Below are 288,358 nucleotides of genomic sequence, written 5' to 3' on the forward strand. Positions count from 1 at the left end.
CCCTCTTCCCCCCATCTGGAGTCCAAAATCTCTGTGACTTCGTTGATGCGCTCCTCCTGTGCCACTCCCGCGTGCCTGGTTCTGTCTCTGAACGGACTCGGTGCCGTTCCGGGTTCCTGAAACCTGTGCGGTGCCTTGTAGGGAGTGAGCACCGATCTGTGGAACACCGGATGCATCCTGGAACCCTCCGGAAGCACCAGCCTGAAAGCTACCGGGTTGACCCGCTCTTCGACTTGGTAGGGCCCCAGTTGCTTATGCCCTAGTTTCTTCTTGGCCAACGACCTGGCCGGCACTGCGTGGGCTGCTAACCAGACCCAGTCTCCCACGTGGATCTCTTCGCCAACCTTCCTGTGTTTGTCCGCTTGTACCTTGTATGCGTGTTTGGCCAGCTCCAGGTGGCGCCGCAGCTGATCGTGGACTTCCTGCAACTCCGACGCGAACGCATCTGCCGTCTGCGGCTCCCCCTCCCCCAGTCTTTCCAGTCCCGGGAAGGTTCTGGGGTGCCTCCCGTTGTTGGCGAAGAACGGCGTGACCCCCGTGGACACGTGCTTCGTGTTGTTGTAGGCGAACTCGGCGAGCGGCAGGTAATCCACCCATGTCGCAGGCTGTTAATTCGCATAACATCTCAGGTACTGCTGCATGATGGCATTGGCCCGCTCCGCTTGCCCGTTGGTCTGCGGGTGTCTCGCCGACGCCAGGTTGATCTTGACGTTCAGGAAGCCCATCAGCTTCTGCCAGAAATTCGAGATGAACTGCCGCCCCCGGTCGGACAGAATAGACCGTGGCAGACCGTGAACCTTGAACACGTGGTCTATGAACAGTTTGGCGGTTTGCTCCGCCGTGGCCACCTTAGCACACGGAATGAAATGTGCCATCTTGGAAAACAAATCCACCACCACCAGCACTGCCGTCTTGCCCCTCGAGCTGGGCAGATCCGTGACAAAGTCCAGGGCCACCCTCTCCCATGGTTCGACCGGAGTTTGCAGCGGTTCCAACAGTCCGGCCGGCGGTCTGTGCACTGGCTTGGCCCTCTGGCAGGTGTCACACCTCGCCACGTAGTCCGCGACCTCCCCTCTCATTCCGGGCCACCAGAAATCCCTGGCTACTAATTCCACCGTCTTCTCCTTGCCAAAGTGCCCGGCAGTGGGCGCGTCGTGCAGCTGCTGCAGCACCTTGGCGCGAAGTTCATCTCCCGGCACGTAGATGGCCCCCTTACGGATGAGCAATCCATCTCTCAGCTGGAAACCGTCGGTCGCTGCCTTGCCCCTTTGCACCTCTGCCATCTTTGCTTGCGCGAAGGAGTCATCCTGCAACGCTCGTCGCACCGCCTCCAGGTCCACGGTTGCCGCGGCGCACGCCCACACTGTTGGTGCGAAGATGTGCATGGCGGCCGCTGGCGTTGCGTCCTCCAGATACTGTGGCTTACGGGAGAGAGCGTCCGCCATGATGTTGGTGTCCCCCGGGACATACTCTATTCGGAAGTCGAAGTTCGCAAAGAACTCAGCCCAACGTATCTGCCTCTGGTTCAGGAACTGTGCTGTGCGCCAGTGCTCCAGATTCTTGTGGTCCGTGCAAACCTGCACCGTGTGCTTGGCTCCGATCAGGAAGTGCCTCCACGCCTTGAACGCTGCATGAATGGCCAGCAACTCCCTGTCCCAGATGGTGTAGTTCTGCTCGGACTTGCTGAGCTTCCTGGAGTAAAACGCTCCCGGCCGCCAAACCCCCTGCGGGTCTTTCTGCAGCAGGACTGCCCCCACGGCTCTGTCCGAGGCGTCTGTCTCCACCCTCATCGGCCTGCTGGGGTCGACATGCAGCAGCTGCTCTTCCGACGCGAAGAGACGCTTGAGTGCCTGAAAGGACTGCTCCGCCTGCTCTGTCCAGATGAACTTCTTTTTCTTGGAGCTAAGCGTGTCCGTGATGGCCGCTGTCTGCATAGCGAAGCCCTTGATAAACTTGCGATAGAAGTTCGCAAAGCCGACAAACCGTTGGACCTCCTTCCGGTTGCGTGGGCTTTTCCAATCCAACACCGCTCGAACCTTGGCGCTGTCCATGGCGAGCCCCTTGTCAGACAACTTGTAGCCCAGAAAATCCACCTCCGTCACGTCAAATTGGCACTTCTCCAGCTTGGCGTAGAGCCTATGCTGCCTTAGCCTGCTCAGCACTTCCTTGACGTGTCTGTCATGCTCCTGCTGCGATTCCGAAAAGATCAGGATGTCATCTAAGAAACAGACGCACGTCTTGTAGAGAAGTCCCGCCAACACGTGATGCATGAAAGCTTGAAAAACGTGGGAGCCATTTTGCAATCCAAAAGGCATAACTCTATATTCGTAGGTGCCCAGTGGCGTGAACATGGCTGTCTTCCACTCATCTCCTTCCCGCATGCGAATGAGGTTGTACGCCCCTCGCAGGTCTAACTTGGTGAACACGCTGCCCTTCCGCACCTTTGCTAGGAGGTCGTCGATTCGGGGCATGGGGAAGTCCGATGGCTTGGTCACACTGTTTAAGATGCGATAGTCCACTACAAGTCTTTTCTGGGGCGTGTCCCGCTTCTTAACAAAGAATACAGGACTGCCCCCCGCTGCCTTGGACTCCCGGATGAAACCGCGCTCCAAATTATGATCTATGAACTCTTTGAGTTCTTGCAGTTCGTCCTCTGACATGGAATACAGCTTCCCTTTAGGCAGCGCCGCCCCCGGCAGCAGGTCAATCTTGCAGTCATATGGTCTGTGAGGTGGTAGCCTGTCTGCCTCCTTCTCGCAGAAAACTTCCAAAAATTCTGCGTACTTGTGGGGAATCGCTTGCAGCGTGCCTAGCAGCAGCTGTGACTCCTCTTCCTCTCCTTCCTGCCGGGGCACGATGCAGTGTTCAGCACAAAAGGAAGAGCCGAAAGTCAGTTGCCTCTGGTACCAAGCCAGCGTTGGGCTGTGCTTGTCCAGCCAACTCATGCCCAATACAATGGGCGTGTCCGATAGTTGAGTGACGTTGAAGCTGATGATTTCTCTGTGATTCCCAAGTCGCATCACCATTGGTGGCGTCTGCTTCACCACTTGCCCCCCGAGCAGCTCCCTGCCATCCACCGTGACAACCTGCAGGGGCAGCGTGGCAGGCAGCAACTGTATAGCGTGCCGGTCGACAAAGTCCTGCCCTATAAAGTCCGCATTGCTTCCTGAGTCAATGGTGATTGGCACGTCCATGGTGATTCCATTGGGCAGCTGGAGCGATGCGGTGAGCCTCACTACTGGTTTGGGCGGGAGGGGGTTCACGGGCTGTAAAATCTCTGGGGACTGCGTCACTAACACGTCTGGCTGGGCCCCAGCGCCTCTTCCTCCAGCCAGACTGCGTCGTTTCCCTGCTGTGGTTCTCCTTGCTGCGTTGCTGCAGTCACCATTGCTGAGGCTGCAGTGTGCTTGTGGAGCCTCCGGGGACACTCTTTCGCCATATGCCCTGGATCCTCGCAGATGTAACACTTCCTGTTCCCTCTAGGAGGCTTCGCTTTCACTGTTGCCGGTGCTAGGGCTCTGGCTGCTGACTGAGCCCTTGCACTTCCAACCTCCATAGGTTCCGCCCCTCCTCCTGGCGGAGGCGTGGATTGCGCACGCGCTGCTTCTCTGGGAAGGAAGGAGGAGCCCCTGGCTGGTTCGCGCCCTCCACGCCCTTCGTCCCTGCTCCATGGACGTTCTTCCAGCCGCACCCCCACCGCCAGCGCCCTTTGAACGACCTCCTGCGTGGTCCGGGGTCTCTCCCCCCTCGCGATTTCATCTTTAATCGAGCTGTGCAACCCCTCCCAAAAGAGGTCTCTTACAGGGGCCGAATCTCAGTCCCATTCCAGGGCACTGACCAAAGCGAAAAAGCGGGCATGGTACTGCCTTACGCTGGCCCTCCCTTGCCTTAGTCCATGCACCTCCTTCCGGGCAAGATCCACGTCAATGCTTGATAAAAAACACCCATCCATCGCTTTAATAAAGGCATCCGCATTTTGGAGCGCCGGATCCTTATCTCTCCACAAATTGCGCAGCCATGCTTTAGCATCCCCATGCAAATGGGACATGATGAATCCCACTTTCTCTTGCTCATCTCTAAAGTCTTTATTCAGCAGTTGCAGTGCGCACAGTACGTCTGCTCTAAAGTTGGGATACTGTTGCAGGTTCCCATCGAAGTGAGAGACCAGACCGCCTGTTCGTCTCGCCAACCCAATTCCCTCCTGTCTGGGTGTCAGTTGCCCTTGCTTTGTAAGCACGTCTAACCTGACCTGGAGATCCCTGCAGGCGGCAGCTGCCTCCTCCTCTCTCTTCCTGGATGCGAGAGCCTCGGCATTCAGTTGTGACACTGCTTCTCTGAGTTCCGCTATCTGCTGCTCAGCCGTCATGTCGGCTGCCGTTCGTGAGCTCGCTAGTAGGCACCTGCTTCTCTCCTCTCCTCGAGGCTGTAGATGCCCACAATTCGGGGACGGAGCTTACTGTCAGAGCTGCTTAAAGATCCTAGCTCACAGAGGATCACGCTAGCCAGCGATCATTAAGTAAAAGTCTTTATTGAGTTACAGTTTCCATTCTCAAGCTGCTGCGTGCAACTCTACGTCTAGTGGCTAGATCGGCGAAGCTCCGTCTGAGTCTCCGCCCCTTGTGCACCAACTTAATATCCTAGCCCGGCTCCACCTTTTCCGCCTGACTGTCCTCCTCTGGGTCCCTCTACCCCCCGGGGTCTCTTCCTTCCTGGATTCTTCTGACGCCGACCCCCCGGACCCTCCTGTCTCCTTGCGCCGGGCTTTAGGACCTGGCTCTCTTTCAGGGCTGCCCACTGCGTCACCTTCCTGTGCATTTGAACTTGGCGCGCGCGCCCAACTTTCCACTTTCCGTTTGACCGTTTCCTCGCTCCCCGATGGAGGTGTGGCCACTCCTGACTCATGCCCTCCCTCCTGTTGTGAGCTGCCAGCGCTTGCCCCCTGGCTCCCTTCCTCTTCCCTGCTCTCTGGCGGTGACGCTGGTCCCGATTTCCAACTGCTCTCCTCTGAGTCCCCTCTGGCTCTATCTTCCTGGGGTGCCCCCCTAGACTCCCCCCTTGCCCTGGCCACTGGTGCTCCTTTCTGTGAATCTTCTGATTCACTGGAAAGACTCGGAGATCTCGGGTCGTCGTCATCACTCATCTTTTCTTCTGCCTCCTCCCCTTCGCTCTCTGTTTCCTCCCTTGCCCTTGCCTCTGCTCCTGAACCCCTGACAATAATATTTTCTTTTAAGGCATTACATGCCGTAAATTTTAAACCGGTGGTCCACAACTGTTCCCAGTCAGCAAACATGATGTTATGACCAATATCCTGTGCCCACTTAATCATAGCTGATTTAACTGTTTCATCTTGTGTATTCCATTTCAGCAACAAGTTATACATTCTTGACAAATTCTTAGCATTGGGTTCTAACAGTTCTGTTTCTAGTTTTGATTTCTCCACCTGGAAGCCAATTTTCCTGTCTTGTTTATAAACCTCCATTATTTGATAATAATGGAGCCAATCTCGTACTTTAGTTTTCAATTTCTCAAGACTCTGTAGTTTCAATTTGTCACCCTCTTGTTCCAAAATTTCCCAATACTTTGGCCATTTGGCCTCCATATTGAGTTTTTTCACAGCTTTAGCCTCCAAAGGCGACAACCATCTAGGAGTTTTGTTTTCCATCAAATCTTTATATCTAATCCAAACATTATATAATGCTTTTCTGACAATGTAATAATAATAATAATAATAATAATAATAATAATAATAATAATAATAATAAATTTTATTTATATCCCGCCCTCCCCAGCCGAAGCTGGGCTCAGGGCGGCTAACAACAATCAAAATAGCTCAACATTCTAAAACATTCATTATAAAATTAATTAAATCAAATTAAAATCAAATTAATGGCAACCATCAAGCAAAATTTTGTGCAGATTGCCAGAGGAGGGGGTCAGGCTGCGCCCTGACAAAAGGCCTGGTGGAACAGCTCTGTCTTGCAGGCCCTGCAGAAGGATGTCAGGTCCTGCAGGGCCCTAGTCTCTTGTGACAGAGCGTTCCACCAGATTGGAGCCACGGCCGAGAAGGCCCTGGCTCTAGTTGAGGCCAGCTTAACCTCTCTGAGGCCTGGGATCTTTAGGGTGTTTTTATTTGCAGACCGTAAATTTCTCTGTGGGACATACCAGGAGAGGCGGTCCCGTAGGTACGAGGGTCCTAGGCCGTATAGGGCTTTAAAGGTTAAAACCAGCACCTTAAACCTGATCCTGTACTCCACCGGGAGCCAGTGCAGCTGGTACAGCACCGGATGGATATGATCTCGCAGAGAAGACCCCGTAAGGAGTCTCGCCGCGGCATTCTGCACCCGCTGGAGTTTCTGGGTCAGTCTCAAGGGCAGCCCCACGTAGAGCGAGTTACAATAATCCAGTCTGGAGGTGACCGTCGCATGGATCACAGTGGCTAGGTCAGGGCGAGAGAGATAAGGAGCCAACTGCTTAGCTTGGCGGAGATGAAAAAATGCCGCCTTTGTTATAGCTGTAATCTGCGCCTCCATAGAGAGGGAGGTATCAAAGATTACACCCAAACTCTTCACGGATGATGCTGGCACTAATTGCACCCCCGCAAGAGACGGGAGTTGCCCCCTCAATCCCATATCGCTCCGTCCCAGCCAGAGGACCTCTGTCTTCGAAGGATTTAACTTCAACCGGCTCCCACGTAACCATCCAGCCACAGCTTCCAGACATCTGGTCAGTGTATCTGGGGCCGAGTCAGGATGGCCATCCATCAACAGATAGAGTTGGGTGTCATCGGCATACTGATTTTTATGTGATTTTTAAAGGCCTTGTGCACCTTAACTTTGTCATACCATAAATATGCATGCCATCCAAATGCGTTATTAAAACCTTCTAAATCTAGTATATCTGTATTCTCAAGGAGCATCCACTCTTTCATCCAGCAGAACGCTGCTGATTCATAATACAATTTTAAGTCCGGCAGGGCAAATCCCCCTCTTTCCTTTGCATCCGTTAATATCTTAAATTTTATTCTGGGCTTTTTGCCCTGCCAGACAAATTTCGAAATGTCCTTCTGCCACCTCTTGAAACAGTCCATCTTGTCAAGAATTTGCAATGTTTGAAACAAAAATAACATTCTAGGCAATACATTCATCTTTATAGCTGCAATTCGGCCTAACATTGAAAGCTTCAAATTTGACCATATTTCTAGATCCTTTTTAACTTCTGACCAACATTTCTCATAGTTATCTTTAAACAAATTCAGATTCTTAGATGTCATATGAACCCGTAAATATTTCACCTTCTTAACCACCGTCAAGCCTGTTTCATTCTGGAACTTCTCCCTTTCCATGACTGTTAAATTTTTCTCCAAAACCTTAGTGTAGTGGTTGGGAGTTACTCGTGCGTAATCCTGCTCCGTTTGAGCGTCGGATTGCCTGGTTAAACCCTCCGGACTGCGCAGCCCATCTTAGCATGGCTGCCCTTAGTCACTCGTAGAATCTGTCTGTGGGCGTTTCTTAAAGCGTTGCCAACATAAGAGTTGTTTGACGCCCAATCGTTTCCGCCTCTCACTGCGCGGGAGTCTCCTGCGCAGGGTGGGCGTGGGCAGCGGGGTGCTTGGGCTCTCCTCGCTAACTTCCAACGAAGAGTCTTGGAGCCCCTGCACCTCCCTGTCCCGTTGCTCTCCCTGATCCCTGGTGTTACACTCATTCTCTTCCCCTTCTTCCCGGCTGAGTCTCCCTCTAGCGCTTGGACCTTCCCCTGCAGAATCTGAGACCCTTTCCTTCTCCCGTGCCTCTGATGGCAGTTCCCTGACATCCACCTCCCTCCCAGAGCCCCCTTCACTCCCCCTCCGACCCGGGGGCTCTATTGCAGCCTCTTCTCGGGTCGGCGAGCCAAGGAAACCCCTGAAAGAGCTGTCCTCCTCATCTGTGGGTGTGAACACCTCTTCCCACCTGCCAAGGTTCCCACCCAAGGAATAACTCTCCCAATCCGATTCTTCTTCGGATTCTGAAAACCCTTCGAAACTCTCTTCCTCCTCTGTGGTGCCGAACTGTTCTTCCCAGAATCGCTCTAAGGGCTTGGGCTTATCTGGGAACCGTCGGTGGAACACTTCCACCATGTGCTCGTCGCCCACTGCCTCTGCTGGCACCCACGTGTTTTCCGACCAGGGCTCTCCTTCCCACGCCACCAAGTACTGCACCTGCCGCCCTCGCCACCTTGAGTCCACTATCTCTGCGGCCGAGCTCTGGTGTTCCCTCTCTTCTACCTGTGGTTGTGGCAAGACTTCTACCTCCCGCCCCTCGAATTCCCGCCCCTCTCTGTGTGGTGAGAGTAAGGACCTGTGGAACACGGGATGTATTTTCATGTTGTCGGGCAACCTGAGCTTGAACGCCACTGGGTTTATCTGTTGTATGACTTCAAACGGGCCCAGTCTTCTGGGCTGCAACTTCTTGCACCCTCCCTTAAAGGGTAACCCTTGAGTGGACAACCACACGCAATCCCCCACCCTAATGGTTTCCCCTTCCCTCCGGTGTTTATCTGCTTGCTTCTTGTAACTGGCTTTGGCCCTTTCTAGGTTCGTCTTGAGCTGTTGATGTAACGCTTCCATTTCTTCCACAAACTGTTCAGCTGCAGGCACACTCCAGCTCTGTTCCTCATTACCCGGGAATGCCCTGGGATGACACCCATAATTGGCCAAAAATGGACTCATTCCTGTGGATACATGTTCAGCGTTATTGTACGCAAATTCTGCTAGCGCTAGTTTCTCTACCCAATCATTCTGCCTTTCGCTAACGTAGCAGCGTAAGTATTGCTGAAGAACACTGTTTGCCCTTTCCGCCTGCCCATTGGTTTCTGGGTGTCTCGCTGTCGAGAAGCTGACCTCAACCTGCAGTAGGCTCATGAGCTTCCTCCAGAACCGGGAAGTAAATTGTTTTCCGCGGTCAGACAAAACCCTCAAGGGGGCGCCATGCAGCCTGAAAATGTGTTCTACAAACAACCTTGCCGTTTCTTCTGCTGTCACTGCATGGGAGCAGGCGATAAAATGGCACATTTTGGTTAGCAAGTCGACTACTACCATCACTGCTGTTTTTCCCCTCGATTTGGGCAAATCCGTCATGAAATCAATTGACACCACCTCCCAGGCTTTGTTGGGTGTGTGTAAGGGTTCCAGCAAACCCGCTGGCATCATGCGTTCCCCTTTGGCCCTCTGGCATCGGTCACACCCTCTTACATATTCCCTTACATCTTCCCTCACCCGTGGCCACCAAAATTGTCGGGTCACCAGCATCATGGTTTTGTGTTGCCCAAAGTGCCCCGCTGTGGGGGTGTCATGTAGTTGTTTGAGTACCCTTCTTCTTAGAGCCTCCCCCGGTACGTACATCGCCCCCCTGTAGTACAACACCCCTTCCTTCTCTTCAAACCCCTCTGGTGCTCCCCTCCCCTCTTGGAGTTCCCTGATCTTTGTCCAGGCAAATTCATCGTCCCTAGTGAGTCCGGCCAGTTCTCTCGTGCCCACTAGAGTCCCCCCCCCACACCCATCGGTCCTCAGGTATGATGTGGCGGGTCTCCGGCGGCCCCTCTCCTTCGAAGTACTCTGGTTTCTGTGAGAGTGCGTCTGCTCTCACGTTTTGCTCGCCGGGCACATACTGGATTTCGAAGGAAAACTTGGAAAACTCCTGCGCCCAGCGGATCTGTCTCTGGTTGAGCACCCGTGCTGTCCGCCAATATTCCAAGTTCTTGTGATCTGTGCAGACCTGGATCTTATGCTGCACCCCTATCAGCAAATGGCGCCACCGACGAAAGGCGGCGTAAATTGCTAGCAGTTCTCAGTCGTACACGGTGTAGTTTTGTTCCGACTTGCTCAGCTTCCTCGAGAAAAAGGCACACGGTTTCCATTCTTGCTTGTTCAGTCCTGGCTGCAACAGAACCGCCCCGATGGCTCTGTCTGATGCGTCCGTCTCCAACCTCAGTGGTTTCTCCAAATCCACATGTAGTAATTGTTCCTCCGACGCGAATGCCTTCTTCAAATTTTCAAAGGATTGCTGGGCTTCCTCCGTCCACACAAACTTTCTTTTGCTACTGAGACAGTCCGTGATTGGGGCAGTCAAGTGCGCAAAGTTCTTGATGAACTTCCTGTAGAAATTGCCAAAACCTAGGAACCTCTGCACATCCTTTCGGGTCTTTGGGGTCTTCCACTCTAATACTGCTTGCACCTTGCTTGGGTCCATCACTAAGCCTTTGTCAGATAACTTGTACCCCAGGAACTCCACCTCTCGGGCATGAAACTGACATTTCTCTAGCTTGACCCACAACTGGTGTTTCTGCAAACGTTGTAGCACTTCCCTGACATCTCTCACATGTTGTTCCTCATTTTCTGAATAAATCAAGACGTCGTCCAGGAAAGCTACACAGTTCTTGTAAAGCAGAGACCCCAACACGTGGTGCATGAAAGCTTGAAAACAGGCGGAGCCTGACTGTAATCCGAAGGGCATAACAAGATATTCAAAAGCCCCCAGGGGTGTGAACATGGTGGTCTTCCATTCATCCCCCTCTCTCATCCGGATTAAGTTGTAAGCCCCCCTCAGATCTAGCTTCGTGAAAATCTTTCCCTTCCTCACTCTCGTCAGAATGTCATCAATTCTGGGCATCGGGAACGTCACAGGTTCTGACACCAAATTTACCCCCCTAAAGTCCACGACCAGTCTCGGTTTATCAGTGTCCTTTTTGTCCACAAAAAATACTGGACTGCCCCCCACTGCCTTGGACTCTCTTATAAACCCTCTCTTTAGGTTCTTGTCGATAAAGTCCCGTAACTCCTTCATCTCTCTGTCTGACATGGCATACAGCTTACCCACCGGCAGCTGCGCCCCAGGGAGCAAATTGATCTGGCAATCGAACGGCCTGTGGGGTGGCAGTCTATCTGCCTCCTTTTCACTAAAAACCTCCTTCAGATCAGCATATTGCCGTGGCACCTTCCCTTTACCCTCCACTGCAGTGCTTGCCACTCTGGCTACGCTCATCCTTGGCGTTTCCCCTCCTAGGCAGTGCTGCAGGCAGTAGTCAGACCCAAAGCTGACGGTCCTCTGATGCCACGCCACCACCGGATCATGTTGCGCTAACCAGCTCATCCCTAATATTATTGGGGGACCCGCTAATGAGGCAACGTGGAAAGCGATTGTCTCTGAGTGCCTAGACACTCTCATTCTCATCGGTGGAGTCTGGTGGGTAACTTCCCCCCCAATCAGCTCCCTCCCATCAATGGTGGTGACTTGCAGAGGTGCATCCAAAGGTAGCAGGTGAAGCTGATGCTCTAAAGCAAAGTCCCTGCTAAAAAAATTGCATGAGCTTCCTGAGTCCAGCATACCTTGAACCTTCACTGGGTGCCACTTGGGAGCTCAAGCACCACCTCAATGGCAATTGCTGCTCTTGGAGAATCTGGTTTGGGCACATTCATTGGTTGTTGGCTCGGCTGCTGTGCCCGCTGATTGGCAGCCAAGCGTTTCCGTTTCCCTGCTCCGGAGTCTGGGGTTCCTCCTCCTCGCCCCCCACGGCCCCCACCATTGCTTGCCAGGCCTTTCTTTGTGGGCAGACTCTGGCAAAATGTCCTGGCCTTTGGCAAAGGAAACATTTCTTGGTCGTTTTTACATCCTTTCCCTCCTTTTTGCGACTCCCGCTGGCGTTTGAAACTTCCTGGGCGCACGCACCGCCTATTTCCATTGGCTCCGCCGGCGGGGAAGGCTGCCTAGGTATTCTAGGAATGCGGTAGTCATGACAACGCTGCTCTCTCCCTTCCCGCCTCTCCTGAGCCCACGCTTCCTGTCTTACTCCAATCGCAAGGGCTGCCTTGGTCAGCTGGTCCATAGACTGTGGGCGGGGTGCGCACGAAAGCTCATCCTTGACCGTTGGTGACAGCCCCTCCTCAAATAGCATTTGTATGGGTTCCGAGTCCAGCTGCCACCCCAGACGATGAACAATCATGGCAAAACGTGACCAATAGTCTCTAACTGACCCTTCTCCCTGCTTACAGCTTAGCAGTTCCCGTTTGGTCACACTCTGCTGCACATCGCTACTGAACATAGCATCCATCGCCTGAAAGAATTTCGATAGATCCTCCATGGCGTCATTCTGCGTCGCCATAAGCAGTCGAATCCACTCTCTCGCCCCGTCCTCCAAGTGCCCCACAATATAAGCAACTTTGGCTGCGTCATTTTCAAAATCATTTTTCTGCAGCTTCAAGGCATATTCTATTTCTGTTCTAAACGCCCCATACTCTTGAGGCTTTCCCCCAAACTTGTGCACCAGTCCCGGTACCTTCCTCGCTATGGGGGTGGGTTTCCCCTGGGCATCCAGCGACCGTCGTTCGCCCAGCCTCGCCGTCAGGATGGCTATGTGCTCTTCCAAATCGCGGTTTCTCTCCTCCAGCGATTGGCCTCCAGCCGCCCCTCCCGTGGCTCCGGCTCCTCCGGTCTTACTCATGATGCCCCCTTCTGCTTGTTGCGCATGAGCAACTTTCAGGGACAGACAGATTGCTGTAGTGGTTGGGAGTTACTCGTGCGTAATCCTGCTCCGTTTGAGCGTCGGATTGCCTGGTTAAACCTTCCGGACTGCGCAGCCCATCTTAGCGTGGCTGCCCTTAGTCACTCGTAGAATCTGTCTGTGGGCGTTTCTTAAAGCGTTGCCAACATAAAAGTTGTTTGACGCCCAATCGTTTCCGCCTCTCACTGCGCGGGAGTCTCCTGCGCAGGGTGGGCGTGGGCAGCGGGGTGCTTGGGCTCTCCTCGCTAACTTCCAACGAAGAGTCTTGGAGCCCCTGCACCTCCCTGTCCCGTTGCTCTCCCTGATCCCTGGTGTTACACTCATTCTCTTCCCCTTCTTCCCGGCTGAGTCTCCCTCTAGTGCTTGGACCTTCCCCTGCAGAATCTGAGACCCTTTCCTTCTCCCGTGCCTCTGATGGCAGTTCCCTGACACTTAGTCTTTTGTTTGTTCAATTTAAATCCGGCAACTTGACCAAATTCTTGAATTAACTCTAAAACCCTTTTTGTACTAGTGTCTGGCTCTTGTAAAGTAAGTACTAAATCATCTGCGAAGGCCCTTAACTTGTACTGTTTAGCTCCGACCTGTACCCCTTTAACCAGCTGGTCACCTCTAATCATGTTTAGCAACACCTCCAGAACTGATATAAAAAGTAGTGGGGAGATTGGGCACCCCTGTCGTGTCCCTTTTTCTATTTTAAATTCTTCGGTTATCACAATCAACTTAGCCTTTTGTTCAGAGTATATTGCACGAATACCATTCTCAAATCCTCGGCCTACCCCCATCCCATAAAGATTCTTTTTCATAAAACTCCAAGAAATATTGTCAAAGGCTTTCTCCGCGTCCACAAATATCAGAACTGCTTTAGTATTTAAATTCACCTCTAGTAATTCCTCACATTATCTGATAAATGTCTTTTTGGGAGAAAGCCTGCTTGGTCCTTATGAATCTCTTCCATCAGCACTCTTTTCAGTCTTTTTGCCAAAATGTCTGCAAAAATTTTGTAATCCACATTAAATAAATACCAATCTTTCAACCAGAGAAGACATGAGGCTTCGTAATATAGCTTCAAATCCGGTAACCCGTAGCCACCTCTTTCAACAGTATCTATTAATATCTTATGCTTTACTCTTGGTCTTTTACCCTTCCACAAAAATTTAGAAATTTCTTTTTGCCACTTGTTGATACTGCTGGTCTTTCCTGTAATTGGAATCGTTTGGAATAGAAAGAGTAGCTTCGGTAAAACTATCATTTTAATTACCGAAATACGGCCCAGGAATGATAAATTTAACCTTGTCCATGTCTCCAACTGTCTTTTGATATCTTTCCAACAATTGGGATACTGCCAGAGAGACAAAGTCCATCATGGCCCCAAGCCATCTGCCGGACGATCCATCGATCTCCCATAAGCACGCAGTATCAGCATTTAGCGACATGAGTTTCTCGAAAATATCTTGCCACATTCTAGAGCTCATGCACACTCTATCAGCAGATAATGCACAGCAAAAGTCACACTCGGGAGAGCATTATTTACAAGTTTTATTCAGCGTTGATCAGAACAAAGAAAGACATGACTGCCTGCGTCAATGTCTCCAGACACAGAGAGTGAGAAAACGAAAGCAAAAGACACAACAGAAACATCCTGTGAAAACAGGAAATACGCAGGCTGTGACACAAACATCCTGCTCCCTTTTAAGGTGGAACGGAAATATCCTAACATCCTCCCCCTTTCCGTGCAACCTGTAGTACCTGTGGTTCAACCCAATTGCAACCTTTGTACGTAAACCTTAAGTTGTTCTCTGTTAACAACCTTAGACAACAGATCAGCAGGAATTTCATTTCCTGGCATGTAGGACACCTGAATGAGTCCTTTCTGAATACACTCTCTTGCACGATGTAGCTTAATCTGCAAGTACTTGGTTCTTTGCTTGCAACTCTCTGAGTTCAGCAAAGCCAAACACGATCTATTGTCTTGATACACTTGTACAGGACATTTCACAGAAACTCCGATGTCCTTAAACAGTTGCATCAACCATTCACAATCCATGAGTGAAAATGACAGAGCATTGAGTTCTGCTTCACAGGAACTTAGGCTTACTGTCGTCTGCTTCCTGCACAACCAGTCAAACAGGCAGTGGTTGTACATGTAGCATACTCCAGAAGTGCTAGTACCATCCGTGGTGTCACTTCCAAAACTTGCATCTGCAAAGATTTCAAGACCTCCAGTCTTCTGACTGGTGAACCTCAGCCTGTAGTGCAAAGTCCCTTTCAAATAGCGGGCTATGCGCTTCAGAGCTTTCCAATCCTGAACAGTAGGATTGTTAGCATGTCTGCTAAGCAGGTTAGTGCTTACAGCTATGTCGGGTCTTGAACATCTAGCAATGAAATTCAACTTGCCTAGAATGCATCTGTACAGCGTAGTGTCAGAAAACACTTCAGCAGTACTGTCTACCTGGTAACCTGTCACCATCGGTGTGTCTGCTGGGTTTGCATCAACCAAATTCTTTTTTTTTTCATCTTTAAATTTTTATTCAATTTTCCTTTTGCTTATATTGGTTACAACCATAATTACAAATATACAGTTTTTGAACCTCCACCAGCACCTCCCACAATCATCCATTTTTCTTATTTTCCCGCATTTTCTATATAATATTGCTGATTTGCCATTATCTTACACCTCTCTGATTCTGTCATGCAATATACCTTACAGTATTACAAAGTCTCTTTAAACCCCACTAGCGTTGTTTGTTGATCACATATAGATTCCAGATATACCGCAAACTTTCCCCAGTCCTCGATGAATTTTTGATCTTTCTGATATCTTATTCTTCCAGTCATTTTGTCCAATTCTGCGTAATCTATGAGTTTCATCCTCCATTCATTCAAAGTCGGCATTTCCTCCTGTCTCCACCTCTGGGCCATCAGTGTTCTTGCTGCTGTGACAGCGTATTGGAACAGTTTGTAGTCCCGTCTTTTTATCTCTCTTCCTGTTATACCTAGCAGGAAGGATTCTGGCTTCTTAACAAACGAATATTTAAACATCTTTTTCAATTCACAGTAGATCAATTCCCAGAATCCCCTCACCTTCCTGCAATCCCACCACATATGAAAGAGAGATCCCTCTTTTTCTTTGCATTTCCAGCACCTATTGCATGTCTTATACATCTTTGCCAGTTTTGCCGGTGTAATATACCACCTGTACACCATCTTCATTATGTTTTCCTTTAGTGCTGTGCATGCAGTAAATTTCATGTTTTCGTTCCATACCTTTTCCCAATCCTCTAATTGTATACTGTAACCAAAGTCTCTGGCCCACTTAATCATGACCGACTTAATCTCCTCGTCCTTTGTTTGCCATTCCAAAAGTAATTTATACATTTTCGAAATTATCTTAACATCATTGTCAATTATATCTGATTGAAATTTAGACACTTTTTCTATGTAACCCTTTTCTTTAAGATCTTTGTTAAACATTGCATTTACCTGAAAGTAATGCAGCCAATCATAAACCTGGTCCTTGACTTGTTCATATGGCTTCAGTTTCCATTTCTCCCCCTCTTTCACTACCAGTTCGCCATATGTTATCCAATTTGGTCTCATATTAATATTTTTTACTGACATTATCTCTAGTGGTGACAACCAGTGCGGGACTTTAAATTCCAAAATATTTTTCTACCTGTCCCAAACCTCTATTAAAGAACCCCTAATAACATGGTTAGTGAAACCTTTATGGACTTTCTTCTTCTCCAACCACAAATAGGCGTGCCATCCAAACCTATTACCATGACCCTCTAGATCTAATAGTTTGTTGTTATTTAACTTTATCCACTCCTTTAGCCAGCAAAGACAAGACGCCTCGTAATATAATTTTAGGTCTGGCAGGGCAAAACCGCCTCTTTCCTTGGCATCTGTCAGTAACTTAAATTGTATTCTTGGCTTCTTGCCCTGCCAGATATATCTCGAAAGCGTTCTTTGCCACTCTTTAAACACACTTATTCCCCTGATTATAGGGATCATTTGAAACAGAAATATCATCTTTGGGAGCACACACATTTTGATTGTTGATATTCTGCCCCAAAAGGACAGTTTCATTCTACCCCAGGTTTCTAAATCTTTCTTAATTCCCTTCCACGCCTGAATATAGTTGTTCTGATATAAATCAATGTTTTTTGGGGTCAGCCATATTCCCAAATATTTTACCTTTTTGGTCACATCAATCCCTGATTCTCGTTGCAATTCATCCACTAGACTCTGGTCGATATTCTTAACCATTATTTTTGTTTTCTTTTTGTTTAACGTAAATCCGGCCACTTTACCAAACTGGTCTATTTCCTCCAATACCTCATTTAAACTGTTTTTAGGTTCTTCAATCGTTATTACTATGTCGTCGGCAAAGGCTTTAATCTTGTATTCATTTTTGCCGACTGTCACCCCCTTTATTTTATCATTGTTCCTTACTGAGCCTAAAAGGACTTCCAGGACTGTTATAAATAGTAACGGCGAGAGAGGACACCCCTGTCTGGTACCTTTCGATATCTTAAATTCTTCAGTGTGTATGTTATTCACGATCAATTTAGCTCTTTGTTCCGAATAAATTGCCCTTATTCCGTTATAAAATTCGTTCCCAACTTCCATCATTTCTAAATTTTTTAACATAAATTCCCACGATATATTATCGAAAGCCTTCTCTGCGTCCACAAACATTAATAGAGCTTGCTTCTCATTCCTTACAGACAGATATTCCAGAATATTTATTATGTTCCTAACATTGTCTTTCAACTGTCTGCCCGGGAGGAAGCCTGCCTGGTCTACATGTATTACTTCCTGCAGTATCTTCTTTAATCTTTTTGCTAGTATTCCAGCAAAAATCTTATAGTCTGTGTTCAGCAGAGATATTGGCCTTTAATTCTTTACTTGTGTCAAATCAGAGTCTTGCTTAGGAATAAGTGTAATAAAGGCCTCTTTCCACGTTCCGGGGATATCCTGTTGTTTCAGTATGTTGTTCATAACTTCCTTTATTGGTACTATTAAGGCGTGCCTCAGTTCTTTGTAATAACTGGATGTTAAACCATCTGGTCCTGGTGCCTTCCCTTTCTTCAGTTCTTTTATTGTTTCGATTATTTCCTCATTTACAATTGGGGCGTTCAGTCGGTCTTTCTTATCTGTCGGGATCTTTTGCACACTTTTTTTTCCTTTAGAAATCTTTCTATTTTCTTCATGTTGTTCTTTTCTCTGTTGTTATATAAATGTTTGTAAAAATCCAGGAATCCTTTCCTGATAGCTTTAGGGTTTTCAACTTCTTCTCCATCTAAGATAATTTTGTTAATTGTACTTTGTTCCTTCCTTTTCCTAATTTGCCACGCAAGCCATCTGCCAGATTTATTAGCAAATTCAAAGTTTTTCTGTCAAAGCCTTTTGATATTCCATTCCACCTCTTTATTAATAATCATTGCGAATTGTGTCTGCAGGACTTTAATATTCTCTTTTATTTTTAAGCTGTTTGGATTCTTGATTAATTTTCTTTCGTTGTCCATTATTTGTTTTAAAATTTCCTTCCTCCCTTTCTCCCTGTTCTTATTCTTAATCACATTCTGTTGAATAAAGAATCCTCTTATTACTGCTTTGCTTGCATCCCAAACTATACTCATTTTTGTGCCCTTATTCATATTGTCCATAAAGTAATCTGTCAATTTTTTTCTTTGCCTCTTGAATAAGCTTATGATCATCCAGGAGATAATCATTAAGTCGCCATCTAAATGATCTTTCTTCATATCCTTTAACCTCCATTTTTATTGGACTGTGGTCTGATATTGTTTTTGGTTGTATCTCAATCTGTCGGATTATTGGAGTTAGCTCATTAGAGACCCAAATTTGATCGATTCTTGATAGAGATTGATTTGGTTCGGAGTAAAACGTAAACTGCTTCTCCAGCGGATGTCTCAGTCTCCATATGTCAATTAGATTGAAGTTTTTTATCATAGTGAAAAAAGTCTTAGGCAATTTTCCTTCTCTGCTTACATCTTTTTCTCTTAACCTGTCGATTTCCAGTGAAACCACCCCATTCATATCCCCCATAAGTATCATTTTTTGGTCCATGTATTCAAACAACTTTTCTTCCAGATTGCATCAACCAAATTCAACCTGGTTAATACATCAGCAATTTTCTGTGTTTGGTGTACCAGAAAATTACCTGCTTGGTCCCTCTCCACCTGTAGAGAAAGATAGTTGGATACCTCACCAAGATCCTTCATGTCAAAGTGCTCCTTCAGCTGAGCTAGTGTGCTTTGATAAAAAGCCTGATTCTTCCAAAACATCAGAAGATCATCAACAAAACATAAACAATACAGTTTGTTTTGCCCCTCCTCCTTGACAAACACACATGGATCAGCTTTGCCCTGGTGAAAACCTAGAGAAAGCAATGTCTCAGTGAGCTTTGTGTTCCAACACCTGGCACTCTGCTTGAGACCATATAAGGATTTCCGCAGTTTACAGACCATTCCCTTCTGTATCTGCATCCCATCAGGTGGAAGCATAAACAGCTCCTCCCCCAAAATCCTGTACAAAAAAGCTGTATTAATGTCATGATGGGAAACATGCAGTTTCTCCTCCGCAGCGATCTTGAGCATCAGCCGAATGCTCTCATATTTGACTGTGGGTGAATAGGTCTCGTGGTAATCCTGTCCTGGTACCTGTGAAAAACCTCTGGCAACCAATCTGGCTTTGTGTCTGACAACCTTGCCATTCTGGTCTGTCCTGGCCTTGAAGACCCATTTGCTGCCAACCAGTCTCATTCCTTGGACTACCGGTACCAGTTCCCAAGTTTGGTTCCTATTCAAGGAATCAACTTCAGCCTTCATGGCATTAAGCCAAGGCTCAGCATCTTTAGAGGTTAACCCCTGAACCTCTTTGAAGCTTGAAGGTTCCCATACCTTCTCTGAGCTACTAAGAACAGCAGTTGCTGTCTTAGCAAACTCATCAGCAAATCTCTTTGGAGGTCTGCCCTTTGTGGCTCTTTCAGATCTGCGTACTAGACGCAAGTGTTCTGGACTCATCTCCTCTTTCTTAGGAGAAAAGTGACCAATGGTGAACAGTGGTTCTTCCAGTTCATTGTCAGACGCATCAGATCGTCTGATTGAGGCCTTTGCGCTCTTGTAGTCTGCTGTGTCATCACTGTCACTGACATCAGCAGCAGCGCAACCCACTGAGCTGGAATCCGAACTCTGCTCATCATCATCATCATCCTCAGCTTCCTCAGCTGCCTCAACATTATCTGCTTTCTTCACATCACCTTCATCCTCCTCTGGGTAACTCTGGAAAATTCCCACATTTCCCCTCCACTTGGGATTGTACTCAACACTCTTTGTGAACTTAATGGACTTAGACTCAGTCATCCATACCCTGTAAGCACCTTTTTCGTACCCCATGAACAAACCATGTGCCCCACGCTTCCCAAGCTTGTTGCTCTGTGGGGTGTGTACCCACATGTCAGAACCAAATATTCTCATGTGCTTGATGTTGGGTTTCTTACCAAACATCTTCTCATAGGGGGTACAACCAATAGGTGATGACAATCTGCGATTAAAAGTGTAAACAAAATTCGACAGAGCCTCCCCCCAAAACTTATCAGGGAGATTGGCATCATGCAACTGTTACGATATAGAAGCAATGCGGCAGCGAGCTGCTGGCTTGAAAGGAAAACATAAATGGGAATGTTGGGGCTGTTCCGTGGGAAACAAAGGAACAGTCTATTCACAGTGCGAAGCACCGGAATTAGCTCAGAGTGTAATATGAGCTGTACAGGAAGTACAGGAGGAGTTTGTCTCTCTGCTGTTGGAGTTTGAAGAGAGCAGACATGTTTTCTGTAACGCCGCAAAAGGCAGAAATAAAGACATGTAAATACGTTTCTGTCTATCTCTTTCCCCTGCCTGGGGGGGGGGCAGGAAAGAGTGGTGTGTCCTTCTCACGTTGGGGAGGATCGCCGATCGCGACCTTGCCTGGATCCTGCCGGGAAATGCAGACAGGGAGGTCAACCGGAGATTCAAGCCGGGTGCCTGGAGAGTGGCCAGTTTCTTCTGATAACAGCCTGAATCCCAACAGCAACAAAGTTTTCAGTCCTTGCAGCAACGTTTGATTTGCTCGCTCCACAAGTCCATTCATCCATGGCGATCTAGGCGTTGACAAGTCATGCTGGATTCCCTTCTCAGTCAGGAAAGCTTCAAACTGCTGAGAAGTGAACTCCCCGCCCCGATCAGTAAAGAGACAGCCAATACGTTTACCGTGAACATTCTCCAACCAAGCACAGAATGCCTTGAACTTAGGAAACGCTTGCGATTTCTGCTCGAGCATAAACACATGAATGTACCTGGAAAAAGAATCAATTAGAACCATGAAGTACCTTGCTCCACCCAAAGAAGGCGCAAGTGGACCAACCAGGTCTGCGTGCACTAGCTGGTAGGGTTTGGAAGCCTGCCTGCTAGACTCCTTGCCTTTTGGAGCAACCTTCACCTTGTTCTCTGCACAAGATACACATTTCATGTGAAACTTACAGTTTGTATTTTGTTTTTTAAGGGGAAAGGGTCAGGGCTGCCTGGGAGGGGGCCTCAGCCAACAGAATGGCTGGGGCAGGTTCCCTACGGGGGGATGTATTGGAACACCCAATCTCTGTTATCGCGGGTGGGAGGAGCAGTTGCGCTAAGACCATACCGAAGATCTGGATCTGACTCTGATTCTGATTCTCTGATTCTGGCTTGTTGGGTGTAGTGAAGGGTTAACCTTCTGTGCCTCAAGCCTTAGAGGAGGCACTTACAAGGGAAGTACGCCAGGACGTGACGAAAGCATCTTGGAATGCTGTGAGCTGAGTGGGAACCGAAAGCAGTTCAGCCGCTGCACTGAGAGAGAAGGACACAGAGAAAATGCAGCTTGAATCTGATGGTCTTTATGAATTGTAAACACACTATATTTGAGCAAATAAAGGGATAGTAGGACAGAAGAAACGTGCGGGACTTGTTTACTGCTCTCTCGACACACGCCGCTGTGTACTTCTGCTAATTGCTTTACGATCTACAGAGGCTCCCAGGGGAACCGTGGCTGGGCGCCGAACAATAAAGCAATAAATCTACCGAACATGGTTATGGGTCAACGTGAAGCGTGTGAGAAAGGGCTTGGAAGACTTTAAAAGGACTGAACGTCAGCTTGATCGACTGCCAAGGCTTCAAAGAGAGCAAAGGGCAGATCGGAGGAGGCTGACGGAGTGGGAGCTGGGAACCACGTCGTACGGAGTGCCCGGTTTGGCTGCAGAGTGAGTACTTTTGCAAGAGGCCAACAGAAGGGAAGGGAAGCAATGGCTCAGCCCCGTGCACATGGCTTTGAGTTTAAACTGCCATGTCAGAAACTGACTAGCCAAAATTGGCTGCAGTGGAGCTTTCAAGTGGAGCTTTTGCTGGTGGGGGAGCAGCTTTGGGACGTAGTACAGCCTCCACAGAATGCAGCTGAGAAAGCAGAGGCTAAGAGGGCTGCAGAGCAAAGTGAAGTTGAGAAGCGTGTTGTCAGGGGTTCAGAGACAGAGGCACAGGTGAGGGGGGAGACGGAGAGCGATGAGGAAGAATCCCAGGACAGTGAGGAAGAGGATGACAATGACTTGAGGTCTTCCATGAGTCTCTCAAGTGAATCGGAGGATTCCCAGGAGGGGGCGCCCCTAGTCAGGACAAGGGGGGTCACAGGGGGGACCTGCCAGGAGCAGGGGAGCAGCAGGGAAACCCCGAGTGGGAGTGGGAGATCGGGGCCGGCTTCCCAGCAGGAACGAAGTGAAGAGAGGGGAGTTCCCAGTGTGACACACGGAGCGGAGCAGGAAAGAGACAGGGGAAGGAGATTGGGGCAGGACGTCCTGCCGGAAGAGGCGGAGAGTAGTACAGGGAGTAGTGTAAGTGTCAAGAGGAAGGTCAGGGGTAGCGAACGCGCGCCAAGTTCAAATGTGGAGGCGCGCGGAAATGGAGAAAGCCCGGAGGAGGAGCCTAGCCCCAAAGCACGAAGGAGGGGGGAACAGGCATCTGAGGAATCCGCTTCAGGAGAGAGCAGGAGGGAAGGAACCCAGGGGGGCAGAAAGACCCTGCGGAAAAGGAAAGACAGGAAGAGGTGGTCTAGCACAAGCCTCTTAAGCTGGTGTAGAGGCGGGACCAACTCAGAGGGGACTTCAAATGTCTAAGGTTAAGAGACGCGGGGCTGCGCGCCTCGGTTGTGGAACCATTAATGAACTGCAATAAACATCCTTGTATATAAGAAGAGCTTGGCGTTGGTCTTTTGTGAGCTGAGACCTGAGGCAGCCTCTGACAGTAAGTCCCCTCTCCAAAGTACGCAAATTTTTTTTTTGCAAAGCTCACGAAGTTTGGCAGCCATGAGTATGGAGCAGCAGATAGCTGAGCTATGCAACACAGTCTCCCAGCTTACCACTGAGGTAGTGGTCTCCCAGAAGAAGGGGGAAGAGGCGGAAAAGCGGTGCCAAGATCTGCAAGCCAGGTGGGATCATGCATGCCAACTGGGGTTCCCGGGGACCAAAGCTGCTGGAGTAGCACTGGGCAGACGGGGAGGCAACTTGGTAGCCCACTTCGATGGGAACCTGAAGCAGTACCCCAGTTTTCGAGCAGACGTACAATATGCGTTGCATTTGCTTCGCGACGACTTTAAAGATGAGGAGGAGAAGGTGGGTTTCATTGTGTCCCACTTGCATGGGGAAGCGAGGGCTTGGCTGCGCAATCTGTGGCGCGAGGATTGCCCTGCTCGAAGGGACTCTGATGAATTTATCAAATGCATGGACGCTTGCTTCCAGTCTAGCGTGGATGTGGATGTAGCACGCCAGCAGATCCATGGTTTAAGGCAAGGCAAGGCTTCAGTACGTCAGTACCATGCTCGCTTTTTCGCCTTGCTGAATGTGCTGCGATGGGAGAAAGATTCTCTGGCTGTCAGAGACTTATTTTGGGAGGGGCTCTCTGGCCCTGTGAAAGACGAACTGGCAAGGGGGGACAGACCTAAAACCCTGGCAGACGTGGTGCAGCGAGCGCTTGCCATTGGAGTACGCCATGAAGAACGCCCTTGGCGCAATGAAGGGGGTAGCCAGCTTCACGCACCGTCTAGAGTGCCTCCTTTGTTTCCCAGAGATCCAGGACGTACGCGTCTCTCACCTCAGCTGCAGGCAGGGGAGGAGCCTATGGAACTGGGGAGTGCAAAGGCTCAGTCAGTGGCCGGAGCCCCAGCGTCCGGAGCAGTCAAGACAAAGCCTCCTAGAGGGAACAGGAAGTGTTACATCTGTGACAGTGCGACGCACATGGGCAAAGAGTGTCCCTAGAGGCTCCGGCAGCACACTGCAGCCTTGGCAACAGTAACTGCAGCAGCACAGCATGAAGAGCAGTTTCAGGGAAACGACAATGCCTGGTTGGAAGCAGCAATGCTGGGGCACAGCCAGGCGAGTCAGTAGGGCAGTCCCCAGCGCTTTTGCAGCCTACAGACCCCCTGCCACCCAAGCCTGTAGTGCAGCTCACTGCAACTCTCCAGCTACCTAATGGACACACCCTGGAAGTCCCCATTACAATTGACAGTGGGAGCAACGCAGACTTCGTAGGGGTGCAGTTCGTCAAGCAGCATCGCATAGAGCTTCTGCCAGCCACGCTGCCATTGAACGTCGTCACAGTGGATGGCAGGAAGCTGCTGGGGGGGCAAGTGGTACAACAGACGCCGCCCATGGTGATGCAGATTGGCAATCACCGAGAAGTCATCAGTTTCAACGTCACCCGCCTGTCAGACATGCCTATAGTGTTAGGCATGAGTTGGCTGGATAGGCACAGCCCAACCATGGCGTGGTACCAGCGGCAGCTCACCTTTGGCTCATCCTACTGCGCGCAGCATTGCATCCAGACCGGTCAAGAGGAGGAGGGCCAAGAGGAAGGGCAGCAGCTGGGGCTCCGCATGGCGCAAGCAGTACCCCTCAAGTACAAGGGGTTTTTGGAGGTCTTCTGCGAGAAGGAGGCAGACCAGTTGCCACCCCACCGGCCCTACGACTGCGCAATTGACCTCTTGCCAGGGACAACGCTACCGACTGCGAAGCTGTATTCCATGTCCGAGGATGAGATGCAGGAGCTCAAGGAGTTCATAGATCACAACCTGCAGCGGGGATTCATCCGAGAATCAAAGGCAGCAGGGGGCAGTCCTGTATTTTTCGTGAAGAAGAAGGACACGCCCCCAAAAAGGCTGATCGTAGACTATCGCTTCATAAACTCGAAGACAAAGCCTGCCGCCTTTCCCATGCCCAAGATTGACGACCTGCTTGGGACGGTGAGGAGAGGGAAGATCTTCACCAAGTTGGATCTCCGCGGCGCATACAATCTCATACGCGTGCGAGAGGGTGATGAGTGGAAGACGGCCATGTTCACGCCGTTGGGCACCTACGAATACAGAGTTATGCCGTTTGGTCTCCAAAATGGCTCCCACTTTTTCCAAGCTTTTATGCATCATGTGCTAGCGGGACTCCTCTACAAGAAGTGCGTATGTTTCCTCGACGATATTCTGATCTTCTCGGAATCGCCGGAGGCGCACGAGAGCGACGTTAAGGAGGTCATGCAGAGGCTACGGGAGCACAGGCTCTACGCCAAGCTGGAGAAGTGCCAATTCGACGTGACGGAAGTGGATTTCCTGGGCTATAGGCTGTCCGACAGGGGACTAGCCATGGACAGCGCCAAGGTCCGCACGGTGTTGGACTGGAAGAGCCCGCGAACTCGAAAGGAGGTCCAGAGGTTCATCGGATTCGCCAACTTTTACCGCAAGTTCATCAGGGGTTTCGCCAGGGAGACGGCAGCTATCACGGACACTCTCAGCTCCAAGAAGAAGAAGTTCACCTGGACGGACCAGGCGGAGCAGTCCTTCAGGAGACTTAAGAGTCTCTTCGCGTCCGAAGAACAGCTGTTACACGTGAATCCCGGCAGGCCCATGAGGGTGGAGACTGACGCGTCTGACAGAGCGGTGGGGGCCGTCCTCTTGCAGGAAGACCCGCAGGGGAACTGGAGGCCCTGTGCTTTCTACTCCCGGAAGCTCAGCAAGTCGGAACAGAACTACACCATCTGGGACAGGGAGCTGCTGGCCATCCACGCAGCTTTCAAGGCGTGGAGGCACTTCCTCATCGGAGCCAAGCACACCGTGCAGGTCCGCACGGACCACAAGAACCTAGAGTACTGGCGCACGGCGAAGCTACAGAGCCAGAGGCACATACGCTGGGTGGAGTTCTTTGCGGATTTCGATTTCAGGATAGAGTACATCCCAGGCGACAACAATGTCATAGCAGATGCGCTCTCCAGGAAACCGCAGTATCTCGAGGAAGCGGCACCGGTGGCAGCCAGGCACATTTTTGCACCACAGGCGTGGGCGTGCGCTTCAGCCGCCGTGGACCTGGAGGCGGTGCGACGCGCGTTGCAGGCGGATCCGTTCGCACAGTCCAAAATGGAAGAGGTGCGGAGAGGCACGGCGAAGGACGACGAGTTCCAGATACGCGACGGCCTGCTGACCCGTAAAGGTGCTCTCTACGTTCCGGGAGACGATCTCCGCGCGAAGGTTCTGCAGCAGTTGCACGACGCACCCAGCGCTGGCCACTTCGGCAAGGAGAAGACGACTGAATTGGTGGCCAGAGACTTTTGGTGGCCCCAGATGCGAGGGGAGGTCGCGGAGTACGTCGCCAGGTGTGACACATGCCAAAGGTCCAAGCCAGTGCACCAGAAGCCAGCGGGACTGCTGGAACCGCTGGAGACGCCACTGCAACCGTGGGAGCGGGTGGCGCTGGACTTTGTCACTGATCTGCCCAGTTCGCGAGGCAAGACGGCGGTGCTTGTGGTTGTAGACCTGTTCACCAAGATGGCGCATTTCATTCCTTGCGCGAAGGTGGCGACAGCGGAGCAGACCGCCAAACTGTTCATCGACCACGTGTTCAAGGTGCATGGCTTGCCACGGTCCATTCTGTCCGACAGGGGGCGCCAGTTTGTGTCCAGCTTCTGGCAGAAGCTCCTAGGGATTCTGCACGTCAAAATCAACCTGTCGTTGGCGAGACATCCGCAGACCAACGGCCAAGCGGAGAGGGTCAACGCGATCATGCAGCAGTACCTGAGATGTTACGCCAATCAGCGACCTGCGGCTTGGGTGGATTACCTGCCGATGGCTGAGTTTGCCTACAACAACACGAAGCACGCGTCGACGGGGGTGACGCCGTTCTTCGCTAACAATGGAAGGCATCCCAGAACCTTCCCGGACACAGGAGGGAGAGGGAAGACATCCAGGTGGGAGACTGGGTATGGTTAGCGGCCCAAGCAATGCCGACCAAGTCGTTAGCTAAGAAGAAGCTAGGGCACAGGCAACTAGGGCCGTACCAAGTTGAGGCCAGGATCAATCCCGTAGTGTTTCGACTGGCCCTCCCCGAAGGTTCCAGAATGCATCCGGTCTTCCATAGGTCGGTGCTCACCCCTTACAGGGCCCCACACAGATTTCAGGAGTCAGGGACGGCACCAGAACCAAGCAGGGAGTCGCCCAAGAGGGGGAGGTCACCTAGGGACGAACCAGTCAACGAGGTCACAGAGATTCTGGACTCGAGATGGGGGGAAGAGGGAGTAGAATATTTTCTCGCCAGGGAGGGCGCCCCGGCCAGCGCCAACAGTTGGGTGCCGGACTACGCTTTGGACGAACCCCTCCTCAAGGACGAGTTCCATGCCCTTTTCCCACACAGGCCCATGCCAGCACAGTTTTTCGACGATTGGCTTTTTACGCCCACACTTTCCGCCAGCACCTTCCGAGGGTTCTCCTCCGCAGAGGGGACGACGCCAGAGTCGAGCCCTTCAAGGGGATTGTGTTCGGGGGTGGACACCGACCCTTCTTATTGGTGGGACGATCAACCAGAAGAGGACTGGCGCGCGAGGTGGCGGATGGGTCCTTGGCAAGCAGACCCCACCCAGGCAACAGGGGGAGGGGAGGACGTGAACATGTTGGGAGAGGACAATGGGTTCGAGCACACAAACAATGAACTGGAAGCAGAGGAGATCGACGTCAACGACCTGTGTCCGGCAGCGACCTCCGCAACGACGGAGCCCCCGGAACCTGCGCCCGAGCAGCGGGAGGGGGGAAGGGGGGGCTTCGAGGGGGGGATGGATGTCAGGGGTTCAGAGACAGAGGCACAGGTGAGGGGGGAGACGGAGAGCGATGAGGAAGAATCCCAGGACAGTGAGGAAGAGGATGACAATGACTTGAGGTCTTCCATGAGTCTCTCAAGTGAATCGGAGGATTCCCAGGAGGGGGCGCCCCTAGTCAGGACAAGGGGGGTCACAGGGAGGACCTGCCAGGAGCAGGGGAGCAGCAGGGAAACCCCGAGTGGGAGTGGGAGATCGGGGCCGGCTTCCCAGCAGGAACGAAGTGAAGAGAGGGGAGTTCCCAGTGTGACACACGGAGCGGAGCAGGAAAGAGACAGGGGAAGGAGATCGGGGCAGGACGTCCTGCCGGAAGAGGCGGAGAGTAGTACAGGGAGTAGTGTAAGTGTCAAGAGGAAGGTCAGGGGTAGCGAACGCGCGCCAAGTTCAAATGTGGAGGCGCGCAGAAATGGAGAAAGCCCGGAGGAGGAGCCTAGCCCCAAAGCACGAAGGAGGGGGGAACAGGCATCTGAGGAATCCGCTTCAGGAGAGAGCAGGAGGGAAGGAACCCAGGGGGGCAGAAAGACCCTGCGGAAAAGGAAAGACAGGAAGAGGTGGTCTAGCACAAGCCTCTTAAGCTGGTGTAGAGGCGGGACCGACTCAGAGGGGACTTCAAATGTCTAAGGTTAAGAGACGCGGGGCTGCGCGCCTCAGTTGTGGAACCATTAATGAACTGCAATAAACATCCTTGTATATAAGAAGAGCTTGGCGTTGGTCTTTTGTGAGCTGAGACCTGAGGCAGCCTCTGACACGTGTGCTTGCTTTTTTGGCAGAAAATGTGGATGCTCAGCTGCTGCCAGTTGTCCTGGGTGCAAAAAGGCCAGAGGCCGCTTGGCTAGCACTTCGAGAAGCTTGTGGAGCTGGGGTGGGAAGCAAGGGCCGAGAAGTGGCTGCATCCGAAAGGGAGAGGCAAGATGGCGCCGGCCACATTCTTGAGAGTCGATACACAGCGGGGAGGAGCTGGGAGCCCCCCCAGGGGGGCAAAGGGACTGTTGCTGGCAATGCTGCTGGTGCTTTTGCTGAGCCTGGGAGCTGTTTGGATGCTGCAACGTGTCTGTGTGAGGAGCCAGGAGAGTGGCCAAGTGTTGGGAGCCCTTTACCCACCAGAGGGGGTGCAGAAAAACGTCCTGGAGGCCGCGTGTGCAGTGGGGGGGCAGTGAGCAGTGAAAGCTCAGAGACGCCTCTTTCTCCAAAAGCTGTTAAGAGTTGTTTACGTCGTGAGTCGGAGCCTGGGAAGCTGAAAAGAGCTAAAGGCTTCAAGGCCGGCCACCTGCAGCAAGTAGAGATAAGAGCTGTGGAGTTGTGTGGGAACGCCGAGACAAGTCTGGTCACCATGGCAACTGAGAGAGTTGCATCTACGGAAGCTGTGAAGGTCGTGGGCAAGTCTTCCTGCCGGGGGGAGTCTGTTGCCGTGACAACCAGAGAGGACATCTGCAGAAGCCCCAAGGAGGGGGGTAGTGAGAAAATTGTTGCCCTGACGACCCAGGAATGTCAACAACAAGACTTTCTTACTGTAATAATCGACAGTGGAGCCGCCAACTCGCTGGTGCCATCTAGCAGTCTTTTGAGAAATTGCAGGACAGTAAAAACTCAGAAATTTGTGACGATCGCGGATGGAAGCAGAAAAAGACTAACAGAGACAGGCTTTTTCTTCTCTCCCTTCCTTAAGCATGAAGTCAAAGCTTTTGCGGTAACTGTTTGTTAAGTGTGCATGACCTACTAGTTGATGGTTTTCATGTCTCTTTTGCAGGTGACAAATGTGAATTTTCCAAGGATGGGAAACACGTGTACACAGTGCAGTCTAAAGATAAATTGTTTGCTGTAAATGTGCCTTTTTCCACAGGAGAGGATGACACCGAAGATGCGAAGGGCCAATGTGTGAATGTGGCGCCTCACCATGGTTGTTCACATATTTGGCACCGACGCTTCGCCCATTTGAATTGGAGATATCTTCAGAAAGCACCAGAGCTGACACAAGGGTGCAAATTTAATGTTTGTGACAAATCTTTAGATTGCAATGCATGTAAACAGGCAAAAATTGTGACATGCTCATATCCAAAGTCAGAGAGGCAGACCACACAACCCTTTGAATTAATTCATTCAGATTTGTGTGGACCCATGTCAGTTGAGTCACTGGGAGGATCAAAGTATTCTCTGCTTTTGATTGATGATTTTTCGAGGTCTGCTTGGACCTTCTCTCTGAAAACGAAAGGGGAGGCGGCTAAAATGATCAGGGATTGGATCACCGCAATTGAGGTAACCTTTTTCACCAAAGTTTGTGGTTTTCAAAGTGACAGAGGTTCTGAATTCACTGGTTCTGCTTTACAGGATTTCTTTAGGGAGAAGGGGATTAGCCACCGTTTGATCGCTCCTTACTCTCCGCAACAGAATGGGGTCGCAGAGAGAAGGAACAGAACGGTGGAGGGAGCTGTGTCTGCGATCCTTTGGGACGCAGGGCTACCCCAGAAATATTGGTCTGAGGCCTGGCGCTACATTGTTCATACGCAGAATAGAGTGTACAACTCTAGTGTAGGAAATACGCCGTATTTCTTACTGCATGGAAAGAAGCCCAAGGTACACTACCTCCATGTGTTTGGTTGTGAGGCTTGGGTTCTTATTCCAAAGGCTCTACGCAAGAAAGGTGAGCCAAGATCTAAAAGAATGATCTTTGTAGGGTATGAGCCTGGCTCAAATGCCTGGCGGTTTGCGTACCCAAGTGGAAACCAGTCTAGGTTGGTTATCAGCAATAGCGCTGAATTCTGTGAGCAAGCTGGTTGGAAACGTCTGCACGCTAATCCAGACGTGATTTCGCAGCAGTTCTATGACTCAGATGTTGAGGAGGAAGAGGAACTTGTTGCTGGGGACCACGGTCCAGAGCAACAGGGTCCACCACAGGGACAGAGTCCAAGGCAGGGACAGCTCAGGATCCCTCAGAGGGGGGAACCTAGAACACCTCCTCAGGCAAGTGTCAAATTTGAGCCAAAGAGTGAGCCTTCCTCACCTGCTGGACCAGCTGTAAGGCCCAAGAGGCGCAGCAGGTCAGAGGGGGAAGACACTGAAGATGATTTAGCTGGACCCAGTGAAGCAGCAGGGTCACCAGGATTCACACTGAGGAGATCAGCGAGGACAAGGAGGCCTCCTGATAGGTACGACGCTTCAGGCGTCTGGGTAGGTTCAGACAGATGTGAACCTGAATCCTTTGAGGATATTCAGAGTTTACCTGAGGAAGAAGCAGGCAAGTGGCACAGGGCAATGGACAAAGAGATGAAGTCCATGAAAGATCTAGGTGTGTTCTCACTCACAGAGTTGCCACCGGGCAAGCAGGCTGTGAGTTGCAGGTGGGTTTACCGCTTGAAACCCACTGACGCTGGAGAACCACAGTATAAAGCCAGGTTAGTTGCTCGAGGATTTACTCAGAGGAAGGGAATACACTTCACGAAGGTGTATTCGCCAACGTCACGAGCGGAGACTCTGAGAACGCTTTTAGCTTGTGCAGCACAGAGAGGCTGGAAGGTAAACCACTTTGATGTGGATGTTGCCTACCTTAACTCAGATCTCCAGGAGGAGCTGTACATGATTCCTCCTCCGGGGTTTGAGAACTTAAGGCAGGATGTTGTGTGGAGATTGCACAAATCCATCTATGGATTACGTCAATCTGCCAGAAACTGAAACATGTGCCTGAATGAAGCCTTAGAAGAGCTAGGTTTCAGGAGAAATGTTGCTGATAGTTGCTTTTATTTGAGAGGATCAGGGGCAACACAAGAGTATTTGCAGATCTGGGTTGATGACTTGTTGTTTTTCTCAGAGACAGATGAACAGGCAGAGAAGTTTGCCAAAGAGCTAGGGAAACGGTTCAAGCTTAAACAGCTTGGTGCTGTCAAAACCTACCTAGGTATCAGTGTTGAGCGTGCACAGGATGGAAGCTTCTTGCTCAGCCAGAGAGGCAAAATTGAGCAATTGCTTCAGAACATGAGGATGAGTGATTGTGCAGGAGTGAGAAGTCCTATGGAGACTAGTTTTGTAAAGGACAGCCAGCAAGTAGAACGTGCTGCGTTCAAAAATACTGAAGTGTTTCAGTCAGCCCTAGGGAGTTTGTTGTACTTGTCCCAGTGGAGCAGACCTGATATAGCGTTTGCTGTCAATCTGCTCAGCAGGGAAGCTTCAAACCCTAGTGTGCAAGCCTGGAATGGCATCAAGAGAGTTCTGAGGTATTTGCAGGAAAACAAATTCTTTTGTCTTAGGTTGCCGGCACAAGGAGAAGTCAAACTGACTTGTCTTGTGGACTCGGATTGGGCTAATCTTGAGGATCGCAAGTCTGTGTCTGGCCTAGTGGTGAAGTTTGGGAACTCAGTAGTTGGATGGAGGTCTAAGAAGCAAAGTCTTATAGCGCTCTCATCCACTGAGGCTGAGTTTAGTGCTCTTTCAGAGGTGTGCAGAGAAGTTCTATGCTTGCTTAGTGCAGGAACTCTGCGAAGTGGATTGTCTGCCGATATGTGTTTTCGAGTACAATCAACCATGCCTGCATTTGGCAGAGTCAGGTCAGTTCAAGGCTAGAACTAAACACCTAGACATTCGCTTTCGGAATGTGTGCCAGAGCATTCAGGAGGGATTGGTTGCGCTGAAGTATTGTCCCTCTGCCAAGAACCTAGCTGACGGGTTCACGAAGCCACTCACCTTCCAAAGACATGGGGAGTTTCCATCCCTTGGCCACAAGTATACGAGCTGCTGCGGTTGCATACAAGAATACCTCTCTTAGATTTTTTGGGATCTCTTTATCTAAAATACTTAATAGAAATGCCTCCAATTTTTTTCGTAAAAGTTATCCCCATCATCTTTTTTAATTCATCGTATATCCCCCCCCCAAAAAAATCTTAATCTTTTCACACGTCCACCACATGTGGCTCATGTCACCGTTATTTCCTCCACATCTCCAACTAGCATTAGCCAAATTTTTATACATTCTTGATCATCTGGAAGGAGTGAGGTACCACCTATGAGCCATTTTCATCATGTTCTCTCTTATATTATAGCTGGCTGTAAATTTCAAATTTACATTCCATCAGTTTTCCCCATCTTTTAGCATAATTGGACGGCCCACATCTTGGGCCCACTTTATCATTGAAGCCTTAACCTCCTCATCCATTACTTTGCAGTCTAAAAGAAGTCTATACATTTTTGCGATTATTTTGGTTTTACTATTCAGTAGTTCTCTTTCAAATCTTGAAGGCTCCTTTTCAAAACCTATCTGCTTATCCTGTCTGAACACTTCATTTACCTGGAAGTAATCTAGCCAACTAGAAAGGTGATCTTTTATTTTCTCATAACTTATCAATATTAGTTCACCCTCCTCCCTGTTACGATATTGAAGCAATGCAGCCGCGAGCTGCTGGTAGCTTGAAAACAAAACATAATGGGAATGTTGGGACTGTTCCGTGGGAAACAGAGGGACAGTCAATTCATAGTGCAGAGGGCACCGGAATTAGCTCAGAGTGTAATATGAGCTGGACAGGAAGTGTTTGTTCTCTCTCGACTGCAGGAGTATGAAGAGAGCAGTCATGTTTTCTGTAATGCTGCAAAGACAGAAATAAAGGCATGTAAATACGTTTCTGTCTATCTCTTTCCCCTGCCCGGGGGGGGGGGCGGCAGGAAAGAGGGGGGGTGTTCTTCTCACGCTGAGAAGGATCGCCTATCGCGACCTCTGCCTGGATCTTGCCGGGAAAGCAGACAGGGAGGTCAACAGGAGACCAAGCCGGGTGCCTGGGAGAGTTGCCAGTTTCTCCTGATAAAGGCTTGATTTCCGACATCTGGTAGCATGTAGCCGATGGTTTTGATCCATGAAAGCAACAAGAGAGGTTGATGGATCGTACTTCATCCTCTGCAAGGAGATAAGGAAGATATGGTAGTGTGCGGATGGAAGCTACAAGGACGGCTGAGCACCAGAGGAGGTGTTTTTGCTGAGCAACGGATTCCCTCAAGGTATGGTGATTTTATGGCTGTGAGAGTGAACGCGAGTTGAAGCATTCTTCGGTTCACTGAGTGTCTGCTTTTGGATGAAAACAGCACTGAGAGAAAGCCACATTCTTCGCATTCCTGAGTCTTGATAAGCCAGTTGCTAAGCAACGAAACGTCAGTAAAGTGGAAAGTTACTAGCCAACGGAAAAGGGGCTGGGACTGTGAAAGGCTGGAAAAACACTGGCAAAAAATCCAGCGTTTGTTTTGTCTGCTATCTCACTGCTCTTGGAGGGACTTTCAAAACAGCCTGCGTTTAGCTGCAAAGTGCAACGCAGTGAACAGCCAATAGACTCTTGGAATTTTACAGGTTTGAGAGTGAGAGCTGAGGCTTGGATTCAAAATGGATACCAAGAAGGGGGGAGGCTTACCTTACCCACCTCCACTGACTAATGACAATTATTCCTCATGGTCTGTAAAGATGAAAGCCCTGCTTCAGAATCAGAGGATTTTGGGGGTGATTGATAACCCCATCCCTGCTGCACCAACGCCAGGTTGGAATTCACAGAATGTGAGAGCCAGGACGGCCATAATTCTGTGTATCTCAGATGATCAACTCGTGCATATTCAGGATTTGGAATACGCGCGTGAGATTTGGCAAACGCTGCATAGAATACATCAGAGAGATGCTGGTTCTTCAGCGTTGCTGCATTTTGAAAAACTGACCAATTTGAGGCTAGCGCCTGATGGAGATGTACGAGCGCATCTGACAGAGATGAAATTCTTACGCCAGCAGATGGCGGAATGCAATTTCCCTCTACAGGAAGAGATATTCTGCTTCATGATTATTAACAGCCTTAATCGGACTTATATATATTTTTTATATATAAAATATTTATTAAAGGTTTTAAAGAATATATCACCAAACACATACAATACCATCAGCAACATAAAACAAACAGAAGAGAAAAAAGCAAAAAAAATTAACAAAAAATAGATAAAATACAACATAATTAGCTTCCAAAAAACCATATTTCCATAACCTTCCTTTGGGACTTCCTCGCATCTCCCTTTTCTGCGTTCCCAGTTATAAAGTTAAGTTAGCAATGCTTCACCTTCTTTCAAGTCTTACTTTGTAGTTTTCAAATATTATGTCTTCAATATTTAATTTTTATTTTCACATACTTAAATGTTTAAATTTGACATAATATTAAGTAAAGTTTCATCCTTGTTCTTATAATCACTTATTTTCATACTTTTTTCAACTAATTTACTGGTGTCAAATTATTTTCTTATCCTGCATCATCTTAGCATTCATACAATTTACAATGTTTTTGCAAATAGTCCTTAAACTTTTTCCAGTCCTCTTCCACCATCTCTTCTCCCAGGTCTCGGATTCTGCCAGTCATTTCTGCCAATTCCATATAGTCTATCAGTTGCATCTGCCATTCTTCCAAAGTGGGCAAATCTTGGGTCTTCCAATACTTTGCAATGAGTATTCTTGCTGCTGTTGTCGCATACATAAAGAAAGTTCGGTCCTTCTTTAACACCCTTTGGCCGACAATGCCCAAAAGGAAGGCCTCTGGTTTCTTAGGAAAGGTATATTTAAATACCTTTTTTAACTCATGTCAGGGCTGCCGCCCAGTCCCAGCTCACATAGGACCAAGTCAGCCAGCGTTCAGTTTCAAAGAGTCTTTATTGGATTACAGGTTCCATTTCCAAACTGCAACGTGCAGCCCTACTTCTTCTAGGTCAGAACGACGAAGACCCGTCTGAGTCTCCGCCTCTAGCGCACCAGCTTAATACCCTAGCCTTGCTCCACCTCCTGCGCCTTTCCTTCCGTCTCTGGGTCCTCCTGCCCCGCTGGGTCTCTCCTTTCCTACTCTCTTCTGACACGGACCCCCCTGACCCTTCCGCCTCCTTGCGGCGGGCTTTGGGACTCGGTTCACTCTCTGGGTTCACATATACATTTGCACGTATCTCCGAACTCTCATCCTATTTAGACATAATCTATAAAACATAACATAATCCAGAATATAGCATGACCTATTAAAAACATAACATAACCTAAAACCTATCTCATTCCTTCCACTCCCTACTTACTAAACCTTGCAACTGGCCCTGAGATCATTATTTAGTGCAATCAGAGCTCTTGGATAGAAACTATTCAGAAGGCGTGTGGTTCGTGTTTTCATTGTCCTATATCTTCTGCCCGAAGGCAATAGTTCAAAGAAGTTGTGAGCAGGGTGGGTGGGATCTCTCAGAATATTATGTGACTTCTTCAAGATGCGAGACGTGAAGATCTCATCCAGGGTTGGTAGTCGGAGCCCAATAACGTTCTGGGCAATTTTAATTGTTCGCTGTAAAGCTTTTTTATCCGTTTCAGAGCTGCTCCCATACCACGATAATATACTATAGGTTAGGACACTCTCGATGGTACTATGATAATAGGACAGGAGTAGGTGCTGGGATAGATTCAGTCCCCTGAGCATTCTCAGGAAATACAACCTCCCCTGCACCTTCCTCACAACCATATTAACATTTGCAGTCCATGAGAGGTCCTCCGAGATATAAATGCCCAGGTATTTAAAACTACCAACCCTCTCCACTTCCTCGCCATTTATGTGCAATGGTAACAATACACTTTTCTTTCTCCTAAAGTCAATTATGAGTTCTTTGGTTGTAACCAATGTTGTAACCAATGTCCTGTGCCCATTTTATCATAGCTGATTTAACCGTTTCATCCTGAGTGTTCCATTTTAACAGCAAGTTATACATTTTTGAAAGTACCTTAGTTTTTGGTTCTAACAGTTTCTAGTTTCGATTTTTCCACTTGGAAACCTGTTTTTTTGTCCATATTAAAAGTCTCCCTGATCTGAGCATAATGTAACCAATCTCGCACTTTATCCTTTAATTTCTCAAAACTTTGCAATCTCCAGATATCACCATCTTTTTCTAATATTTCCCAATATTTCGGCCATTTGGCCTCCATATTGAGTCTTTTCTGAGCCTTAGCTTCCATTGGTGACAGCCACCTTGGGGTCTTATTTTCTAGTAAGTCTTTGTATTTTGTCCAGACATTGAACACTGCTTTCCTGACAATATGGTTCTTGAAAGCTCTATGAACTTTATCCTTGTCATACCACAAATATGCGTGCCATCCAAAAGCATTATTAAACCCTTCCAAACCCAAAATGTCAGTGTTCTCCAGAAGCAGCCAATCTTTCAACCAGCAGAAAGCTGCTGATTCATAATACAACCTTAAGTCTGGCAGGGCAAACCCCCCTCTTTCCTTAGCATCAGTTAATATTTTAAATTTTATTTTGGGCTTTTTGCCCTGCCAGACAAATTTAGAAATATCACTCTGCCACCTCCTGAAACACTCCACCTTATCCACAATCTGTAGGGTCTGAAACAGAAACAGCATTTTTGGCAGTACATTCATTTTTATAGCAGCAATTCGGCCCAACAAGGAAAGTTTCAATCTTGACCAACTTTCTGGGTCTTTTTTAATTTCTAACCAGCACTTTTCATAATTATCCTTAAATAGGTTCAAGTTTTTGGCTGTCATATTTACCCCTAGGTATTTTACCTTTTTCACCACACTTAAATCTGTCTCTTTCTGAAACCTTTCTGACTCTAAAGTTGTCAAGTTTTTTTCCCCAAAACCTTAGTTTTTTGCTTGTTTAATTTAAATCCCGCCACCCGACCAAACTCTTGAATCAGTTCTAATGCCCTTTTCGTACTAGATTCTGGCTCCTGTAATGTCAAAACCAAGTCATCTGCGAAAGCTTTAAGTTTATACTGTTTGGCTCCGACCTGTATTCCTTCAACCAACCGGTCCCTTCTAATCATGTTCAGGAGCACCTCCAGGACCGAAATAAATAACAATGGGGAAATAGGGCAACCTTGTCGTGTTCCTTTCTCAATCTTAAACTCTTCTGTCACCACATTGTTAACTATCAATTTAGCTTTTTGTTCTGAATAAATTGCATCTATACCATTTTCAAACCCCCGTCCCACTCCCATCCCTTCAAGGTTTTTCTTCATAAACTTCCATGAGATGTTGTCAAAGGCCTTCTCCGCATCTATGAAAATCAGAACTGCTTTTGTATTAATGTTCATTTGCAAAAGCTCCAAAATGTCAATAATGTTCCTTGTATTGTCAGATAAATGTCTACCTGGGAGAAAACCTGCCTGATCTTTATGAATCACATCGTTTAACACTCTTTTTAGTCTATTTGCTAAAATGTCTGCAAAAAAATTGTAATCCACATTTAAAAGAGAGATGGGACGGTAGTTCTTAAGTTGTGTCTTTTCACTTTCCAATTTAGGTATCAATGTGATGAAAGCTTCTTTCCACGATGCCGGTGCTTTCTTCCCCTCCATAATCTCATTGCAAACCTCCATTAGTGGTTGAATCAAACAATCTTTCAATGTCTTATAATACTTGGAGGTAAGCCCATCTGGCCCTGGAGATTTGCCCAGTTGCATGTTCTGAATGGCACCTTCAATTTCTTGTTGTGTTATTTTATAGTTCAATATTGTCCTATTTTCTTGGGATAGTTTTGGTAGTCCATTTCTTCTTAAAAATTGGTCTATCTCAATCTCTTTTTGCGGCCCTTGAGTGTAGAGTTGTTTAAAATATCTCTGGAAACATTTTCTAATCTCCACAGGGTTCTGAATATTTCTCCCTTCAATCTCAAGATGAGTAACCGTGTTCAATTTTTGTCTCTTTTTCAACTGCCATGCTAGCACTTTTCCACATTTATTTGCCGATTCAAATGTCCTTTGTTTCATTAACTTAATTTTCCACTCAATTTCCTGATTTATCATTTTAGAATATTGTGCTTGATGAAGTTTGATTTCTCTCAAAATCTCCTGTGACTTTGGTTTCGATCTTAACTTTTTCTCGCATTCCTTTATTTTCTCCAGAATCTTATCTTTTTTCTCATTCTGCACTCTTTTCTTTATTGTATTCTGTTGTATCAGAAACCCCCTCATAACGGCTTTGCTTGCGTCCCAGATTACTCTTTTTTCCACTGTAGTGTTCAAATTTATTTCAAAGTAGTCCTTCAAAGTCTTTTGGGCCTTGTTAATAATCTCCTGATTTCTTAATAGGGTGTTGTCAGAGGCTGCCTCAGGTCTCAGCTCACAGAAGACCAACGCCAAGCTCTTCTTATATACAAGGATGTTTATTGCAGTTCATTATTGGTTCCACAACCGAGGCGCGCAGCCCCGAGTCTCTAACGTCAGACATTTGAAGTCCCCTCTGACTCGGTCCCGCCTCTACACCAACTTAAGAGGCTTGTGCTAGACCACCTCTTCCTGTCTTTCCTTTTCCGCAGGGTCTTTCTGCCCCCCTGGGTTCCTTCCCTCCTGCTCTCTCCTGAAGCGGATTCCTCAGATGCCTGTTCCCCCCTCTCTTCTCTTCGTTCCTGCTGGGAAGCCGGCCCCGATCTCCCACTCCCGCTCGGGGTTTCCCTGCTGCTTCCCTGCTCCTGGCAGGTCCCCCCTGTGACCCCCCTTGTCCTGACTAGGGGCGCCCCCTCCTGAGAATCCTCCGATTCACTTGAGAGACTCATGGAAGATCTCAAGTCATTGTCATCCTCTTCCTCACTGTCCTGGGATTCTTCCTCGTCCCTCTCCGTCTCCTCCCTCACCTGTGCCTCTGTCTCTGAACCCCTGACATCCATCCCCCCTCGAAGCCCCCCCTTCCCCCCTCCCGCTGCTCGGGCGCAGGTTCCGGGGGCTCCGTCGTTGCGGAGGTCGCTGCCGGACACAGGTCGTCGACGTCGATCTCCTCTGCTTCCAGCTCATTGTTTGTGTACTCGAACCCATTGTCCTCTCCCAACATGTTCACGTCCTCCCCTCCCCCTGTTGCCTGGGTGGGGTCTGCTTGCCAAGGACCCACCCGCCACCTCATGCGCCAGTCCTCTTCTGGTTGGTCGTCCCACCAGTAAGAAGGGTCGGTGTCCACCCCCGAACACGATCCCCTTGGAGGGCTGGACTCTGGCGTCGTCTCCTCTGCGGAGGAGAACCCTCGGAAGGTGCTGGCGGAAAGTGTGGGCGTAAAAAGCCAATCGTCGAAAAACTGTGCTGGCATGGGCCTGTGTGGGAAAAGGGCATGGAACTCGTCCTTGAGGAGGGGTTCGTCCAAAGCGTAGTCCGGCACCCAACTGTTGGTGCTGGCCGGGGCGCCCTCCCTGGCGAGAAAATATTCTACTCCCTCTTCCCCCCATCTCGAGTCCAGAATCTCTGTGACCTCGTTGACTGGTTCGTCCTTAGGTGACCTCCCCCTCTTGGGCGACTCCCTGCTTGGTTCTGGTGCCGTCCCTGACTCCTGAAATCTGTGTGGGGCCTTGTAGGGGGTGAGCATCGACCTATGAAAGACCGGGTGCATACTGGAACCCTCGGGGAGGGCCAATCGAAATGCTACGGGATTGATCCTGGCCTCAACTTGGTACGGCCCTAGTTGCCTGTGTCCTAGCTTCTGTTTAGCTAACGACTTGGCCGGCACCGCTTGGGCCGCTAACCATACCCAGTCTCCCACCTGGATGTCTTCCCCCTCCCTCCTGTGTTTGTCCGCCTGCACCTTATAGGCTTGTTTAGCTAGCTCTAAGTGTCTCCGTAGCTCGTCGTGCACCTCTTGCAATTCTGCTGCGAAATGGTCGGCTTCCTGTGGCGCCCCCTCCCCCGTCGTTACGAGCCCCGGGAAGGTTCTGGGATGCCTTCCATTGTTAGCGAAGAACGGCGTCACCCCCGTCGACGCGTGCTTCGTGTTGTTGTAGGCAAACTCAGCCATCGGCAGGTAATCCACCCAAGCTGCGGGTCGCTGATTGGCGTAACATCTCAGGTACTGCTGCATGATCGCGTTGACCCTCTCTGCTTGGCCGTTGGTCTGCGGATGTCTCGCCGACGACAGGTTGATTTTGACGTGCAGGATCCCTAGGAGCTTCCGCCAGAAACTGGACACAAACTGGCGCCCCCTGTCGGACAGAATGGACCGTGGCAACCCATGCACCTTGAACACGTGGTCGATGAACAGTTTGGCTGTCTGCTCCGCTGTCGCCACCTTCGCGCAAGGAATGAAATGCGCCATCTTGGTGAACAGGTCTACAACCACAAGCACCGCCGTCTTGCCTCGCGAACTGGGCAGATCAGTGACAAAGTCCAGCGCCATCCTCTCCCACGGTTGCAGTGGCGTTTCCAGCGGTTCCAGCAGTCCCGCTGGCTTCTGGTGCACTGGCTTGGACCTTTGGCACGTGTCACACCTGGCGACGTACTCCGCGACCTCCCCTCGCATCTGGGGCCACCAAAAGTCTCTGGCCACTAATTCCGTCGTCTTTTCCTTGCCGAAGTGGCCAGCGCTGGGTGCGTCGTGCAACTGCTGCAGAACCTTCGCGCGGAGATCGTCTCCCGGAACGTAGAGAGCACCTTTACGAGTCAGCAGGCCGTCGCGTATCTGGAACTCGTCGTCCTTCGCTGTGCCCCTCCGCACCTCCTCCATCTTGGACTGTGCGAACGGATCCGCCTGCAACGCGCGACGCACCGCCTCCAGGTCCACGGCGGCTGAAGCGCACGCCCACGCCTGCGGTGCAAAAATGTGCTTGGCTGCCACTGGTGCCGCTGCCTCGAGATACTGCGGTTTCCTGGAGAGCGCATCTGCTATGACATTGTTGTCGCCTGGGATGTACTCTATTCTGAAATCGAAATCCGCAAAGAACTCCGCCCAGCGTATGTGCCTCTGGCTCTGTAGCTTCGCCGTGCGCCACTACTCTAGGTTCTTGTGGTCCGTGCGGACCTGCACGGTGTGTTTGGCTCCGATGAGAAAGTGCCTCCACGCCTTGAAAGCTGCGTGGATGGCCAGCAACTCCCTGTCCCAAATGGTGTAGTTCTGCTCCGACTTGCTGAGCTTCCGGGAGTAGAAAGCACAGGGCCTCCAGTTTCCCTGCGGGTCTTCCTGTAAGAGGACGGCCCCCACCGCTCTGTCAGATGCGTCAGTCTCCACCCTCATGGGCCTGCCAGGATTCACGTGTAGCAGCTGTTCTTCGGACGCGAAGAGACTCTTAAGTCTCCTGAAGGACTGCTCCGCTTGGTCCGTCCAGGTGAACTTCTTCTTCTTGGAGCTGAGAGTGTCCGTGATAGCTGCCGTCTCCTTGGCGAAACCCCTGATGAACTTGCGGTAAAAGTTGGCGAAGCCGACGAACCTCTGGACCTCTTTCCGATTTCGCGGGCTCTTCCAGTCCAACACCGCGCGGACCTTGGCGCTGTCCATGGCTAGTCCCCTGTCGGACAGCCTATAGCCCAGAAAATCCACTTCCGTCACGTCGAATTGGCACTTCTCCAGCTTGGCGTAGAGCCTGTGCTCCCGTAGCCTCTGCAGGACCTCCTTCACGTCGCTCTCGTGAGCCTCCAGCGATTCTGAGAAGATCAGAATGTCGTCGAGGAAACATACGCACTTCTTGTAGAGGAGTCCCGCTAGCACATGATGCATAAAAGCTTGGAAAAAGTGGGAGCCATTTTGGAGACCAAACGGCATAACTCTGTATTCGTAGGTGCCCAACGGCGTGAACATGGCCGTCTTCCACTCATCACCCTCTCGCACGCGTATGAGATTGTAAGCTCCGCGGAGATCCAACTTGGTGAAGATCTTCCCTTTCCGCACCGTTGCGAGCAGGTCGTCGATCTTGGGCATGGGAAAGGCCGCGGGCTTTGTCTTTGAGTTTATGAATCTGAAGTCTACGATCAGCCTCTTTTGGGGCGTGTCTTTCTTCTTCACAAAAAACACAGGACTGCCCCCTACAGCCTTCGATTCCCGGATGAATCCCCGCTGCAGATTGTGATCTATGAATTCCCTGAGCTCCTGCAGCTCCTCCTCGGACATGGAATACAGCTTCACAGGCGGCAGCGTTGTCCCTGGCAAGAGGTCAATAGCGCAATCGTAGGGCCGGTGAGGTGGCAACTGGTCAGCCTCCTTTTCGCAGAAAACCTCCAAAAACCCCTTGTACTTGAGGGGTACTGCTTGCGCCATGCTGAGACGTAGCTGCTGCCCCTCCTCTTGGCCCTCCTCCTCCTGACCGGTCTGGATGCAGTGCTGCGCGCAATAGGACGAGCCGAAGGTGAGCTGCCGCTGGTACCACGCCATGGTCGGGCTGTGCCTATCCAGCCAACTCATGCCTAACACTATAGGCGTGTCTGACAGGCGGGTGACGTTGAAACTGATGACTTCTCGGTGATTGTCAATCTGCATCACCATGGGCGGCGTCTGTTGTACCACTTGCCCCCCCAGCAGCTTCCTGCCATCCACTGTGACGACGTTCAATGGCAGCGTGGCTGGCAGAAGCTCTATGCGATGCTGCTTGACGAACTGCACCCCCACGAAGTCTGTGTTGCTCCCACTGTTAATTGTGATGGGGACCTCCAGGGTGCGTCCATTAGGTAGCTGGAGGGTTGCAGTGAGCTGCACTACAGGTTTGGGTGGCAGGGGGTCTGTAGGCTGCAAAAGCGCTGGGGACTGCTCTACTGACTCGCCTGGCTGTGCCCCAACATTGCTGATTCCAGCCAGGCATTGTCGTTTCCCTAAAACTGCTCTTCATGCTGTGCTGCTGCAGTTACTGTTGCCAAGGCTGCAGTGTGCTGCCGGAGCCTCTGGGGACACTCTTTCCCCATGTGCGTTGCACTGTCACAGACGTAACACTTCCTGTTCCCTCTAGGAGGCTTCTTCTTGACTGTTCCAGACGCTGGGGCTCCGGCCACTGACTGAGCCTTTGCACTCCCCAGTTCCATAGGCTCCTCCCCTGGCTGCAGCTGAGGGGAGAGACGCGGACGTCCTGGATCTCTGGGAAACAAAGGAGGCACTCTAGACGGTGCGTGAGGCTGGCTACCCCCCTCATTGCGCCAAGGGCGTTCTTCCTGGCGCACTCCAATGGCAAGCGCACGCTGCACCACGTCTGCCAGGGTTTTAGGTCTGTCCCCCCTTGCCAACTCGTCTTTCACAGGGCCAGAGAGCCCCTCCCAAAATAAGTCCCTGACAGCCAGAGAATCTTTCTCCCATCGCAGCACATTCAGCAAGGCGAAAAAGCGAGCATGGTACTGACGTACTGAAGCCTTGCCTTGCCTTAAACCATGGATCTGCTGGCGTGCCACATCCACATCCACGCTAGACTGAAAGCAAGCGTCCATGCACTTGATAAATTCATCAGAGTCCCTTCGAGCAGGGCAATCCTCGCGCCACAGATTGCGCAGCCAAGCCCTCGCTTCCCCATGCAAGTGGGACACAATGAAACCCACCTTCTCCTCCTCATCTTTAAAGTCGTCGTGAAGCAAATGCAACGCATATTCTACGTCTGCTTTAAAACTGGGGTATTGCTGCAGGTTCCCATCGAAGTGGGCTACCAAGTTGCCCCCTCTTCTGCCCAGTGCTACTCCAGCAGCTTTGGTCCCCGGCAACCCCACTTGGCATGCATGATCCCACCTGGCTTGCAGATCTTGGCACCGCTTTTCCGCCTCTTCCCCCTTCTTCTGGGAGACCACTACCTCAGTGGTAAGCCGGGAGACTGCGTTGCGTAGCTCAGCTATCTGCTGCTCCATACTCATGGCTGCCAAACTTCGTGAGCTTTGCAAAAAAAAAAAAATTTGCGTAGTTTTGGAGGGGACTTACTGTCAGAGGCTGCCTCAGGTCTCAGCTCACAGAAGACCAACGCCAAGCTCTTCTTATATACAAGGATGTTTATTGCAGTTCATTATTGGTTCCACAACCGAGGCGCGCAGCCCCGAGTCTCTAACGTCAGACATTTGAAGTCCCCTCTGACTCGGTCCCGCCTCTACACCAACTTAAGAGGCTTGTGCTAGACCACCTCTTCCTGTCTTTCCTTTTCCGCAGGGTCTTTCTGCCCCCCTGGGTTCCTGCCCTCCTGCTCTCTCCTGAAGCGGATTCCTCAGATGCCTGTTCCCCCCTCCTTCGTGCTTTGGGGCCAGGCTCCTCCTCCGGGCTCTCTCCATTTCCGCGCGCCTCCACATTTGAACTTGGCGCGCGCTCGCTACCCCTGACCTTCCTTTTGACACTTACACTACTCCCTGTACTACTCTCCGCCTCTTCCGGCAGGACGTTCTCCCCCGAACTCCTTCCCCTGTCTCTTTCCTGCTCCGCTCCGTGTGTCACACTGGGAACCCCCCTCTCTTCCCTTCGTTCCTGCTGGGAAGCCGGCCCCGATCTCCCACTCCCGCTCGGGGTTTCCCTGCTGCTTCCCTGCTCCTGGCAGGTCCCCCCTGTGACCCCCCTTGTCCTGACTAGGGGCGCCCCCTCCTGAGAATCCTCCGATTCACTTGAGAGACTCATGGAAGATCTCAAGTCATTGTCATCCTCTTCCTCACTGTCCTGGGATTCTTCCTCGTCACTCTCCGTCTCCTCCCTCACCTGTGCCTCTGTCTCTGAACCCCTGACAGGTGTCATTCATTTTCCATCTAAAGGAGCCGGTTGGGATTAATCTCATTTCCATCTTTACTGCGTTATGGTCGGAGCAGGTTTTTGGGCAGATTTCCACCTTTCTAGTCTTAGGTGCCAGTCCTCTAGTTATCCATATTTGGTCGGTTCTTGTCCAAGTCAGTTGGGCTTCAGAAAAGAATGTCCCTTCTCTTCCCAGGGGGTTCTTTGTCCTCCAGATGTCAATCAAGTCCATATTGTCAGTTAATTCAAAAAAAGCTTTTGGTAGTCTGCCCTCCTTTGTCACACTTTGACTTTGGGCTTTGTCCATGTTTGTGGACACCACCCCATTCATATCTCCCATCATAATAATGTTACTATAGTCCAGGTAGTCCAGCACTGTCTCATGCAGCTTCTTATAAAATTCCGATTTCCCCTCATTTGGAGCATAAATTCCCAATATCAAAACCTTTTCCCCTTGTGTTTGTATTTCAATTGCCAAAATTCTTCCCTGCTCATCTTTAAAGAGAAATTTTGGTGACAGACTCTCCTTTGCGTATATCACCACTCCTCTCTTCTTCACTCGGTCCGATGAGATAAATTCTTGGCCTAGTCTCTTATTAATTAGCACTTTTCTATGGAGCCTAGTCACATGTGTTTCCTGCAGGCAGATAATGTCCAATTGCTCTTTCTTTAATAGATGAAATATCCTCCTCCTTTTTTCCGGGGAGTTGCAGCCATTAATGTTCCAACTTAAGAGCTGCAGAGACATCCTGGATCAATCTGTTATCCCTTGGGTGGTGGTGTCTCTTTCTCCTGTTCTTCAGGCCCCAAAGGTATAGGTACAGGCAATGGCCCAGACCCTGGGGTTCCTCCAATCCCTTTCTGAAGGTCTTCTCCGTAGTCACTCAGAAACTTTTCTTTGTCCTCGGCTGTTTTGATTTTCACCTTCTTCCCTCTAAATGTAAAAGATAATCCTTGAGGGAATTCCCACCTGAAGACGATCAAATTACTCCTCAGCAGTTTCACCAACTCTGTGAAGCTAGATCTGAGTTCCAGTAGTTGTTTAGGGATATCCTTGTAAATTTCAAGTGACTTTTTGAAATGTGCACTCAATATCTTGTCTCTTTCCTCCTTTGTTCTAAAAGCAATCAAACAGTCTCTGGGCCTGTCTCTTCTTGCTACTTTTCCAAGTCTGAAAGCACTCACAATTTTAAAGTCCTTATCTTCTTCCAGAGGCCAAAATTTTGTAAATTCTTTTGTCAGGTATTCGATTAAGTCCCCTTGTTCAAGTTCTAAGATTGACCTCAATCTCAGGTTGCTTTCTCTGCTTCGTAATTCTATCATAGACAGATAGGCCTGCTGTTCACCAATCTGCTTGTGCAATGGTTTTACCTCCTCCTTTAATGCTTCAGCTTTTTGGTTAGCTTCCTCAGCCAATTTACGATTTTCTGTGGTGGCTTCAAATAGTTTCCCAATTGATTGTGCATTCAGAGCAACTTGTTCGGTCAATTTATTAACACTGGCTGTATTTTGGTCAATCTTAGCCGATTGCTCATCCACTTTTTTGTTCAAACTTTCCAATTTTTCAAGAATTTTATCCAATACTGAAGAAGATCCTCCTGTAGCCATACCTTCCGGCAAAGTTTGCTCAATTTCTTCCTCTTGTGTCACCAAAATAGCAGGAACAGATGATCTACGCAGCTGTGAAGTTAAAGTTGTTTGCTTAGCTTTAGCTTTGGCCGATCTTGTTTTCCCAGAGCCGCTCATTCCACTTCTGTCTACGTGCCAAGGTCAAACTGTATACAATTCCCATGGGAATCCACAAGCCCAGAGAATAAACAAAAGGAAAGGAGAAAAGAAAAAACAAGTCCCAGAGAGTTGTAAATCCAAAATCCTCTAGGGGGAGTTCAAACGTATCTTGAGGGAAACAGCAAATTTGTTGTTCATAAAAAGTTTTTTCTCAAGTTGTTCCAAGGCTTCAAAACTTTTAAAACAGTGTCAAAACAGCTTCAAAATTCCAAAAGACCTTCAGATCTCTTTAGCAGAGTTAATCTTTAAAGTAGAACAGTGTCTCTAAAAAGTGCCAGAGACAGTGTTTCAATGTAACAGTTCAGGTAGCACTCAAATGTAACAGTTCAGAGTAACAAAGTCCACAATCTGACAGTTCTAACAGTCTGGCAGTCCGACTGCCTAGGTTCCTTCATAAATTTGTAAATCCAAAGGAAGAGGTAAAGACAAAGTCCACAACCAGAAAAATTAAATCCACTAATATCAGCAAAGTCAGTTCAGGTAATGCACAGATTAGCTCCTTTGGGCGCCGCTTCAAAGGCACCAGACAGATCAAAGTCTTTGCTTTAAATCTTTAAGCAGAGCCGGGAGACGGACTTCCTGGTTATGTCTCCCGCTTTAGCCGAATTTTAAGTTAATTTAGTCCCAAATTCATTCAGTCCCTCTTACTCACGGGTTGTTACTTTTGTAGTCAAATATTCCCAGGAAAAAAGGTCAGCGCTCACCGACAGCAGCTATGCGGCTTCACTCCACAGAAAGAGCGATCGACTCACAGCACCGCGCCAGCCCTTCCACGGTCCGGAACCCCTTACGAGGTCCCTTCTTCGTTTCGGGGGGCGCTTCTGATGCCCGCCGAGTCCCACGACCACAGGCTTTCGCTGCCTGTGGGTTTCCGACTTGGGTCTCCGCTTCGCCGTAGCGGACGACCCGTTTCTGCGGAGCTTCCCCTTCACAGCGCGAAGGAGACCGCCATTGCTGTTCGCGCCGCCTCCGGAAGTCCTTAATCGGACTTATAAAACAGTTGCAAGTCAGCTGGGTTCTCTACCTGCTCGAGCTCTTACGACGGAGAGAATTTGTGCCGTGCTTCTCAATGAGAAAGACAGACTTGCTGCAATAGATGTCAAAGACAGGGGGAGAGAAGCTCGGAGTTCAAGCACCCCCGCTGCTATTGCAAGTGAAGAACAGGCTGTTGCTTTGAACGTTGTCCGTTGTTTCAATTGTGGACAGACTGGGCATCTTCAGCGGAATTGTAAGAAGCCACGTCAACAGAAAGGAGCTAAGGGGAGCTCTGCAAAGCCTGAGGCGTCAGGCAAAAGTCGTACCAAGTCCCAGGTGAAACCTGCAAAAGCATTGCTGTCAACAAAAGCCGCATTTTCAACGGAGAACGCTTTTGTTCTTGACACGGGATGCACGCAACACATGACGTCGCACAGAGATCTGTTTTCAACGTTTAAGAAGCAAAGCTTCACTGTGAAACAGGCCAATGGCCAGGAGCTGAAAGCGACCGGGTTTGGAACTGTGTATCTTGAGAGTCTGAACTTGACTATTAACAATGTGTATTTGGTTCCTGATTTAAAGTTCAATCTGCTGAGTGTTTCGCAGATCACAAAGAAAGGACTGACTTTGTCCTATGATAGAGAAAGCTGCAAAATCTTCAAAGATGGAGAGCTGTATCTTTCTGCCAGAGAGAAAGATGGACTGTATTTGTTGACTTTTGATCAAAGTGATTACATAAATTGTAATGCATCTGAATCTAACATGATTTTTCTTGCAGGTATGACGAAGGACGTCAAGAAGGCGACCGAGGTTGACAGGGCATTTCAGCGAGTGTATGCTCATGTGATTGGTAGTCTAGCACCATCTAGAGGCAATGCAAGATATTATCTTGTGTGTGTGGATTATTTCTCTCATTATGTGTGGGTATATATATTGCAGAAACCACAAGAAGCCTTAGAAAGGTTTAAAGAGTTTTGTGACAATGTTAAAAATGTTCATGATGCTAACATTGATTGTCTTTTCACAGATGAAAAGCCAGTTTTTCTTTTACAGGATTTTCAGGATTTCCTGGATAAGAAAGGGATAAGGCACAAGACAGCTGTTTCAGCAGATGCATGGAACAAAAGTGTCTGTGTGCAAGTGAACAAAGAATTGCGATATGGCATGAAGGCGCAATTGCTGAGTTCACATTTGCCACATGAGTATTGGGCGGAGTCGTTAATGTGTTTTTGTTACAGTTGGATGAGAAAGGTTTCAAAAGATTTAGGAAGTTCTCCGTTTGAAAAGCTATTCCACAGAAAACCTTCTGTTGTCCATTTTAAGGTTTTTGGGTCTCATGTAAAGACTGAAGCTCCAGGTGGAGTAAAGAATGCTAGAGGCATTTTTGTGGGTTATGAAAAGGGTCTCTACAGAGTAATTTTGTCTGAATCTGGTCAGGTGATTCTCACAAAATTTCTAGAGAGTGCTCCTGAACAGGAGAGAGTAATTGTTCCCACATTTCCCACAGAGGACAATTCAGATGATGATGGTGATTTTACTGATTACAGTGGTACTGAGAGTAACAGTGATAGCTCGGAGAGCTCAGTTGACACAGTCATTGAGAGGAAATCTCACACAATGGCTAGACCTTCACAGGTGAAGGATGAACCACTGTTTACTATTGGAACTGGTTCTCCAAAGAGTCCTGAGACTGAACCAGTGAGCAGAGAGGATCAGCACCTCATACGTAGGTCTGAGAGAGTTACAAAGGGTGTACAGCCCAAGAGGTATTCAAAAGAGTTTGCTAACTCAGCTGTTGCATGTGTTGCTATTGTTGACAACTCAAGACAGGTTGAAGCTGTGTCTAGGGGACTTCCGGGTTAGCGCGATCGACCAATGGCGGATTCCCTCCGAACTCCGGAGGGAATCGGCTCCGTGGAAGACGGGTCCTGCCGCCGCGGCGACGCGGGGACCCTCAGAAACCACAGACACTGAAGCCTGTGGACTTGGTGATTCGGCGGGCACCATTTGCGCCCCCTGACCTGCGAAGAAGCCTTTTTAAAGGCTTTGGAGTGGGGGCCGGAGAGTGGCGTGGTGCTGTGAGTAGACCGCTTCTTCTACGGAGTGAAGCCGCAAGCCATGGCCGGAGAGCGCTGACTTCTTCCTTTGAACATTTGGATTACAAAAGTAACAACCCGTGAGTAGTACGGAAATTGGACTTAAAAATTTATTTTTCCTTTGAATTCGGTACGATCGGGGGAGGTGTCAAAAGGAAGTCCGCCCCCCCCCCCGTCCTGCAGACAATTTAAAGCAAGAATTGGATAACTAAGGTCGAGAGACTACTTCTCTCTTCGTGAGGCAAAAGTTATTAATTTCACGATTTGGCATTAGAAGTATTTTGCTGAAGGATAAGAACTGATTTTTAGGAGCTGACGTGCAACCCCCCGGGATCCGGGAGCGATCGGTAAGAGAGCCTGTTGAGAAGACATAAAGAGTTTGACAGCTGTCAAATGAGCTGTCAAAGATAGAAAAAATTGCCTTTCGTTATTTCTGCTGGTTAATTTTGATACATTTGACTTTAGGTTGTGGAAAATAAAGAAGAAATAAAAACAAAGTAACTAGACTGTTGGAGAAAGAATACTAAGTAACTAAAATCCCTCTAGAGGGGGTTTTGAGACATTACAATGGCTGCAGATGGAAAAGTACAGGCTGAGCTGAATAGAATGTTCTTTCTCTTGGGAAAATTACAAGATCAGAGTGAAGCTCTGGCTACAGAAGTAACGACCTTGAACTCTAAAGTAAATGAACTTGTTGATTGTGCCGAGGACTTGACTCAAGAAGATTCTGCAGCTGAACAAGAGGAGATATGTGCTGATTCAGAGGAGTGGGAAGGAGGAGCTGAAATGCCGCAAGTGGAAAAGATCAACCAGAGGCCTGTAAAAATGGATTACAAGGGAAACAAGACCTGGATGATGAGAATTTGGTATGAATTTGAGAATGAAGGGACTTCCGGAGGCGGCGCGAAACGGTAATGGCGGTCCTCTTTAGTGTCTAAAGAGGGGCTCCGCAGAAAAGGATCGTTCGCTACGGCACAGCGACGATCCATTAAGAAAAACCACGAGCAGAGCAAGCTCGTGGCCGTGGGACTCGGCGGGCACCTGGAGCGACCCCCGAAACGAAGAAGGGACCCCGTAAGGGGTTCCGGAAGCGCGGAGGGGAAGCGGTGCTGAGAGTTCATCGCTCTTTCTGCGGGAGCGAAGCCGCGCGGCTGCTGCCGATGAGCGCCGACCTTTCTTCCTTAACCATTGGATTCTAAATCACCTACTCGCGAGTAAGTGGCACTCTATTTTGGATTTACAAACTCAGAAATTCGGCTGAAAGCGGGAGACGAAAAAGAGGAAGTCCGTCTTCCGGCAACGCTTACAGACCAAAGGCAAAGGAACTGACAGGCTGGAAGCAGCAGAAAAGGATTTTAAAAGTGGAAGCATTATGCGTCCGACAGAACCGGGGTTTGAAATGAAAGGCAAGTTTTCTTTTTAAATTATTCTACAGTGTTGAAGTAATTTGGGAACCTTCTCCTTTGGTGGACTTTAAAGTTTAAAACCCAGCCTCGGGACGGCGGGGGAAAAGAATGCCTTTTGCGGATACAATTTATAAAACTGAAATGGATACATAGAGGCAATTCTGGACTATATAACTAAGTAACTGTATCTTGCGCCCTGGGAGGTGACATTTGTGGCAATTTTGGAAGGCTCTGCCAGTGGAAAAAAGTTTTAAGGACTATTGTTAAACTATTTAGCTGCAGGAACTTTAATGGCGACCAAAACTTTTTTCCTTCTCTCCTGAACTTTAACAGCACTCCCTCCAACTGTACTCCCTCTAGTGGAGACTGGGACTTACAATTTCCTGGGAACTAACTTTGTTTTGACTCTCTGCTGTTGTTATCTACATTGAGGTCTGTTCTTCCCATGGAACATTTGACAGCCTGACCTTGACTCATAGACAGGTGGGGAATGAGTGGCCAACCGAAAACAAGATCTGCAAAAGCGAAAGCAGCGAAAGGCCAACTTGTGCAAACAACCTTGACTTCTCAGTCACGTAGATCATCAGTTCCTGCTTTACTGAAGGGAATTGCACCTCCAACAGTAGCTGAATTGAAGGGAACTGAACCCTCAACAACAGCTGAACTAAAGGAAGCTGAACAACCAGCTATAGAGGATATGGCTGCAGGTGGATCTGATGCACTTCTGAAGGAAATGCTACAACAATTTGCAATTTTAAATAAGAAGGTTGATGACCAAACAGCAAAAATTGACTTAGCCACATCCTCTATCACAAAGCTATCTGAACAAGTGGCACAGCACTCACAAGAAATTGGGAATCTAAAAGACGCTACTTCTGAGAATCGGAAACTGGCTGAAGCTGCGAGCGAAAAAGCTGACAAAGCAATTCAAAAAGTGGATGAACTGAAAGGAGAGGTAAGGCCACTACATAAGCACATTGGAGACCAGCAGGCCTACCTGTCTATGGTGGAATTGAGAAATCGGGAAAATAATTTGAGATTACGCTCTATCCCAGAGCTTGAAAAAGAAGATTTGACTGGCTTTTTGACAGCAGAATTTTCCAAATTCTGGGGTATAAAGGAAGACGAAGACTTTAAAATAACAACGGCATTCAGATTGGGAAGTGTCGCCAGGAAGGACAGACCCAGAGACTGCCTGATTATTCTAAGGAACAAACAGTAGAGAGACAAAATACTTGACCTTCATTTTAATAAATCACTTGAGATCCAGGACAGAAGAGCGCAAATCTACAAGGACATACCAAAGCAATTACTGGATCTCAGAGCCATCTATACTGACCTAGCAAGACTTTTGAGAGGTAACGGGATACCGTATAGGTGGGAGTTTCCACAAGGCCTATCATTTAAATACAAAGGAAAGAAGGTTAGAATTAAGACAAAAGAGGACAACCAGAAGTTCCTGCAAGACCACGGAGAGGATCTTCAGAAGGGAACAGCAGAATTGCTGCTGTTAAGATGAATGTTTTGCCAAAAATGTTGTTTTTATTTCAAGCCTTGCAGGTCGTGGACAGAGTGGAATGTTTTGGAAAGTGGCAGAAGGATATCTCAAAGTTTGTCTGGCAGGGCAAAAAGCCCCGAATAAAGTTTAAAATATTAACTGATGCAAAAGAAAGAGGGGGGGTTTGCCCTGCCAGATTTAAGGTTATACTATGAGGCGGCAGCCTTCTGCTGGTTGAAAGATTGGATTTTATTAGAGAATACAGATGTCCTAGACCTGGAAGGTTTTAACAATTCGTTAGGATGGCATGCGTATCTGTGGTACGGCAAGGCCACATGGAATGTTCAAAAACCATATTGTCAGGAAAGCAATTTTCATGGTCTGGATGAAATACAAAGACTTACTTGAAAGTAAGACCCCGAGGTGGTTATCACCAGTGGAGGCTAAGGCGTGGAAAAAACCCAATATGGAGGTCGGCTGGCCGAAATATTGGGAATTAATAGAAAAAATTGGTGACAATTGGAGACTGCAGAGCTTTGAAAATTTAAAGGGTAAGGTGCAAGATTGGTTTCACTATGCCCAAATTAACGAGGTTGTTAAGTTGGACAAAAAAACAGGATTCCAGGTGGAAAAATCGAAACTTGAGACAGAGTTGCTAGAACCAAAGACGAAAGTGCTTTCAAGAATGTATAACTTGCTGCTTAAATGGAATACACAGGATGAGACAGTTAAATCAGCCATGATAAAGTGGGCTCAAGACATTGGTTACAATATCATGTTTGAAGACTGGGAAAGGTTATGGACCACCGGTATGAAATTTACGGCATGTAATGCCTTGAAAGAAAACATTTTGAAAATGATATACAGGTGGTACATGACCCCAGTCAAGCTGGCTAAGATATACCATTTGTCTGACAACAAATGTTGGAAGTGTAAGGAGGCTGAAGGAACATTCTTTCACCTTTGGTGGACTTGTCCAAGAGTGAAGGCCTTTTGGGAAATGATCTACAACGAGTTAAAAAAGGTGTTTAAGTACACCTTCCCTAAAAAACCGGAGGCCTTCCTCTTGGGCATTGTCGGCCAAAAGGTGTTAAAGAAGGATAGAACGTTTTTTATGTATGCTACCACAGCAGCAAGAATCCTGATTGCCAAATATTGGAAGACTCAAGATCTTCCCACGCTGGAAGAGTGGCAAACGCAACTGATTGACTACATGGAGTTGGCCGAAATGACCGCCAGAATCCGAGACCTGGGAGAAGAAGCTATGGAGGAGGACTGGAAAAAATTTAAGAACTATTTGCAAAAATTTTATAAGTTATATGAACTATAAAATGACGCATAATTTGAAGTGCTAGCCCCAGCAATGAGAGTGCAATATCTATGAAATTGGATAACATTATTGAAAGAATCTAAGTTTAAATGTTAAAAATGATAATATGCTTTGTTTTCAGAGTAAATGGACAACAAGGGATTTAAACTTAAATTGCAATTGAAAGTACAAAGAAACATATGAAACAAGGTTATAATTTGCCGATAAATTTATTGTTAAGAATGCATTGTGCGGGAGATGTGGGGAAGTTCATTAGAATGTTGAAATAAGCTGTTGAAAGGACATGATTCTTTTTATCTTCTTTCTGTCTGTTTTCTTTTCTTGTTTTTTCTTTTCTACTGTTTGTTTATGTCTGGAAAAAAATGCAATAAAAATTATATATATATATAAAAAAATGAATTTGAGAATGAAGATTGGAGAGATCTCTCCAGGGGGAGATCGGAAGATCTATGGATTGCAAATTTTATTAAGACGAAAGTTGGAGCTTTTGGGACATTTGGGACATTTGGACTTAAAAGGAACAAGAAACACAATTTGGGCTCCACTCTTGAATATGGAGGTCTGGCTGGAAGAAACATAGACCCTATTGGGACAGAGCTTCTCCGAGACTCGATGTCCAACATAAAGGAATACCAACAAAACCGGCAGAGAGGGACTGAGAGAGATTTGAGGGCCTTGGACGTGAGGGATCCAGGCTGAGAACTGATAGACTGATGGATATTCTTTGGGGATCGAAACCGGGAAAGGGGGGGTGAGAGTTTTGGAATCCAAAGGGTGTACAATTATATGTTGTTTTTTGTTATTTTGTTTAAAAATTAATATAAAAAATGGGAAATTTGTGGAAGGGAACTTGGGTCGACCTTAGAAAAGGAGGTAAAAGATGGGTATTGTTGTTTAATGGAGGTTTATAAGTTAAATTTGGTTAACTAAGAAGAATTAAGTAAAATATTAATAAGATAAAAGTAGGAGATAAGAACTTGCTGAGTTAATTATGGAATTGGGATGCAAGAAGCGGAGGTGTGGGGAAGTCAGGGAAAGTGGTTAAGAAATTAAGGATTGGAAATTATATGTGTTTGTTTTTGTGTTTGTATGTCTGTATCGTGTATTAGGTGTGTTTATATAAATTGTGAAAACCCAATAAAATTTTTATTAAAAAAATAAATGAAGCTGTGTCTAAGTCAGAGACAAAGACACAACAGAGAGTTGCTAAGCGTAACACTACATTCCCTAGACAGTTAAATGCAGATGCACTCATTCCTTGGAAGTCAGACAACCAGAGAGGTACACTGGGGAAACCAGTGGCGGGTAGTTCCAAGGGTGGAACTGAAACAACAGGGGAGTGTTATATGTATAACAACTGTTTGTTTTCTTCTCTGAATCACGCTTTGCTCGCAGCACACATTGATTCATATGGGGGAGTATGTTATGATATTGAAGCAATGCAGCCGCGAGCTGCTGGTAGCTTGAAAACAAAACATAATGGGAATGTTGGGACTGTTCCGTGGGAAACAGAGGGACAGTCAATTCACAGTGCAAGGGCACTGGAATTAGCTCAGAGTGTAATATGAGCTGGACAGGAAGTGTTTGTTTTCTCTCGACTGCAGGAGTATGAAGAGAGCAGTCATGTTTTCTGTAATGCTGCAAAGACAGAAATAAAGGCATGTAAATACGTTTCTGTCTATCTCTTTCCCCTGCCCGGGGGGGCAGGAAAGAGGGGGGGTGTTCTTCTCACGCTGAGAAGGATCGCCTATCGCGACCTCTGCCTGGATCTTGCCGGGAAAGCAGACAGGGAGGTCAACAGGAGACCAAGCCGGGTGCCTGGGAGAGTTGCCAGTTTCTCCTGATAAAGGCTTGATTCCTCACACTCCCCCCCTTAATATTGTGTTATACGTTATCCAGTTCTCTTTGATGTTGATGTTGTTGCTTTTTTTAACAGCGATTGCTTCTAGTGGAGAGTTCCATCTTGGGGTTTTCTTTCTTTTTTTTAATAAAATATTTATTGAGATTTTACACAAAAGAAAAACAGTGTGACAAACAATACAAAAAAATTCAAAAAAGTAGAAAAAGAAGAGAGAGAAAAAGAAAAAAATATCTTAAGGACTTCCGGGACGCCGCGGCCACAGAAAAGGAGCGTGAGATAACTCCTCCGGGGGAGTCTCGAACAGCATGGAGATTTAGAGGGGTTATGAAGGCTACGTGAACCTCGAAACCACAGGAGGGAATCCTGGGGGACAAGCACCCTGCGACGCTGTCTGTGCTCGCCTGTGTTGCCGGCGTTTTAACAAGGCTGGAGCTGCAGTGTAAAGGGGAGGCAACAACTCCATGCTGTGAAGCCTCAAGCTCCGAGGGAAAGCGGCGGACCTCCAACAACAGCGGAGAAGCTGGGAAGGAGTTATAAAAACACTGTGGAAAAAGCAGCGGAGGCTAAAGAAAATATTGGAGAACATCAATTAGGGTAAGATTAATGGAATGTTTTGATAAGAACCCAGCGGAGAAGGAATAAGTTGGTGAAAAAGGAGGAGGAATCCATCTCTGGCGATAAGGTGATAAGAGAGTATAGCAAGACGCTGGGAGAGAGGAGGAAACAAAAAGAAGAAAACAAACCACCAAGTGAGTGTGGTGTGGTGGAAAGACCTCAGACACAAAGTATAAAGTGTCGGAGGCAAGGCAACAGTTACAGCGGAATTATTAAACGGTTTAGAGAGAGGGGAAAAAGACTTTTCTGTTTCATCGGGAAGGAGAGTGCTACAGCCAGCACGGATTTTAGTGGAAGTTTTTCTGTTTCTAAACGGCAGGACTGGGGAGAATTGGGACTCAAACGGAGTAGGGGAGATAGGTGCCTTAGCTGCACTTTGTGTTTAAAGATAGGAACTGTGAGACTGTGTTTAAAGTGCCCAAACCTTGTTTAAAGACCGTGAGACTGTGAAAAGATTGCCATACGGTGCAAGCTAAAAGGGGCCCACCTTCGTTAATTTAATTGGATACGCTCTTGATCTTCAGAGACGGCTGTGACCCTCTTGTCCCTCCTTGGGATTTAAAGAGACATACACCCCGGGATGCAGAGTTAAAGATTGCGTCTTTGCAGGACCCTACCCATGAGAATCATCTGAATTTGGAGGCGTTTTGGTGGTTCAGGTGCTTACTATATTTAATTATAAGGCTTTGAGGATTCAAACATCTGTCTTGACTTAGATCCAGTCAAAATCGTACTATTATTACGCTCTTGGTCTTCAGAGACGGCTGTGACTCTCTTGTCTCTTTTTGGGACTTAAAGAGACATATACCCCGGGATGTAAAGTTAAAGAATATGTCTTTGCAGAACCCTACCCATGAGAATTCCCTGAATCTGGAGGTGTTTTGGTGGTCCAGGTGCTTACCATATTTAATCATAAGACTTTGAGGACTCAAACACCTGTTTTGACTTAGGTCCAGTCAAAATAGTACTATTATTGTATTGTATTATTATTACTTGACCTTATATAAGAGTTAACCTTTGCACTGTATCAATTTAATTAATTTTGGACCCTCGCTGCAATTATCCGAGGGACGTTAGCCTGGTTACCTCTATACCTTACCCCTACAGTATATTAGGAAGATTTAAACTCAAATATAAAAATGCCGAACGGCTCTAAGAAGGGGGTGGCAACACCAGCGGAAAGGAGGCCTTCAAGACAAGAAGAGGGGAAGGAGGCAAGAGAAATTAGAGATTACGATAGCTTGATGGCCGAAATAAGAAAGGAATTTAAAAATAATGAACAGTATATCGAGAGAAAATTGATAGAGGTTCAAGATACCCTAGATAAGAAACTGGAGGAAGTGGTGGGAGAATTGACAGGAAAGGTTAAGGATCTCTCGGTAAGAACTAAGGGCTTGGAGGATTCAGTGAAGAGGGTGCAAAAGGATGCGAAAGACAGTAAGAAAGAGATGGACAGGATTAGACTAGAAGTTAAAGAGATAGGAGCAACACAGGAAGAGTTGTTGGACAACATGGCTATGACGCAGATGCGCCAGAATCAATCTAATTTAAAATTTAGAGGAATATCAGAGGACTTAAATGAGAATATCTGAGCTAAAGTGGTGAAAGAGCTGGCAATATGGTTAGATAGAAAAGAAGAAGAGATAAACCATGGTCTGGTAAACATATTCCGAATAAGAATAAAATCGGCAAAAGCCAGAGGGAAAAAATTGCCAGGAGATGTAATAGCCATGTTTAATTCATTGGAGATAAGAAATGAAATTTTGAAACAGAATTATGTTAAAAGGTTATATATTGGAGGAAACCCAATTATTATTTATAAAGAGATTCCTTCGAGATTTCTTCGAAGGAGGGACCCATATAAAAAATTAACAAATCAATTGAAGAAAAATGGGATCCTGTACAGATGGGAGTTTCCGGAAGGCATTTCATTCTATTTCAAAGAAAAAAAGTTTAAACTGTCTACCATCTCAGAACTACAAAAATTTGCAAGGAGATATGAGAAGGACCTGGGGAAAATGATGGGGAGGAGGAGGTGGGGAACCAGCAGGGGGAAGAAAATGGGGGGAGTGAAGAAGAAGAAAGAGAGGAGAGCTCAAAAGGAGAAGGAGAAGAACCAGAGAAAGGAGACAAAGAACAGTAGATTGCGCATAGGTTTGATAAGTTAATTTATATTATAGAACAGATGACGTTAAAAATACTAAACTGGAATGTGAACGGGTTGAACAATAAAAACAAAAGGAATCAGATTACGCATGTATTATTGAAAAAGAATTATGACTTAATATGCCTCCAAGAGACACATATAATAAATAAGCATAAGAGACTATTATGTAATAAGAGACTGGGATTAGATTTTGTGACATCAGATAGAGTGAAGAAAAGAGGGGTGGTATTATATATTAAGGAAAAATATGAGCCACAACTATTATATAAAGATGATCAAGGGAGAGTAATCATTGTTCAGATGGTGTTTCAGGGAGAAAAAATAATTGTTGTTGGAATATATGCTCCAAACGATAAAAAATCTGCCTTCTATTCTGAATTAAGAGATAAATTGATGGAATGGATGGATCAAAAAATGATTTTAATGGGTGACTTTAATGGGGTGGTGTCTCCAAATTTAGATAAGTTAACAAAAAAACAAGAAAAGAAGGAAGGTAAATTACCGCGATCTTTTTTTGACATGGTAAATAATCTGGGATTAATTGATGCATGGAGACTCAAAAACCCCACTATAAAACAATACACTTTTTTCTCAAACCCAAATCAGAGCTGGGGGCGAATAGATAGCAATTGGATCTCGAAGGAATTAACTCAGAATTTAATTAAATCAGAAATTCTCCCAAGAATTATATCTGACCATAATGCGGTTTACAGTGAGCTGAAAGGCAAGGATATTAAAACAACTAGATGGAGAATGAATGAATTTCTATTTAATGACCAGAAGATCGTAAATAAGGCAATAGAGACAATAGAAGATTACCTTAAATGGAATCTAAACGGGGAAACTGCTATAGAGACGGTGTGGGACGCAGGAAAGGCAGTTATGAGGGGCTTTTTAATACAGAAAAATAGCCAAGTAAGAAAAGAAAAAGAGTCAAAGAAGGAACAGATCCTAACACAGATTATGGAAAATGAAAAAAAATTAACCATCAACCCCAGTGAGGAGACTGCAAAACAGAATATAAAGATATTACAAGCTAAACTTTCTACAATAATTGATCAAGAGGTAGAATGGAAAATTAAAATGATGAACCAGAGGACATTCGAATCTGCAAACAAGATAGGCAAATATTTGGCGTGGCAAATAAGAGAAAGAAGAAAACAAAACACGATTAGTAAGATAAGGGAAGGAGAAAGGATTGTGGAAGAGCCAAAAGAAATAAGGAAGATATTTCAAAAATATTATAAGGACTTATATAAAAGAGGAAAGGAAACAAAACAAGAAATAGAGCAATTTTTGCAAGAACATCATTTAAAACAAATCCCAAAAGAAGAAAAAGAGATACTAGACCAGGAAATTACTCAAGAAGAGATAAAGAAGGCTATTAAAAAGATGAAAAATGGGAAAGTGCCAGGCCCAGATGGGCTCTCGGCCAAATATTATAAAACACTAAGTAACCAAATATCCCCAGTGTTAGGAGAAGTGTTAGGTGTTAGGATGAATAATATATTAAAGGAAGGAAGGATCCCGAATACCTGGAAGGAAGCATATATTACTTTGATTCCCAAAAAAGAGGCAGATACTTTGGAAGTGAAAAACTATAGGCCAATTTCACTACTAAATAATGATTATAAGCTATTTGCAGATATAATGGCAGAAAGACTAAAAAAGGTTTTGAACAACAGAATACATAAAGATCAAACGGGCTTCCTCCCAGGGAGACAATTAAGGGACAATGTAAGGAACTTGATAGACATTATTGAATATTTGGATATGAGCATAGATAGACAAGCGGCCTTGGTATTCATAGATGCTGAAAAAGCGTTTGATAACATCTCGTGGGATTTCTTGAAGAAAAGTTTGGAAATGATGGGAATGGGAGAGAAATTTAGAAAAGGCATAGAAGCTATATATAAGGAACAGAAGGCAAAATTGGTAATAAACAACACCACAACAGAATATTTTAGTATATATAAAGGAACTAGACAAGGCTGCCCCCTGTCCCCTCTATTGTTTATAACAGTATTAGAAATACTAAACGAGAGACTGAGGGGGGCAACAGAAGTCACAGGAGTCAAGGTAGGAAAGAGGGAATACAAAATCAAGGCCTTTGCAGATGACATCGTACTAACCTTAGAAGACCCAAAAAATAGCGTAAAAGAAGCTTTACAAAAAATTGACGAATTTGGAGCCGCGGCAGGACTTAAGGTAAATAAAAACAAAACCAAAATGTTAGTTAAAAATTTAACAAAGGAAGAAGTGATAGATCTAGAAAGAAAGACCAAAATTGCGGTAGCTAAGAAAGTGAAATATCTTGGGATCTGGGTTACAGCTAAGAAGATAAATTTATACAAGGATAATTACGATGCCACCTGGAGGAGTATAAAGAAAGACATGGAAATTTGGGGGAGGATGAAACTCTCCTTTTTGGGGAGGATAGCTGTTGTTAAAATGAACATTCTGCCTAGAATGTTATTTTTATTCCAAACCATCCCCATACTTAAAGGCCTAAAACAATGTAAAGAGTGGCAGAGAGCCTTGGCAAAGTATATTTGGCAGGGGAAAAGGCCACGGATAAAAATGAAAATTTTGATAGACAAAAAAGAAAGAGGGGTTTTTTCTCTCCCGGACCTAAGCTTATACTATGAAGCGGCTTGTATACTTTGGGTAAAAGATTGGATAAAACTGGAGAATAGAGAGCTACTAGACCTGGAAGGCTTTAATAATTGGTACGGATGGCATTCGTACCTTTGGTATGGGAAAGTGAAAGTTCACAAGAGTTTCTTAGACCATATTTTTAGGGGACCATTATATCAAGCATGGGAAAGGAACAAAAACCTCCTTGAAAGAAAGACCCCATGGTGGATTTCACCAATAGAGGCCTTAACGGTCAAGAAAATAAATATGGAGGAGATAAACGCCACCTATGAAGAAATGTTAAGAAAAACTGACCAAGGGCCCAAACTTAGACCTTATGAAGAAATAAAAAATTTATTCACTGGTTGGCTGCAATACCACCAGGTGAATGATTTGTTAAAAGAGGATAAGAGGAAGGCGGGTTTTGATGATAAAAACTCAAAATTTAATATAGAAGTAATAGAAGGTAAAAATAAAACCCTGTCCAGAATTTATGATATACTATTAGAGTGGTACACAAAGGACGAGGAGGTGAAGGAGGCAATGATTAAATGGGCAATTGACTTTGGTTATAATATTGATTTTGAAAGGTGGATAGAAGTTTGGAATTGTAACATAAAGTTCACAGCATGTATGGCACTGAGAGAAAATATCTGGAAGATGCCAAAATGTATAGATTAAAGGATAAGAGATGCTGGAAATGTGGCGAGGTGGAGGGTGACTTATATCATTTATGGTGGACATGTAAAAAGGTGAAAGGCTTTTGGGAATCAATTTATAATGAACTTAAAAAAATATTTAAGTATACCTTTCCCAAGAGGCCTGAAGCCTTCCTGTTGGGAATGATGGATAAAGAAATTAAAAAGGAAGATAGGACGATATTCCTCTACGCCACCACAGCAGCGAGAATTATATTGGCACAATATTGGAAAGTGGAAACTATCCCCAACATAAAGGACTGGCAGATTAGAATGGTAAACTATGCTGAGCTTGACAAACTAACAGGTTAAATAAGAGATCAGGATGAACAGAAATTTCTAAAAAATTGGAGTAAATTTTGGAAATATATTGGAATAAATGCTTAAAGTGAACTGACGGGGTTAGAACAAAACGACCAGCGAGTGAATTTAAGACTATAGATTGAAAATCAAATACGTAATGGAAGGAGATATTTGATACTTATCAAAAGGACGGAGGGAAGTTCAGATTGTGTGTTTTTCTTTTTTCGGATGTGTGGTTTTTCTTTTTTTTCTTTTTTTCCCTCTTTTCTCTTTGTAATTTTTTTTCTGTATTTTCTTATATGTCTGTTTTTGTGTATAACTTCAATAAAAATGCATTTAAAAAAAAAGAAAAAGAAAAAATATCTTAAAAAAAGAAAGAATCCATTTTTCAATATCTTTAGGTCCATTTGCTTATTTCCTTGACCTTATTTCCTTGAGGCAAGGAAGAAGGGCTACCCCTATGCTATCCATATAATCAGTTATCAGTAATCAATATATTCAATATATATTCATATATGCTTACACGAATCAAGGAGTACAGTACTTATAATCCATTTTGAATCAAAAGGGAAGCTGTGCCTTAGCTAACTGCAAACTGCTTGAAACAGCAAAGTTAGGAACCGACCTTTCCCCTAAAAACATCTGTGCACCCCGGACAAAGGGGAAAGACATGAATCAGAGATTCTGGTACAAATTCCCCTCAGATACAGGCTAAATTAATCCACAGAACAGGAAGAGCAAAACCACAAATGTCCAAGCTCCCTGTCCTGTCATAACTAGGGGAAAGGTTAGACTGAGCGTCACTGGGAGCATCGGAAAGCAGAACTGGAACCCTGCGCTTGACCAGTGCTAGACCAGGAGCTAGAAGCATGACAACTGCTTGCTGATTGGCTGATTTTTGCTGACCAAGTTATGAGTCCCTCATGATTGTCTTATGATCTATGATTTGCTGTGATTTGCTCAGGTATAAAGACCCCTGCATTTCTGTCAATCAGGGTCCCAGTTCTTTGGAAGATATTCCAACTGGGTCCTTATTGCCTGGCAATAAACTTCACCTTCTTATTCTCCATTGCTGCGTCTGTTTGATCCTTATTTTTGCACTTTGCTAAAACCACTAACTTTCTCGTGCAACATTTGGTGTCGTGCTTGGATCATACAGGTCAGTAGGGGTTTTTTTTACCCAAAAAGAGCCGGCCTCCGGTTCTTGGCGGGAGAACGTTCCGGAGAATCTTTTGGCTTCACTCCAGGCGCCAATCGGACATCATTTCCGAAGGAGGGAGGCAATTGCCTCCGGTGCGGACTCCCGACAAGACGGAGGCAAGGACCGAAAAAGGAGAATCTGAAGGGGAGCCAACAGGAAAGGCGCGCCACGAAAGGAACTCACGGTGAGTTGAGATAAAAAATGAGTGCTTGATCAACACTCGGGTGACCCACTAGTAACCTCCCGTTAAAGGGAAAGGATTCCCAAAAGGGTGAGGGAGGAGAAGCTGGGTCAACCAAGGAAGGGAAGAGGTTCTGCAGAAAAAGTTGGGGGAAAACAGCTGTGGGGGGTTAAAAAAAAAACGCTGTATGTGTGTGTGATTCTCTGCCAAGTTGTTCGCCGCAGGCAAAGGGGGGCGAAAGGGCTGTGTTTGTGTGTGAGAGTCCCAGGACTGTGGTTGAATGAGTAAGATCTGAGTTTTAAAAAGGGAAGAGTGTTTGAAATAAAAATTGTGAATGAGCGCAGACAGGCAAGAAAAGTGAAAAGGGAAGTGTGCTGTGGGTTTTCCTTGTCCTATTTTTGAAACTGCCTAGCTGAAAGTGTTTTGCCTGGCGAAGAGGGAAAGTTTGCAAAAACTATGGGGGGAAAATGTTCAAAACCAGTTCAAGCCTGTACACCCCTAGAATGCATGATAGAAAATTTTAAAAGAATTTTTCCAGAGGAACCAGGAGAGGTCAGACCGAGTAAGGAGGTTTTAAAGAAATATTGCCAACAGATTTGGCCCCAACAGGTCAAATCTTGGCCGCGAGATGGCACCTTTAGGATTGAGTTATGTCAAGCAGTTATGGACTCAATAATGCAAAAACCGGATTTGCTTAAGGAGCAGTACTATTATATTTCAAAATGGACTGCTATTTGTTTGAAAAATCTGGACTGGTTCAGGATAAAAAGAGGAAATGGCAACAGCTGTGAGATTTTCGCTGTAAGGCAGGAAGCCAGGAAACCCTTAACTTCTTCTGCAGCTGACAGGAAAATTTATGTTGGTCCTTCAGAGGAGGAGGGAATCCCTCCCCCGCCATACAATTATAGCAGCAGAAACCCAGCAATACAGCCGCCTTCAGGGCAAGTATTGCCAGGCCAAAATGCAATGGCAGGACAAACCCAACAGATCCCTATGCCCAGCCAATCTCAGCCAGCAATGAATAATTTTCCGCAAGCCACAAATGGTGCTTCACAGGCAGCCCCACCTTCTCAAGCATCGCTGGATGTGCCTAGCCTTCCAGATTTGCCTTCCCAGCCAAAACAAACAGCAGCTTTAGATCAAAGCACGTTACCCTCCCCTCCCGAGGAAAAATACAACCAGGACATGTCAGTCTGGCAGACACAGACAGAGGGAGCGGAAGGAGGAACCAGCACATTTCAAATGTCTGGAGCATGGGGAGAACAAATTAATTCATTGAGAACCCCAGAAAGCCATGACAGTTCAAAATTATGGAAATTGATGGATGCAATTACAGATTCTGGACAGAAGTTGGTCCTGAAAATGAGAGAAAGTGATTTGCCTAGCACATCTCAAAGCCCGGCCTCGCCTCAGTTTCCTAAAGGAGATTATTACTTACGTAATAACAAAGGGGCACCAGCGCCAATGCTTCCCCTAAGGGCTGTCTTGGGGCCCCAAGAGCCACGGCCAGTGGATGCAAATGGGAGACCAACTGGTCCTTGGCCTTCCAGGGCAGTCACACTCCAATATGTCCCTTTTACAACAACAGATTTATTGAATTGGAAAACGCATACGGTACCCTTTTCAGAAAAACCTCAGGCCATGCTGGATTTAGTTGCTTCCATTATGGTAACCCATCTGCCTACATGGCAAGATTGCAGGCATCTTTTGATGACCCTTTTCACCTCTGAGGAAAGGAGAAGGATAGATACAACTGCAGACAACAATCTCAAGGCCCAGGTGCCAAACTCTGAAAACAATCCAGATGCTTGGGTCCGTGCCAGATATCCACTTACAGATCCAGGGTGGGACCCAGAAAGGGATAAGGACGCCTTGGACAATTATCGGCAGGAAGTTATAAAGGCTATAAAGGGTGCTGCCAGAAAGCCTACAAATATTTCTAAAGTGGCTGAAGTTGTTCAACTTGGGGATGAATCGCCCTCTCATTATTTGGAACGCTTAATGGAGGCATATAGAATTTATACCCCCTTTGATCCAGAAGCCCCAGAAAGTAAGCAAATGGTAAATGCAGCATTTGTGGCTCAGAGTGCTACGGACATTAAGAGGAAATTGCAAAAGTTAGACGCTTTTGAAACATTGCAAATGGATCAGCTCCTAGCAATCGCTCAAAAGGTTTATTTGAACAGAGAAAGTGAGGTTAAGAAGGACAGAGTTCGGGAAATGAAGCAAAAGGCAGTGTTTTTGGCTGCAGCCATCAGCCAAGGCTCAGCATTTGATACAGGTGCCCAAGGGAGAGGTTCCAGTAGGGCACGTGGAAGAGGAAGAGGAAGGGGACTGCCATTGGGAAGGAATCAGTGTGCAATTTGCAGAAAGGAAGGTCATTGGAAACAGGAGTGCCCTGATGCAAGGGAAACAGAGGGAGAAGGTGAATTCAGGGAACAGAGGGAACATGGATGTGGATGGGGATCGCAGCGAGGAAGGATGCAAGCTGGAAGATATGTGAGGAACAGAGGAAGTAGCAGAGATTTTGTTGGATTAGCGCAATTGGAGGAATATGAGAATGAGAATGCATAGGACAGACCGGGCTCAACTCTTTCTTTAGGCTCCCAAGAGCCCATGGTCTCGGTTAAACTGGGGAGCCGCTTAGTAAATTTCATGATTGACACTGGGGCGCAATTTTCGGTGCTCACGAAGCCGTTAAAAGCAAAAAGCAACCAAGCAGTGACTATTGTGGGGGCTACAGGCAACAGGGTCCTTACACCGTTTTTGCAACCTCAAGAATGCCAGATTGGGGGGGAAACCCTTACACATCAATTTCTGTATGTGCCTGAATGCCCAATCCCCTTGCTGGGACGTGACTTTCTGTCAAAGGTTCAAGCACAGATTACCTTCACACCAAAAGGGGCAGAAATGAAATTGCCACAGGCTGCGGCAGGAATTGTCACAGTAGAGGTGCCTAGGGAACAGGCATGGAAAATGATGGGGGCTTTATCAAAAACAGACCCCCAAAAGGACATTTCACAGATTCCTAAAAATCTGAGAGCCCCACCTGGAGTATGGGCAGAGGACAACCCACCAGGCATGGCAAAGAACATAGCCCCATTCATAATAAACTTAAAGCCAGGGGCAAAGCCAATAGCAACCAGACAATACCCCATCCCAAGACAAGCAGCAGAGGGAATGCAGATGCATATAGACAAGTTTTTGCAATATGGGCTTTTGGTAAAGTGCCAGTCCAGCTGGAATTCTCCACTTTTTCCAGTGCGCAAGCCAAATTCAGATCAGTTTCGCCCAGTCCAAGATTTAAAAAGGATTAATAATTTAATTCAGACTCTACATCCATGTTTGCCCAATCCTTACAATCTCCTAGGATTGATTCCATCAGAGGCAACTGTGTTTACTGTGTTGGACTTAAAAGATGCATTTTTCTGTTGCCGGATTGCCTCCCAGAGTCAGCCAATATTTGCATTCCAATGGGAGGATCCTTACAAGGGGACAAAAACCCAATTAACGTGGACAAGGTTGCCCCAGGGATTCAAGAATTCGCCAACACTTTTTGGAACAGCCCTTGCCCAGGATTTGTCTAAATTCCCTTCAGTACCTGGGAAAACAATTCTTCTGAAATATTTGGATGATTTATTGGTTGGATGTGATACCTATGAGACTTGCAAAAAGGCCACAGAGGATTTGCTTTATCTCCTTTGGGAGGCAGGATACAAGGTGTCTCGGAAAAAGGCTCAAATCTGCCAAGAGACAGTGAAATATTTGGGTTTTCACATTTCTCACCAGCAGAGGGCGTTGGGATCCGAAAGGAAGGAAGCCATTTGTGTCATTAAGGAACCCACAAGCCGCAGGCAATTGCGGGGGTTTTTGGGGGCTGCAAGTTTTTGCCGAATTTGGATCCCTGATTTTAGCACCCTAGCAAAGCCTCTATATGAAAGCACAGAAGGCAGAGAAAATGCTCATTTTGAATGGCATGCAGAGCAAAGGAAAGCTTTCAATACATTAAAGTCTAAACTGATGCAGGCTCCAGCCTTGGCTTTGCCAAACCCAGGAAGAGCTTTTTATCTTTTCATTCATGAGAAATCTGGAATTGCAGCAGGGGTCTTGACTCAAGTATTGGGAAGTTGGAAAAGACCTGTAGCTTATTTGTCAGAACAACTGGATGCAGTGGCGAAAGGATGGCCACCTTGTATGCGATCAGTAGCTGCAACAGCCCTATTGGTCAAAAAGGCATTTAAATTCACCTTTGGACAGAAGATTTATGTGAATGTGCCTCATGCTGTGTTGACATTAATGGAGTACAAAGGAAGTTATTGGCTTTCCAACGAGCGCATGGCAAAATACCAAGGGCTTTTGTGTGGTAACCCACAAGTACATTTGCAAGTTGTAAACACCTTGAACCCCGCTTCTTTGTTACCCCTTCCTGAGTCAGTGGATCATGAACCTCATGATTGCATTCAAGTTATGGACTCAATTTACTCTAGCCGTCCAGATTTGCAGGATGAGCCGTTAAAAGACCCAGATGTAGAATATTTCACAGATGGAAGCAGCTTTGTAAAGGAGGGGCAAAGGAGAGCTGGATATTCTGTGGTTACTCTAACTGATGTCATTGAAGCACAGCCTCTGCCAATTTCATCCTCAGCGCAGAAAGCAGAACTTGTGGCTTTAACCAGAGCTCTTCAGCTAGCAGCTGGCTGTAGCGTAAACATCTACACAGACTCAAAGTTTGCTTTTTTAACTTTACATGCCCACGGAGCCTTGTGGAAAGAGGGGCTCATAGGGGCAGAAGGGAAAGCGCTGAAATATGGCCCAGAACTGGAAACGCTTTTGGAAGCTGTGTGGGCTCCGAGAAAGGTTGCGGTCATACATTGCCGAGGCCACAGCAAGGGAACCACAAAAGCAGCAAAGGGAAATCAATTGGCGGATCTGGCTGCAAAACGGGCAGCTTTACTGCCACCGCCACCTGCCTCTATAACAGCATCTCTTCTTCCTACAGCAGTTGATTTAGAGCAAATAAAGCCCATCTACACGGAGGCAGAACAGGAATGGGCACAACAGGAAGGGGGATACAGAATGCCACCACAGGATGGATGGTTTATCCTTCCAGACCAGCGAGTATTTGTCCCAGAAGCCTTAGGCAGGAACATAGTGAAACAATATCATGAGTCCACTCACTAGGGAGCCACAGCGTTGCGGGAAAGCCTGAATAGGCAATTCTACATAACCAGGATTTCCCAGCTGGCTGAAGCAGTATCACGTGCATGCCTTCTGTGCGCAAAAAACAACCCCAAGCAAGGCCCAGTACCTCCACCAGGAATACAGCAAACAGGCTTAATGCCAATGGAAAATTTAATAGTGGATTTTACAGAAATGCCAAAGGCAAAAGGGTTTAAGGCGCTTTTGGTTTTCACATGCACTCTCACAGGGTGGCCTGAAGTTTATCCGGCTAGAACAGAAAAAGCCCAGGAGGTTGTAAAACGCCTCTTAACAGAAATCATTCCAAGGTTTGGTCTACCAAGGTGTATAGGCAGTGACAATGGTCCAGCTTTCATTGCATCAATAGTGGATGGTGTATGCAAAGCCTTGCAAATACAATGGAAACTACATGCGGCCTATAGACCTCAAAGCTCAGGGAAAACAGAAAGGATGAATCGGACTCTTAAAGCGCAGTTAGCAAAATTGTGCCAGGAAGCTCATTGTAAATGGGTAGACATGTTGCCTATAGCTTTGTTTAGGATCAGATGTTCACCAACAAAGAGACTGAAACTTTCTCCGTTTGAACTTTTGTATGGGAGACCACCTCCAATAGCAAAGGGAAAAACAGCAGACTTGACTCAGGTGGGGGGGCAAATAACAGCAGAACAAATCCAGGCTCTTTCTCGTATTTTTCTTGATTTAAACAGGTGGTGTCTCCAACGCATTCCCATCTGCTTATCCGAGCCAGTACATCCTTTTCGGCCAGGAGACCGAGTTTGGGTTCGAGACTGGAAAGACGAACCACTGACGGCTCGGTGGAGAGGTCCCTACACGGTTCTGCTGGCCACACCTACTACGGTGAAAGTAGCGGAAGTAACCCCGTGGATTCATCATTCTCGTCTGAAGCGGTCTGAGGGTCATTGGAACTATGAGCTGAACCCATCTAACCCTCTGAAGTTGAAGCTCACCAGGAACCCCTGCACCTAGCCCCACCGGAAGCGGGCAGGAGCACGGGCAACGGGACTACAGGTCTGCTCTCACTGCACCCCGGAAGCCAGTGAGTCTACGCACACCGGAAGATTGAGGAGCTGCACCAGCGTATGGGAGGACCCCTACCAGTTAAAATTTCAGTCAATCCCAGATTCCAGCCAGACTTTGCTCATAAACCCTTAGTACAAATAACAATAACAAGGGTGAACAAAAGGGGGGACATTCATGACAAGTGGGTGGATTGGGTAACTGCATACGGTTGTTACATTCCTTTCTTTCTTTGGGAAGTCTACATACCAGATTGGGCACAAGCGGGTCCGAGACAATAGTTACAAGGGAGAGTACATGCCAGGGGAACCAAGGAGAGCCATACGTAGCTTCTCCCACCCACCTCCCCAAGGAGCATTTCCCGGTGCTATACTGGTCACTGTAGCTGTTTTTCCTCCACCACCCACAGGTCCCTTCAAGGTAGCAGTTGCAGAGTGTATACAGTGTGAGTTGACCTCACCAGTTCGACCAGAACCTGGGGACCACTAATAAGTCCACTGGGTGCGGCCGAGCGGGAGGCTATATCTCACTAAAGGGTATGTTCTGGTACCTGCTACCTTATATAATTGTTTCAATTTCACTCCTTCTGGTCCTAATCATTGTATTTTGTGTATATAAGAAGGATCACCGTATTAACATCGACCTAGAGACGGAACTAATAAGGTTCAACCTTGAAGGTATACATGGGGAAAATGAAAATGAAGCTTCTGTTGATTTTGATGTGCTTGTGGCTCCAGAGAGGCCCAATGGTAGTAGGTAATGTCTTTATAAACCATGCTGAACACATGTTCCAGATATATGGGGAGAATGCTACCCTATATTATGAACACCCAAGGAAGGTAGCAGACATGTCCCTTATACCAGGATTAATCAAGGATCCTGATGTTGTGTTGGCAGGCCTACTTTACAATCAGAGTGGTCTCTTTGCAGCCCCACCTACTGAAATGAATGACATCCCCTACCGATATATCAGATATACAAGAACCACAAAAGGTCTATGTTTTTGCTGTCATGCCACCGGAGTATGGAATTCCAAATGGAAGCATTGGCCCCAAGTTAAGTACCACATTGACAAAGGATGGCTGAGAAATTATACCCAATGCTCGGATAAATTTTGGCTTTGGGGCTCCCACAATGCCTCCTACCAGGGCAATACTACCTCTTCAGATCTGTACCCATACTTTCCTCAGTACTCGGTTAATTTCACTGGACAAGGGTCCATTTGTTCTGGTTGGATGATTAAAGATCCTAACCTCTGGTTCCTATATGATGGATTGGCAACAAATTTCCACCCAGGAAATTTCCAGTGTGTCGGCGTGGGGGCATTTACCTTTCTGGTTGCAGTGGAGATCAAACACAAGGTACCTCATCTTGCAAGCAGACGGAAAAGGGCAGCCCTGGGCGACCACTGTGAAGATGAAATTTATCTGACAAATTCTGTAGGGAGCGTTGGGGGTGGATTTATAGGATTCCTCTCAATGGGAATTTACCCAGGAATAGTTTCTGAGCAAAATAGAAAGGCACTGTTTGCTCTTACATGCAGGCTGGAGAAAACTATCAATGCCACCACCCATGTCTTGCGCTCCTTGCAGTCAGAGGTTGAGGATTTGAACCAACTGACAATGACCCATAGATTGGTTTTGGACTACCTCCTTGCACGAGCAGGCGGTTTTTGTAAAATTGTCCCAAAAGGTCGGTGCCAGGTTAAATTCCACGACCTCAACAAGACAATTGAGGACCAATTGCAAAAACTGCAGTCTCTGGTAGCTGACAACACACCCACTCAGAATCCCTGGGAAAAGGTATGGTCGTGGATACCAGGAGAGGGGTGGGTGCATGGCCTTCTGACCGCCTTAGCCATAGGAGGAATTGTTTTTCTGTTGTTTCTTTCTGTAATCCCTTGTTGTCTGTCTTTGCTTAGGGGAATGATAGCTCGCAGTGTTAAGCATCTCACTGACCCTCATATCATGGCAATATACAGAGCTTTGCCTCCAGTGCCAGATGAGCCAGAAGAAGACGATGGTTACGAGCGAATGCATAGGGAACAGGTCCCAGTGCAGGAACAGGCCCCATTGCAGGAAGCAACGGTTTACTCTGATGTCCTGAGTGGTGTTCAAGCTCAGGAGTCAGATGAATCTTCTCTCTGAGCTTGAAAAGGGGGGAATGAGGCAAGGAAGAAGGGCTACCCCTATGCTATCCATATAATCAGTTATCAGTAATCAATATATTCAATATATATTCATATATGCTTACACGAATCAAGGATTACAGTACTTATAATCCATTTTGAATCAAAAGGGAAGCTGTGCCTTAGCTAACTGCAAACTGCTTGAAACAGCAAAGTTAGGAACCGACCTTTCCCCTAAAAACATCTGTGCACCCCGGACAAAGGGGAAAGACATGAATCAGAGATTCTGGTACAAATTCCCCTCAGATACAGGCTAAATTAATCCACAGAACAGGAAGAGCAAAACCACAAATGTCCAAGCTCCCTGTCCTGTCATAACTAGGGGAAAGGTTAGACTGAGCGTCACTGGGAGCATCGGAAAGCAGAACTGGAACCCTGCGCTTGACCAGTGCTAGACCAGGAGCTAGAAGCGTGACAACTGCTTGCTGATTGGCTGATTTTTGCTGACCAAGTTATGAGTCCCTCATGATTGTCTTATGATCTATGATTTGCTGTGATTTGCTCAGGTATAAAGACCCCTGCATTTCTGTCAATCGGGGTCCCAGTTCTTTGGAAGATATTCCAACTGGGTCCTTATTGCCTGGCAATAAACTTCACCTTCTTATTTTCCATTGCTGCGTCTGTTTGATCCTTATTTTTGCACTTTGCTAAAACCACTAACTTTCTCGTGCAACACTCACACCTCCCCTTTTTGTATTCCCGTTTACAAAGTCCTTTCAGCAAATCCTTACCCTCTTTCATTTTTATTTACTCTATATTCTTAACCTATTATAACTATAATTTCTCATCCAAATAATATATATTCATATATGCTTACACGAATCAAGGATTACAGTACTTATAATCCATTTTGAATCAAAAGGGAAGCTGTGCCTTAGCTAACTGCAAACTGCTTGAAACAGCAAAGTTAGGAACCGACCTTTCCCCTAAAAACATCTGTGCACCCCGGACAAAGGGGAAAGACATGAATCAGAGATTCTGGTACAAATTCCCCTCAGATACAGGCTAAATTAATCCACAGAACAGGAAGAGCAAAACCACAAATGTCCAAGCTCCCTGTCCTGTCATAACTAGGGGAAAGGTTAGACTGAGCGTCACTGGGAGCATCGGAAAGCAGAACTGGAACCCTGCGCTTGACCAGTGCTAGACCAGGAGCTAGAAGCGTGACAACTGCTTGCTGATTGGCTGATTTTTGCTGACCAAGTTATGAGTCCCTCATGATTGTCTTATGATCTATGATTTGCTGTGATTTGCTCAGGTATAAAGACCCCTGCATTTCTGTCAATCGGGGTCCCAGTTCTTTGGAAGATATTCCAACTGGGTCCTTATTGCCTGGCAATAAACTTCACCTTCTTATTCTCCATTGCTGCGTCTGTTTGATCCTTATTTTTGCACTTTGCTAAAACCACTAACTTTCTCGTGCAACACTCACACCTCCCCTTTTTGTATTCCCGTTTACAAAGTCCTTTCAGCAAATCCTTACCCTCTTTCATTTTTCTTTACTCTATATTCTTAACCTATTATAACTATAATTTCTCATCCAAATAACTATCTATATTTACATATTCTTATAAGCCTTAATACCAAAACCATTTATTTTCAGTCCAATATCGCTTTAACATTCATTAATTTTACAGTATTTCTGCAGATAGTCTTTAAATTTCTTCCAGTCTTCTTCCACCATTTCTTCTCCCTGGTCTCGGATTCTGCCAGTCATTTCTGCCAATTCCATATAATCCATCATCTTCATTTGCCATTCTTCCAGAGTGGGTAAACATTGTGTCTTCCAATACTTTGCAATAAGTAATCTTGCTGCTGTTGTAGCTTACATAAAAAAAGTTCTATCCTTCTTTGGCACCAATTGGCCGACAATGCCTAGAAGAAAGGCCTCTGGTTTCTTCAGGAAAGTATATTTAAATACCTTTTTCATTTCATTATAGATCATTTCCCAGAAAGCCTTAATCCTTGGGCACGTCCACCAAAGGTGAAAGAATGTACCTTCAGTTTCTTTACATTTCCAACATTTATTATCGGGCAAATGATAGATTTTTGCAAGCTTGACTGGGGTCATGTACCACCTGTAAATCATTTTCATAATATTCTCTCTCAAGGCATTACATGCCGTAAACTTCATACCTGTGGTCCACAACTGTTCCCAGTCAGCAAACATAATGTTATGTCCAACATCTTGTGCCCATTTAATCATAGCAGATTTAACCGTCTCGTCCTGAGTGTTCCATTTTAACAGCAAGTTACCGTATTTTTTGCTCTATAAGACTCACTTTTCCCCTCCTAAAAAGTAAGGGGAAATATGTGTTCGTCTTATGGAGTGAATGCAGGCTTTCGCTGCGCAGCGATCCCTCTTGTTGTTCTGGCTTCTGAGATTCAAAATATTTTTTTTCTTGTTTTCCTCTTCCAAAAACTAGGTGCGTCTTATGGTCTGGTGTGTCTTATAGAGCAAAAAATACGGTATACATTCTTGAAAGTATCTTTGTTTTAGGATCTAACAATTCTATTTCCAACTTTGATTTTTCCACCTGGAAGCCAATGTTTTTGTCTAAATTATAGGCCTCTCTTATTTGGTAATAGTGAAGCCAGTCTCACACTTTATCTTTTAGTTTCTCAAAACTCTGCAATTTCAGATTATCTCCTTCCTGCTCCAAAATTTCCCAATATTTCGGCCACTTGGCCTCCATGTTGAGCTTTTTCTGAGCCTTTGCCTCCATCGGTGACAACCACCTTGGGGTTTTGTTTTCAAGTAAGTCTTTATATCTTGTCCAGACATTAAATAATGCTTTCCTGACAATATGGTTTTTAAATGCTTTATGTGCTTTAACCTTGTCGTACCACAAGTATGCATGCCACCCAAAAACATTGTTAAAACCTTCTAAATCCAAAATGTCTGTGTTCTCAAGAAGCAGCCAATCTTTCAACCAGCAGAATGCTGCTGATTCATAGTAAAGTTTAAAGTCTGGCAGGGCAAATCCACCTCTGTCCTTTGCATCCGTTAATATTTTAAATTTTATCCTAGGCTTCTTGCCCTGCCAGACAAATCTAGAAATGTCTCTCTGCCACTTCTTGAAACAGTCCATTTTGTCTAAGATTTGTAATGATTGAAATAAAAACAGCATTCTTGGCAATACATTCATCTTTATAGCAGCAATTCGACCCAACAAGGAAAGCTTCAGATTTGACCATATTTCTAAATCCTTTTTAACATCCGACCAACATTTTTCATAATTGTCTTTAAATAAATTCCCATTTTTGGCTGTCATATTAATCCCCAAATATTTCACCTTCTTAACCACTGTTAAACCTGTCTCGTTCTGAAACCTCTCTTTCTCATTCGTTGTTAAGTTTTTCTCAAGGACTTTAGTTTTTAACTTATTCAACTTAAATCCTGCCACATGACCAAATTCTTGGATCAGTTCTAATACTCTTTTAGTACTAGGTTCTGGCTCCTGTAATGTCAATACTAAGTCATCTGCAAAGGCTTTCAATTTATATTGTTTGGCTCCAACCTTTATACCCTTAATGAGATGGTCCCTTCTGATCATATTTAACAAAACCTCCAGGACCGAAATAAAGAGTAATGGGGAAATCGGGCAGCCTTGTCGTGTCCCTTTCTCTATCTTAAATTCCTCTGTCACCACATTATTAACTATTAATTTAGCCTTTTATTCTGAATAAATTGCACTTATACCATTTTCAAACCCTTGACCGATCCCCATCCCCTGAAGGTTTTTCTTCATAAAACTCCAAGAAATATTATCAAAGGCTTTCTCGGCGTCCACAAAGATTAAAACTGCTTTAGTGTTAATGTCCTCTTGCAACTTCTCCAAAATGTTAATTATATTCCTCGTGTTGTCAGACAAGTGTCTGCCTGGGAGAAAGCCAGCTTGGTCCTTATGTATCTCTTCCCCTAGTACTTTTTTCAGCCTTTTAGCCAAAATGTCAGCAAATATTTTGTAATCCACATTTAACAGGGATATGGGTCGATAGTTCTTAAGTTGTGTCTTTTCGGACTCAGTTTTCGGTATAAGTGTAATATATGCTTCTTTCCACGACTCTGGCGCTTTTCCCCCCTCCAAAATTTCATTGCAAACCTCCTTTAGTGGTTGAATTATCCAGTCCTTCAAGGTTCTATAGTATTTTGAGGTTAAGCCATCTGGCCCTGGAGATTTTCCCAACTGCATATTCTGAATGGCACCTTCTACCTCCTGTTCCGTAATTTTGTAGCTCAACGTTATTTTATTTTCTTGAGAGATCTTTTGCAATCCATTTGTTTTCAAAAACTGGTCTATCTCAGTCTCTTTCTGAGGCCCTTGTGTATATAGTTGTTTAAAATACCTCTGGAAGCATTTTCTAATTTCCACTGGATTCTGAATGTTCTTTCCATCCACCTCTAAATTAGCAATAGTATTTAACTTTTGTCTTTTTTTCATCTGCCAAGCTAGCAGTTTCCCACATTTATTAGCCAATTCAAAAGTCCTTTGTCTCATTTGTTTAATTTTCCATTCAATTTCCTGATTCATTATTATCATGGGAATTGGGGTTGCTTGTGTGTAAACCTCCAGCTGTTCCAACTGCTTAGGGGTGGTTGCATCTTTCCCTGGCTGAGCAGCCCTTTTGCGCGGCTGCCTCAGTCGCTGGTAGAATCCGTCAGTGGGTGTCTCCTAAATTTCCTCCAGCATAAGAATTCCTTAACGGACAACCTCCTCCTCGCCTCTCTGCGCGGAAGCCTTCTGCGCAGAGTGGGCGTGCCAAGCGGTGGTCCTCCACTCTCCTCACTGACTTCACTGGAAGAGTCTCGGAGCCTCCCCTCCGAAGTGCTCTCTGCCTCTCCCTTCTTCCTGGTGTCACCTGGACTTCCTTCCCCAGAGGACGTTCTCTCTCTTCCCTTACTGGTTCCCTCTCCGGCAGAATCTGGGAGCCTAGCCTCTCCACTCTGCTCCGATGTCAGTTCCCTGACATCCACCTCCCTCCCAGGACCCTCCCCCGTCCGTTCCTTGGACGGTGATGCAGGAAACCCCCGGAAGGAACTCCCCCCTCCATCTGATGATTCAAGTACCTCTCTCCATACACTGCTGTCTCTTCTCGCTCCCCAATCTCCCCAGTCAGATTCTTCTCCTTCTGATAATTCCTCTTCCTCCTCTTCGGAGGCGGGAAACCCCACAAACTCTTCCTCCTCATCGGTGGTGCCAAATTGCTCCCCCCAGAACCTCTCGGGTGGTTTGGGCTTTCTCGGATACCTTCTATGAAACTCCTCCTGCAGATACTCATCCCTAATCTCTTCTGCTGGGACCCATGCGTTTTCCTCTTCTGACTCCCCCTCCCACGCCACCAAGTATTCCACTCGCCCCCCTCTCCACCTGGAATCGAGAATTTCAGCTGCATGGCCACTGAGTTCCCTTTCCTCCATCTGTGGATGCAAGGGTGTTTCACTTTGCTGACCCAGAAATTCCCTCCCCTCCCTGAACAGTGAGAGTAAGGACCTGTGGAACACTGGGTGCAGTTTCATGTGAGATGGCAATTTGAGCCTAAAGGCCACCGAATTTACTTGCTGGGCTACTTCGAACGGTCCTAATCTCTTGGGCCGTAGTTTCTTACACCCTCCTTTGAACGGTAACCCTTTGGTAGACAACCACACCTGGTCTCCCACTCTTATGTTTTCCCCCTCTCTGCGGTGCTTGTCTGCCTGCCTCTTGTACTCTTCCTTTGCCCTTTCCAGGTTGATCTTAAGCTGTTGGTGTAAAGCCTCCATCTCTTCCACAAATTGTTCAGCCGCGGGAACACTCCACCTTCCCTCCCCTCCCCCGGGGAAAGCCCTGGGGTGACACCCGTAATTCGCCATAAACGGACTCATCCCCGTGGACACATGTTCCGCGTTATTGTATGCAAATTCAGCCAGCGCTAATTTGTCCACCCAATCATTATCCCTCTCGTTGACGTAGCAGCGTAGGTATTGTTGAAGTATGCTGTTAGCTCTCTCTGCTTGTCCATTGGTTTCTGGGTGTCGTGCCGTCGAGAAACTCACCTCGACGTCCAGTAGACTCATCAGCTTCCTCCAGAATCTGGACGTAAATTGCCAGCCTCTGTCGGATAAAATCCTCAAGGGGGCGCCATGCAACCTGAAAACATGCTCTACAAACAGTTTGGCTGTTTCTTCTGCAGACACCACATGCGAGCACGCAATAAAATGGCACATTTTGGTCATTAAGTCAGCTACCACCATTACTGCCGTTTTCCCCCTGGCCTTGGGTAAATCAGTCATAAAATCAATTGATACCACCTCCCATGGTCTCTCTGGTGTGGGTAAGGGCTCCAGTAACCCCGCGGGTGCTGCCCTCTCCCCCTTAGCTCTCTGGTAGCGCTGGCACCCGCGTACGTATTCCTTCACATCTTCCCTCACCCGTGGCCACCAAAACTGCCTGGTGACCAGTAGCATTGTTTTGTGTTGCCCAAAATGTCCCACCGTGGGGTTGTCATGTAGCTGTTTGAGTATTCTGCTCCTCAAATCCCCCTCAGGTATGTACAATGCACCCTTATAGTACAATGCCCCGCCCTTTACTTCAAATCCCCCCTGATCTTCCTCGTTACTTCGGATTTCCCTAAGCTTGGTTTGTGCATACTGGTCATCCCTCATCAAACCGGCCAGCTCTTGCCTCCCTACTAACACTCCCCCACACACCCATCGGTCCTCGGGTATGACATAACGTACTTCTGGCCCTCCCTCCCCTTCCGAGTATTCGGGCTTGCGGGAGAGGGCATCTGCTCTGACGTTTTCCTTCCCAGGCACGTACCTAATCTAAAAATTAAACTTGGAAAACTCCTGTGCCCACCACACCTGTCGTTGGTTCAGTACTCTCGCCGTTCTCCAATATTCCAGGTTCTTGTGGTCAGTACACACCTGGATTTTGTGCTGTGCCCCTATTAGAAAATGTCTCCAGCGTCTAAAGGCCTCGTGAATTGCCAACACTTCCCGATCATACACCGTGTAATTTTGCTCTGACTTGTTCAGCTTCCTGGAAAAAAAGGCACATGGCTTTCACTGTCCCCCATCTCCCGGCTGGAGCAATATGCTTCCTACCGCTCTGTCTGATGCGTCCGTCTCTAACCTCATCGGCTTCCGCAGATCTACATGTAGAAGCTGCTCTTCCGACGCGAAAGCCCTCTTAAGCTTTTCAAAAGACCGCTGGGCCTCTTCCGTCCATTCAAACTTCTTCTTACTACTGAGACAATCCGTTATGGGTGCCGTTAGATGGGCGAAGTTCTTGATGAACTTCCTGTAGAAATTTCCAAACCCCAAGAACCTCTGTACGTCCTTCCTGTTCTTGGGAGGCTTCCATTCTAGCACTGCCTGCACCTTGCCCGGGTCCATGGCCAAGCCCTTGTCCAACAACCGATAGCCAAGGAACTCCACCTCTCGAGCGTGGAATTGGCACTTCTCCAGTTTGACCCACAGCTGGTGCTCCTGCAGTCTCCTCAGCACTTCCCTGACGTCTTTTACATGCTGCTCCTCGTTCTCTGAGTAGATTAGGACGTCGTCCAGGAAAGCTACACAATTCTTGTAGAGCAGGGACCCCAACACATGGTGCATGAAACTTTGAAATGTGGAAGAGCCTGATTGGAGTCTGAAGGGCATAACTAAGTACTCAAAGGCTCCCAGAGGGGTGGACATGGTGGTTTTCCATTCATCCCCCTCCCTCATCCTTATCAAGTTGTACGCCCCCCGAAGGTCCAGCTTGGTAAAAATCTTCCCCTTCCTTACCCTGGCTAAGATGTCATCAATTCTGGGCATTGGGAAGGTCACTGGTTCCGACACCCTGTTCAATCCACGGTAATCCACTACGAGCCTGGGCTCCTTGGAGTCTCACTTGTCCACAAAGAACACTGGACTACCCCCCACCGCCCTTGATTCCCTTATGAACCCTCGCTTCAGGTTCTTGTCAATAAACTTCCGCAATTCCTGCATCTCCCTATCTGACATGGCGTACAGCTTACCCACTGGCAGCTGAACGTCTGGGAGTAAGTTGATCTGGCAGTCAAAGGGCCTGTGGGGGGGTAGCCGATCCTCCTCCTTCTCGCTGAAGACTTCTTCCAAGTCCGCATACTGTGGTGGTACCTTCCCCTTTTCCCCTACTGCCATTCCTGCCACCCTGGCTACTGCCATCCTCAGGTTTTCCCCTCCATGGCAGTGCTCTACACAGTGGGCCGACCCAAAGGTGACTGTCCGCTGATGCCACCCTACTACTGGGTCGTGCAGTGCCAGCCAACTCATTCCAAGTATGATGGGTGGTCCTGCTAAGGTGGCTACGTGAAAGGCAATTGTCTCTGTGTGTCTAGAAACTGTCATTTTCATGGGCAGGGTCTGGTGGGTCACCTCCCCTCCCAAGAGTTCTCTCCCATCAATAGTGGTTACTTGCAGGGGATGTTCTAGAGGCACCACCTGTAGCTGGTGTTCTAGCGCAAAATCCTTGCTAAAGAAGTTGCAAGAGCTGCCTGAATCCAGCAGCGCCTTCACTTTGATGGGGTGTCCGTTTGGGAGTTCTAGCACCACCTCTATGGCGATGGCTGCTCGGGGGGGGTCTGGTTTGGGCACTTCTACTGGTTGCTTGCCTGGCTGCTGTGCCCCCCTTCCTGCAGCCAAGCACTGCCATTTCCCGGCGCCTCTTTCCTTTCCTCCTCACTCCCCACTGCCCCCACCATTCCTTGCCACGCCTTCTTCTGAGAGCATACTCTGGCAAAATGTCCCAGCTGCTGGCATAGGAAACACTTATTACTTGCTTTCCCCTCCTTCTTACGCACCACGCTGGAGTTTGAAAACCCCCGCACGCGCGCTCCTCCAATCTCCATTGGCTCCTCGGGTGTCTGGAATGCGGTCGTCATGCCAACGCTCTGCTCTCCCTTCCCGCCTTTCCAGAGCGCGCGTCTCTTGCCTGACTCCTACAGCGAGCGCCAACTTGGTCAGCTGGTCCATCGACTCCGGGCGGGGTGAGCGGGAAAGTTCGTCTCTCACCCTTCCTCAAATAGCCTTCCTCAAATAACATTTGTACTGGTTCGGAACTCAGATCCCACCCAAGTTTATGGATCAACATCGCAAATCTCGACCAGTACTCTCTCACTGACTGGTTCCCTTGTTTGCACCCCATCAGTTCTTTACGAGTCAGACTCTGCTCAACATCACTCGAGAACATGTGGTCCATGGCGCTAAAAAACTTTCTCAAGTCCTTCAGAGCCGCGTTCTCCGCCACCATTAAGGGTCGGACCCAATCTCTGGCCCTCCCTTCCAGGTGCCCCACCACAAAAGCGACTCTTCCCCCATCGTCAGCAAAGTCATCATACTGCAGATCCAGCGCATACTGCACTTCGGTCTTAAAAGCGTTATAATCTCTGGGGTTGCCCCCAAACTTCTACACTAGTCCCAGTACCTTTCTTGCGATGGGGGTAATCTTCCCCTGGGCATCATGGGTCCTCCTCTCATCCAGCCACGCCGCTAGTAGAGCCAGTTGCTGTTCCAAGTCTCGGTTTCTCTCCTCCAGACTCTGTCCTCCTTTGGCCCCCTCTCCTGCGCCGGCTCCTCCGGTTTGACTCATGACTGTGCCCCTGTCCTCTTGCACACAAGCAACGTAAAGGACTGACGGATTGCTATCATGGGAATTGGGGTTGCTTGTGTTTAAACCTCCAGCTGTTCCAACTGCTTAGGGGTGGTTGCGTCTTTCCCTGGCTGAGCAGCCCTTTTGCGCGGCTGCCTCAGTCGCTGGTAGAATCCGTCAGTGGGTGTCTCCTAAATTTCCTCCAGCATAAGAATTCCTTAACGGACAACCTCCTCCTCGCCTCTCTGCGCGGAAGCCTTCTGCGCAGAGTGGGCGTGCCACGCGGTGGTCCTCCACTCTCCTCACTGACTTCACTGGAAGAGTCTCGGAGCCTCCCCTCCGAAGTGCTCTCTGCCTCTCCCTTCTTCCTGGTGTCACCTGGACTTCCATCCCCAGAGGACGTTCTCTCTCTTCCCTTACTGGTTCCCTCTCCGGCAGAATCTGGGAGCCTAGCCTCTCCACTCTGCTCCGATGTCAGTTCCCTGACAATTATCTTCATATATTGCACTTGATGTAGCTTTATTTCTCTCAGAATCTCTTGTGAATTGGGTTTCACTCTCAGTTTCTTCTCGCCCTCTTTAATTTTTTCCATTATTTTTTCTTTTTTCTCATTTTGGGCTCTCTTCTTTAAAGCCATTTCCGCCTTGGAGGAGATGGGGTTGCGGGCGGACTCCTCCCACACGCGTGCGGGGGCTGGCCTTTGCCCCCGCGCGAGCAGGGAATCCCCGGGCGTGTCACTGAGCCGGCCCCCAATCAGCGTGACGGGGAGGTGGGGCCTGGCCTATTTAAGGCCAGGCACGCCCGGAGACCGCCCTCTTTCCACCTGGGCAGCACAGAGGGTTTTTTTTCTTCGCTTCTGCGTTTAGCCGCTACGAACCTCACCTTCAGCCGCACGCGCCTCTCCCCGCCTGAGCTGAAATCACTGTAGAGACCACGGTCTCCTCCCGAGCTGAAATCACTGGTGCCGCGGGGGTGTGCCGGCAAAAGAAGGCCGAGAGACGCGAGCAGCTGCGCAGCAATTTTGTGCTTTTGCTTCGTTCCAACCTGGTCGGCTGCAGAGAGGCAGGGGGATCGGAGCAGCGGACAAGTCGTCCCTAGCCAATAACGGAGGCATGGTCACCACCGGGAGCGTCGCGCTTGCGCCAGGAGAGGAAGAGGGGTAAAGTACCGGAGCAGCCACCTTTCGCTCCTTTATTCCCCTGCGTGCCGCTGTTTGCCTCCCGGGCCGCCTTTCCCCCGCCTCCCTCCATCTCTGCTTCCCTTTTCTTCAGCTACCTCCCCTGCTTTTCCTCATTTTCCTCCTTGCTAGCGCCGGATTAGAGCTGCAGATAGGTAGCCCTGATCTGCCCTCCTCCATCCTTAAACCCCCCCCGGCTCCCGGGCATTGCTGATCGCGCTTCCCTTTTCATTGTTGTTGTTTTGCCGGAATTCTTCTGCCGGGTTGCTGCGGACATAGCACTCAGAAGCCGTGGCCGCCATTTATGTTAAGGGGTCGGGTAAGGGCAGAGAATAAGCGCCATCGTTGAGGGCACTCGTGTGGTGCCGCGAGCGGCCATTTTAGTGTAGGCAGGGGAAAAAGGCTGATAGCGGCCGCCATCTTGGTAGGTCTACGTGTTGAAGCCCCGGCGGCCATTTTAGGTGTGGCGCGCGAGAGCGTTTTACTTTAGCCTTTTAATTAAGCAGGTCTATTGTGTCTTTATCTCGGCTGCTAAACAGAAGGTGGAGGGATTTTATTACTCTTGTTTTTCCTGGTTTCTTTCAACCGTCGGCTAAGCGCGGTGTGCTTTATTTCTTAATCTTTTCAAATTGCCTTCCTGCTGCTGGGTGACCAGTCGGTAGAGGGAGCGTACAACTAAGCGGTATTTATTGGAATTTTCAAGATAATTGACATAAAATAGATAAGGATCTATAAACAATTACAATAATAATCTATTTAATAACAATATTAATATCTATATAATTAATACTTTAAAAATATAAAAATAAATAAATAAATATAAAAATACAAAAAATACTAATAAAAAATAAAATAAATATAAAAATAATATATTAAAAAGAAGAAGAAGAAGAAGAGGGGGTTGTGGGGTTATTAGTCTATTTGGTTTAGGTTACAGTTGAACTGGTCTGATTATTTGAACTATTTTGATTCTTCCTCTAGAGCTTGAATATCTTATATTACCAATTAGATCACAGCGAGCCTTGTTAAAATTAAGCTAGCCCTAAGTCAGTGTGGTTAATACGGACAGCGAGCCTTGTTAAAATTAAGCTAGCCCTAAGTCATTGTGGTTAATACTGACCGTGGCAGTGTGGATAATACTGAAGATTAGAAGATTAGTCAACCCCTTCTAGGGTAGGTAATAGCAAGGCCAGTGTTGATCAGCATTTCTAGAGTCAAGCGCAAGCTGAGACAGGGTTGACAATCCCGAGCTGGGTTCGACTTGAGGCCGTGTTGCTGTTAGCGGTGGGTCTTAAGTCAGCCTAGGTGATCTGAACTGGTAAAGGGGTACACGGACCTCCTAGGCGGGCAATTCTAAATTTCTAGACCAACAACTTGGTGGTTAGTTCCCAATTCTTTACGAAATGGCTTCCGGTGGAGACCAGCAGGCATCCACTTCCGCCAATCAGCAGGCACCTCCCGCAGGCAATGGCAGCGCACAAGTGCCGGCCATGCCTTGCGACCCACAAGCCTTCGCCCAATTTTTCATGGCATTTGAAACATTTTACAAACAGTGTAGGTCTAGGGGGGCTTTGGCACTGCCAGCCCCAGAACCTTCGCAGGAGGTGATACCCGACACTCCTCCTAGCTGCCAAGTTCAGCAGGTCATCCCCACCATTGCAGGGGACAGCAACCAGTCAGAAACGATGAATATAGGTCGCCCAAACACCCGTGCCCAGGCAGCCACTGCTAAGAAAACTAACCAAAGCATAGGCAAAGGATAGGCACCGGCTAAGGGTCCCGGCAAGGGGAAGGCCACTGCCAAGGGCGCCAGCCGTAACACCGCCTCACAGATTGTAGACATCCCTAGTGTGTTTCAGGAACAGCAGCCCCAGCACAGCTCTACCGAGGACAGTGCGGGTTCTGCCCTGGAGGATGAGCACATTGAACCTCCCATCCCTCAGCCAGCGGAAAGTGCGACCACAGCCAACGTCGAGGTACAAGGTGGAAAGAGGAAGTCCAAGAAGAAGCACACGTCCTCTAAGAAGAAGAGAAGTAAACAGTCAGAGACTGAGGATGAGTCAGGTACGTCATCCTCGGATTCGGATAGCGAGGGCCCCATGGATAGCTATTGGGGTCTAGGGGAGGATAATCATGGGCTCCCACTTTGGGCTCATGAAAGGAGGGCCAATTCCCATCGCAAGACCTTCAATGGTGTACTGGCATGGAAGGATGGGGCATTGGTGGAGGATGTAAAAGTTGCCACCAACCAATCCACTGATTTTATTTTGGGATACCATTTGTCCCAGAAGAAGAGGAATAAGATCCTCAATGGGGACTACGTGGACATGTTTACCCTTCTCCCTCCGACCAAGTTGACAGGGAAAGGGGAGAAGAGGCGCTCCTATGGTAAGCGGAGGTATAGGACGCCTAGGGCGGAGCGCACCTTTGAGAATTGGTTGGACGGGTACCAGGTTTTTATGGGAGTTGTGTGCGCAGCTTATCCTCGGCACTCCATGGATTTGGTTGCTTATTTGGCTCACGTCAGGAGGGTGCATGCCCTTTCGGGAGAAAATGCCGCTCTAACGTATGATGAGAATTTCCGTAGAAACGCATCTCTCCTACCTTCCACCCGCTGGGATCTAACGGATCCTAATTTCTGGGGAGAGGACGTCAATCCCTACATCGATAAGAAAAATCAGGTATCCTCCAAGGCGGGTAAGACAGAGGCGAAGCGGCGCCGCCAGTGCTGGGAGTACAACAGGGGTGTATGCTCGCGACCCTCCTGTAAGTATCTGCATGAATGTGAGCGGTGCTGGGGTAACCACCCCGCCTCTGCCTGCTTCAAGAACAAACAGCAGCTCTTTCGGGGGGCGGGGGTTCTTCCACAACAATAACAGGGGTGCCCCCGGATCCACCCACCAGGGATCAGGTAACCGCCAGTAATTTGCACCTGGGTCTAGCCTCCTCCCCCATCAAACTTCAGCCCCTCAGAACTTTGCTGGAACAATATCCCGACCGAAAAGCGGCACAATACCTTTGGGAGGGGTTCTCCAAGGGGTTTAGAATCCCCGTGGCTGCCCCCCCTAACACCGGGGCCCCACAAAATCAAAAATCAGTTAGGGAAAGGCCAGAGACTGTCAAAAAAAAGATAGAGAAGGAAATCCGCGCAGGTAGGGTAGCAGGTCCTTTTGCAGAGCCCCCACTAGAAGGTCTTCGCTTATACCCATTGGGGATCGTACCAAAAAAGTCCCCAGGGGAATTTCACATGATCCACAACCTCTCCTACCCAAGGGGGGGCTTGATCAACGATTCGATTCCCCAGGAGCTTTGCACGGTGAAATACGCCTCCTTTCACCAAGCAGTAAAAATGATTCACAGATTTGGGCAGGGGGCACTCCTGGCAAAATGCGACATTGAGTCAGCGTTTCGTTTGCTTCCTGTCCATCCAGCGGACTTCCGTTGGTTAGGCTTCCGGTTTGGGGGGGCGTATTTCATTGAGAAGGCGATGACCATGGGCTGCTCCGTGGTTTGCTCAGCCTTCGAGTGCTTCAGTACCTTTCTTGACTGGGCCCTACGCTTTAGGACAGGATCGTTGGGCGTTTCCCATTACCTCGATGATTTGGCAGGCGAGCTGGGGGTGCCATTGGCCTCCGAGAAAACGGAGGGTCCCGCTACTTCATTAGTTTATTTAGGCATCGAATTAGACACTGTGGCCCAAACCTCCAAACTACCCCGGGAAAAGCTGTTAAGCCTTAAGGAATTGATACAACAGCTACTGCCCCTCAAGAAGGTCACCTTAAGGCAAATTCAATCACTATTAGGCCACCTAAATTTCGCTTGTAGGGTAGTGGCACCAGGTAGACCTTTTTGTGGCCGGCTAGCCAGACTGTCAGCAGGTCTTAGGGCACCCCAGCATAGAGTGCGCCTCTCTAAGGAGGTCAAAGCAGACTTGGAAGTCTGGTTACAATTCCTCGAAAAATACAACGGTATTTCCTTGTGGCAAGATTCCATGGCACTCAATGCTGACTTCCAAGTCCAGTCAGATGCGGCAGGGTCCATGGGTTTCGGAGTCTATTTCAGGGGTCAATGGTGTGCAAGAAGTTGGCCTGAAGATTGGCAGGGCCAGCCCATTTCTCGGGACCTTACGTTCTTGGAATTCTTCCCTATCGTAGTGGCAGTTCATCTTTGGACAGAGCAGTTCCGCAATCATAGAGTTTGTTTCAACACAGATAACCAGGCTGTGGTAGCAGTCCTCTCCAGACAGTCCGCGTGCTCCCCCAGGGTCGGAAGCTTGTTACGGTCCTTCGTCCTCCTATGTCTCGAGCAGAACATATATTTCTCAGCCAAATTTGTACCCGGCATTAATAATGACATCACGGATGCTCTGTCTCGCCTTCAGATGGAGCGCTTCCGCTCGTTAGCGCCGGAGGCACAGCAGCCATCGATGCCTTTCCTGGAGCATCTCTGGAGTCTTGGGAGCAAGAAGTGATGAAGGGAGTATTTGGCGCAGTCGCCCCTTCCACAATGAGATCTTACAAAAAAGCGTGGGCCGACATTTTAAAGTTCCGCATTAAATTACCCAGCGCGAGTCGGAACTGTCCCCTCTACGAGGGAGGTCCTTCACTATTTGGCACACTTGAAGGAACTGGGCAGGGCACCTAAAACTCTCAATATTCAGTCCGCAGGGATTTCATATTTTTGCAAAACCTTTTTCGCCACCGACCCGTGTGCTAAGTTTATAGTGCGCAAGACTTTAGAGGGGTGGTGCCGGCTCCAGCCCCCCAGCTCCGACAGGAGGAGGCCCATAACTTTTGATGTTCTGACCCAGATACATAAAAAATTACGTGCAATTTGTTGGTCAAAATACGAGGCTCGCCTATTTTCGGCAGCCTATTCCATAGCCTTCTTTGGTGCCCTCCGCATAGGGGAAGTGGTCTGCGAGGTAGGGGTTGCCCACGGCCGGAGGGGCATCCTCCTAAGTGATCTGACCCTATCAACAAGCGAGCTCATAGTTCAAGTGCGGAGCTCTAAGACGGATCAGCAGGGCAGGGGGGCACTCTTGCGGTTACCAGCCGCACAAGGCAGTGGCCCCTGCCCGGTTAGGGATACAAGGCGTTTCCTCTACTTAAGACCCAGTGGCCCAGGCCCCTTCCTAATCCATGCTGATGGATCACCTTTGGCTAGACACCAGTTTACTCGAGTGATGCGCAAAGCTTTGGCTGCTTGTGGGCTGCCCGAGGCCGAATTCGCGGCCCACTCCTTCCGTATTGGTGCGGCAACTACCGTGGTGCACCTCGGTCTCTCCATGGAAAGGATAAAGGATCTGGTCCGGTGGAAGTCTAACGCATACAGGGCCTACTTAAGAAGGTAATTGTGAATAGTGGCATACACCTGACCTTGGTCTTTCTATTTATTTTCTTTTCAGAATTACAAAGGGTACACATTTGGTTGGTGGGCCACAGCATTGTGCACTGGGCCAAGAATCGGGCCATGACTACCGGGCTGGGGCCAAACTTAAATTTACCTGTGAATGTCGAGCTGTCATGGATGGCGCGAAGAGGGATGCGCTGGAGCGAATTCAAGCCAGCTGTGATGGCGAGAGCTGCCTTTGAGGGGCCCCCGGATGCTTTGGTTATTCAGTTGGGGGAAAACGACCTTGCATACCGCAAAGCTATTGACTTGAGATGGAATATATTTGACGATCTGGCTGATTTGATGGCGGTTTACCCAAACATTACGATATTGTGGTCCTCACTGCTTGAAAGGAGGACATGGAGGGATTGTGTGAGCCCGGTTGGGATAAATAAAGCAAGAAAGGTTTTGGAGCGGGCTGTGGAGCGTAGAGTGGGCGGGGGCGTCATTGGCCACCCAAGCATCCAGTACAGCAACGAGGCCCTCTACAGAGGTGATGGCGTGCATCTCTCAGATGCGGCAAACGACATTTGGTTGGGGGACATCATGGCAGGGATTAGGAATTGGTTGCAGGGTTAAAGGTATTGGCGACGAGCTTCACTCGGGTGGCGGTTAGGCATTGGCACGGGGAATTGTTATGCAAATGAAAGGGGGGAAGGAAGCGCCATCACCTTCCCCCAATGAAAGGGGTAGTCCGGTAGAGGACTCCGGGGGGCGTTGCCTTGTCCAAAACCTAGGGAGGTAAGGGCCTCCGGCACGCCCCCGAGCGGTGACACCCGTGGGATCCTAGTTGGCGTACTTCAACAGGACCCCCACGGTTTGTGGACAACCCTTCCATGCCGGGTAGTCGATAGGAGCCAATGCCTAAAGCCAATACCTTTCAATTCTGTAATCAATAAAGTTGTGGCCTTTTTATGCCCATTAACCTAAAACATTGTGTCCAGTGTCTTCATTTCACATGGGGGGGGGAGCCTTGCCACGCAATGAGTTCTGTTGAATCAGAAACCCCCTCATAACTGCTTTACTTGCGTCCCAGATTACTCTTTTTTCCACGGTAGTGTTCAAATTTATCTCAAAATAGTCTCTCAAGGTTTTTTGGGCCTTCTTAACAACCTCTTGATCTCTAAACAAGGTGTCATTCATCCTCCATCTGAAGGAACCAGTTGGTGTTAGTTTCATCTCCATTTTCACGGCATTATGGTCGGAGCACGTCTTAGGGCAGATCTCTACCTTTCGAGTCTTAGGTGCCAGTCCTCTAGTTATCCAGATTTGGTCAATTCTTGTCCAAGTCTTTTGGGCTTCAGAAAAGAAGGTTCCCTCTCTACCCAAGGGATTCCTAATTCTCCAAATATCAATCAAATCCATATTGTCAGTCAATTCAAAAAAAGGTTTTGGTAGTCTACCATCCTTAGTGACTACCTGTCTCTGCGACTTATCCATGTTTGTCGATACCACTCCATTCATATCTCCCATCAAAATAATGTTGTAGTCCATATAGTCCAACAAAGTCTCATGCAACTTCTTATAGAATTCAGATTTCCCCTCATTCGGTGCATATACTCCTACTATCAGAAATTTTTCTCCTTGTGTTTGAATTTCAACTGCTATAAATCTTCCTTGATCATCTTTAAAAACAAATTTCGGTGATAGGCTCTCTTTTGCATAGATAACTACTCCTCGCTTTTTAACCTTGTCCGATGAAATAAATTCTTGGCCCAGTCTCTTATTGATCAATATTTTCCTATGTAGCCTTATCACATGTGTTTCCTGTAGGCAAATTAAGTCCAATTGTTCCTTTTTCAATAAATAAAAAACTTTCTTCCTTTTCTCCGGGGAATTAAGTCCATGAATGTTCCAGCTTAATAGTTGCAGAGACATGGTGTATTTGAATTATTTTCCTCCAACTGCTCCCAGTAACTCCTCTTGTTCTGACGGTGGTATCACTTTCTGTAACTTGTCCAATCCTAAGGGTGGTGGTACTTTGTCTAATGTTCCTGGTCGTAAGGCCCTTGGATCTTCTTCCACTCCTTTTTGCAGGTCTTCTTCGTGATCTCTCAGAAATTTTTCTTTCTCCTCCACTGATCTTATTTTAAACTTTTTACCTTTAAAGGTAAAAGATAGGCCTTGGGGGAATTCCCACCTAAAGATGGTTCTATTACCTTTCAACAGTGTCACCAAATCTCCGTAGTTAGACCTAAGGTCCAGCAACTATTTCGGAATATCCTTAAATATCTCCACTCTTGATTCGTGTATTGTCAGAGTATTCTGGTAATGCAGGCTCAATATTTTATCTCTCTCCTCTTTTGATCGAAGGGTGATCAAACAGTCTCTCACCCTGTTCTTTCTCCCTCCTCTTCCAAGTCTAAAAGCTTTTACTATCTTAAAGTCTTGCTTGTCATCCAGTTTCAAAAAGCCTGCAAATTCCTGTGTCAAAAAGTCACTTAGGTTATCTTTCTCAAGTTCAGGTACCGCCCTGACTCTCAAATTGGTCTGTTTCTCCTTCAATTCAATCATAGACAAAAGTGCCTGGTGGGTCCCAAGCTGTGACTGGTGGTCTCCAAGCTGTTTACATATCGGTGTTATCTTTTCCTCTACAGCGGCTGCTTTTTCTTTTGCTTCCTCAGCTGTCTTTTGATTTGATGCAGATTCTTGCAGCAATTTTTCAATAGATTCTGTATTTGAATTTACCTTCTGCCCCAAATTGTTAATGCTTATGGTGTTCTGGCCAATTTTATTTGTCGCCTCAGTAACTTGTTTACTTAATTTATCTAAGGTTTCACATATTTTGCTTAAAACTGAAGTGAATCCTTCTTCCGATGTCATACCTTTTACCCCCGCCTGTGCCGGGTCTTCCCCTTGTGGAACAGAAGGGCCAGATGCAGATGCTCTGCGCTGTTGCAGTGCTGCGCTGATCTGTTGGATTCTAACTTTGCCCGATCTTGTTGTCCTTTCCTCCATAACACTTTATCAACGAGTCAAGGTCGCTCCCACAGTCGAACTTGTTTTGTAGTTAGAAGTGGAAAATTCCCCAGCCAATTGTAACAATTTCAGTGAGCCTCTAGGGGGACACAATAACAGTCAGAACTAGTGCAATAAAGTAACTTCACAGCTCTTCAAGAGGCCCCCTACAAGAAAGTTAATACCAATTTCTAGTCCAAAGTGTCTCACATGCAGAGTTAGCTGTCCAAAAAGTTACATTGTCCATAAATAGTGCGGTTCTCAGAACGACTGTTCTATTTGTCTTGGCAATCCGATCCCAGGGATTGAGTGGTGGCCTTATATCCCTCCTTCTTTTCCTTCCTCACTTATTTTTTACAAGCAGAAAATACTTTCCCTTCTTCCCTCCCCTCTGAATTCAGGGAGGGAGTTCTTTATTATTTGACGTTTGGGCTTGAGATTTTAACGCACCTCTCCCGGTCTTAGCTTAGTCAGTCTTTGCTTTAATCTATATACAAAACGGAAGGTGGACTTCCTGTTTACACCTTGCCGCTTCGGTGCCAAATTAGTCCATCTTTTTCTTTTAACTTCAGATCTTAAAGCTTGACCTGGTTGTTGTTTAATAGCCGAATTGTCCCAGGTCAGCGCTCTCCGGCAACAGCTGCGCGGCTTCACTCCACGGACATAGCGATCAACTCTCAGCACCGCGTCAAACCCCCGTTTTGCTCCGGAGCCCCTTGCAGGGTTCCCTTTTGCCTCCCGGGCAAAAAGCCAGCTTAGTCATTGTGTATCATCATCTGGAAGCCTTTTTTTGATCTTTCGGCTAAAATAGTTGCATTTAATTTATAATCGTTATTTAGAAGTGTGATAGGCCTATAGTTGTTAATAAGTAGATTGTCCGTTCCCTGTTTTGGAATTAATGCAATAAGGCTGTCTTTCCAAGAATCCGGCATGGTTCCGTCTTTTAAGATGTTGTTCATGATACTTCTTAATGGGTCAGACAGGTAGTCCTCCATTTTTTTATCATATATTGCCGGTAGGCCGTCTGGCCCTGGTGGCTTTCCTATCTTTGCTTCCTTAATTGCTCTTTGCATTTCGTACGATGTAATAGGGGCATTCAACAGTTCTTTTTGTTCTTTAGTAAGTTTCGGAAGACAGTTCTGTTCTAAATGTTCTCTAAGTTCTTCTGTTGTTTCATTTCCTTCCTTATAGATTTCTCTAAAGAATTCGAGAAATCGTTTCTCTATTTCTTTAGGGTTGTTTATTATTTTGCCTTTGCACTTAACTCTATTTATAAGCCTTTCTGCCTCTCTCTTCTTTAATTGCCATGCTAATAACCAGGCTCAGGTTCTGTTTCAGGCTGTGTCTCTGTTTCAGGCTCTGGCGCTGTATCAAACACTGTTGCAGACTCAGGCTGTGGCACTATGGCTGTAGCTGTGGCTCTGGTTCTGTTTCAAGCTCTGGCACTGTATCAAGCACTGTTTCAGGCTCAGGCTCAGGCTTCTGCTCTTTATTAGGCTTTGTGTCAGTCTTTGGCTCTAGCACTTATTCTAGCTCTATTTCAGGCTCGGCCTGTGTCTCAGCCTTTGTCTCTGTTTCACGCTGTTTCTCTGTTTCAGGCTCCGACGCTGTTTCAAGCCCTGTATCTGCCTCTGCCTCTGTTTCAGGCTCTGGCACTCTATCAAGCACTGTTTCTGGCTCTGGCTCTCTTTCAGGCTCTGGTTCTGAATTAGGGTTTTGTTCTGGCTCTGGCTGTGTCTGTGGATCTGGCTGTGTCTCTGCTTCAGGCTCCTATGCTGTATCAAGCACTGTATCAGGCTCTGCTTCTCCCTCTGCCCCTGGCTACGTTTAAGCGTCAGGCTCAGTTTCAGACAGTGTCTCTGTTTCAGGATCCAGCACTCTATCAAGCACTATTTCAGACTCAGGCTGTGGATCTCGGCTATGGCTGTGGATCTCGGCTGTGGCTCTAGGCTCCGTCTGTGGCTCTGTCTGTGGCTCTGGCTCTCTTTCAGGGTCTGCTTCTGAATGAAGATCTGGTTCTGACTCTAATTCAGGGTGTCATGATGGCTCTTCCTCTGCCTCTGACCCAGCTATGTTTCAGGGTCTGGCTCTCTTTCAGGCTCTGGTTCTGAATTAGGGTTTTGTTCTGGCTCTGGCTCTGGCTCTGGCTCTGGCTCTGGCTCTGGCTCTGGCTCTGGCTCTGGCTCTGGCTCTAGCTCTAGCTCTGACTCTGGCTCCAGCTCCGGCACTGTATCAAGTACCGCTGCAGACTCAGGCTGTGGCTCTAGGCTGTGGCTGCAGCTATGTTTTGCGCTCCGGCCCTGTATCAAGCCCTATTTCTGGCTCTGGCTCTGGCTCTGGCTCTGGCTCTGGCTCTGGCTCTGGCTCTGGCTCTGGCTCTGGCTCTGGCTCTGGCTCTGGCTCTGGCTTTCTTTCAGCTCTGGCTCTGAATGAGGCTCTGGCTCTGGCTCTGATTCATGGTCTCACTCTGACTCTGATTCAGGGTCTCGCTCTGGCTCTGGCTCTGGCACTCTATCAAGGACTGTTTCAGACTGTGGCTGTGCCTCTGCCTCTGTTTCAGGCTCAGGCTCTGTTTGAGGCTGTGTCTCTGTTTCAGGCTCTGGCACGGTATCAAGTACTGTTGCAGACTCAGGCTGTGGCTCTAGGCTGTGGCTGTTGCTCTGGTTTGGGCTGTGGCTCTTTTTCAGGCTCTGGTTCTGAATGAGGGCTTGGTTATGGCACTGATTCAGAGTCTCGCTCTGTCTCTGGCTGTGTCTCTGTTGCACCTCAAACGGTGGTTTGTTGTTGTTGTTATTTTCTTTCTGGGGTGGGACAAATGTTTAGTTGGGGCGGGGATTATTTTAAGTTTAGCATAATTGTTTCTTGCTTTGTTTTTCTTTTACTATTTTTTTAGGTTTTTAGGAATGGCATCAAGAGAGTTCTGAGGTATTTGCAGGAAACCAAAGACTTTTGTCTTAGGTTGCCGGCACAAGGAGAAGTCAAACTGACTTGTCTTGTGGACTCGGATTGGGCTAATCTTGAGGATCGCAAGTCTGTGTCTGGCCTAGTGGTGAAGTTTGGGAACTCAGTACTTGGATGGAGGTCTAAGAAGCAAAGTCTTATAGCGCTCTCATCCACTGAGGCTGAGTTTAGTGCTCTTTCAGAGGTGTGCAGAGAAGTAGAGTTCTATGCTTGCTTAGTGCAGGAACTCTGCGAAGTGGATTGTCTGCCGATACGTGTTTTCGAGGACAATCAACCATGCCTGCGTTTGGCAGAGTCAGGTCAGTTCAAGGCTAGAACTAAACACCTAGACATTCGCTTTCGGAATGTGTGCCAGAGCGTTCAGGAGGGATTAGTTGCGCTGAAGTATTGTCCCTCTGCCAAGAACCTAGCTGATGGGTTCCCGAAGCCACTCACCTTCCAAAGACATGGGGAGTTTTGCGAAGGTCTGGGTTTGGGACGACCAAGGGTCGATTCTCCCCTCAGGCGCGAGGCAAGAGGGGGTGTTGGGTGTAGTGAAGGGTTAACCTTCTGTGCCTCAAGCCTGAGAGGAGGCGCTTACAAGGGAAGTAAGCCAGGACATGACGAAAGCAGCTTGGAATGCTGTGATCTGAGTGGGAACCGAAAGCAGTTCAGCCGCTGCACTGAGAGAGGACGCAGAGAAAATGCAGCTTGAATCTGATGGTCTTTATGAATTGTAAACACACTATATTTGAGCAAATAAAGGGATAGTAGGACAGAAGAAACGTGTGGGACTTGTTTACTGCTCTCTCGACACATGCCGCTGTGTACTTCTGCTAATTGCTTTACGATCTACAGAGGCTCCCAGGGGAAGCGTGGCTGGGCGCCGAACAATAAAGCAATAAATCTACCGAACATGGCTCTCTATCGACTTCTGGGGTGGCGCCACCGGCAATGGCGGACCCCTCTGAAACGGAGGGAAAAACTCCTACAGCGAAGCGGGGACCCTTTAGAAATCACAGATGGACGAAGCCTGTGACCTTGGGACTCGGCGGGCACCCTTAGCGCCCCTCCCAACCCGCAAAGGAGCCCAATAACGGGCTCCGAAGCGAAGAAGGGGGAAGAGGCGTGGTGCTGAGAGTCTACCGCTATTTCCGTGGAGCGAAGCCGCACAGCCGCTGCCGGAGAGCGCTGCCTTCTTCTTGGACAATTTGGATTCTAAAAACAACCACCGTGAGTACCTAAACTAGGGGAAATCGAACCACAATTGAAGGAACTGGGAAAAGAAAGGAATTGGACTAAAAAATGCATTACAATTCGGTACTGAAACGGGAAGGTCTAACAGGAAGTCAACCTTCCTTTTTTTGTAATTTGAACAAAGCAAAGACAAAGTAAACTAGAGTTTTGAAAATCATTTTAAAGGAGTGGATTTCATCATCTAAAATAGGTGAACCCCCCCCCCCCCTTCGGCAGCAGAAGGAGAAGGGGGTGCTTTCTTTGGATTGTTGTATCCTGCAGAAGTAAGTTTAAAACAAAGTAATTTTCCACCGTCCTGACCCAGGGAGCGGGGTGTCAGGACTGACGTTTGAAGCTCATTGACCAGGACAGAAGCTGTTTGACAGATAGTTAAAAGAAGGAAAAAAAGCTGCGATTCCACTGTTTCTTTTTGCAACTTAAAAATAACAACGATTGACAAAGTATCTAAAAGTAAAAGAAACTTTGGGGCTGGATTTGTAACAGAAGTTTTGCCTCTAGGGGGAGATAGTGAAACTGTAACTAGGGATTTTCCAGCCGTTACAGTATAACCTGTGGGAATTGAATGGTGACCTTGAAGGACAATGTACTCAGAAATGTTGTTGTGCGCTTTTCTCAAAACAAATGCTCTACTGGAGGAATTCCATGAGGGAATGAATTTGATGACTGACTTGGTTGGGAATCTTAAGCAGACTGTGGGAAATCTTGGACAGGTATGGAGTATGGAGTATGGAGTTTACACAGGATGTATACCAAGATTGTGCCTTGTTAGAACAGATGAAAGAAGAGGATTCTGCTGAACCTTGGGAGTCAGAAATGGAGCCACAGACAGAGGTTGCGGCCCTGCAGGAACATGAATCTTTGGAATTGGCAACTGGCTTTCAAAAAAATCAGACTCGGAAAGAAGAAGTTTGGATTGGACTGGAAATGGGGGGTTGGATTGACCCCCCTGAGCAGGGACATATGGACTTTCCGAGTCTGGTAGTGGACTGTGAGAGGCTTGGAGATATGGGGATTCCAAAGTCTGGAGGGGCTTTGAAACATGCTTTTAAGTACTACATGGAGCTCAGTTTGGACTTTGGAAAAGGGACCTTTTGGTTGGAAGGAGGCAAAAGCATTATTAAATTGGAGATCACACGAGTGAAAAGAAAATATGAAGAAAAACAGTGGAAGGGACGTGGAAGAGATTTAAGAGCCTCGGATATAAGATCACCAGGTTAATGTGCCAGTTTAATGGGATAAATGGACTGACAAACCCGGGACCTGGGGGATGGGACGTTGGATGATGATATTCTTTTTCTTTTTTTTCTTTTTTACTATTAGGATTATCCTACATAATTGATGAATACTAGATGGATGTATGAAATGAAACTGCTTGGCTCTGGTATAAAAGTTTAAGGGATTAGGAAAGAATATATATATATATATATATATATGCAGGTTTTGGTGTCTTCGGGTGTCTTCCCGTGTAAGAGTTGGGGTGTCTAGGCGACGTTTCGACGAGGTCTCACTCGTCATCTTCAGGCTGGTGCTTTCGGCTTCTTGTTGCTGGAACAGAGCAGGATCTCAGTGTTTGAGTTCCTATAAATACTGTTGAGGGGGTGTGGTGTATAGCCTCCGACGTTCTGGGCAGAGAGGAAGTTCCCAGGTTAGTGTGACTTTTCTTCTTTTGTTCCTTAATTACTTGAGGGATATCTTGAGTGATTTCTTGAGTGATATTCTGAGTACCACTTATCCTCAGAAACCCCAAAGATAAAATCCAGTTGGAAAACCAAGGGGTCTATGAAATACCCTGCAAAGTCTGCCCAGCCACGTACATTGGACAAACAAACAGACGAATAAATGCACGTATCGCAGAACACAAGAATGCCGTCAAAAAAGAAGAAAAAACTTCCTCTCTTTTCCAACACATGAAAGAAACAGGACACGAAATTAATTTTGCAGATTCCAAATTGCTCTTTAACATGGAACATCACCACAAGAGAATAATCATGGAAGCCATCGAGATAGAGAAACACCCTCACAACATGAACAAGCGTGACGACACGTCCCGCCTGCCAGACATCTGGAAATTAGCCCTCCCCACAAAAACCGACACCAGAACCAGAGGCACACAGAACGCCATCACCAATCAACCACACCAGACCCAAACCCAGACCCTCTCCACAGATAAATTACAGACACCATCCAGTAGCCAAACCATAGTGGCACCTCCGGATGCTGCACCCCCCTGCAATCCCTACACAGATCTGGCTGGCACAGGGCACAAAACCACAGCTCGCCCCTATACACGAAGCCAAGCCAGAGCACAACTAAGTGCAGTACAGCCATCTTCTCAGAAAAACTCTTCACAAGCTCAAGAGGTCAAGACACGAAAGCTTTAGCAACTAATCCACACTTAATGACCCTCCTAAGTGGTACTCAGAATATCACTCAAGAAATCACTCAAGATATCCCTCAAGTAATTAAGGAACAAAAGAAGAAAAGGCACACTAACCTGGGAACTTCCTCTCTGCCCAGAACGTTGGAGGCTATACACCACACCCCCTCAACAGTATTTATAGGAACTCAAACACTGAGATCCTGCTCTGTTCCAGTAACAAGAAGCCGAAAGCACCAGCCTGAAGATGACGAGTGAGACCTCGTCGAAACGTCGCCTAGACACCCCAACTCTTACACGGGAAGACACCCGAAGACACCAAAACCTGCATATATATATATATATATATATATATATATATATATATATATATATATATATATATATAAAATATTAATTAAAGGTTTTAAACAATATAACACCATACACATACACAACCCAAAAGCAATAAAAAACACCATCACCAAAGTGAGAAAAAAACATACAAAAAAAGAAAAAACAACCGACAAAAAATCATATGAAAGACATAAAACATAGTTAAACTTCATAAACCAAGTTTCCATAACCCTCTTTTCTGACTCCCTCACATCTCCCTTTTCTGTATTCCCATTTATAAAATCATGTTCAGCAGTACTTCACCTTCTCTCAAAACTTATTTTAAATTATACGTTTCAACTATTATGTCTCCAGTTTGCCCTTTGTTATCAAATATTTGAATATTTAAGCTTGACATAATATTATTCAAAATTCACCTTTGTTCTTATAGTTCAGTTATTTTCATGCTCCTTTCCGCTAAATCACTAATGCTATGTTATCTTAATATCCTGCATCATTCTAGCATTCATAGAATTTACAATACTTTTGCAAATAGTCCTTAATTTTTTTCCAGTCCTCTTCCACTGTCTCTTCTCCGAGGTCTCGGATTCTGCCAGTCATTTCTGCCAGTTCCATGTAGTCTATCAGTTGCATCTGCCATTCTTCCAGGGTGGGCAAATCTTGTGTCTTCCAATGTTTTGCGATGAGTATCCTTGCTGCTGTTACTGCATACATAAAAAAGGTTCTGTCCTTCTTTAACACCATTTGGCCAACAGTGCCCAAAAGAAAGGCCTCTGGTTTCTTAGGGAAGGTATATTTAAATACCTTTTTCAGTTCATTATATATCATTTCCCAGAAAGCCTTAATTCTGGGACACGTCCACCAAAGGTGAAAGAATGTTCCCTCAGTTTCTCTACATTTCCAACACTTATTGTCTGGCAAATGATATATCTTTGCAAGCTTGACTGGGGTCATGTACCACCTGTAAATCATTTTCATAATATTTTCTTCCAGGGCATTACATGCCGTGAATTTCACACCGGTGGTCCATAACTGTTCCCAGTCAGCGAACATAATGTTATAGCCAATGTCTTGCGCCCATTTTATCATAGCTGATTTAACCGTTTCATCCTGGGTATTCCATTTTAACAGCAAGTTATACATTCTTGAAAGTACCTTAGTTTTTGGTTCTAACAGTTCTGTTTCTAGTTTCGATTTTTCCACCTGGAAGCCTATTTTTTTGTCCTTATTAAAAACCTCCCTGATCTGACCATAGTGTAGCCAATCCCGCACTTTATCCTTCAGTTTCTCAAAACTCTGCAATCTCCATGTATCTCCATCTTTTTCTACTATCTCCCAATATTTTGGCCAGTTGGCCTCCATATTGAGTCTTTTCTGAGCCTTAGCTTCCATTGGTGACAACCACCTTGGGGTCTTACTTTCTAATAAATCTTTATATCTTGTCCAGACATTAAACACTGCCTTCCTGACAATATGGTTCTTGAAAGCTTTGTGAGCTTTAACCTTGTCGTACCACAGATATGCATGCCACCCAAATACATTGTTGAACCCTTCCAAATCCAAAATATCAGTGTTCTCTAGAAGTAGCCAATCTTTCAACCAGCAGAAAGCTGCTGATTCATAATACAGTTTCATGTCTGGCAGGGCAAACCCCCCTCTTTCTTTAGCATCAGTTAGTATTTTAAATTTTATTCTGGGCTTTTTGCCCTGCCAGACAAACCTAGAGATATCTCTCTGCCACCTCTTGAAACATTCCATCTTGTCCACAATCTGCAAGGTCTGAAACAAAAACAACATTTTTGGCAATACATTCATCTTTATAGCAGCAATTCGACCCAACAAGGAAAGCTTCAGTTTTCACCAAATTTCTAAGTCCTTTTTGATTTCTGACCAACATTTTTCATTGTTATCTTTAAATAAATTCAAATTTTTAGCCGTCATATTAACCCCTAGGTATTTCACCTTTTTAACCACATTTAAATCTGTCTCCTTCTGAAACCTTTCTTTTTCTAAAGTTGTCAAGTTTTTTTCCAAAACCTTAGTTTTCTGCTTATTTAATTTAAATCCCGCCACCCGACCAAATTCTTGAATCAATTCTAACACCCTTTTCATACTAGATTCTGGCTCCTGTAATGTCAAAACCAAGTCATCTGCAAAAGCTTTAAGTTTGTACTGTTTAGCTCCGACCTGAATTTCTTCAACCAACCGGTCCCCTCTGATCATGTTCAGGAGCACCTCCAGGACCGAAATAAATAACAGTGGGGAGATAGGGCAACCCTGTCGTGTTCCTTTCTCAATCTTAAACTCTTCTGTCACCACATTATTAACTATCAATTTTGCCTTTTGTTCTGAGTAAATTGCTTCTATACCGCTTTCAAACCCCTGTCCCACTCCCATCCCTTTAAGATTTTTCTTCATAAAATTCCATGAGATATTGTCAAAGGCCTTCTCCGCATCAATAAAGATCAATACTGCTTTTGTATTGGTGTTCATTTGCAAAAGTTCCAAAATGTCAATAATGTTCGTTGTATTGTCAGACAAATGTCTACCTGGGAGAAAGCCTGCCTGGTCTTTGTGAATCACTTCATTTAACACTCTTTTTAATCTATTTGCTAAAATATCTGCAAAAATTTTGTAATCCACATTTAAAAGGGAGATGGGACGGTAGTTCTTGAGTTGTGTCTTTTCAGTTTCAGATTTAGGTATCAGTGTGATGAAAGCTTCCTTCCACGACTCCGGTGCCTTCTTCCCCTCCATAATCTCATTGCAAACCTCTTTCAATGGTTGAATCAGATAGTCTTTCAAAGTCTTATAATACTTGGAGGTAAGCCCATCCGGCCCTGGAGATTTGCCCAGTTGCATATTCTGAATGGCACCTTCAATCTCTTGTTCTGTTATTTTATAGTTCAATATTGTCTTATTTTCTTGAGATAGTTTTGGTAACCCGTTGTTTCTTAGAAATTGGTCTATCTCAGTCTCTTTTTGCGGCCCTTGGATATAAAGTTGTTTAAAGTATCTCTGGAAACATTTTCTGATCTCCACAGGGTTCTGAATATTTCTCCCTTCAACCTCTAGGTTGGTAACCGTATTCAATTTTTGCCTCTTTTTCAACTGCCATGCTAGCAGTTTTCCACATTTATTTGCCGATTCAAAAGTCCTTTGTTTCATTTGTTTGATTTTCCATTCAACTTCCTGATTTATCAATTTTGAATATTGTGCTTGATAGAGTTTAATTTCTCTCAGAATCTCCTGTGACTTTGGTTTCAGTCTCAACTTTTTCTCTCCTTCTTTTATTTTCTCCAAGATCTTATCTTTTTTCTCATTCTGAGCTCTTTTCTTTATCGTATTCTGTTGTATCAGAAACCCCCTCATAACCGCCTTACTTGCGTCCCAGATTACTCTTTTTTCCACTGTAGTTTTCAAATTTATTTCAAAATAGTCACTCAGAGTCTTTTGGGCCTTCTTAACAATCTCCTGGTCTCTTAATAAGGTGTCATTCATCTTCCATCTAAAGGAGCCGGTTGTAGTTAGTCTCATTTCCATCTTTACTGCGTTATGGTCGGAGCAGGTTTTTGGGCAGATTTCCACCTTTCTAGTCTTAGGTGCCAGTCCTCTATTTATCCAGATTTGGTCGATTCTTGTCCATGTCATTTTGGCTTCAGAGAAGAATGTCCCCTCTCTTCCCAAGGGGTTCTTTGTCCTCCAAATGTCCACCAAGTCCATATTGTCAGTTAGTTCAAAAAAGGTTTTTGGCAGTCTGCCCTCTTTTGTTATACTTTGATTTTGGGCTTTGTCCATGTTCGTAGACACCACCCCATTCATATCTCCCATCATAATGATGTTGTTATAGTCCATAAAGTCCAACATTGCCTCATGCAGCTTCTTGTAAAATTCCGATTTCCCTTCATTCGGTGCGTAAATTCCCAAAATTAAAAATTTTCCCCCTTGTGTTTGCACTTCAATTGCCAAAATTCTTCCTTGCTCATCTTTAAAAAGGAATTTTGGTGACAGGCTCTCCTTTGCATATATCACAACTCCTCTCTTCTTCACTCGGTCCGATGAAATAAATTCTTGACCTAGTCTCTTATTAATTAACACTTTTCTGTGGAGCCTGATCACATGTGTTTCCTGCAGACAGATAATATCTAATTGTTCCTTTATTAATAAATGAAAGATCCTCCTCCTTTTTTCCGGGGAATTACAGCCGTTAATATTCCAACTTAAAAGCTGCAGAGACATCCTGGACAGTTCTATTCTCCCTTTTGTGGTGGTGTCTCTTTCTCCTGGTCTTCAGGCCCCGAAGGTGTAGGTAACAATTTTGGTAGCACAGAACCTGAGGCTCCCAGTTCTTCTACAGTCCCTTTCTGAAGGTCTTCTCCGTGATCACTCAAAAACTTTTCCTTATCTTCAGCTGTTTTGATTTTCACTTTCTTCCCTCTAAAGGTAAAAGATAGTCCCTGGGGGAATTCCCACCTAAAAGCGATTGTGTTGCTTCTCAGCAATTTAACAAGGTCTGCGTAGCAAGATCTAAGTTCCAGTAGATGTTTCAGAATATCTTTGTAGATTTCCACTCTCAAATCCTGAATTTCAAGTGATTTTTGGAAATGTGCACTCAGTATTTTATCTCTTCCCTCCTTCGTTCTCAAAGAAATCAGGCAGTCTCTGGGCCTGCCCTTCTTCACTACTTTTCCAAGTCTGAATGCACTTACAATTTTAAAATCTTTATCTTCTTCCAAAGGCCAAAATTTTGTAAATTCTTTTGTCAAGTAATCAATTAAGTCCCCTTTTTCAAGTTCTGGGACTGACCTCAATCTCAAATTATTCTCCTTGCTTCGTAATTCTATCATAGACAGATAGGCCTGATGTTCACCAATCTGCTTGCACATGGGTTTAACTTCCTCTTGTACGGCCTCTGCTTTCTGTTTAGCCTCCTCAGCTATTTTACGATTTTCTGTGGTAGCTTCAAATAACTTCCCAATTGATTGTGCGTTTAAAGCCACTTGTTGGGTTAGATTGTTAACACTAGCTGTGTTTTGATCAATTTTGGAAGATTGTTCAGATACTTGCCTGCTCAGGCCTTCCAATTTTTCAAAAATTTTATCAAGTACTGAGGGGGAATCCCCTCCTGCAGCCATTCCTTCTGGCCTGGCTTGCTCTAATTCTTCCTCTTTCCTTTCTTAGGAAAGAATATAATGGTTAAGAGAAGTTATTAAAAATAAGATTTAGGTTAAGGTTTTTATAGGACAATGAGGAGAATAGAGTAAGGTAATGTAATGAAAGATTGGAATAGGGTAAAAACTTGATGGTAAGGATTTGCTGAACTAACAAATTGAACTGGAATACAAAAAAGGGAGGTATGAGGAGGTCTGGGAAAATAAGTGTATGGAAGATATGTTATGAAAATTAATGTGTTTTTAACTGTTTTTATTTTGTATGTTTTTCTTTTTTGTATTTTCTTATTATTTTTCATTTTTCTTGTTATAATTTGGAAAACTCTAATAAAATATCTTTTTTAAAAAAAGAACATGGCTCTCTATCAAGGGCTGTTTCAGACTCAGGCTGTGGCTATGGCTGTTGCTCTGGTTCTGGCTCTGGCTCTTTCTCAGGCTCTGGTTCTGAATGAGGGCTTGGTTCTGGCACTGATTCAGGGTCTTGCTCTGGCTCTGGCACTCTATCAAGGACTGTTTCAGACTTAGGCTGTGGCTCTGGCTCTGGCTCTGTTTCCATTCTTACAATGGAATGTACACAAAACAATAATCCTTTCTATATAAATTTTCCAATACATTCTGAAAACATAATAAATCCTTAATTGTTGTCCACCTCCTTTTAGTTCCTTTATCACTCGAATGCTAGCACGGAGTCAAAACTGTTATTGTATTTTTGAACATATCTTGTATAACCATCCCATTTTTCTGCAAATTTTTGCTTTGAGATTCCTCTGAGTTTGCTAGTCAATTGAGCCGTCTCCACCAATTCCTGTAATTTGATTTGCCAATCTGTTATTTTTGGAGCCTCATGATCTTTCCATCCCTTGGCCACAAGTATACAAGCTGCTGCGGTTGCATACAAGAATACCTCTCTTAGATTTTTTGGCATCTCTTTATCTAAAATACTTCATAGAAATGCCTCCGTTTTTTTCGTAAAAGTTATCCCGATCATCTTTTTTAATTCATCGTATATTCTCCCCCCCAAAAAAAATCTTAATCTTTTCACACGTCCACCACATGTGGCTCATGTCACCGTTATTTCCTCCACATCTCCAACAAGCATTCGCCAATTTTTTATACATTCTTGATCATCTGGAAGGAGTGAGGTACCACCTATGAGCCATTTTCATCATGTTCTCTCTTATATTATAGCTGGCTGTAAATTTCAAATTTACATTCCATCAGTTTCCCCCATCTTTTAGCATAATTGGACGGCCCACATCTTGGGCCCACTTTATCATTGAAGTCTTAACCTCCTCATCCATTACTTTGTAGTCTAAAAGAAGTCTATACATTTTTGCGATTATTTTGGTTTTACTATTCAGTAGTTCTCTTTCAAATCTTGAAGGCTCCTTTTCAAAACCTATCTGCTTATCCTGTCTGAACACTTCATTCACCTGGAAGTAATCTAGCCAACTAGAAAAGTGATCTTTTATTTTCTCATAACTTATCAATATTAGTTCACCTTCCTCCCTGTTACAATATTGAAGCAATGCAGCCACGAGCTGCTGGTAGCTTGAAAACAAAACATAATGGGAATGTTGGGACTGTTCCGTGGGAAACAGAGGGACAGTCAATTCATAGTGCAGAGGGCACCGGAATTAACTCAGAGTGTAATATGAGCTGGACAGGAAGTGTTTGTTCTCTCTCGACTGCAGGAGTATGAAGAGAGCAGTCATGTTTTCTGTAATGCTGCAGAAATAAAGACAGAAATAAAGGCATGTAAATACGTTTCTGTCTATCTCTTTCCCCTGCCCGGCGGGGCGGCAGGAAAGAGGGGGGGTGTTCTTCTCACGCTGAGAAGGATCGCCTATCGCGACCTCTGCCTGGATCTTGCCGGGAAAGCAGACAGGGAGGTCAACAGGAGACCAAGCCGGGTGCCTGGGAGAGTTGCCAGTTTCTCCTGATAAAGGCTTGATTTCCGACATCTGGTAGCATGTAACCGATGGTTTTGATCCATGAAAGCAACAAGAGAGGTTGATGGATCGTACTTCATCCTCTTCAAGGAGATAAGGAAGATATGGTAGCGTGCGGATGGAAGCTACAAGGACGGCTGAGCACCAGAGGAGGTGTTTTTGCTGAGCAACGGATTCCCTCAAGGTATGGTGATTTTATGGCTGTGAGAGTGAACGCGAGTTGAAGCATTCTTCGGTTCACTGAGTGTCTGCTTTTGGATGAAAACAGCACTGAGAGAAAGCCACATTCTTCGCATTCCTGAGTCTTGATAAGCCAGTTGCTAAGCAACGAAACGTCAGTAAAGTGGAAAGTTACTAGCCAACGGAAAAGGGGCTGGGACTGTGAAAGGCTGGAAAAACACTGGCAAAAATTCCAGCGTTTGTTTTGTCTGCTATCTCACTGCTCTTGGAGGGACTTTCAAAACAGCCTGCGTTTATCTGCAAAGTGCAACGCAGTGAACAGCCAATAGACTCTTGGAATTTTACAGGTTTGAGAGTGAGAGCTGAGGCTTGGATTCAAAATGGATACCAAGAAGGGGGGAGGCTTACCTTACCCACCTCCACTGACTAATGACAATTATTCCTCATGGTCTGTAAAGATGAAAGCCCTGCTTCAGAATCAGAGGATTTTTGCGGTGATTGATAACCCCATCCCTGCTGCACCAACGCCAGGTTGGAATTCACAGAATATGAAAGCCAGGATGGCCATAATTCTGTGTATCTCAGATGATCAACTCGTGCATATTCAGGATTTGGAATATGCGCGTGAGATTTGGCAAACGCTGCGTAGAATACATCAGAGAGATGCTGGTTCTTCAGCGTTGCTGCATTTTGAAAAACTGACCAATTTGAGGCTAGCGCCTGATGGAGATGTACGAGCGCATCTGACAGAGATGAAATTCTTACGCCAGCAGATGGCGGAATGCAATTTCCCTCTACAGGAAGAGATATTCTGCTTCATGATTATTAACAGCCTTAATCGGACTTATAAAACAGTTGCAAGTCAGCTGGGTTCTCTACCTGCTCAAGATCTTATGACGGAGAGAATTTGTGCCGTGCTTCTCAATGAGAAAGACAGACTTGCTGCAATAGATGTCAAAGACAGGGGGAGAGAAGCTCGGAGTTCAAGCACCCCCGCTGCTATTGCAAGTGAAGAACAGGCTGTTTCTCTGAACGTCGTCCGTTGTTTCAATTGTGGACAGACTGGGCATCTTCAGCGGAATTCTAAGAAGCCACGTCAACAGAAAGGAGCTAAGGGGAGCTCTGCAAAGCCTGAGGCGTCAGGCAAAAGTCGTACCAAGTCCCAGGTGAAACCTGCAAAAGCATTGCTGTCAACAAAAGCCGCATTTTCAACGGAGAACGCTTTTGTTCTTGACACGGGATGCACGCAACACATGACGTCGCACAGAGATCTGTTTTCAACGTTTAAGAATCAAAGCTTCACTGTGAAACAGGCCAATGGCCAGGAGCTGAAAGCGACCGGGTTTGGAACTGTGTATCTTGAGAGTCTGAACTTGACTATTAACAATGTGTATTTGGTTCCTGATTTAAAGTTCAATCTGCTGAGTGTTTCGCAGATCACAAAGAAAGGGCTGACTTTGTCCTATGATAGAGAAAGCTGCAAAATCTTCAAAGATGGAGAGCTGTATCTTTCTGCCAGAGAGAAAGATGGACTGTATTTGTTGACTTTTGATAAAAGTGATTGCATAAATTGTAATGCATCTGAATCTAACATGATTTCTCTTCCAGGTATGACGAAGGACGTCAAGAAGGCGACCGAGGTTGACAGGGCATTTCAGCGAGTGTATGCTGATGTGATTGGTAGTCTAGCACCATCTAGAGGCAATGCAAGATATTATCTTGTGTGTGTGGATTATTTCTCTCATTATGTGTGGGTATATATATTGCAGAAACCACAAGAAGCCTTAGAAAGGTTTAAAGAGTTTTGTGACAAGGTTAAAAATGTTCATGATGCTAACATTGATTGTCTTTTCACAGATGAAAAGCCAGTTTTTCTTTTACAGGATTTTCAGGATTTCCTGGATAAGAAAGGGATAAGGCACAAGACAGCTGTTTCAGCAGATGCATGGAACGAAAGTGTCTGTGTGCAAGTGAACAAAGAATTGCAAAATGGCATGAAGGCGCAATTGCTGAGTTCACATTTGCCACATGAGTATTGGGCGGAGTCGTTAATGTGTTTTTGTTACAGTTGGATGAGAAAGGTTTCAAAAGATTTAGGAAGTTCTCCGTTTGAAAAGCTATTCCACAGAAAACCTTCTGTTGTCCATTTTAAGGTTTTTGGGTCTCATGTAAAGACTGAAGCTCCAGGTGGAGTAAAGAATGCTAGAGGCATTTTTGTGGGTTATGAAAAGGGTCTCTACAGAGTAATTTTGTCTGAATCTGGTCAGGTGATTCTCACAAAATTTCTAGAGAGTGCTCCTGAACAGGAGAGAGTAATTGTTCCCACATTTCCCACAGAGGACAATTCAGATGATGATGGTGATTTTACTGATTACAGTGGTACTGAGAGTAACAGTGATAGCTCGGAGAGCTCAGTTGACACAGTCATTGAGAGGAAGTCTCACACAATGGCTAGACCTTCACAGGTGAAGGATGAACCACTGTTTACTATTGGAACTGGTTCTCCAAAGAGTCCTGAGACTGAACCAGTGAGCAGAGGGGATCAGCACCTCATACGCAGGTCTGAGAGAGTTACAAAGGGTGTACCACCCAAGAGGTATTCAAAAGAGTTTGCTAACTCAGCTGTTGCATGTGTTACTATTGTTGACAACTCAAGACAGGTTGAAGCTGTGTCTAAGTCAGAGACAAAGACACAACAGAGAGTTGCTAAGCGTAACACTACATTCCCTAGCCAAGGAAATGCAGATGCACTCATTCCTTGGACGTCAGACAACCAGAGAGGTACACTGGGGAAACCAGTGGCGGGTAGTTCCAAGGGTGGAACTGAAACAACAGGGGAGTGTTATATGTATAGCAACTGTTTGTTTTCTTCTCTGGATCACGCTTTACTCGCAGCGCACATTGATTCATATGGGGGAGTATGTTACGATATTGAAGAAATGCAGCTGCGAGCTGCTGGTAGCTTGAAAACAAAACATAATGGGAATGTTGGGACTGTTCCTTGGGAAACAGAGGGACAGTCAATTCACAGTGCAGAGGGCACCGGAATTAGCTCAGAGTGTAATATGATCTGGACAGGAAGTGTTTGTTCTCTGTCGACTGCAGGAGTATGAAGAGAGTAGTCATGTTTTCTGTAATGCTGCAAAGACAGAAATAAAGGCATGTAAATACGTTTCTGTCTATCTCTTTCCCCTGCCCGGGGGGGGGGGCAGGAAAGAGGGGGGTGTTCTTCTCACGCTGAGAAGGATCACCTATCGCGACCTCTGCCTGGATCTTGCCGGGAAAGCAGACAGGGAGGTCAAAAGATGTTCCAAATATCTTTTGTATTTTCCATTTTCCCCATACCTTATATATAGCATTTCTTATATATAGCTATATATAAGGTATGGGGAAATGGAAAATACAAAAGATATTTCGAACATCTTTTGACCTCCCTGTCTGCTTTCCCGGCAAGATCCAGGCAGAGGTCGGAAATCAAGCCTTTATCAGGAGAAACTGGCAACTCTCCCAGGCACCTGGCTTGGTCTCCTGTTGACCAATGCCTTTCACGTAGCAACCTTAGCAGGACCACCCATCATACTTGGAATGAGTTGGCTGGCACTGCACGACCCAGTAGTAGGGTGGCATCAGCGGACAGTCACCTTTGGGTCGGCCCACTGTGTAGAGCACTGCCATGGAGGGGAAAACCTGAGGATGGCAATAGCCAGGGTGGCAGGGATGGCAGTAGGGGGAAAGGGGAAGGTACCACCTCAGTATGCGGACTTGGAAGAAGTCTTCAGCGAGAAGGAGGCGGATCGGCTACCCCCCCAGGCCCTTTGACTGCCAGATCAACTTACTCCCAGACGCTCAGCTGCCAGTAGGTAAGCTGTACGCCATGTCAGATAGGGAGATGCAGGAATTGCGGAAGTTTATTGACAAGAACCTGAAGCGAGGGTTCATAAGGGAATCAAGGGCGGTGGGGGGTAGTCCAGTGTTCTTTGTGGACAAGCGAGACTCCAAGGAGCCCAGGCTCGTAGTGGATTACCGTGGATTGAACAGGGTGTTGGAACCAGTGACCTTCCCAATGCCCAGAATTGATGACATCTTAGCCAGGGTAAGGAAGGGGAAGATTTTTACCAAGCTGGACCTTCGGGGGGCGTACAACTTGATAAGGATGAGGGAGGGGGATGAATGAAAAACCACCATGTTCACCCCTCTGGGAGCCTTTGAGTACTTAGTTATGCCCTTCGGACTCCAATCAGGCTCTTCCACATTTCAAAGTTTCATGCACCATGTGTTGGGGTCCCTGCTCTACAAGAATTGTGTAGCTTTCCTGGACGACGTCCTAATCTACTCAGAGAACGAGGAGCAGCATGTAAAAGACGTCAGGGAAGTGCTGAGGAGACTGCAGGAGCACCAGCTGTGGGTCAAACTGGAGAAGTGCCAATTCCACGCTCGAGAGGTGGAGTTCCTTGGCTATCGGTTGTCGGACAAGGGCTTGGCCATGGACCCGGGCAAGTTGCAGGCAGTGCTAGAATGGAAGCCTCCCAAGAACAGGAAGGACGTACAGAGGTTCTTGGGGTTTGGAAATTTCTACAGGAAGTTCATCAAGAACTTCGCCCATCTAACGGCACCCATAACGGATTGTCTCAGTAGTAAGAAGAAGTTCGAATGGACGGAAGAGGCCCAGCGGTCTTTTGAAAAGCTTAAGAGGGCTTTCGCGTCGGAAGAGCAGCTTCTACATGTAGATCTGCGGAAGCCGATGAGGCTAGAGACGGATGCGTCAGACAGAGCGGTAGGAAGCATATTGCTCCAGCCGGGAGATGGGGGACAGTGGAAGCTGTGTGCCTTTTTTTCCAGGAAGCTGAACAAGTCAGAGCAAAATTACACGGTGTATGATCGGGAAGTGTTGGCAATTCACGAGGCCTTTAGACGCTGGAGACATTTTCTAATAGGGGCACAGCACAAAATCCAGGTGTGTACTGACCACAAGAACCTGGAATATTGGAGAACGGCGAGAGTACTGAACCAACGACAGGTGCGGTGGGCACAGGAGTTTTCCAAGTTTAATTTTGAGATTAGGTACGTGCCTGGGAAGGAAAACTTCAGAGCAGATGCCCTCTCCCGCAAGCCCGAATACTCGGAAGGGGAGGGAGGGCCAGAAGTACGTTATGTCATACCCGAGGACCGATGGGTGTGTGGGGGAGTGTTAGTAGGGAGGCAAGAGCTGGCCGGTTTGACGAGGGATGACCAGTATGCACAAACCAAGCTTAGGGAAATCCGAAGTAACGAGGAAGATCAGGGGGGATTTGAAGTAAAGGATGGGGCATTGTACTATAAGGGTGCATTGTACATACCTGAGGGGGATTTGAGGAGCAGAATACTCAAACAACTACATGACAACCCCACGGTGGGACATTTTGGGCAACACAAAACAATGCTACTGGTCACCAGGCAGTTTTGGTGGCCACGGGTGAGGGAAGATGTGAAGGAATACGTACGCGGGTGCCAGCGCTGCCAGAGAGCTAAGGGGGAGAGGGCAGCACCCGCGGGGTTACTGGAGCCCTTACCCACACCAGAGAGACCATGGGAGGTGGTATCAATTGATTTTATGACTGATTTACCCAAGGCCAGGGGGAAAACGGCAGTAATGGTGGTAGCTGACTTAATGACCAAAATGTGCCATTTTATTGCGTGCTCGCATGCGGTGTCTGCAGAAGAAACAGCCAAACTGTTTGTAGAGCATGTTTTCAGGTTGCATGGCGCCCCCTTGAGGATTTTATCCGACAGAGGCTGGCAATTTACGTCCAGATTCTGGAGGAAGCTGATGAGTCTACTGGACGTCGAGGTGAGTTTCTCGACGGCACGACACCCAGAAACCAACGGACAAGCAGAGAGAGCTAACAGCATACTTCAACAATACCTACGCTGCTAAGTCAACGAGAGGGAGAATGATTGGGTGGACAAATTAGCGCTGGCTGAGTTTGCATACAATAACGCGGAACATGTGTCCACGGGGATGAGTCCGTTTATGGCGAATTACGGGTGTCACCCCAGGGCTTTCCCCGGGGGAGGGGAGGGAAGGTGGAGTGTTCCCGCGGCTGAACAATTTGTGGAAGAGATGGAGGCTTTACACCAACAGCTTAAGATCAACCTGGAAAGGGCAAAGGAAGAGTACAAGAGGCAGGCAGATAAGCACCGCAGAGAGGGGGAAAACATAAGAGTGGGAGACCAGGTGTGGTTGTCTACCAAAGGGTTACCGTTCAAAGGAGGGTGTAAGAAACTACGGCCCAAGAGATTAGGACCGTTCGAAGTAGCCCAGCAAGTAAATTCGGTGGCCTTTAGGCTCAAATTGCCATCTCACATGAAACTGCACCCAGTGTTCCACAGGTCCTTACTCTCACCGTTCAGGGAGGGGAGGGAATTTCTTGGTCAGCAAAGTGAAACACCCTTGCATCCACAGATGGAGGAAAGGGAACTCAGTGGCCATGCAGCTGAAATTCTCGATTCCAGGTGGAGAGGGGGGCGAGTGGAATACTTGGTGGCGTGGGAGGGGGAGTCAGAAGAGGGAAACGCATGGGTCCCAGCAGAAGAGATTGGTGATGAGTATCTGCAGGAGGAGTTTCATAGCAGGTATCCGAGAAAGCCCAAACCACCCGAGAGGTTCTGGGGGGAGCAATTTGGCACCACCGATGAGGAGGAAGAGTTTTTGGGGTTTCCCGCCTCCGAAGAGGAGGAAGAGGAATTATCAGAAGGAGAAGAATCTGACTGGGGAGATTGGGGAGCGAGAAGAGACAGCAGTGTACGGAGAGAGGTACTTGAATCATCAGATGGAGGGGGAGTTCCTTCCGGGGGTTTCCTGCATCACCGTCCAAGGAACGGACGGGGGAGGGGGAGGGTCCTGGGAGGGAGGTGGATGTCAGGGAACTGACATCGGAGCAGAGTGGAGAGGCTAGGCTCCCAGATTCTGCCGGAGAGGGAACCAGTAAGGGAAGAGAGAGAACGTCCTCTGGGGAAGGAAGTCCAGGTGACACCAGGAAGAAGGGAGAGGCAGAGAGCACTTCGGAGGGGAGGCTCCAAGACGCTTCCAGTGAAGTCAGTGAGGAGAGTGGAGGACCACCGCTTGGCACGCCCACTCTGCGCAGAAGGCTTCCGCACAGAGAGGCGAGGAGGAGGTTGTCCGTTAAGGAATTCTTATGCTGGAGGAAATTTAGGAGACACCCACTGACGGATTCTACCAGCGACTGAGGCAGCTGCGCAAAAGGGCTGCTCAGCCAGGGAAAGACGCAACCACCCCTAAGCAGTTGGAACAGCTGGAGGTTTACACACAAGCAACCCCAATTCCCATGATAACTCTCTTGCACGATGTAGCTTAATCTGCAAGTACTTGGTTCTTTGCTTGCAACTCTCTGAGTTCAGCAAAGCCAAACACGATCTATTGTCTTGATACACTTGTACAGGACATTTCACAGAAACTCTGATGTCCTTAAACAGTTGCATCAATCATTCACAATCCATGAGTGAAAATGACAGAGCATTGAGTTCTGCTTCACAGGAACTTAGGCTTACTGTCGTCTGCTTCCTGCACAACCAGTCAAACAGGCAGTGGTTGTACATGTAGCATACTCCAGAAGTGCTTGTACCATCCGTGGTGTCACTTCCAAAACTTGCATCTGCAAAGATTTCAAGACCTCCAGTCTTCTGACTGGTGAACCTCAGCCTGTAGTGCAAAGTCCCTTTCAAATAGCGGGCTATGCGCTTCAGAACTTTCCAATCCTGAACAGTAGGATTGTTAGCATGTCTGCTAAGCAGGTTAGTGCTTACAGCTATGTCGGGTCTTGAACATCTAGCAATGAAATTCAACTTGCCTAGAATGCATCTGTACAGCGTAGTGTCAGAAAACACTTCAGCAGTACTGTCTACCTGGTAACCTGCCACCATCGGTGTGTCTGCTGGGTTTGCATCAACCAAATTCAACCTGGTTAATACATCAGCAATTTTCTGTGTTTGGTGTACCAGAAAATTACCTGCTTGGTCCCTCTCCACCTGCAGAGAAAGATAGTTGGATACCTCACCAAGATCCTTCATGTCAAAGTGCTCCTTCAGCTGAGCTAGTGTGCTTTGATAAAAAGCCTGATTCTTCCAAAACATCAGAAGATCATCAACAAAACATAAACAATACAGTTTGTTTTGCCCCTCCTCCTTGACAAACACACATGGATCAGCTTTGCCCTGGTGAAAACCTAGAGAAAGCAATGTCTCAGTGAGCTTTGTGTTCCAACACCTGGCACTCTGCTTGAGACCATATAAGGATTTCCGCAGTTTACAGACCATTCCCTTCTGTATCTGCATCCCATCAGGTGGAAGCATGTACAGCTCCTCCCCCAAAATCCCGTACAAAAAAGCTGTATTAATGTCATGATGGGAAACATGCAGTTTCTCCTCCGCAGCGATCTTGAGCATCAGCCGAATGCTCTCATATTTGACTGTGGGTGAATAGGTCTCGTGGTAATCCTGTCCTGGTACCTGTGAAAAACCTCTGGCAACCAATCTGGCTTTGTGTCTGACAACCTTGCCATTCTGGTCTGTCTTGGCCTTGAAGACCCATTTGCTGCCAACCAGTCTCATTCCTGGGACGACCGGTACCAGTTCCCAAGTTTGGTTCCTATTCAAGGAATCAACTTCAGCCTTCATGGCATTAAGCCAAGGCTCAGCATCTTTAGAGGTTAACTCCTGAACTCCCCGCCCCGATCAGTAAAGAGACAGCCAATACGTTTACCGTGAACATTCTCCAACCAAGCACAGAATGCCTTGAACTTAGGAAACGCTTGCGATTTCTGCTCGAGCATAAACACATGAATGTACCTGGAAAAAGAATCAATTCGAACCATGAAGTACCTTGCTCCACCCAAAGAGGGCGCAAGTGGACCAACCAGGTCTGCGTGCACTAGCTGGTAGGGTTTGGAAGCCTGCCTGCTAGACTCCTTGCCTTTTGGAGCAACCTTCACCTTGTTCTCTGCACAAGATACACATTTCATGTGAAACTTACAGGGTTTGATGTTCAAACCCTCAACCATCTCTGGCATCTTGGCCAGTGCCTTCCAAGAGAGGTGACAAAACCTTCTGTGTGCATCGTGAATGCATCCTGCATGAAGAACTTTGTTAGTTTGTGCAACACAACAAGAATCAGCATTAGACACAGCAACAGCACCATTGTCATCATAAGTTATACAGAACAAACCATCTATAAACTTTGCATGCAAAATGTCCTCTTTGCCTTTTCTGATGACACAGACGCTCCTCTTGAAGGAAATCTCAAAACCACGTCCAGTAAGGTGTGGGACACTGAGCAAATTGTCTGCAGCACCTGGAACATATAGTACATCTTTGATGGTAGTGTGCAGACTTGCCAGTCTCACAGTCCCTTCTCCTGCAATTCGCAACGTCTTTCCATCAGCCAGGTGGATCTCACCTTCTTGAGGTTTGAAGGAGATAAAGAGATGGCGGTCTTTTGAGACATGGCGGGTACACCCCGAATCAATAACAAACCTGCCCTGGGCCTTTGGAGCAGTCTTTCTGGCAAGCAAAACCTTGTTTTCCACCGGCGTGGGCTTTTGCAGCTTGCCCCCCTGCTCCTGGCCATCAGACATGCCTTTAGCCTTTGGTGAAGCTGTGCCAGCAAACAAAGCCTTGTTTTCCACTGGCGTGGGCTCTTCACCCTCCCTCTGCTTCTGGCCATCTGCAGGCATCTGCCTCTGTTTACTTCTGGCCTTCCGGTATCTGTGAGGATGACCTTGGCTCCCATGAGAAACAGGGTTCTCAGCTGCCGACTCCTTGGCTCCCCCTGGAGGCTGGAATGCTGCCTGGGATGACATCACAGTCAGCTCCCCCTGCAGCTTGCAACCGGTGCCCTCAGCATCCCTGCATTCACTCGCATTCTGGGAAACAGCCAGGACCTCCGATGCAGTCAAACTCTGGGCTGGGATGACTGGCAGGTGGGCTATCTTCAAAGCATTCCACATCTTACGTGCAGTCACGTTGCCAGCTAACATTTTAATTTCCTCCAGAGAGACGGACAAGACTATTACGTCAATGACCCTCGAATTCTGGGCTCTCCATCTATCTGTCAGAGGAACTGGAGGGGCTTCAGACACAGTATGCCACACTCCAAACTGACGCAGCAAACTCTCACACCATTTTGCCCAGGTTTTATACTTGTGCCGATTTAACTTTGGGCACTCAGCAGCCTCAGAAGCTTGGAAAAACTCCATTCCAGTTCTGTTCTAAATGTTCTTTAACTTCTGTTGTTTCATTTCCTTCCTTATAGATTTCTCTAAAGAATTTGAGAAATTGTTTCTCTATTTCTTTAGGGTTCTTTATTATTTTGCCTTTGCACTTAACTCTATTTATAAGCCTTTCTGCCTCTCTCTTCTTTAATTGCCATGCTAATAACCAGGCTCAGGTTCTGTTTCAGGCTGTGTCTCTGTTTCAGGCTCTGGCGCTGTATCGAACACTGTTGCAGACTCAGGCTGCGGCACTATGGCTGTAGCTGTGGCTCTGGTTCTGTTTCAGGCTCTGGCACTGTATCAAGCACAGTTTCAGGCTCAGGCTCAGGCTTCTGCTCTTTATTAGGCTTTGTGTCAGTCTTTGGCTCTAGCACTTATTCTAGCTCTATTTCAGGCTCGGCCTGTGTCTCAGCCTTTGTCTCTGTTTCACGCTGTTTCTCTGTTTCAGGCTTCGACGCTGTTTCAAGCCCTGTATCTGCCTCTGCCTCTGTTTCAGGCTCTGGCACTGTATCAAGCACTGTTTCTGGCTCTGGCTCTCTTTCAGGCTCTGGTTCTGAATTAGGGTTTTGTTCTGGCTCTGGCTGTGTCTCTGGATCTGGCTGTGTCTCTGCTTCAGGCTCCTATGCTGTATCAAGCACTGTATCAGGCTCTGCCTCTCCCTCTGCCCTTGGCTACGTTTAAGTGTCAGGCTCAGTTTCAGACAGTGTCTGTGTTTCAGGATCCAGCACTCTATCAAGCACTCACACCTATAATCATGAAGTGCTTTGAAAAGCTGGTACGAAATTATGTCATTGCCTGCCTACCAGAGGGACTGGACACATTCCAATTTGCTTATAAAACGAAAAGATCGACAGAGGACGCTGTGGCGATTGCCCTCCATGCCGTTCTTGCACATTTGGAGCAGCGGGGGGGTTATGCCAGACTGCTTTTTTTAGATTTCAGCTCGGCATTTAATACCATTCTACCACAACGTCTGATGTCTAAACTGGAAGATCTGGGGCTTCCGTTATCACTTTGTGCATGGATATTGGACTTTTTGTCAGACCGCCCCCAGAGGGTTCGGTTGGGCCCTTATACCTCTAGTATGCTTAGGACTAACACAGGAACACCACAGGGATGCGTACTCAGTCCGCTCCTTTATATTCTCTACACGTACGATTGTGTCGCTGCTTACCCTAGTAATAGGGTTGTCAAATTTGCAGATGACACAACCGTGATTGGGCTCATCTCTGAAAGGGAGGGTGAAACGGACTATAGAGATGAGGTGGAGCGGCTGACAGAGTGGTGCAGAGCTAACAACTTGCTCATAAATACAAGGAAGACAAAGGAGCTTGTGGTGGACTTCAGGAGACAGAAGAGCAATGTCCAGCCACTTTTGATTGATGGGGTCTGTGTGGAGAGGGTAACAACGTTCAGATTTTTGGGCATTGAATTACAAGAGGATCTGTCCTGGAGTGTCAACACAAGGGGGCTTGTGAAGAAGGCGCAGCAGAGACTGTACTTTTTGAGAATTCTAAGGAAAAACCATCTTCCGCAGAAACTGCTGCTTGCCTTCTATCACTGTGCCATTGAGAGCGTGCTCACTTATGGCTTATGTGTGTGGTACGGAAGCTGTACTACCCGGGACAGGTTGGGGTTGTGCAGAGTTGTTAAGGCAGCAGAGAGCATTGTTGGCTGCCCACTCTCCACCTTAGAGCAGATTTATGCCACAAGGTGCCATAGGAAGGCACTGGACATAGTAAAAGATCCATCGCATCCTGGTCACTGTCTCTTCCAGCTCCTGCCGTCGGGACGGAGACACAGGACGATGAAGACAAGAACAAGCCGTCTTAAGAACAGCTTCTTCCCCAGAGCGATCTCGGCCCTGAATGGGAAGCCTGGACTTTGAAAGTCATCTAATCTTCCTTGCTGTTTTATACTGTATTGTTTTAATTAGTGTTTTTATAGTTGATTTGATTTTGTGTGGAGTGCCCTACCTGGGTGGATGGAGTAGCCAAGTAATTTCGTTGTCCCCGAGAGGGGGCAATGACAATAAAGATATTATTATTATTATTATTATTATTATTATTATTATTATTATTATTATTATTATTATTATTATTATTATTATTTCTTTTTTTTCTTTTTTCTTTTTTGCATTTAAATTTTTATTAAGGTTTTCCACAAAAAAAAACACACTCAACATATCCGTTTACATATCACATTGTTTGTCTTGTTTGGACCTCCCACAACTTTTCTGGCAATCATTCGTAGTTCAAACCTTATCCACACATTCCTTTATAACAATATTTCCATTATATTTTATAGCTTTGTGAACAATAGGGAATATTACCAGAAGGTAAAGAAGACTAAAAATTATTATTATTATTTCAGACTCAGGCTGTGGATCTCGGCTGTGGCTGTGGATCTCGGCTGTGGCTCTAGGCTCCGTCTGTGGCTCTGTCTGTGGCTCTGGCTCTCTTTCAGGTTCTGGTTCTGAATGAAGATCTGGTTCTGACTCTGATTCAGGGTCTCATGATGGCTCTTCCTCTGCCTCTGACCCAGCTATGTTTCAGGGTCTGGCTCTCTTTCCGGCTCTGGTTCTGAATTAGGGTTTTCTTCTGGCTCTGGCTGTGTCTCTGGCTCTGGCTCCAGCTCCAGCTCCGGCACTGTATCAAGTACTGTTGCAGACTCAGGCTGTGGCTCGTGGCTGTGGCTGTGGCTGCAGCTATGTTTTGCGCTCCGGCCCTGTATCAAGCCCTATTTCTGGCTCTGGCTCTGGCTTTCTTTCAACTCTGGCTCTGAATGAGGCTCTGGCTATGGCTCTGATTCATGGTCTCACTCTGACTCTGATTCAGGGTCTCGCTCTGGCTCTGCCACTCGATCAAGGACTGTTTCAGACTCAGGCTGTGGCTGTGGCTCTGCCTCTGTTTCAGGCTCAGGCTCTGTTTGAGGCTGTGTCTCTGTTTCAGGCTCCGGCACTGTATCAAGTACTGTTGCAGACTCAGGCTGTGGCTTGTGGCTGTGGCTGTTGCTCTGGTTCGGGCTGTGGCTCTTTTTCAGGCTCTGGTTCTGAATGAGGGCTTGGTTATGGCACTGATTCAGGGTCTCACTCTGGCTCTGGCTGTGTCTCTGTTGCACCTCAAACGGTGGTTTGTTGTTGTTGTTGTTGTTGTTATTTTCTTTCTGGGGTGGGACAAATGTTTAGTTGGGGCGGGGATTATTTTAAGTTTAGCATAATTGTTTCTTGCTTTGTTTTTCTTTTACTATTTTTTTAGCTTATTGTATAGTTTGTATTTTGCTTTTTAAGGGGAAAGGGTCAGGGCTGCCTGGGAGGGGGCCTCAGCCAACAGAATGGCTGGGGCAGGTTCCCTACGGGGGGATGTATTGGAACAACCAATCTCTGTTATCGTGGGTGGGAGGAGCAGTTCCGCTAAGACCAGACCACATCTTTCCCGAAGATCTGGTTCTGACTCTGATTCTGATTCTCTGATTCTGGCTCTCTATCAAGGGCTGTTTCAGACTCAGGCTGTGGCTGTGGCTGTTGCTCTGGTTCTGGTTCTGGCTCTTTCTCAGGCTCTGGTTCTGAATGAGGGCTTGGTTCTGGCACTGATTCAGGGTCTCGCTCTGGCTCTGGCTCTGGCACTCTATCAAGGACTGTTTCAGACTGAGGCTGTGGCTGTGGCTCTGGCTCTGTTTCCATTCTTACAATGGAATGTACACAAAACAATAATCCTTTCTATATAAATTTTCCAATACATTCTGAAAACATAATAAATCCTTAATTGTTGTCCACCTCCTTTTAGTTCCTTTATCACTCGAATGCTACCACGGAGTCAAAACTATTATTGTATTTTTGAACATATCTTGTATAACCATCCCAATTTTCTGCAAATTTTTGCTTTGAGATTCCTCTGAGTTTGCTAGTCAATTGAGCCGTCTCCACCAATTCCTGTAATTTGATTTGTCAATCTGTTATTTTTGGAGCCTCGTGATCTTTCCATCCCTTGGCCACAAGTATACGAGCTGCTGCGGTTGCATACAAGAAAACCTCTCTTAGATTTTTTGGGATCTCTTTATCTAAAATAATTCATAGAAATGCCTCCGGTTTTTTTCGTAAAAGTTATCCCCATCATCTTTTTTCATTCATCGTATACCCCCCCCCCACAAAAAAAATCTTAATCTTTTCACACGTCCACCACATGCGGCTCATGTCACCGTTATTTCCTCCACATCTCCAACAAGCATTCGCCAAATTTTTATACATTCTTGATCATCTGGAAGGAGTGAGGTACCACCTATGAGCCATTTTCATCATGTTCTCTCTTATAATATAGCTGGCTGTAAATTTCTAATTTACATTCCATCAGTTTTCCCCATCTTTTAGCATAATTGGACGGCCCACATCTTGGGCCCCCTTTATCATTGAAGCCTTAACCTCCTCATCCATTACTTTGTAGTCTAAAAGAAGTTTATACATTTTCACGATTATTTTGGTTTTACTATTCAGTAGTTCTCTTTCAAATCTTGAAGGCTCCTTTTCAAAACCTATCTGCTTATCCTGTCTGAACACTTCATTCACCTGGAAGTAATCTAGCCAACTAGAAAAGTGATCTTTTATTTTCTCATAACTTATCAATATTCGTTGACCCTCCTCCTCCCCCCTTAATATTGTGTTATACGTTATCCAGTTCTCTTTGATGTTGTTGCTTTTTTTAACAGCGATTGCTTCTATTGGAGAGTTCCATCTTGGGGTTTTCTGTTCCAAATATCTTTTGTATTTTCCCCATACCTTATATATAGCATTTCTTATTATATGATTTGAAAAACTCCTATGCGTCTTTATTTTCCCATAATTAAGATAGCCATGCCACCCAAAACGGGTGTTGAAGGAAAGCATTGCTTTTGCACATGACCATGGTATGATGGGAAGCATTGCTTCTGCACATAACTGTGGCATGATTGGAAGTCTTGATTCTAAGCTTTGTTCTGCTCATGCTGCTCAAACCGAGCTGATGCTAAGACATTCCCTCATCACCCTGGTGCGTTCTGTTCACCTTGAGTTCACACCATATCAATCTGTACTTACCCCTCCTTGTACATTCCTTTTCGTACCACTCTGGTATGGGCAGTCCGAAACCATGCCTGTGCAAACTCCGCGTTCCTTTTCCCAACCTTTAACCTGTCTATGATTAATGTCTTATATGCAATAATTAATGTCTTATATGCAACCCTTGCTTTGTACTTATGTTAACCAATCAGCAACAAGCACACACGCTGTATAATATCCAATAAAAGGGAGTCTCCGAGGCTTGCTCGAGAGACGCCTCCCGTATGACACCTACCTACTCGTCTGTCGTTCATTTCAACCCAACATCTGGTGACCCTCGACGTGCCAGATCCCTTTACGCAGCCTCATACTTCACTCGCCTGGAAAAGTCTCAGCGCGCTACATCGTGAGTATGGGGGGGGGGGGGAGCTTACAAAGTCCCAAAAAGAGCATGCTAAAGAACTGTTTCATTTAGTCAGACAGAGAGTAGCAGGTGCGCATATTTCCTTGAAAGAAATTGAACGATTGTTATGTCATATTGCTTGTGAGTGCCCCTGGTACCCAGAAATAGGGTCCTTGGGGATGGAGACTTGGCAAAAAATCGGAAAAACCCTCTTCGCAGAACCGAGGGCTCCGATTCATTGTCTGCTCACTTGGCAGAAGTGTGCGGATGCCGTCGCTAGATTAGGTCCCCAGGCGTCTCCGTCGGCACCCGCACCCGACAATTCCCCACCAACTGCCCTGCCACCTGCCCTTTTAGCCGCAACAGACAAGCTACCTCCTTACCCAAAGCTTTTGCCTCCATCGCAACTTTCTCTAACCCCCCTTCGCCTCAGCCCACATCCCCCCCCATCCCCCCTTCCCTCCATCCTTCGCCTGCTCCTACAGGAGTTGTGCGTGCTGCACTTTTTCAAGCTAGACAGGAAGGAATTCTTTCCTTGGAGGAGGAGGCGGGGTGGGCCGGGGAACTGCCGTCTGCTTTCCCTATTTCTTATACTAACCCTGGCACTGCACAACAACAAATTATGTATGAGACGCTTCCTTATTGTATTCTGAGAGAATTAAGGAAAGCCATTACTGATTCCGGCCTAAAATCCATTTATGTGACAGGAATGCTGGAGGGAATAGCAACTGGTTATACAATGCTACCTCAAGATTGGAAAGATCTGGTTCTGCAAAGAGTCCTGAGACTGAACCAGTGAGCAGAGAGGATCAGCACCTCATACGTAGGTCTGAGACAGGTACAAAGGGTGTACCAACCAAGAGGTATTCAAAAGAGTTTGCTAACTTAGCTGTTGCATGTGTTACTATTGTTAACAACCCAAGAGGTTGAAGCTGTGTCTAAGTCAGAGACAAAGACACAACAGGGAGTTGCTAAGTGTAACACTACATTCCCTAGCCAAGGTAATGCAGATGCACTCATTCCTTGGAAGTCAGACAACCAGAGAGGTACACTGGGGAATCCAGTGGCGGGGAGTTCCAAGGGTGGAACTGAAACAACAGGGGAGTGTTATATGTATAACAACTGTTTGTTTTCTTCTCTGGATCACGCTTTGCTCGCAACGCACATTGATTCTTTTGGGGGAGTATGTTACGGAAATGGAGCAATGCATCAGTGAGCTGCAGCTGGCTGGAAAGCAAAACAGGATGTGAATGTTTGGGACTGTACCATGAGAACAAAGGGGCAGTCTATTCACTGTGCTGAGCACCGGATGTTAGCTCAGAGTGTCATTTGACCTGTACAGGAAGTACAGGAGGTGGGGTTTGTCTCTCTACTGTTGGTGTTTGGAGAGAGCAGACGCGTTTCTCTGTAATGCTGCAAAGACAGAAATAAAGGCATGTAAATACATTTCTGTCTATCTCTTTCCCCTCCCTGGGGGAGGCAGGGAGCAGGGAAGAGTGGTGTGTTCTCCTCACGCTTGAGGAGGATCGCCGATAGTGACCTAGCCTGTATCCTGCCGGGAATGCAGACAGGGAGGTCAACAAGGAGATCAAGCCGGGTGCCTGGAGAGTGGCCAGTTCCTCTGATAAGGCTTGAGATCCGACAATTAACACCTTTACATTTTAGTCGCACCGCGACCTGTGTGCAACGCGCCTTTCGCAAAGTCCCTGTCTCAGGACAACCACTTAGCTCCTTTGTTAATATTAAGCAACAACATTCGGAGCCCTACCATCAATTTATAGATAGATTGAAAGAATCAGTCACTGGGCAGATTGATGACACTACAGCTCAAAATGAATTGATGAATAAATTGGCTTTGCAGTCGATCATACATCGCCCTAAATATGACCTGGCCGATATGATTCAAGCCCGTGCAGATGTTGGAAGCCAGAGTCATGCAATGTCCTTGCTTGCCGGTGCCATCCAGGCTGGCAACAAGCCCACTGGGAACTGCTTCAACGGCAAGCACCCAGGTCATTTTGCTAAACAATGCAGAGCCCCTGGCGGGGGTGCAAACAGGAATGGTGATGCCAATAAGGCTAAGCCTTCCAAGAAATGCCCGAAGTGCGATAAAGGCTATCATTGGGCAAATCAGTGCAGGAGTTCGGGAAACTCCTTAGGGGCCCTACTCCTGGGCCAGGACAAATAGGGAGCCCTCCGCCATTAGTCTGCAGTATTAAAACCATCTCAAAGGATACACGCTCTGATTTTACCATCGACTTAATCAATCAAGAAACCAAAGACACTGTTTTACCTGGTGAAATTGTGCTTATGCCCACCCAATTGGCGGTCCCACTACCTCCTAAAGTCGCAGGTTTAATTTTACCCCAATTTTCTACTGCAAAAGAAGGAATCCAGGTTATTCCAGGAGTTCTGGATCCTGACTATGTGGACACAATAATGGTTCAACTTTGGAGCCACATGCCCATGCAGTTAAAGAAGGGTGAGTCCTGGGCGCATTTGGTGGTGCTCCCTTCTCACCCTACTGTTTCCATTATTGATAGTAATTTGCACGAGCGCTCTCCTTTTTCTCCACAGCTGTTAGCTGTAATCCAGCGGATTGGTCATCAGAAACTTCTCCGTCAGTACAAGATAAATGGCAAGGTTCTGGAAGGCTTGATTGACACAGGCGCGGACATTTCTGTAATTTCCAGTAGTTGCTGGGACCCCACGTGGCCCCTTGCGTCTGCCTCTGCAGTTTGGGCTGTAGGTGGACCTCAAACCTCTTCCAATTTCTCTTCCCAGTAGGTCTGAATATATCTCTTTAGCTGTTTCTCTCCTAGGAGTCCCTGGATTGGCTGTACGCAATAGTAGGAACATTAACTCTTTAGCTTGTTCTGCAGCAAAAGCCCTGAATTTTACTTCTCAAGCGCTTCATCTTCTAAATAAAGAGCAGAGTGAACTCCAGCATGCTCTTCTGCAGAACTGCGCTGCTATCGATTATCTATTGATGCTTCAACATGTGTTGTTTTAATATTACTGATCATTCCAAAGCCATCCAAAAGCAAATCTCTCATTTGCAAAATCTTACACACCATATTAAACAGGACGTTGGACTTTCTGGCCTGTGGGACTCATTCACCCAGTGGCTCACTGGCTGGTTGCCAAACCTGAATTGGCTTCGTAATCTCTTTCAATATGCCATTATTATAATATGTATATTGATTTTGCTATGTTGCTTCCTCCAATGCATTCCTGGACTCATAGGTCTTTTGTCTCGGCTTCTCTCTCCCCCTCAGCCACCCAATAAAATCATTGCTGCCTACTTTGCGAAATTGCAGCACCAGCAGTAAACATTAGGGGAGATGTGGCGAACTTATTTTGGGCATGCGCTGGCATACCATGTATCCTGAAGTATTTTTGTCTTATTCACCCAGAACACCTCGCAAATAAGAAAAGAAAGGGGGAGATGAAGGAAAGCATTGCTTTTGCACATGACCATGGCATGATGGGAAGCATTGCTTCTGCACATAACTGTGGTATGAGGGGAAGTCTTGCTTCTAAGCTTTGTTCTGCTCATGCTGCTCAAACTGTGCTGATGCTAAGACATTCCCTCATCACCCTGGTATGTTCTGTTCACCTTGAGTTCACACCATATCAATCTGTACTTACCCCTCCTTGTACATTCCTTTTCGTACCACTCTGGTACGGGCAGTCCGAAACCATGCCTATGTAAACTCCGCGTTCCTTTTCCCAACCTTTAACCTGTCTATGATTAATGTCTTATATGCAATAATTAATGTCTTATATGCAACCCTTGCTTTGTACTTATGTTAACCAATCAGCAACAAGCACACACGTGGCAAACGCTGTATAATATCCAATAAAAGGGAGTCTCCGAGGCTTCCTCGAGAGACGCCTCCTGTATGACACCTACCTACTCGTCTGTCGTTCATTTCAACCCAACAGGGTGTCATGACCTAGATCTAAAATATCCCAATTTTTTAATAAATACCAATCTTTCAACCAGAGAAGACACGAGGCTTCTTAATATAGCTTTAAATCCGGTAACCCGTAGCCACCTCTTTCTACAGTATCTATTAATATCTTATGCTTTACTCTTGGTCTTTTACCCTTCCACAAAAAAATAGAAATTTCTTTTTGCCACTTGTTGATACTGCTGGTCTTTCCTGTAATTGGAATCGTTTGGAATAGAAAGAGTAGCTTCGGTAAAACTATCATTTTAATTACCGAAATACGGCCCAGGAATGATAAATTTAACCTTGTCCATGTCTCCAACTGTCTTTTGATATCTTTCCAACAATTGGTATAATTATCTTCATATAAGTTAATATTCTTTGGTGTTATCCATAATCCTAAATACTTGATTTTGGGGTAGATTTTAATGTGTATCATTTGTTCTAATTCTGCTTTTTCATCTGGCGACATATTTTTAACTAATAGTTTTGTCTCTCCTGTGTGTTAGTTTGGACTCTCCTGTGTGAGTGTCTGAGGGCCCTGCTCTTGCCGCTTACCATCTGGCCCGGGGCGGGGCCTGAAGCCTCACAAGGACTGCTGCTTTCTGTTGCCCAGGAGGACTCTCCTGTGTGAGTGTCTGAGGGCCCTGCTCTTGCCGCTTACCATCTGGCCCGGGGCGGGGCCTGAAGCCTCACAAGGACTGCTGCTTTCTGTTGCCCAGGAGGACTCTCCTGTGTGAGTGTCTGAGGGCCCTGCTCTTGCCGCTTACCATCTGGCCCGGGGCGGGGCCTGAAGCCTCACAAGGACTGCTGCGCTCTGCTGCCCAGGAGGACTCTCCTGTGTGAGTGTCTGAGGGCCCTGCTCCTTCCTGCCGCTTACCATCTGGCCCGGGGCGGGGCCTGAAGCTTCACAAGGACTGCTGCGTTCTGCTGCCCAGGAGGACTCTCCTGTGTGAGTGTCTGAGGGCCCTGCTCCTTCCTGCCACTTACCATCTGGCCCGGGGCGGGGCCTGAAACCTCACAATGACTGCTGCGCTCTGCTGCCCAGGAGGACTCTCCTGTGTGAGTGTCTGGGGGCCCTGCTCCTTCCTGCCACTTACCACCTGGCCCAGGGCAGGGCCTGACGAGCCTCACTAGGACAGTTGCTGTTACTGCTGGAGGGGTGCAGAGTGCTTTTAAAATGTTTTTTTAAAAATTCTTTTGAATTTTTTGTAAGTGGGGGGTGGGGTGGGATAGATGCTTATTGGGCCTGGGAATTTGTTTGATTTTATGTTTTTGTAATTTTTACTGTTTTTTGTTTGTATTGTTTTATTGGTGTGTTTTTTAAGGTGTTATTTTGTTCTTAAGGGGCGGGGTCAGGGCTGCCGGGGAGTGGGTCCCAGCCAATAAAATGGCTGGGGCATGTTCCACAGGGGGGGGGGGATGCACTGGGACAACCGATCTCAGTGATCACGGGTAGGAGGAGGAGTTACGCTAAGACCAGACCATGTCATTACAGAGGAGGCAGGTTTAGTCGTTGTCTGAGGACTATCCCTGCCTCCGGGTCTGGTCCTGACCGGATGGATACTAGAATCCGCAAGGGATACCCACATGACCTGAAGGTGCTGCTGTGCAATGCCACGTCAATGATTCATAAGACCACTGCCATCCATGACTTGATCATGGATGGAGGACTTGACCTGGCATGTGTGACAGAGACTTGGTTGGATGAAGCAGATGGGCCTGTCCTTGCCGCTGCTTGTCCACCAGGTTTCTCTTACTCACAGCAACCCAGGTCATGTGGGCGGGGGGGGGGGTTGCAGTGATTTTTAGGAAGTCATTAGTTTGCACCAGGCGTCCTATTGGGAAGACCCAGTTTTCCGAGTGCATGTTCTGGAAGTTGTTAAAGAAATTGGAGTTCTTTTTTTCTTTTTCAAACATAATTTTTATTAATTTACACCAAAACAAAATAAAAATAAAATTCTACAACTTTTTATCACAAATTACTTTCTTTAGGACTTCCTTCAGCTTCTCCACAAATCATCCGTAGTCATTTTTTAAATTACGTATTTCATACTTTATATTGACATTATTTGACTCCTTACTTCTATTTCTCTTCAGACAATATTCCTACATTTTTCACAGTGCTCTTTTAAATCCCACTAGCGTTATCTGTCCTTTACTTATGTTTTCCAGATGTTCCACAAATTTCCCCCAGTCCTCAATGAACCTTTGGTCTCTTAAGTACCTAATTTTCCCCGTCAATCTATCCAACTCCGCGTAATCTAGCAATTTCATTCTCCATTCCTCAACTGTCGGTATTTTCTGTTGTTTCCAGTTTTGGGCCAGGAGGACTCTTGCTGCAGTCGTTGCATATTGAAACAATTTACAATCGTTACTCTTTATCTCCCTTCCTAATATTCCTAACAGGAAAGCCTCGGTTTTTTTTTCAAATGTATACCTTAAAATTTTCTTCATTTCATTATATACACTTTCCCAAAAACCTTTTACCTTTTTGCATTCCCACCACATGTGGTAGAAGGACCCCTCTTTTTCCCTGCATTTCCAGCATTTATTACAAGTTTTATACATTTTTGCCAATTTTGCAGGGGTTATATACCATCGGTAAAACATCTTCATTATATTCTCCTTCAGCGTCATACAAGCTGTAAATTTTAGGGTTTTTTTCCAAAGTTTTTCCCACTCTTCCAAATATATATTATGTCCAATGTCCCTGGCCCAATGTACCATGACCGACTTTACTTCCTCCTCTATCAGGTTCCACTCTAGCAGCAAATTGTACATTTTGGACAAAATTTTATAGTCGTTATTTATTATTTCAATCTGGAATTTGGAGTCCTTATCAGCATATCCTCTGTCTTTGATATCTTTCCTGAACATTTCATTTATTTGAAAGTAATGTAGCCAATCAAACACATTTTCTTTAACCTGATCGTACGGTTTCATTTTCCATTCCCCCCCTTCTTTGAATAACAATTGATCGTAAGTAATCCAGTTGCCTCTCATATTGATCTTCTTAACGCTCATAACTTCTAGTGGGGATAACCAGTGTGGAACTTTAGGTTCTAATAGATATCTATTCCTTTCCCACACTTCAATCAGGGGACCTCTAAAGATGTGGCTTTCGAAACCCTTATGAATTTTCTTCTTCTCATGCCATAAATACGCATGCCACCCAAACCTGTTGTCGAATCCCTCCAGGTCTAACAGTTCCTTCTTTTCCAATTTTATCCATGCTTTCAACCAGCAAAGGCACGAAGGCTCATAATATAGTTTCAAATCTGGCAGGGCAAAACCTCCTCTTTCTTTTGCATCTGTTAAGAGCTTGAACTGGATTCTCGGCCTTTTGCCCTGCCAGATATATTTTGAGATTTCTCTTTGCCATTCTTTGAATATCTTAATTCCTTTAATTACAGGGATAGTCTGAAACAAAAACAACATTTTTGGGAGTACATTCATCTTAATTGTAGATATCCTACCCCAAAATGACAGTTTCAACTTTCCCCACACCTCGAGGTCCTTTCTTATTCCTTTCCATACCGGCTCATAGTTATTCTTGAATAAATCTATATTTTTCGGGGTTATCCATATTCCTAGATATTTCACCTTTTTGACCACCTCTATCTCTATTTGTTGTTGCACTTCTTCAGTTACACTTAAGTCTATATTCTTCACCATTATTTTAGTCTTTTTCTTGTTTAATTTGAAGCCTGCCACTTTACCAAATTGTTCGAATTCTTCCAATACCTCTTTTATTGAATTCGTCGGGTCTTCTATTGTTATTACCAAATCGTCTGCGAACGCTTTAACTTTGTATTCATTTTGGCCAATTGTTATCCCTTTTATCTTCTTATTTTGTCTTATTGAGTTCAGGAGGAGTTCCAACACCGTTATAAACAACAATGGAGAAAGTGGGCATCCCTGTCTTGTTCCTTTTGCTATCTTTATTTCTTCTGATACCACATTGTTTATAATCAATTTTGCCTTTTGTTCTGTGTAAATTGCCTTTACTCAGTTAAAGAATTCTGTACCAACCTCCATATATTCCAGATACTTTAACATAAAGTCCTAAATTATATTGTCGAATGCCTTCTCTGCATCCACGAACATCAATATAGCTTGCTTCTCACTCCTGGCAGACAAATATTCTACTATATTTATTATGTTTCTTATATTATCTTTCATTTGCCTGCCAGGTAAGAAGCCCGCTTGATCCCCGTGAATGCTTTCTAACAGTATGTTTTTCATTCTTTTCGCCAAAATTCCTGCAAAAATTTTGTAATCTATATTTAACAGTGAGATCGGTCTATAATTTTTAACTTGCAATAAATCTGAGTCCTGTTTTGGAATTAATGTAATAAATGCATCTTTCCATGTTTCTGGTATTTCTCTTTCTTTTAAAATGTTATTCATTACTTCTTTCAGTGGTGTCATCAATGCGAATTTCATTTCTTTGTAGTAGTTAGCGGTGAATCCATCTGGACCTGGGGCTTTCCCCCTTTTTAATTCTTTTATTACTTCTGTTATTTCTTCTATCTCTATTGGGGTATTCAGTTGCTCTTTTTTATCTGTCGGAATCGTCTGCACCTTTTTTTCTTTCAGAAATCTTTCTATTTTCCTCGAGTTGTTTTTCTCTCTGTTTTTATATAATCCTCTGTAATAATCCAAGAAACCTTTCCTTATTTCCTTGGGGTTAGTTATCTCTTCTCCATCCACTACAATTTTATTTATTGTGTTTTGTCCCTTTCTTTTTTTGATCTGCCATGTCAGCAATTTTCCTGATTTGTTTGCAAATTCGAAACTTCTTTGTCTTAGTTTTTTAATGTTCCATTCCACTTCTCTGTTTATTAGCATAGCAAACTGGGATTGCTAAACTTTAATGTTTTCTTTTATTCTCTTATTATTAGGTTTTTAAACTAATTTTTGCTCATTGTCCATTATCTGCTTCAAGATATCTTTTTTCCCTTTTTCTCTACCCTTATTTTTAATGGCATTCTGCTGGATGAAGAAGCCTCTCATCACTGCCTTACTTGCATCCCACACCACTTTTATTTTTGTACCTTTATTCAAATTATCCATAAAATATTCCGTCAACCTTTTTTGAGCTTTTTCAACAATTTCTTGGTTGTCTAAAAGGTAGTCTTTCATTCTCCACCTAAAAGTTCTATCTTCCAAACCTTTTAGTTCCATTTTTATTGGATTGTGATCAGAGATCATTTTGGCTTGGATTTCTACCCGAAGAGTTCTTGGTGTTAATTCATTCGAAATCCAAATCTGATCTATTCTGGACATTGACTGGTTAGGCTCAGAGTGGTAAGTGAACTGTTTTTCCAGTGGATGTCTAAGTCTCCAGATATCTATCAAATTACAATTCTTAACCAATGAAAAAAAAGTTCTAGGTAACTTCCCTTCCTTGCTTCTTCCATCTCTGAGTCTGTCCATTTCCAATGACACCACCCCGTTCATGTCTCCCAGTATTATAATTTTCTGATCTACATATTCAGATAATTTTTCTTCCAAAGTTTTGTAAAACTCAGACTTATTACCGTTTGGTGCATAGATCCCGACTATAATTAGATTTTCTCCCTGCCATTTGATTTGAACCGCTATTATCCTTCCTTCTTCATCTTTAAAAATTTGTTGAGCTTCAATTTGTTTTTTAACATAGATGACCACTCCTCTTTTTTATCTTTATCTGAGGATATAAACTCGTTTCCTAATCTTTTATTAATCAATATTCTTTTGTGTCTTCTTGCTACTTGTGTCTCTTGTAGGCAAATAATGTCCAGGCTTTCTTTTTTTAAGATTTGTTGAATTTTATTCCTTTTTTCCCCCTCATTCATCCCATTAATGTTCCAGTTCCAAATTTTTAACGCCATAATGTTTTAAATTTAAATAAATTTGTTTCCCCTTTTATAATTTAGCTGTTTCTTCTTCCTCCTGTTCCTCTTCTTCTCCTGATGTCTTTTCTGTTTCTTCCTCTGAGTCTGCGCCTCCTGCTGCCTCTTCTCCTTTGTCTTCTTCTTTTTCTGATCTCAGTTCTTTATATTTTCTCAGGAATTTTCCAGTTTCTTCTAGGCTTATCAGTCTATGCCTCTTGCTTCTGTAAGTAAATGAAATACCTTCCGGGAATTCCCATTTAAATTCTATGTTATTTTTCTTCAGCGTCTGCACCAGTGCTTTATACGGCTCTCTACGTTTCAGTAATCTGATTGGTATGTCTTTAAATATTATTATGTAGTTCCCATTAATGCTCAATCTTTTTTCTCTATTTTTTTGCAGAATCATATTTCTCATTTCCCTTTCTTTAAATGTGATCAAGCAGTCTCCTACAAATTTTTTAACTCTAGTTGTTCTTACACGTAATCTAAATGCAGATTGTACCGATCTTGCCATTTCTTCTACTGGTAATTCCATCCATTGAGCTAATTCTGTTATCAATTTCTCTTTAATGTTTTCACCTTGTGATTCTGGGACCGCTCTAAGTCTCAAATTAACTTCCCTCTGTCTTAGTTCATTCATAGCTATTACGTCCTTCATTTCTTCTTGCGCTTTACTCAATTCCATCATCTCCACTTTTATCCTATCTTCTTCACGTTTCACATCTTTCATTTCTAATCTTGTCTTTTTCAATCCCTCTTCCACGGATTGTGTTCTTCTAAATACTTCCTTTATTTGCCCTTTCAGTTCATTGACTGTTTCGTCCATTTTTTTATCCATTTTTCCAATCTTATTATCTACTTGTTCTAATTTTACTTCTAAATTTTTTTCACTTTGTTTAATTTCCGCAAACATTCTTAATATATCTGCTTTAAAGTCTATTTCTTGCTTGGATCCTTTTCTTTCTGTTGGTGTCCCCCCCTCCATCCTCTTTGTTGGATTCGACATTGTATCTTATTTACCCAAAACCCTCTATTACGTATCAAAATATTTTTATATCTCAATTTCTAAATTCTAATTTGTGATCCCTCAGCCAAAATGCCAAGTAAGTTTACCAAATTTTACACAATCCCCAAATAATACCAATGTAACCCCAAAGAATATTCCAGCAACCAAGCAGAGTCTGGTCCTTTTCCTCTTCTTGCCTCCACTCAGGCTAATCCACTTAGTTACCCAATCTTCTTCTTCTTTTTGGCTTTAATTATCAATTTTCAGTTTGAATTTCAATTTTGTAGTCCCTTCAAGTTCCTAACTTCAAATGTTAGCACTTTAATCCCAATCAAAAAGGAAGAAAGTAATCAGAAAGGTAAGGGAATATATATTACCCAGCTCAAAAAGGGGGAGAGGAGCTATATTATAACGACCAACGTCTGTCTGTCTTAAAGTCTAAGGGCACCCTTTGATTAAAATCCGCGAAATTGGAAGAAGTCCATGAAATTGGAAGAAGAAGGAAAAAAAAACAAATTGCAATGTTATACTCTGTCCACTAGGTGTCCTCCGTTGTTATGGCGTAATTCGGAAGTAAAGAAAAGGGACTTGAGAAAATGAGTCAGTATTTTAGTGTCTTTTTAAATATTGCTATATTCCAATTCCAATAATGACATAAGCAGGACTGGCAAACAAAAAATAAAAATAAGTTAATTCAACCCAAGCCACCAAAATGCGTTGTTAATTACTACGCTTCAGATTCTTTAATGGCGTCGGAACCTTCTCTTCCATTTCACTATCCTTTGCTCTTTCGAGGCAAAAGTGGAGAACAGTTCCTTCTTCTCTCCCCCCCCCCCTCAGTTCATTGAGTACTTCCAGTTTTCAAAGCGATACTTTCTGTTCCCTATTTTAGTTCTAACCTGTTCTTGATATTGAGTATCCTCTTTTCGCAGGATACTTTCAAAATAAAAGTCCTTCAGGGAAACAAACAATAGCCGCTAGGGCAACTCACTTTCCCTTTCTCCGCTCTGCAAATCACTTTGCGTCCATGCTGATTCCGGATAATAGCTGAACTCCGCAATATTCTTGTTTTCCCTCCGGGTTTCTTTTATTCTTTAATTAATTGCCAATTTCAGTTTATTCCCGGGTTTCTTTTATTTTGAGAGCGAGGCGCTTTCTCTGCAAGACCGGGGCTTCGCTACTCGGGAGTAGATAATGGCTTCTCTCAACCTGCCGCTCCGCCCCGCCGTTCTCTTCGCTTCTTTCGGAAGCTACCTGACGGCTGGGCGAGCCGCTTCTGGTCCTGCCGGGATCCTGACCTTCTGGACACCCACCAGAGTTATTTTGGGGGGGCTCCACGCCTAGGGCACCCCCTTTTCCCCCGAAGTAGCTCGGGATTTCCCTCACGGAAAAATCCCCTCTTGCGACGAGATCGCGCTCCACCGGAAGTATATAATTTGTTATATTTATGATTTATGGCATTGAAGCACCTTGATCTACCTTGACATATTATTTGATATTACCAGCTGAAGAAGGCGTTTACTCCGAAACAGGGCCCTGTCCTGGTCACCACTACTGAGTCGTACATCTGATTCACACTCCGGATACTCCGTTTTGGCCCTATTTGATCCTTTATTCTGTATTCTTTATCCTGATTTTTTATATATATGGACTCTTTTTGACTGCCATTGAGACTTGTATAAAACAATTGTTGTGCACTGGTATTTCATGTACCTTTGTACCATATCACTGTATATTTGAAACTACATTATTTCTGTACTTAAACGTTGTATCCAAACTTACCACTACTTTAAAACCATCATACTTACATGTTATATTTAAATTTACTACTAGCTTCAAACTGTTATTCTTAGCAGAATATACACGTTTTTCATTTCAACTCTTGAGTAGGAATTATTCCTCTAATTGAAAGTTGTGGCCAGAGTTCTTGGTATATCTTGTTCTGGAAGTTGGGCAATAGGGGCAGTACAGGATTCCTTTTGGTGTACCGACCTCCCCGCTGCACCTAGGATTCCCTGCCCGAGCTGCTTCAGGTCGTGGCGGATGTTCTCCTGGAGACACCTAGTTTGGTTGTCCTAGGGGATTTTAACATCCATGCCGACACGACCTTACAAGGGGCTGCTCGGGACTTCGTGGAAAGCATGGCCTCCATGGGGCTGTCCCTGAATAAGTCTGGCCCAACCCATAGCCACGGGCATGCCTTAGACATGGTGTTCACCTCTATGGATGTTGGTGATCTGACACTAAGTAAAAGCGAAACGAAAGAAGTGCCATGGTCAGATCACTTCCTGGTGCAACTGGACTTCTCTGCGACCCATCCCCTCTGCAGGGAGGTGGGACCAATTCGGATGGTCCGCCCCCGCCACTTAATGGATCCAAATGGTTTCCAGAGAGTGGTAGGGGATGCTTTATCCCGTGTTGATGGCCTTTCAGCCGATTCCCTGGTGGCCCGCTGGAATGTGGAGTTAGCCAGGTCTATTGACTGTTTGGCTCCGAAGCGCCCTCTCCGATTGCATGGAGCCCGGACAGCCCCGTGGTTTTCCACGGATCTGAGGGCAATGAAACAATCGTTGAGACGGCTAGAGCGCCGGTGGCGGATAACTCATTCCGAATCTGAACGGACACAGGTTAGAGCTCAACGTCGAGCCTACCAAGTGGCGATAGCGACGGCGATGAAGACTTTCTTTGCCGCCTCTATTGCATCTGCAGAAAACAGCAGCAGGAGACTTTTTCAGGTGGTTCACAATTTAGCGGAACCACCTGCGACATCTGGGCCCAGTACGGGCCACATGATCTCCTGCAATGATTTTGCAAAGTTTTTTGCAGATAAAATCGCTCAGATTCGGGAAGAAGTAGACTCCACCGTGGGAGCAGGGCCAGGGCGGGAGAGTGCTAGAGTCCTGTCTAGTCAAGTTGTGTGGGATCAATTCCAATCTGTTACCTCCGAGGATGTGGACAGTCTGCTTGGACGAGTGAAGCCAACCACCTGTCTCCTGGATCCTTGCCCATGCTGGCTTATAAAAGCTAGCTGGGAAGGGCTGGGCGATGGGCTTCATGGGGTGGTGAATGCTTCCCTCCGTGAGGGAGCCTTCCCAGACCCGCTGAAAGAGGCGGTTATTAAACCGCTTCTTAAAAAACCATCTTTAGATGCGGCCACAATGGCCAATTATCGCCCAGTCTCAAATCTTCCATTCTTGGGCAAGGTGTTTTAGCGAGTGGTTGCTGAACAACTCCAGGCACGCCTGGAAGAAGCGGACCATTTGGATCCCTTCCAGTCGGGATTCAGGCCTCATCATGGAACTGAAACTGCCTTGGTCGCACTGGTTGATGATCTCCGGCGGGCTAGGGACAAAGGTGAGAGCTGTTTCCTAGTTCTGCTGGATCTCTCAGCGGCGTTTGATACCATCAACCATAACATCCTTCTGGACCGTCTTGAGGGGCTGGGAGCTGGGGGCACTGTCATACAGTGGTTCCGCTCCTTCCTCCTGGGCCGTGTTCAGAAAGTGGTGGTGGGGGATGAGTGTTCAGACCCTTGGGCTCTCTCTTGTGGGGTGCCTCAGGGTTCTGTCCTCTCCCCCATGCTTTTCAACATTTACATGCAGCCACTGGGAGAGATCATCAGGAGTTTTGGGCTGGGTGTTCATCAATATGCGGATGATACCCAGCTCTACCTCTCTTTTAAATCAGAACCAGTGAAGGCGGTGAAGGTCCTGTGTGAGTGCCTGGAGGCGGTTGGAGGATGGATGGCGGCTAACAGATTGAGGTTGAACCCTGACAAGACAGAAGTACTGTTTTGGGGGGACAGGAGGCGGGCAGGTGTGGAGGATTCCCTGATCCTGAATGGGGTAACTGTGCCCCTGAAGGACCAGGTGCGCAGCCTGGGAGTCATTTTGGACTCACAGCTGTCCATGGAGGCACAGGTCAAATCTGTCTCCAGGGCAGCTGTTTACCAGCTCCATCTGGTACGTAGGCTGAGACCCTATCTGCCTGCAGACTGTCTCGCCAGAGTGGTGCATGCTCTGGTTATCTCCCGCTTGGACTATTGCAATGCGTTCTACGTGGGGCTACCTTTGAAGGTGACCCGAAAACTACAACTAATCCAGAATGCGGCAGCTAGACTGGTGACTGGGAGCGGCCACCGAGACCATATAACACCGGTCTTGAAAGACCTACATTGGCTCCCAGTATGTGTTGGTGCTGACCTTTAAAGCCCTAAACGGCCTCGGTCCAGTATATCTGAAGGAGCGTCTCCACCCCCATCGTTCTGCCCGGACACTGAGGTCCAGCTCCGAGGGCCTTCTGGCGGTTCCCTCACTGCGAGAGGCCAAGTTACAGGGAACCAGGCATAGGGCCTTCTCGGTAGTGGCGCCCGCCCTGTGGAACGCCCTCCCATCAGATGTCAAAGCGATAAACAACTACCTGACATTCACAAGACATCTGAAGGCAGCCCTGTTCAGGGAAGTTTTTAATATGTGACATTTTAGTGTATTTTTCATCTTTGTTGGAAGCCGCCCAGAGTGGCTGGGGAAACCCAGCCAGATGGGCGGGGTACAAATAATAAATTATTGGCCACAAGTATACGAGCTGCTGCGGTTGCATACAAGAATACCTCTCTTAGATTTTTTGGGATCTCTTTATCTAAAATACTTCATAGAAATGCCTCCGTTTTTTTCGTAAAAGTTATCCCCATCATCTTTTTTAATTCATCGTATATTCCCCCCCAAAAAACAAATCTTAATCTTTTCACACGTCCAGCACATGTGGCTCATGTCACCGTTATTTCCTCCACATCTCCAACAAGCATTTGCCAAATTTTTATACATTCTTGATCATCTGGAAGGAGTGAGGTACCACCTATGAGCCATTTTCATCATGTTCTCTCTTATATTATAGCTGGCTGTAAATTTCAAATTTACATTCCATCAGTTTCCCTCACCTTTTAGCATAATTGGACGGCCCACATCTTGGGCCCACTTTATCACTGAAGCCTTAACCTCCTCATCCATTACTTTGTAGTCTAAAAGAAATCTATACATTTTTGCGATTATTTTGGTTTTACTATTCAGTAGTTCTCTTTCAAATCTTGAAGGCTCCTTTTCAAAACCTATCTGCTTATCCTGTCTGAACACTTCATTCACCTGGAAGTAATCTAGCCAACTAGAAAAAGTGATCTTTTATTTTCTCATAACTTATCAATATTAGTTGACCCTCCTCCTCCCCCCTTAATATTGTGTTATACGTTATCCAGTTCTCTTTGATGTTGTTGCTTTTTTTAACAGCGATTGCTTCTAGTGGAGAGTTCCATCTTGGGGTTTTCTGTTCCAAATATCTTTTGTATTTTCCCCATACCTTATATATAGCATTTCTTATTATATGATTTGAAAAACTCCTATGCGTCTTTATTTTCCCATAATTAAGATAGCCATGCCACCCAAAACGGGTGTCATGACCTTCTAGATCTAAAATATCCCAATTTTTTAATAAATACCAATCTTTCAACCAGAGAAGACATGAGGCTTCGTAATATAGCTTCAAATCCAGTAGCCCGTAGCCACCTCTTTCTACAGTATCTATTAATATCTTATGCTTTACTCTTGGTCTTTTACCCTTCCACAAAAATTTAGAAATTTCTTTTTGCCACTTGTTGATACTGCTGGTCTTTCCTGTAATTGGAATCGTTTGGAATAGAAAGAGTAGCTTCGGTAAAACTATCATTTTAATTACCGAAATACGGCCCAGGAATGTTAAATTTAACCTTGTCCATGTCTCCAACTGTCTTTTGATATCTTTCCAACAATTGGGATACTGCCAGGGAGACAAAGTCCATCATGGCCCTAAGCCGTCTGCCGGACGATCCATCGATCTCCCGTAAGCACGCAGTATCAGCAATTAGCGACATGAGTTTCTAGAAAATATCTTGCCACATTCTAGAGCTCATGCACACTCTATCAGCAGATAATGCACAGCAAAAGTCGCACTCAGGAGAGCATTATTTACAAGTTTTATTCAGCGTTGATCAGAACAAAGAAAGACATGACTGCCTGCGTCAGTGTCTCCAGACACAGAGAGTGAGAAAACGAAAGCAAAAGACACAACAGAAACATCCTGTGAAAACAGGAAATACGCAGGCTGTGACACAAACATCCTGCTCCCTTTTAAGGTGGAACGGAAATATCCTAACATCCTCCCCCTTTCCGTGTAACCTGTAGTACCTGTGGTTCAACCCAATTGCAACCTTTGTACGTAAACCTTAAGTTGTTCTCTGTTAACAACCTTAGACAACAGATCAGCAGGAATTTCATTTCCTGGCATGTAGGACACCTGAATGAGTCCTTTCTGAATACACTCTCTTGCACGATGTAGCTTAATCTGCAAGTACTTGGTTCTTTGCTTGCAAAGCCAAACACGATCTATTGTCTTGATACACTTGTACAGGACATTTCACAGAAACTCTGATGTCCTTAAACAGTTGCATCAACCATTCACAATCCATGAGTGAAAATGACAGAGCATTGAGTTCTGCTTCACAGGAACTTAGGCTTACTGTCGTCTGCTTCCTGCACAACCAGTCAAACAGGCAGTGGTTGTACATGTAGCATACTCCAGAAGTGCTTGTACCATCCGTGGTGTCACTTCCAAAACTTGCATCTGCAAAGATTTCAAGACCTCCAGTCTTCTGACTGGTGAACCTCAGCCTGTAGTGCAAAGTCCCTTTCAAATAGCGGGCTATGCGCTTCAGAGCTTTCCAATCCTGAACAGTAGGATTGTTAGCATGTCTGCTAAGCAGGTTAGTGCTTACAGCTATGTCGGTTCTTGAACATCTAGCAATGAAATTCAACTTGCCTAGAATGCATCTGTACAGCGTAGTGTCAGAAAACACTTCAGCAGTACTGTCTACCTCGTAACCTGTCACCATCGGTGTGTCTGCTGGGTTTGCATCAACCAAATTCAACCTGGTTAATACATCAGCAATTTTCTGTGTTTGGTGTACCAGAAAATTACCTGCTTGGTCCCTCTCCACCTGCAGAGAAAGATAGTTGGATACCTCACCAAGATCCTTCATGTCAAAGTGCTCCTTCAGCTGAGCTAGTGTGCTTTGATAAAAAGCCTGATTCTTCCAAAACATCAGAAGATCATCAACAAAACATAAGCAATACAGTTTGTTTTGCCCCTCCTCCTTGACAAACACACATGGATCAGCTTTGCCCTGGTGAAAACCTAGAGAAAGCAATGTCTCAGTGAGCTTTGTGTTCCAACACCTGGCACTCTGCTTGAGACCATATAAGGATTTCCGCAGTTTACAGACCATTCCCTTCTGTATCTGCATCCCATCAGGTGGAAGCATAAACAGCCCCTCCCCCAAAATCCCATACAAAAAAAGCTGTATTAATGTCATGATGGGAAACATGCAGTTTCTCCTCCGCAGCGATCTTGAGCATCAGCCGAATGCTCTCATATTTGACTGTGGGTGAATAGGTCTCGTGGTAATCCTGTCCTGGTACCTGTGAAAAACCTCTGGCAACCAATCTGGCTTTGTGTCTGACAACCTTGCCATTCTGGTCTGTCTTGGCCTTGAAGACCCATTTGCTGCCAACCAGTCTCATTCCTTGGACTACCGGTACCAGTTCCCAAGTTTGGTTCCTATTCAAGGAATCAACTTCAGCCTTCATGGCATTAAGCCAAGGCTCAGCATCTTTAGAGGTTAACTCCTGAACCTCTTTGAAGCTTGAAGGTTCCCATACCTTCTCTGAGCTACTAAGAACAGCAGTTGCTGTCTTAGCAAACTCATCAGCAAATCTCTTTGGAGGTCTGCCCTTTGTGGTTCTTTCAGATCTGCGTACTAGACGCAAGTCTTCTGGACTCATCTCCTCTTTCTTAGGAGAAAAGTGACCAATGGTGAACAGTGGTTCTTCCAGTTCATTGTCAGATGCATCACATGGTCTGATTGAGGCCTTTGCGCTCTTATGTCTGCTGTGTCATCACTGTCACTGATATCAGCAGCAGCGCCGCCCACTGAGCTGGAATCCGAACTCTGATCATCATCATCATCATCATCCTCAGCTTCCTCAGCTTCCTCAGCTGCCTCAACATTATCTGCTTTCTTCACATCACCTTCATCCTCCTCTGGGTAACTCTGGAAAATTCCCACATTCCCCCCCCCCACACACACTTGGGATTGTACTCAACACACTTTGTGAACTTAATGGACTTAGAGTCAGTCATCCATACCCTGTATGCACCTTTTTCGTACCCCATGAACAAACCATGTGCCCCACGCTTCCCAAGCTTGTTGCTCTGTGGGGTGTGTACCCACATGTCAGAACCAAATATTCTCATGTGCTTGATGTTGGGTTTCTTACCAAACATCTTCTCATAGGGGGTACAACCAATAGGCGATGACAATCTGTGATTAAAAGTGTAAACAAAATTCGACAGAGCCTCCCCCCAAAACTTATCAGGGAGATTGCAATCATGCAACAAGGTTTTCAGTCCTTGCAGCAACATTTGATTTGCTCGCTCTGCAAGTCCATTCATCCATGGCGATCTAGGCGTTGACAAGTCATGCTGGATTCCCTTCTCAGTCAGGAAAGCTTCAAACTGCTGAGAAGTGAACTCCCCGCCCCGATCAGTAAAGAGACAGCCAATACGTTTACCGTGAACATTCTCCAACCAAGCACAGAATGCCTTGAACTTAGGAAGCGCTTGCGATTTCTGCTCGAGCATAAACACATGAATGTACCTGGAAAAAGAATCAATTAGAACCATGAAGTATCTTGCTCCACCCAAAGAGGGCGCAAGTGGACCAACCAGGTCTGCATGCACTAGCTGGTAGGGTTTGGAAGCCTGCCTGCTAGACTCCTTGCCTATTGGAACAACCTTCACCTTGTTCTCTGCACAAGATACACATTTCATGTGAAACTTACAGGGTTTGATGTTCAAACCCTCAACCATCTCTGGCATCTTGGCCAGTGACTTCCAAGAGAGGTGACAAAACCTTCTGTGTGCATCGTGAATGCATCCTGCATGAAGAACTTTGTTAGTTTGTGCAACACAACAAGAATCAGCATTAGACACAGCAACAGCACCATTGTCATCATAAGTTATACAGAACAAACCATCTGTAAACTTTGCATGCAAAATGTCCTCTTTGCCTTTTCTGATGGCACAGACGCTCCTCTTGAAGGAAATCTCAAAACCATGCCCAGTAAGCTGTGGGACACTGAGCAAATTGTCTGCAGCACCTGGAACATATAGTACATCTTTGATGGTAGTGTGCAGACTTGCCAGTCTCACAGTCCCTTCTCCTGCGATTCGCAACGTCTTTCCATCAGCCAGGTGGATCTCACCTTCTTGAGGTTTGAAGGAGATAAAGAGATGGCGGTCTTTTGAGACATGGCGGGTACACCCCGAATCAATAACAAACCTGCCCTGGGCCTTTGGAGCAGTCTTTCTGGCAAGCAAAACCTTGTTTTCCACCGGCGTGGGCTTTTGCAGCTTGCCCCCCTGCTCCTGGCCATCAGACATGCCTTTAGCCTTTGGTGAAGCTGTGCCAGCAAACAAAGCCTTGTTTTCCACTGGCGTGGGCTCTTCACCCTCCCTCTGCTTCTGGCCATCTGCAGGCATCTGCCTCTGTTTACTTCTGGCCTTCCAGTATCTGTGAGGATGACCTTGGCTCCCATGAGAAACAGAGTTCTCAGCTGCCGACTCCTTGGCTCCCCCTGGAGGCTGGAATGCTGCCTGGGATGACATCACAGTCAGCTCCCCCTGCAGCTTGCAACCGGTGCCCTCGGCATCCCTGCATTCACTCGCATTCTGGGAAACAGCCAGGACCTCCAATGCAGTCAAACTCTGGGCTGGGATGACTGGCAGGTGGGCTATCTTCAAAGCATTCCACATCTTACGTGCAGTCACGTTGCCAGCTAACGTTTTAATTTCCTCCAGAGAGACGGACAAGACTATTACGTTAATGGCCCTCGAATTCTGGGTTCTTCATCTATCTGCCAGAGGAACTGGAGGGGCTTCAGACACAGTATGCCACACTCCAAACTGACGCAGCAAACTCTCACACCATTTTGCCCAGGTTTTATAATTGTGCCGATTTAACTTTGGGCACTCAGTAGCCTCAGAAGCTTGGAAAAACTCCATTCCAGCTTTTTACTTTAGCCGTGATTCTTATTCACTTCAGAGGCTTCTTATCTCGGCAGCCCATTAATCACGAAGCCTGCTTGGCTCGGCTCCCAGGCCAATTAGGCCTGCCGGACATCAAAAGCTCTTGCCGCGGCAAACGAAAAGCCTCACTTTCACTTTTCCTCCACATACCTTTCAGCAGTCTGTCACAGTCTTACTCTCCTGTAAGTGCCGTGAATCTGGACCCATAACCTGTTGTTGGGATACTGCCAGGGAGACAAAGTCCATCATGGCCCCAAGCCGTCTGCCGGACGATGCATCGATCTCCCGTAGGCACGCAGTATCAGCAATTAGCGACATGAGTTTCTAGAAAATATCTTGCCACATTCTAGAGCTCATGCACACTCTATCAGCAGTTAATGCACAGCAAAAGTCGCACTCGGGAGAGCATTATTTACAAGTTTTATTCAGCGTTGATCAGAACAAAGAAAGACATGACTGCCTGCGTCAGTGTCTCCAGACACAGAGAGTGAGAAAACGAAAGCAAAAGACACAACAGAAACATCCTGTGAAAACAGGAAATACGCAGGCTGTGACACAAACATCCTGCTCCCTTTTAAGGTGGAACGGAAATATCCGAACAATCTTCATATAAGTTAATATTGTGTTATCCATAATCCTAAATACTTGATTTTGGGGTAGATTTTAATGTGTATTATTTGTTCTAATTCCGCTTTTTCATCTGGCGACATATTTTTAACTAATAGTTTTGTCTTGTTTAAATTCATTTTGGACCCCGCAACTTTACCGTAGCCATATATTATTTCCAACGCCTTTCTTAAACTCTGTTTTGGTTGCTCCGTAGTTATAGTTAAATTGTCAGCAAATGCCCTCATTTTGTAACTTCTATTTCCCAGCATAATCCCTTTTATTTCTTTTTCTTCCCTAATTTCTTTACATAAAACTTCCAATGTTAATATGAAAATTAAGGGGGATAGGGGGCAACCTTGTCTGACCCCTTTACTGATTTCACAATCCTGTGATAAATTTCCATTGATTATGATTTTAGCTTTTTGTTTTGATTATATTGCTTCAATCCCTTTTATATACTTTATACCAAAATCCATATGGTGTAATAGACCTTTCATAAATTTCCAGGATACCCTGTCGAAAGCTTTTTCTGCATCTATAGCCATTAAGACTGCCTTCTTGCCTATTCTTAAGTCTAAATACGCTAATAAGTTTATAACGTTTCTAGTGTTGCTATAAATGTGCCTCCCGGGCAAAAAGCCAGCTTGGTCATTGTGTATCATCATCTGGAAGCCTTTTTTTGATCTTTCGGCTAAAATATTTGCATAGAATTTATAATCGTTATTTAGAAGTGCGATAGGCCTATAGTTGTTAATAAGTAGATTGTCCGTTCCCTGTTTTGGAATTAATGCAATAAGGCTGTCTTTCCAAGAATCCGGCATGGTTCCGTCTTTTAAGATGTTGTTCATGATACTTCTTAATGGGTCAGACAGTAAGTCCTCCATTATTTTATAATATATTGCCGGTAGGCCGTCTGGCCCTGGTGGCTTTCCTATCTTTGCTTCCTTAATTGCTCTTTGCATTTCGTACGATGTAATAGGGGCATTCAACGGTTCTTTTTGTTCTTTAGTAAGTTTCAGTAGACAGTTCTGTTCTAAATGTTCTTTAACTTCTTCTGTTGTTTCATTTCCTTCCTTATAGATTTCTCTAAAGAATTCGAGAAATCGTTTCTCTATTTCTTTAGGGTTGTTTATTATTTTGCCTTTGCACTTAACTCTATTTATAAGCCTTTCTGCCTCTCTCTTCTTTAATTGCCATGCTAATAACCAGGCTCATGTTATGTTTCAGGCTGTGTCTCTGTTTCAGGCTCTGGCGCTGTATCAAACACTGTTGCAGACTCAGGCTTCTGCTCTTTATTAGGCTTTGTCTCAGTTTTTGGCTCTAGCATTTATTCTAGCTCTATTTCAGGCTCGTCCTGTGTCTCAGCCTTTGTCTCTGTTTCACGCTGTTTCTCTGTTTCAGGCTCCGACGCTGTTTCAAGTCCTTTACAGTGGTGCCCCACAAGACGAATGCCTCACAAGACGGAAAACCCGCTAGACGAAAGGGTTTTCCGTTTTGGAGGTGCTTCGCAAAACATATTTCCTATGGGCTTGCTTCGCAAAACGAAAATGTCTTGCGAGTTCCTGTGGGGTTTTTTCCTTCCCCCCTTTTTCCCAAGCCGCTAAGCCGCTTATCAGCTGATCCTAAGCCGTTTATCAGCTGATCCGCTAAGCCGCTTAACAGCTGATCCGCTAAGCCGCTAAGCCGCTAATAGCGCTAATCTGCGAAACCGCTAATGGGCTTGCTTCGCAAGACGAAGAGACTCGCAAAACGGATTCTTTTCATCTTGCGAGGCACCACTGTATCTGCCTCTGCCTCTGTTTCAGGCTCTGGCACTCTATCAAGCACTGTTTCTGGCTCTGGCTCTCTTTCAGGCTCTGGTTCTGAATTAGGGTTTTGTTCTGGCTCTGGCTGTGTCTCTGGATCTGGCTGTGTCTCTGCTTCAGGCTCCTATGCTGTATCAAGCACTGTATCAGGCTCTGCCTCTCCCTCTGCCCTTGGCTACGTTTAAGTGTCAGGCTCAGTTTCAGACAGTGTCTGTGTTTCAGGATCCAGCACTCTATCAAGCACTATTTCAGACTCAGGCTGTGGATCTCGGCTGTGGCTGTGGATCTCGGCTGTGGCTCTAGGCTCCGTCTGTGGCTCTGTCTGTGGCTCTGGCTCTCTTTCAGGGTCTGGTTCTGAATGAAGATCTGGTTCTGACTCTGATTCAGGGTCTCATGATGGCTCTTCCTCTGCCTCTGACCCAGCTATGTTTCAGGGTCTGGCTCTCTTTCAGGCTCTGGTTCTGAATTAGGGTTTTGTTCTGGCTCTGGCTGTGTCTCTGGCTCTGGCTCCAGCTCCGGCACTGTATCAAGTACTGCCGCAGACTCAGGCTGTGGCTCTAGGCTGTGGCTGCAGCTATGTTTTGCGCCCCGGCCCTGTATCAAGCCCTATTTCTGGCTCTGGCTCTGGCTGTGGCTCTGGCTCTGGCTCTGGCTCTGGCTCTGGCTGTGGCTCTGGCTCTGGCTCTGGCTCTGGCTCTGGCTCTCGCTCTGGCTCTCGCTCTCGCTCTCGCTCTCGCTCTCGCTCTCGCTTTCTTTCAGCTCTGGCTCTGAATGAGGCTCTGGCTCTGGCTCTGATTCATGGTCTCACTCTGACTCTGATTCAGGGTCTCGCTCTGGCTCTGGCACTCTATCAAGGACTGCTTCAGACTCAGGCTGTGGCTGTGGCTCTGCCTCTGTTTCAGGCTCAGGCTATGTTTGAGGCTGTGTCTCTGTTTCAGGCTCCGGCACTGTATCAAGTACTGTTGCAGACTCAGGCTGTGGCTCTAGGCTGTGGCTGTGGCTGTTGCTCTGGTTCGGGCTGTGGCTCTTTTTCAGGCTCTGGTTCTGAATGAGGGCTTGGTTATGGCACTGATTCAGGGTCTCGCTCTGGCTCTGGCTGTGTCTCTGTTGCACCTCAAACGGTGGTCTGTTGTTGTTGTTGTTGTTTTCTTTCTGGGGTGGGACAAATGTTTAGTTGGGGCGGGGATTATTTTAAGTTTAGTATAATTGTTTCTTGCTTTGTTTTTCTTTTACTATTTTTTTAGGTTATTGTATAGTTTGTATTTTGCTTTTTAAGGGGAAAGGGTCAGGGCTGCCTGGGAGGGGGCCTCAGCCAACAGAATGGCTGGGGCAGGTTCCCTACGGGGGGATGTATTGGAACACCCAATCTCTGTTATCACGGGTGGGAGGAACAGTTGCGCTAAGACCAGACAACGTCTTTACCGAAGATCTGGTTCTGACTCTGATTCTGATTCTCTGATTCTGGCTCTCTATCAAGGGCTGTTTCAGACTCAGGCTGTGGCTGTGGCTGTTGCTCTGGTTCTGGCTCTGGCTCTTTCTCAGGCTCTGGTTCTGAATGAGGGCTTGGTTATGGCACTGATTCAGGGTCTCGCTCTGGCTCTGGCACTCAATCAAGGACTGTTTCAGACTTAGGCTGTGGCTGTGGCTGTTGCTCTCGTTCTGGTTCTGGCTCTTTCTCAGGCTCTGGTTCTGAATGAGGGCTTGGTTCTGGCACTGATTCAGGGTCTCGCTCTGGCTCTGGCTCTGGCACTCTGTCAAGGACTGTTTCAGACTTAGGCTGTGGCTGTGGCTCTGGCTCTGTTTCCATTCTTACAATGGAATGTACACAAAACAATAATCCTTTCTATATAAATTTTCCAATACATTCTGAAAACATAATAAATCCGTAATTGTTCTCCACCTCCTTTTAGTTCCTTTATCACTCGAATGCTAGCACGGAGTCAAAACTATTCTTGTATTTTTGAACATATCTTGTATAACCATCCCATTTTTCTGCAAATTTTAGCTTTGAGATTCCTCTGAGTTTGCTAGTCAGTTGAGCCGTCTCCACCAATTCCTGTAATTTGATTTTCCAATCTGTTATTTTTGGAGCCTCGTGCTCTTTCCATCCCTTGGCCACAAGTATACGAGCTGCTGTCGTTGCATACAAGAATACCTCTCTTAGATTTTTTTGGGATCTCTTTATCTAAAATACTTCATAGAAATGCCTCCTTTTTTTCGTAAAAGTTATCCCCATCATCTTTTTTAATTCATCGTATATTACCCCCCCAAAAAAATCTTAATCTTTTCACACGTCCACCACATGTGGCGCATTTCACCGTTATTTGCTTCACATCTCCAACAAGCATTTGCCAATTTTTTATACATTCTTGATCATCTGGAAGGAGTGAGGTACCACCTATGAGCCATTTTCATCATGTTCTCGCTTATATTATAGCTGGCTGTATATTTCAAATTTACATTCCATCAGTTTTCCCCATCTTTTAGCATAATTGGATGGCCCACATCTTGGGCCCACTTTATCATTGAAGCCTTAACCTCCTCATCCATTACTTTGTAGTCTAAAAAAAGTCTATACATTTTTACGATTATTTTGGTTTTACTATTCAGTAGTTCTCTTTCAAATCTTGAAGGCACCTTTTCAAAACCTATCTGTTATCCAGTTCTCTTTGATGTTGTTGCTTTTTTTAACAGCGATTGCTTCTAGTGGAGAGTTCCATCTTGGGGTTTTCTGTTCCAAATATCTTTTGTATTTTCCCCATACCTTATATATAGCATTTCTTATTATATGATTTGAAAAACTCCTATGTGTCTTTATTTTCCCATAATTAAGATAGCCATGCCACCCAAAACGGGTGTCATGACCTTCTAGATCTAAAATATCCCAATTTTTTAATAAATACCAATCTTTCAACCAGAGAAGACATGAGGCTTCATAATATAGCTTCAAATCCGGTAACCCGTAGGCTCCGTCTGTGGCTCTGTCTGTGGCTCTGTCTCTCTTTCAAGGTATGGTTCTGAATGAAGATCTGGTTCTGACTCTGATTCAGGGTCCCATGATGGCTCTTCCTCTGCCTCTGACCCAGCTATGTTTCAGGATGTGGCTCTCTTTCAGGCTCTGGTTCTGAATTAGAGTTTTGTTCTGGCTCTGGCTGTGTCTCTGGCTCTGGCTCTGGCTCCAGCTCCGGCACTGTATCAAGCACTGTTGCAGACTCAGGCTGTGGCTTTAGGCTGTGGCTGCAGCTATGTTTTGCGCTTCGGCCCTGTATCAAGCCCTATTTCTGGCTCTGGCTCTGATTCATGTTCTCCCTCTGACTCTGATTCAGGGTCTCGCTCTGGCTCTGGCTCTGGCTCTGGCACTCTATCAAGGACTGTTTCAGACTCAGGCTGTGGCTGTGGCTGTTGCTCTGGTTCGGGCTGTGGCTCTTTTTCAGGCTCTGGTTCTGAATGAGGGCTTGGTTATGGCACTGATTCAGGGTCTCACTCTGTCTCTGGCTGTGTCTCTGTTGCACCTCAAACGGTGGTTTGTTGTTGTTGTTATTTTCTTTCTGGGGTGGGACAAATGTTTAGTTGGGGCGGGGATTATTTTAAGTTTAGCATAATTGTTTCTTGCTTTGTTTTTCTTTTACTATTTTTTTAGGTTATTGTATAGTTTGTATTTTGTTTTTTAAGGGGAAAGGGTCAGGGCTGCCTGGGAGGGGGCCTCAGCCAACAGAATGGCTGGGGCAGGTTCCCTACGGGGGGATGTATTGGAACACCCAGTCTCTGTTATCGCGGGTGGGAGGAGCAGTTGCGCTAAGACCAGACCACGTCTTTACCGAAGATCTGGTTCTGACTCTGATTCTGATTCTCTGATTCTGGCTTGTTGGGTGTAGTGAAGGGTTAACCTTCTGTGCCTCAAGCCTGAGAGGAGGCGCTTACAAGGGAAGTAAGCCAGGACGTGACGAAAGCCGCTTGGAATGCTGTGAGCTGAGTGGGAACCGAAAGCACTTCAGCCGCTGCACTGAGAGAGAAGGACGCAGAGAAAATGCAGCTTGAATCTGATGGTCTTTATGAATTGTAAACACACTATATTTGATCAAATAAAGGGATAGTAGGACAGAATAAACGTGTGGGACTTGTTTACTGCTCTCTCGAACACCTAGAACACCTCCTCAGGCAATTGTCAAATTTGAGCCAAAGCGTGAGCCTTCCTCACCTGCTGGACCAGCTGTAAGGCCCAAGAGGCGCAGCAGGTCAGAGGGGGAAGACACTGAATGTGAAATAGAAGGTGAACTTCTATTTCCCAGCATAATCCCTTTTATTTCTTTTTCTTCCCTAATTTCTTTACATAAAACTTCCAATGTTAATATGAAAATTAAGGGGGATAGGGGGCAACCTTGTCTGACCCCTTTACTGATTTCACACTCCTGTGATAAATTTCCATTGATTATGATTTTAGCTTTTTGTTTTGATTATATTGCTTCAATCCCTTTTATATACTTTATACCAAAATCCATATGGTGTAATAGACCTTTCATAAATTTCCAGGATACCCTGTCGAAAGCTTTTTCTGCATCTATAGCCATTAAGACTGCCTTCTTGCCTATTCTTAAGTCTAAATACGCTAATAAGTTTATAACGTTTCTAGTGTTGCTATAAATGTGCCTCCCGGGCAAAAAGCCAGCTTGGTCATTGTGTATCATCATCTGGAAGCCTTTTTTTGATCTTTCGGCTAAAATATTTGCATAGAATTTATAATCGTTATTTAGAAGTGCGATAGGCCTATAGTTGTTAATAAGTAGATTGTCCGTTCCCTGTTTTGGAATTAATGCAATAAGGCTGTCTTTCCAAGAATCCGGCATGGTTCCGTCTTTTAAGATGTTGTTCATGATACTTCTTAATGGGTCAGACAGTAAGTCCTCCATTATTTTATAATATATTGCCGGTAGGCCGTCTGGCCCTGGTGGCTTTACAGGGCTACAACAAAAATGTTTATTCGGCTTCACGCCCATCATAAAGCACAACACACAAAACAAATCAAATAAAACAGCGGTCTCGTACAAGCCACAAGTAATATAACACAATTCACAGCTCACAAGGACAAATATTGGCAATTCAAAAGAAAAATTTAAGATTAAGATTAAGATTAAAAAATTTAGACACTACTCTAAAATCAATATCTGATGTCATTATCGAAAATTATTATAACTATCAATAATCAGCTAACATTCCATTCCGTCTCTTGTACGAGACGACGGCTGTTAGGAATTTAGCAACCTGTAGGGTAATATAAGGATCCACATCTTGAAGAACCCAGGCAAGCTGTAGGTCTACTAGTTTGTCAGCCATAGGCTGGATTATGGAGTTTAGTATACTAGCACGAGCTGAACTGTACATAGGGCAGATAAACATAACATGATGTAGAGATTCAGATGTTTTCATTTCACAAGCACACATTGAAGGGACTTGGCCCTTAGTGAATCTATGTCTCAGCACGTTTGTTGGAAAAACATTGAACCTAGCTCTAATGAAGGCATATCGGTGAGATGCGGCCATAAGCGATGTTAAGTAGGACGGAGCACGGTAGATAGGGGTTATGCTGAGATTTAACGGCGAGCAGGCTCCACCACCAGCTAAGAAATTTTGGTATAGCTCCGCATCATCCAGCCTTTGATTTATACACCTTTTTGCCACGTTTAGATCCAGTTTGAGCAATTCAGTGGGCGAGATCTCATAGGACAGCAATTTGGCATGGATTTTTCCTGACCACAAATTTGTGAAGTCATCCCGCCACATGCATTGAATGAGATAGTGGTTCGGGAGTTTATGCCATAGGGATATCCAATAAATCAAAACTCTCCTCCATAATACTAACTCCACTGAGGGGATCTTCATTTCTAAGCGAATAGCCGCATTACTTACGCATGTTGGTAGTTTTAAAAGTCGGCGTAAGAATTGGCTTTGAAGTGACTCTAAAGGTGAGAGGTTTGCAAAGGCAGCCCATAAAGGTGCAGCATAGGCCATTGTGGCCATCACTTTGATGCTATACACTTTCAAGGCCGCAGGGATGAATAAGGCCCCCTCAGAGTAGAAAAAACGGAGGAGGGAGTGCGATAGGGCTTTTGTCTTGTTTTGAAGATATTCAACGTGCGCTTTCCACCCTAAATTATATTGAAAATAAATTCCTAAATATTTAAATTTATGTACTTGTTCGATTTTCGTGCCCTCCAATTTCCATGAATATAATTTTCGACTCCTTGAAAATATCAGTACTTTGGACTTGGTGTGGTTGATAGACAGATGATTAGAATGGCAATATGACGCAAAAATCTTTAGTGCCCTCCTTAAGCCCACTCTGGAGTAAGAGAGTAGTACCGCATCATCTGCGTAGAGAAGTAAAGGACAGCGATAATCTGCTATACGGGGGGTGTGGATAAATTTTTGTGAGTCGATTAATGGGTTCCTCAGATCACTGATAAATAAGTTAAAAAGAAGTGGCGCTAAAATACAACCCTGGCGTACACCCTTATTTACTGGCACTGGGTTAGTTAGGTCTCCAGCAGGGGATATTCTTACCCTGGCCACGGACCCGGCATGAAGTTGGGAGATAAGCCACAGGAGCCTTCTATCTATTCCCCAGCAGGCAAGTTTATCCCATAGTAATTGCCACGGAATACTATCAAATGCAGCTTTCAAATCTATGAAAGCTGCGCAAAGTTGGCCCCGTGGAGGTGTCGAGTATTTCCGGGCTAAGTGATAAAGAATAATTGCCTGGTCTGTTGTGGATCGGTTTAATCTAAATCCAGCTTGCTCATGCCCAATCCGGTCAGCCTCAACTGACCACTTCATCAACCTTGCCAGCAAAAAACGGGCATATATTGTCCCAATGGACGATAGCAGACTGATATTCCGGTAATTCTCTGGGTCACTGGGAGGGCCTTTTTTGTAGATAGGAATTATAATGGCCTCCTTCCACGTTCCTGGTATTAAGTCCGTGGCATTTATTGCGTCAAATGTTTTAGCTAAAATCTCTGCCCACCATGCAGAATGTAGCTTTATAGCCTCAACAGGGACCAAATCTGGCCCAGGGGCCTTACCAGTTTTCAGCTCAGCTATCAATTCTAGGATTTCAGCAGGGTCGGTATTGGGCCAGACGGGAAGGGGATTAGAAGGTCTCCAGTGAGTGGCCGGAGCTTCTGCCACTGAGAAATATTTTCTCAGGAACTGCTCCCATGTAGAGGCCGGGATCACAGTTAAGGGGTATTTCGTGTTTCTTCCCTTTATTAAGGACCAAAATTTCCGGGAGTTATGAGATTTTGAGGCAGAAATTATAGTCTGCCAGCGATTTAAATGCCATTCCCGTTTGGCCGATTTCTGGGCCTGTTTGTATGCTTTTTTAGCCAGGGAATAAGATGGAGGTAAGGCCAGAGCGCCGGAAAGTTTATAGTCATTATATATTGTATGTAGATGGAGTCTGGCTAGTTTACAAGCAGAGTTGAACCAAGGGGCGCCAAATTTAAAATAATCGTTTTTAACTCCATAGGTTGGAGAAGTAAAAAAGCGAGTTAAAACTTCTATCAGGCAAGAAAAAAAATTCATACAGGTAATAGGATCACGCGGGACAATTCCTACGTCCGGCTGATCACCAGGAAACTTTTCTCGGATAAAATCCGTATATCTATGGGCGAGGGCAGGGGACCATCTAATCCCCTTTGTTTTAGTGGACGGCTCCACAATCACCGGGATTGGGTGGGAGCGCTCGAGCAGCTGCCAGTCAACACATAACTTGGTTGTCAGGGGAAGATGGTCACTAAATTGGGCATTATCAATTTTAAAAGAGGTGACATTCAAAAATAGATCCTGGGAAACCAATACATAGTCAAGAACACTGTTTGATTTTAACCCCAGGTGGGTGAACTCTCCTGGTATATCTGGAGGACACCTGCCATTTAATATAATTAAATTAAGGCGTAAAGTCATCTGATAAAGCATCACTCCCGCCTTATTGACTTTTGCATCCTTTGATATTCTAGTGGGGATATATCCTAGATCGTAGGTTTGAGCCCCGGGGTCGACCCACCATTTAGACTTTATAAGAGCCTCCCGATTTGAGTCTATCCGAGCGTCAAAATCGCCTCCGGTAATGGAGGGGACATTAGGATATTTAAGATAACAAGAAAGTAAAAAATCCTCTAGGGATTCCCATCTAGAAGTAAGATCAGCTGCTAACCCTCCCGGGGGAAATAGACATTTGTAACCAATAAAGAGAAGTTTCCACCAGAGATCAGTCCGGTAATAGCATAAGGCGGAAATGCGTGTACTAGTGAAAGTTTAGCCCGAAGTTTAAGGGAGATACCAATTATAAGGCCACCTTTAGGGCGGCCACCATTCGTTGACGGGCTAGCAGGCAGACATATAAACTCAAAGCCATTTAACTCAATTTCCTCCTCCACCCAAGTTTCTTGTAATAGAATGATAAGAAAGGAATTAATATATTTTTGGAATTCTGGATCTGATTTTTTACTTTTCCATACAGCAATGTTCCAACTTAATATTGAAGGCTGGGGTTTCCTCGTTCCTCCAATTGACTGTCATTCGGAAGGTTGGCTCAACTTTAATACGGGAAGAAATCACTTATCTTCTTCTGATGAAAAACCTCTCGTAAAAGCTGAGTGGGAGGATTTACAAGGTTGTCTGACTGTTGAACTTGGCCACTCGATCTACTAGGAGTATGACCTTGAGCAGGGGCGGCCCCCTTTTCCAAAAGAGTTTGGTGGGCCACCCGGTGTGGTCCATCTATCTCGTCAGAAGTTTGGTCTCTCTGTAGCCTGCTACTGGTCTTTTGGGCTACTTGATTTATGTGGCCTGTTGGATCTTCAGTCAGTTCCGTCACTGGTCTTGCTGTTGAATCCATAATGCTCCGCAAAGAGGGATGAAGCTGAGCGAGTGGGCTATTTGGGAAGGTTGGCAAAGGCACCTCTTCTCTTGATTGGTCAGTGCTATAAGAAGGTTCCAGGTCCGGCATCGATGAATGTGTAGAAGGGGATTTTTCCTGTTGTGTGCTGCTTTCTTCAGGTATGTTTATCGAGGGACGGTAATGTAAATCTATTAAGAGCACGAAGGGTTGTTCTGGTTGGAGGAAAGGACTGGTAGTTGCTTCTTGGGGTTGTATCTTATCCTCCATTTCCGACATACATTTAGCATTAGATATTGCGAGATCCATATGAACTGGTTCTTCTAGGATGTCATGATCGCTGTACATGGGTATTCTGGTGCTGAGCTTCCTGATAAGTTGGGTTTTAAGCGATTCGAGCCTATTAATAATTTCTTTTTGTTCCACCGCTGGTAAGTCTGCAAAGGAGGCAATGAGTTCGATCTCTTCTGGTGGGGTCAGGCCACTTTCCGGATGGTCATTGTTCTTTGCTAGGGGAGTGGAGGCCACATAACTCATCTCCTGGGGTAGAACACCCACTCCGGTGTCCACTGGTGGATCGGGTTTAGCAGATTTTAAGCCCTCTTTGGTTATTGCCTCCAACAGTAGGGGTTTAGGCGTAGGGTCTATAAAGGCTCTCGTTGGTGCTATCCCACAGCGAAACAAAAATGCTTTCCTTCGTAATATGATAGTGGGAATTTTTGTGGATTGGAACGCAAGCAGGACTCTCTGGGATTTATGATGATAGACAAGGGGGAGGACTGCACAGAGGTCAATTTGTGTTGCCTCCATATCTAAAAGCCCCATTAGGAGTTCCATGGCACCGCCCAGAGTTCTCCATCTTGGGTCCCCATATTGTATAGTTAGGCACACTTTCCTTGGTGTTAAAATCAAGGATTGATGACCTAATTGAAGGTTAAGATTGTATTTAAATTTGTCAGTACGTTTGTTATTTAAGGACAAACTCCTCGTCCCCTTCCTCTCTTCAAGAGACTTAACACCGGCTGACGCTGGAGAAGTAGTAACTATCTTTTGTTGGAGGCTGTGCAGCTGGGACGAAAGATCATCTAGTCTTTTGAATATACAGTGCAAGGTTTTGATTATTAAATGGGACTGTTCAAATGTCATATGATTGGCCGTGCCAAGGACCAGTTCCTCCTTCTGAGGAGAGACTACACTCTTACTGTTGCCCACATCGCTTGTTATTTGAGGTATTATTCGCTCTTCGTCTTTAAGTGCTGACACGCAATCAATCAGAGGGTTAAAACGGTTCTGAGTTTCTACCGTGTAGGAACAATCCAGTAGATTACTCCCTTCCTTAAAGTGACATGGTTCCACCCTTGTTTGCTTTGATCTCGGAAAGGGAACGGGGACTGTCTCCTCAGAATCTCTAAGACGTTTCCCATATCCCATAATTCAGATATCGAGTAGAGGGGGGATAGTATTTTAACGTCAACTCAGGTGATAAATATTTCCTTCAAGCCTGCCAGCACTTGCAGTGGGGGTATATTTCACTGCCTGTTCATATGAAAGTCGGCGTCTTCACCTTCACCCTCACAGTCCGGCAATTTAGTTCTACAAGGAGACTACCGGTAAGCAACACAGACCATTCCTTTGAAGTCCTACTCCCACCAGGACTAAGACTAATATAAAAATTCTCCTTCGGAGCTTATCGCAGGGCCACCGCGGGTCGGTCTCAGATAAAAGGGAAACTCCCAAAGGCCTCACCAGTAGTGTTGGTTTGACTTTCTTCCTCTGTTCGGCCAGCGCTCTGTTCGGAGGTAGATAGTGGCTTCCTTCAACCCACTGCTCTGCTCCGCCGTACTCCAGTAAAACAATAAACCAATAAAACAATAAACTAAAAGCAAAGGGAAGCGAGGAGGTGACAAAACAGCTTATAAGACGTTAAAACTGAGAGTTTAAAACTAGGAAGTGGCTAAAAACTACTTTAAAAACTACTTAAAAGCTTAACTAAAAGCAGAGGAGTCTGACTAGGCTGCTGTGTCCATCGCCATCTTGGCTCCTCCTCCGGTGGCTTTCCTATCTTTGCTTCCTTAATTGCTCTTTGAATTTCGTACGATGTAATAGGGGCATTCAACGGTTCTTTTTGTTCTTTAGTAAGTTTCGGAAGACAGTTCTGTTCTAAATGTTCTTTAACTTCTTCTGTTGTTTCATTTCCTTCCTTATAGATTTCCCTAAAGAATTCGAGAAATCGTTTCTCTATTTCTTTAGGGTTTGTTGGATTGAAAATGAACGACAGACGAGTAGATAGGTGTCATATGGGAGGTGTCTCTCGAGCAAGCCTTGGAGACTCCCTTTTATTGAATATTACTGCGTTTGCCACGTGTGCTTGTTGCCGATTGGTTAACATAAGTTCAAAACAAGGGTTGCGTACAAGACATTAATTATTGCATATAAGACATTAGTCATAGACAGGTTAAAGGTTGGGAAAAGGAACACGGAGTTTACACAGGCATGGGTTCGGACTGCCCGTACCAGAGTGGTACGAAAAAGGAATGTACAAGGAGGGGTAAGTACAGATTGATATGGTGTGAACTCAAGGTGAACAGAACGTACCAGGGTGATGATGGAATGTCGTAGCATCAGCACGGTTTGTGCAGCGTGAGCAAAACAAAGCTCAGAAGCAAGACTTCCCAGAATGCAGGAGAAAAAAAGCAATACTTTCCCATAATGCGACAGTTATGTGCAGAGAGAGAACTTCCCTTTATCTCCCCCTTTCTTTTCTTGTTTGCGAGGCGTTCTGGGTAAATAAGGCAAAAATACTTCGGGATCAGTGGTGTGCCAGCAAATGCCCAAAGTAAGTTCGCCAGGGTCGATGGGACAAAAATATTTCGGGATATGTGGTCTGCCAGCGCATGCCCAAAATAAGCCTGCCCACATCTCCCCTTAGGTTTACTGTTGGTGTTGCCATTTCGTAAAGTAGGCAGCAAGGAGTTTAGTGGGTGGCTGAGGGGGAGAGAGAAGCCGAGAGAAAAGACTTATGAGGCCAGGAACACATTGGAGGAAGCAACATAGCAAAATCAATATACATATTATAACAATGGCATATTGAAAGAGATTACGAAGCCAATTCAGGTTTGGCAACCAGCCAGTGAGCCACTGGGTGAATGAGTCCCACAGGCCAGAAAGTCCAACGTCCTGTTTAATGTGGTGTGTAAGATTTTGCAAATGAGAGATTTGCTTTTGGATGGCTTTAGAATTATCAGTAATATTAAAACAACACATGTCGTCCACTTGTTCACAGCCATAATGATGAAGCATCAGCAAATAGTGATAGCAGCACGATTTTGTAAAAATCCATGGTGGAGTTCACTGTTCTTTATTCAAAAGGTGAAGAGCTTGTGAAATAAAATTCAGGGCTTTTGCTGCAGAACAAGCTAAATTATTAATGTTCATACGATTCCGTACAGCCAATCCAGGGACTCCTAAGAGAGAAACAGCTAAAAAGATATATTCAGACCTACTGGGAAGAGAGACAAAAGCATCACAATCGTTAGTCAATTTCACAGAGCGGCGATATCGAGAGCGGGATAAATGATGCTTCTTGGGTAAAATGATGCACAAACGGCTTAAACAGCAATGTGTACCATGGCTGATGTATTGTTGGCACATGGTAGGGGAATTCAGCATTCCTTGTGGTAGGACTTTGCATTGATACCGTTCCGTGGGCTGACTGTTATTTAACACAGGAACAATAAAAGCAAAGAATTTATGATCCTTCTCCTGTAGGGGAATGGAGAAAAAACAATCTTGCAAATCTATTATAGCCAATTGATACGAATGTGGAATCACATTTGGATTAGGCAGACCACACTGCAAAGGCCCCATGGGTTCAAGGATCTGGTTTATTTTCCTTAAATCTTGGAGAAATCTCCATTTTCCACTCTTCTTTTTTATGACGAAGACAGGGGTATTATAGGGGCTAACTGAAGGCTCAATATGGTCTGCCAATAATTGTTCATTTACCAATTGTTTTAAAGCAAGTAGCTTTTCCCCCGTTATGGGCCATTGTTCTACCCATACTGGACTGGTAGATTTCCAGCTAAGGGGAAGTGCAAGCTTACTCATTAAATTGAATGGTAGCTTGTAATTGTTGCAGCAGGTCTCTGCCCCACAGATTGAGGTGGATTTTTAACACACAGGGTTGGATGTATGCAATGGTTTCAGAGCTATCAGGCAGAGAAACAGGCAGCCACTGTACACTTTTGGAAGAGGTTTGGGGGCCACCCACACCCCAGACTGCAGACGCAGACTCAAGGGGCCACGTGGGGTCCCAACAACTACTGGAAATTACAGAAACGTCTGCGCCCGTGTCAATCAAGCCTTCCAGCACAATACCATTGATTTTATACTTACGAAGAAGTTTCTTCCCTCCAATCCTCTGGACAACAGCTAACAGCTGTGGAGGGAAACAAGAGAGCTCGTGCAAATTACTATCCATAATAGAGGCAGTAGGATGAGAAGGGAGCACCACCAAATGCGCCCAGGACTCACCCTTTTTTTAATTGCATGGGCATATGGCTCCAGAGTTGAACCATTATTGTGCCCACATAGTCAGGATCCAGAACTCCTGGAATAACCTGGATTCCTTCTTTTGCCGCAGAAAATTTGGGTAAAATTAAACCTGCGACTTTAGGAGGCAGTGGGCCTGCCAATTGGGTGGGCATAAGCACAATTTCACCAGGTAAAACAGTGTCTTTGGTCTCTTGATTGATCAAGTCAATGGCAAAGTCAGAAGGCGTATTTTCAGAAAGTTTTTCAGCAGCGGAAACTAAAGGCGAAAAACTCTCTAATTGTCCTGGCCCGAGAGTGGGGCCGCAATGGAGTTTCCCGGACTCCTGCATTGATTAGCCCAATGGTAGCCTTTACCACATTTCGGGCATTTTTTGGAAGGTCTAGCCCTGTTGGCAGCACCATCCTTGCTTGCCCCCCCCCCCCCCGCCAGGGGCTCTGCATTGCTTAGCAAAATGGCCTGGGCGCTTGCAATTAAAGCAATTCCCAGTGGGCTTTTTGCCAGCCTGGATGGCACCAGCTAGCAAGGACATCGCATGACTCTGGCTGCCAACATCTGCACAGGCTTGAATCATGTCGGCCAGGTCATATTTAGGGCGATGTATGATTGACTGCAAGGCTTTCTTGCAATCGGTGTTTGCGTTTTCAAAGGCCAATTTTTTCATCAGTTCATTCTGATCTATAGTGTTATCAATCTGCCTAGTGACTGATTCTTTCAATCTATCTATAAACTGATGGTAGGGCTCCGAATGTTGTTGCTTAATATTAACAAAGGAGCTCAGTGGTTGCCCTGAGACAGGGACTTTGTGAAAGGTGCGTTGCACACAGGTCGCGGTGCGACTAAAATGTAAAGGTGTCAGCGTCGCCTGGGCTGGCATATTATCATACGGACCAGCACCAAAGAGTTGGTTGGCTGAATGCTGTGGATCAGCCAGGGCTACTGCGCAATGCTTAAATTCACTTTCAAATACCACATACTGAGCTGGTGATAAAAGCATGCGCATCAGATCTTTCCAGTCTTGAGGTAGCATTTTATAACCAGTTGCTATTCCCTCCAGCATTCCTGTCACATAAGTGGATTTTAGGCCAGAATCAGTAATGCCTTGTCTCAATTCTCTCAGAATGGAATAAGGAAGCGTCTCAGACATAATTGGTTGTTGCGCAGTGCCAGGGTTAGTATAAGAAATAGGGAAGGCAGACGGCAGTTCCCCGGCCCACCCCACCTCCTCCTCCAAGGAAAGAATTCCTTCCTGTCTAGCTTGAAAAAGTACAGCACGCACAGCTCCTGTAGGAGCAGGCGAAGGAGGGAGGGAAGGGGGGATGGGGGTGGATGTGGGCTGAGGCGAAGGGGGGGGTGATGGAGGCAAAAGCTTTGGGTAAGGCGGTAGATTGTCTGTTGCGGCTAAAAGGGCAGGTGGTGGGGAATTGTCTGCTGCGGTTGCCGACAGAGACGCCTGGGGACCTAATCTAGCGACGGCATCGGCACACTTCTGCCAAGTGAGCAGACAATGAATTGGAGCCCTCGGTTCTGCGAAGAGGGTTTTTACGATTTTTTGCCAAGTCTCCATCCCCAAAGACCCTGTTTCTGGGTGCCAGGGGCACTAACAAGCAATATGACATAACAATCGTTCAATTTCTTTCAAGGAAATATGTGCACCTGTTACTCTCTGCCTGACTAAATGAAACAGTTCTTTAGAATGCTCTTTTTGGGACTTTGTAAGCTCCCCCCCCCCCCATACTCACGGTGTAGCGCACTGAGACTTTTCCAGTCGAGTGAAGCATGAGGCTGTGTGAAGGGATCTGGCACGTCGGGGGTCACCAGATGTTGGATTGAAAATGAACGACAGACGACCATTCAGAACATGCAATTGGGCAAATCTCCAGGGCCGGATGGGCTTACCTCCAAATACTACAAGACTTTAAAAGACCATTTGATTCAACCATTGAAGGAGGTATGTAATGAGATTATGGAGGGGAAGAAGGCACCGGAAACGTGGAAAGAAGCTTTCATCACACTTATACCTAAAGTGGAAACTGAAAAGACACAACTTAAGAACTACCGTCCCATTTCCCTTTTAAATGTGGATTACAAAATTTTTGCAGACATTTTAGCTAATAGACTAAAACGAGTGCTAAATGAAGTGATTCATAAAGACCAGGCAGGCTTCCTCCCAGGTAGACATTTGTCTGACAATACAAGGAACATTATTGACATTTTGGAACTATTGCAAATGAATACTAATACAAAAGCAGTGTTGATTTTTATAGAAGGCCTTTGATAATATTTCATGGAATTTTATGAAGAAAAATCTTAAAGGGATGGGAGTGGGATGGGGGTTTGAAAATGGTATAGATGCAATTTATTCAGAACAAAAGGCAAAATTGATAGTCAATAATGTGGTGTCAGAAGAGTTTAAAATTGAGAAAGGAACACGACAGGGTTGCCCTATTTCCCCACTGCTATTCATCTCGGTCCTGGAGGTGCTCTTGAATATGATTAGAGGAGACCAGTTGATTGAAGGAATTCAGGTCGGGGCTAAACAATATAAACTTAAGGCTTTTGCAGATGACCTTGTTTTGACATTACAGGAGCCAGAATCTAGTACTAAGAGGGTGTTAGAACTGATTCAAGAATTTGGTCGAGTGGCAGGATTTAAATTAAACAAGCAGAAAACTAAAGTTTTGGGGGAAAACTTGACAACTTTGGAAAAAGAAAGGTTTCAGAAGGAGAAAGAGTTAAATGTGGTCAAAAAGGTGAAATATTTAGGGGTTAACACGACGGCTAAAAAATTGAATTTATTTAAAGACAATTATGAAAAATGCTGGTCAGAAATCAAAAAGGATCTAGAAATTTGGTCAAAATTGAAGCTTTCCTTGTTGGGTCGAATAGCTGTTATAAAGATGAATGTATTGCCAAAAATGTTGTTTTTGTTTCAGACTTTGCAGATTGTGGACAAGATGGATTGTTTCAAGAGGTGGCAGAGAGATATCTCTAGGTTTGTCTGGCAGGGCAAAAAGCCCAGAATAAAATTTAAAATATTAACTGATGCTAAAGAAAGAGGGGGGTTTGCCCTGCCAGATATGAAACTGTATTATGAATCAGCAGCTTTCTGCTGGTTGAAAGATTGGCTACTTCTTGAAAACACTGACATTTTGGATTTGGAAGGGTTTAACAATAAGTTTTGGGTGGCATGCATATTTGTGATATGACAAGGTTAAAGCTCATAAAGCGTTTAAGAACCATATAGTCAGGAAAACACTGTTCAATGTCTGGACAAGATATAAAGATCTTCCGGTTCAGCGCGACTCCAGTGCAGGCGGGGATCTCTTCCTTGCGGAGGATCCTGAGCTTTCCGGAGAAAATAGGGGTTCCACAGGGCGCCGTGGTCCCCTGAAAAGTGTCTGGAGGGTGTTCAGACACACAGGTTCCCGCAGAGCCAAAACGCGGACCTCTCGGCTGTCAGGTAACTCCGGTTTCGGAGCGAAGAGTACGGCGGGGGGGAGAAGCGGGCGAGGGAAGCCATAGCTGTCTCCGAGAAAAGCGAAGCCCCGAGTCTGCATGAGAAGTGCTGGATTCTCAAAAAAAAGAAACTCGAGCCTAATAAGATGATAAATAGTTTGGACACTACTAAAGGATAGGCTCGATAAAAAAGGGTAGTGAAAAAAGGGCTCTATTTTTATCTGGAGTCATTTCAAACGCAAGGAGCTAGACAAAGCGGAGAGAAACGTGAGTGACGCTGGCGGTTAAAGTTTTTCTCTCCTTTCCAACTTTCTTTGTTTGCATGAGAGGATACTAAATAACCAATAGAAGAGGAACTCGGAAGGAGAGCAAAGAGACAATTTTTTGCTACTTTTGGCTACTTCTTAGCCCTCCCGGTGACGGGGGAAAGAGGCGAAACCTATCTTTACTTTTGAAGTTCCGCGTAACTGGAGATTCCATTTTGCGAGGTTTGGGCTCCATTACAAACTTTTCGAGTCGCCTCCGGAAGAAGGAGGAGGAAGAAGGCACCTTTTCTTAAGTGCTAACTTCCACCCCCGAGAATTTACGTTTATATAATCTTAAAAACTTTAGTTAAGTTTTGAACTCAATAATTGCTACTGCTTTCTGTGGGTAAAACTAAAAGAGAAGCCGGATAAATTCTCTCTGCCTCCCTCCCTTCTCTTGCGTGCCCTTTTCCAGGCTTCGCCTCCAGAAGACCTCTAGTGGACGGGGGAAAAATTACAATTTGTTTTTCTCTTCCTCCCCTTTTCCTTTTGTTTTCTATATATTTCGACGGTCTGAAGCTTTTGCTACCTTTTCTGCTGTTGGGATTTAGCCCAATTGAGGGCAAGAAGAGCAAGAAGTGGCCTTTAAAAAAAAAAACTTTTGGATTAAACAGCCTTATGAGGAATAGCCCATTTGGGGGCAGGAAGAACTGAGAGTTGCCTACTTATTAGAGTTAAAATATTGGAAGATTTTGGGAGGTCGACAAATCGTACCTTTCTTTTTCTCCCCCCCCCCCCCTGTTTTCCCCTGGGCCTCTCTTCCTGCCTGTTGGAATATCCTACTTGGTGGACTTGGTGGACTAGCCTAATTGGTGGTAATAAGAAGAGAATACCAGATTCCTACCCAACCTTAATTAAGACCTTTTAATATAATCTACCATATAACTCACCACAAAATTACCAGAATTGACTATATGGAACTTTAGTGGACTCAAAAGAACTATTAGGTTTGAAGTCGTCAGGAGTCTTATAAAACACTGTTAAACTGATTGTTACGCCCTGATTGGGAAAGGGCAATTTGGACACTGCAATAGGTTTATTACTTTACTTAGTTGGTGCAGTAAGCTTTATTCATATAAAATGTCGCATGTACCAAAGAAAGGTGGGAATGGGGGGACACCAGTAGAAAGAAAGGGGTCTAAACAAGAGACAGATTTCAGATCGGAAATATTAAAGATGTTTGCAGAGATTAGGCAAAGTGAAAAAAATCTGGAAACAAAAATAGAACAGGTCGACTCTAAAATTGGGCAAATGGATAAAAAAATAGATGAAACAGTGAGTGAGTTAAAAGGGCAAATTAAAGAGGTATCCAAAAGAACTCATGCGCTAGAAGAAGGGATGAAAAGGACAAAATTGGAAATGAAGGATTTAAAGCGGGAAGATGATAAATTTAGGATAGGACTCTTGGAAACTAACAAAATACAAGAGGAAATGTGGGATGCGATCTCCATGAGTGAACTTCGGCAACGGGAAGTAAATTTAAGGTTGAGGGGGGTACCAGAGAACCAAGGAGAAAATATTAGGCAAAAATTAACAACAGAACTGGCACAATGGCTGGAGTTGCAAGCTGAGGAGGTGGCGAGTACAATACAGAACGTCTTTAGATTAAAAGTGAAGACGATTAAGGCGAGGAAATTCCCAGGGGACTGTCTTATAACTTTCAAGGATAGAGACATGAGGAATTTGGTACTTCAAAAAAACAGAGAAAAAAGATTATATATTGATGGTAGTTACATAATTGTTTTCAAAGATATACCAATTAGACTGTTGAAACGGAGAGATCCCTACAAGCCACAGGCGCAAATTCTCAAAAAGAACAATATAGAATTTAAATGGGAGTTCCCAGAGGGAATCTCATTCACTTATAAAAATAAGAGGCACAGACTAACCAGCCCAGAAGAAATAGGGAAATTCCAAAGAAAATACAAAGAGTTGTTAACGGAAGAGGAAGAAGAGGTCGGGGGAGCAGTAGGAGGGGTAGAGGCAAAGGGTCTGAAAGAGGTGGGGGAGAAAAGGAAGGTTGGGGAAGGGCTGGAGGAGGAGGAGGGGGAGGAGGAGGAAGAGGAGGAAGAGGAGAGATTATAAGGAATTTAAGTTGAGAAAAAAGTATTTTTGTTAATTGAGAACAAGATGGCATTAAAATTATGGAACTGGAATATAAATGGATTAAACGAAAAGAAAAAAAGGAATAAGGTGGAACAATTCTTAAAGAAAAAAAATTTAGATATCATCTGTTTGCAAGAAACGCATGTAGCAAAAAGGCACAGGAAAATTTTGATAAATAAAAGACTTGGAAACGAATTTATATCTTCGGATAAAGGGGAAAAAAGAGGAGTAATCTTATATATAAAAAGCAACATAGAAGCTCATCAAATCTTCAAGGACGAAGAAGGAAGAATTATTGCTGTTCAAATTAATTGGCAAGGCAAAAAAATAATAATTGTCGGAATCTATGCCCCTAATGGAAATAAAACTGACTTTTACAAAAACTTGGAGGAAAAATTAATGGAATATGTGGATCAAAAAATAATTATGATGGGAGATATGAATGGGGTGGTCTCAATTGAAATGGATAGACTGAGAGAGAGTGGTTCAAAAGAAGGTAAACTACCCAAATCATTTTTTGAAATGATTAAAAATTGTAACTTAATAGACATTTGGAGGTTAAGATACCCATTGGAAAAACAATTCACATACTATTCAGAACCAAACCAATCGTTGTCGAGAATCGATCAAATTTGGATTTCGAACGAGCTGACCCCAAGAATTCTCCAGGTTGAAATAGAACCAAGAGTAATTTCAGACCATAATCCGATTAAGTTAGAGATTAAAAGTCTCGAAGAAAGAATGTTTAGATGGAGGATGAACAATTATCTTTTTGATGATCAAAAATTTGTGCAACGGGCACAGAAAAAAATGAAGGAATATTTCATGGACAACTGTAATAAAGGTACGAAAATGAGTATAGTGTGGGATGCAAGCAAGGCAGTGATGCGAGGACTTTATATACAACAAAATTCAATTAAAAGAAAGATTAGAGAGAAAGAAAAGAAAGAAATACTAAAACAAATTATGGATTACGAGCAAAAGTTAATTAAAAAACCAAATAATATGAAAGTCAGACAAAGCATCAAGGCCTTGCAAACCCAATTTGCTATGATAATAAATAAGGAGGTGGAATGGAACATTAAAAGAATAAGACAAAAGAACTTCGAATTTGCGAATAAATCAGGAAAATGGTTAGCCTGGCAGATTAAGAAAAGAAAAGAGCAAAGTACAATAAATAAAATTAGAGTGAAGGAAGAAGAGATTACCAACCCTAAAGGCATTAGGAAAGGATTTTTGGACTTCTATAGTCAATTGTACAGGAAAAAAGAGAAGAATAATATAAGGAAAATAGAGAGATATATAAAAGAGAAAAAGGTGCAAAAGATCCCGACAGAGGCAAGAGACAGATTGAACGCCCCGATAGAAGAAGAGGAAATTAAGGTGGTCATATCAGAGCTGAAAAATGGGAAGGCCCCAGGACCAGATGGCTTTACGGCAAGGTACTACAAAGAACTGAAAACAACTTTGGTAACACCGTTGAAAGAAACAATGAATAATATATTAAAAGAGAGAGATATCCCAGAGACCTGGAAGGAAGCATATATAACTTTTATTCCGAAAGAAGGTGTGGATTTAACACAAGTAAAGAATTATAGGCCAATTTCTTTGCTTAATACTGACTACAAAATCTTTGCAGGAATAATGGCAAAGAGATTAAAAAAAGTATTGCAAGGAATCATCCAAGAAGACCAAACGGGTTTCCTTCCTCGAAGGCAGATAAGAGATAATGTGAGGAATATAATAAACATTCTGGAGTACCTGACAGCGAGTAATGAGAGAAGAGCAATGCTAATGTTTGTAGATGCCGAAAAGGCATTTGACAATATATCATGGGACTTTATGTTTAAAAATATGGAATATATGGAGATGGGGAATGAGTTTTTTAACGGAATAAAGGCAATATATACGGAACAAAGGGCAAAGCTGATAGTAAACAACGTGACAACAGAAGAAATTAAAATATCAAAAGGAACTAGGCAGGGCTGCCCGCTCTCACCATTGCTATTTATCATGGTTTTGGAGATCCTCCTGAATTCAATCAGAGAAAATAAAAAGATAAAGGGGGTGACAGTAGGAAAAAATGAATATAAAGTTAGAGCCTTTGCGGACGATTTGGTTATTATGGTGGAAGACCCGACGAACAACGCAACTGAAGTTTTAGAGGAAATTGAAAAATTTGGTGAGGTGGCCGGCTTTATATTGAATAGGGGGAAGACAAAAATCTTGACAAAAAATATGGATCAAACAATGTTAGAGGTGCTACAACAACAAATAGGTATTGAAATTGTTAAAAAGGTTAAATACTTGGGCATATGGTTAACAACTAAAAATATTGATTTGTTTCAAAATAATTATGTACCGGTATGGCACGGAATTAAGAAAGATTTGGAGAGATGGGGAAGGTTAAAATTATCCTTTTGGGGCAGAATAGCAATGATCAAGATGAACGTGTTGCCAAAGATGATATTTTTATTTCAGATGATCCCAGTATTAAGAGGAGTGAAGATCTTTAAGGAATGGCAAAGAATAATATCAAGATATATCTGGCAGGGCAAAAAACCAAGGATCAAATATAAATTGTTAACGGATGTAAAGGAAAGAGGAGGTTTTGCCCTGCCAGACTTGAAGTTATACTATGAGGCATCATGTCTTTGCTGGGTAAAAGAATGGATAAGATTAAAAGACACAAAATTGTTGGATTTGGAGGGATTCGATAATAGATTCGGGTGGCATGTTTATCTATGGAAAGAAAAGAAAAAGGGTCACAAATCGTTTGAAAATCATATTTTCCGAAAATCCCTAATTGAAGTATGGGACAGATATAAAAATATATTAGAAAGGGGAGTGCCACACTGGTTATCTCCATTAGAGGCCATGGCAATTAAGAAGATTAATATGAGGAGTAATTGGATTACATATGGTGATTTGGTCATGAAAGAAGGGGATAAATGGAGAATAAAACCATATGAGCAAGTAAAAGAACAGGTATATGATTGGTTGCAATACCTACAGATAAGGGACATGTTTAATAAGGAGGTAAAAGAAAGAAGATACAATGAAAAAGAATCGAGATTCCAAATAGAAATTATTAATAATGATTGTAAGATAATATCCAAAATGTATAAAATCTTATTGGAATGGCAAACGATGGATGAAGAGGTGAAAGAGGTAATGATCCATTGGGCCAGGGATTTAGGATATAGTATAGAGCTGGAGGAGTGGCAAAAAATATGGACTGAAAATCTGAAATTCACGGCATGTACAACGTTGAAAGAAAACACTATGAAGATGGTATACAGATGGTATATGACACCGGCTAGGCTTTCAAAAATGTATAAAGTATGTAACAAATGTTGGAAGTGTAAAGAGAAGGAGGGTACATTTATGCACATGTGGTGGGAATGCAAAAGGGTGAAGGGGTTCTGGGAAACAATATATAACGAGTTAAAGAAAATATTGAAGTATAACTTTGTAAAGAGACCAGAGACTTTTTTACTGGGAGTAACTAGAAATGAAATAAATAAGAGGGATAGAAAACTCTTCCAGTATGCAATAACAGCAGCGAGAACCCTATTGGCTCAGAGATGGAAAAATGAAGAGGCACCGACTTTGGAAGAATGGAGAGCAAAATTAACAGATTACGCAGAATTGGACAAATTAACGGGGAAAATTAGACTTCAAAGAGACCATAAGTTCCTGGAGGACTGGGAAAAATTTAGGGAATATTTGAAAACTGTATGTGAGGACCACATAACGCTAGTGTGTTTCAAAGAAGCTTTGTGAAAAAATAAGGAATATTGCAAGAAAGAAAATGAAGGTAGGAAAATTTATCTAACGGTGATATTATAATTAAGAAATGCGTAGGTAAAGGAATAACTATGGAAGACTACCAGAGGAATTGAGGGAGGTCCAATAAGTGTAATTATGTGATGTGAAAATTGATTGTTTGAAGATATTAAGAAAACTTTTAATAAAAAAATATATTAAAAAAAAAAAAGATCTATTAGAAAGTAAGACCCCAAGGTGGTTGTCACCAATGGAAGCCAAGGCTCAGAAAAGACTCAATATGGAGGCCAACTGGCCAAAATATTGGGAGATAGTAGAAAAAGATGGAGACATTTGGAGATTGCAGAGTTTTGAGAAACTAAAGGACAAAGTGCGAGATTGGTTACATTATGGTCAGATTAGGGAGGCCTTTAAGGCGGACAAAAAAATAGGCTTCCAGGTGGAAAAATCGAAACTAGAAACAGAACTGTTAGAACCAAAAACCAAGGTTCTTTCAAGAATGTATAACTTGCTGTTAAAATGGAATACTCAGGATGAAACGGTTAAATCAGCAATGATAAAATGGGCGCAAGACATTGGCTATAATATTATGTTTGCTGACTGGGAATGTTTATGGACCACCGGTGTGAAATTTACGGCATGTAATGCCCTGAAAGAAAATATTATGAAAATGATATACAGGTGGTACATGACCCCAGTCAAGCTTGCAAAAATATGCCATTTGCCAGACAATAAGTGTTGGAAATGTAAAGAAACTGAAGGAACATTCTTTCACCTTTGGTGGACCTGCCCAAGGATTTAGGCTTTCTGGGAAATGATCTATAATGAACTGAAAAAGGTATTTAAATATACCTTCCCTAAGAAACCAGAGGCCTTTCTTTTGGGCATTGTTGGCCAAATGGTGTTAAAGAAGGACAGAACTTTCTTTATGTATGCAGTAACAGCAGCAAGGATACTCATCGCAAAATATTGGAAGACACAAGATTTGCCCACCCTGGAAGAATGGCAGATGCAACTGATTAGACTACATGGAACTGGCAGAAATGACTGGCAGAATCCGAGACCTGGGAGAAGAGATAGTGGAAGAGGACTGGAAGAAATTCAAGGATTATTTGCAAAAGTATTGTAATTTGTATGAATGTTAGAATGATGCAGGATATCAAGATAATATGGCATTAGTGACATAGCTGAAAGGAGTATGAAAACAATTGATTTATAAGAACAAAGGTGAAACTTGAAGAATATTATGTCAAGCTTAAATATTTGATAACAAAGGGAAAAATTGGAGACATAATAGCTGAAACGTATAACTTAAAATAAGTTTTGAGAGAAGGTGAAGCATTGCTGAACAAGATTTTGTAAATGGGAATACAGAAAAGGGAGGTGTGAGGGAGTCAGAAAAGAGGGTCATGGAAATTTTATTCATGAAACTGAACCACTTTCTATGTGTTTTTTATGATTTTTGGTTCTTTGTCTTTTTTGTATATCCTTTTTCGTTTCTTTTTTTTTCCTTGACGGTGATGGTGTTTTTTCCTTTTTGGGTTGTGTATGTGAATGGTGTTTTATTGTTTAAATACTTAATAAATATTTTATATATATAAAAAAGAAAATGAACGACAGACGAGTAGATAGGTGTCATATGGGAGGCGTCTCTCGAGCAAGCCTCGGAGACTCCCTTTTATTGAATATTACTGCATTTCCCACGTGTGCTTGTTGCTGATTGATTAACATAAGTTCAAAACAAGGGTTGTGTACAAGACATTAATTATTGCATATAAGACAGTCATAGACAGGTTAAAGGTTGGAAAAAGTTATGTGCAGAGAGAGAACATCCCTTTAAGGGTTGTTTATTATTTTGCCTTTGCACTTAACTCTATTTATAAGCCTTTCTGCCTCTTTCTTCTTTAATTGCCATGCTAATAACCAGGCTCAGGTTCTGTTTCAGGCTGTGTCTCTGTTTCAGGCTCCGGCACTGTATCAAACACTGTTGCAGACTCAGGCTGTGGCACTATGGCTGTAGCTGTGGCTCTGGTTCTGTTTCAGGCTCTGGCACTGTATCAAGCACTGTTTCAGGCTCAGGCTCAGGCTCCTGCTCTGTCTCAGTCTTTGGCTCTAGCACTTATTCTAGATCTATTTCAGGCTCGGCCTGTGTCTCAGCCTTTGTCTCTGTTACACGCTGTTTCTCTGTTTCAAGCTCCGACGCTGTTTCAAGCCCTGTATCTGTCTCTGCCTCTGTTTCAGGCTCTGGCACTCTATCAAGTACTGTTTCTGGCTCTGGCTCTCTTTCAGGCTCTGGTTCTGAATTAGGGTTTTGTTCAGGCTCTGGCTGTGTCTCTGGATCTGGCTGTGTCTCTGCTTCAGGCTCCTATGCTGTATCAAGCACTGTATCAGGCTCTGCCTCTCCCTCTGCCCCTGGCTACGTTTAAGCGTCAGGCTCAGTTTCAGACAGTGTCTCTGTTTCAGGATCCAGCACTCTATCAAGCACTATTTCAGACTCAGGCTGTGGATCTCGGCTGTGGCTGTGGATCTCGGCTGTGGCTCTAGGCTCCGTCTGTGGCTCCGTCTGTGGCTCTGGCTCTCTATGAGGGTCTTGTTCTGAATGAAGATCTGGTTCTGACTCTGATTCAGGGTCTCAGGATGGCTCTTCCTCTGCCTCTGACCCAGCTATGTTTCAGGGTCTGGCTCTCTTTCAGGCTCTGGTTCTGAATTAGGGTTTTGTTCTGGCTCTGGCTCCAGCTCCAGCTCCAGCACTGTATCAAGTACTGTTGCAGACTCAGGCTGTGGCTCTAGGCTGTGGCTGCAGCTATGTTTTGCGCTCCGGACCTGTATCAAGCCCTATTTCTGGCTCTGGCTCTGGCTCATGGTCTCACTCTGACTCTGATTCAGGGTCTCGCTCTGGCTCTGGCACTCTATCAAGGACTGTTTCAGACTTAGGCTGTGGCTGTGGCTCTGGCTCTATTTCCATTCTTACAATGGAAGGTACACAAAACAATAATCCTTTCTATATAAATCTTCCAATACATTCCGAAAACATAATAAATCCTTAATTGTTGTCCACCTCCTTTTAGTACCTTTCTCACTCGAATGCTAGCACGGAGTCAAAACTATTATTGTATTTTTGAACATATCTTGTACAGTGGTACCCCGCAAGACGAACGCCTCGCGAGACGAAAAACTCGCAAAACGAAAGGTTTTTTCGTTTTCGAGTTGCCTCGCAAGACGAATTTCCCTATGGGCTTGCTTCGCAAAATGAAGCTTGCCCCGGGGACAGCGGGTCTTCTCTTTTGAAGCAAGGGGCGGCGGGGAGAAGCGATCTTCTCCCCGCAGCCCCAGGTCCGGGGACAGCGGGAAGCGCTTCCCCGCTGCCCCCGGACCTCTTTTGAAGCAAGGGGCTGCGGGGAGATCGCTTCTCCCGGTGCTCCGAAGCCGGGCGGGGGGGAGGGAACACCTTCTGAAGGCAGGCGGGGGGCGAAAGTCTTTGCTCCCCCCTGCCTGCCTGTCCCGGAGGGCTTTTGAAGGCAGGCGGGGGGGAGCAAAGACTTTCGCCCCCCGCCCGCCTTCAGAAGAGGTCCAGGACCTCTTCTGAAGGCTGGCGGGGGGCAAAAGTCTTTGTCCCCCCTGCCTGCCTTCCCAGGGGCTTTTAAATCGCCCCGGACAACGGAGAAGTCCTCCGCTGTCCCGGGGCGATTTTAAAATGCCGCCCGCCAGCTTTTTAAGATCGCCCGGACAGCGGAGAAGTCATCCTCTGTCCCGGGGTTTTTTAAAATGCTGGGGGTGGGAAGAAAAGCCCTTGTCCCCCCCCCCCCCCAGCCTTCAGAAGAGGTCCGGGGACAGACTGTCCCCGGACCTGGTCTGAAGGCGGTTTCCCTAGGAACGCATTAATTGATTTTCAATGCATTCCTATGGGAAACCGTGCATCGCAAGACGACTTGCGGAACGAATTAATTTCGTCTTGCAAGGCACCACTGTATAACCATCCCATTTTTCTGCAAATTTTTGCTTTGAGATTCCTCTGAGTTTGCTAGTCAATTGAGCCGTCTCCACCAATTCCTGTAATTTGATTTGCCAATCTGTTATTTTTGGAGCCTCGTGATCTTTCCATCCCTTGGCCACAAGTATACGAGCTGCTGCGGTTGCATACAAGAATACCTCTCTTAGATTTGTTGGGATCTCTTTATCTAAAATACTTCATAGAAATGCCTCCGGTTTTTTCGTAAAAGTTATCCCCATCATCTTTTTTAATTCATCGTATATTCCCCCCCCCCCAAAAAAAAATCTTTATCTTTTCACACGTCCACCACATGTGGCTCATGTCACCGTTATTTCCTCCACATCTCCAACAAGCATTCGCCAAATTTTTATACATTCTTGATCATCTGGAAGGAGTGAGGTACCACGTATGAGCCATTTTCATCATGTTCTCTCTTATATTATAGCTGGCTGTAAATTTCAAATTTACATTCCATCAGTTTTCCCCATCTTTTAGCATAATTGGACGGCCCACATCTTGGGCCCACTTTATCATTGAAGCCTTAACCTCCTCATCCATTACTTCGCAGTCTAAAAGAAGTCTATACATTTTTGCTATTATTTTGGTTTTACTATTCAGTAGTTCTCTTTCAAATCTTGAAGGCTCCTTTTCAAAACCTATCTGCTTATCCTGTCTGAACACTTCATTCACCTGGAAGTAATCTAGCCAACTAGAAAAGTGATCTTTTATTTTCTCATAACTTATCAATATTACTTGACCCTCCTCCTCCCCCCTTAATATTGTGTTATACGTTATCCAGTTCTCTTTGATGTTGTTGCTTTTTTTAACAGCGATTGCTTCTAGTGGAGAGTTCCATCTTGGGGTTTTCTGTTCCAAATTTCTTTTGTATTTTCCCCATACCTTATATATAGCATTTCTTATTATATGATTCGAAAAACTCCTATCCGTCTTTATTTTCCCATAATTAAGATAGCCATGCCACCCAAAACGGGTGTTGAAGGAAAGCATTGCTTTTGCACATGACCATGGCATGATGGGAAGGATTGCTTCTGCACTGTAGTGGTTGGGAGTTACCCGTGCGTAATCCTGCCCCGTTTGAGCATCGGATTGTCTGGTTAAACCCTCCGGACTGCACAGCCCATCTCAGCGTGGCTGCCCTTAGTCACTCGTAGAATCTGTCTTTGGGCGTTTCTTAAAGAAGTGCCAACATAAGAGTTGTTTGACGCCTAAGCGTCTCCACCTCTCACTGCCCGGGAGTCTCCTGCGCAGGGTGGGCGTGGGCAGCAGGGTGCTTGGGCTCTCCTCACTAACTTCCAACGAAGAGTCCTGGAGCCCCTGCACCTCCCTGTCCCGTTGCTCTCCTGGATCCCTGGTGTTACACTCATTCTCTTCCCCTCTTTCCCAGCTGAGTCTCCCCCTAGCGCTAGGACCTTCTCCTGCAGAATCAGAGACCCTCTCCTTCTCCTGTGTCTCTGATGTCAGTTCCCTGACATCCACCTCCCTCCCAGGGCCCCCTTCACTCCCCCTCCTACCTGTGGGCTCTATTGTAGCCTCTGCTCTGGTCGGTGAGCCAAGAAAACCCCGGAATGAGCTGTCCTCCTCATCTGTGGGTGCGGAAACCTCTTCCCACCTGCTAAGGTTCCCACCCAAGGAATGACTCTCCCAATCCGATTCTTCTTCGGATTCTGAAAACCCTTCAAAACTCTCTTCCTCCTCTGTGGTACCGAATTGTTCCTCCCAGAATCGCTCTAAGGGTTGGGGCTTATCTGGGAATCGTCGGTGGAACACTTCCACCATATGCTCGTTGCCAACTGCCTCTGCGGGCACCCACGTGTTTTCCGACCAGGGCTCTCCTTCCCACGCCACCAAGTACTCCACTTGCCGACCTCGCCACCTTGAATCAACTATCTCTGCGGCCGAACTTTGGTGTTCCCTTTCTTCTACCTGTGGTGGTGGCATGACTTCTACCTCCCGCCCCTCGAATTCCCGCCCCTCTCTGTGTGGTGAGAGTAAGGACCTGTGGAACACGGGATGTATTTTCATGTTGTCGGGCAACCTGAGCTTGAACGCCACGGGGTTTATCTGTTGTATGACTTCAAATGGCCCCAGTCGTCTGGGCTGCAACTTCTTGCACCCTCTCTTAAAGGGTAACCCTTGAGTGGACAACCACACGCGATCCCCCACCCTTATGGTTTCCCCTTCCCTTCGGTGTTTATCTGCTTGCTTCTTGTAATTGGCTTTGGCCCTTTCTAGATTCATCTTGAGCTGTTGATGTAACGCTTCCATTTCTTCCACAAACTGCTCAGCTGCGGGCACACTCCAGCTCTGTTCCTCATTACCCGGGAATGCCCTGGGATGACACCCATAATTGGCCAAAAATGGACTCATTCCTGTGGATACATGTTCAGCGTTATTGTACGCAAATTCTGCTAACGCTAGTTTCTCTACCCAGTCATTCTGCCTCTCGCTCACGTAGCAGCGTAAGTATTGCTGGAGTACGCTGTTTGCCCTTTCCGCTTGCCCATTGGTTTCTGGGTGTCTCGCGGTCGAGAAGCTAACCTCGACTTGCAGTAGGCTCATGAGCTTCCTCCAGAACCGGGAAGTAAATTGTTTTCCGCGGTCTGACAGAACCCTCAAGGGGGCGCCATGCAGCCTGAAAATGTTTTCTACAAACAACCGTGCCTTTTCTTCCACCGTCACCGCATGTGAACAGGCGATGAAATGGCACATTTTGGTTAGCAAGTCAACTACTACCATCACTGCTGTTTCCCCCCTCGATTTGGGCAAATCCGTCATGAAATCAATTGACACCACCTCCCAGGGTTTGTTGGGTGTGTGTAAGGGTTCCAGCAAACCTGCTGGTACAGTGCGTTCCCCTTTGGCCCTCTGGCAGCGGTCACACCCTCTTACATATTCGCGTACATCTTCCCTCACCCGTGGCCACCAAAATTGTCGAGTCACCAGCATCATGGTTTTGTGTTGCCCAAAGTGCCCCGCTGTGGGGGTGTCATGTAGTTGCTTGAGTACCATTCTTCTTAGAGCCTCCCCCGGTAAGTACATCGCCCCCCTGTAGTACAACACCCCTTCCTTCTCTTCAAACCCCTCTGGTGCTCCCCTCTCCTCTTGGAGTTCCCTGATTTTTGTTCGTGCGAATTCATCGTCCCTAGTGAGTCCTGCCAGTTCTCTCGTGCCCACTAGAGTACCCCCACACACCCATCGGTCCTCAGGTATGACGTGTCGGGTCTCCGGCAGCCCCTCTCCTTCGAAGTACTCTGGTTTCCGCGAGAGCGCATCTGCTCTCACGTTTTGCTCGCCTGGCACATACTGGATTTCGAAGGAAAACTTGGAAAACTCCTGCGCCCAGCGAATCTGTCTCTGGTTGAGCACCCGTGCTGTCCGCCAATATTCCAAGTTCTTGTAATCTGTGCAGACCTGGATCTTGTGCTGCGTCCCTATCAACAAATGGCGCCACCGACGAAAGGCGGCGTAAATTGCTAGCAGTTCTCGGTCGTACACGGTGTAGTTTTGTTCCGACTTGCTCAGCTACCGCGAGAAAAAGGCGCACGGTTTCCATTCTTGCTTGTTCAGTCCTGGCTGCAACAGAACCGCCCCGATGGCTCTGTCTGACGCGTCCGTCTCCAACCTCAGTGGTTTCTCCAAATCCACATGTAGTAATTGTTCTTCCGACGCGAACGCCTTCTTCAATCTTTCAAAGGATTGCTGGGCTTCCTCCGTCCACACAAACTTTCTTTTACTACTGAGACAGTCCCTGATTGGCGCCGTCAAGTGTGCCAAGTTCTTGATGAACTTCCTGTAGAAATTGCCAAAACCTAGGAACCTCTGCACATCCTTTCGTGTCTTTGGGGTTTTCCACTCCAATACAGCTTGCACCTTGCTTGGGTCCATCGCTAAGCCTTTGTCAGATAACTTGTACCCCAGGAACTCCACCTCTCGGGCATGAAACTGACATTTCTCTAGCTTGACCCACAACTGGTGTTTCCGCAAGCATTGTAGCACTTCCCTGACATCTCTCACATGTTGCTCCTCATTTTCTGAATATATCAAGACGTCGTCCAGGAATGCTACACAGTTCTTGTAAAGCAGAGACCCCAACACGTGGTGCATGAACGCTTGAAAACAGGTGGAGCCTGACTGTAATCCGAAAGGCATAACGACATATTCAAAGGCCCCCAGGGGTGTGAACATGGTGGTCTTCCACTCATCTCCCTCTCTCATTCGGATTAAGTTGTAAGCCCCCCTAAGGTCTAGCTTGGCGAAAATCTTTCCCTTCCTCACTCTCGTCAGAATGTCGTCAATTCTGGGCATAGGGAAAGTCACAGGTTCTGACACCAAATTTACCCCCCGCAAGTCCACGACCAGCCTCGGTTTATCAGTGTCCTTTTTGTCCACAAAAAATACTGGACTGCCCCCCACTGCCTTTGACTCTCTTATAAACCCTCTCTTTAGGTTCTTGTCGATAAAGTCCCGTAACTCCTTCATCTCCCTGTCTGACATGGCATACAGCTTACCCACCGGCAGCTGCGCCCCAGGGAGCAAATTGATCTGGCAATCGAACGGCCTGTGGGGTGGCAGTCTATCTGCCTCCTTTTCACTAAAAACCTCCTTCAGATCAGCATATTGTGGTGGCACCTTCCCTTTACCCTCCACTGCAGTGCTTGCCACTCTGGCTACGCTCATCCTTGGCGTTTCCACGCCTAGGCAGTGCTGCAGGCAGTAGTCAGACCCAAAGCTGACGGTCCTCTGATGCCACGCCACCACCGGATCATGTTGCGCTAGCCAGCTCATCCCTAATATTATTGGGGGACCCGCTAATGAGGCAACGTGGAAGGCGATTGTCTCTGAGTGCCTAGACACTCTCATTCTCATCGGTGGGGTCTGGTGGGTAACTTCCCCCCAATCAGTTCCCTCCCATCAATGTTGGTGACTTGCAAAGGAGCATCCAACGGTAGCAGGTGAAGCTGATGCTCTAAGGCAAAGTCCCTGCTAAAAAAGTTGCATGAGCTTCCTGAGTCCAGCATACCCTGAACCTTCACTGGGTGCCCATTTGGGAGTTCAAGCACCACCTCAATGGCAATTGCTGCTCTTGGAGAATCTGGTTTGGGCACATTCATTGGTTGTTGGCTCGGCTGCTGTGCCCACTGATTGGCAGCCAAGCATTTCCGTTTCCCTGCTCCAGAGTCTGGGGTTCCTCCTCCTCGCCCCCCACGGCCCCCACCATCCCTTGCCAGGCCTTTCTTTGTGGGCAGACTCTGGCAAAATGTCCTGGCCGTTGGCAAAGGAAACATTTCTTGGTCGTTTTTACATCCTTTCCCTCCTTTTTGCGACTCTCGCTGGAGTTTGAAACTTTCTGGGCGCGCGCACCGCCTATTTCCATTGGCTCCGTTGGTGGGGAAAGCTGCCTAGGTATTCTAGGAATGCGGTAGTCATGACAACGCTGCTCTCTCCCTTCCCGCCTCTCTTGAGCCCGCGCTTCCTGTCTTACGCCAATCGCAAGGGCTGCCTTGGTCAGCTGATCCATAGACTGTGGGCGGGGTGCGCGCGAAAGCTCGTCTTTGACCGTTGGTGACAACCCCTCCTCAAATAGCATTTGTATGGGTTCCGGGTCCAGCTGCCACCCCAGGCGATGCACGATCATGGCAAAACGTGACCAATAGTCTCTAACTGACCCTTCTCCCTGCTTACAGCTCAGCAGTTCCCGTTTGGTCACACTCTGTTGCACATCGCTACTGAACATAGCGTCCATCGCCTCAAAGAATTTCGATAGATTCTCCATGGCGTCATTCTGCGTCGCCATAAGCGGTCAAATCCACTCTCTCGCCCCGTCCTGCAAGTGCCCCACAATATAAGCAACTTTGGCTGCGTCATTTTCAAAATCGTTTTGCTGCAGCTTCAAGGCATATTCTATTTCTGTTCTAAACGCCCCATACTCTTGGGGCTTTCCCCCAAACTTGTGCACCAGTCCCGGTACCTTCCTCGCTATGGGGGTGGGTTTCCCCTGAGCATCCAGCGACCGTCGTTCGTCCAGCCTCGCCGTCAGGATGGCTATGTGCTCTTCCAAATCGCGGTTTCTCTCCTCCAGCGATTGGCCTCCAGCCGCCCCTCTCGTGGCTCCGACTTCTCCGGTCTTACTCATGATGCTCCCTTCTGCTTGTTGCGCACGAGCAATTTTCAGTGACAGACAGATTGCTGCAGTGGTTGGGAGTTACTCGTGCGTAATCCTGCCCCGTTTGAGCATCGGATTGCCTGGTTAAACCCTCCAGACTGCACAGCCCATCTCAGCGTGGCTGCCCTTAGTCACTCGTAGAATCTGTTTGTGGGCGTTTCTTAAAGCGCTGCCAACATAAGAGTTGTTTGTATCTTGGCTCACAGTCAGAGGTACCTGGCCTCCCCCGAGGCAATTGAGCGAGATACTGTGTTTACCTTCCGTCTGCAACTGCCGGCAGGCTAGGTAAACAAACCGGCGATTCTTCTCATTAGACGTGAGAAAAACACACCCTCTGCTTCTTCTTCTTCTCTCTCCCTCCCTGCATTCTCCCAGGGAGGGGAAATGAGACAGACAGGAGTCCTATTTACATGTTTTATTCCTGTCACTCTAGCAGTACATAGAAATGTGACTGCTCCCTTCAGACTCCATCAGAAGAGACTCACACTCCTCCCCTGTACTTCCAGCACAGGTCAGATGACACACTGAGCTAACATCCGGTGCTCAGTACAGAGAATAGGCTCCACCTTTTCCCCAGCAGTACATCTGCAAAACACAACATCCTGTTGTGCATTCCAGCCATCTGGAGCTGGCTTTTGCCTTGGTGCTTTTTCCTGACAGTTTGACGCCTAAGCGTCTCCGCCTCTCACTGCGCGGGAGTCTCCTGCGCAGGGTGGGCGTGGGCAGCGGGGTGCTTGGGCTCTCCTCACTAACTTCCAACGAAGAGTCCTGGAGCCCCTGCACCTCCCTGTCCCGTTGCTCTCCTGGATCCCTGGTGTTACACTCATTCTCTTCCCCTCTTTCCCAGCTGAGTCTCCCCCTAGCGCTAGGACCTTCTCCTGCAGAATCAGAGACCCTCTCCTTCTCCCGTGTCTCTGATGTCAGTTCCCTGCCATGCACATAACTGTGGCATGATGGGAAGTCTTGCTTCTAAGCTTTGTTCTGCTCATGCTGCACAAACCGTGCTGATGCTAAGACATTCCCTCATCACCCTGGTACGTTCTGTTCACCTTGAGTTCACACCATATCAATCTGTACTTACCTCTCCTTGTACATTCCTTTTCGTACCACTCTGGTACGGGCAGTCCGAAACCATGTCTGTGTAAACTCCACGTTCCTTTTCCCAACCTTTAACCTGTCTATGACTGTCTTATATGCAATAATTAATGTCTTATATGCAACCCTTGCTTTGTACTTATGTTAATCAATCAGCAACAAGCACACACGTGGCAAACGCTGTATAATATCCAATAAAAGGGAGTCTCCGAGGCTTGCTCGAGAGACGCCTCCCGTATGACACCTACCTACTCGTCTGTCGTTAATTTCAACCCAACATCTGGTGACCCTCGACGTGCCAGATCCCTTTACGCAGCCTCATTCTTCACTCGACTGGAAAAGTCTCAGCGCGCTACACCGTGAGTATGGGGGGGGGAGCTTACAAAGTCCCAAAAAGAGCATGCTAAAGAACTGTTTCATTTAGTCAGACAGAGAGTAGCAGGTGCGCATATTTCCTTGAAAGAAATTGTACGATTGTTATGTCATATTGCTTGTGAGTGCCCCTGGTACCCAGAAATAGGGTCCTTGGGGATGGAGACTTGGCAAAAAATCGGAAAAACCCTCTTCGCAGAACCAAGGGCTCCGATTCATTGTCTGCTCACTTGGCAGAAGTGTGCGGATGCCGTCGCTAGATTAGGTCCCCAGGCGTCTCCGTCGGCACCCGCACCAGACAATTCCCCACCAACTGCCCTGCCACCTGCCCTTTTAGCCGCAACAGACAATCTACCTCCTTACCCAAAGCTTTTGGAGGAGGCGGGGTGGGCCAGGGAACTGCCGTCTGCTTTCCCTATTTCTTATACTAACCCTGGCACTGCGCAACAACAAATTATGTATGAGACGCTTCCTTATTCTATTCTGAGAGAATTAAAGAAAGCCATTACTGATTCCGGCCTAAAATCCACTTATGTGACATGAATGCTGGAGGGAATAGCAACTGGTTATACAATGCTACCTCAAGATTGGAAAGATCTGATGCGCATGCTGTTATCCCCGGCTCAGTATGTAGTTCTTGAAAGTGAATTTAAGCATTGCGCAGTAGCCCTGGCTGATCCACAGCATTCAGCCAACCAACTCTTTGGTGCTGTTCCGTATGATAATATACCAGCCCAAGCGCAATTAACACCTTTACATTTTAGTCGCACCGTGACCTGTGTGCAACGCTCCTTTTGCAAAGTCCCTGTCTCAGGACAACCACTTAGCTCCTTTGTTAATATTAAGCAACAACATTCGGAGCCCTACCATCAATTTATAGATAGATTGAAAGAATCAGTCACTAGGCAGATTGATGACACTACAGCTCAAAATGAATTGATGAAAAAATTGGCTTTCGAAAATGCAATACATCGCCCTAAATATGACCTGGCCGATATGATTCAAGCCTGTGCAGATGTTGGAAGCCAGAGTCATGCGATGTCCTTGCTTGCCGGTGCCATCCAGGCTGGCAGCAAGCCCACTGGGAACTGCTTCAACTGCAAGCACCTAGGTCATTTTGCTAAACAATGCAGAGCCCCTGGCGGTGGTGCAAACAGGAATGGTGATGCCAATAAGGCTAAGCTTTCCAAGAAATGCCCGAAGTGCGGTAAAGGCAAATCAGTGCAGAAGTTCGGGAAACTCCTTAGGGTTTAAAGAAGGGTGAGTCCTGGGCGCATTTGGTGGTGCTCCCTTCTCACCCTACTGTTTCTATTATTGATAGTAATTTGCACGAGCTCTATCCTTTTCTGTTAGCTGTAATCCAGCGGATTGGTCATCAGAAACTTCTTCGTAAGTACAAGATAAATGGCAAGGTTCTGGAAGGCTTGATTGACACAGGCGCGGACATTTCTGTAATTTCCAGTAGTTGCTGGGACCCCACGTGGCCCCTTGAGTCTGCCTCTGCAGTTTGGGGTGTAGGTGGACCTCAAACCTCTTCCAAAAGCGTACAGTGGCTGCCTGTTTCTCTGCCTGATAGCTCTGAAACCATTGCATATATCCAGCCCTGTGTGTTAAAAATCCATCTCAATCTGTGGGGCAGAGACTTACTACAACAATTACAAGCTACCATTCAATTAAATGAGTAAGCTTGCACTCCCCCTCCACTGCAAATCAACCACCCCGGTATGGGTAGAACAATGGCCCATAACGGGGGGAAAGCTACTTGCTTTAGTGCTCATTTTCAGCGTTTTGTTTTTGCCTCTTTCTGCTTCCGCTCTTAATAGCGGTAACTCCACACCAACAAATGTGTGGGAATCTTTTGCAAAGACCCTCAATCTTTCTTCCTTTTGCCTAACCCAACAGGTATCAATAGGTGAAATCCTTGGCTCCTGCCTTATCCCTGTTTGCCATGACCATTTTGACATACAAAATGATACCTGGTTTTTCTCATCCCTACCCCAAAATGATTCTCTCCGCACCCTTGGTTATTCCAGTTACCACAACTGGGGTAACCAAGTGCGCTGACGCCCACCTTTGGCCATTGATTTGTTGACCCCATACGTGGCTTCTTTTAATGTCACCTGTGCCCGTATGGTCAATTGCACAAAATCCAACTGTGTGAAAATGAAAAAATTCCTTCCAGTAGCACCTTAAAGACCAACTAAGTTAGTTCTTGGTATGAGCTTTCGTGTGCATGCACACTTCTTCAGATACACTGAAACAGAAGTTGCCAGATCCTTCTATATGTGTGAAAATGGGCAAGGATAATTTCCACTTCTCTAATTATGTAAATATTTCTTATGTATATAAATACACAGAACTACCTGCTGGCTGGTTCTGGACGTGTCCTGGCTATACATTTAATTACATTCCAGCAAACATCAGCCATGGCACACCCTGCTGCTTAAGCCGTTTGTCCATCGTATTACCCAAAAAGCATCATTTGACCCGCTCTCGATATCGCCGCTCTATTGCATTGACTAACGATTGTGACGATTCAATTTCTCTTCCCAGTAGGTCTGAATATATCTCTTTAGCTGTTTCTCTCCTAGGAGTCCCTGGATTGGCTGTGCGCAATAGTAGGAACATTAACTCTTTAGCTTGTTCTGCAGCAAAAGCCCTGAATTTTACTTCTCAAGCGCTTCATCTTCTAAATAAAGAGCAGAGTGAACTCCAGCATGGTCTTCTGCAGAACCGCACTGCTGTCGATTATCGATTGATGCTTCATCATTACGGCCGTGAACAAGTGGACGACATGTGTTGTTTTAATATTACTGATAATTCCAAAGCCACCCAAAAGCAAATCTCTCATTTGCAAAATCTTACACACCACATTAAACAGGACGTTGGACTTTCTGGCCTGTGGGACTCATTCACCCAGTGGCTCACTGGCTGGTTGCCAAACCTGAATTGGCTTCGTAATCTCTTTCAATATGCCATTATTATAATATGTATATTGATTTTGCTATGTTGCTTCCTCCAATGCATTCCTGGACTCATAAGTCTTTTGTCTCGGCTTCTCTCTCCCCCACAGCCACCCAATAAAATCATTGCTGCCTACTTTGTGAAACTGCAACACCAGCAGTAAACATTAGGGGAGATGTGGCGAACTTATTTTGGGCATGCGCTGGCATACCACGTATCCCGAAATATTTTTGTCCCGTCAACCCTGGCGAACTTGTTTCGGGCATGCGCTGGCATACCACGTATCCCGAAGTATTTTTGTCTTATTCACCCAGAACACCTCGCAAATAAGAAAAGAAAGGGGGAGATGAAGGAAAGCATTGCTTTTGCACATGACCATGGCATGATGGGAAGCATTGCTTCTGCACATAACTGTGGCATGATGGGAAGTCTTGCTTCTAAGCTTTATTCTGCTCATGCTGCTCAAACCGTGCTGATGCTAAGACATTCCCTCATCACCCTGGTACGTTCTGTTCACCTTGAGTTCACACCATATCAATCTGTACTTACCCCTCCTTGTACATTCCTTTTCGTACCACTCTGGTACGGGCAGTCCGAAACCATGTCAGGAAAAAGCAGCAATGCGAAAGCCAGCTGCAGGTGTCTGGAATGCAAAACAGGATGTTGATGTCTGGGACTGTACTATTGGAACAAAGGGGCAGTCTATTCACTGTACTGAGCACCGGATGTTAGCTCAGAGTGTCATCTGACCTGTACTGGAAGTACAGGGGTGGAGTTTCTTACTCTACTGTTGGAGTCTGGAGAGTGCAGACACGTTTCTCTGTACTGCTGGAATGACAGGAATAAAGACATGTAAATAGATTTCTGTCTGTCTCTTTACCCCTCCCTGAGGGAAGCAGATAGGAGGGGGAGAAGTGTGTCCCTCTCACGCTGAGTGGGATCGCCGATTGGTGACCTTGCCTGTATCCTGCCGGGAGACGCAGACGGGGAGGTCAACTAGGATCTCAAGCCGAATGCCTGAGTGTGGCCAGTTACCTCTGACTGCGGCTAGAGAATCCAACAAACCATGCCTGTGTAAACTCCGCGTTCCTTTTCCCAACTTTTTACCTGTCTATGATTAATGTCTTATATGCAATAATTAATGTCTTATATGCAACCCTTGCTTTGTACTTATGTTAACCAATCAGCAACAAGCACACACGTGGCAAACGCTGTATAATATCCAATAAAAGGGAGTCTCCGAGGCTTGCTCGAGAGACGCCTCCCGTATGACACCTACCTACTCGTCTGTCGTTCATTTCAACCCAACAGGGTGTCATGACCTTCTAGATCTAAAATATCCCAATTTTTTAATAAATACCAATCTTTCAACCAGAGAAGACATGAGGCTTCGTAATATAGCTTCAAATCCGGTAACCCGTAGCCACCTCTTTCTACAGTATCTATTAATATCTTATGCTTTACTCTTGGTTTTTTACCCTTCCACAAAAATTTAGAAATTTCTTTTTGCCACTTGTTGATACTGCTGGTCTTTCCTGTAATTGGAATCGTTTGGAATAGAAAGAGTAGCTTCGGTAAAACTATCATTTTAATTACCGAAATATAGCCCAGGAATGATAAATTTAACCTTGTCCATGTCTCCAACTGTCTTTTGATATCTTTCCAACAATTGGCATAATTATCTTCATATAAGTTAATATTCTTTGGTGTTATCCATAATCCTAAATACTTGATTTTGGGGTAGATTTTAATGTGTATTATTTGTTCTAATTCTGCTTTTTCATCTGGTGACATATTTTTAACTAATACTTTTGTCTTGTTTAAATTCATTTTGAACCCCGCAACTTTACCGTAGCCATATATTATTTCCAACGCCTTTCTTAAACTCTGTTTTGGTTACTCCGTAGTTATAATTAAATCGTCAGCAAATGCCCTCATTTTGTAACTTCTATTTCCCAGCATAATCCCTTTTATTTCTTTTTCTTCCCTAATTTGTTTACATAAAACTTCCAATGTTAATATGAAAATTAAGGGGGATAGTGGGCGACCTTGTCTGACCCCTTTACTGATTTCAGACTCCTGTGATAAATTTCCATTGATTATGATTTTAGCTTTTTGTTTTGATTATATTGCTTCAATCCCTTTTATATACTGTATACCAAAATCCATATGGTGTAATAGACCTTTCATAAATTTCCAGGATACCCTGTCGAAAGCTTTTTCTGCATCTATAGCCATTAAGACTGCCTTCTTGCCTATTCTTAAGTCTAAATACGCTAATAAGTTTATAACGTTTCTAGTGTTGCTATAAATGTGCCTCCCGGGCAAAAAGCCAGCTTGGTCATTGTGCATCATCATCTGGAAGCCTTTTTTTGATCTTTCGGCTAAAATATTTGCATAGAATTTATAATCGTTATTTAGAAGTGCGATAGGCCTATAGTTGTTAATAAGTAGATTGTCCGTTCCCTGTTTTGGAATTAATGCAATAAGGCTGTCTTTCCAAGAATCCGGCATGGTTCCGTCTTTTAAGATGTTGTTCATGATACTTCTTAATGGGTCAGACAGTAAGTCCTCCATTATTTTATAATATATTGCCGGTAGGCCGTCTGGCCCTGGTGGCTTTCCTATCTTTGCTTCCTTAATTGCTCTTTGCATTTCGTACGATGTAATAGGGGCATTCAACGGTTCTTTTTGTTCTTTAGTAAGTTTCGGAAGACAGTTCTGTTCTAAATGGTCTTTAACTTCTTCTGTTGTTTCATTTCCTTCCTTATAGATTTCTCTAAAGAATTCGAGAAATCGTTTCTCTATTTCTTTAGGGTTGTTTATTATTTTGCCTTTGCACTTAACTCTATTTATAAGCCTTTCTGCCTCTCTCTTCTTTAATTGCCATGCTAATAACCAGGCTCAGGTTCTGTTTAAGGCTGTGTCTCTGTTTCAGGCTCTGGTACTGTATCAAACACTGTTGCAGACTCAGGCTGTGGCACTATGGCTGTAGCTGTGGCTATGGTTCTGTTTCAGGCTCTGGCACTGTATCAAGCACTGTTTCAGGCTCAGTCTCAGGCTTCTGCTCTTTATTAGGCTTTGTGTCAGTCTTTGGCTCTAGCACTTATTCTAGCTCTATTTCAGGCTCGGCCTGTGTCTCAGCCTTTGTCTCTGTTTCACACTGTTTCTCTGTTTCAGGCTCCGACGCTGTTTCAAGCCCTGTATCTGCCTCTGCCTCTGTTTCAGGCTCTGGCACTCTATCAAGCACTGTTTCTGGCTCTCTTTCAAGCTCTGGTTCTGAATTAGGGTTTTGTTCTGGCTCTGGCTGTGTCTCTGGATCTGGCTGTGTCTCTGCTTCAGGCTCCTATGCTGTATCAAGCACTGTATCAGGCTCTGCCTCTCCGTCTGCCCCTGGCTACGTTTAAGCATCGGGCAGGTTTCAGACAGTGTCTCTGCTTCAGGATCCAGCACTCTATCAAGCACTATTTCAGACTCAGGCTGTGGATCTCGGCTATGGCTGTGGATCTCGGCTGTGGCTCTAGGCTCCGTCTGTGGCTCTGTCTGTGGCTCTGGCTCTCTTTCAGGGTCTGCTTCTGAATGAAGATCTGGTTCTGACTCTAATTCAGGGTGTCATGATGGCTCTTCCTCTGCCTCTGACCCAGCTATGTTTCAGGGTCTGGCTCTCTTTCAGGCTCTGGTTCTGAATTAGGGTTTTGTTCTGGCTCTGGCTGTGCCTCTGGCTCTGGCTCTGGCTCTGGCTCTGGCTCTAGCTCCGGCACTGTATCAAGTACCGCTGTAGACTCAGGCTGTGGCTCTAGGCTGTGGCTGCAGCTATGTTTTGCGCTCCGGCCCTGTATCAAGCCCTATTTCTGGCTCTGGCTCTGGCTCTGGCTCTGGCTCTGGCTCTGGCTCTGGCTGTGCCTCTGGCTCTGGCTTTCTTTCAGCTCTGGCTCTGAATGAGGCTCTGGCTCTGGCTCTGATTCATTGTCTCACTCTGACTCTGATTCAGGGTCTCGCTCTGGCTCTGGCACTCTATCAAGGACTGTTTCAGACTCAGGCTGTGGCTCTGCCTGTTTCAGGCTCAGGCTCTGTTTGAGGCTGTGTCTCTGTTTCAGGCTCCGGCACTGTATCAAGTACTGTTGCAGACTCAGGCTGTGGCTCTAGGCTGTGGCTGTGGCAGTTGCTCTGGTTCGGGCTGTGGCTCTTTTTCAGGCTCTGGTTCTGAATGAGGGCTTGGTTATGGCACTGATTCAGAGTCTCGCTCTGTCTCTGGCTGTGTCTCTGTTGCACCTCAAACGGTGGTTTGATGTTGTTGTTGTTATTTTCTTTCTGGGGTGGGACAAATGTTTAGTTGGGGCAGGGATTATTTTAAGTTTAGCATAATTGTTTCTTGCTTTGTTTTTCTTTTACTATTTTTTTAGGTTTTTAGGAATGGCATCAGGAGAGTTCTGAGGTATTTGCAGGAAACCAAAGACTTTTGTCTTAGGTTGCCGGCACAAGGAGTCTTGTGGACTCGGATTGGGCTAATCTTGAGGATCGCAAGTCTGTGTCTGGCCTAGTGGTGAAGTTTGGGAACTCAGTACTTGGATGGAGGTCTAAGAAGCAAAGTCTTATAGCGCTCTCATCCACTGAGGCTGAGTTTAGTGCTCTTTCAGAGGTGTGCAGAGAAGTAGAGTTCTATGCTTGCTTAGTGCAGGAAGTCTGCGAAGTGGATTGTCTGCCGATACGTGTTTTCGAGGACAATCAACCATGCCTGCGTTTGGCAGAGTCAGGTCAGTTCAAGGCTAGAACTAAACACCTAGACATTCGCTTTCGGAATGTGTGCCAGAGCGTTCAGGAGGGATTAGTTGCGCTGAAGTATTGTCCCTCTGCCAAGAACCTAGCTGATGGGTTCACGAAGCCACTCACCTTCCAAAGACATGGGGAGTTTTGCGAAGGTCTGGGTTTGGGACGACCAAGGGTCGATTCTCCCCTCAGGCGCAAGGCAAGAGGGGGTGTTGGGTGTAGTGAAGGGTTAACCTTCTGTGCCTCAAGCCTGAGAGGAGGCTCTTACAAGGGAAGTAAGCCAGGACGTGACAAAAGCAGCTTGGAATGCTGTGAGCTGAGTGGGAACCGAAAGCAGTTCAGCCGCTGCACTGAGAGAGAAGGACGCAGAGAAAATGCAGCTTGACTCTGATGGTCTTTATGAATTGTAAACACACTATATTTGAGCAAATAAAGGGATAGTAGGACAGAAGAAACATGTGGGACTTGTTTACTGCTCTCTCGACACACGCCACTGTGTACTTCTGCTAATTGCTTTACGATCTACAGAGGCTCCCAGGGGAAGCGTGGCTGGGCGCCGAACAATAAAGCAATAAATCTACCGAACATGGTTATGGGTCAACGTGAAGCGTGTGAGAAAGGGCTTGGAAGACTTTAAAAGGACTGAACGTCAGCTTGATCGACTGCCAAGGCTTCAAAGAGAGCAGAGGGCAGATCGGAGGAGGCTGACGGAGTGGGAGCTGGGAGCCACGTCGTCCGGAGTGCCCGGTTTGGCTGCAGAGTGAGTACTTTTGCAAGAGGCCAACAGAAGGGAAGGGAAGCAATGGCTCAGCCCCGTGCACATGGCTTTGAGTTTAAACTGCCATGTCAGAAACTGACTAGCCAAAATTGGCTGCAGTGGAGCTTTCAAGTGGAGCTTTTGCTGGTGGGGGAGCAGCTTTGGGACGTAGTACAGCCTCCACAGAATGCAGCTGGGAAAGCAGAGGCTAAGAGGGCTGCAGAGCAAAGTGAAGTTGAGAAGCATGTTGTAGTGGTTTGGAGTTACTCGTGCGTAAACTGTCCCCGTTTGGGAGCTTAACGGCCTGGGTTAAACCGTCTTGACTGCACAGCCCATGTCCGCGTGGCTGCCTCAGTCGCTAGCAGTATCTGTCTGTGGGCGTTTCTTAAACCTCTTCCAGCATAAAATCTGTTTGACACCCAGTCGTCTCTGCGCAGGGAGGGCGTGGGTAGTGGAGGACCAGTGCTCTCTGTCAGTATCTCAGCTCGCAGTCAGAGGTAACTGGCCTCCCCCGGGCAAACCGAGTGAGATACTTGTTGACCTTTCCGTCTGCGTCTCCCGGCAGGCAAGGTCATAAATCGGCGATTCTCCTCATCAGACGTGAGAAGAACACACCCTCTGCTTCTCTCCCTCCCTGCATCCCCCAGGGAGGGGAAATGAGACAGACAGGAGTCCTATTTACATGTTTTATTCCTGTCACTCAGCAGTACAGAGAAAACGTGTCTGTACCCTCCAGACTCCAGCAGTAGAGTCACAGCTCCACCCCTGTACTTCCAGCACAGGTCAGATGACACTCTGAGCTAACATCCGGTGCTCAGTACAGAGAAAGGACTGCCCCCTTTCTCCACTAGTACAGTTGCAGACATCAACATCCTGTTTTGCTTTCCAGCCACCTGCAGCTGGCTTTTGCATTGCTGCTTTTTCCTGACAACCTCCCCCAAAAGCATCAATGTGCAAAACATGATCCAGAGAAGAAAACAAACAGTTGTTATACATATAACAGTCCCCTGTTGTTTCAGTTCCACCCTTGGAACTCCCCACCACTGGTTTCCCCAGTGTACCTCTCTGGTTGTCTGGCTTCCAAGGAATGAGTGCTTCTGCATTACCTTGGCTTGGGGCTCTCTGTTGTGTCTTTGTCTCTGACTTAGACACTGCTTCAACCTGTTTTGAGATGTTAACAATAGCAACACACGCAACAGCTATGTTAGCAAACTCTTTTGAGTACCTCTTTGGTGGTACACCCTTTGTAACTCTCTCAGACCTGCGTATGAGGTGCTGATCCTCTTTGCTCACTGGTTCAACCTCTGGACTTTGTTGAGAACCAGTAGCAATGGCAAACAGTGGTTCATCCTTCACCTGTGAAGGTCTAGCCATTATCTGAGGTTTCCTCTCAATGACTGTTACAACTGAACTCTCTGAGCTATCACTGTCATCATCAGTACCACTGTAATCTGTGAAATCAGAAAAACCATCATCATCTGAATTGTCATCTGTGGGAAATGTGTGTACTATTACCCGCTCTTGTTCAGGAGCACTCTCTAGAAACTTTGTGAGAATCACCTGACCAGATTCAGACAAAATTACTCTGTAGAGACCCTTTTCATATCCCACAAAAATGCCTCTGACATTCCTTACTCCACCTGGAGCTTCTGTTCTCACATGAGACCCGAAAACCTTAAAATAGGCAACAGAAGGTTTTCTATGGAACAGCTTCTCAAAAGGAGAACTTCCCAACTCTGTTGAGACTTTTCTCACCCACACGTGAAGATAAGACATTAGCGACTCGGCCCAATATTCATGTGGCAAATGTGAACTCAGCAATTGCGCATTCATCCACTTTTGCAATTCTTTGTTCACCCTCACACAGACCCCCCTGTTCCATGCTTCGGCTGAAACAGCAACTTTGTGGTCTATCCCTTTTCCATCCAGGAACTTCTGAAACTTCTGTAACAGAAAAACTTGCTTCTCATCTGTGAAGAGACAGTCAATGTTAGCATCATGCATACTTTTAACCTTGTCACAAAACTCCTGAAACCTTTCTAAGGTCTCTTGTGGTTTTTCCATCACAAAAACCCAAGAATAATTAGTAAAACAATCCACACACACAAGGTAATATCGTGCACCGCCCCTAGATGGTTCTAGAGGACCAATCACATCAGCATACATCCGCTGAAATGCTCTGTTGACCCTCTTGTTCACCTTCCTGGTGTCCTTGGCCACACCTGCAAGAGAGATTTCATTAGAATCAGAAGAATTACATTTCATGTAATCACTTTGATCAAAAGTCAACAAATACAGTCCATCTTTCTCTCTGGCAGTAAGATACAGTTCTCCATCTTTGAAGATCTTGCAGCTTTTAGCATCATAGGACAGTTTCAGTCCTTTCTTTGCAATCTGCGACACACTCAGCAGATTAAATCTCAGTTCTGGAACCAGGTAAACATTGTTTATAGTCAAGTTCAGACTCTCAAGATACACAGTCCCAATTCCGGTCGCTTCCAACTCCTGACCGTTGGCCTGTTTCACAGCGAAGCTTTGCTTCTTAAACGTAGAAAACAGTTCTCTGTGTGGACACATGTGTTTTGTGCAACCAGTGTCGATTATGAACAAGTTCCCAACATCTGGCGTGGTTCCTTTCGCCATCATAGCCTTTGCAGGTTTCACCTGGCACTTGGTACGGCTTTTGCCTGACGCCTCAGGCTTCGCAGAGCTGCTCTTGGCTCCTTTTGACTGGCGTGGCTTTCTACAGTTTCGCTGTAGATGCCCAGTCTGTCCACAATTGTAACATTGGACAGTGCTCAATGCTACAGCATGCTCTCCAGTAGCATCAGTAGCGGGGGAATTAGAACTCTGTTCTTCCCGGCTTCCGGGACGCCGCGGCCACGGGAAGGAGCGCGAGGCAACTCGTCTGAGGAGCCTCGAACAGCGTGGGGGTCTTAGGGGGGTCACGAAGGCTCCGTGAACCCCTAAACCACAGGTGGAATATCCTGTTGGTCAAAACACCCAGCAAGGCTGCATGTGCTCGCCTGTGTTGCCGGCATTTAACAAGGCTGAAGCCGCAGCGAGAAGGGGAAGCATCAGACTCCATGCTGTGAAGCCTCAGGCTCCGAGTGAAAGCGGTGGACCTCCGACAACAGAGGAAAAGCTGGGAAATAGTTCTAAAGTTTTGAAGAAAGCAGAGGAGGGAGAACATTGGAAAACAATCAAAGTAAAAGCAAAAGGAATGCTGAATGAAGTACCCAGCGGAGAAGTAATTAAAGACAAAAGAAGGAGGAATTCACTACTGGCGGCAAGATTGATAAAGGAGTAAAGCGAAAAGCTGGCAGACGTGAATGAAAGAGCAAGAAAGTAACCGCTAGCGAGGGGAAGGAATATCCTCGGTAATAAAGTACACTTTATAAAGTACAAAGTACAAAGAGTTGGAAGCAAGGTAATACTGAGTGGTTTTTTTTGATAGAGAGACTCTTTACCGGGTTTGAGAGGAGGAAAGGAGGTTTCTGGGGCATTTGGTTGATGCTTTAACCGACAGGCTTTTTGAGGACGTTATCGTTAACATCAACTTTCTTGTTTGAAGTGGGTGGAAGAAAGCCTGGGTCCTCCCCAGACCTTAATGCCGGTTTTATGTTAGTGACTTCCCTATGGGTTTAAAAAAGGGAGGAGGAAGCCATTCCGAGACTTAACTTGGCTCTGTTATTCGCCATTTCATCTTGTTCTTGATCTATTACGCCTCTGCATATATTTGAGATTTAAAGGGACATGCACCAAAAGCCAAATAGGAGAATTTAAACCAGCATAAAGAACACTTCCCGAAGAACCTCCAAGTCTCCAGTAAAGGAAAATTTTTGGTGACGCCAGACTTCTATAATACCACCCTCTAAGAGGGCAAAGACTGTAAAAGGTAAAGACTGTAAAACTTTGTGTATAGTCTGACGCCTACTATCTGCTATTACACCCCAACGCCAGACCCGGTAACTTATTAACCCATTAGAGACCATCTGTGATCCTGTGCCTCATCCCTTTTTGAAAGACATTAGTGTGGTGGACCCTAAGATTTTTCAAGCCTACAAAATGACAAACGGTGCAAAAAAGGGGGTGGCAACACCAGCGGAAAGGAGGCCGTCGAGACAAGAGGATGCTAAGGAAAGTAAAGAAATTAAAGACTATAGCAGTCTGATGGCCGAAATAAGGAAAGAATTCAAAAATAATGAACAATATATTGAGAGAAAATTACTTGAGGTACAAGACACTTTAGACAAGAAATTGGAGGGAGTGGTGGGGGAATTGACAGGAAAGGTTAAAGATTTATCAGTAAGAACTAAGGTTTTGGAAGATTCAATGAAAAAGGTGCAAAAAGATACGAAAACTAGTAAGAAGGAGGTGGATAGAATTAGAGTAGAAGTTAAAGAGATAGAAAGAGTGCAGGAAGAGTTGTTGGACAATATGGCTATGACGCAAATGAGGCAAAATCAAACCAACCTGAAACTGAGGGGTGTACCAGAGACCCCAAATGAGAATATTAGATCTAAAATGATAAAAGAGCTGGCAACTTGGTTAAATAAGAGTGAGGAGGAGGTAAACTGTCATTTAGTAAATATTTTTCGAATAAGACCAAAATCAGACAGAGCCAGAAAGAAAAAGCTGCCAGGTGATGTAATTGTCATGTTCAACACTTTGGAAATAAGAAATGAAATACTGCAACAGAACCACATAAAAAGGTTATATATTGAAGGAAACCCAATTATTATCTTTAAAGAAATTCCTTCGAGATTTCTTCGAAGGAGAGTGACATACAAAAAATTAACAAACCAATTGAAGAAGAATGGGATATTGTATAGATGGGAGTTTCCTGAAGGCATTTCATTCTACTTTAAGGGAAAAAGGTTTAAATTAAGCACCAATGTTGAACTCCAAAAATTTGCGAGGAGATACAAGAAGGACCTGGGAAAAGTTGAAGGGGAGGCGGAAAGGGAGGAACGACAGAGAGACGAGGAGGGTGAAGGGAGTGAAGAAGAAGAAAAAGAGGAGAGCTTAATAGGAGAAGGGGAAGAACAAGAGGAGGAAAGCAAGGAACAGTAGTTTCTATTTAATCTAGTTAAATTAGCTAGAATAGTTTAATAGATGGCTTTAAAAACAATAAGCTGGAATGTGAACGGTTTGAACAATAAAAATAAGAGGAATCAGATTGCGCATGTATTGCTGAAAAAGTATTGGGATTTAATTTGTCTTCAAGAAACGCATGTTATAGGAAAACACAAGAGGGTATTAAGTAATAAGAGATTGGGATTGGACTTTGTGACCTCCGACAAGGTTAAGAAAAGAGGGGTAGTAATTTATATAAAGGAAAAATATGACCCGCAATTACTGTACAAAGATGAACATGGGAGAGTAGTGGTGGTGCAGATGGTGTTTCATGGAGAAAAAATAGTTGTGGTTGGAATATATGCCCCGAATGAGAAAAAATCAGCTTTCTTTTTGGAATTAGATAATATACTAACGGAATGGATGGATCAGAAAATGATATTGATGGGAGATTTTAATGGGGTGGTGACGCCGAATACGGATAGATTAACAAAAAGACAAGATGGGAAAGAAGGTAAATTACCACGATCTTTCTTTGACATGGTAAATAATTTGGGATTGACGGATGCTTGGAGATTTAAAAACCCTACTGCAAAACAATTCACTTTTTTTTCAAATCCGAATCAGAGCTGGGGGAGGATAGACAGTATTTGGGTCTCGAGGGAATTGGTACAGAACTTAATTAAGTCTGAAATTTGGCCTCGAACTTTATCTGATCATAGTGCGGTTTCCATGGAGTTAAAAGGTAGAGAATAAATCAATCTGCGTTCACACTTTTAGCCCGAAATGCAGCATACCTTGAGCTCCGTTGCTTGGAAAACACTTTCCTCTGGGGGTCCAGCCGTCTGTTCAGCTTCTGGCTGCTCTCAGACGCTATTTCCTCCCTTGGAGCAGAGGAGGACAATTCACCAGCCTCTCATGCAGATGTTCGATGAATCGCAACCATCCGAACGCTGCCATATGTCAGTATCTCAGCTCGCAGTCAGAGGTAACTGGCCTCCCCCGGGCAAACCGAGTGAGATACTTGTTGACCTTTCCGTCTGCGTCTCCCGGCAGGCAAGGTCATAAATCGGCGATTCTCCTCGTCAGACGTGAGAAGAACACACCCTCTGCTTCTCTCCCTCCCTGCATCCCCCAGGGAGGGGAAATGAGACAGACAGGAGTCCTATTTACATGTTTTATTCCTGTCACTCAGCAGTACAGAGAAAACGTGTCTGTACCCTCCAGACTCCAGCAGTAGAGTCACAGCTCCACCCCTGTACTTCCAGCACAGGTCAGATGACACTCTGAGCTAACATCCGGTGCTCAGTACAGAGAAAGGACTGCCCCCTTTCTCCACTAGTACAGTTGCAGACATCAACATCCTGTTTTGCTTTCCAGCCACCTGCAGCTGGCCTTTGCATTGCTGCTTTTTCCTGACACTGACGTCCAGGGACGAATCCTGGAGCCCTTTCCCCTCTTCCCCCATTTGCTCTCCTGGATCCTTGGTGTTACGCTGATTTCCTTCCCCCTCTATTAAGCTGCGTCTCCCCCTGGCGCTGGTACCTTCTCCTGCAGAATCGGAGAGCCTCTCCTTCTCCTGTTGCTCCGATGCCAGTTTCCTGACATCCACCTCCCCTCCAGGACCCCCTCCACCCCCTGCTCGACCTGTGGAATCGATTTCTCTCTCTTCCTCGGCCGACGAGACGGGGAAACCCCGGAAGGAACTGTCACCATCCTCAGTGGATTCGAAACCCGCTTCCCACCTGCTTTGATTCCCACCCACGGGGTGACCCTCCCAGTCTGATTCTTCCTCGGATTCTGAAAACCCCTCGAAACTCTCTTCGTCATCTGTGGTTCCAAATTGTTCCTCCCAGAACCTCTCTAAGGGTTTGGGCTTGTCCGGGAACCGGCGGTGGAATACTTCCACCATATACCTGTCATTGATGGCTTCCGCGGGAACCCACGTGTTTTCTGACCAGGGCTCCCCTTCCCAAGCCACCAAGTACTCCACCTGATGACCTCGCCACCTTGAATCAATTATTTCCGTGGCCGACCGCTGGTGTTCCCTTTCTTCTACCTGCGGTTGTGGGGTGGCTCCTACCTCTCGCCCCAGGAATTCCCGCCCCTCCCTTTGTGGTGAAAGCAAGGACCGGTGGAACACAGGGTGTATTTTCATGCTGTCTGGCAACTTGAGCTTGAATGCTACGGGGTTTACCTGTTGTGTTACCTCAAATGGCCCCAGCCGTCAGGGCTGCAACTTCTTGCACCCCCCTTTAAAAGGTAACCCTTGGGTGGACAACCACACCCGGTCTCCCACCCGTATGGTTTCCCCTTCCCTGCGGTGCTTGTCTGCCTGCTTCTTGTAAACAGCCTTGGCCCGCTCCAAGTTTATCTTAAGTTGCTGGTGTAGGGCTTCCATTTCTTCCACAAACTGCTCCGCCGCGGGTACACTGCAGCTTTGCTCCTCACTCCCCGGGAAGGCTCTGGGATGGCACCCATAATTGGCCATAAACGGACTCATCCCCGTGGACATGTGTTTAGCGTTATTATACGCAAATTCAGCCAGCGCTAGTTTCTCTACCCAATCGTTCTGTCTCTCGCTGACGTAGCAGCGTAAGTATTGCTGGAGTATACTGTTTGCCCTTTCCGCTTGCCCATTGGTCTCTGGGTGCCTTGCCGTCGAGAACCCCACCTCGACTTGCAGCAAGCTCATGAGCTTCCTCCAGAACCGGGAGGTAAATTGTTTTCCGCGGTCGGAGATAACCCTCAAGGGGGCGCCATGCAACCTGAAAACGTGCTCTACGAACAATCGTGCCGTCTCTTCCGCCGTCACCGCATGTGAGCAGGCTATGAAATGGCACATTTTGGTCAGCGAGTCGACTACTACCATGACCGCTGTTTCCCCCCGTGATTTGGGCAAATCAGTCATAAAATCAATGGACACCACCTCGCAGGGTTTGCTCGGTGTGGGTAAGGGTTCCAGTAAGCCTGCTGGGGCCGTCCGCTCCCCTTTTGCCCTTTGGCAGCGGTCGCACCCTCGTACATATTCCCGTACATCCTCCCTCACCCGTGGCCACCAGAACTGTCTGGTGACCAGCATCATCGTTTTGTGCTGTCCAAAGTGCCCCGCTGTGGGGTTGTCGTGGAGTTGTTTGAGTACCCTTTCCCTTAGAGCTTCCCCCGGTACATACATGGCCCCTCTATAGTACAACACCCCTTCTTTCTCCTCAAACCCTTCTGCCGCCTCTCTCCCATCTCGGAGTTCCCTGATTTTAGTTCGTGCGAATTCATCATTCCTAGTAAGCCCTGCCAGTTCTCTTTTCCCCACTAGAGTTCCCCCACACACCCATCGGTCCTCAGGTATGATGTGTCGTGTCTCCGGCGGACCCTCTCCTTCGAAGTACTCTGGCTTCCGCGAGAGAGCGTCCGCTCTCACGTTTTCCTCTCCGGGCACATACTGGATTTCAAAATAAAATTTGAAGAACTCCTGCGCCCAGCGAATTTGTCTCTGGTTGAGTACTCGTGCAGTTCTCCAGTACTCTAGGTTCTTGTGATCGGTGCACACCTGGATTCTGTGTTGCGCTCCTATCAGTAGATGACGCCAACGACAAAAGGCAGCGTAGATTGCGAGCAGTTCTCGGTCATACACGGTATAGTTTTGCTCCGACTTGCTCAGCTTCCTCGAGAAAAAGGCACACGGTTTCCATTCCTGTTTGCTCCACCCTGGCTGCAAAAGGACCGCCCCTATCGCTCTGTCTGACGCGTCGGTCTGTAGCCTCAGGGGTTTCTCCAGGTCTACGTGTAATAGTTGCTCTTCCGACGCGAATGCCTTCTTCAATCGTTCAAAGGATTGCTGAGCTTCCTCCGTCCACACGAACTTCTTTTTGCTGCTGAGACAGTCCGTGATGGGTGCTGTCAAGTGGGCGAAGTCCTTGATGAACTTCCTGTAGAAGTTGCTGGAACCTAGGAACCTTTGTACATCCTTCCGTGTTTTTGGGGACTTCCATTCCAACACCGCTTGCACCTTGCTTGGGTCCATCGCTAAGCCCTTGTCAGACAACTTGTACCCCAGAAACTCCACTTCTCTGGCATGAAACTGACATTTCTCTAGCTTGACCCACAACTGGTGTTTCTGCAATTGTTGTAGCACTTCCCTAACGTCTTGTACATGTTGCTCCTCGCTATCCGAATAAATCAAGACGTCGTCCAGTAATGCCACACAGCTCTTGTAAAGCAGAGACCCCAACACGTGGTGCATGAAAGCTTGAAAACAGGCGGAGCCTGACTGTAATTCAAAAGGCATAACTAAATATTTAAAGGCCCCTAGGGGGTGAACATGGTGGTCTTCCATTCACCCCCCTCCCTCATCCTGATCAAGTTGTAAGCCCCCCTGAGGTCCAGATTGGTAAAAATCTTTCCCTTCCTCACTCTCGTCACAATGTCGTCAATTCTGGGCATTGGGAAAGTCACGGGTTCCGACACTAAATTTACGCCACGAAAGTCCACTACAAGCCTGGGTTTATCCGTGTCTTTTTTTGTCCACAAAAAACACCGGACTGCCTCCCACTGCTTTCGATTCTCTTATGAATCCTCTCTTTAGGTTCTTGTCAATAAACTCCCGTAACTCCTTCATCTCCCTGTCTGACATGGCATACAGCTTACCCACCGGCAGCTGCGCTCCCGGGAGCAAGTTGATTTGGCAGTCAAAGGGCCTGTGGGGTGGTAGCCTATCTGCCTCCTTCTCACTGAAGACCTCCCTCAGATCAGCATATTGTGGCGGCACCTCCCCTTTCTGTTCCACTGCCATTCCTGCCATTCGGGCTACACTCATCCTTGGTGTTTCCCCTCCTAGGCAGTGCTCCAGGCAGTAGGCTGACCCAAAACTGACTGTCTTCTGATGCCACGCCACCACGGGATCATGTTGTGCTAGCCAGCTCATCCCTAATATTATTAGTGAGGCAACATGGAAGGCGATCGTCTCTGAGTGCTTAGACACCCTCATTCTCATTGGTGGGGTCTGGTGTGTCACTTCCCCTCCAAGAAGCTCCCTCCCATCAATGGTGGTTACTTGCAAGGGAAAATCCAAAGGTAGCAAGTGAAGCTGGTGCTCTAATGCAAAGTCCTTGCTGAATAAATTGCAGGAGCTGCCCGAATCCAGCATTCCCTGAACCTTGACTGGGTGCCCATTCGGGAGTTCTAGCACCACCTCAATGGCTATAGCTGCCTTTGGGGAATCTGGTTTGGGCACTTTTACTGGTTGCTTGCCTGGCTGCTGTGCCCGCTGAGTGGCAGCCAAGCGTTCCCGTTTCCCTGCTCCTGTGTCTGTTGCCCCTCCTCCTCACCCCCAGCGGCTCCCACCATTCCTTGCCAGGCCTTTCTTTGCGGGCAGACCCTGGCAAAATGTCCTGGCCGCTGGCAGAGGAAACATTTCTTGGTCGTTTTTCTGTCCTTTCCCTCTCTCTTGCGACTTTCGCTGGAGCTTGAAACCTCCTGGGCGCGCGCACCATCTATTTCCATTGGCTCCGCCGCCGGGGAAGGCTGCCTTGGCATCTTTTTTCCCCCCCCTCTTAAATTTTTATTCAGTTTTCCTTTTACTTATATTGGTTACAACCATAATTACAAATTAACAATTTTTTGAACCTCCACCAGCACCTCCCTCAATCATCCATTTTTCTTATTTTCCCGCATTTTCTATATAATATTGCCGATTTACTATTCACCTTCACCTCTCTAATTCTGTCTTGCAATATACCTTAAAATATTACAAAGTCTCTTTAAACCCCACTAGCGTTGTTTGTTGATCACATATAGTTTCCAGATATTCCGCAAACTTTCCCCAGTCCTCGATGAATTTTTGATCTTTCTGATATCTTATTCTTCCAGTCATTTTATCCAATTCTGCATAATCTATGAGTTTCATCCTCCATTCATTCAAGGTCGGCAATTCCTCCTGTCTCCACCTCTGGGCCATCAGTGTTCTTGCCGCTGTAACAGCGTACTGAAACAGTTTATAATCCCGTCTTTTTATCTCTCTTCCTGTTATTCCTAACAGAAAGGATTCTGGTTTCTTAACAAACGAGTATTTAAGCATCTTTTTCAATTCACTATAGATCATTTCCCAGAATCCCCTCGCCTTCCTGCAAGCCCACCACATGTGAAAGAGAGATCCTTCTTTTTCTTTGCATTTCCAGCACCTATTACATGTCTTGTACATTTTTGCCAGCTTTACCGGTGTAATATACCACCTGTACACCATCTTCATTATGTTTTCCTTTAGTGCTGTACATGCAGTAAATTTCATGTTCTCATTCCATACCTTTTCCCAGTCCTCTAATTGTATATTGTAACCAAAGTCTCTGGCCCATTTAATCATGACCGACTTTATCTCCTCGTCTTTTGTTTGCCATTCCAAAAGTATTTTATACATTTTTGAGATTATCCTAACATCATTATCAATTATTTCTGATTGAAATTTAGACACTTTTTCTATATAGCCCCTTTCTTTAAGGTCTTTATTAAACATTGCATTTGCCTGGAAGTAGTGCAGCCAATCATAAACCTGGTCCTTAACTTGTTCGTATGGCTTCAATTTCCATTTCTCCCCCTCTTTCATTACCAACTCACCATATGTTATCCAATTTGGCCTCATATTAATATTCTTTACCGACATTACCTCTAGTGGTGACAACCAATGCGGGACTTTAAATTCCAAAATATTTTTGTACCTGTCCCAAACCTCTATTATAGAACCCCTAATAACATGATTGGTGAAACCTTTGTGGACTTTCTTCTTCTCCAACCATAAATAGGCGTGCCATCCAAACCTATTATCGAAACCCTCTAGATCTAATAGTTTGTTGTTATTTAATTTTATCCACTCCTTTAACCAGCAAAGACAGGACGCCTCGTAATATAGTTTTAAGTCCGGCAGGGCAAAACCGCCTCTTTCCTTGGCATCTGTTAGTAACTTAAATTGTATTCTTGGCTTTTTGCCCTGCCAGATATATCTCGAAAGCGTTCTTTGCCATTCTTTAAACACGCTTATTCCCCTAATTATAGGGATCATTTGAAACAAAAATATCATCTTTGGAAGCACACACATTTTGATCGTTGATATTCTGCCCCAAAAGGACAGTTTCATTCTACCCCAGGTTTCTAAATCTTTCTTAATTCCGTTCCACACCTGAATATAGTTGTTCTGATATAAATCAATGTTTTTTGGGGTCAACCATATTCCCAAATATTTTACCTTTTTGGCCACATCAATCCCTGATTCTCGTTGCATTTCATCCGTTAAACTCTGGTCGATATTCTTAACCATTATTTTTGTTTTCTTCTTATTTAACGTAAATCCAGCCACTCTACCGAACTGGTCAATTTCCTCCAATACCTCATTTAAGCTGTTTTTACGTTCTTCAATCGTTATTACAATATCGTCGGCAAAGGCTTTGACCTTATATTCATTTTTACCGACTGTCACTCCTTTTATCTTGTCATTATTCCTTATTGAACACAAAAGGACTTCCAGGACTATTATAAATAGCAACGGCGAAAGAGGACACCCCTGTCTAGTACCTTTCAATATCTTAAATTCTTCGGTATGTATATTATTCACAATCAATTTAGCTCTTTGTTCCGGGTAAATTGCCCTTATTCCATTGTAGAATTCATTCCCGACTTCCATCATTTCTAAATTTTTTAACATAAATTCCCACGATATATTATCGAAAGCCTTCTCTGCGTCCACAAACATTAATAAGGCTTGCTTCTCATTCCTTGCAGACAGATATTCCAAAATATTTATTATGTTTCTAACATTATCTTTCATCTGTCTGCCCGGGAGAAAGCCTGCCTGATCTATATGTATTACTTCCTGCAATATCTTCTTTAGTCTTTTTGCTAATATTCCAGCAAAGATCTTATAGTCTGTGTTCAGCAGAGATATTGGTCTATAATTCTTTACTTGTGTCAAATCAGAATCTTGCTTAGGGATGAGCGTAATGAAGGCCTCTTTCCACGTTCCGGGGATATCCTGTTGTTTCAATATATTGTTCATAACTTCCTTTATTGGTACTATTAAGGCGTGCCTCAGTTCTTTGTAATAACTGGATGTTAAGCCATCTGGTCCTGGTGCCTTTCCTTTCTTCAGTTCTTTTATTATTTTGATTATTTCCTCATTTGCAATTGGGGCGTTCAGTCGGTCTTTCTTATCTGTCGGGATCTTTTGCACACTTTTTTCCTTTAAAAATCTTTCTATTTTCTTCATGTTATTCTTTTCTCTGTTGTTATAGAGATGTTTGTAAAAATCCAAGAATCCTTTCCTGATAACTTTAGGATTTTCTACTTCTTCTCCATCTACAATAATTTTGTTAATTGTACTTTGTTCCTTCCTTTTCCTGATTTGCCACGCAAGCCATCTGCCCAATTTATTAGCAAATTCAAAGTTTTTCTGTCGAAGCCTTTTGATGTTCCATTCCACCTCTTTATTTATAATCATTGCAAATTGTGTCTGCAGGACTTTAATGTTCTCTTTTATTTTTAAGCTGTTTGGATTCTTGATTAATTTTGTTTCATTGTCCATTATTTGTTTTAAAATTTCCTTCCTCCCTTTCTCCCTGTTCTTATTATTAATCGCATTCTGTTGAATGAAGAATCCTCTTATTACTGCTTTGCTTGCGTCCCAGACTATACTCATTTTTGTACCCTTATTCATATTGTCCATAAAATATTCTGTCAGTTTTTTCTTTGCCTCTTGAATAAGCTTTTGGTCATCCAGGAGATATTCATTAAGTCGCCATCTAAATGATCTTTCTTCGTATCCTTTAACCTCCATTTTTATTGGATTGTGGTCTGATATTGTTTTTGGTTGAATCTCGATCTGTCGGATTCTTGGAGTTAACTCATTAGAGACCCAAATTTGATCAATTCTTGATAAAGACTGATTTGGTTCCGAGTAAAACGTAAACTGCTTCTCCAGCGGGTGTCTGAGTCTCCATATATCAATTAAGTTAAAAATTTTTATCATAGTAAAAAAAGTCTTAGGCAATTTTCCTTCTCTACTTACATCTTTTTCTCTTAATCTATCAGTTTCCAGTGAAACTACCCCGTTCATATCTCCCATAAGTATCATTTTTTGGTCCATGTATTCAAATAGCTTCTCTTCCAGATTTTTATAAAAATCAGTCTTGTTCCCATTAGGTGCATAGATCCCGACAATTATTATTTTTTCGCCTTGCCATTTAATCTGTATTACAATTATTCTTCCTTCTTCATCTTTGAAGATTTGATGAGCCTCAATATTCTTCTTTACATATAGTACAACCCCTCTCTTTTTCCCTTTATCAGAAGATACAAATTCGTTTCCCAGTCTATTGTTAATCAAAATTTTCCTGTGCTTTTTTGCCACATGTGTTTCTTGAAGACAGATGATATCGAGGTTTTTCTTTTTTAAGTATTGTTCAATTTTGTTTCGTTTTTTCCTATCATTCATTCCATTAATGTTCCAATTCCATAGTTTTAGCACCATCTTTCCTTCCCAATTAAAGATTTATCTAGTTAATTATGATCTAGCTTCTTCCTGTTCTTCTCCCTCTTCTTCTTCTTCCTCTTCTTCTTCCGACTCTCCGTTTTCCTTCTCCTTTTCTTCCAAATGCTTCCTCTCCAATAGACCAACTCCTCCTACTGCTCCTCTTTCTTCTTCCTCTTCTACCGTCAACTCCTTATAGCGTCTCTGGAATTTGCTTGTTTCCTCCGGACTAGTAAGTCTGTGTTTCTTACTTTTGTAGGTAAATGAGATCCCTTGAGGGAATTCCCATTTAAATTCAGTCTTGTTCTTCTTGAGAATTTGGACCAATGGCTTGTATGGGTCTCTTCGTTTCAACAATCTTACTGGAATATCTTTAAAGATAATTATGTAGTTCCCATCAATATTTAATCTTTTTTCTCTGTTTTTTTTTGCAGGATTAAATTTCTCATATCTTTATCTTTGAAGGTAATCAGACAATCTCCAGGCATTTTCTTTGTTCTGGTTGTTCTCATTCTTATTCTGAATGCGTTTTGAACTGATCTTTCAACTTCTTCTTTGGGTATCGCCAACCATTGTGCTATTTCTGTTGTCAATTTCTCTCTGATGTTTTCACCTTGTGTTTCGGGGACTGCTCTCAGCCTAAGATTCACCTCCCGTTGCCTCAATTCATTCATCGCGATTGCGTCCCATACTTCTTCTTGTGTTTTGTTAACTTCCAATAATCCTGCTTTTAATTTCTCTTCTTCCCGTTTCACTTCCTTCATTTCTACTCTTGTTTTTTTCATTCCTTCTTCCAGAGATTGTGTTCTTTTGGAGACATCTTTAATTTGACCTCTTAGCTCTTTTACAGTTTCATCAATCTTTTGGTCCATTTTCCCAATTCTCGTATCCACCTGTTCTATTCTTGTATTTACATGCTCCAATTTATCCTCCATATTCTTTTCACTCTGTCTAATTTCGGCGAACATTTTCAAAATTTCTGCCTTAAAGTCTGCATCTGGTTTGGACCCTCTCCTATCTCCTGGTGTTCCACCCTCCCCACCTTTCTTAGGTACGTGGGACATCCTCCCAATATGACCTTTAACTTAGAGTTGACACCACCCTAATATCACTTCAACCTTTTATGGGTTCCAACCTTGTTCACTTACAGCACTCAAAATCCAATTCAAATTCACTAATTCATATAAGTCTAACTTAGGAGTATCGATATTATACCTTTTACCAAAAGTTTACCAAAAGTTCCAAATTTCACCCCCCTCTAGAGTTAAGGAAGGGTAATTAATTAAGTCCAGGAGACTTCAAAGAGTATTCTTCTTGCCACCAATTAGGCTACTCCCTTTAGAAGTCAAAATTTTCCCCAATTATATTCCTATTGTATCGCAAAGAAGTACAAACAAATATAAAAAAGGGAGAGGAAAAAAAGAGAAAGTTCAAAGTTCCAGTCGCAGGAGACAAAAGAGAAAAGAAAGGGGGGAAAAAGGAAAAAAAGAAAAGGAATCTTCTGCCCCCAATTGGGCTAATCCTTATAAGTTCTTATGGAGTAGTTGTAGAATCAGATTTAGTCCGACCTCCAAACAGAGGAATCAAATGGAGCACGAACAACCAATAAACAACCAATAAAAAACAGGTTAAGGAGAGGAGCTAGAAAACAGGTTGTAATTATCCTCCTGGCCACTGGGTGCCCAGGGTCTCTGAAGTGTAGCTGGGTAAAGTACAAAAGAAGGGGGAAAAAATAAAAAGTGGTGCAGTAAAAATGGGGGATATTTCAAAACTGCCGAGCCAGTTTTTTCAATTCTCCAATGCCAGTTGAAAGTCCGATATTGTAAGTTAAGTCCGAATAAACTATCTGGTGGGCACCAGAAAAAAAAAGTCTTTTACGAAAAAAAGGGAAAGGCAGGAAAGGAGAAAGCCCGGAAGGCTGACCATACAATGGAGTCGAAGACACTTCCTCTGTTGCGCAGTCTTTTTTTTTTTTAAAAAAGGATCACAGTTAGACTTTCAGCTTCCCCTTTCAAAATTCCAAAGAGGACCTTGAAGGTGCAAATCTTAACCCTCCGTTCCCCCTTTTAGCTTGGGTTCTTCTTTTACAATCAAAAACTTAGTTTGTATCAGTTAGTTTGTAACAGCCTGAAAGGGGAAAAGAAACAATAGCCGCGAGCGGCGACTCACTTTCACTTTTAACAACTTTGCTTCCCAAATGCGCACACGTTGATTGGAGATAGCGCCGGTCTCGTAATTACTTATTTTTCATCCGGTGCTTTCCTTTGAAGTCCTAGTTTATCTTTGAAAATATTTTAAGCCCGAATTCCTTGGTTTCGAGAGTTGTGGGCTCCCCCAGCAAGCTCGGGGCTTCGTTTTCCGGAGTTAGCTATGGCTTCCCCTTAGCCCGCATCTCCTCCCCGCCGCTCTCTTCGCTCCCGTTGGAGTTACCTGGCGGCCGGGTGGTCTGCGTTGTGGCTCTCCGCGGGAACCTGAGTGTCTGAACACCCTCCAGACACTACTTCAGGGGGTCACTGCGCCCAAAGACCCCCCTAAATCCTCCGAAAAACCCGGGATTCTCCGCTAGGAAGAAATCCCCGCTTGCGATGGCGTCGCTCGCAACCGGAAGTCTGTCGGCTGCCTTGGCATCTTAGGAATGCGGTAGTCATGGCAACGCTGCTCTCTTCCTTCCCGCCTCTCCTGAGCCCGCGCTTCCTGCCTCACACCAATCGCAAGTGCAGCTTTGGTCAGCTGGTCCATGGACTGTGGGCGGGGTGCGCGCGAAAGCTCATCCTTGACCGTTGGTGACAACCCCTCCTCAAACAACATTTGTATGGGTTCAGAGTCCAGCTGCCACCCGAGACGGTGAACTATCATAGCAAAACATGACCAGTAGTCTCTAACTGACTGGTCTCCCTGTTTACAGTTCATCAGTTCCCGTTTTGTCACACTTTGCTCTACATCGCTGGAAAACATCGCGTCCATCGCCTGATAGAATTTCCGTACGTCCTGCATGGCTGCATTCTGCGTCGCCATCAGGGGCCTGATCCATTCCCTAGCCCCATCCTCCAGGTGACCCACGATATAAGCCACTCGCGCTTCATCGTCTGCAAAATCGTTATGCTGCAGTTTCAAGGCGTATTCTATTTCTGTTCTAAACGCTCCGTAATCTTGAGACCTCCCCCCAAACTTATGCACCAGTCCCGGTACCTTCCTTGCTATGGGGGTGGGCTTGCCCTGGGCATCTTGAGACCGTCGTTCGTCCAGCCTCGCTGTCAAGAGGGCTATGTGCTGTTCCAAGTCGCAGTTTCTCTCTGCCAGCGATTGTCCTCCAGCAGCCCCTTCCGTGGCTCTGACTTCTCCTGTCTTATTCATGATGCCGCCTGCTTGTTGCGCACGAGCAACTTTCGGTGACAGACAGATTGCTGTAGTGGTTTGGAGTTACTCGTGCGTAAACTGTCCCCGTTTGGGAGCTTAACGGCCTGGGTTAAACCGTCTTGGCTGCACAGCCCATCTCCGCGTGGCTGCCTCACTCGCTAGCAGTATCTGTCTGTGGGCGTTTCTTAAACCTCTTCCAGCATAAAATCTGTTTGACACCCAGTCGTCTCCGCCTCTCATTGCGCGGGAGTCTTCTGCGCAGGGAGGGCGTGGGTAGTGGAGGACCAATGCTCTCTTCACTGACGTCCAGGGAAGAATCCCGGAGCCCTTTCCCCTCTTCCCCCATTTGCTCTCCTGGATCCTTGGTGTTACGCTGATTTCCTTCCCCCTCTATTAAGCTGCGTCTCCCCCTGGTGCTGGTACCTTCTCCTGCAGAATCGGAGAGCCTCTCCTTATCCTGTTGCTCCGATGTCAGTTTCCTGACATGTGTGCTTGCTTTTTTGGCAGAAAATGTGGATGCTCAGCTGGTGCCAGTTGTCCTGGGTGCAAAAAGGCCAGAGGCCGCTTGGCTAGCACTCCGAGAATCTTGTGGAGCTGGGGTGGGAAGCAAGGGCCGAGAAGTGGCTGCATCCGAAAGGGAGAGGCAAGATGGCGCCGGCCACATTCTTGAGAGCCGATACACAGCTGGGAGGAGCTGGGAACCCCCACAGGGGGGCGAAGGGACTGTTGCTGTTGCTGGCAATGCTGCTGGTGCTTTTGCTGAGCCTGGGAGCTGTTTGGATGCTGCAACGTGTCTGTGTGAGGAGCCAGGAGAGAGGCCAAGTGTTGGGAGCCCTTTACCCACCAGAGGGGGTGCAGGAAAACGTCCTGGAGGCTGCGTGTGCAGTGGGGGGGGCAGTGAGCAGTGAAAGCTCAGAGACGCCTCTTTCTCCAAAAGCTGCTAAGAGTTGTTTACGTCGTGAGTCGGAGCCTGGGAAGCTGAAAAGAGCTAAAGGCTTCAAGGCCGGCCACCTGCAGCAAGTAGAGATAAGAGCTGTGGAGTTGTGTGGGAACGCCGAGACAAGTCCGGTCACCATGGCAACTGAGAGAGTTGCATCTACAGGGACTTCCGGGACGCCGCAGCCACGGGAAGGAGCGCGAGCCTGCCCTTCGGGGGAGTCTCGAACAACACAGAGGTCTAGAGGGGTCACGAAGGCTCCATGAACCTCGTAACCCCAGGAGGATTATCCTGAGGGTCAAGGTACCCAGCGACGCTGCCCAAGCTTCCCTGTATTGTCAGCGTTTTGCAGGGTTTGAGCTGCAGCATGAAGGGGATGTAACAGACTCTGTGTTGTGAAGCCTCAGGCTCCGTGTGAAAGCGGTGAACCTCCGACAACAGTCATAAAACTGGGGAAAAACAAACCAACTAAGCTGATAAAAAGACTAACTAAAGAACCCAGCGTAAAAGGATTACGAAAGGTAATAGGAGCAGGAATCCACTACCGGCGGTAAGAGAAAATGGAGTACAACGTAAGGCTGGGAGAGAGGGAAAACAAAAAAAGCTGCCGCTAAGTGGTTGTAGAAGAGAGACCTCAGATACAAAGTATAAGGACTCTGAGGCAAAGTAACAAATGAAAATATCTTAAGGGATTAGAAATCAGTGAAAGGAATTTTTCTGTTCAACTTGGTGAGATAGCAGCGTTTATGACCGGGAAGAGATTGCAGGGGCGGTTTCATGGCAATTAACTCCTTTGCACGCCGTCCGTAAACATGGTCTGAGTCAAGCAGCATACGCTTAGAGACTTTTATTATTCACACCTCTTTGTTACTCACACCTCTCATATTGGTACAAAGGACAGAAACTGCTATTTTACTCGGGCCAGCTAAAAGAGTGAAAAACAGATTGGCAGCAGGAGGAGGGAAGACGCGGAGAGGCAGCGCCCTTCCAGTGACGTTTGGAAGGAAAAAGAGATTTGTGTGTTTGGAGAAAGCAGCGAGTTTCCGTACCAACACCCTCATTTCATGTTCTTCTCCCCGATATAAAGAGTCACAACCTAATACGTTGGCTGGAGAAGAGGGGGTTTACTTTCTAGATTATTTCACCGCTACAGCGGAAAGAGACTGAGAACTTTTGGAAAGGGGGAAAGCGAAATCAAGACGGTGGGTCAGGACTTTTTGCAACATATAAAAGCTTTTCCACTCAGGAGACGCTCTAATTGGGTCCTGCCCCACACCCATATGCCCACTTTTGGATTAAGACACACCCCACACTCCGTTTAAGTTCCAGGGGATTATTGGCCACTGGGATTTAAGCCAATGGTCTCAGTAACTTTGGCGATTATTTCTGTGCTGCTTATATAGTCCTTTTATGAACTTTGCAAGCTCTTTTTCTTTTTTTTCTCTCCTTTTCTCTTTTTTGCTCTGTGCCACTGGTTGATATTTGGGTCACCCTCTTCCACCCCTCATTGTTTGATTACCTTCTTTATCTTGATCGCTTTCCCTTATCCTCCTAATAGGGTTTTTCTTTTCTTTTTCTTCTTTTTTCCCCCCTGTGGTACGGTACCTCCTTATTCTTAGGCCCCCCCCAATGGCGGACAAAACAAAGTGAAACAGTTTAACGGACTAGAGAGAAGGGAAAGGAAGCTTTCTGTCTCACCGGGTCGGAGACTGCGATAGCAACGACCGGTGCGGATTTTTGTGGATGGTTTTTCCTTCCTTCACTCCTTGGAATACAGCGCTCCTCCACCTCTTTGAATACAACGTTCAAGAGGGGAGCGACACAAACAGTACAGCTTCAATTTTCCCTGTAACATCTGAGAGACGTGGGTTTTGCCACTAGAATACTTTCTCTCTTTATACCAAAGGAGGAAGACTATTAAATATATAAAATGAAAAACGGATCGAAAAAGGGGGTGGGAACACCAGTAGAAAGGAGGCCATCAAGACAAGAAGAGGGGAAAGAGGCAAAAGAAATCAAAGATTACGATAGTTTGATGGCTGAAATAAGAAAAGAATTTAAAAATAATGAACAATATATCGAGAGAAAGTTATTAGAAGTGCAAGATATTTTGGATAAGAAATTGGAGGGGGTGGTAGGCGAACTGACAGGAAAAGTTAAAGAATTATCGGTAAGAGCTAAGGTACTGGAGGATTCAATGAAAAGGGTGCAAAAAGATACGAAGGACAGTAAGAAGGAGGTGGACAGGATTAGAGTAGAAGTGAAAGAGATAGGAAAGATACAGGAAGAGCTGATGGACAACATGGCTATGACACAGATGAGACAAAATCAATCAAATCTGAAGTTTAGAGGAATACCGGAGAGTCTAAATGAGAATATAAGATCTAAAATGGTTAAAGAGTTAGCAACTTGGCTAGACAGGAAGGAAGAAGAGATAAATTACTCTCTTGTAAACATATTCAGGATAAAAACAAAATCGGTCAAAGCCAAAGGGAAAAAATTACCAGGAGATGTATTAGCCATGTTCAATTCGTTGGAGATAAGAAATGAAATACTGAAACAGAATTATAACAAAAGGTTATATATTGAAGGAAACCCAATTATTATATTAAAAGAGATTCCTTCGAGATTTCTTCCAAGGAGGGACCCTTATAAAAAACTAACCAACCAGCTGAAGAAAAACGGGATCCTGTATAGATGGGAATTCCCGGAAGGTATTTCATTCTACTTCAAGGAAAAAAGATTTAAACTGTCCACCCCTTCAGAACTTCAGAAATTTGCAAGGAGATACGAGAAGGACTTTGGAAGGATGACGGGGTGGGAGGAGGAGGTTGGGAAGCAACAGGGGGAGGAGGGGGAGGGAGAGGGGAGCGAAGAAGAAGAAGGAGAGGAGGGAGAAAGGGAAGAAGTAGAGATAGAAGACAAAGAACAGTAGTTTCTATTTAGATTTGATAAACTTATTAACACTATATAACAGATGACTTTAAAAATACTAAATTGGAATGTGAATGGGCTGAACAATAAAAACAAAAGGAACCAGATTGCACATATATTATTGAAAAAGAATTGCGACCTAATTTGTCTACAAGAGACTCATGTAATAAACAAGCATAAGAGAATTCTGAGTAACAAGAGACTAGGATTGGACTTTGTGACATCGGATAAGGTTAAGAAAAGAGGCGTAGTAATATATATAAAGGAAAAATTTGAACCAAAATTATTGTATAAAGATGATCAAGGGAGACTGATTGTAGTACAGATGGTCTTTCAAGGAGAAAAAATAATTGTTGTTGGAATATATGCGCCAAATGAGAAAAAGTCAGTTTTTTTCTCTGAATTAGGTAATAAGTTAATGGAGTGGATGGATCAAAAAATGATACTGATGGGTGACTTTAATGGGGTGGTAGCACCAGACTTGGATAGATCAACAAAAAAGCAAAAGACGAAGGAAGGTAAACTACCCTGCTCTTTTTTTGACATGGTTGATAATATGGGACTAATTGACACCTGGAGATTTAAAAACCCCACTATTAAACAATACACCTTCTTTTCAAACCCAAACCAGAGTTGGGGAAGAACAGATAGTGTTTGGATATCGAAGGAAATGATACAAAATTTAATTAAGTCTGAAATTCTTCCACGAACAATATCTGATCATAATGCGGTTTCTATAGAATTAAGAGGTAAAGATGTTAGAGTAGGATGATGGAGAATGAATGAATTCTTATTCAATGATCAGAAAATTGTAACAAAGGCTAAAGAAACAATTGAAGAATACTTTAAATGGAATTTAAATGGAGAAACTGCTATAGAGATGGTGTGGGATGCAGGAAAGGCAGTTATGAGGGGTTTTTTGATTCAGAAAAATAGTCACTTAGGGAAAGAAAAAGAGAAAAAGAAAGAACAGATTTTAACACAGATAATAGAAAATGAAAGAAAATTAACTATTAACCCTGATGAGAAGACGGCAAAACAAAAAATATAAAGATACTACAAGCCAAATTTTCTACAATAATCAACCAAGAGATTGAATGGAAAATTAAAACGATGAAACAGAAGAACTTTGAATCAGCAAATAGGGTAGGGAAATATTTGGCGTGGCAAATAAGAGAAAGAAGGAAACAAAATGTGATTTGTAAGATAAGGGAAGGAGAAAGGATGGTAGAGGAACCAAAAGAGATAAAAAAGATATTTCAAAAGTATTATAAGGATTTATATAAAAGAGGAAAGGAAACAGATTATGAAATAGATTGCTTCTTACAAGAACACCATCTGCAACAGATCTCAAAAGAAGAAAAAGAGCTATTAGATCAAAACATTACACAAGAAGAGATAAAGGAGGCTATAAAAAAGATGAAATCCGGGAAAGCGCCGGGGCCGGATGGCCTTCCGGCTAAATACTACAAAATATTAAGTGACCAAGTATCACCAATGTTATGTGAAGTGATGAACAATATAATAAAAGAGGGAAGGATCCCGAACACCTGGAAGGAAGCATATATTACATTGATTCCTAAAAAAGATGTGGATGCTCTGGAAGTGAAGAATTATAGGCCAATTTCGTTATTAAATAATGATTATAAACTGTTTGCTGACGTAATGGCAGAAAGATTAAAAAAGGTTTTAAACAACAGAATTCATAAAGATCAAACGGGCTTCCTTCCAGGGAGACAACTAAGGGACAATGTAAGAAATGTGATAGACATTATTGAATATTTGGACACCAGAATAGATAAACAGGCAGCCCTGGTATTCATAGATGCCGAAAAGGCATTTGATAATATTTCATGGGGCTTCCTGATGAAAAGTTTGAAATTTATGGGAATGGGAGAAAAATTTAGAAGAGGCATAGAAGCAATTTATCATGAACAAAAGGCAAAACTGGTAATAAATAATACTACAACAGAATTTTTTAATATACATAAAGGGACTAGACAAGGTTGTCCCCTGTCTCCTCTATTGTTTATAACAGTATTAGAAATACTCAATAAGAGACTGAGAGAAGCAACAGAGGTTAAAGGAATTAAGGTTGGAAAGAGGGAATACAAAATCAAAGCTTTTGCGGATGATATTGTACTAACACTAGAGGACCCAAAGAATAGCGTAAAAGAAGCCCTACAAATATTTGAAGAGTTTGGTGCTGTGGCAGGACTCAAGGTAAATAAAAATAAAACTAAAATGTTGGTTAAAAACTTAACTAAGGAAGAAACGACAGATCTAGAACAAAGGGCGGGTATTATGACAGCTAAAAAAGTGAAATATCTATCCTTTTTGGGGAGGATAGCGGTTGTTAAAATGAATGTTCTGCCCAGAATGTTGTTCTTATTTCAAACTATCCCTGTACTTAAAGGTTTAAAGCAGTGTAAGGAATGGCAGAGAGCCCTGGCAAGATATATCTGGCAGGGAAAAAGACCGCGGATAAAAATGAAAATATTGGTAGACAAAAAGGAAAGAGGAGGCTTTTCCTTACCGGACTTGAGTCTATATTATGAAGCCGCGTCTTTATTGTGGCTAAAAGACTGGATAAGATTGGAAAATAGAGATATAATAGATTTGGAGGGCTTCAATAACAGGTACGGATGGCATTCGTACCTGTGGTACGAAAAGGTGAAGGTTCATAGGGGCTTCCTAAACCATATTTTTAGGGGACCAATATACCAGGTATGGGAGAGAAATAAAAATCTCCTGGAAAGGAAGACTCCCTGGTGGATCTCACCATTAGAGGTGTTAACGATTAGGAAAACAAATATGGAAGAGAGGAATGCCACCTATGAAGAACTTATAAGTAAAACAGAACAAGGGAACAAACTTAGACCCTACGAAGAGATAAAAAACTTATTCACTGGCTGGTTGCAATACCACCAGGTGAATGATTTGTTAAAAGAAGATAAAAAGAAACTGGGCTTTGAAGACAAAAAAACTAAGTTCCACGTGGAGGTAGTTGAAGGTAAAAATAAAATACTGTCTAGGATATATGATATGCTACTGGAGTGGTACACAAAAGACGAGGAGGTGAAGGAGGCAATGATTAAATGGGCAATAGACATCGGCCATAATCTTGACTTTGAATGGTGGGAGGAACTGTGGAACAGTAGTATAAAGTTTACGGCGTGTATGGCACTGAGGGAAAATATCTGGAAAATGATATATAGGTGGTATCACACGCCGGTGAAATTGGCTAAAATGTATAGGTTAAAGAATAAAAGATGTTGGAAATGTGGTGAAGCAGAAGGCGACTTTTATCACATGTGGTGGTCATGTAATAAAGTGAAAGGCTTTTGGGAACTAATTTATAACGAGCTTAAAAAAATACTTAAATACACTTTTCCCAAAAGACCTGAAGCCTTTCTGCTAGGAATGATGGGTAAAGAAATTAGAAAAGAAGATAAGAACATATTTCTTTATGCCACCACAGCTGCAAGAATTATGTTGGCACAAAACTGGAAAACGGAAACCATACCCAGTATAAAGGATTGGCAGGTCAAAATGGTAAACTATGCCGAGCTTGCTAGACTAACAGGTAGAATACGAGACCAAGATGAACAGAAATTTCAAAAAAATTGGAATAAATATTGGAATTATGTCGGAACCAATTTGTAGAGGAAACTGGCGGGGTTGGAATAAATCTAACAGTGAGTGATTAACTTTTAAGAATAAAAAAAAAAAAAACGTGATTGTGGAATTTATTTGATACTTACCAAAAGGGTGGAGGGGAGTCCAGGACTCGGCAGAGCCCGAAATATTATGATTTTCTTTATCTTTTTATGATTTTTTGTATAATTTGGGGAAGGGAAATAATAAATTATGTAAATATGTACTCATATGTATACTGATATGTTTAGCGGTATGTCTATTTGTATATTTTCTTTGTGTAATTTGAATAAAAATGTACTGGGGGAAAAAAAGAAAAAAGAAAAAGAGAGAGTTGCATCTACGGAAGCTGTGAAGGTCCTGGGCAAGTCTTCCTGCCGGGGGGAGTCTGTTGCCGTGACAACCAGAGAGGACATCTGCAGAAGCCCCAAGGAGGGGGGTAGTGAGAAAATTGTTGCCCTGACGACCCAGGAATGTCAACAACAAGACTTTCTTACTGTAATAATCAACAGTGGAGCCGCCAACTCGCTGGTGCCATCTAGCAGTCTTTTGAGAAATTGCAGGACAGTAAAAACTCAGAAATTTGTGACGATCGCGGATGGAGGCAGAAAAAGACTAACAGAGACAGGCTTTCTTCTGTCCCTTCCTTAAGCATGAAGTCAAAGCTTTTGCGGTAACTGTTAAGTGTGCATGACCTACTAGTTGATGGTTTTCATGTCTCTTTTGCAGGTGACAAATGTGAATTTTCCAAGGATGGGAAACACGTGTACACAGTGCAGTCTAAAGATAATTTGTTTCCTCAGGAGAGGATGACACCGAAGAGGCAAAGGACAAATGTGTGAATGTGACGCCTCACCATGGTTGTTCACATATTTGGCCCATTTGAATTGGAGATATCTTCAGAAAGCACCAGAGCTGACACAAGGGTGCAAATTTAATGTTTGTGACAAATCTTTAGATTGCAATGCATATAAACAGGCAAAAATTGTGACATGCTCATATCCAAAGTCAGAGAGGCGGACCACACAACCCTTTGAATTAATTCATTCAGATTTGTGTGGACCCATGTCAGTTGAGTCACTGGGAGGATCAAAGTATTCTCTGCTTTTGATTGATGATTTTTCGAGGTCTGCTTGGACCTTCTCTCTGAAAACGAAAGGGGAGGCGGCTAAAATGATCAGGGATTGGATCACCGCAGTTGAGGTAACCTTTTCCACCAAAGTTCGTGGTTTTCTTTTTTTAATGCATTTTTATTGAAGTTATACACAAAAAACAGACATATATGAAAATACAGAGAAAAAATTACAAAGAAAAAAGAAAAAAAAAGAAAAGAAAAACCACACATCCGAAAAAAGAAAAACACACAATCTGAACTTCCCTCCGTCCTTTTGATAAGTATCAAATATCTCCTTCCATTACGTATTTGATTTTCAATCTATAGTCTTAAATTCACTCGCTGGTCGTATTGTTCTAACCCCGTCAGTTCACTTTAAGCATTTATTCCAATATATTTCCAAAATTTACTCCAATTTTTCAGAAATTTCTGTTCATCCTGATCTCTTATTTTACCTGTTAGTTTGTCAAGCTCAGCATAGTTTACCATTCTAATCTGCCAGTCCTTTATGTTGGGGATGGTTTCCACTTTCCAGTATTGTGCCAACATAATTCTCGCTGCTGTGGTGGCATAGAGGAATATCGTCCTATCTTCCTTTTTAATTTCTTTATCCATCATTCCCAACAGGAAGGCTTCAGGCCTCTTGGGAAAGGTATACTTAAATATTTTTTTAAGTTCATTATAAATTAATTCCCAAAAGCCTTTCACCTTTTTACATGTCCACCATAAATGATATAGGTCACCCTCCACCTCGCCACATTTCCAGCATCTCTTATCCTTTAATCTATACATTTTGGCCAATTTCACAGGGGTGTGGTACCATCTATATAGCATCTTCCAGATATTTTCTCTCAGTGCCATACATGCTGTGAACTTTATGTTACAATTCCAAACTTCTATCCACCTTTCAAAATCAATATTATAACCAAAGTCAATTGCCCATTTAATCATTGCCTCCTTCACCTCCTCGTCTTTTGTGTACCACTCTAGTAATATATCATAAATTCTGGACAGGGTTTTATTTTTGCCTTCTATTACTTCTATATTAAATTTTGATTTTTTATCATCAAAACCCGCCTTCCTCTTATCCTCTTTTAACAAATCATTCACCTGGTGGTATTGCAGCCAACCAGTGAATAATTTTTTTATTTCTTCATAAGGTCTAAGTTTGGGCCCTTGGTCAGTTTTTCTTAACATTTCTTCATAGGTGGCGTTTATCTCCTCCATATTTATTTTCTTGATCGTTAAGGCCTCTATTGGTGAAATCCACCATGGGGTCTTTCTTTCAAGGAGGTTTTTGTTCCTTTCCCATGCTTGATATAATGGTCCCCTAAAAATATGGTCTAAGAAACTCTTGTGAACTTTCACTTTCCCATACCAAAGGTACGAATGCCATCCGTACCAATTATTAAAGCCTTCCAGGTCCAGTAGCTCTCTATTCTCCAGTTTTATCCAATCTTTTACCCAATATATACAAGCCGCTTCATAGTATAAGCTTAGGTCCGGGAGAGAAAAACCCCCTCTTTCTTTTTTGTCTATCAAAATTTTCATTTTTATCCGTGGCCTTTTCCCCTGCCAAATATACTTTGCCAAGGCTCTCTGCCACTCTTTACATTGTTTTAGGCCTTTAAGTATGGGGATGGTTTGGAATAAAAATAACATTCTGGGCAGAATGTTCATTTTAACAACAGCTATCCTCCCCAAAAAGGAGAGTTTCATCCTCCCCCAAATTTCCATGTCTTTCTTTATACTCCTCCAGGTGGCATCGTAATTATCCTTGTATAAATTTATCTTCTTAGCTGTAACCCAGATCCCAAGATATTTCACTTTCTTAGCTACCACAATTTTGGTCTTTCTTTCTAGATCTATCACTTCTTCCTTTGTTAAATTTTTAACTAACATTTTGGTTTTGTTTTTATTTACCTTAAGTCCTGCCACGGCTCCAAATTCGTCAATTTTTTGTAAAGCTTCTTTTACGCTGTTTTTTGGGTCTTCTAAGGTTAGTACAATGTCATCTGCAAAGGCCTTGATTTTGTATTCCCTCTTTCCTACCCTGACTCCTGTGACTTCTGTTGCCCCCCTCAGTCTCTCGTTTAGTATTTCTAATACTGTTATAAACAATAGAGGGGACAGGGGGCAGCCTTGCCTAGTTCCTTTATATATACTAAAATATTCTGTTGTGGTGTTGTTTATTACCAATTTTGCCTTCTGTTCCTTATATATAGCTTCTATGCCTTTTCTAAATTTCTCTCCCATTCCCATCATTTCCAAACTTTTCTTCAAGAAATCCCACGAGATGTTATCAAACGCTTTCTCAGCATCTATGAATACCAAGGCCGCTTGTCTATCTATGCTCATATCCAAATATTCAATAATGTCTATCAAGTTCCTTACATTGTCCCTTAATTGTCTCCCTGGGAGGAAGCCCGTTTGATCTTTATGTATTCTGTTGTTCAAAACCTTTTTTAGTCTTTCTGCCATTATATCTGCAAATAGCTTATAATCATTATTCAGTAGTGAAATTGGCCTATAGTTTTTCACTTCCAAAGTATCTGCCTCTTTTTTGGGAATCAAAGTAATATATGCTTCCTTCCAGGTATTCGGGATCCTTCCTTCCTTTAATATATTATTCATCACTTCACCTAACACTGGGGATATTTGGTTACTTAGTGTTTTATAATATTTGGCTGAGAGCCCATCTGGGCCTGGCACTTTCCCGTTTTTCATCTTTTTAATAGCCTTCTTTATCTCTTCTTGGGTAATTTCCTGGTCTAGTATCTCTTTTTCTTCTTTTGGGATTTGTTTTAAATGATGTTCTTGCAAAAACTGCTCTATTTCTTGTTTTGTTTCCTTTCCTCTTTTATATAAGTCCTTATAATATTTTTGAAATATCTTCCTTATTTCTTTTGGCTCTTCCACAATCCTTTCTCCTTCCCTTATCTTACTAATCGTGTTTTGTTTTCTTCTTTCTCTTATTTGCCACGCCAAATATTTGCCTATCTTGTTTGCGGATTCAAATGTCCTCTGGTTCATCATTTTAATTTTCCATTCTACCTCTTGATCAATTATTGTAGAAAGTTTAGCTTGTAATATCTTTATATTCTGTTTTGCAATCTCCTCACTGGGGTTGATGGTTAATTTTTTTTCATTTTCCATAATCTGTGTTAGGATCTGTTCCTTCTTTGACTCTTTTTCTTTTCTTACTTGGCTATTTTTCTGTATTAAAAAGCCCCTCATAACTGCCTTTCCTGCGTCCCACACCGTCTCTATAGCAGTTTCCCCGTTTAGATTCCATTTAAGGTAATCTTCTATTGTCTCTATTGCCTTATTTACAATCTTCTGATCATTAAATAGAAATTCATTCATTCTCCATCTAGTTGTTTTAATATCCTTGCCTTTCAGCTCACTGTAAACCGCATTATGGTCAGATATAATTCTTGGGAGAATTTCTGATTTAATTAAATTCTGAGTTAATTCCTTCGAGATCCAAATGCTATCTATTCGCCCCCAGCTCTGATTTGGGTTTGAGAAAAAAGTGTATTGTTTTGTAGTGGGGTTTTTGAGTCTCCATGCATCAATTAATCCCAGATTATTTACCATGTCAAAAAAAGATCGCGGTAATTTACCTTCCTTCTTTTCTTGTTTTTTTGTTAACTTATCTAAATTTGGAGACACCACCCCATTAAAGTCACCCATTAAAATCGGTTTTTGATCCATCCATTCCATCAATTTATCTCTTAATTCAGAATAGAAGGCAGATTTTTTATCGTTTGGAGCATATATTCCAACAACAATTATTTTTTCTCCCTGAAACACCATCTGAACAATGATTACTCTCCCTTGATCATCTTTATATAATAGTTGTGACTCATATTTTTCCTTAATATATAATACCACCCCTCTTTTCTTCACTCTATCTGATGTCACAAAGTCTACTCCCAGTCTCTTATTACATAATAGTCTCTTATGCTTATTTATTATATGCGTCTCTTGGAGGCATATTAAGTCATAATTCTTTTTCAATAATACATGCGTAATCTGATTCCTTTTGTTTTTATTGTTCAGCCCATTCACATTCCAGTTTAGTATTTTTAACGTCATCTGTTCTGTAATATAAGTTAACTTATCAAACCTATGCGCAATCTACTGTTCTTTGTCTCCTTTCTCTGGTTCTTCTCCTTCTCCTTTTGAGCTCTCCTCTCTTTCTTCTTCTTCACTCCCCCCATTTTCTTCCCCCTGCTGGTTCCCCACCTCCTCCTCTCCCATCATTTTCCCCAGGTCCTTCTCATATCTCCTTGCAAATTTTTGTAGTTCTGAGATGGTAGACAATTTGAACTTTTTTTCTTTGAAATAGAATGAAATGCCTTCCGGAAACTCCCATCTGTACAGGATCCCATTTTTCTTCAATTGATTTGTTAATTTTTTATATGGGTCCCTCCTTCGAAGAAATCTCGAAGGAATCTCTTTATAAATAATAATTGGGTTTCCTCCAATATATAACCTTTTAACATAATTCTGTTTCAAAATTTCATTTCTTATCTCCAATGAATTAAACATGGCTATTACATCTCCTGGCAATTTTTTCCCTCTGGCTTTTGCCGATTTTATTCTTATTCGGAATATGTTTACCAGAACATGGTTTATCTCTTCTTCTTTTCTATCTAACCATATTGCCAGCTCTTTCACCACTTTAGCTCGGATATTCTCATTTAAGTCCTCTGCTATTCCTCTAAATTTTAAATTAGATTGATTCTGGCGCATCTGCGTCATAGCCATGTTGTCCAACAACTCTTCCTGTGTTGCTCCTATCTCTTTAACTTCTAGTCTAATCCTGTCCATCTCTTTCTTACTGTCTTTCGCGTCCTTTTGCACCCTCTTCACTGAGTCCTCCAAACCCTTAGTTCTTACCGAGAGATCCTTAACCTTTCCTGTCAATTCTCCCACCACTTCCTCCAGTTTCTTATCTAGGGTATCTTGAACCTCTATCAATTTTCTCTCAATATACTGTTCATTATTTTTAAATTCCTTTCTTATTTCGGCCATCAAGCTATCGTAATCTCTGATTTCTCTTGCCTCCTTCCCCTCTTCTTGTCTTGAAGGCCTCCTTTCCGCTGGTGTTGCCACCCCCTTCTTAGAGCCGTTCGGCATTTGTATATTTGAGTTTGAGTCTTCCTAATATACTATAGGGGTAGGGTATAGAGGTAACCAGGCTAGCGTCCCTCGGATAATTGCAGCGAGGGTCCAAAATTAATTAAATTGATACAGTGCAAAAGTTAACTCTTATATAAGGTCAAGTAATAATAATACAATACAATAATAGTACTATTTTGACTGGACCTAAGTCAAAACAGGTGTTTGAGTCCTCAAAGTCTTATGATTAAATATGGTAAGCACCTGGACCACCAAAACACCTCCAGATTCAGGGGATTCTCATGGGTAGGGGTTCTGCAAAGACATATTCTTTAACTTTGCATTCCGGGGTGTATGTCTCTTTAAGTCCCAAAAAGAGACAAGAGAGTCACAGCCGTCTCTGAAGACCAAGAGCGTAATAATAGTACGATTTTGACTGGATCTAAGTCAAGACAGATGTTTGAATCCTCAAAACCTTATAATTAAATATAGTAAGCACCTGAACCACCAAAACGCCTCCAAATTCAGATGATTCTCATGGGTAGGGTCCTGCAAAGACGTAGTCTTTAACTCTGCATCCCGGGGTGTATGTCTCTTTAAATCCCAAGGAGGGACAAGAGGGTCACAGCCGTCTCTGAAGATCAAGAGCGTATCCAATTAAATTAACGAAGGTGGGCCTCTTTTAGCTTGCACCGTATGGCAATCTTTTCACAGTCTCACAGTCTTTAAACAAGGTTTAGACACTTTAAACACAGTCTCACAGTTCCTATCTTTAAACACAAAGTGCAGCTAAGGCACCTATCTCCCCTACTCCGTTTGAGTTCCAATTCTCCCCAGTCCTGCCATTTAGAAACAGAGAAGCTTCCACTAAAATCCGTGCTGGCTGTAGCACTCTCCTTCCCGATGAAACAGAAAAGTCTTTTTTCCCCTCTCTCTAAGCCGTTTAATAATTCCGCTGTAACTGTTACCTTGCCTCCGACTTTATACTTTGTGTCTGAGGTCTTTCCACCACACCACACTCACTTGGCGGTTTGTTTTCTTCTTTTGTTTCCTCCTCTCTCCCAGCGTCTTGCTATACTCTCTTATCACCTTATCGCCAGAGATGGATTCCTCCTCCTTTTTCACCAACTTATTCCTTCTCTGCTGGGTTCTTATCAAAACATTCCATTAATCTTACCCTAATTGATGTTCTCCAATATTTTCTTTAACCTCCACTGCTTTTTCCACAGTGTTTTTATAACTCCTTCCCAGCTTCTCCGCTGTTGTTGGAGGTCCGCCGCTTTCCCTCGGAGCTTGAGGCTTCACAGCATGGAGTTGTTGCCTCCCCTTTACGCTGCAGCTCCAGCCTTGTTAAACGCCGGCAACACAGGCGAGCACAGACAGCGTCGTAGGGTGCTTGTCCCCCAGGATTCCCTCCTGTGGTTTCGGGGTTCACGTAGCCTTCATGACCCCTCTAAATCTCCATGCTGTTCGAGACTCCCCTGGAGGAGTTATCTCGCGCTCCTTTTCCGTGGCCGCGGCGTCCCGGAAGTCCAAAGTTCGTGGTTTTCAAAGTGACAGAGGTTCTGAATTCACTGGTTCTGCTTTACAGGATTTCTTTAGGGAGAAGGGGATTAGCCACCGTTTGATCGCTCCTTACTCTCCGCAACAGAATGGGGTCGCAGAGAGAAGGAACAGAACGGTGGAGGAAGCTGTGTCTGCGATCCTTTGGGACGCAGGGCTACCCCAGAAATATTGGTCTGAGGCCTGGCGCTACGTTGTTCATACGCAGAATAGAGTGTACAACTCTAGTGTAGGAAATACGCCGTATTTCTTACTGCATGGAAAGAAGCCCAAGGTACACTACCTCCGTGTGTTTGGTTGTGAGGCTTGGGTTCTTATTCCAAAGGCTCTACGCAAGAAAGGTGAGCCAAGATCTAAAAGAATGATCTTTGTAGGGTATGAGCCTGGCTCAAAGGCCTGGCGGTTTGCGTACCCAAGTGGAAACCAGTCTAGGTTGGTTATCAGCAATAGCGCTGAATTCTGTGAGCAAGCTGGTTGGAAATGTCTGCACGCTAATCCAGACGTGATTTCGCAGCAGTTCTATGACTCAGATGTTGAGGAGGAAGAGGAACTTGTTGCTGGGGACCACGGTCCAGAGCAACAGGGTCCACCACAGGGACAGAGTCCAAGGCAGGGACAGCTCAGGATCCCTCAGAGGGGGGGAACCTAGATCACCTCCTCAGGCAAGTGTCAAATTTGAGCCAAAGAGTGAGCCTTCCTCACCTGCTGGACCAGCTGTAAGGCCCAAGAGGCGCAGCAGGTCAGAGGGGGAAGACACTGAAGATGATTTAGCTGGACCCAGTGAAGCAGCAGGGTCACCAGGATTCACACTGAGGAGATCAGCGAGGACAAGGAGGCCTCCTGATAGGTACGATGCTTCAGGCGTCTGGGTAGGTTCAGCCAGATGTGAACCTGAATCCTTCGAGGATATTCAGAGTTTACCTGAGGAAGAAGCAGGTAAGTGGCACAGGGCAATGGACAAAGTGATGAAGTCCATGAAAGATCTAGGTGTGTTCTCACTCACAGAGTTGCCACCGGGCAAGCAGGCTGTGAGTTGCAGGTGGGTTTACCGCTTGAAACCCACTGACGCTGGAGAACCACAGTATAAAGCCAGGTTAGTTGCTCGAGGATTTACTCAGAGGAAGGGAATACACTTCACGAAGGTGTATTCGCCAACGTCACGAGCGGAGACTCTGAGAACGCTTTTAGCTTGTGCAGCACAGAGAAGCTGGAAGGTAAACCACTTTGATGTGGATGTTGCCTACCTTAACTCAGATCTCCAGGAGGAGCTGTACATGATTCCTCCTCCGGGGTTTGAGAACTTAAGGCAGGATGTTGTGTGGAGATTGCACAAATCCATCTATGGATTACGTCAATCTGCCAGAAACTGGAACATGTGCCTGAATGAAGCCTTAGAAGAGCTAGGTTTCAGGAGAAGTGTTGCTGATAGTTGCTTTTATTTGAGAGGATCAGGGGCAACACAAGAGTATTTGCAGATCTGGGTTGATGACTTGTTGTTTTTCTCAGAGACAGATGAACAGGCAGAGAAGTTTGCCAAAAAGCTAGGGAAACGGTTCAAGCTTAAACAGCTTGGTGCTGTCAAAACCTACCTAGGTGTCAGTGTTGAGCGTGCACAGGATGGAAGCTTCTTGCTCAGCCAGAGAGGCAAAATTGAGCAATTGCTTCAGAACATGAGGATGAGTGATTGTGCAGGAGTGAGAAGTCCTATGGAGACTAGTTTTGTAAAGGACAGCCAGCAAGTAGAACGCGCTGTGTTCAAAAATACTGAAGTGTTTCAGTCAGCCCTAGGGAGTTTGTTGTACTTGTCCCAGTGGAGCAGACCTGATATAGCGTTTGCTGTCAATCTGCTCAGCAGGGAAGCTTCAAACCCTAGTGTGCAAGCCTGGAATGGCATCAAGAGAGTTCTGAGGTATTTGCAGGAAACCAAAGACTTTTGTCTTAGGTTGCCGGCACAAGGAGAAGTCAAACTGACTTGTCTTGTGGACTCGGATTGGGCTAATCTTGAGGATCGCAAGTCTGTGTCTGGCCTAGTGGTGAAGTTTGGGAACTCAGTAATTGGATGGAGGTCTAAGAAGCAAAGTCTTATAGCGCTCTCATCCACTGAGGCTGAGTTTAGTGCTCTTTCAGAGGTGTGCAGAGAAGTTCTATGCTTGCTTAGTGCAGGAACTCTGCGAAGTGGATTGTCTGCCAATACGTGTTTTCGAGGACAATCAACCATGCCTGCGTTTGGCAGAGTCAGGTCAGTTCAAGGCTAGAACTAAACACCTAGACATTCGCTTTCGGAATGTGTGCCAGAGCGTTCAGGAGGGATTAGTTGCTCTGAAGTATTGTCCCTCTGCCAAGAACCTAGCTGATGGGTTCACGAAGCCACTCACCTTCCAAAGACATGGGGAGTTTTGCGAAGGTCTGGGTTTGGGACGACCAAGGGTCAAGGGTTGATTCTCCCCTCAGGCGCGAGGCAAGAGGGGGTGTTGGGTGTAGTGAAGGGTTAACCTTCTGTGCCTCAAGCCTGAGAGGAGGCGCTTACAAGGGAAGTAAGCCAGGACGTGACGAAAGCAGCTTGGAATGCTGTGAGCTGAGTGGGAACCGAAAGCAGTTCAGCTGCTGCACTGAGAGAGAAGGACGCAGAGAAAATGCAGCTTGAGTCTGATGGTCTTTATGAATTGTAAACACACTATATTTGAGCAAATAAAGGGATAGTAGGACAGAAGAAACGTGTGGGACTTGTTTACTGCTCTCTCGACACACGCTGCTGTGTACTTCCGCTAATTGCTTTACGATCTACAGAGGCTCCCAGGGGAAGCGTGGCTGGGCGCCGAACAATAAAGCAATAAATCTACCGAACATGGCTCTCTATCAAGGGCTGTTTCAGACTCAGGCTGTGGCTGTGGCTGTTGCTCTGGTTCTGGCTCTGGCTCTTTCTCAGGCTCTGGTTCTGAATGAGGGCTTGGTTCTGGCACTGATTCAGGGTCTCGCTCTGGCTCTGGCACTCTATCAAGGACTGTTTCAGACTTAGGCTGTGGCTGTGGCTCTGGCTCTGTTTCCATTCTTACAATGGAATGTACACAAAACAATAATCCTTTCTGTATAAATTTTCCAATACATTCTGAAAACATAATAAAACCTTAATTGTTGTCCACCTCCTTTTAGTTCCTTTATCACTCGAATGCTAGCACGGAGTCAAAACTATTATTGTATTTTTGAACATATCTTGTATAACCATCCCATTTTCCTTCAAATTTTTGCTTTGAGATTCCTCTGAGTTTGCTAGTCAATTGAGCCGTCTCCACCAATTCCTGTAATTTGATTTGCCAATCTGTTATTTTTGGAGCCTCGTGATCTTTCCATCCCTTGGCCACAAGTATACGAGCTGCTGCGGTTGCATACAAGAATACCTCTCTTAGATTTTTTGGGATCTCTTTATCTAAAATACTTCATAGAAATGCCTCCATTTTTTTCGTAAAAGTTATCCCCATCATCTTTTTTAATTCATCGTATATTCCCCCCCCCCCAAAAAAATATTAATCTTTTCACACGTCCACCACATGTGGCTCATGTCACCGTTATTTCCTCCACATCTCCAACAAGCATTCGCCAAATTTTTATACATTCTTGATCATCTGGAAGGAGTGAGGTACCACCTATGAGCCATTTTCATCATGTTCTCTCTTATATTATAGCTGGCTGTAAATTTCAAATTTACATTCCGTCAGTTTCCCCCATCTTTTAGCATAATTGGACGGCCCACATCTTGGGCCCACTTTATCATTGAAGCCTTAACCTCCTCATCCATTACTTTGTAGTCTAAAAGAAGTCTACATTTTTGCGATTATTTTGGTTTTACTATTCAGTAGTTCTCTTTCAAATCTTGAAGGCTCCTTTTCAAAACCTATCTGCTTATCCTGTCTGAACTCTTCATTCACCTAGAAGTAATCTAGCCAACTAGAAAAGTGATCTTTTATTTTCTCATAACTTATCAATATTAGCTGACCCTCCTCCTCCCCCCCTTAATATTGTGTTATCCAGTTCTCTTTGATGTTGTTGCTTTTTTTAACAGCGATTGCTTCTAGTGGAGAGTTCCATCTTGGGGTTTTCTGTTCCAAATATCTTTTGTATTTTCCCCATACCTTATTTGTAGCATTTCTTATTATATGATTTGAAAAACTCCTATGCGTCTTTATTTTCCCATAATTAAGATAGCCATGCCACCCAAAACGGGTGTCATGACCTTCTAGATCTAAAATATCCCAATTTTTTAATAAATACCAATGTTTCAACCAGAGAAGACATGAGGCTTTGTAATATAGCTTCAAATCCGGTAACCCGTAGCCACCTCTTTCTACAGTATCTATTAATATCTTATGCTTTACTCTTAGTCTTTTACCCTTCCACAAAAATTTAGAAATTTCTTTTTTTTTTATGAAGATATTTATTAAGGATTTTAAACTTTAAATTCACCAAACATATATAAAACCATCACCCAAATACAACAAACAAGCAAAGAAAAACAGAGAAAAACAAAAAGCTTAACATATAATAGAAAAACATACAACAAAATCAAATATCCAACAACAATATTTTCTTAGCCTTTTGGACTTCCTCACATCTCCCATTCCTGCGTTCCCAATTAAAATTATGAACAGCAAATTATCACCTTGTTTCAACTCCTATTTTGTAATTTTCAAATATTATGTCTCCGACTTTAAATATTTTTATCAAATACTCAAATGCTTAATTTATACATAATGTTGTTCCAAAATTTATCTTTTTCTCAGTTCTCACTTATTCTCATATTTCTTTGAACTAAGTTGCTGATGCCATGTTATTTTCAGTCCTGCATCTTTCTTAACACTCATACAGTTTACAATGTTTTTGTAAATAGTCCTTAAACTTTTTCCAGGCCTCTTCCACTGCCTCTTCTCCCAGGTCTCGGATTCTGCCAGTCATTTCTGCCAATTCCATGTAGTCTATCAGTTGCGTCTGCCATTCTTCCACGGTGGGCAAATCTTGGGTCTTCCAATATTTTGCAATAAGTATTCTTGCTGCTGTTGTTGCATACATAAAAAAAGTTCAATCCTTCTTTAAGACCCTCTGACCAACAATACCCAGAAGGAAGGCCTCTGGTTTCTTAGAGAAGGTATACTTAAATACCTTTTTCAGTTCATTATATATCATTTCCCAGAAAGCCTTAACCCTAGGGCAAGTCCACCAGAGGTGAAAGAATGTTCCTTCAGTTTCCTTACATTTCCAACATTTGTTGTCGGGCAAATGGTATATTTTTGCAAGCTTGACTGGGGTCATGTACCACCTATATATCATTTTCATAACATTTTCTTTCAAGGAATTACATGCCATGAATTTCACAGCGGTGGTCCATAACCTTTCCCAGTCAGCAAACATAATATTGTACCCAATGTCCTGTGCCCATTTTATCATAGCTGATTTAACGGTTTCGTCTTGTGTGTTCCATTTTAACAGCAAGTTATACATTTTTGAAAGTACCTTAGTCTTAGATTCTAACAGTTCTGTTTCTAGTTTCGATTCTTCCACCTGGAATCCTATCTTTTTGTCCGAATTAAAAACCTTCTTAATCTGAGCATAATGTAACCAATCTCGCACTTTATCCTTTAATTTCTCCAAACTCTGCAATCTCCAAGTCTCTCCATCTTTTTCTAGTATTTCCCAATATTTCGGCCATTTGGCCTCCATATTGAGTCTTTTCCGGGCCTTAGCTTCCATTGGTGACAACCACCTTGGGGTTTTGTTTTCTAGTAAGTCTTTGTATTTTATCCAGACATTAAACACTGCCTTCCTGACAATATGGTTCTTGAAAGCCTTATGAATTTTAACCTTGTCGTACCACAAATATGCATGCCATCCAAAAGCATTGTTAAATCCTTCCAGATCCAAAACATCCGTGTTCTCAAGAAGCAGCCAGTCTTTCAACCAGCAGAAAGCTGCTGATTCATAATACAATCTTAAATCTGGCAGGGCAAACCCCCCTCTTTCCTTGGCATCAGTTAATATTTTAAACTTTATTCTGGGCTTTTTGCCCTGCCAGACAAATTTAGAGATATCTCTCTGCCACTTCCTGAAACACTCCACCTTATCCACAATCTGTAAGGTCTGGAACAAAAACAGCATTTTTGGCAATACATTCATCTTTATAGCAGCAATTCGGCCTAACAAGGAAAGTTTCAGTCTTGAACAACTTTCTAAATCCTTTTTGATTTCTAACCAGCACTTTTCATAATTGTCCTTAAATAGATTCAGATTCTTGGCTGTCATGTTTACCCCTAGGTATCTCACCTTTTTAGCCACATTTAAGTCTGTCTCTTTCTGAAACCTTTCTGATTCTGAAGGTGTCAATTTTTTCCCCAATACCTTTGTTTTTTGCTTGTTTAGTTTGAATCCCGCCACCCGACCAAACTCGTGAATCAATTCTATAATAATAATAATAATAATAATAATAATAATAATAATAATAATAATAATAATAAATTTTATTTATTTATTTTATTTAATTTATTTTATTATTTACCCTTTTCGTACTAGATTCTGGCTCCTGTAGTGTCAAAACCAGGTCATCTGCAAAAGCTTTAAGTTTATACTGTTTAGCTCCGACCTGAATTCCTTCAACCAACCGGTCCCCTCTAATCATATTTAAGAGCACCTCCAGGACCGAAATAAATAGCAAAGGGGGAATAGGGCAACCTTGTCGTGTTCCTTTTTCAATCTTAAACTCTTCTGACACCACATTGTTAACTATCAATTTAGCTTTTTGTTCTGAATAAATTGCATCTATGCCATTTTCAAACCCCCGTCCCACTCCCATCCCTTCAAGGTTTTTCTTCATGAACTTCCATGAAATGTTGTCAAAGGCCTTCTCCGCATCTATAAAAATTAACACTGCTTTTGTCTTTATATTTGTTTGCAAAATTTCCAAAATGTCAATAATATTCCTTGTGCCTGCTTTTTGGTTAGCTTCCTCAGCCAGTTTACGATTTTCTGTGGTGGCTTCAAAAAGGTTCCCAATTGCTTGTGCGTGCTGAGCAACTTGTTCAGTTAGTTTATTAACACTGGCTGTAGTTTGATCAATCTTAGCTGAATGCTCATCTGCCTTTTTGTCCAAACTTTCCAATTTTTCCAAAATTTTATCTAATACTGAGGCAGATCCTCCTGCAGCCATACCTTCTAGCAAGGTCTGCTCAGTTTCTTCCTCTTGTGCCACCAAAATAGCAGGAACAGATGATCTGCGCGGCTGTGGATTCAAAGTTGTTTGCGTTAATTGTTGAGCTTTAGCTTTAGCCGATCTTGTTTTCCCAAAGCCACTCATTCCACTCCTGTCTACGTGCCAAGGTCAAACCGTGTATAGTCCCATGGGAATCCACAAGTCCAGAGAATAAACAATAAGATAGGAGGAAAGGAAAGAAGGAGCAAGTCCCAAACAGTTGTAAATCCAAAATCCACTAGGGGGAGTTCAGATGTATCTTGAGGGAAGAAGTAAAATTGTTAATTAAATAGTTTTTAACTCAGGTTAATTCCAAAGTTTCAAAACTTTTAAAACAAAGTCCAAACAGCCACAAATTCCAGAGGAACTTCAGCTCTCTTGTAGTTAGCAGAGTTGATCTTTTTTTTTTTTTTAAAGTAATTTTTATTGCATTTTTTTCCAATCACAGACAGAAAAGAAAAAAAGAAAAAATAAAAAAACACAAAAAGAAGATATAAAGAATCATAACCTTTCAACAGCTTACTTCAACTTTCTATCGAACTTCCCCACATCTCCCGCACAATGCATTCTTGACAATAAGTTTATCAGCAAATTATAACCTTGTTTCATGTGTTTCTTTTGTACTTTCAATTGCAGTTTAAGTTTAAATCCCTTATTATCCCTTTACTCTGAAAACAAAACATATTATTATTTTTAACATTTAAACTTTGATTCTTTCAATAATATTATCCAATTTCATAGATATTGCACTCTCATTGCTGGGGCTAACATTTCAGGTTATGCGTCATTTTATAGTTCATATAACTTATAAAATTTTTGCAAATAGTCCTTGAATTTTTTCCAATCCTCCTCCATTGCTTCTTCTCCCAGATCTCGGATTCTGGCGGTCATCTCAGCCAACTCCTTGTAGTCAATCAGTTGCGTTTGCCACTCTTCCAGTGTGGGCAAATCTTGAGTCTTCCAATATTTGGCGATAAGAATTCTTGCTGCTGTGGTAGCATACATAAAAAACGTTCTATCCTTCTTTAACACCTTTTGGCCCATAATGCCCAGGAGGAAGGCCTCCGGTTTCTTAGGAAAGGTGTACTTAAACACCTTTTTTAACTCGTTATAAATCATTTCCCAGAAGGCCTTCACTCTTGGACAGGTCCACCAAAGGTGAAAGAATGTTCCTTCAGCCTCCTTGCACTTCCAACATTTGTTATCAGACAAATGGTATATCTTAGCTAGCTTGACTGGGGTCATGTACCACCTGTATATCATTTTCAAAATGTTTTCTTTCAAGGCATTACATGCCGTAAATTTCATACCGGTGGTCCATAACCTTTCCCAGTCTTCAAACATGATATTGTAACCAATGTCTTGAGCCCACTTTATCATGGCTGATTTAACTATCTCATCCTGTGTATTCCATTTAAGCAGCAAGTTATACATTCTCGATAATACCTTGGTCTTTGGTTCTAACAACTCTGTCTCAAGTTTCGATTTTTCCACCTGGAATCCTATTTTTTTGTCCAACTTAACAACCTCATTAATTTGGGCATAGTGAAACCAATCCTGCACCTTATCCTTTAATTTTTCAAAGCTCCGCAACCTCCAATTGTCACCAATTTTTTCTATTAATTCCCAATATTTCGGCCAGCCGGCCTCCATATTGGGTTTTTTCCACGCCTTAGCCTCCACTGGTGATAACCACCTCGGGGTCTTACTTTCAAGTAAGTCTTTGTATTTCATCCAGACCATAAAAATTGCTTTCCTGACAATATGGTTTTTGAACATTCCATGCGTTTTTGCCTTGCCGTACCACAGATACGCATGCCATCCTAACGAATTGTTAAAACCTTCCAGGTCTAGGACATCTGTATTCTCTAATAAGATCCAGTCTTTCAACCAGCAGAAGGCTGCCGCCTCGTAGTATAGCCTTAAGTCTGGCAGGGCAAACCCCCCTCTTTCTTTTGCATCAGTTAGTATTTTAAACTTTATTCGGGGCTTTTTGCCCTGCCAGACAAACTTTGAAATATCCCTCTGCCACTTTCCAAAACATTCCATTCTGTCCACGACCTGCAAGGTTTGAAATAAAAACAACATTTTTGGCAAAACATTCATCTTAACAGCAGCAATTCGGCCCAGCAAGGAAAGCTTCAATCTCGACCAAGTTTCCAAATCTTTATTAACTTCTGACCAACATTTCTCATAATTGTCCTTAAACAAATTCAAATTTTTGGGCGTCAAGTTTACCCCCAGGTATTTCACTTTCTTAACCACAGTTAACTCTGTTTCCTTCTGAAACCCCTCTGTTTCTAAAGACGTCAAGTTTTTCCCCAAAACTTTAGTTTTTTGTTTGTTCAACTTAAATCCTGCCACCCGACCAAATTCTTGTATCAGTTCCAAAACTCTTTTTGTGCTAGATTCTGGCTCCTGTAGTGTTAAAACTAAGTCATCTGCAAATGCTTTCAGTTTATATTGTTTCACTCCGACCGTGATCCCCTGTATTTGCCGGTCCCTCCTAATCATGTTCAGCAAAACCTCCAGGACTGATATAAATAATAGGGGGGATAGGGGGCACCCCTGGCGTGTTCCTTTTTCAATATGGAACTCCTCTGTCACCACATTGTTCACTATCAACTTGGCTTTTTGTTCTGAATAAATTGCTTCTATGCCATTTTCAAACCCCCGTCCCACTCCCATCCCTTCCAAGTTTTTCTTCATAAATTTCCAAGAAATATTGTCAAAGGCCTTCTCAGCATCAATAAAAATTAGCACTGCTTTAGTGTTAATATTTGTTTGCAAAAGTTCCAGAATATCTATAATATTCCTAGTATTGTCAAACAAATGCCTACCAGGAAGAAAGCCTGCATGGTCCTTATGAATTACTTCATTTAAAACCTTTTTCAATCTGCTTGCCAAAATGTCTGCAAATATTTTATAATCCACATTTAGGAGTGAGATGGGACGGTAGTTCCTAAGTTGAGTCTTTTCAGTTTCCACTTTGGGTATCAATGTGATGAAGGCTTCTTTCCACGTTTCCGGTGCCCTTCCTCCCCCCATAATCTGATTGCAAACCTCCATTAGTGGTTGAATCAAGTAGTCTTTTAATGTCTTATAGTACTTGGAGGTAAGCCCATCTGGGCCTGGAGATTTGCCCAGCTGCATATTCTGAATGGCATCCTCAATTTCCTGTTGTGTTATTTTAGAGTTCAAGATTGATCTCTTCTCCTGAGATAATTCTGATAAGCCGTTGAGTTTCAAAAATCGTTCCATCTCAGACACTTCCTCAGGCCCTTGTGTATACAGCTTTTTAAAGTATTTCTGGAAACACTTTCTAATTTCACCTGGTTTCTGGATATTTTTCCCTTCCACCTCTAGATTGGTAACATAGTTAAGTTTCTGTCTTTTTTTCAACTGCCAAGCCAGCAGTTTCCCACATTTATTTGCTGACTCAAAGGATCTTTGTCTCATTTGTTTAATTTTCCATTCCACTTCTTGATTTATCAATTTCAAATATTGTTCCTGATGGAATTTAATTTCTCTCAAGATCTCTTTAGATTTTGGTTTAGATCTCAATCTTTTCTCTCCATCTCTTATCTTCTCTAATATTTTATCCTTTTTCCCATTCCAGAGTTTTTTCTTAATTGTGTTTTGTTGTATCAGAAACCCCCTCATTACAGCTTTACTCGCGTCCCAGATTGTTCTTTTTTCCACTGAAGTGTTCAAGTTAATTTCAAAATAGTCCTTTAAAGTTTTTTGGGCCTTCTTTACAATCCCTTGATCTCTAAACAGGGTGTCATTCATTTTCCATCTGAAGGAGCCGGCTGGAGTAAGTCTCAATTCCATTTTCAGGGCGTTATGGTCGGAGCAAGTCTTTGGGCAGATTTCCACTCTTATAGTCTTTGGTGCCAGCCCTCTAGTTGTCCAAATTTGGTCGATTCTTGTCCATGATAAGTGGGCCTCAGAAAAGAAAGTTCCCTCTCTACCTAGGGGGTTCCTTGTCCGCCAAATGTCAATCAAATCCATATTGTCTGCCAGTTCAAAAAAAGTTTTCGGTAGTCTGCCATCCTTAGTTAAATTTTGGTTTTGTGACTTATCCATCAAGGTAGAGACCACCCCATTCATATCTCCCATCATAATGATGTTCGAATAGTCCAGATAGTCCAATAATGTCTTATGTAGCTTCTTATAAAATTCTGATTTCCCCTCATTTGGTGCGTAAATTCCTAATATCAGAACTTTTTCTCCTTGAGATTGTATTTCAATTGCCAAGATTCTTCCTTGCTCATCTTTAAACAAAAAATTCGGTGCTAGGTTCTCCTTTACGTAGATCACCAGGCCTCTCTTTTTTACTTTGTCTGATGAAATAAATTCTTGGCCTAGTCTTTTGTTGATTAGTACTTTCCTGTGGAGCCTAGTCACATGCGTTTCTTGCAAGCAAATTATATCCAAATGTTCCTTTTTCAAAATATGAAAAATCCTTTTTCGTTTTTCCGGGGAATTTGCCCCATTAATGTTCCAACTATACAGCTGCAGAGACATCCTGTATCAATCTGTTGTTGCTCTTTATGGGGTGTCCTCTTTTTTGTCCGGATCCGAGGGAGATGGTGCTGGTTGTACTTCAGGCTGTGGCGGAGGCCAAGCGACTCCCTTCTGAAGGTCCTCTCCGTGGTCGTGCAGGAACTTCTGGTTGTCCTCTTTTGTTTTAATTCTAACCTTCTTTCCTTTGTATTTAAATGATAGACCTTGTGGGAACTCCCACCTATAAGGTATCCCGTTACTTCTCAAAAGTCTTGCTAGGTCAGTATAAATAGATCTGAGATCCAGTAATTGTTTTGGTATATCCTTATAAATTTCCGCTCTTCTGTCCTGGATCTCAAGTGATTTATTAAAATGAAGGTCAAGTATTTTGTCTCTCTCCTGTTTGGTCCTTAGAATAATCAGGCAGTCTCTGGGTCTGTCCTTCCTGGCGACACTTCCCAATCTAAATGCAGTTGTTATTTTAAAATCTTTGTCTTCCTTTATACCCCAGAATTTGGAAAATTCTGCTGTCAAGTAACCAGTCAAATCTTCTTTCTCAAGCTCTGGGATAGAACGTAATCTCAAATTATTTTCCCGATTTCTCAATTCCACCATAGACAGGTAGGCCTGCTGGTCACCAATATGCTTGTGTAGTGGCCTTACCTCTCCTTTCAATTCATCCACTTTTTGAATTGCTTGGTCAGCTTTTTCGTTCGCAGCTTCGGCCAATTTCCGGTTCTCAGAGGTAGCGTCTTTTAGATTCCCAATTGCTTGTGAATGCTGTGCCACTTGTTCAGATAGCTTTGTAATAGAGGATGTGGCTAGGACAATTTTTGCTGTTTGGTCGTCAACCTTCTTGTTTAAGATTGCAAATTGTTGTAGCATTTCCTTCAAAAGTTCCACCTGCAGCCATATCCTCTGTTGATGGTTGTTCAGCTTCCTTTAGTTCAGCTGTTGTTGAAGATTCAATTCCCTTCAATTCAGCTGTTGTTGGAGGTTCAATTCCCTTCAGTACAGCAGGAACTGATGATCTACGTGACTGAGAAGTCAAAGTTGTTTGCACAAGTTGGCCTTTCACTGCTTTCGCTTTTGCAGATCTTGTTTTCGGTTGGCCACTCATTCCCCAGCTGTCTATGAGTCAAGGTCAAATTGTCAAATGTTCCATGGGAAGAAGAGACCTCAATGTAGATAACACCAGCAGAGAGTCAAAACAAAGTTAGTTCCCAGGAAATTGTAGATCCCAATCTCCACTAGAGGGAGTGCAGTTAGAGGGAGTACAGTTAGAGTTCATGAGAGAAGGAAAAAAGTTTTAGCCGCCATTAAAGTTCCTGCAGCTAAATAGTTTATCAATAGTCCTTAAAACTTTTTTCCACTTGCAGAGAACTTTTTTCCACTTGCAGAGCCTTTGCAAAGTTGCCACAAAAGTCACATCCCAAGGTGCAGGATACAGTTACTTAATTGTATGTTCCAGAATTGCCTCTATGTATCTATTTCAGTTTTTATAGATTGTATCCGCAAAAGGCATTCTTTCCGCCCGCCATCCCGAGGCTGGGTTTTAAACTTTAAAAACCACCAAAGGAGAAGGTTCCCAAATTGCTTCAACACAATAGAGTAGATAAAAGAGAAAACTTGCCTTTCATTTCAGCCACCAGTTCTGTCAGACGCGTAATACTTCCAATTTTAAAATCCCTTTCTACGGCTTCCAGCCTGTCAGTTCCTTTGCCTTTGATCTGTAAGCCTTGCTGGAAGACGGACTTCCTTTTTTTTCGTCTCCCGCTTTCAGCCAAATTTCTAAATTTGTAAATCCAAAGTAGAGTAACTCTTACTCACGAGTAGATAATTTGAAGTCCAATGGTTAAGGAAGAAAGGTCGGCGCTCATCAGCAGCAGCCGCGCGGCTTCGCTCCCGCAGAAAGAGCGATGAACTCTCAGCACCGCTTCCCCTCCGCGCTTCCGGAACCCCTTACGGGGTCCCTTCTTCATTTTGGGGGTCGCTCCAGGTGCCCGCCGAGTCCCACGGCAACGAGCTCACTCTGCTCGTGGTTTTTCTTAATGGATCGTCGCTGTGCCGTAGCGAACGATCCTTTTCTGCGGAGCCCCTCTTTAGAGACTAAAGAGGACCGCCATTGCCGTTTTGCGCCGCCTCCGGAAGTCAGCAGAGTTGATCTTAAAAGTAAAACAATGTCTCTGAAAAGTGCCAGAAACAATGTCTCAATATAACAGTTCAATAGCACTCAAATGTAACAGTTCAAACTAATAAAATAGCAAAGTCCGCAGTTTGACAGTTCTATCAATCTGGCAGTCCGACTGCCTGGGTTTCTTAGTGAATTTGTAATTCCAAAGGGAGAGGTAAAACACAGTCCATAGCCAAAAGAGTTAAATCCTTAATCTCAATAAAAAAAACAGCTCCAGTAATGCATAGAAAAATTTAGAAATTTCTTTTTGCCACTTGTTGATACTGCTGGTCTTTCCTGTAATTGGAATCGTTTGGAATAGAAAGAGTAGCTTCGGTAAAACTATCATTTTAATTACCGAAATACGGCCCAGGAATGATAAATTTAACCTTGTCCATGTCTCCAGCTGTCTTTTGATATCTTTCCAACAATTGGGATACTGCCAGGGAGACAAAGTCCATCATGGCCCCAAGCCGTCTGCCGGACGATCCATCGATCTCCCGTAAGCACGCAGTATCAGCAATTAGCGACATGAGTTTCTAGAAAATATCTTGCCACATTCTAGAGCTCATGCACACTCTATCAGCAGATAATACACAGCAAAAGTCGCACTCAGGAGAGCATTATTTACAAGTTTTATTCAGCGTTGATCAGAACAAAGAAAGACATGACTGCCTGCGTCAGTGTCTCCAGACACAGAGAGTGAGAAAACGAAAGCAAAAGACACAACAGAAACATCCTGTGAAAACAGGAAATACGCAGGCTGTGACACAAACATCCTGCTCCCTTTTAAGGTGGAACGGAAATATCCTAACATCCTGCCCCTTTCCATGTAACCTGTAGTACCTGTGGTTCAACCCAATTGCAACCTTTGTACGTAAACCTTAAGTTGTTCTCTGTTAACAACCTTAGACAACAGATCAGCAGGAATTTCATTTCCTGGCATGTAGGACACCTGAATGAGTCCTTTCTGAATACACTCTCTTGCACGATGTAGCTTAATCTGCAAGTACTTGGTTCTTTGCTTGCAAAGCCAAACACGATCTACTGTCTTGATACACTTGTACAGGACATTTCACAGAAACTCTGATGTCCTTAAACAGTTGCATCAACCATTCACAATCCATGAGTGAAAATGACAGAGCATTGAGTTCTGCTTCACAGGAACTTAGGCTTACTGTCCTCTGCTTCCTGCACAACCAGTCAAACAGGCAGTGGTTGTACATGTAGCATACTCCAGAAGTGCTAGTACCATCCGTGGTGTCACTTCCAAAACTTGCATCTGCAAAGATTTCAAGACCTCCAGTCTTCTGACTGGTGAACCTCAGCCTGTAGTGCAAAGTCCCTTTCAAATAGCGGGCTATGTGCTTCAGAGCTTTCCAATCCTGAACAGTAGGATTGTTAGCATGTCTGCTAAGCAGGTTAGTGCTTACAGCTATGTCGGGTCTTGAACATCTAGCAATGAAATTCAACTTGCCTAGAATGCATCTGTACAGCGTAGTGTCAGAAAACACTTCAGCAGTACTGTCTACCTGGTAACCTGCCACCATCGGTGTGTCTGCTGGGTTTGCATCAACCAAATTCAACCTGGTTAATACATCAGCAATTTTCTGTGTTTGGTGTACCAGAAAATTACCTGCTTGGTCCCTCTCCACCTGCAGAGAAAGATAGTTGGATACCTCACCAAGATCCTTCATGCCAAAGTGCTCCTTCAGCTGAGCTAGTGTGCTTTGATAAAAAGCCTGATTCTTCCAAAACATCAGAAGATCATCAACAAAACATAAACAATACAGTTTGTTTTGCCCCTCCTCCTTGACAAACACACATGGATCAGCTTTGCCCTGGTGAAAACCTAGAGAAAGCAATGTCTCAGTGAGTTTTGTGTTCCAACACCTGGCACTCTGCTTGAGACCATATAAGGATTTCCGCAGTTTACAGACCATTCCCTTCTGTATCTGCATCCCATCAGGTGGAAGCATAAACAGCTCCTCCCCCAAAATCCCGTACAAAAAAGCTGTATTAATGTCATGATGGGAAACATGCAGTTTCTCCTCAGCAGCGATCTTGAGCATCAGCCGAATGCTCTCATATTTGACTGTGGGTGAATAGGTCTCGTGGTAATCCTGTCCTGGTACCTGTGAAAAACCTCTGGCAACCAATCTGGCTTTGTGTCTGACAACCTTGCCATTCTGGTCTGTCTTGGCCTTGAAGACCCATTTGCTGCCAACCAGTCTCATTCCTGGGACTACCGGTACCAGTTCCCAAGTTTGGTTCCTATTCAAGGAATCAACTTCAGCCTTCATGGCATTAAGCCAAGGCTCAGCATCTTTAGAGGTTAACTCCTGAACCTCTTTGAAGCTTGAAGGTTCCCATACCTTCTCTGAGCTACTAAGAACAGCAGTTGCTGTCTTAGCAAACTCATCAGCAAATGTCTTTGGAGGTCTGCCCTTTGTGGCTCTTTCAGATCTGCGTACTAGACGCAAGTCTTCTGGACTCATCTCCTCTTTCTTAGGAGAAAAGTGACCAATGGTGAACAGTGGTTCTTCCAGTTCATTGTCAGACGCATCAGATGGTCTGACTGAGGCCTTTGCGCTCTTGTAGTCTGCTGTGTCATCACTGTCACTGACATCAGCAGCAGCGCCGCCCACTGAGCTGGAATCCGAACTCTGGGACTTCCGGAGGCGGTGCGAACGGCAATGGCGGTCCTCTTCGCACTGTGAAGAGGAAGCTCCGCGGAAACGGGTCATCCGCTACGGCGAAGCGGAGACCCACATTAGAAACCCACAGGCAGCGAATGCCTGTGGTCGTGGGACTCGGCGGGCACCAGAAGCGCCCCCGAAATGAAGAAGGGACCCCGTAAGGGGTTCCGGACCGTGGAAGGGCTGGTGCGGTGCTGTGAGTCGATCTCTCTTTCCGTGGAGTGAAGCCGCATAGCTGCTGTCGGTGAGCGCTGACCTTTTTTCCTGGGAACATTCGACTTGATAAGCAACAACCCGTGAGTAAGAAAGATTCAAGGAATTAGAGACTAAATTGATTTGAAATTCGGCTAAAAACGGGAGATGCAACCAGGAAGTCCGTCTTCCGTTTCTGCTTAAGATCTAAAGCAAAAGACTTTGATGTCTGGAGCCTTTGAGAGGCGCTAAAAGCTATTAATCCATGCATTACTGGAGCTGTTTTTATTGAGATTAAGGATTTAATTTTTTTCGGTTATGGACTGTGTTTTACCTCTCCCTTTGGAACTACAATTTTATTAAGAAACCCAGGCAGTCGGACTGCCAGATTGATAGAAATGTCAGATTGCGGACTTTGATGCTCTGTTACATTGAACTGCTACAATTGAGTGTTATTCGAACTGCTACATTGAGACACTGTTTCTGGCACTTTTCAGAAACATTGTTCTACTTTAAAGACTAACTCTGCTAACTACAAGAGAGCTGAAGGTCTTTGGGGAACTGGTGGCTGTTTGGACATTGTTTTAAAAGTTTTAAAAGTTCTGAAACTTTGGAATTAACTGGAGTTAAAAATTATATATTCAACAACTTTGCTTCTTCCCTCAAGATACTTTTGAACTCCCCCTAGAGGACTTTGGATTTACAACTGCTGGTGACTTGCTTTTGCTTTCTTTCCTTCTTATCTTGTTGTTTACTCTCTGGGCTTGTGGGTTCCCATGAGACCATACACAGTTTGACCTTGGCACGTAGACAGAATTGGAATGAGTGGCACTGGGAAAACAAGAGCGGCTAAAGCGAAAGCTAAACAAACAACTTTGACCTTAACTTCACAGCCGCGTAGATCATCTGTTCCTGCTATTTTGGGGGCAGAAGAAGAAGAAACCGAGCAAACTTCGCTGGAAGGTATGGCAGCAGGAGGATTCACTTCGGTACTAGACAAAATCTTTGAAAAATTGGGAAGTTTGGACAAGAAAGCGGATGAACAATCAGCTAAGATTGATCAAAATACAGCCAGTGTTAACAAATTAACTGATCAAGTTGCTCTGAATGCACAATCAATTGGGAAACTATTTGAAGCCACCACAGAAAATCGCAAATTGGCTGAGGAAGCCAATCAAAAAGCTGAAGCATTAGAGAAGGAGGTAAAACCATTACACAAGCAGATTGGTGAACAGCAGGCCTATCTGTCTATGATAGAACTATGTAGCCGGGAAAACAACTTGAGATTGAGGTCAATTTTAGAACTTGAACAAGGGAACCTAATTGAGTACCTGACAAAAGATGAGCAAGGAAGAATTTTGGCAATTGAAATACAAACTCAAGGCGAAAAGTTTTTGATATTAGGAATTTATGCACCGAATGAGGGGAAATCGGAATTTTATAAGAAGCTGCATGAGACGATGCTGGACTATCTGGACTATAGCAACATCATTATGATGGGGGATATGAATGGAGTGGTATCTACAAACATGGATAAGTCACAAAGCCAAAATGTGACAAAAGATGGCAGACTACCCAAAACTTTTTTTGAACTGACTGACAATATGGACTTGATTGATATTTGGAGGACAAAGAAGCCCCTAGGAAGAGAAGGAACATTTTTTTCTGAAGCCCAATTGACATGGACAAGAATCGACCAGATATGGATAACGAGAGGTCTGGCACCTAAGACTAGAAAAGTGGAAATCTGCCCAAAGACCTGCTCCGACCATAACGCAGTAAAGATGGATATGAGACTAACTACAACCGGCTCCTTCAGATGGAAGATGAATGACAACCTGTTTAGAGATCAGGAGATTATCAAAAAGGCCCAAAAAACCTTAAAGGACTATTTTGAAATAAATTTGAACACTACGGTGGAAAAAAGAGTAATCTGGGACGCAAGCAAAGCGGTTATGAGGGGGTTTCTGATACAACAGAACACCACAAAGAAAAGAGCACAGAATGAGAAAAAGGACAAGATCTTGGAGAAAATTAAGGAATGTGAGAAAAAGTTAAGATCGAAACCAAAGTCACAGGAGATTCTGAGAGAAATTAAACTCTATCAAGCACAATACTCCAAACTGATAAATCAGGAAGTGGAGTGGAAAATCAAGTTAATGAAACAAAGATCATTTGAATCGGCAAACAAATGTGGAAAACTGCTAGCATGGCAGTTGAAAAAGAGACAAAAATTAAACACGGTTACCAACCTAGAGATTGAAGGGAAAAGCATCCAGAATCCTGTGGAGATTAGAAAGTGCTTCCAGAGATACTTTAAACAACTTTATACTCAAGGGCCGCAAGACGAGACTGAGATAAACCAATTTTTGAGAAGGAATGGACTACCAAAACTGTCTCAAGAAAATAGGACAATCCTGAATTACAAAATAACACAACAAGAGATTGAAGGTGCCATTCAGAATATGCAATTGGGCAAATCTCCAGGGCCAGATGGGCTTACCTCCAAATATTATAAGACGTTGAAAGATTACTTGATACATCCATTAATGGAGGTTTGCAATGAGATTATGGAGGGGAAGAGAGCACCGGAATCGTGGAAAGAAGCTTTCATCACATTGATACCTAAATTGGAAACTGAAAAGACACAGCTCAAGAACTACCGTCCCATCTCCCTTCTAAATGTGGATTACAAAATTTTTGCAGATATTTTAGCAAATAGATTTTAAAAAGTTTTAAACGAAGTGATTCATAAAGATCAGGCAGGCTTTCTCCCAGGTAGACACTTGTTTGCTAACACAAGGAATATTATTGACATTTTGGAACTCTTGCAAACAAACATTAATACAAAAGCAGTGTTAATTTTTATAGATGCGGAGAAGGCCTTTGACAACATTTCATGGAAGTTCATGAAGAAAAACCTTGAAGGGATGGGAGTGGGACGGGGGTTTGAAAATGGCATAGATGCAATTTATTCAGAACAAAAGGCTAAATTGATAGTTAACAATGTGGTGACAGAAGAGTTTTAAGATTGAAAAAGGAACAAGACAAGGTTGCCCTATTTCCCCTTTGTTATTTATTTCGGTCCTGGAGGTGCTCCTGAATATGATTAGAGGGGACCGGTTGGTTGAAGGAATTCAGGTCGGAGTCAAACAGTATAAACTTAAAGCTTTTGCAGATGACCTGGTTTTGACGTTACAGGAGCCAGAATGTAGTACGAAAAGGGTTCTAGAACTGATTCATGAGTTTGGTCGGGTGGCGGGATTCAAATTAAACAAGCAAAAAACTAAGATACTGGAAAAAAAATTGACTCCTTTAGAATCAGAAAGGTTTCAGAAAGAGACAGACTTAAATGTGGTAAAAAAGGTGAGATACCTAGGGGTAAACATGACAGCCAAGAATCTGAATTTATTTAAAGACAACTATGAAAAGTGCTGGTCAGAAATCAAAAAGGATCTAGAAAGTTGGTCAAGATTGAAACTTTCCTTGTTAGGCCGAATTGCTGCTATAAAGATGAATGTATTGCCAAAAATGCTTTTTTTGTTCCAGACCTTACAGATTTTGGATAAGGTGGAGTGTTTCAGGAAGTGGCAGAGAGATATCTCTAAATTTGTCTGGCAGGGCAAAAAGCCCAGAATAAAGTTTAAAATATTAACTGATGCCAAGGAAAGAGGGGGGTTTGCCCTGCCAGATTTAAGATTGTATTATGAATCAGCAGCTTTCTGCTGGTTGAAAGACTGGCTGCTTCTTGAGAACACGGATGTTTTGGATCTGGAAGGATTTAACAATGCTTTTGGATGGCATGCATATTTGTGGTACGACAAGGTTAAAATTCATAAGGCTTTCAAGAACCATATTGTCAGGAAGGCAGTGTTTAATGTCTGGATAAAATACAAAGACTTACTAGAAAACAAAACCCCAAGGTGGTTGTCACCAATGGAAGCTAAGGCCCGGAAAAGACTCAATATGGAGGCCAAATGGCCGAAATATTGGGAAATACTAGAAAAAGATGGAGACACTTGGAGATTGCAGAGTTTGGAGAAATTAAAGGATAAAGTGCGAGATTGGTTACATTATGCTCAGATTAAGGAGGTTTTCAACATGGATAAAAAGATAGGATTCCAGGTGGAAAAATCGAAACTAGAAACAGAACTGTTAGAATCTAAGACTAAGGTACTTTCAAAAATGTACAACTTGCTGTTAAAATGGAACACGCAAGATGAAACGGTTAAATCAGCCATGATAAAGTGGGCACAGGACATTGGGTATAATATTATGTTTGCTGACTGGGAAAGGTTATGGACCACCGGTGTGAAGTTTACGGCATGTAATGCCTTGAAAGAAAATATTATGAAAATGATATATAGGTGGTACATGACCCCAGTCAAGCTTGCAAAGTATACCACATGCCTGATAACAAATGTTGGAAATGTAAGGAAACTGAAGGAACATTCTTTCACCTCTGGTGGACTTGCCCTAGGGTTAAGGCTTTCTGGGAAATGATATATAATGAATTGAAAAAGGTATTTAAGTATACCTTCTCTAAGAAACCAGAGGCCTTCCTTCTGGGTATTGTTGGTCAGAGGGTCTTAAAGAAGGATCGAACTTTTTTTATGTATGCAACAACAGCAGCAAGAATACTTATTGCAAAATATTGGAAGACCCAAGATTTGCCCACCGTGGAAGAATGGCAGACGCAACTGATAGACTACATGGAACTGGCAGAAATGACTGGCAGAATCCGAGACCTGGGAGAAGAGGCAGTGGAAGAGGACTGGAAAAAGTTTAAGGACTACTTACAGAAACATTGTAAATTGTATGAGTGTTAACAAGGATGCAGGTTTGAAAACAATATGGCATCAGAAAGAAATATGAGAATATGTGATGTTTAAGAAAAAGATGAATTTTGGAGTATTATTATGTAAATTAAGTTTTTAAGCATTTGATAAAAATATTTAAAGTTGGAGACATAATATTTGAAAATTACAAGATAGGAGCTGAAACAAGGTGATAATTTGCTGATTATAATTTTATATTTGGAACGCAGGAATGGGAGATGTGAGGAAGTCCAAAAGGTTAGGAAAATATGGATGCTGAATATGGAATCTTGTTGTATGTTTTCTATTATATGTTACTTTCTTTTTTTTTTGCTTTTTCTTTTTTTTTTTGTCTGTTGTATCTGGGTGATGGTTTTATATATGTTTGGTGAATTCAATGTTTAAAATCCTTAATAAATATCTTTTAAAAAAAATAATGGAATCCGAACTCTGATCATCATCATCATCATCATCATCATCATCAGCTTCCTTCAGCTGCCTCAACATTATCTGCTTTCTTCACATCACCTTCATCCTCCTCTGGGTAACTCTGGAAAATTCCCACATTTCCCCCCCACTTGGGATTGTACTCAACACTCTTTGTGAACTTAATGGACTTAGAGTCAGTCATCCATACCCTGTATGCACCTTTTTCGTACCCCATGAACAAACCATGTGCCCCACGCTTCCCAAGCTTGTTGCTCTGTGGGGTGTGTACCCACATGTCAGAACCAAATATTTTCATGTGCTTGATGTTGGGTTTCTTAACAAACATCTTCTCATAGGGGGTACAACCAATAGGTGATGACAATCTGCGATTAAAAGTGTAAACAAAATTCGACAGAGCCTCCCCCAAAAACTTATCAGGGAGATTGGCATCATGCAACAAGGTTTTCAGTCCTTGCAGCAACATTTGATTTCCTCGCTCCGCAAGTCCATTCATCCATGGCGATCTAGGCGTTGACAAGTCATGCTGGATTCCCTTCTCAGTCAGGAAAGCTTCAAACTGCTGAGAAGTGAACTCCCCGCCCCGATCAGTAAAGAGACAGCCAATACGTTTACCGTGAACATTCTCCAACCAAGCACAGAATGCCTTGAACTTAGGAAACACTTGCGATTTCTGCTCGAGCATAAACACATGAATGTACCTGGAAAAAGAATCAATTAGAACCATGAAGTACCTTGCTCCACCCAAAGAGGGCGCAAGTGGACCGACCAGGTCTGCGTGCACTACCTGGTAGGGTTTGGAAGCCTGCCTGCTAGACTCCTTGCCTTTTGGAGCAACCTTCACCTTGTTCTCTGCACAAGATACACATTTCATGTGAAACTTACAGGGTTTGATGTTCAAACCCTCAACCATCTCTGGCATCTTGGCCAGTGCCTTCCAAGAGAGGTGACAAAACCTTCTGTGTGCATCGTGAATGCATCCTGCATGAAGAACTTTGTTAGTTTGTGCAACACAACAAGAATCAGCATTAGACACAGCAACAGCACCATTGTCATCATAAGTTATACAGAACAAACCATCTATAAACTTTGCATGCAAAATGTCCTCTTTGCCTTTTCTGATGACACAGACGCTCCTCTTGAAGGAAATCTCAAAACCACGCCCAGTAAGCTGTGGGACACTGAGTAAATTGTCTGCAGCACCTGGAACATATAGTACATCTTTGATGGTAGTGTGCAGACTTGCCAGTCTCACAGTCCCTTCTCCTGCGATTCAAAACGTCTTTCCATCAGCCAGGTGGATCTCACCTTCTTGAGGTTTGAAGGAGATAAAGAGATGGCGGTCTTTTGAGACATGGCGGGTACACCCCGAATCAATAACAAACCTGCCCTGGGCCTTTGGAGCAGTCTTTCTGGCAAGCAAAACCTTGTTTTCCACCGGCGTGGGCTTTTGCAGCTTGCCCCCCTGCTCCTGGCCATCAGACATGCCTTTAGCCTTTGGTGAAGCTGTGCCAGCAAACAAAGCCTTGTTTTCCACTGGCGTGGGCTCTTCACCCGCCCTCTGCTTCTGGCCATCTGCAGGCATCTGCCTCGGTTTACTTCTGGCCTTCCGGTATCTGTGAGGATGACCTTGGCTCCCATGAGAAACAGAGTTCTCAGCTGCCGACTCCTTGGCTCCCCCTGGAGGCTGGAATGCTGCCTGGGATGACGTGACAGTCAGCTCCCCCTGCAGCTTGCAACTGGTGCCCTCGGCATCCCTGCATTCACTTGCATTCTGGGAAACAGCCAGGACCTCCGATGCAGTCAAACTCTGGGCTGGGATGACTGGCAGGTGGGCTATCTTCAAAGCATTCCACATCTTACGTGCAGTCACGTTGCCAGCTAACGTTTTAATTTCCTCCAGAGAGACGTACAAGACTATTACGTTAATGGCCCTCGAATTCTGGGCTCTCCATCTATCTGACAGAGGAACTGGAGGGGCTTCAGACACAGTATGCCACACTCCAAACTGACGCAGCAAACTCTCACACCATTTTGCCCAGGTTTTATAATTGTGCCGATTTAACTTTGGGCACTCAGCAGCCTCAGAAGCTTGGAAAAACTCCATTCCAGCTTTTTACTTGAGCCGTGAATCTTATTCACTTCAGAGGCTTCTTATCTCGGCAGCCCATTAATCACGAAGCCTGCTTGGCTCGGCTCCCAGGCCAATTAGGCCTGCCGGACATCAAAAGCTCTTGCCGCGGCAAACGAAAAGCCTCACTTTCGCTTTTCCTCCACATACCTTTCAGCAGTCTGTCACAGTCTTACTCTCCTGTAAGTGCCGTGAATCTGGACCCATAACCTGTTGTTGGGATACTGCCAGGGAGACAAAGTCTATCATGGCCCCAAGCCGTCTGCTGGACGATCCATCGATCTCCCGTAGGCACGCAGTATCAGCAACTAGCGACATGAGTTTCTAGAAAATATCTTGCCACATTCTAGAGCTCATGCACACTCTATCAGCAGATAATGCACAGCAAAAGTCGCACTCAGGAGAGCATTATTTACAAGTTTTATTCAGCGTTGATCAGAACAAAGAAAGACATGACTGCCTGCGTCAGTGTCTCCAGACACAGAGAGTGAGAAAACGAAAGCAAAAGACACAACAGAAACATCCTGTGAAAACAGGAAATACGCAGGCCGTGACACAAACATCCTGCTCCCTTTTAAGATGGAACGGAAATATCCGAACAATCTTCATATAAGTTAATATTCTTTGGTGTTATCCATAATCCTAAATACTTGATTTTCGGGTAGATTTTAATGTGTATTATTTGTTCTAATTCCGCTTTTTCATCTGGCGACATATTTTTAACTAATAGTTTTGTCTTGTTTAAATTCATTTTGGACCCCGCAACTTTACCGTAGCCATATATTATTTCCAACGCCTTTCTTAAACTCTGTTTTGGTTGCTCCGTAGTTATAATTAAATTGTCAGCAAGGCTTCTGCTCTTTATTAGGCTTTGTCTCAGTCTTTGGCTCTAGCACTTATTCTAGCTCTATTTCAGGCTCGGCCTGTGTCTCAGCCTTTGTCTCTGTTTCACGCTGTTTCTCTGTTTCAGTCTTCGACGCTGTTTCAAGCCCTGTATCTGCCTCTGCCTCTGTTTCAGGCTCTGGCACTCTATCTAAGAGAGTTTGTGTACTGGTCCAGTAAACGCTTCCGCTGCGCCACCAGCAACAGCTCTCTTTGCAGAGCATTAATTAAGTCCAGTGCAGAGTTTCTTGTTGCAGTACAAGCTTCAAAGTCTCAGCAGCAAAGAAATAACGACACAGGGAAGCCTGTCTTTCCAAAGACAGGTTTATTGCAGAAAGATAACAGAAACACCTCCGGAGCTTTCGGACATTTTTGCTTCACGCTCCACACACAGAAAACAAACACTCTTTATATACTGAGCAACTTAACAACTTAACGAGCTTGACTACTTAAAGTTACATGACATTGCTAACTTGCCAGCGTCTTAGGTTTCACACCCTAACACCCCCTCTCGCTGGCAATACAAAAAACAAAATTACTTCGGACCCATTTCTTCACGAAAGTTTTCATGCCGCTGAAACCCAAGCGGTTTTGTAAAACCATCAGCTTGATTTTCATGACTGGGACAGTAATTTCATTTAACAATTCCTGCTTTTACCGTTTGACAAACATTTTGAAAGCGGATATCCAAATGTTTTGTACGACCTTTAAACTGCCCATTTTGTGCTAACTTAAGACACGGTTGATTATCAGCCCATACAGTGATTGGAGTGATGGCCTTTTCATACATCTCTTGTGCCAAGCATTTGTAAAATTCTAGATCTCTACATAACTCAGATAAGGCACAGAACTCAGCTTCTGTTGACGACAAAGTAATCAGGTTCTGTTTCTTGGATCTCCACCCAATCAGAGAGTTACCAAATTTTATTACACAGCCAGACACTGATTTTCTATCCTTTAAATTTGCCCAATCACTATCTGCCCAACAAGTAATCTGTGCTTGTCCTTCCGAAGATAATTCAAGGCAAAAATCTTTGGTGTATTGTAAATATCTTAACACTCTTTGAATTCCTTTCCATGCATTTACACTAGGTTTCGAAGCTTCTCTGCTGAGTAAGTTAACAGCGTAAGCAATATCTGGTCTACTCCATTGAGAAAGATGGAGTAAGCTTCCCAGTGCTGACTGAAAGATTTCAGCACGCTTGAATTCAGCACTATCCTTGAACTCATTGTCTTTTACAAACCCCATTTCCATTGGTGTTCTAGCACCTGCACACTCCGGCATGTTAAACTTTTTCAACATTTGCAATATCTTGCCTTTTTGATTCAGTAGAAAACTGCCATTTTTGGTCCTATCTATCTGAACACCAAGATAGACCTTCACATCACCAAGATTCTTAACTTTGAAGTGTTTATTTAACTCTTTGGCTAGTTTTTTTACTTGTTCTTGTGTCTTTGAAGTATAAATCAGGTCATCTACATAAACAAGCAAAGATTCTTGAGCATCTCCTGAACTTCTGAAATATAAGCAATTGTCAGCCTTGCTCCTGCTAAAACCAATGCCTACCAAAACGTCATTCAAACACTCATTCCAATTATGAGCAGATTGCTTGAGTCCATAAATAGATTTATGTAGTTTCCATACCTGATTTGATTTACTAACTTTCAATCCTGGCGGTAGCTCCATATAGAGCTCTTCAGCCAAGTCTGAATGAAGATAAGCTGTAGAGACATCAAATTGATTCACTTTGAACCCTTTCTGAGCAGCAACTGCTAATAGTGCCCGTAGGGTTTCACTCCTTGAAGTGGGTGCATAGACTTCGGAATAATGTAACCCCTTTCTTTGCGTAAAACCTCAAGCTACAAGTCTTGCTTTGTACTCTGGTTTCCCCATCGCTGTTGTCTTTATCCTGTACACCCTCCTACAACTTACTGCCTTGGTACCTTCTGGCAGTTTGGTGATGGAAAACACACCCAGTTCTTTCATAGAATTCAACTCCTTTTGCATGGCCTCACACCATCTACTGGCCTCCTCCTGGGGTAATTGCTCAACCTCCTCAAAACTTTCAGGTTCGCAATTTGCCAAACCAGCCCAAACACTAATAGCTTGGTAGCTTTCAGGAGGTTTACCTTTGTTGGTACGCTTAGAACGCCTTAACAGTTCCTGCAATGTTCCTTCAGTTTCCTCCTCTGACCCAGAATCACTAGTCGTCACCTGTTTGTCACTAGTAGTTGAAGAACTTTCTGATTCTGACTTTACATGTCTCTCTTGCTGTACAGGTGAACTTTTAGAGCTAGAAGATTCTGACTTTACAGACTTGGGTGAACTAGACGATTTCTCACCCTCGTCCTCAGACTCAAATTCCTCAGTCTGTTCTGGAACTAATACCTGCCCTGGGGCCTGAGTTTCATGGTTACTGTTCACCACATCAAATAGTATGTCAGGATTTCCATGAATTTTATTCCAACCATCCTGTTCACAAAATTCCGCACTTCTGCTGATTGTGATTTTCGTTTGATTGCCTTCTACATTCACAAATCTCCAACCTTTTGTGTTTGCTTGATAACCACAGAAAAACATTTCTTTAGACCTAGGATCGCCTTTCCTACGTTGTGCCCTAGGCACCAGCACATAAGCACGACATCCAAAAACTCTTAGATGATCAATTTTTGGTTTTTTCCCAAATAGCATGAAGTAAGGAGTGTTGCCTACTGTGCTATTGTACACTCTGTTAAAAGTATAATTCGCATACAGTGCAGCCTCAGCCCAAAAACGCTGTGGAAGTCCAGAATCAAACAGCAAAGCAGCACTGGCTTCCTGTAATGTTCGCAATTTTCTTTCGGCAACTGCATTCTCCTGTGGTGAATAGGGATTGGTAAGTCTATGAACTATACCTTTCCTTTTTAACCACGTCTCCAGCGTGTGGTTCACATATTCCCCACCACGATCTGATTGTATTTTACGTACCCTGGTGTCAAATTTACATTCGACTTCTTCAATCCAATCCATCAGGATGGAAGCTGCTTGTGATTTTTCTTTCAGAAAGAAAACCCAACTAGCCCTTGAAAAGTCATCCACCAAAATTTGCATAAATCTCGCACCTCCAAGCGATTTGACTGGCATAGGGCCACACACGTCTGTGTGCACAAGTTCAAAGGGTTTCTTGCTTACTCTATCAGATCTAGGATAGTTACATGTCTTAACCTTAGCATGTTTACAAGCACAACAATCCAGAAAATTTGGACAGGGTTTAATGTTACACTCCTCAGCTAAATCTGGCATCTTGCTTACATACTTAAAGCATATATGAGCTAACCTTCTGTGTAGTAGATGTGCACAACCTGTATGAGGAGCCTTATTTACACACTTAGCTTGCGCTTCACCTGTTGAACATCTACCTGCTGCTAACTGCTCTTCAACCAAAACAAAAAGCCCATCCTCACAGGGAATTTTAACTAGCTCCTTCCCCTGTTTCGAAATGGTGCACACATCATTTTCAAACTCAACCTTAAAACCACTTTTTTACCAGGCATGACAGACTCAAAAGTCCATTCTTCATTCCTGGAAGAACAAAAACAGGAAGGTTAGTTTGCAAACAGTTAACATAAATTGTGCCTTTAAGGTTCATTTCTCATTTACTATTGTCTGCTATAGTCACGGTTTTTGCAACTGGCAATGTCTTGCAGTTCATCAAGCGGCCACTAGATGTCGCTGGAACTAAACTGTGACTTGCTCCACTGTCAATTATCCACTTCAAGGTTTGTTGGCTCCTTTTAGGACTCTGTTGTGCTGCCATTGCAGATAGTCCCTTATCACACCTGCTCCCCCTCTGGATTGTTGATTCTTGTAGTTCTCACGTCGTCTTCCCCTGTAACTCCGGAAACTGGCCTTGGACTGTTGAAATTCCTGTTGCTTTTCTGGACACTTTGCTATCAAATGAAACCTGCTGCCACATCGAAAACATGACTTGCTGGCCATAGCAGACACTTGTGAGGCTTCCTTACAGCTCTGCCTGCTAGTTTTCCCACGCTGGGAGTTATCTGAACATCCAACCCTTGGGGTATTTGAATTATCAATACGTTTTCGATGATGTTGATATTCTTGCTCACACAATCTACCAGTCACATAATTCATATTCAGCTGGTCCTCTGGCAAAACTTGTAAAGTTAGTACTAAGTTTTCAAACCCTGCATGCAGGCTGCTAAGCAGAGTATAAACTTTAATATTTTCAGGAAAATTCACACCTAAAGATGACAGTCGGTTGAAATACTCAGTCATCTGTGACGTGTGTTCAACCACACTATCCCCTGGCTTCAGTTTCAACTCATACAAAGCACGTATAATGTTCACCTTCTCTCCGGGCGTGGCTCTATGGTGAATTCGCCTAAGAGCTTCCCAAATTTCAAATGCAGACCTTAAATTTTCCACATGAGGTAATTGGGAATCGTCTATCGATACCATCAACATGCATCTAGCGTTAGTGTCCATTTTATCATGTTCACTGTTCTGAGCATGTGCAGCAGCCTGTTGCTCTGCTGTGGCATCTGCTGCAACAGCCACAAACGGCTTTCGCCTCTGGACATAGTCAGCCCACACTTCTTTGGCTTCCAACCAGACTTGAGCCCTCTTAGACCACTGCACGTAATTAGCAGAGTTCAACTTTGTAAAGGGAACCTGGAAATTTTCCACTGCCATTCTTGGGGTCTGCCGCTACTCCCTCTGTGTGCCCTTTCTTCTCTTTCCCCTTGGGATTTGTTTTACTCACTTTTCAGACGCCTCCAGCCTCCTTTAAGAGCTGGATTTATGACCAAGCCGGTCTTCTCTCCTCCGAAAGCTGCTTTCACTTTCTCTGCATACAATACAGCTGTAGACACGTAGAAGGGTCCATAACCTAAGAGAGTTTGTGTACTGGTCCAGTAAACGCTTCCGCTGCGCCACCAGCAACAGCTCTCTTTGCAGAGCATTAATTAAGTCCAGTGCAGAGATTCTTGTTGCAGTACAAGCTTCAAAGTCTCAGCAGCAAAGAAATAACGACACAGGGAAGCCTGTCTTTCCAAAGACAGGTTTATTGCAGAAAGATAACAGAAACACCTCCGGAGCTTTCGGACATTTTTGCTTCACGCCCCCCACACAGAAAACAAACACTCTTTATATACTGAGCAACTTAACAACTTAACGAGCTTGACTACTTAAAGTTACATGACATTGCTAACTTGCCAGCGCCTTAGGTTTCACACCCTAACACTATCAAGTACTGTTTCTGGCTCTGGCTCTCTTTCAGGCTCTGGTTCTGAATTAGGGTTTTGTTCTGGCTCTGGCTGTGTCTCTGGATCTGGCTGTGTCTCTGCTTCAGGCTCCTATGCTGTATCAAGCACTGTATCAGGCTCTGCCTCTCCCTCTGCCCCTGGCTACGTTTAAGCGTCAGGCTCAGTTTCAGACAGTGTCTCTGTTTCAGGATCCAGCACTCTATCAAGCACTATTTCAGACTCAGGCTGTGGATCTCGGCTGTGGCTGTGGATCTCGGCTGTGGCTCTAGGCTCCGTCTGTGGCTCTGTCTGTGGCTCTGGCTCTCTTTCAGGGTCTGGTTCTGAATGAAGATCTGGTTCTGACTCTGATTCAGGGTCTCATGATGGCTCTTCCTCTGCCTCTGACCCAGCTATGTTTCAGGGTCTGGCTCTCTTTCAGGCTCTGGTTCTGAATTAGGGTTTTGTTCTGGCTCTGGCTGTGTCTCTGGCTCTGGCTCCAGCTCCAGCTCCAGCTCCGGCACTGTATCAAGTACTGCTGCAGACTCAGGCTGTGGCTCTAGGCTGTGGCTGCAGCTATGTTGTGCGCTCCGGCCCTGTATCAAGCCCCATTTCTGGCTCTGGCTCTGGCTCTGGCTCTGGCTCTGGCTCTGGCTTTCTTTCAACTCTGGCTCTGAATGAGGCTCTGGCTCTGGCTCTGATTCATGGTCTCACTCTGACTCTGATTCAAGGTCTCGCTCTGGCTCTCGCACTCTATCAAGGACTGTTTCAGACTCAGGCTGTGGCTGTGGCTCTGCCTCTGTTTCAGGCTCAGGCTCTGTTTGAGGCTGTGTCTCTGTTTCAGGCTCCGGCACTGTATCAAGCACTGTTGCAGACTCAGGCTGTGGCTCGTGGCTGTGGCAGTTGCTCTGGTTTGGGCTGTGGCTCTTTTTCAGGCTCTGGTTCTGAATGAGGGCTTGGTTATGGCACTGATTCAGAGTCTCGCTCTGTCTCTGGCTGTGTCTCTGTTGCACCTCAAGCGGTGGTTTGTTGTTGTTATTTTCTTTCTGGGGTGGGACAAATGTTTAGTTGGGGCGGGGATTATTTTAAGTTTAGCATAATTGTTTCTTGCTTTGTTTTTCTTTTACTATTTTTTTAGGTTTTTAGGAATGGTATCAAGAGAGTTCTGAGGTATTTGCAGGAAACCAAAGACTTTTGTCTTAGGTTGCCGGCACAAGGAGAAGTCAAACTGACTTGTCTTGTGGACTCGGATTGGGCTAATCTTGAGGATCGCAAGTCTGTGTCTGGCCTAGTGGTGAAGTTTGGGAACTCAGTAGTTGGATGGAGGTCTAAGAAGCAAAGTCTTATAGCGCTCTCATCCACTGAGGCTGAGTTTAGTGCTCTTTCAGAGGTGTGCAGAGAAGTTCTATGCTTGCTTAGTGCAGGAACTCTGCGAAGTGGATTGTCTGCCGATACGTGTTTTCGAGGACAATCAACCATGCCTGCGTTTGGCAGAGTCAGGTCAGTTCAAGGCTAGAACTAAACACCTAGACATTCGCTTTCGGAATGTGTGTCAGAGCGTTCAGGAGGGATTAGTTGCGCTGAAGTATTGTCCCTCTGCCAAGAACCTAGCTGATGGGTTCACGAAGCCACTCACCTTCCAAAGACATGGGGAGTTTTGCAAAGGTCTGGGTTTGGGACGACCAAGGGTCGATTCTCCCCTCAGGCGCGAGGCAAGAGGGGGTGTTGGGTGTAGTGAAGGGTTAACCTTCTGTGCCTCAATCCTGAGAGGAGGCGCTTACAAGGGAAGTAAGCCAGGACGTGGCGAAAGCAGCTTGGAATGCTGTGAGCTGAGTGGGAACCGAAAGCAGTTCAGCCGCTGCACTGAGAGAGAAGGACGCAGAGAAAATGCAGCTTGAATCTGATGGTCTTTATGAATTGTAAACACACTATATTTGAGCAAATAAAGGGATAGTAGGACAGAAGAAACGTGTGGGACTTGTTTACTGCTCTCTCGACACCCCCCGCTGTGTACTTCTGCTAATTGCTTTACAATCTACAGAGGCTCCCAGGGGAAGCGTGGCTGGGCGCCGAACAATAAAGCAATAAATCTATTGAACATGGCTCTCTATCAAGGGCTGTTTCAGACTCAGGCTGTGGCTGTGGCTGTGGCTGTTGCTCTGGTTCTGGCTCTGGCTCTTTCTCAGGCTCTGGTTCTGAATGAGGGCTTGGTTTTGGCACTGATTCAGGGTCTCGCTCTGGCTCTGGCACTCTATCAAGGACTGTTTCAGACTTAGGCTGTGGCTGTGGCTCTGGCTCTGTTTCCATTCTTACAATGGAATGTACACAAAACAATAATCCTTTCTATATAAATTTTCCAATACATTCTGAAAACATAATAAATCCTTAATTGTTGTCCACCTCCTTTTAATTCCTTTATCACTCGAATGCTAGCACAGAATCAAAACTATTATTGTATTTTTGAACATATCTTGTAGAACCATCCCATTTTTCTGCAAATTTTTGCTTTGAGATTCCTCTGAGTTTGCTAGTCAATTGAGCCGTCTCCACCAATTCCTGTAATTTGATTTGCCAATCTGTTATTTTTGGAGCCTCGTGATCTTTCCATCCCTTGGCCACAAGTATACGAGCTGCTGCGGTTGCATACAAGAATACCTCTCTTAGATTTTTTGGGATCTCTTTATCTAAAATACTTCATAGAAATGCCTCCGGTTTTTTCGTAAAAGTTATCCCCATCATCTTTTTTAATTCATCGTATATTCCCCCCCCCCCCAAAAAAAAACATTCATCTTTTCACACGTCCACCACATGTGGCTCATGTCACCGTTATTTCCTCCACATCTCCAACAAGCATTCGCCATTTTTTAATACATTCTTGATCATCTGGAAGGAGTGAGGTACCACGTATGAGCCATTTTCATCATGTTCTCTCTTATATTATAGCTGGCTGTAAATTTCAAATTTACATTCCATCAGTTTTCCCCATCTTTTAGCATAATTGGACGGCCCACATCTTGGGCCCACTTTATCATTGAAGCCTTAACCTCCTCATCCATTACTTTGTAGTCTAAAAGAAGTCTATACATTTTTGCTATTATTTTGGTTTTACTATTCAATAGTTCTCTTTCAAATCTTGAAGGCTCCTTTTCAAAACCTATCTGCTTATCCTGTCTGAACACTTCATTTACCTGGAAGTAATCTAGCCAACTAGAAAAGTGATCTTTTATTTTCTCATAACTTATCAATATTAGTTCACCCTCCTCCCTGTTACGATATTGAAGCAATGCAGCCGCGAGCTGCTGGTAGCTTGAAAACAAAACATAATGGGAATGTTGGGACTGTTCCGTGGGAAACAGAGGGACAGTCAATTCATAGTGCAGAGGGCACCGGAATTAGCTCAGAGTGTAATATGAGCTGGACAGGAAGTGTTTGTTCTCTCTCGACTGCAGGAGTATGAAGAGAGCAGTCATGTTTTCTGTAATGCTGCAAAGACAGAAATAAAGGCATGTAAATACGTTTCTGTCTATCTCTTTCCCCTGCCCGGGGGGGGGCAGAAGAGGGGGGGTGTTCTTCTCACGCTGAGAAGGATCACCTATCGCGACCTCTGCCTGGATCTTGCCGGGAAAGCAGACAGGGAGGTCAACAGGAGACCAAGCCGGGTGCCTGGGAGAGTTGCCAGTTTCTCCTGATAAAGGCTTGATTCCTCACACTCCCCCCCCTTAATATTGTGTTATACGTTATCCAGTTCTCTTTGATGTTGTTGCTTTTTTTAACAGCGATTGCATCTAGTGAAGAGTTGCATCTTGGGGTTTTCTGTTCCAAATATCTTTCGTATTTTCCCCATACCTTATATATAGCATTTCTTATTATAAGATTTGAAAAACTCCTATGCGTCTTTATTTTCCCATAATTAAGATAGCCATGCCACCCAAAACGGGTGTCATGACCTTCTAGATCTAAAATATCCCAATTTTTTAATAAATACCAATCTTTCAACCAGAGAAGACATGAGGCTTCGTAATATAGCTTCAAATCCGGTAGCCCGTAGCCACCTCATTCTACAGTATCTATTAATATCTTATGCTTTACTCTTGGTCTTTTACCCTTCCACAAAAATTTAGAAATTTCTTTTTGCCACTTGTTGATACTGCTGGTCTTTCCTGTAATTGGAATCGTTTGGAATAGAAAGAGTAGCTTCGGTAAAACTATCATTTTAATTACCGAAATACGGCCCAGGAATGATAAATTTAACCTTTTCCATGTCTCCAGCTGTCTTTTGATATCTTTCCAACAATTGGGATACTGCCAGGGAGACAAAGTCCATCATGGCCCCAAGCCGTCTGCCGGACGATCCATCGATCTCCCGTAAGCACGCAGTATCAGCAATTAGCGACATGAGTTTCTAGAAAATATCTTGCCACATTCTAGAGCTCATGCACACTCTATCAGCAGATAATGCACAGCAAAAGTCGCACTCAGGAGAGCATTATTTACAAGTTTTATTCAGCGTTGATCAGAACAAAGAAAGACATGACTGCCTGCGTCAGTGTCTCCAGAGACAGAGAGTGAGAAAACGAAAGCAAAAGACACAACAGAAACATCCTGTGAAAACAGGAAATACGCAGGCTGTGACACAAACATCCTGCTCCCTTTTAAGGTGGAACGGAAATATCCTAACATCCTCCCCCTTTCCGTGTAACCTGTAGTACCTGTGGTTCAACCCAATTGCAACCTTTGTACGTAAACCTTAAGTTGTTCTCTGTTAACAACCTTAGACAACAGATCAGCAGGAATTTCATTTCCTGGCATGTAGGACACCTGAATGAGTCCATTCTGAATACACTCTCTTGCACGATGTAGCTTAATCGGCAAGTACTTGGTTCTTTGCTTGCAACTCTCTGAGTTCAGCAAAGCCAAACACGATCTATTGTCTTGATACACTTGTACAGGACATTTCACAGAAACTCTGATGTCCTTAAACAGTTGCATCAACCATTCACAATCCATGAGTGAAAATGACAGAGCATTGAGTTCTGCTTCACAGGAACTTAGGCTTACTGTCGTCTGCTTCCTGCACAACCAGTCAAACAGGCAGTGGTTGTACATGTAGCATACTCCAGAAGTGCTAGTACCATCCGTGGTGTCACTTCCAAAACTTGCATCTGCAAAGATTTCAAGACCTCCAGTCTTCTGACTGGTGAACCTCAGCCTGTAGTGCAAAGTCCCTTTCAAATAGCGGGCTATGCGCTTCAGAGCTTTCCAATCCTGAACAGTAGGATTGTTAGCATGTCTGCTAAGCAGGTTAGTGCTTACAGCTATGTCGGGTCTTGAACATCTAGCAATGAAATTCAACTTGCCTAGAATGCATCTGTACAGCGTAGTGTCAGAAAACACTTCAGCAGTACTGTCTACCTGGTAACCTGCCACCATCGGTGTGTCTGCTGGGTTTGCATCAACCAAATTCAACCTGGTTAATACATCAACAATTTTCTGTGTTTGGTGTACCAGAAAATTACCTGCTTGGTCCCTCTCCACCTGCAGAGAAAGATAGTTGGATACCTCACCAAGATCCTTCATGCCAAAGTGCTCCTTCAGCTGAGCTAGTGTGCTTTGATAAAAAGCCTGATTCTTCCAAAACATCAGAAGATCATCAACAAAACATAAACAATACAGTTTGTTTTGCCCCTCCTCCTTGACAAACACACATGGATCAGCTTTGCCCTGGTGAAAACCTACAGAAAGCAATGTCTCAGTGAGCTTTGTGTTCCAACACCTGGCACTCTGCTTCAGACCTGTCAGGGAACTGCCATCGGAGCCAAGAGTGGAGGTAAGGCTCCCCGACCATACAGGAGAAGGGACCAGTAGAGGGAGAGAGAACACTCCCTTTGGGGAAGGTTATCAGCGTGACACCGGGGAGGAAGGGGATCAGGGAAGGACTTAGGAGAGAGGGCTCCAAGACTCTTTCACAGAGACCAGCGGGGAGAGTCCAGGACCTCCGCTGGCTACGCCTACTCTGCGCAGAAAGCTGTCAGGAAAAAGCACCAAGGCAAAAGCCAGCTCCAGATGGCTGGAATGCAAAACAGGATGTTGTGGTTTCTCACTGTTCTGTTGGAGAAAAGGTGGAGCCTATTCTCTGTACTGAGCACCGGATGTTAGCTCAGTGTGTCATCTGACCTGTGCTGGAAGTACAGGGGAGGAGTGAGACTCTTCTAATGGAGACTGAAGGGTGCAGTCACATTTCTATGTACTGTTGAGTGACAGGAATAAACATGTAGCCCTGGAATGCGGAGTTAACCAGGGCTATCGACTGTCTGGCTCCGAAGCGCCCTCTCCGATTGCATGGAGCTCGGACAGCCCCGTGGTTTTCTTCGGAGCTAAGGGCGATGAAACAATCGCTGAGACGGCTAGAGTGTCGGTGGCAGAAAACTCACTCCGAATCTGACCGGACACAGGTTAGAGCTCAACGTCGAGCCTACCAAGTGGCGAAAGCGACGGCGAAGAAGACTTTCTTCACCGCCTCTATTGCATCTGCAGAAAATAGTAGCAGGAGACTCTTTCAGGTGGTCCGCAATTTAACGGAACCACCTTTACCATCGGGGCCTTGTAAAGACCCCAAGATCTCCTGCAACGATTTTGCAAAGTTTTTTGCAGATAAAATCACTCATATTCGGAAGGAGCTAGACACCACCGTGGGAGCAGGGCTGGGGCGGGAGAGTGCTAGAGCCCTGTCTGGTCAAGTTGCATGGAATCAATTTCAATCCGTTACCCCCGAGGATGTGGACAGGCTGCTTGGACGAGTGAAACCAACCACCTGTCTCCTTGATCCTTGCCCATCCTGGCTTATAAAAGCTAGCCGGGAAGGGCTGGGCGATGGGCTCTGCGGGGTGGTGAATACTTCCCTCTGTGAGGGAACATTCCCAGATCCGCTGAAAGAGGCGGTCATTAAACCGCTTCTTAAAAAACCATCTTTAGACCCGGCCAGTATGGCCAACTATCGCCCAGTCTCAAATCTTCCATTCTTGGGCAAGGTGATTGAGCGTGTGGTTGCTGAACAACTCCAGGCACGCCTGGAGGATGCGGACCATTTGGATCCCTTCCAATCAGGGTTCAGGCCTCATCATGGGACTGAAACTGCCTTGGTCGCACTGGTTGATGATCTCCGGCGAGCTAGGGACAAAGGTGAGAGTTGTTTCCTAGTTCTGCTGGATCTCTCAGCGGCCTTTGATACAATCGACCATAACATCCTTCTGGACCGTCTAGAGGGGTTGGGAGCTGGGGGCACTGTTATACAGTGGTTTCGCTCCTTTCTCCTGGGCCGTGTTCAGAAAGTGGTGGTGGGGGATGAGTGTTCAGACCCCTGGGCCCTCACTTGTGGGGTGCCTCAGGGTTCCGTCCTCTCCCCCATGCTTTTTAACATCTATATGAAGCCGCTGGGAGAGATCATCAGGGGGTTTGGACTGGGTGTCCATCAATATGCAGATGATACCCAGCTCTACCTTTCTTTCAAATCAGAACCAGTGAAGGCGGTGAAGGTCCTGTGTGAGTGCCTGGAGGCGGTTGGAGGATGGATGGCGGCTAATGGATTGAAGTTGAATCCTGACAAGACAGAAGTACTGTTTTGGGGGGACAGGGGGCGGGCTGGTGTGGAGGACTCCCTGGTCCTGAATGGGGTAACTGTGCCCCTGAAGGACCAGGTGCGTAGCCTGGGAGTCATTTTGGGCTCACAGCTGTCCATGGAGGCACAGGTCAATTCTGTATCCAGGGCAGCTGTTTACCAACTCCACCTGGTACGCAGGCTGAGACCCTACCTGCCCGCTGACTGTCTGGCCAGAGTGGTGCATGCTCTAGTTATCTCCCGCTTGGACTACTGCAATGCGCTCTACGTGGGGCTACCTTTGAAGGTGACTCGGAAACTACAGCTAATCCAGAATGCGGCAGCTAGACTGGTGACTGGGGGCGGCCGCCGAGACCACATAACACCGGTCTTGAAAGACCTACATTGGCTCCCAGTACGTTTCCGAGCACAATTCAAAGTGTTGGTGTTGACCTTTAAAGCCCTAAACGGCTTCGGCCCAGTATACCTGAAGGAGCGTCTCCACCCCCATCGTTCTGCCCGGACACTGAGGTCCAGCGCCGAGGGCCTTCTGGCGGTTCCCTCATTGCGAGAAGCGAAGCTACAGGGAACCAGGCAGAGGGCCTTTTCGGTGGTGGCGCCCGCCCTGTGGAATGCCCTCCCATCGGATGTCAAGGTGATGGACAACTACCTGACATTCAGAAAACATCTTAAGGCGGCCCTATTCAGGGAAGCTTTTAATGTATGATATTTTAGTGTTTTTTGGTTTCTGTGGAAGCCGCCCAGAGTGGCTGGGGAAACCCAGCCAGATGGGCGGGGTACAAATAATAAATTATTATTATTATTATTATTATGTAGAAAGGACTCCTGTCTGTCTCATTTCTCCTCCCTGGGGGAATGCAGGGAGGGAGAGAGAAGCAGAGTAGCGGAGGGTGTGTTCTCCACGTCTGATTGATGAGGAGAATCGCCGGAGTTATGACCTAGCCTGCCGGGTGACGCAGCGGAGAGGTCATCAAGTATCCAGCTTAATTGCCTCGGGGGAGGCCAGGTACCTCTGACTGAAGCTGAGATACTAACATGTGGCAGCCTTCGGATGGTTGCGATTCATCGGACATCTGCATGAGAGGCTGGTGGATTGTCCTCCTCTGCTCCAAGGGAGAAGGCAAGCATCTGACAGAAGCCAGAGGCTGAACAGACCCAGAGGAAGGTGTTTTCCAAGCAACGGAGATCAAAGTATGCTGCTGCATTTTTGGGCTAAAAGAGTGAACGCAGGTTGATTAATTCCCTGGTTCACGGGGGAGCTGCGTTGGAAAAATACAGCTCCGGGAGAAGAGGCCTGCAGCTCTGAGGCTGAAGCCTGCATTCCACAAATTCCTGTGGTTAAGATAAGACTGTCCTATTGAAATGCATTGTTGCTAAGTAACGGTCGTGGAAACTTACTGGCAAAAGTGGCTGGACTGTGAGTGTGAGCCTGGGAAAGCGAAACAAAGCCATAGATTGTTTTGGCTACACGTTTAAGAGCCCTTGGAAGGGACTTTCCATAGCAGTCAGCGTGTAGCTGCCAGGTGCTAAAAGCATAAACAACTTGCAGTTTGCCTGCCTGAGTGAGAAAGGAAAAAACAACTGTTGGATTTTACACTTTGTTTGAGAGTGTGGGCTGGTGAGCCAGAGGCTTGGCTTCAAGATGGATGCCAAGAAGGCAGGAGGTTTGCCTTACCCACCTCCCTTAGACAATGACAATTATTCATCTTGGTCTGTAAAGATGAAGGCCCTGCTGCAGAACCAGAGGCTTTTTGATGTAATTGAGAACCCCATCCCTGCAGCACCAACCAGAGGTTGGGAATCACAGAACGTGAGGGCCAGGACTGCTATAATTCTGTGTGTCTCAGATCAGCAGTTGGTGCATATCCAGCATTTAGAAAACGCGAAAGAGGTTTGGGATACGCTGCGTACAACGCATCAGAGAGATGCTGGTTCTTCAGCGTTGCTGTATTTTGAGAAGTTGACCAATCTGAGACTTGCGCCTGATGGAGATGTTCAAGCGCACCTGACAGAAATGAAGTTTCTGCGTCAACAGATGGTGGAACGCAATTTCCGTCTTCAGGAGGAAGTGTTTTGCTTCATGATGATAAACAGCCTTAATCGCACCTACAAGGTTGTTGCCAGTCAGCTTGGTTCCCTACCTGCTCAGCAGCTAACCGCGGAAAGAGTGTGTGCTGTGGTCCTGAACGAACACGACAGACTTGCTGCACTGGAAGTGAAGGACAGGGGGAGGGAAGAACAGAGTTCAAATCTCCCCACTGATGATGCTGCTAGAAAGCATGGAGTAGCATTGAGTGCTGTCCGATGCTACAATTGTGGACAGACTGGGCATCTACAGCGGAGCTGTAGAAAGCCACGCCAGTCAAGAGGAGCAAAGAGCAGCTCTACGAAGCCTGAGGCGTCAGGCAAAAGCCGTACCAAGTGCCAGGTGAAACCTGCAAAGGCTATGATGGCGAAAGGAACCACGCCAGATGTTGGGAACGCCTTCATAATTGACACGGGCGCGACGGTTCATATATGCCCGCACAGACAACTGTTTTCGACGTTGAAGAAGCAAAGCTTCGCTGTGAAACAGGCCAACGGTCAAGAGTTGGAAGCGACTGGAATTGGAACTGTGTATCTTGAGAGTCTGAACTTGACTATAAGCAATGTTTACCTGGTTCCAGAACTGAAATTTAATTTGCTGAGTGTGTCGCAGATTGCAAAGAAAAGACTGAGACTGACCTATGATGCTAAAAGCTGCAAGATCTACAAAGATGGAGAACTGTTTCTTACTGCCAAAGAGAAAGATGGACTGTATTTGTTGACTTTTGATCAAAGTGATTACATGAAATGTAATTCTTCTGATTCTAACGAAATCTCTCTTGCAGGTGTGGCCAAGGACACCAGGAAGGTGAACAAGAGGGTCAACAGAGCATTTCAGCGGGTGTATGCTGATGTGATTGGTCCTCTAGAACCATCTAGGGGCAGTGCACGATATTACCTTTTGTGTGTGGATTGTTTCACTAATTATTCTTGGGTTTATATGATGGAGAAACCGCAAGAAACTTTAGAAAAGTTTCAGGAGTTTTGTGACAAGGTTAAGAGTATGCATGATGCTAACATTGATTGTCTTTTCACAGATGACAAGCAAATTTTTCTGTTACAGAAGTTTCAGAAGTTCCTGGATGGAAAAGGGATAGACCACAAAGTTGCAGTTTCGTCCGAAGCGTGGAACAGGGGGGTCTGTGTGAGAGTGAACAAAGAATTGCAAAAAGGGATGCATGCGCAATTGCTGAGTTCACATTTGCCACATGAATATTGGGCTGAATCGCTAGCGTCCTATCTTCATGTGTGGTTGAGAAAAGTCTCAACAGAGTTGGGATGTTCTCCTTTTGAGAAGCTGTTCAATAGAAAACCTTCTGTTGCCTATTTTAAGGTTTTCGGGTCTCATGTGAGAACAGAAGCTCCAGGTGGAGTAAAGAATGCCAAAGGCATTTTTGTGGGTTATGAAAAGGGTCTCTACAGAGTAATTTTGTCTGAATCTGGTCAGGTGATTCTCACAAAGTTTCTAGAGAGTGCTCCAGAGCAAGAGCGGGTTGTAGAACAAACATTTACCACAGGTGACAATTCAGATGATGATGATGATGATTTTTCTGATGTCACAGATTACAGTGGTGATGATGACACTGATAGCTCAGAGAGTTCAGTTGTAACAGTCATTGAGAGAAAATCTCACACAATGGATAGACCTTCACAGATGAAGGAAGAACCACTGTTAGCCAATGCTACTGGTTCTCAACAGAGTCCAGAGGTTGAACCAGTGAGCACAGAAGATCAGAACCTCATACGCAGGTCTGAGAGAGTTACAAAGGGTGTACCACCAAAGAGGTACTCAAAAGAGTTTGCTAACATAGCTGTTGCATGTGTTGCTATTGTTAACAACTCAAAACAGATTAAAGCAGTGTCTAAGTCAGAGACAAAGACACAACAGAGAATAGCTAGCCAAGGTAATGCAGAAGCACTCATTCCTTGGAAGCCAGACAACCAGAGAGGTACACTGGTGAAACCAGTGGTGGGGAGTTCCAAGGGTGGAACTGAAACAACAGGGGACTGTTATATGTATAACAACTGTTTGTTCTCTTCTCTGGATCATGTTTTGCCAATTGATGCTTTTGGGGGAGGTTGTCAGGAAAAAGCACCAAGGCAAAAGCCAGCTCCAGATGGCTGGAATGCAAAACAGGATGTTGTGGTTTCTCACTGTTCTGTTGGAGAAAAGGTGGAGCCTATTCTCTGTACTGAGCACCGGATGTTAGCTCAGTGTGTCATCTGACCTGTGCTGGAAGTACAGGGGAGGAGTGAGACTCTTCTAATGGAGACTGAAGGGTGCAGTCACATTTCTATGTACTGTTGAGTGACAGGAATAAACATGTAGAAAGGACTCCTGTCTGTCTCATTTCTCCTCCCTGGGGGAATGCAGGGAGGGAGAGAGAAGCAGAGTAGCGGAGGGTGTGTTCTCCACGTCTGATTGATGAGGAGAATCGCCGGAGTTATGACCTAGCCTGCCGGGTGACGCAGCGGAGAGGTCATCAAGTATCCAGCTTAATTGCCTCGGGGGAGGCCAGGTACCTCTGACTGAAGCTGAGATACTAACAAAAGCTTCCGCGCAGGGAGGCTAGACGGAGACTGGGCGTCAAGGAATTTTTATGTTGGAAGAAATTCAGGAAACGCCCACTGACGGATTCTGCCAGCGACTGATACAGCCATGGAGAAAGGGGTGTCCAGCCAGGGAAAGGTTTAGCCAGGCAACGTTGCCTAGAACTTCAGCATCCTTTACGCATGAGCAACCCCAATTCCCATTACAAGACCATATAAGGATTTCCGCAGTTTACAGACCATTCCCTTCTGTGTCTGCATCCCATCAGGTGGAAGCATAAACAGCTCCTCCCCTAAAATCCCGTACAAAAAAGCTGTATTAATGTCATGATTGGAAACATGCAGTTTCTCCTCTGCAGCTATCTTGAGCATCAGCCGAATGCTCTCATATTTGACTGTGGGTGAATAGGTCTCGTGGTAATCCTGTCCTGGTACCTGTGAAAAACCTCTGGCAACCAATCTGGCTTTGTGTCTGACAACCTTGCCATTCTGGTCTGTCTTGGCCTTGAAGACCCATTTGCTGCCAACCAGTCTCATTCCTGGGACTACCGGTACCAGTTCTCAAGTTTGGTTCCTATTCAAGGAATCAACTTCAGCCTTCATGGCATTAAGCCAAGGCTCAGCATCTTTAGAGGTTAACTCCTGAACCTCTTTGAAGCTCGAAGGTTCCCATACCTTCTCTGAGCTACTAAGAACAGCAGTTGCTGTCTTAGCAAACTCATCAGCAAATCTCTTTGGAGGTCTGCCCTTTGTGGTTCTTTCAGATCTGCGTACTAGACGCAAGTCTTCTGGACTCATCTCCTCTTTCTTAGGAGAAAAGTGACCAATGGCGAACAGTGGTTCTTCCAGTTCATTGTCAGACGCATCAGATGGTCTGACTGAGGCCTTTGCGCTCTTATGTCTGCTGTGTCATCACTGTCACTGACATCAGCAGCAGCGCCGCCCACTGAGCTGGAATCCGAACTCTGATCATCCTCAGCTTCCTCAACATTATCTGCTTTCTTCACATCACCTTCATCCTCCTCTGGGTAACTCTGGAAAATTCCCACATTTCCCCCCCACTTGGGATTGTACTCAACACTCTTTGTGAACTTAATGGACTTAGAGTCAGTCATCCATACCCTGTATGCACCTTTTTCGTACCCCATGAACAAACCATGTGCCCCACGCTTCCCAAGCTTGTTGCTCTGTGGGGTGTGTACCCACATGTCAGAACCAAATATTCTCATGTGCTTGATGTTGGGTTTCTTACCAAACATCTTCTCATAGGGGGTACAACCAATAGGTGATGACAATCTGCGATTAAAAGTGTAAACAAAATTCGACAGAGCCTCCCCCCAAAACTTATCAGGGAGATTGGCATCATGCAACTGTTACGATATAGAAGCAATGCGGCAGCGAGCTGCTGGCTTGAAAGGAAAACATAAATGGGAATGTTGGGGCTGTTCCGTGCGAAACAAAGGAACAGTCTATTCACAGTGCGAAGCACCGGAATTAGCTCAGAGTGTAATATGAGCTGTACAGGAAGTACAGGAGGAGTTTGTCTCTCTGCTGTTGGAGTTTGAAGAGAGCAGACGTGTTTTCTGTAACGCTGCAAAAGACAGAAATAAAGACATGTAAATACGTTTCTGTCTATCTCTTTCCCCTGCCTGGGGGGGGGGGCAGGAAAGAGTGGTGTGTCCTTCTCACGTTGGGGAGGATCACCGATCGCGACCTTGCCTGGATCCTGCCGGGAAATGCAGACAGGGAGGTCAACCGGAGATTCAAGCCGGGTGCCTGGAGAGTGGCCAGTTTCTTCTGATAACAGCTTGAATCCCAACATCTGGTAGCAGAGGATGGTTTTGATCCATATAAACTGGAATAGAGGTTGATGGATCGTGCTTCATCCTCTGCACCAGGAGAAGGGAAAAACAGTAACGTGCAGCTGGGAGCTACACGGACGGCTGGACACCGACGAAGGTGTTTACTGAGCAACGGAACCCCTAAGGTATGCTGATTTTATGGCTGAGAGAGTGAACATGAATTGAAGCATTCTTCGGTTCACTGAGTGTCTGCGTTTGGATGAAACCAGCACTGTAAGAAAGCCACATACTTCGCTTATCTTGGTATGCCTAGAATGTGCAGCTGCTAAGCAATGATACATCAGTGCAGTGGAAAGTTACTGGCAAACAACGGCAAAAGGGGCTGGCACAGTGTGAAGGCTGGGAAACAGCGAATGTTTTGTCTACAAAGCTGCTTTTGGAAAGACTTTCAAACAGCTTGCGTTGAACTGCCAGGTGTGCGGCAGTAAACGACCAATTGACTCTTGGATTTTACAGGCTCGAGAATGAGAGCTGAGGCTTGGATTCAAAATGGATGCCAAGAAGGGGGGAGGCTTACCTTACCCACCTCCACTGACTAATGACAATTATTCGTCATGGTCTGTAAAGATGAAAGCCCTGCTTCAGAATCAGAGGATTTTTGGGGTGATTGATAACCCCATCCCTGCTGCACCAATGCCAGGTTGGAATTCACAGAATGTGAAAGCCAGGACGGCCATAATTCTGTGTGTCTCGGATGACCAGCTCGTGCATATCCAGGATTTAAATAACGTGCGAGAGATTTGGCAGACGCTGTGTAGAATACATCAAAGAGATGATGGTTCTTCAGCGTTGTTGCATTTTGAAAAGCTGACCAGTCTGAGGCTTGCGCCCGATGGAGATGTACAAGCGCATTTGACAGAGATGAAATTCTTACGCCAGCAGATGGCAGAACACAATTTCCCTCTACAGGAAGAGATATTCTGCTTCATGATTATAAACAGCCTAAATCGGACTTATAAAACGGTTGCAAGTCAGCTTGGATCTCTACCTGCCGCGGATCTCATGGCGGAGAGAGTCTGCGCCGTGGTTCTCCATGAGAGAGATCGACTTGCTGCAATAGATGTCAAAGACAGGGGGAGAGAAGCTCGGAGTACTGACACCCCCACAGCTATTGCTAGTGAAGAACAGGCTGTTGCTTTGAACGTTCTCCGTTGTTTCAATTGTGGACAGACTGGGCATCTTCAGGTGAACTGTAAGAAGCCACGTCAACAGAAAGGAGCTAAGGGCAGCTCTGCAAAGCCTGAAGCATCAGGCAAAAGTCATACCAAGTCCCAGGTGAAACCTGCAAAGGCTTTGATGTCGAAAGGAGCCACACCAGAAGTGGAGAACACGTTTATTTTGGACACGGGTTGCACTCAACACATGACGTCGAACAGAAAACTGTTTTCAACGTTTAAGAAGCAAAGCTTCACTGTGAAACAGGCCAACGGTCAGGAGCTGGAAGCGACCTGGTTTGGAAATGTGTATCTTGAGAGTCTGAACTTGACTATCAACAAAGTGTATTTGGTTCCTGATTTAAAGTTCAATCTGCTGAGTGTTTCGCAGATCACAAAGAAAGGACTGACTTTGTCCTATGATAGAGAAAGCTGCAAAATCTTCAAAGATGGAGAGCTGTATCTTTCTGCCAGAGAGAAAGATGGACTGTATTTGTTGACTTTTGATCAAAGTGATTGCATGAAGTGTAATTCATCTGATTCTAACATAATTTCTCTCGCAGGTGTGTCGAAGAACGTCAAGAAGACGACCAGGGTCGACAGAGCATTTCAGCGGGTGTATGCTGATGTGATTGGTCCTCTAGCACCATCTAGAGGCAATGCAAGATATTATCATGTGTGTGTGGATTATTTCTCTCATTATGTCTGGGTATATGTGTTGGAGAAACCACAAGAAGCCTTAGAAAGGTTTAAAGAGTTTTGTGAGAAAGTTAAGAATGTTCATGATGCTAACATTGATAGTCTTTTCACAGATGAAAAGCCAGTTTTTCTTTTACAGGATTTTCAGGATTTCCTGCATAAGAAAGGGATCAGGCACAAGACTGCTGTTTCTGCAGAAGCGTGGAACAGAGGTGTCTGTGTGCAGGTGAACAAAGATTTGCAAAAAGGCATGAAGGCGCAATTGCTGAGTTCACATTTGTCACATGAGTTTTGGGCAGAGTCGTTAATGTGTTATTGTCACACGTGGTTAAGAAAACTTTCAAAAGATTTGGGAAGTTCTCCTTTTGAGAAGCTATTCCATAGAAAACCTTCTGTTGCCCATTTTAAGGTTTTTGGGTCTCATGTGAGGACTGAAGCTCCAGGTGGAGTAAAGAATGCCAGAGGCATTTTTGTGGGTTATGAAAAGGGTCTCTACAGAGTAATTTTGTCTGAATCTGGTCAGGCGATTCTCACGAAATTTCTGGAGAGTGCTCATGAACAGGAGAGAGTAATTGTTCACACATTTCCCACTGAGGACAATTCAGATGATCATGATGATTTTACTGATTACAGTGGTACTCAGAGTGACAGTGATAGCTCACAGAGCTCAGTTGACACAGTCATTGAGAGGAAATCTCACACAATGGATAGACCTTCACAGATGAAGGATGAACCACTGTTTACTATTGGAACTGGTTCTCAAAAGAGTCCTGAGACTGAACCAGTGAGCAGAGAGGATCAGCACCTCATACGTAGGTCTGAGAGAGTTACAAAGGGTGTACCACCCAAGAGGTATTCAAAAGAGTTTGCTAACTCAGCTGTAGCATGTGTTACTATTGTTAACAACTCAAGACAGGTTGAAGCTGTGTCTAAGTCAGAGACAAAGACACAACAGGGAGTTGCTAAGTGTAACACTACATTCCCTAGCCAAGGTAATGCAGATGCACTCATTCCTTGGAAGTCAGACAACCAGAGAGGTACACTGGAAAAAGCAGTGGCGGGTAGTTCCAAGGGTGGAACTGAAACAACAGGGGAATGTTATATGTATAACAACTGTTTGTTTTCTTCTCTGGATCTCACTTTGCTCGCAGCACACATTGATTCATATGGGGGAGTATGTTACGATATAGAAGCAATGTGGCAGCGAGCTGCTGGCTTGAAAGGAAAACATAAATGGGAATGTTGGGGCTGTTCCGTGGGAAACAAAGGAACAGTCTATTCACAGTGCGAAGAGTTTGTCTCTCTGCTGTTGGAGTTTGAAGAGAGCAGACATGTTTTCTGTAACGCCGCAAAAGACAGAAATAAAGACATGTAAATACGTTTCTGTCTATCTCTTTCCCCTGCCTGGGGGGGGGCAGGAAAGAGTGGTGTGTCCTTCTCACGTTGGGGAGGATCGCCAATCGCGACCTTGCCTGGATCCTGCCGGGAAATGCAGACAGGGAGGTCAACCGGAGATTCAAGCCGGGTGCCTGGAGAGTGGCCAGTTTCTTCTGATAACAGCCTGAATCCCAACAGCAACAAAGTTTTCAGTCCTTGCAGCAACGTTTGATTTGCTCGCTCCACAAGTCCATTCATCCATGGCGATCTAGGCGTTGACAAGTCATGCTGGATTCCCTTCTCAGTCAGGAAAGCTTCAAACTGCTGAGAAGTGAACTCCCCGCCCCGATCAGTAAAGAGACAGCCAATACGTTTACCGTGAACATTCTCCAACCAAGCACAGAATGCCTTGAACTTAGGAAACACTTGCGATTTCTGCTCGAGCATAAACACATGAATGTACCTGGAAAAAGAATCAATTAGAACCATGAAGTACCTTGCTCCACCCAAAGAAGGCGCAAGTGGACCAACCAGGTCTGCGTGCACTAGCTGGTAGGGTTTGGAAGCCTGCCTGCTAGACTCCTTGCCTTTTGGAGCAACCTTCACCTTGTTCTCTGCACAAGATACACATTTCATGTGAAACTTACAGGGTTTGATGTTCAAACCCTGAACCATCTCTGGCATCTTGGCCAGTGCCTTCTGAGAGGAGACAAAACCTTCTGTGTGCATCGTGAATGCATCCTGCATGAAGAACTTTGTTAGTTTGTGCAACACAACAAGAATCAGCATTAGACACAGCAACAGCACCATTGTCATCATAAGTTATACAGAACAAACCATCTATAAACTTTGCATGCAAAATGCCCTCTTTGCCTTTTCTGATGACACAGACGCTCCTCTTGAAGGAAATCTCAAAACCACGCCCAGTAAGCTGTGGGACACTGAGCAAATTGTCTACAGCACCTGGAACATATAGTACATCTTTGATGGTAGTGTGCAGACTTGCCAGTCTCACAGTCCCTTCTCCTGCAATTCGTAACGTCGTTCCATCAGCCAGGTGGATCTCACCTTCTTGAGGTTTGAAGGAGATAAAGAGATGGCGGTCTTTTGAGACATGGCGGGTACACCCCGAATCAATAACAAACCTGGCCTTGGCCTTTGGAGCAGTCTTTCTGGCAAGCAAAACCTTGTTTTCCACCGGCGTGGGCTTTTGCAGCTTGCCCCCCTGCTCCTGGCCATCAGACATGCCTTTAGCCTTTGGTGAAGCTGTGCCAGCAAACAAAGCCTTGTTTTCCACTGGCGTGGGCTCTTCACCCGCCCTCTGCTTCTGGCCATCTGCAGGCATCTGCCTCTGTTTACTTCTGGCCTTCCGGTATCTGTGAGGATGACCTTGGCTCCCATGAGAAACAGAGTTCTCAGCTGCCGACTCCTTGGCTCCCCCTGGAGGCTGGAATGCTGCCTGGGATGACATCACAGTCAGCTCCCCCTGCAGCTTGCAACCGGTGCCCTCAGCATCCCTGCATTCTCTTGCATTCTGGGAAACAGCCAGGACCTCCGATGCAGTCAAACTCTGGGCTGGGATGACTGGCAGGTGGGCTATCTTCAAAGCATTCCACATCTTACGTGCAGTCACGTTGCCAGCTAACGTTTTAATTTCCTCCAGAGAGACGGACAAGACTATTACGTCAATGACCCTCGAATTCTGGGCTCTCCATCTATCTGTCAGAGGAACTGGAGGGGCTTCAGACACAGTATGCCACACTCCAAACTGACGCAGCAAACTCTCACACCATTTTGCCCAGGTTTTATAATTATGCCGATTTAACTTTGGGCACTCAGCAGCCTCAGAAGCTTGGAAAAACTCCATTCCAGCTTTTTACTTGAGCCATGAATCTTATTCACTTCAGAGGCTTCTTATCTCAGCAGCCCATTAATCACGAAGCCTGCTTGGCTCGGCTCCCAGGCCAATTAGGCCTGCCGGACATCAAAAGCTCTTGCCGCGGCAAACGAAAAGCCTCACTTTCGCTTTTCCTCTACATACCTTTCAGCAGTCTGTCACAGTCTTACTCTCCTGTAAATGCTGTGAATCTGGACCCATAACCTGTTGTTGGGATACTGCCAGGGAGACAAAGTCCATCATGGCCCCAAGCCGTCTGCTGGGCGATCCATCGATCTCCCGTAGGCACGCAGTATCAGCAATTAGCGACATGAGTTTCTAGAAAATATCTTGCCACATTCTAGAGCTCATGCACACTCTATCAGCAGATAATGCACAGCAAAAGTCGCACTCAGGAGAGAATTATTTACAAGTTTTATTCAGCGTTGATCAGAACAAAGAAAGACATGACTGCCTGCGTCAGTGTCTCCAGACACAGAGAGTGAGAAAACGAAAGCAAAAGACACAACAGAAACATCCTGCGAAAACAGGAAATACGCAGGCTGTGACACAAATATCCTGCTCCCTTTTAAGGTGGAAGGGAAATATCCGAACAATCTTCATATAAGTTAATATTCTTTGGTGTTATCCATAATTCTAAATACTTGATTTTGGGGTAGATTTTAATGTGTATTATTTGTTCTAATTCCGCTTTTTCATCTGGCGACATATTTTTAACTAATAGTTTTGTCTTGTTTAAATTCATTTTGGACCCCGCAACTTTACCGTAGCCATATATTATTTCCAACGCCTTTCTTAAACTCTGTTTTGGTTGCTCCGTAGTTATAATTTAATCGTCAGCAAATGCCCTCATTTTGTAACTTCTATTTCCCAGCATAATCCCTTTTATTTCTTTTTCTTCCCTAATTTGTTTACATAAAACTTCCAATGTTAATATGAAAATTAAGGGGGATACTGATTTCACACTCCTGTGATAAATTTCCATTATGATTTTAGCTTTTTGTTTTGATTATATTGCTTCAATCCCTTTTATATACTGTATACCAAAATCCATATGGTGTAATAGACCTTTCATAAATTTCCAGGATACCCTGTCGAAAGCTTTTTCTGCATCTATAGCCATTAAGACTGCCTTCTTTTCTATTCTTAAGTCTAAATACGCTAATAAGTTTATAATGTTTCTAGTGTTGCTATAAATGTGCCTCCCGGGCAAAAAGCCAGCTTGGTCATTGTGTATCATCATCTGGAAGCCTTTTTTTGATCTTTCGGATAAATATTTGCATATAATTTATAATCGTTATTTAAAAGTGTGATAGGCCTATAGTTGTTAATAAGTAGATTGTCCGTTCCCTGTTTTGGAATTAATGCAATAAGGCTGTCTTTCCAAGAATCCGGCATGGTTCCATCTTCTAAGATGTTGTTCATGATACTTCTTAATGGGTCAGACAGTAAGTCCTCCATTTTTTTATAATATATTGCTGGTAGGCCGTCTGGCCCTGGTGGCTTTCCTATCTTTGCTTCCTTAATTGCTCTTTGCATTTCTTACGATGTAATAGGGGCATTCTTTTTGTTCTTTAGTAAGTTTCGGAAGACAGTTCTGTTCTAAATGTTCTTTAACTTCTTCTGTTGTTTCATTTCCTTCCTTATAGATTTCTCTAAAGAATTTGAGAAATCGTTTCTCTATTTCTTTAGGGTTGTTTATTATTTTGCCTTTGCACTTAACTCTATTTATAAGCCTTTCTGCCTCTCTCTTCTTTAATTGCCATGCTAATAACCAGGCTCAGGTTCTGTTTCAGGCTGTGTCTCTGTTTCAGGCTCTGGCGCTGTATCGAACACTGTTGCAGACTCAGGCTGTGGCACTATGGCTGTAGCTGTGGCTCTGGTTCTGTTTCAGGCTCTGGCACTGTATCAAGCACTGTTTCAGGCTCAGGCTTCTGCTCTTTATTATGCTTTGTCTCAGTCTTTGGCTCTAGCACTTATTCTAGCTCTATTTCAGGCTCGGCCTGTGTCTCAGCCTTTGTCTCTGTTTCACGCTGTTTCTCTGTTTCAGGCTCCGACACTGATTCAAGCCCTGTATCTGCCTCTGCCTCTGTTTCAGGCTCTGGCACTCTATCAAGCACTGTTTCTGGCTCTGGCTCTCTTTCAGGCTCTGGTTCTGAATTAGGGTTTTGTTCTGGCTCTGGCTGTGTCTCTGGATCTGGCTGTGTCTCTGCTTCAGGCTCCTATGCTGTATCAAGCACTGTATCAGACTCTGCCTCTCCCTATGCCCCTGGCTACGTTTAAGCGTCAGGCTGAGTTTCAGACAGTGTCTCTGTTTCAGGATCCAGCACTCTATCAAGCACTATTTCAGACTCAGGCTGTGGATCTCGGCTGTGGCTGTGGATCTCAGCTGTGGCTCTAGGCTCTGTCTGTGGCTCCGTCTGTGGCTCTGGCTCTCTTTCAGGGTCTGGTTCTGAATGAAGATCTGGTTCTGACTCTAATTCAGGGTGTCATGATGGCTCTTCCTCTGCCTCTGACCCAGCTATGTTTCAGGGTCTGGCTCTCTTTCAGGCTCTGGTTCTGAATTAGGGTTTTGTTCTGGCTCTGGCTGTGTCTCTGGCTCTGGCTCCAGCTCCAGCTCCGGCACTGTATCAAGTACTGTTGCAGACTCAGGCTGTGGCTCGTGGCTGTGGCTGTGGCTGCAGCTATGTTTTGCGCTCCGACCCTGTATCAAGCCCTATTTCTGGCTCTGGCTCTTGCTTTCTTTCAGCTCTGGCTCTGATTCATGGTCTCACTCTGACTCTCATTCAGGGTCTCGCTCTGGCTCTGGCACTCGATCAAGGACTGTTTCAGACTCAGGCTGTGGCTGTGGCTCTGCCTCTGTTTGAGGCTCAGGCTCTGTTTGAGGCTGTGTCTCTGTTTCAGGCTCCGGCACTGTATCAAGTACTGTTGCAGACTCAGGCTGTGGCTCTAGGCTGTGGCTGTTGCTCTGGTTCGGGCTGTGGCTCTTTTTCAGGCTCTGGTTCTGAATGAGGGCTTGGTTATGGCACTGATTCAGGGTCTCGCTCTGTCTCTGGCTGTGTCTCTGTTGCACCTCAAACGGTGGTTTGTTGGTTTTGTTGTTATTTTCTTTCTGGGGTGGGACAAATGTTTAGTTGGGGCGGGGATTATTTTAAGTTTAGCATAATTGTTTCTTGCTTTGTTTTTCTTTTACTATTTTTTTAGGTTATTGTATAGTTTGTATTTTGTTTTTTAAGGGGAAAGGGTCAGGGCTGCCTGGGAGGGGGCCTCAGCCAACAGAATGGCTGGGGCAGGTTCCCTACGGGGGGATGTATTGGAACACCCAATCTCTGTTATCGCGGGTGGGAGGAGCAGTTGCGCTAAGACCATACCGAAGATCTGGATCTGACTCTGATTCTGATTCTCTGATTCTGGCTTGTTGGGTGTAGTGAAGGGTTAACCTTCTGTGCCTCAAGCCTTAGAGGAGGCACTTACAAGGGAAGTACGCCAGGACGTGACGAAAGCAGCTTGGAATGCTGTGAGCTGAGTGGGTATCGAAAGCAGTTCAGCCGCTGCACTGAGAGAGAAGGACACAGAGAAAATGCAGCTTGAATCTGATGGTCTTTATGAATTGTAAACACACTATATTTGAGCAAATAAAGGGATAGTAGAACAGAAGAAACGTGTGGGACTTGTTTACTGCTCTCTCGACACACGCCGCTGTGTACTTCTGCTAATTGCTTTACGATCTACAGAGGCTCCCAGGGGAAGCGTGGCTGGGTGCCGAACAATAAAGCAATAAATCTACCGAACATGGTTATGGGTCAACGTGAAGCGTGTGAGAAAGGGCATTGGAAGACTTTAAAAGGACTGAACGTCAGCTTGATCGACTGCCAAGGCTTCAAAGAGAGCAAAGGGCAGATCGGAGGAGGCTGACGGAGTGGGAGCTGGGAGCCACGTCGTCCGGAGTGCCCGGTTTGGCTGCAGAGTGAGTACTTTTGCAAGAGGCCAACAGAAGGGAAGGGAAGCAATCGCTCAGCCCCGTGCACATGGCTTTGAGTTTAAACTGCCATGTCAGAAACTGACTAGCCAAAATTGGCTGCAGTGGAGCTTTCAAGTGGAGCTTTTGCTGGTGGGGGAGCAGCTTTGGGACGTAGTACAGCCTCCACAGAATGCAGCTGAGAAAGCAGAGGCTAAGAGGGCTGCAGAGCAAAGTGAAGTTGAGAAGCGTGTGCTTGCTTTTTTGACAGAAAATGTGGATGCTCAGCTGGTGCCAGTTGTCCTGGGTGCAAAAAGGCCAGAGCTGAGCATCCACATTTTCTGTCAAAAAAGCAAGCACACGCTTCTCAACTTCACTTTGCTGTTGCTGTTGCTGGCAATGCTGCTGGTGCTTTTGCTGAGCCTGGGAGCTGTTTGGATGCTGCAACGTGTCTGTGTGAGGAGCCAGGAGAGTGGCCAAGTGTTGGGAGCCCTTTACCCACCAGAGGGGGTGCAGAAAAACGTCCTGGAGGCCGCGTGTGCAGTGGGGGGGCAGTGAGCAGTGAAAGCTCAGAGACGCCTCTTTCTCCAAAAGCTGTTAAGAGTTGTTTAGACTTTCGGAGGCGGCGCGAAACGGCAATGGCGGTCCTCTTCGCGTAGTGAAGAGGGGCTCCGCGGAAAAGGGTCGTCCGCTACGGCAGAGCGGAGACCCGTTAAGAAAACCCACAGGTAGAGTGAGCCTGTGGTCGTGGGACTCGGCGGGCACCAAGAGCGACCTCGGAAACGAAGAAGGGGCTCCGGAACGTGGAGGGGGTAGCGGTGCTGTGAGTTCATCGCTCTTTCCGCGGAAGTGAAGCCGCGCGGCTGCTGCTGATGAGCGTTGACCTTTCTTCTTTGAACATCCGATTTGAAACAACATACTCGTGAGTAAGAAACCTGAGTTTTCTGAGCTTAAATTTCTGAAATTCGGCTGAAAGCGGGAGACGTTAAAAAGGAAGTCCGTCTTCCGGCTCTGCTTAAAGTATCAAGCAAAGAGCTACTAAAGCTGAAGCGCTGAGAGGGGTTTTAAAAGAAGTTGGAGTATACCTTGCAAATTCGGATTTGATTATTTAAAAGTTAAAAGCTGTATTTTTACAAGTGGACATAGATCGTGATCTCTTTCCCTTCTTCCTGTGGATTACAAAGTTCCGAAACCCAGCTCCCGGGCTGTCTGGATACAAAAGAACCATCAGACTGCGGTAACTGTGTATAAAGTTACAAAGTTACATTGGGGCTTCTTTGTAAGTTACAAATAAGGAACTGTTGCATGCACCATTGTTAAGAACTTTCACTTTCTGCAGTTTAAAGTGAACTTTGAAGGTTTTCTCCTCCGTTTTGGTTTTTACTTAACTTTTCATTTGGGAACTTAATGGTGGAAACTTTTCATCCTCTTTCCTAACTCTTGGGGAGCTCCCCCTACTGGATTGTGGAATTTCTAGTCTCTGAGAACTGCTGGTTGTTTTGCAAATCTTATGCTTGGATGTTTATATCCTGGACTGCCTTTCCCATGGGATTTACAATTTGACCTTGACACCTGGACAGCTGTGGAATGAGTGGTGCAGCAAAAACAAGGGCTGCCAAAAAAGCAAAACAAACCGAACTGTTGCAATCAACTTTGCCTGTGCAGCCACGCAGATCATCTGTCCCAATTGTTACAGGCTTGCAAGAAGGACAACCTAAACAGCCAGCTTTTGGGGATATGGCTGCAGGAGGGCTGGACCCAGTTTCTAAAGAAATATTGGACCAGCTGGCAGCTTTAAACAAGAAAGCTGATGAACAGGCGACTAAATTTGACCAAGTGACAGCTACAATTAATAAATTGACTGACCAAGTTGCTCAAAATACACAGGCAATAGGAAATATCCAAATAACAACAACAGAAAATCGAAAATTAGCTGAAGAAGCAAATTTAAAAGCAGAACAAAATAAAAAGAAGATAGAGGAAGTAAGAGGGGAAGTAAGACCACTGAGCAGACAGATCAATGAACAGCAAGCTTATCTGTCCATGGCGGAATTGAAAAATCGGGAAAGCAATCTCAGGCTTAGAAATATACCAGAACTTGAGAAAGAAGATTTGATTGGTTTTCTGACAGCAGAAATATCAAAGTTCTGGGGTTTAGCAGAAGAGAAGGACTTTAAAATTGTCACCGCCTTTAGATTGGGAAGAGTGGCCAAGAAGGACAAACCAAGAGATTGCTTGATCATCTTGAGATCTAAGCAAGAAAAAGATAATATACTCGGCCTACATTTTAAAAATTCATTGGTGATTCAGGGAAAGACAGCAGAAATCTTCAGAGACATACCAAAACAATTGTTGGATTTAAGAACTACATATAAAGACCTCGCAAGTTTATTGAGAAACAACACAATTCCCTACAGGTGGGAATTTCCTCAAGGACTATCTTTCAACTTGAAAGGGAAAAAAGTAAGAATCAGAACAGCAGAGGAGCAAGAAAAGTTCCTGAACGACCACGGGGAGGACCTTCGGAAAGGAGTAGCAGGAGCTTGGCCACCACCTCCGCCTGGCTCAAAACCGGTCCCACCTCCAGACATAGACGACAAGGGAGACACCCCTATCGGTTGACAAATTGATTCAGGATGTCTCTGCAGCTTCTTAGTTGGAACATTCATGGCGCAAATTCCCCCGAGAAAAGAAAAAGGATCTTCCATATATTGAGGAAAGAACAATTGGACATTATTTGCCTGCAAGAAACACATGTGACTAGGCTCCATAGGAGAGTGTTAATTAATAAAAGATTAGGCCAAGAATTTATTTCATCAGACAAGGTTAAGAAAAGAGGAGTAGTGATTTATGCAAAGGAGAACCTAGCACCGAAGTTTGTGTTTAAAGACGAACAAGGAAGAATTTTGGCGATTGAAATACAACTACAAGGAGAAAATTTTTTGATAGTAGGAATATACGCACCAAACGAGGGGAAATCGGAATTTTACAAAAAGCTGCATGAGATAATGCTGGATCATATTGACTATACCAACATCATTTTGATGGGAGACATGAATGGGGTGGTCTCCACCTACATGGATAAGTCACAAAATCAAAACTTGACTAAATATGGCAGACTACCTCAGACTTTCTTTGAACTAACAGACAATATGGACTTGACTGACATTTGGAGGACAAAAAACCCACTAGGTAAAGAAGGGACATTCTTTTCTGAGGCCCACCTATCATGGACAAGAATCGACCAAATCTGGATAACTAGAGGACTGGCACCTAAGACTAAAAAAATAGAGATCTGCCCCAAAACCTGCTCCGACCATAACGCCTTGAAAATGGATTTGAGACTTACACCAGCTGGATCCTTCAGATGGAGAATGAATGACACCTTGTTTAGAGATCAGGAGATTGTGAAGAAGGCCCAAAAAACGTTGAAGGATTACTTTGAAATAAACTTGAACACTTCAGTGGAAAAGAAAACAATCTGGGACGCGAGTAAAGCAGTTATGAGAGGGTTTCTGATACAACAGAATACGATTAAGAAAAAACTCTGGAATGGAAAAAAGGATAAGATATTAGAGAAGATAAGAGATGGAGAGAAAAAGTTGAGACTTAATCCAAAATCAAAAGAAGTTTTAAGAGAAATTAAATTCCATCAAGCACAATATGCGAAATTGATAAATCAAGAAGTTGAATGGAAAATTAAACAAATGAAACAAAGATCATTTGAATCGGCGAATAAATGTGGGAAGCTGCTGGCATGGCAGCTGAAAAAGAGACAAAAATTGAACTTTGTTACCAATCTGGAGGTTGAAGGAGAATGTATCCAGAAACCAGAAGAAATTAGAAAGTGTTTCCAGAGATATTTTAAAAACTGTTTACTCAAGGACCTCAAGCAGAGATTGAGATAAACCAATTTATAAAAAGTAATGGATTGCAAAAATTATCTCAAGATAAACAAACAACCCTGAATTACAGAATAACACAGCAGGAAATTGAAAGTGCCATTCAGAACATGCAATTAGGCAAATCCCCAGGCCCAGATGGACTTACCTCCAAGTATTATAAGACATTAAAGGACTATTTGATTCAGCCGCTAATGGAGGTATGTAATCAAATTATGGAGGGGAAGGGGGCACCAGAATCGTGGAAAGAAGCTTTCATCACTTTGATACCAAAATCGGAATCTGAAAAGACTCAACTTAAGAATTACCGTCCCATCTCACTCCTGAACGTGGATTACAAAATTTTCGCTGATATCCTGGCAAGCAGATTTAAAAAAGTTTTAAATGAAGTAATTCATAAAGATCAAGCAGGCTTTCTCCCTGGTAGGCATTTGTCTGACAACACTAGGAATATTACTGATGTTTTGGAGTTATTGCAGACAAATATGAATACGAAAGCAGTCTTAATTTTCATAGACGCAGAGAAGGCCTTCGACAACATATCTTGGAAATTCATGAAGAGAAACTTGGAAGGGATGGGAGTGGGAAGGGCGTTCCAAAATGGTATAGAAGCAATCTATTCAGAGCAAAAAGCTAAATTGATAGTGAACAATGTGGTGACAGAGGAGTTTAAAATTGAAAAAGGGACACGACAGGGGTGCCCCTTATCACCTCTGCTATTTATCTCTGTCCTGGAGGTGCTGCTGAATTTGATTAGGAAGGATCAGCTGGTGGAAGGAATACAGGTCGGAGGAAAACAATATAAACTGAAAGCTTTTGCAGATGATTTGGTTTTAACACTACAGGAGCCAGAACCTAGTACAAAAAGAGCTTTAGAATTAATCTATGAGTTTGGTCGGGTGGCGGGATTCAAGTTGAATAAACAAAAAACTAAGGTTTTGGCAAAAAAATTGACACTTTCAGAAATAGATGGGTTTCAGAAGGAAACGGAGTTAAATGTGGTTAAAAAAGTGAAGTACCTGGGGGTTAATTTGACTGGAAAAAACTTGAATTTATTCAAAGATAACTATGAAAAATGTTGGTCAGAAATCAAAAAGGATTTAGAAGTTTGGTCAAGACTAAAACTTTCCTTGTTGTGAAGAATCGCAGCTGTAAAGATGAATGTATTGCCAAAGATGTTGTTCTTGTTTCAAACCCTGCAGATCGTGGACAGAGTGGAATGCTTTGGAAAGTGGCAGAAGGATATCATGAAGTTTGTCTGGCAGGGCAAAAAGCCCCGGATAAAACTTAAAATATTAACAGATGCAAAAGAAAGAGGGGGATTTGCCCTGCTGGACTTAAGGTTATATTATGAGGCTGCATCCTTCTGCTGGATGAGGGATTGGTTCTTATTAGAAAACACTGATGTCCTAGATCTGGAAGGGTTTAACAATGCTTTAGGGTGGCATGCATATTTGTGGTACGACAAGGTAAAGGTTCATAAATTGTTTAAAAACCATATTGTCAGGAAAGCTTTATTCAATGTCTGGATTAAATATAAAGACTTACTTGAAAATAAGACCCCGAGGTGGCTATCACCAATGGAGGCTAAGGCCTCAAAAATACTTAATATGGAGGGTGGCTGGGCAAAATACTGTGAGATAATAGAAAGAGCTGGAGACAGTTGGAGGTTGCAGAGCTTAGAAAAATTAAAAGACAAGGTGCGAGACTGGTTACACTATGCCCAAATTCAAGAGACTTTTTAAAAGGACAAAAAAAATTGGTTTCCAGGTGGAAAAATCGAAATTAGAGACAGAACTACTTGAACCTAAGACGAAAGTGCTTTCAAGAATGTATAACTTGCTGCTTAAATGGAACACTCAAGATGAGATAGTTAAATCAGCCATGATAAAATGGGCTCAAGACATTGGGTACAACATTATGTTTGAAGACTGGGAAAGGTTATGGACCACCGGTATGAAATTCGCGGCATGCAGTGCCTTGAAAGAAAACATTATGAAAATGATATACAGGTGGTACATGACCCCAGTCAAACTTGCAATGATATATCATCTGTCTGATAATAAATGTTGGAAATGTAAGGAGGCTGAAGGAACATTCTTTCACCTCTGGTGGACATGCCCGAGGGTGAAGGCCTTCTGGGAAATGATTTACAATGAGTTGAAAAAGGTATTTAAGTATACCTTTCACAAGAAACCAGAGGCCTTCCTCCTGGGCATTGTGGGCCAGAGAGTGTTAAAGAAGGATAGAACTTTCTTTTTATATGCAACTACAGCAGCAAGAATTCTTATAGCCAAATATTGGAAGGCACAGGAGCTACCCACGCTGGAAGAGTGGCATACGCAACTGATGGACTACATGGAGTTGGCCGAAATGACTGGCAGAATCCGAGACCTGGGAGAAGAGGCAGTGGAAGAGGACTGGAAAAAATTTAAGGACTATTTACAAAAACACTATAAGTTATATGAATGTTGAGAATTTGCTAAGTTTTGGGAAAACAAGCTTCAGTAATTAGATTTGAAAATGGTGGAAACTAAGTTATGATCGTGAAAAGTCTAAATTTTAGAGTAATGTTCCTTTTTTTGGGATTGATGATGGGAAAAAGTGAGTTAACAACACGTACCCTAAATCTAAAATATAATTAGATGAAAGTACAAAAACGCATGAAACAAGGTATCAATTTGCTGTTATTTTTTTATTGTAAAGAATGCAGGGTGTGGAGGATGTGGGGAAGTCCAGTGGATTATGAAAAACTGTTTGGAAAATGTGAATTTTCTTTCTTCTAATTTCTTTTTTTTTCTTCTGTAAAGTCGCTTTTGCTGAGTTACTGACGATGTATTTGACCTTGGAAAAAAGCAATAAAAACACAAAAGCTGTTAAGAGTTGTTTACGTCGTGAGTCGGAGCCTGGGAAGCTGAAAAGAGCTAAAGGCTTCAAGGCCGGCCACCTGCAGCAAGTAGAGATAAGAGCTGTGGAGTTGTGTGGGAACGCCGAGACAAGTCCGGTCACCATGGCAACTGAGAGAGTTGCATCTACGGAAGCTGTGAAGGTCGTGGGCAAGTCTTCCTGCCGGGGGGAGTCTGTTGCCGTGACAACCAGAGAGGACATCTGCAGAAGCCCCAAGGAGGGGGGTAGTGAGAAAATTGTTGCCCTGACGACCCAGGAATGTCAACAACAAGACTTTCTTACTGTAATAATCAACAGTGGAGCCGCCAACTCGCTGGTGCCATCTAGCAGTCTTTTGAGAAATTGCAGGACAGTAAAAACTCAGAAATTTGTGACGATTGCGGATGGAAGCAGAAAAAGACTAACAGAGACAGGCTTTTTCTTCTCTCCCTTCCTTAAGCATGAAGTCAAAGCTTTTGCGGTAACTGTTTGTTAAGTGTGCATGACCTACTAGTCGATGGTTTTCATGTCTCTTTTGCAGGTGACAAATGTGAATTTTCCAAGGATGGGAAACACGTGTACACAGTGCAGTCTAAAGATAAATTGTTTGCTGTAAATGTGCCTTTTTCCACAGGAGAAGATGACACCGAAGATGCGAAGGGCCAATGTGTGAATGTGGCGTCTCACCATGGTTGTTCACATATTTGGCACCGACGCTTCGCCCATTTGAATTGGAGATATCTTCAGAAAGCACCAGAGCTGACACAAGGGTGCAAATTTAATGTTTGTGACAAATCTTTAGATTGCAATGCATGTAAACAGGCAAAAATTGTGACATGCTCATATCCAAAGTCAGAGAGGCAGACCACACAACCCTTTGAATTAATTCATTCAGATTTGTGTGGACCCATGTCAGTTGAGTCACTGGGAGGATCAAAGTATTCTCTGCTTTTGATTGATGATTTTTCGAGGTCTGCTTGGACCTTCTCTCTGAAAACGAAAGGGGAGGCGGCTAAAATGATCAGGGATTGGATCACCGCAATTGAGGTAACCTTTTCCACCAAAGTTTGTGGTTTTCAAAGTGACAGAGGTTCTGAATTCACTGGTTCTGCTTTACAGGATTTCTTTAGGGAGAAGGGGATTAGCCACCGTTTGATCGCTCCTTACTCTCTGCAACAGAATGGGGTCGCAGAGAGAAGGAACAGAACGGTGGAGGGAGCTGTGTCTGCGATCCTTTGGGACGCAGGGCTACCCCAGAAATATTGGTCTGAGGCCTGGCGCTACGTTGTTCATACGCAGAATAGAGTGTACAACTCTAGTGTAGGAAATACGCTGTATTTCTTACTGCATGGAAAGAAGCCCAAGGTACACTACCTCCGTGTGTTTGGTTGTGAGGCTTGGGTTCTTATTCCAAAGGCTCTACGCAAGAAAGGTGAGCCAAGATCTAAAAGAATGATCTTTGTAGGGTATGAGCCTGGCTCAAAGGCCTGGCGGTTTGCGTACCCAAGTGGAAACCAGTCTAGGTTGGTTATCAGCAATAGCGCTGAATTCTGTGAGCAAGCTGGTTGGAAACGTCTGCACGCTAATCCAGACGTGATTTCGCAGCAGTTCTATGACTCAGATGTTGAGGAGGAAGAGGAACTTGTTGCTGGGGACCACGGTCCAGAGCAACAGGGTCCACCACAGGGACAGAGTCCAAGGCAGGGACAGCTCAGGATCCCTCAGAGGGCGGAACCTAGAACACCTCCTCAGGCAAGTGTCAAATTTGAGCCAAAGAGTGAGCCTTCCTCACCTGCTGGACCAGCTGTAAGGCCCAAGAGGCGCAGCAGGTCAGAGGGGGAAGACACTGAAGATGATTTAGCTGGACCCAGTGAAGCAGCAGGGTCACCAGGATTCACACTGAGGAGATCAGCGAGGACAAGGAGGCCTCCTGATAGGTACGATGCTTCAGGCGTCTGGGTAGGTTCAGCCAGATGTGAACCTGAATCCTTCGAGGATATTCAGAGTTTACCTGAGGAAGAAGCAGGCAAGTGGCACAGGGCAATGGACAAAGAGATGAAGTCCATGAAAGATCTAGGTGTGTTCTCACTCACAGAGTTGCCACCGGGCAAGCAGGCTGTGAGTTGCAGGTGGGTTTACCGCTTGAAACCCACTGACGCTGGAGAACCACAGTATAAAGCCAGGTTAGTTGCTCAAGGATTTACTCAGAGGAAGGGAATACACTTCACGAAGGTGTATTCGCCAAAGTCACGAGCGGAGACTCTGAGAACGCTTTTAGCTTGTGCAGCACAGAGAGGCTGGAACCACTTTGATGTGGATGTTGCCTACCTTAACTCAGATCTCCAGGAGGAGCTGTACATGATTCCTCCTCTGGGGTTTGAGAACTTAAGGCAGGATGTTGCAGATCTGGGTTGATGACTTGTTGTTTTTCTCAGAGTCAGATGAACAGGCAGAGAAGTTTGCCAAAGAGCTAGGGAAACGGTTCAAGCTTAAACAGCTTGGTGCCGTCAAAACCTACCTAGGTGTCAGTGTTGAGCGTGCTCAGGATGGAAGCTTCTTGCTCAGCCAGAGAGGCAAAATTGAGCAATTGCTTCAGAACATGAGGATGAGTGATTGTGCAGGAGTGAGAAGTCCTATGGAGACTAGTTTTGTAAAGGACAGCCAGCAAGTAGAACGCGCTGCGTTCGAAAATACTGAAGTGTTTCAGTCAGCCCTAGGGAGTTTGTTGTACTTGTCCCAGTGGAGCAGACCTGATATAGCGTTTGCTGTCAATCTGCTCAGCAGGGAAGCTTCAAACCCTAGTGTGCAAGCCTGGAATGGCATCAAGAGAGTTCTGAGGTATTTGCAGGAAACCAAAGACTTTTGTCTTAGGTTGCCGGCACAAGGAGAAGTCAAACTGACTTGTCTTGTGGACTCGGATTGGGCTAATCTTGAGGATCGCAAGTCTGTGTCTGGCCTAGTGGTGAAGTTTGGGAACTCAGTAGTTGGATGGAGGTCTAAGAAGCAAAGTCTTATAGCGCTCTCATCCACTGAGGCTGGGTTTAGTGCTCTTTCAGAGGTGTGCAGAGAAGTTCTATGCTTGCTTAGTGCAGGAACTCTGCGAAGTGGATTGTCTGCCGATACGTGTTTTCGAGGACAATCAACCATGCCTGCATTTGGCAGAGTCAGGTCAGTTCAAGGCTAGAACTAAACACCTAGACATTCGCTTTCGGAATGTGTGCCAGAGCGTTCAGGAGGGATTGGTTCCGCTGAAGTATTGTCCCTCTGCCAAGAACCTAGCTGATGGGTTCACGAAGCCACTCACCTTCCAAAGACATGGGGAGTTTCCATCCCTTGGCCACAAGTATACGAGCTGCTGCGGTTGCATACAAGAATACCTCTCTTAGATTTTTTGGGATCTCTTTATCTAAAATACTTAATAGAAATGCCTCCATTTTTTTCGTAAAAGTTATCCCCATCATCTTTTTTAATTCATCGTATATCCCCCCCCCCAAAAAAATCTTAATCTTTTCACACGTCCACCACATGTGGCTCATGTCACCGTTATTTCCTCCACATCTCCAACTAGCATTCGCCAAATTTTTATACATTCTTGATCATCTGGAAGGAGTGAGGTACCACGTATGAGCCATTTTCATCATGTTCTCTCTTATATTATAGCTGGCTGTAAATTTCAAATTTACATTCCATCAGTTTTCCCCATCTTTTAGCATAATTGGACGGCCCACATCTTGGGCCCACTTTATCATTGAAGCCTTAACCTCCTCATCCATTACTTCGCAGTCTAAAAGAAGTCTATACATTTTTGCGATTATTTTGCTTTTACTATTCAGTAGTTCTCTTTCAAATCTTGAAGGCTCCTTTTCAAAACCTATCTGCTTATCCTGTCTGAACACTTCATTTACCTGGAAGTAATCTAGCCAACTAGAAAAGTGATCTTTTATTTTCTCATAACTTATCAATATTAGTTCACCCTCCTCCCTGTTACGATATTGAAGCAATGCAGCCGCGAGCTGCTGGTAGCTTGAAAACAAAACATAATGGGAATGTTGGGACTGTTCCGTGGGAAACAGAGGGACAGTCAATTCATAGTGCAGAGGGCACCGGAATTAGCTCAGAGTGTAATATGAGCTGGACAGGAAGTGTTTGTTCTCTCTCGACTGCAGGAGTATGAAGAGAGCAGTCATGTTTTCTGTAATGCTGCAAAGACAGAAATAAAGGCATGTAAATACGTTTCTGTCTATCTCTTTCCCCTGCCCGGGGGGGCGGCAGGAAAAAGAGGGGGTGTTCTTCTCACGCTGAGAAGGATCGCCTATCGCGACCTCTGCCTGAATCTTGCCGGGAAAGCAGACAGGGAGGTCAACAGGAGACCAAGCCGGGTGCCTGGGAGAGTTGCCAGTTTCTCCTGATAAAGGCTTGATTTCCGACATCTGGTAGCATGTAGCCGATGGTTTTGATCCATGAAAGCAACAAGAGAGGTTGATGGATCGTACTTCATCCTCTGCAAGGAGATAAGGAAGATATGGTAGTGTGCGGATGGAAGCTACAAGGACGGCTGAGCACCAGAGGAGGTGTTTTTGCTGAGCAACGGATTCCCTCAAGGTATGGTGATTTTATGGCTGTGAGAGTGAACGCGAGTTGAAGCATTCTTCGGTTCACTGAGTGTCTGCTTTTGGATGAAAACAGCACTGAGAGAAAGCCACATTCTTCGCATTCCTGAGTCTTGATAAGCCAGTTGCTAAGCAACGAAACGTCAGTAAAGTGGAAAGTTACTAGCCAACGGAAAAGGGGCTGGGACTGTGAAAGGCTGGAAAAACACTGGCAAAAAATCCAGCGTTTGTTTTGTCTGCTATCTCACTGCTCTTGGGGGGACTTTCAAAACAGCCTGTGTTTAGCTGCAAAGTGCAACGCAGTGAACAGCCAATAGACTCTTGGAATTTTACAGGTTTGAGAGTGAGAGCTGAGGCTTGGATTCAAAATGGATACCAAGAAGGGGGGAGGCTTACCTTACCCACCTCCACTGACTAATGACAATTATTCCTCATGGTCTGTAAAGATGAAAGCCCTGCTTCAGAATCAGAGGATTTTTGCGGTGATTGATAACCCCATCCCTGCTGCACCAACGCCAGGTTGGAATTCACAGAATGTGAGAGCCAGGACGGCCATAATTCTGTGTATCTCAGATGATCAACTCGTGCATATTCAGGATTTGGAATACGCGCGTGAGATTTGGCAAACGCTGCGTAGAATACATCAGAGAGATGCTGGTTCTTCAGCGTTGCTGCATTTTGAAAAACTGACCAATTTGAGGCTAGCGCCTGATGGAGATGTACGAGCGCATCTGACAGAGATGAAATTCTTACGCCAGCAGATGGCGGAATGCAATTTCCCTCTACAGGAAGAGATATTCTGCTTCATGATTATTAACAGCCTTAATCGGACTTATATTTTTTTTATATATATAAAATATTTATTAAAGGTTTTAAAGAATATATCACCAAACACATACAACACCATCAGCAACATAAAACAAACAGAAGAGAAAAAAGCAAAAAACAACAACAAAAAATAGATAAAATACAACATAATTAGCTTCCAAAAAACCATATTTCCATAGCCTTCCTTTGGGACTTCCTCGCATCTCCCTTTTCTGCGTTCCCAGTTATAAAGTTAAGTTAGCAATGCTTCACCTTCTTTCAAGTCTTACTTTGTAGTTTTCAAATATTATGTCTTCAATATTTAATTTTTATTTTCACATACTTAAATGTTTAAATTTGACATAATATTAAGTAAAGTTTCATCCTTGTTCTTATAATCACTTATTTTCATACTTTTTTCAACTAATTTACTGGTGTCAAATTATTTTCTTATCCTGCATCATCTTAGCATTCATACAATTTACAATGTTTTTGCAAATAGTCCTTAAACTTTTTCCAGTCCTCTTCCACCATCTCTTCTCCCAGGTCTCGGATTCTGCCAGTCATTTCTGCCAATTCCATATAGTCTATCAGTTGCATCTGCCATTCTTCCAAAGTGGGCAAATCTTGCGTCTTCCAATACTTTGCAATGAGTATTCTTGCTGCTGTTGTCGCATACATAAAGAAAGTTCGGTCCTTCTTTAACACCCTTTGGCCGACAATGCCCAAAAGGAAGGCGTCTGGTTTCTTAGGAAAGGTATATTTAAATACCTTTTTTAACTCATTATAAATCTTTTCCCAGAAAGCCTTAACCCTTGGGCAGGTCCACCAAAGGTGAAAGAATGTTCCTTCAGTTTCCTTACATTTCCAACATTTATTGTCTGGCAAATGGTATACTTTTGCAAGCTTGACTGGGGTCATGTACCACCTATATATCATTTTCATAATATTTTCTTTCAAGGCATTACATGCCGTGAACCTCACACCAGTGGTCCATAACCTTTCCCAGTCAGCAAACATAATGTTGTAACCAATGTCCTGTGCCCATTTTATCATAGCTGATTTAACCATTTCATCCTGAGTGTTCCATTTTAACAGCAAGTTATACATTTTTGAAAGTACCTTAGTTTTTGGTTTTAACAGTTCTGTTTCTAGTTTCGATTTTTCCACTTGGAAACCTGTTTTTTTGTCCATATTAAAAGTCTCCCTGATCTGAGCATAATGTAACCAATCTCGCACTTTATCCTTTAATTTCTCAAAACTCTGCAATCTCCAGATATCACCATCTTTTTCTAATATTTCCCAATATTTCGGCCATTTGGCCTCCATATTGAGTCTTTTC

The sequence above is a fragment of the Podarcis liolepis genome (genome assembly GCF_965112155.1).
Source record: "Podarcis liolepis genome assembly, chromosome: W".
NCBI lineage: Eukaryota > Metazoa > Chordata > Lepidosauria > Squamata > Lacertidae > Podarcis > Podarcis liolepis.